This window comes from Trichosurus vulpecula, chromosome 5, assembly GCF_011100635.1.
Source record: "Trichosurus vulpecula isolate mTriVul1 chromosome 5, mTriVul1.pri, whole genome shotgun sequence".
In the NCBI taxonomy this organism is placed as follows: domain Eukaryota; kingdom Metazoa; phylum Chordata; class Mammalia; order Diprotodontia; family Phalangeridae; genus Trichosurus; species Trichosurus vulpecula.
Genome location: NC_050577.1, coordinates 271,013,751 through 271,281,479, shown reverse-complemented (window position 1 = coordinate 271,281,479; position 267,729 = coordinate 271,013,751). Strand labels below are relative to the sequence as shown.

At 43.3% G+C, this 267,729-nt stretch overlaps 8 protein-coding genes across 28 annotated transcripts; 4 read left to right on the top strand and 4 right to left on the bottom strand.

Annotated features, from left to right (window-relative positions):
- The first annotated feature begins 17,766 nt into the window (after positions 1-17,766).
- AMHR2 (anti-Mullerian hormone receptor type 2) lies at positions 17,767-24,429 on the top strand. The gene is made up of 11 exons (XM_036761839.1): positions 17,767-17,815; positions 18,122-18,304; positions 18,530-18,721; positions 19,094-19,165; positions 19,551-19,663; positions 19,874-20,104; positions 21,091-21,205; positions 21,308-21,480; positions 21,698-21,845; positions 22,519-22,655; positions 24,193-24,429. Exons 1-11 carry the CDS (start codon positions 17,767-17,769, stop codon positions 24,427-24,429), a joined length of 1,650 nt encoding a protein of 549 aa, XP_036617734.1.
- A 55,737-nt stretch (positions 24,430-80,166) lies between these two features.
- PRR13 (proline rich 13) lies at positions 80,167-84,264 on the top strand. Its single transcript, XM_036758646.1, has 4 exons — positions 80,167-80,498; positions 81,155-81,191; positions 81,611-81,996; positions 83,698-84,264. Exons 2-4 carry the CDS (start codon positions 81,173-81,175, stop codon positions 83,737-83,739), a joined length of 447 nt encoding a protein of 148 aa, XP_036614541.1. The 5' UTR covers positions 80,167-80,498; positions 81,155-81,172; the 3' UTR covers positions 83,740-84,264.
- Positions 84,265-92,259: 7,995 nt separating this feature from the next.
- Positions 92,260-114,892, top strand: PCBP2 (poly(rC) binding protein 2). Of its 14 annotated transcripts, none has more exons than XM_036758462.1 (15): positions 92,260-92,637; positions 94,996-95,141; positions 96,422-96,445; positions 96,538-96,570; positions 97,030-97,146; positions 98,853-98,984; positions 99,803-99,931; positions 100,818-100,892; positions 102,839-102,931; positions 104,043-104,084; positions 105,425-105,497; positions 105,965-106,003; positions 106,938-106,993; positions 107,854-108,023; positions 114,404-114,892. In XM_036758462.1, the coding sequence occupies exons 2-15, from the start codon at positions 95,073-95,075 to the stop codon at positions 114,438-114,440; spliced, it is 1,089 nt and encodes a 362-aa protein (XP_036614357.1). In that variant the 5' UTR covers positions 92,260-92,637; positions 94,996-95,072; the 3' UTR covers positions 114,441-114,892. The 14 variants fall into 14 exon arrangements, with proteins under 14 accessions (XP_036614357.1, XP_036614368.1, XP_036614362.1 ...); XM_036758463.1 differs by having other exon boundaries at positions 92,372-92,637; positions 106,941-106,993; XM_036758461.1 differs by having other exon boundaries at positions 92,372-92,637; positions 100,806-100,892; positions 106,941-106,993.
- Positions 114,893-115,099: 207 nt separating this feature from the next.
- On the bottom strand, positions 115,100-134,195 carry MAP3K12 (mitogen-activated protein kinase kinase kinase 12). Its single transcript, XM_036758457.1, has 14 exons — positions 134,128-134,195; positions 123,659-124,139; positions 122,879-123,062; positions 122,461-122,652; positions 122,179-122,337; positions 121,645-121,803; positions 120,041-120,149; positions 119,061-119,170; positions 118,741-118,857; positions 118,425-118,562; positions 117,561-118,182; positions 117,270-117,340; positions 116,872-117,157; positions 115,100-116,531 (listed from the first exon to the last, which is right to left on the bottom strand). Exons 2-14 carry the CDS (start codon positions 124,101-124,103, stop codon positions 116,433-116,435), a joined length of 2,691 nt encoding a protein of 896 aa, XP_036614352.1. The 5' UTR covers positions 124,104-124,139; positions 134,128-134,195; the 3' UTR covers positions 115,100-116,432.
- A 2,102-nt stretch (positions 134,196-136,297) lies between these two features.
- TARBP2 (TARBP2 subunit of RISC loading complex) lies at positions 136,298-142,287 on the top strand. 5 transcript variants are annotated; one of them, XM_036758537.1, is made up of 8 exons: positions 136,298-136,454; positions 137,111-137,280; positions 137,940-138,042; positions 139,721-139,793; positions 140,089-140,206; positions 140,696-140,823; positions 141,462-141,654; positions 141,817-142,287. In XM_036758537.1, the coding sequence occupies exons 1-8, from the start codon at positions 136,321-136,323 to the stop codon at positions 141,972-141,974; spliced, it is 1,077 nt and encodes a 358-aa protein (XP_036614432.1). In that variant the 5' UTR covers positions 136,298-136,320; the 3' UTR covers positions 141,975-142,287. The 5 variants fall into 5 exon arrangements, with proteins under 5 accessions (XP_036614432.1, XP_036614431.1, XP_036614430.1 ...); XM_036758536.1 differs by having other exon boundaries at positions 137,111-137,310; XM_036758535.1 differs by having other exon boundaries at positions 137,048-137,280.
- A 293-nt stretch (positions 142,288-142,580) lies between these two features.
- Positions 142,581-143,595, bottom strand: NPFF (neuropeptide FF-amide peptide precursor). Its single transcript, XM_036759820.1, has 3 exons — positions 143,250-143,595; positions 142,851-142,972; positions 142,581-142,729 (listed from the first exon to the last, which is right to left on the bottom strand). The coding sequence occupies exons 1-3, from the start codon at positions 143,505-143,507 to the stop codon at positions 142,612-142,614; spliced, it is 498 nt and encodes a 165-aa protein (XP_036615715.1). The 5' UTR covers positions 143,508-143,595; the 3' UTR covers positions 142,581-142,611.
- A 768-nt stretch (positions 143,596-144,363) lies between these two features.
- On the bottom strand, positions 144,364-233,439 carry ATF7 (activating transcription factor 7). Of its 4 annotated transcripts, XR_005010471.1 has the most exons (13): positions 233,322-233,419; positions 212,013-212,081; positions 173,240-173,336; positions 165,564-165,682; positions 162,936-163,070; positions 161,953-162,110; positions 160,845-160,944; positions 159,958-160,071; positions 159,100-159,252; positions 154,498-154,695; positions 153,635-153,743; positions 149,934-150,276; positions 144,364-144,402 (listed from the first exon to the last, which is right to left on the bottom strand). XR_005010471.1 is itself a non-coding variant. In XM_036759817.1 (12 exons), exons 2-12 carry the CDS (start codon positions 212,058-212,060, stop codon positions 150,056-150,058), a joined length of 1,452 nt encoding a protein of 483 aa, XP_036615712.1. In that variant the 5' UTR covers positions 212,061-212,081; positions 233,322-233,439; the 3' UTR covers positions 145,671-150,055. The 4 variants fall into 4 exon arrangements, 3 of the variants coding, with proteins under 3 accessions (XP_036615712.1, XP_036615714.1, XP_036615713.1); XM_036759817.1 differs by lacking the exon at positions 144,364-144,402 and having other exon boundaries at positions 145,671-150,276; positions 233,322-233,439; XM_036759819.1 differs by lacking the exon at positions 144,364-144,402 and having other exon boundaries at positions 145,677-150,273.
- An 8,913-nt stretch (positions 233,440-242,352) lies between these two features.
- ATP5MC2 (ATP synthase membrane subunit c locus 2) lies at positions 242,353-249,511 on the bottom strand. Its single transcript, XM_036761870.1, has 5 exons — positions 249,434-249,511; positions 246,203-246,271; positions 244,698-244,775; positions 243,738-243,931; positions 242,353-242,644 (listed from the first exon to the last, which is right to left on the bottom strand). Exons 1-5 carry the CDS (start codon positions 249,494-249,496, stop codon positions 242,530-242,532), a joined length of 519 nt encoding a protein of 172 aa, XP_036617765.1. The 5' UTR covers positions 249,497-249,511; the 3' UTR covers positions 242,353-242,529.
- Positions 249,512-267,729: the final 18,218 nt, after the last annotated feature.

Sequence of the window (267,729 nt, the reverse complement as noted above, 5' to 3'; positions counted from 1 at the left end):
TGTAAATAATGAGGCCAACTGTAAGTCGGGCCACTGTAGACTTAAACCAATGAGAGACCCTTTTTTATTATCCTCAAAGAGAGGAAGTGATGTAGTTTGTGGGCCTTTGTGGTTTTCTGCTCAAAATAATTGGTTCTGTCCCCCCACCCCCACCCCCAAGACTTACAAGCTTTGGCTTCTTGCTGGGGTCAGGAAACTTGGATCTCTGTGGATTTCCCATTAATCTGGGGTCCTGACCCTGGCCATCCCCAGACCCTCATTTTTAACTCATTACTCCACCACTCAACTCTGAACTCTGACCCACCAGCAGAGATAGCCTGTCCACATACTGTTTGAGGAAGTTCAAGGCCATGGAGTGGAATGGAGTTATTTCTGAGCTTGATCCTGATCCTTGCTGCCTTATGGAGGTGATAAATTCCCTACTTAGTCTGTTTTCCTCTTATCCTTCACACTCTATGTATATCTGACCTGGTCTCTTAGCTGGTAAAGAAAATCGGAGTGAATGTTTTCTACTCCCCCTGGCCTCCATTGGTGGGACCCCTACACATTCTTAGAAGGGGCCAGAGAAGTATGGACGGCTGTCTCTATCCTTGGTGTGTGATGCCTGAAACAGCTTTTCTCACCTAATAACTATAGCATTTGTCCTCCACATTGGTGCCATAATGTTCCCCTGCCTACTATTGTGTTTCACCATGCCAGGTCAGCTCCCCCACAAATAAGGAATAAAGAGCTATCTGTTTATATAATGCTTGTTGATTAGGAGATAGAAACTCTCTCCTCATTTCCAGTTACCATAGAAGCTCACTTTTCCCAGGTTATAGAAATTGCCACATCCCCCTAACCTAATCTTTAGGAAGTTTTAATTTGCCCTTTGGCAACATCTGCCTACTATTGGACCTATACCTCTGGGGCCAAGCAAAAGTCTAATCCCTTTCTACTCGACAGCCCTTCAAGTAAATTCTTGGAAGACTTAGGATATGCTTGAAATCATCTATGCTAAACATCCCTAATTCCATAAATTGTAGAATTTATGGGACCTTCTTGAAGCCTCTCACTATCCTGGTACTCCTGGATACTCCAGATTCTTATTCCTGTGGCTTCCAGAATTGAAAATTCACCAGATGTGATCTGACTGGGATGAAAGACCATCATGTCCTATGTTCTGGATGTTATACGTTATGATTCCGTTAGTTTTTTACTCACATTGAGTTCACTCAACTCTTTAGATCCTTTTTATATTAACTTTTGCCTTAGCCACACTATGCTCATCTTGTTTGTGAAGTTGACTTTTTTATAAGACTATTTCTCATATTTTGTCTTGGTTCAGTCCGGTGCCTGGGATTTTTTTGGACCCTGCCAGCTAAAATGTTGTGTTGTGTCATTTGAAAATTTGATAAGCGTGCTATTGCTGGAGGGGAGTCTTTGAGATCATATATTACAGCCCAATCCTTTCATTTTACAAATTCAACAGACCTCAACTACCTACTATGAGAGGATGCAAACTTTTTTTAAAAAATCCGAATTGGGGGAGGGGGAAGAGGGTGGTATAAGACACAACCAAATGGGTTTGAGAAGAGGTAGAATGGGATAAAGAAGGAGGGTTCTAGATAGTGTTAAGAAATATAAGAGATTGTTTTCAGCTAGGGAATTCAGAAAAGGCTTCACAAAGGGGGTCAGGAGGGGACTTATATTACGCTCCTACTAGACACTAGGCAGCCTGGTGGTAGGGTGGTTAGTGCACTAGGCTTGGAATCAGAAAGACTCATCTTCCTGAGTTCAAATCCGAACTCAGATACTTACCTAGCTGTGTGACCCTGGGCAAGTCACTTAACCCTCTTTGCCTCAGTTCCTTATCTGTAAAATGAGCTGGAGAAGGAAATGGCAAGCCACTCCAGTGTCTTTGCCAAGAAAACCCCAAAATGGGGTTACAGAGAATCACAGACACAACTGAAATGACACAACAACAACGGGCACTTCTTGGCCTCATTTTATAGTTGAGAAAACTGAGGCAAACAGGTTAAGTGACTTACCCAGGGTCACACAGCTAGGAACTGTCTCAGGCTGAATTTGAACTCAGGTCCTCCAGGATCCAGTCCCAGTGCTTTACTTCACCACCTAGTTTCCTGAAGAAGGTGGCCATCACCAAGGGAAAGCCTTAAGGTCTCAAGAAGAGGGCTGGGGACTAAGCTTGGGACCTCACTTTGAACATCCTGGAGGATGGAAATGAAGCGACTAAAGAGACCTAGGAATGGTCAGTCAGGTAAGAGAGCCAAATAATCTTCCAATAAAGAATCATCTTTGAGGATCCTAAAGAGGAAAATGTACCCAGAAGATGACATTCCAAAAGCTGATGTAAAGTCAAGAACTCTCACCAGAGTGGTTACCGGTAGAAGCCAAATTGCAGAAGGTAAGGAGTGAATGGGTGGTGAGGGAATGAAATGTAGATTCGTCTCGATAGAGATTTAGCAGAGAAAGGAAGAAAAAGTCCTGAACGGTAACTTAAAATGATAGTGGTGTTAAAAGAAGGTCTTTGATGGTCTGAATATATTTGTAGCCAGGTGGAGGGAGTTGTTTAAGAAGGAAAGGTTAAACAAAGAAGAGGAAATGATAAATGTGGTAAGGGGCATAATAAGAGGCAGAAAGGGAAAGAAATCAAGGGTGGAAGTAGCCTCATGAAAAAATAAGGACCAAGGAACACCGCTATGGTGGTGCCATAGTGCATAGAGCACCAGACCTGGAGTCAGGACTCCTCTTCCTGAGTTCAAATCCAACCTCAGACACTTAACTAGCTGTGTGACCCCGGGCAAGTCACATAACCCTGTTTGCTTCAGTGTCCTCATCTGTAAAGTGAGCTGGAGAAGGAAATGGCAAACCACTCTAGTCTCCTTGCCAAGAAAACCCAAATGGGGTGACAAAGAGTTGGACACAACTGAAATGACTGAACAACCCTGAGATTATGCTGTTAATATGGAAGATAAGACATGTATCTGGAAGGTCCTTGTCTGGCATTACTTGGTCAACTAGCCAGTTGACCTGGCAGTGGCAGATTGGGTCCCCAGAAGGGTGGTGGCTTCTAACACTAGTTCATGAGCCCCCACTAGTGTGTTTCCCCTTAGTCAACCAATAGACTCAGTTCTTTAGCAAATGGTGTAGCAAGAACAGTGCTTTTCCTGCTAATTCCAGGGCACAGGCTCCCCCAAATACACACAGAACCCATGAGAGGAGGAAGGTGCATGAATTTAAAGTACAATGGTAGGCATCATGTAGGGGTCATGTGGCTAAAGCAATTCACCCCTGCACAACAGACCCTCTATGCCCTTTCTTCAGAGGGTCCTCATGTCTAACGGTTTGTTTTGGGACAGTGCTGGGTAGGCTGTGTTGCCCCTGGACAGTGACTGTTGCGTGAAGCCTAGCTGGCCAATTTACTGGTAAGCAGCTATTGTTGGACAGTTCTGAGTAAGTTGCTTTTGCCTGCCCAGAGACAGACAGTGGACAGTGGCTGCTGGGCTCCTTTTGGAGTGAGATGTCTCTGCTAAGGCAGGTAGATCAGGACTTGCTCTTTGTGAGCACCTAATGTCTTTTTTCCACCTTCAGTCACTTGTTTGCCTTCTTTAGCTAGGGTGCCAAAGGTAAGAACAGGACCCTTAATTTTGGATCCCCGGAGGCCTTTCCCTTTAAGTCCAAGGCTCTGAGGGTTTTCTCACATCTAGGTAGAAGATGGGATAGTTCCTTCCTAGCTCAAAAGCTGCTTTTTCTTCCACCCTTCCAAAGCCACTCCACCCTGTCCTAGGATGATCTGTTTCAATTGTGTCAGTTTTGCTTCCCAAATTTCTAGGGACCAAGGCATCCCAGGCAATCTATGCCCTACAACAGGGGTGGGGAACCTGCAGGTCTCCAGGCCACATGTGGCCTTTAGGTCCTCAAGTACAGCCCTTAGACTGAATCCAAAGGGCTGCACTTGAGGACCTAGAGGGCCATGTTTGGCCTCAAGGCTCCAGATTCCCCACTCCTGCCCAAAAGGCTAGTTCATGTCTCTTTGACTTCTTCGTATGTAATTAAGCTGTTTAAGCATTAAACTCTTTTTAGGATGGGTCCTGAAGTTTTTTGTTCTTGTTCAGTCATTTCTGTTACGTCCAACTCTCCATGACCCCATTTGGGGTTTTATTGGCACAGATACTGGAGCGGTTTGCCATTTCCTTCTCCAGCTCATTTTATACATGAGGAAACTGAGGCAAACAGGGTTAAGTGACTTGCTCAGGATCACACAGCTAGTAAGTGTCTGAGGCCAGATTTAAACTCAGGAAGATGTCCAGTGCTCTAACCACTGTGCAACCTAGCTGCCCTGAGTCCAGAAGACCTGGGTTCAAATTTAATCTCTGAAACTTATTGTATATGTGTATATGTTTATGAACCAGCAAATCTCTTCACCTCAGTTTCCTCAACTGTAAAATGGGGATAATTTACAGCACCTACCTCCCAGGGTTGTTGTGAGGATCCAGTGAGATCATACTAGGAGAGTGCTTAGCACAGTGCCTGGCACATAGTGGGTGCTGTATAAATGTTACGTAGGCAGCTAGGGGACAACACAGCAGATAGGGTATCTGGACTAGAGTTTGGAAGACTCATCTTACTGAGTTTAAATCTGGCCTCAGACACTTACCAGCTGTGTGACCCTGGGCAAGTCACTTAATCCCATTTGCCTCAGTCTCCTCATCTGTCAAATGAGCTGGAGAAGGAAGTGGCACACCGCTCAGTATCTCTGCCAACAAAACCCCAAATGGGGTCACAGAGAGTTGGACACGAGTGAAACTACTCAACAACCACAACAAAAGGGCTGGGAAGACCTCTTGGAGAAAGCATCATTAGATTTGGACACTGAGGGGTAGGAATTGGACCAGCAGAATTTTGGAAGAAAGTGGACTCTAGGGATGGAGCAGAAGCAGAGACAGGAAACAACATTCCATCTCCTATCTCAATGCATTTGCATAAGCTCCAAGCATCTGCCCCATGCACCTCATCTCTATTCTTCCAATTTCTTTTCTTCCTTCGAGGCTCAGCTCAGTCACCACCCCTTCCTGTCCTAATACTCCCCAGATGTTAGGCTTCTCTTTCCTTCTTCAGATTCTCTTGCTTTTACATATAAGTATGTACATGGATACACTTTCAGCTGACCATCTTGCTTCTTACTTTACTGAGAAAATTGAAATGCCTTGATATCATTTCCCCATTCTCACCTCCTTTCCCTCCCCTGTCCCCCTCTACCCCAAGTGGCACTTCTTATCAAGGCCAACCCTTAAACAGAACAAACTTATCCTAGATCCCAACCTTTGTGATCTTTTCTAACAATTTACAACCTTAATCCTCTCTCTCTAACCTTGACCTCTTCCAATCTAGTGGTTCCTTCCCTACTGCTTTCAAGGATGCTCAGATCTCCCTCATTTTTAAAGACCTGTCACTAATGCCTACATCTATCGCATAATATGATATGATATATAAGATACATCACGTAGCATGACATAATATAAAACATTACAATATGTCATGTGTCATAACATGTTATGACATTATGCTATGGTTCTATTATATTGTATTATGTTACTGAACTATGGGGTGTCCCTAAAGTCTGGACACATAAGCAAAAATACATATTTTGAAATATTTGGAATATTAACAGACCTTAGCTCCCTTGACTTCTTTTTCTGGGGTATGCTGAAGGAGAAGGTGTACTCAATGAAAATCACAGATGCAACACACTTGATTGAACGCGTAAAGAGTGAATGTGCTAAAATTAACAGCAATGTAGAGATATTGCATTGAGTTCACATGGATCTTGCAAAGCGCAGCAACCTTTGCATCACAAATGATGAAAATCATATTGAAGATGTTGTTTGTTAATATTCCAATTAAATAAAATGTTGTTGAAAATTTTATTCATTTCATTTCTTGAAAATATTCATTTTTGCCTATGTGTCCAGACTTTAGGAACATCCTGTATTATACTGAATTCCCATTTTTCAGCCAGACTCCTAGGAAAAGCTCTCTACACTCATGGCCTTTACTTCTCTCCTCTCCTCTCAGACTTTTAATCTCACCACTCAACTGAAATGGCTGCCTCAATCTCTTAATTGCCAAATCTGATGCTCTTTTCTAAATCCTCATATTTCTTGACCTCTCTGCTATATTTGATACCACTGACCACCCTCTCTTCCTAGATCCTCTTTCCTTTCTGGGTTTTCATGAAACTACTCTCTCTTGCTTCTACTCCTACCTGCCTAATGTTCCTTCTCGTTATTCATATCATGCCCTCGTAATTGTTCCTCAAGGCTCTGATGTGAGTCTTCTCTCTATATGCTCTTTTTCTCTCATGGTGATCACATCAGCTTTAATTTTCATCCATGCAGATGAATCATAGATTTATATATCTAGCCCCAATCTTTCCCTTGAATCAATCCGTCATAAAATATCTACATGACATTTTAAATTGGATATCTTGGAGACATCTCAAACTCAATATTCCTGAAATAGAACTCATCATACTTATTATCTTTCCCTCCAAATCCACCCCTCTTCCAAATTTCCCTATTTCTGTCAATGGTACCACCATTATTCCGGTCTTCTGGGTTTAGAACCTTGGCTTTTATCCTCAGTATCCTCTCCCTCATTCCATATATCTAGTCAAGTGCCAAATTGTGTCATTTGCATCTTGTATCTGACCCTTTCTATCTATTCACACAATCCTCACCATAGTTCAGGCACTCAACACCTCCTAGCTAGCTTATCACAATGGTCTCCCAAATGGTCTCCCTGACTCAAAACACATTCCTATTCCACCTTACTGCCAAAGTGATTTTTCTTAAGCACAGATGTGTCCATGTCACTCTTCAATAACCCTCAATGGCTCTCTATTACCTCTAGGATAAAATAAAGCTGCTATGTATGGTTTTTAGAGTTCCTCCCCATTTGGCCCCATTGTACCGCCCACCTCTCACTTCTTGCACTCTGCAATCTATCCAAACTGACCTTTTTTCTGTTCCTCAGAGGGGGGATTGGAGAGAGGAAATATTTCACACTTGTTCTGGACTGGACCTAACTCATATCACTCCCCTAGTAGCTTATGTTTGATGTTGAAATGGGATGATACCCTTGTAGGTCATTCAGCAATCAACAAGGGATTTTTTACTTAGCCATGGAAGAAGGATACATTGAGGAGACCCTGAGCTGATTCAGCTGGGTGGAGCTTTTTTGCCCGAGTTGTCCATCATACTCCACTAGCCAAGCAACAGAGAGCTCCTGGGGCTCCTGTGTCTGTGCTTAGCAAAGATACTAATTAAGACAATTAATAGCTTCAGAAAAACTTCGTGCTACAAAATAAACCTTCAAAAATCAACTGCATTTTTAGATAACAATAACAAAATCTAAGAGGCAGTCAGAGAAAGTGAAATTCCATTCCAAAAAACTACAAAGCTCATAACTAATTAAGACTTTTTCCCTCTCTGTTGGACTTGAACCTTCCCCAAGGAATTTCTCCACCCTACCTCCCTTACATGGGAAAGCATTTAGGGTCAATAGAGAGTTGACTCCTAACCCTGCAGTGGAGCACATGTTCCCATTAGACCTACCTAATCACCTTTAGTCTTACAGGAACCTGGTGGAGGCACTATTGATTAGAAGAAAATACAGGGAGTTCCTAGACAGTCAACTCCTTCCCCTCTGGTAGTCCTGTCCTTCCTTTGGGCCTATATGATAATAATAGCTAGCATTTATATAGCACCTATTATTATGCCAGGCACTGTGCTAAGTACCTTACCAAAATTAACTCGTTTGATCAAAAATATATTTGTATAGATTCAATTACAAAGTGCTCTTAAGGAACTTTAGTAGTCAGGGGAATACTCAGCCACTACTAAAGTTAATTTGCACCTTTAATACTATATCAATCAAATTATCAAGGGGACACTTTACAGAACTCAATAAAATAATAACAAAATTCATTTAGAAAAAAAGATCTAAAATATCAAGGAAACTTATGACAAGAGGTGGAGATGAAGGGGGAATAGTACATTCAGAACCCAAACTGTGTTATAAAGCCCCAATCATCAAAACTGCCTGATCTTAGCTAAAATATAGAGTAGGAAATTAATGGAATAGATTAAATAAGGGAGAATCAGGGAAAAATGGATTCAATAACCTCTAGCATTCAGTAAACCAGAAAACAAATTATTTGGGAAAGAATTTCCTATTCAAAGTAAAAAAAAAAAAAACCTGCTAGGAAAACTAGAAAGCAATCTAGAAGAAATTAGATTTAGATCAATACCTTATTCCACTTCCACAAAATATTCTTTTTTAAAACTATATTTAATTTTCCCCCAATTACATGTAAAAACAATTCTTAACATTCATTTAAAAAAATTTTGAGTTCCAAATTCTCTCCCTCCCCTAGGTTATATATGTGCAATTGTTCAAAACATATTTCCACAGTAGTCATGTTATAAAAGAAGACACAGACCAAAAAGAAAAAAAACCCATAAAAAAGTGAAAAATAGCAGACTTTGATCTGCATTCATACTCCATCAGTTCTTTCTTTGGATGTGAATAGCATTTTTCATCAGGAGTCCTTTGGAATTGTCTTGGCTCGTTGTATTGCTGAGGATAGCTAAGTCATTCACAGTTGGTCATCATACAATATTGCTGTTACTATGTATGATGTTCTCCTGGTTCTGCTCACTTCACTTTGTATCAGTTTTTGTAAGTCTTTCCAGATTTAAAAAAAAATTATCCTGCTCATCATTTCTTTTTTTTTTCTCACCATTTCTTATAGCACAATGTATACCATTACAGCAATGTACCACAGCTTGTTTAGCCATTCCCCAATGGATGGACATCCCCTCAATTTCCAATTCTTTGCCACTACAAAACCAGAAAATATTCTAAATGATACATGACCTTCATATTAAAGATCACATTATAAAAAACAAAAATTAGAAGAGAAATAGATCCTATACCTCTCATAACCATGGGTAGATGTTTTCTTAACCAAACAAGGGATAGAGGCAATTACAAAAGATAAAAGATAATTTTTAAGTACATGAAACTGGAAAGGTTCCGCACAAATAACAAAAGCGATGCCTCTAGGATAAAAAGGGAGGAAGTCCAATTAGGGGAAAAGTCTTCGTATCAAATGATTCTGATAAGGGTTTGGAATCCAAGACACATAAAAAACTAACAGATTATGTAATATACCCATGTATATACGTTTATGCGTACCTGTATATATGTATATGTCAAACATATTTTTATATATCTATAGACAGATATATAGATGCACACACACACATACTGAAAGCCATTCTCCAATAGATAAATTTTCGAAGGACATGAGCAAACAGATCTCAAAAGAAAAATTGCAAATTATTCACAGCCACCTGAATGAATGCTCTGAATCACTTCTTGTCGTTGTTCATCCTTTGTTCTGGGAGAGCACCAATGAAAACAGGGGGGTGATGTCTTGACTTGCAAGTGAATTGGATTTAAGTGAGGGAGGGCTATGCAAAGTCATCAGCCCCACTGTTTCCTTCAGAGTCATCAGAGTCCAGTGGCAAGACATAAGTCAAGATGACTGATGATGGCCTCTGAATCACTAATGATAAGAGAGATGTACATCAAAATAAGCCTGAGGTTTTACTTCACACCCTACAAATTGGCAAAGATAACAAAATATAGGAATGGTCAATTTTGGAGGGACTGTTGGAGTTGGAGCGATGAATCAGTATATAAAGTGACCAAAATGTCCATACTCTTTGATCTAGAGATTGTATTACTAGGCTTACACACTCCAAAGAGTCTATTGATAAGAAGAAAATTCTTATATACACCAAAATATTTATAGGAATACTTTTTTGTGACATCAAAGAATTGGAAACAACGTAGAGGTCCATTCCCAGTGAGGAATGGCTAAACAAATTGTGATATGTGAATGCAGTGGAATAGTACTGTGCTATAAGAGATGGTGAATAGCAAATTCATAGATGCATAAGAGGATTAACATGAACTGATGCAGAATGAAGGAGAGCCAAGAAAATAATATACAGAATGCACATAATAATGTAAACAGAAAGAACTGCAAAAAAATATCAAAAGTGAGTGATGTAAAATTGAAAAGAACAAGTATGGCTCAAAGATATAAGAAGAAACCATTTACCTCTTCCTTTTGCTGAGGTAGGAGGTCCACAAGTGTTATCCATTACACGTATTTTCAGACTTTTCTCATGTATTAATCAGTTATGCTGGGGGTTTTTTCTGTTCTTTTTTTTAATCTCTAGAAAAATGCAATGTTACATGGGGTGGCTCTCTGAGAACAGGGAGAAACCATGGTGATACCAAAAACCCCAAAATACATAAATAAAAATTTATTTTAAAAAACCCAAATAATTCTCTATTCACATACAAATATGGCTTCCTTAAAGCTGGAAGAAGGCCTTCTTTTAGTAGGTCTCCCCAGAGATCGTGACCATTAGCAATACAATGGCATCTGTGTCTCATTCTTCCTTTTCTACTGGGGTAGGAGTGGTAGAATCACTTTCAGTTCCCCCAAATTCAATTTCTCCTGCATGCTTTGAAGGTAAATTTTCTTCTGAGGATATCCCTACTAGAACTTAAAGAATACTTAAAGTGCTAGTCTAGAAAGCCCAGGGACAATATAGCTGGTAGGCCTAAAAGACGATTTGTTCCATTTATCTTTAAGGTACAAGTCTTAAGAATATTCTAGCATATTAACATTTCTTTGCTGAATGGACACAGGCAATTTAGTCTCTGATCTCCTAGAGGCAGGAGGTTCCTCATAGTTAGCAATCACCATTTCTATTTTTTTGTCTTTTTTTTTTTTTTTTTTTTTTAGGCAATCAGGGTTATATGACTTGCCAACTGTCACACAGCTAGTTAAGTGTTTGAGGCCTCATTTGAATTCGGGTCATCCTTATTCCAGGGCTGGTGCTCTACCCATTGTGCCACCTAGTTGTCCAGAAACCACCATCTCTACAGGCAGCACCAAACGCATTACAAGAAACATGGCTGCCAGTGCAGAGGAAGGCTTAACTTTCTTTGTATGGCCCACCCCCCCACTTCAGCAAAATCACTCCATTCCAATCCTGTAAGACTGTTAAGTGATGGATGGGACTGACTCAGGTAGTATATATTGCATATTGGAATGAAACGAAATAGTGGTAGATCCTTCAACAGTTAACAAAAGGATATTTACTTAGCCAGAGCCAGAGAAGGATGTATTGAGGTCACCTTGAGTTGACTGAGCTAAGTAAAATTCTTGCCTGAGTTGCCAATCAAGGTCTACTAACCAAGCATTACAGAATAACTGGAGTTTTTAGCAGCTGTTTTGTATTTGAATGACCAGGAAGCGATGGTAACAGCCTTTAGCCTCCTGAGCCAATCGGGTCTTGATTAATTATCGGGTTAATACAATTTTTCAAATTAATTTTTTAAAATTATCAAACATTTGGTTTGGCTTTAGTACTGTATTTCACTGCATAATCATCTCCAATTTTATGACAATTTTTTTTTGTAAAAAAGTGCAGCTTTTAAAAATTGTGCCAGTATTACTTAAAAATTATTTATTACTAAAGTGTTTTTGGTGTAAGATTAGGATGCACGGAATACTCATGAACATATGTTAAAATTGAATCATGAAAATGAGTGTGTTCTGAGAGTTCTGGGCTTGAGGCTCACAATGCACAAGAGATAAATGCATATCCATATGCCACCAGTGAATACGTTGTTGTCCTATTTACCTTTTTTTTTGGAGGGGGGGTAGGGGGGAAGGCGGGGCAATTGGGATTAAGTGACTTGCCCAAGGTCACACAGCTATTAAGTGTATCAAGTGTCTGAGGCCAAATTTGAACTCAGGTTCTCCTGACTCCAGGGCTGCTGCTCTACTCACTCGCCACCTAGCTGCCCCTTTGTTTACCTTTTAGGTGATGTGAGGAACAGAATGATACCATGCTAGGATTATGCAATGAAAGGTTATAAATGAATTTTTGGACTAAAAAAACCAGGGTGCGATGATTATGTGGTGGCGAGGATTATGTGGTGAACTATGGTAACTTTGAAGGAAAATTATCAGGTTATTACAATTTTAAAATTATTTTTTTAAAAAGCTATCAAACATTTGGTTTGGCTTTGAAGGAAAAACTAACCTAAATTTACATGGGGGGGCCTGAGTTAGGCTATTGCTCCCAAGGCACCTAGAATTCACTCCCTCCTCACTTCTGTTCCATAGATTTCCTCTCTTCTTTCAAGATTCAACTAACCACTATCTTCTACATGAAGCCTTTCCTAATCCCTGTGAGTGTCAGTGTTCTTCTTTCCAAACTACCTTGAATTTAAAGACTTTGAATTTATTTGTGTTTAGGCTCTTTATCTTTATTACATATGTACTTATATATAGTTTTCTCTCCCATTAGAATATAAACTCTTTGAGAGTAGAGATTCTTTCATTCTTTGTATTTGAGACAGCTCATGGTGGGAGATGAGAGTTGCCCTGTGGGTGTGAGTGGCATACCCAAAGATCTTGGACTCCTCCCCCACCCCCAATGAGTTTCCCAGTTTAACTAGGGAGTTATCTGGGTCCCATCATTTGTATTCCCTGCTACACACACAATGCCTGGAGCATAATAGGCCCCTAGTGAATGCTTATTGATTGGTTGATCCTCCCAGTAGAATACAAGCCCTCTAAAATCAAGTTGCTTGGGTTTTGTCTCTGTATCCCCAGGACCTGGCACATTACCTCAAACACAGACTTTTAATAATACATGTTTGTTAAATCAAAACATCTATATACAAGGTCATCAGAGGGGTGAAAGTCAAATGTAATGTAATGCCTTAGTTGATAAAGATCATTAGTGATTGGAAGGATCAGAGCAAACTTCATGGAGCAGATGGCATCTAAGTTGGCCTTTAGAGAATGGATAGGACAGGTGAGATGAGGGAGAAGGCATTTGAGGAATGGACAAAGTGTGAGCAAAAGTATGGAGACAGGAATATATGCAGGCAGGTTTGAATTATAATAGAGTATGTAGAGAGAGGTGATATCTGAGAGAGAATTTGTAGAAGGCCTGGTAACCAACAACATCACCTCCCCATTCACCTAGATTGATCCTAGGATCTACTCTTCTCCACCCCACCAGTCATCCTCATCTCCTTACTCTCTCTTCCTGCTCGTGTCTAATCACTTGCCAAATACTGTGGTTTCTATCTTCCCAGTCTTTCACATACCCTCCACTTCTCTCCTTTGACTCAGCCACCACCAGTGAAAGTGAAGAAAGCCAGGTTAAGAAATTTGAACTTGTGCTTGGCAGCAGAGAGCCAGCAAATTTTTTGTGCAGAGAAATTACACAGTGAGCTTTATGCATAAGGAAGATGAATCTGGCATTGGTATCGTTGAAAAAAGATTTATATTAATACTGTGCTTTGTGTTATTAGGCTCAGGTCTGCCAAAAACAGTTTTAGTCAGTCAGTCAACGAGCATTTTGTGGTTTTTCAGTTGTTTTAGTCATATCCAGCTCTTTGTGACCCCATCTGGGGTTTTCTTGGTAGACCTACTGGAGTGGTTTGTCATTTCCTTCTCCAGCTCACATTGTTGTGGTGTAGGGGTGCTGGGAACCCCAAGATGCAGGGGTAAAGGGTGTGGGTCTGCCTGGAAAGAATTCTACCACTTAAGCCTTCCAGTCCAAGTTTTATTTGTGATGCCAAAACAAGTGGGCCAGACTCCTAGTGAGTCTATTCATTTGATGAAGATAAGATAGGTATTTTTATAGGGAAAAAGATTGTGGGAAGATTTGGGTGGGATTAAGGAGTGGCAAATAGCCTGGGATGGTCCAGAGGTAACAGAGAAAGGGATCTAGATGGGATTAAGGAGTGGGAAGTAGCCTGGGGTAGTACAGAGGTAATAAGGAATGGAGGGTTAGTAGAGGGGAGCCCTGAGAAAAGGACAGATTATACTGGGATGAGCCTGATGCCTCAAGTGAATTCTAGGGATCTGGGTTAAAGTTCAAGGGGGAGAGTCCAGATCCTATACCACTTCAATATTACAGATGAGGAACTGAGGCCAACAGAGTTAAGTGACTTGTCCAAGGTCACAGCTAGTAGGCTTCTGAGGCTGGATTTGAACTCAGGAAGATGAGTCTTACTGACTCCAGGCCCAGCACTCTATCCAAGAGAAAGTAAGGAGTCATCCTGGACTAGATTGTTAACCTGAGGGACTGGGAGGATGGTGTTATCCTTTACAGGAATAGGGAAGGTAGGGAATACATTTAGGTAGGTTGAGTTCAAAACTGCTTACTACCTGTGTGACCTCTGGGCAAGTCACTTTACCCTGTTTGCCTCAGTTTCCTCAACTGTAAAATGAGCTGGGAAAGGAAATGGCAAACCACTGCAATATCCTTGCCAAGAAAATGCACTATGGGATCACAAAGAGTAGCACAGGACTGAATATGATTGAAGGGGTGGGGAAGGGTTTAGGGGAAAGATAATGAGTTATATTTTGGACATACTGAGTTCAAGATGTCAACTGAACATCTAATTTGAGATGTCTGACAGGCAGCTGGAGATGGGAGACTAGAGGTCTGCAGAGAGGTTAGAGCAGGATAGGTAGGTTTGATAATAATGTAGAGATATTATAAAATAGTTATTTTAAATTATTTATTTATAGTTATTATAAATAGCAATTGTTTCTGTTTTGGCCAGAAACCCTGAGGGTCTTCCCCTCCCAGATTGATTTTTTTTTCTTTTGACTGGGTAAAAAAGGCCATTCTTCACCTCATTTCTTACCTAGCCTTAATCACTGAATGGGTGTTGCCTCAGACAAACTGGGACCTGGGAAAGACCTTAGCTTAGACAGACCAAGGTCTCCCGGTGCGTCCGGGGCCATCTCCAGCTGTCCTGATCTGTATCTTGCCACTGGACCCAGATGGCTCTGGAGAAAGTGAGGCTGATGACTTTGCACAGCCCTCCCTCACTCAAATCCAATTCACTCGCAAGTCTAGGCATCACCTTCTTGAGGAAGCGATCCTTTTTGAGAACGAAAGGACAAGCAACAACAGAGGTAATAGTTAAATCCAGGGGAGCTGAAGAGATTACCAATCGAGGTCATATAGAGGGAAAAGGGAAGAGGGCCCCGAACAGGGTCACCGTGGTTAGATGAACTATAAGGTCCCTTTCACATCTCTAATGAATGCTCCTACAGTGATGAAAAGAAAATCCACGCTGACTTTTGAGAGAACAGGTTCTGTGAAGTGGTGGGGAATGAAGAAATCTTAGAGATGGAAAAATGAAGGCTAGCTAGCCGAACCCATAGCTGTCCAACAGTGCCTTGCATAACATCTGCTCCCAATGCTTATCTGTTGTTTGTCCTTTGTTCCCGAAGAGGACATCGGGAAGGTGATGCCATGACGTGCAAGCGAACTGGATTTAAGAGAGGCAAGGCTCTGCAAGGTCACCAGCCTCACTCTCTCCTCCAGAGCCATCTGGGTCCAGTGGCCAGAGATCAATCAGGACAACCGGAGGTGGCCCAGGATGCAGTGGGAGACCTTAAACTTTTTTAACCAAGGTCTTTCCCAGGCCTATGTTCATCTAATCTCTGCCTGAAAGACTCCCATGATAGGGAATTTGCTATCTCCTGTAACAGCAATTTAGATCTGAAGGTCTTTCCCACGCATTAACAGGCCGCGTGACCCGCTTATGTGTAGTGGGAGGAGCTTCCTGACAGAAAAAGGAAGTTATGTCAGCAAATGCTGAGAGAGAGAGAGAGCTGTTACGGCTGTTAATGTCCACGGTGACTGTTAGAGCTGAGGTAACACAAGTCGACCTCTGATAGCTAAATAGACTGTGACAGCCGTACTGTGAGTTTGTTCTTAGAAGGACACCACAGCAGGGGGTTGGACAGGTTTTGGGATGGCGAAGCTCCATGTGGTGATATTATGTATCAGATGCTTTACTGGGCAGATGGTTTGTGGGATATGGTTCTCTGGTGTCTGAATAAATGGTTTACTTCTTCTACCTTCTATATGGAGGGTCTTTGCAATGCAGAACCACCTGGGCATTTGGACAATTATCACCTCTATTGTTGTTACTGCCTTACTGATACATCTCCCAAGAGGCTGTTTATTCTTCTTTGGAGTAGATGTTATCGATAGGAATTTTTCAATGCCGCTGCTGTTAATAATCATAGCCATAATCATAATAATGTCAATTAAGCAGCGCAGTAGACGGAGCACTATGTCTGAAGCAAGGAGACGAGTTCAAATCTGGCCTCAGATTTTTATTAGCTGTGAGACTTTGGGCAAGTCACCTAATCTCTATTGCCTCAGTTTCCATTTTGGTAAAAATGAAGATAATAATATCACCTACCTCCCAGGGTTGCAGTGATATCAGATGAGATAATATGTGTGAAGTGCTTAATGCAGTGTCTAGTCCATGGTAGGTGTTATATAGATGCTACCTGTTACCATTATTATATACTCCCAACCCCTGCCAAGTCTCCTGATTTTCCTGCTAAAGTCCAAGAAGTCAACAAGCATTTATTAAGTGCCTACATCCCTGTATTTAATCATTACATATTCTCCTGTCTTCTCATCATCCTGGTCACTCTATTTGGGATACGTTCCAGCTTCTCTAAGCCAGAATGCAAAAGATTGTGGATAGAGTAGGTAGCAGGGAAGTACAGATGTTGAGTATAAACAACTTTTTCTAGTCTCCCATTGCACCCTGGGCCATCTCCAGTCGTCCTGGTGAATATCAGGCCACTGGACCCAGACGGCTCTGGAGGAGAAAGCGAGGTTGGTGACCTTGCACAGGCCTCCCTCACTCAAATCAAAGTCAACGGCAAGTCATGTCCTCATTTCCCTGATGTCATGATCCTCTTGGAAAATGAAGGACAAACGCAACAAACAACTTTTTCTGGAAATTTAAATGCAATGAATCAGGGAGAAACAGGACAGTGAGAGTAGGTTTATCTCTATCTTTTGCAGTGCCTAGCTAATACAGGACCTTGGGTGCCCGGTAAATATGTATTAATTAATAAACAATTTATATCGTCGATTGACTGATTTAATTGACTTGAGGTTTCTACCTAGATGACACCACCCCTCCTTCCCCCTATGTGTGCTGACCTCTTGTGGTACTAGACTAAATTGCAACCTAGCCCCTAGATAACTGTTTGTCCCCTCAACCTCTAAGAGGCCAAATTGAGATCCTCATTCCAATGGGTGTGCTGAGGACAGAGCAGGAAGAACTGAGGCCTGGTTGGGAGGAGGAGACATGGAGCCAGTTGAGGGCTCTTTGGAGGGAATACCTGGGGTTTGTAACAACTGAAGGCTATATCTTGGCTCCCTTCAGGCAGGCCTACACCTTCTTCTTGTGCCACAGAAGGAAAAAAAGTTATAAAAGACAAGAGTCTCTGAGTTCTTAGCTAAACATCAAAGCCCCCCACTCCTGACCAGAGAAGGAAGGAGTGCATGAAGAGGCCGGAGGATCTCAGACTGGTCCTGCTCCTCCCTTCCTCTCCTTCCTCCCCCCCATCCCCACCGCTCCCACAGCTGCAGTCTCCCCCACACAGGCTGGGGAAGGAGGGTAGGGGCGGGTAGAGAGGAGGAGTTGGGGACGGTGGGATCAGAGAGCCCCACAGTGCCAGGCGGCCAACGAAAAACTCCAACATTAGCTCAACCTCCCCGAAACCTTCTCCTTCAGACCCCCTCCTCAGTCATGTTGGGGACCCTAGGGTTTTGGATGCTTCTTCCTGCAGCTGTGCAGGGTAAGTGTCTATAGGATTGGGTTGTTCTGGTTTTCTGGCTTTCAAGGCAGGTTACCCCTGAGACAGACTGGGGATGGGGGTATGGGGGGGCAGTGAGACATTTGAGATATCTGACCCATTGGCTTTTAGAGAGAGTTGGGTACAAGGCGAAGGGTGAGGGGGGGTCTCATTTTAGACAGCTGCTGACTTCCTAGCTTTTCCACCTTGAACATGAGTTCAAAACATGAGTTTTCTCTCTGACTGGATGTCTGTCTGTCTGGGGTATAATCCCACCTTCCTTCTTCCCTGCCCTGATCTCGTCCTCAGCCCCACCAGGTCACCGGACTTGTGTTTTCTTTGAGGGTCCTGGGGTACAGGGCAGCACAAAGGCTCTGGGGGAGCTACTAGATGCAGGGCCAGGGCCCCCCAGGGGTATCCGCTGCCTCTACAGCCACTGTTGCTTTGGAATATGGAACCTGACTCAGGATGGGGCTCAGCTGGAGATGCAGGGTGAGTAGCCAGGATTGGGAAGTAAGGGGAAGAGAGTGCTGGCATGAAAGACAAGACATGGGGAGGGCGAAGCTAGCTTCTCGGAGGAGAATGATAGCACATCTGCAGGGGAAGAAAGGCCATTTCAGAGATTGAAGGGACGCCTCTAAAAAGACAGAGGAAAATAGGTCCCCTAAAAATGGACTTTATCGCCTCCTGTCCCCTTCTCCTTCCCGCCCCAATCAGGTTGCCGAGACAGTGATGAGCCAGGTTGTGAATCCCCCCGATGTGAGCCAACCCGCCGTGCCCACCCGAGCCCTGGCTCCACTCTCTTCACCTGCTCCTGTGGCATTGATTTCTGCAATGCTAATTACAGCTACCTGCCACCCCCAGGGATCTCAAGGACCCCCAACTCTCAAGGTCCCCAATCTCCACCTGGTAATCATTACTTTGGAGCCTAGAAGGCTCCAGCTAGAAGCTAGAAGGCCAGGCTGGGGTTGTGTGTGCAAGGCAGGGGAGAATGGGGATTGGGTTGAAACTGGGAGGAGGCCCATGCCCAGTTTTCCCTCTGTCCATACTCCTCCCAGTCCAAGCCTCCTACTCCCTCCTCCTGACCTTGGGATGTTTTTTACCCTGGTGACAAGAAGATAACAGGAAAAATTCTATGGAAGCAACAGGAAGGGGATCAAGAATCCAGAGCATGGGTTCCCAGAGTGCCCAGGATCCATGTCTTTCTTTGCCAAGGGGAGGGGAGGTTGGAAATATCCTAGAATACTCCCCCAGCCCTGAATTTATTCTCTATCTGTCCAGGGGACTCCTTTCTGGTGGTGGTGTCTCTGCTGGGGCTGTTTCTCCTTCTTATGCTGGGCAGCAGCATCTTGGGTACAGACTTGACCCCTGCCACCCCTCTCCCCCCAATGCCCTTTGGGCATCCTTCTGATGCTTCTCTGTGTCACCCCCACACACAAACACCTCCCAGGTACTCTCTGGGCCCTTTTCCCCAGCCTCCCTCTGCCATGACCATGCCCTCTCTAGCATAAAGCCGTGTCCTTTGACCTTTCTCTGCCCCCAACCTCCCCTAGGTGTTAATCCCTATCATCCTCATGGTCCTTTTACTTCCTGCCCGTGGTCTTGGTCCCATAACCTCCATTTCCTCCAGTCCCATTCCATTGGCTCTCAAGAACCCTGTACCTCCCAAGCCCCTGGTCCTGTGCATGCTGGCCCCATGCCTGCCAACCCTATGGCCCCCCACCACCTGTATCTCCAGCCCTTCGACAGTGGAAGGCATTTAGGGCCTCGGGGGGCCAGGAGCTAGAACCTGAGCCAGGCAGCGGTTGGAGCCAGGAGTTGCCGGAGCTGCAGGAGTTATGCTTCTCCCAGGTCTCTGTTCTCCATGGCATGGCAGGGAGGTGGCGGGTGGAGGATAAAAACCCCAATGCCTCAATTCCAACGATTGGGCACTGGGTCAGTCCTTTGCTGTGATAGATAGGATGGTGAGGGATGAGGGTGAGAAGCATTGAATAGGACAGAAGCCTGAAGGTGAGGTGATGAATACAGCCCCCTTGCAACGTATTGTCCCCCTTTGCCCAGATCCTACAAGAGGGAGGCCACACGGTGGTATGGGCAGGACACCTACAAGGGGAGCCAGTGGCCATCAAGGCCTTCCCTCCTTGGGCAGCACCCCAATTTCAGGCAGAAAGGGCTCTCTACGAGCTATCCAGCCTGCAGCATGACAACATAGTACGATTTATTGCCGCTGGCAGAGGGGGGCCCGGCCCCCAGCCCCCTGGTCCCCTGTTGGTTCTTCAGTTCTACCCCAAGGTAAGAGTCTGGTGATGGTGGGAGGTGGAAGACCCTCTGGGGCTCTTAGCTCCTGTCCCTCGTTCCCTGTTCCTGTTCATTTCTCTCTTGTCCTGTGACTTCCCTCCGTCCATTACCAGTCTCCCTTCAATTCCCTCCATACCTCTCTGTTCCTACGTCTACAGCTCTTTCTCCCGATGAATAGTTAGATAGCTGATGATCTGTTATCATTGCCTTCCTGTCTGATTTTCTACTGTTTATTCTGCAGTGCCATTCATTTTGTTGCTGTTCAGCCATTCACGTCCAACTCTGTGAGCCCATGGACCATAGCACGCCAATACCGTCCATGAGTCTCTTGTTTGTTGGTTGGTTTTTTTTTTTTAACAAAGATAGAGGGGTGTTTTGCTATTTCCCTCTCCGGTAGATTAAGGCAAATAGAGGTTAAGTGACTTACCCAGAGTCACACTGCTAGTAAATGTCTGAGGTCAGATTTGAATTCAGGTCTTCCTGACTCCTGGCCTAGCACACTCTCCACTCAGCCAACCACCTGCCTCAAACACTTAATAGGCACTAAATAATTGAATTGCATTTGATGCTATGAGAATAATAGTTATCCCTTCCACGTGACGGCTTCCCCATCACGGTTTCTATATATCATGGGTTGGTGTAAGAAATTAAATGGGAGCTTTGCGGAAGTCACAGATGACACACAAAGGGCAGCAGATGACACAAAAAGGTTTAGAAACTCAGAAATGCATAAAATATATGCATAATATCGTATAATAGCAACACCCCACAAAAGAAAAAAGAAAAAATTCAGACCTTCTCTGGTACGAAGGGAGGGCCAAAAACTTTTATGGGCAGGGGTGCTGTACCCCTAACCCCTGCGATATGGAAGGGATGTTTCCCAAAGTGTGTGGGTGGGGAGATGTCTGTCTCTGTCTGTTGCATGCTCCCTCTTTCCAAGGCTCACGTGTTTTTCTCCTACTATGTCATCCTTCCTCTAGGGTTCCCTACGCCACTACCTGGCCCAGCATACCTGTGACTGGCGCCACTCTATAAAGCTTGCGCTCTCTCTGACTAGCGGCCTGGCCTTCCTTCACGAGGAATCCTGGAAGGATGGTGAGCCCAGGGGAAGCTGGGATTCTGAAAGGAGGAATGAGCAATTAGGAGTTATGAAAAAGAGGGGAAAGGATAACCTTTGACTTCTAATCCCATCCTCAGGTCAATATAAACCAGGCATTGCCCATAGGGACCTGAGTAGCCACAATGTGCTTGTCCGGGATGATGGTTCTTGTGCCATTGGAGACCTGGGCCTCGCCTTGGCTCTTCCTGGTCTCACTCAGCCACCTACCTGGCTCCCCACTCAACCCCGGGGCCCAGCCACCATCATGGAGGTGGGGACTTTAAGCAGGGGGGAGGAGGGAAGAGGAATGTCCCCGGTTTGATGGCAAGGGTCTTGATGGAAGTGATGTCCTTGGGGGAAACTGTATTACTGTGGAGACAAGAGGAGGGGGGTGTTCTTTGGGTAGCTGCATGGGGTGGGGGGAGAGATGAGGCTTTTGTTACTGTCAGATTACCATGGTAATGGTGCAAGCTCCTCCTTCACTCAAGGCTGGAACTCAGCGGTACATGGCCCCTGAGATCCTGGACAAGACTCTGGACCTTCAGGACTGGGGAATGGCCCTTCGGCGGGCTGATATCTACTCTCTTTCACTGCTCTTGTGGGAGACGCTAAGTCGATGCCCTGACCTATGGCCTGGTGAGGGGCTGGAGCATCCCTGAACATACCCCATGCATCTCTCACCCCCTGTGTCTCCCAGGAACACCACCCACTCTTTCCTGGTTCTTATCTTCTCCCCAACATACTCCCACTGCTATTACCAAAAACTTACCTTTCTTTTTTGGAGGGGGGAAGGCAGGACAATCGGGGTTAAGTGACTTGCCCAAGGTCACACAGCTAGTAAGCATGTCAAATGTCTGAGGCCGGATTTGAACTCAGGTCCTTCTTGACTCCAAGGCTGGTGCTCTACTCACTGCGCCGCCTGGCCGCCCCTCAAAAGCTCACCTTTCTATAATATTGTGCCCTGTGAGATAGGCCAAGCAGAGTTTATTATCCTCGTTTCATAGAGAAGAAAATTTGAGGCTTAGAGAAGCTTATCTAATAGCATGATGGCTAGCATTGGGAAAAGCTCGGACTAGAACCCCGGTCTTCTAACTTCAGTTTAAGTCCAAAAACCACTTTTCTTGACCTTGATTCAACGCCCCCCACCCAATTCCTACCCTCTTCAGAAGTCCTGACCTCTGTCCCCCTTTGGGGTTCCTCTTCTAAGCTATTCCTAAACTCTACCCCTCCTTACTTCTCCCACCCCTCACCAATCCTAAGGGAACCACCTTAGGCACTGACTCCTATTCTCCATGTGCCTGACCCCCAGACCACAGGCCCCCACCATTCCAGCTAGCCTACGAGGCAGAGCTGGGAAGCAGCCCCACCACCTGCGAGCTCTGGGCCCTGGCGGTGGCAGAAGGAAGGCGGCCCCACATTCCCCCAAGCTGGTACCGTACCACCATGGTGAGGGGCATAAAGATCAGGAGAGGAGAGGGAGGAAAGGGATAGTGTGGGGGGGATGGGGAGGAGGGTGTTACAAAGAAGGAGGGGCATGGACCTAGAGGGGATGAATTTCCACATTATACTCAAACTTCTCCATATAGACCTCCTTAAACCCAGCTCGTCTCATCATCTCTGATGACTTCCTTAGCTTTCTATTTCCCTTTCCTGTGACCATACAGGCCAACTCTCACTCCTGGGAAGATCCTTTGTTCTCCTCCTCTCCATCTGGCCCCATTCTCCCCAAATTCTCCCCGCTGTTCATTCCCCTCCTTCAGGAAGGTCTCCCTATCACACCTGCCGGCTCCATCTGAGGCTCATCCCTCTCCTACTGGCATCCAGAGGAAAGTTCCCCTTGACGCCTCGGTTTCTCTTAATTGGGTTCTTGTTTCTGTCTCTTTGTTGTCTGCATTTGTGACTGTGCCCCTGGCCAGGGCCAGCCCTTGGCATAGGTGAAATAAGCCATTGCCTGTTCTGAGTGGTTTGAGTAATGGGAAATGTTCTCTCTCTCAAAATATCTTCTAATCGTAGCTCTGCCATTTCCTTTCCTCCTCCCCTTTGATCACATAGAATAGCCATAATACTAATTTCTGTCAGATCCAGGGGTGGAGAATCTGCAGCTTAGAGGCCCCATGTGGGCCTCTATGTCCTCAAGTGTGGCCCTTTGACCGAATCCAAATGTCACAGAACAAATCCCAGGATTTTATTATTACTTCTCATTTTATTATTATATAATATTTAATATCATAAATTTATTATTTATTATTATTTAGGATTTTATTAAGGGGATTTGTTCTATGAAGGATTCTACGGATTCAGTCAAAGAGCCTCACTTGAGGACCTAGAGCACCACATGTGACCTTGAGGCCACAGGTTCCCCACCCCTGGATTAAACAATAGGGGAAGACCCCCATTAAAATATCCACGTTATTTGGAAGGAAGGTCTTTGAAGGAAGGAATGTCTTTGTCCCGTTAACACATCAGCCTGGACTAGTTTAAGAAACAAATTGTTCGATACCTTAGAAGGTAGAAAGAGCCTGTTCTGGGGGAAGATAATTTTTGTTACCCTGAAAGGGGTTTATGTGACGTGAGACAATGCCAAGAGCAGTGCTACTGATGATGATAATTCACATGCCTACAGCACTTTCCATGCGTGATCCTCACAGGAGCAGTAGGTAGTACATTCTGCAGATGGGGAAACTGAGGGTCAGGGAGGCAAATTGGTACAAGGTGACAGAACCAGGACTTGAACCAGGGTCTTTGGACTCCAAGACTAGTATTCCACACTGACTCTGAAAAGAAGGCCTCAGTTTCCTCACCTGTAAAATGAGGGGGTTGGATTAGGTAATTTCTAAGATTCATTCTAGCTATTCCAGGAGCCCGTAAGGGATAATAGAGAAGAATAGAGAGGTGGGGGAAGCAACAAAGACAACCTGCATCAAGACATGGGGGAGGAAGGGGCAGAAGGGAGGGTGGCCTAACTCTTTGTCCTTTCTTGCAGGAGCCTGGTGGGTTGCCTGAGCTGCTGGAGGATTGCTGGGACTCGGATCCTGAAGCTCGACTTACAGCTGAATGTGTACAGCATAGATTAGTGAGGCTGAGACACTCCCCCGAGTACCCCGACTCTGGAGAGGCCTCTTCCAATGTCCTTCCTTCCTTCTGCCCCCAAGCTTGTCCTGCAAACCCTGGGGTAGCAGCCCCGCTCCTCCGGCAAGGGACCCCTTTAGACCCTAGCTGAGTATGTGCGACACCCTTTTACCAAAATGGAGCAGCACCTTTACCAAAATGGAACATGCCCCTTACCAAGCATGGCCATGACTATGTAAATATGTAGATATGTAGTTCACATGTAATCCGTGTACATATATGCATGTATGTATATACACCAAGACACGTGTAGAGTGACTGTATGACTGACTGTTTAGCCTCATAGCCCTGCTCTTTTTATTCTACCAGCTTATAGATTTCCTGCTCCATAACTATCAGTGAATGAATCTGGAATCTAGAAGACTTTGGCAAAATGGTGGAGGAAATGGGGAAGGGAAGAAAAAAGGGCGAAGAAATGTAAAAACAAAGAGATGTAAACAGATTTATAGCTTAGTGGAAGACAATTTTCTCAGTTCTTATATTTTTTGACCTTCTAAGACACTTTTTTCGACTGTTCTCTCTTGCATCTCTGACATTGTGTTCAACTAGATTTTGTCTGACCTTCCCATCCATCCTGGTTACATCAGGCCCCCTCACCCAGTGAAGGAGGGGAGGTGCAGATAGAAACAGCTAGCATGACTTACTGATGAATATCCATGAGTTAAGGTGCTTACTACAAAGAAGTTCTACCAACCTTGGTGTTGAGATGGGTACATTGGGGAGATAACCTGAGTTCTGCTTTCTCAAAATTGTTTATTGTTCATCCTTCGTTCTTGAAGAGGACCAATGACATCGGGAGGGTGATGTCCTGACTTGCGAGTGAATTAGATTTATGTGAGGCAGAGCTATGCAAAGTCATCAGCCTCACTCTCTCTCCCAGAGCCATGTGGGTCCAGGGACAAGATATAGATCAGGATGACTGGAGACAGCCCCTGATGCAATGGGAGACCTTGGCCTTTTTAAGCTAAGGTCTTTCCCAGGTCTCAGTTTGTCTGAGGCAACACCCATTCAGTAGTTAAAGTCTAGATAAGAATTGAGGCCAAAAAAAAAAATCTTTGTGTTGAGACTGGTATATTGGGGATACAACCTGAGTTCTGCTTTTTCAAAATTGGTGCATTTGTAAAAGACCCTCCATTTCTCCCTTTTTCAACCCTAGTATAAAATAAAACTAAAAAGCCTCTAAGAAATATGGACCACCCAGACTCAGTCTAGTGCCTGGATAGAGATAGTTGCTTGTTTTAGAGTTACATGGAGCTTCATTTCCCCCAACGAGGCCAAATCTGGGACCCAGAATGGCAGTAAGGCAGGGCACACATCTTTTACACTTCTTAAACAAGTCTATTTACTATTGTATATTATCAATAAACCAATTTATTATGAAGTTTTATCTCTGTTCCTTGAAATCCCAGACCAGATTAGCACACTGCCATAAAACCTGTCTTCCTGTTTCCTTTCACTCATTCTTTTTCCTTCCGCTCTTTATTAGTAGGTTTTTTGGAAGGCTCCATCCTGGAAATTTTTATCCCTCTGGAAATGGCACTAGATTGGGAGCCAAAAGATCTAAGCCCCAACCTCTCCTCTGCCAACACCAAGCTGGTAGACCTTGGTTTTATCCCCTCTCTGACCTTCAGGTTATTCATTTATATAGTGACCTGCTGTGGGGGTAGATGATTTCTAGCAGAGTATACACTCTCCTGGTTTCAAGGTTTCCATTGCTACCACTTTCCCATTTAGCTTTGTCTTGTTTCCCCGTATTAGCCTCTAAGCTCCCTCAAGGCAGTGATCTTGTCTTTATCATCCTTATATGCTTCTCCCTGCCCCACAGAATCTCATCCATATTGAATATTTTAGTAATAAATGGTTTTGGAGCAATGATCAACCATGACTGCAAAGAATTTATGATACCACCCAGCCTCTTGGCAGAGAGGTGATGATCTCAAGTTGCAGAATGTGAGACAGACATTTTTGGACCATCGCCACAGTGGGAATTTGTTTTGTTTGACTCTGCATATTTGTTATAAGCATTGGGTTTTTCTCTTTCTTTTCCTTTCTTTTCTTCTTCCTTCCTTCCTTCCTTTCTTTCTTTCTTTCTTTCTTTCTTTCTTTCTTTCTTTCTTTCTTTCTTTCTTTCTTTCTTTCTTTCTTTTTTCTTCTTCATGGTACAGGGGGAGATGAGAGGGAGAAAAATGTTCATTGAGAAAATAAAATAAGTATTTTTGGAATGTATAACATTCCCTCTACTTCTACTCAATGTGGGGGAAAATACACAGTCTAAGTCTCCATCCAGTGCAGTCTCCGATATCAAAGCATTTAATTGACCATAGTAAAACAGCTAACAGGAAAACCTATGTGATAAAATCATTCTTAACTCCCCCAAACAAATGAGAAAGAACTTCAAAAAGTCCTTGTACCAGTGGGGAAAAAGCACAAATTCTTTTGGCAGGGTGTAGCAGGGCCTCAAGTTCCAAGGACGTTGGAGGGAGAATTGCCTTGTGTGGCAGCAGGAATACTTCTCTGGGAAGCTTGGGGCCTCCTCAGCTGCCACCTGCTAAAGGAGGGCCCTTCAAAACTGTTGTTCACTGAAGCTCTACCTCCTTAGCTTCAGGCTGCTACTGCTCTGCCATTGAACAAAACTGGGCAGGGATGGCTTCTGCCTCAGGCTCCTCAGTTGACATCTGCAGAAGCCTTGCCCCTGAATTTCAGAAGTTGAGTGCTCTTCAGGGTTTGTTAGAACTTTTTGAAGGCCACCTCACCTGGGCCATATGCTGCTGCTGTGGTTGGGTTTGGATTCCTCTTATTGCATGACTTGTCACCTGAGCTGGATATAATCAAGAGGGGTCAATCAGGGAGGGGTCAATAAGCAAGATTTTTTTCTTCCACTTTTCTTCCCACTCTGGCCCGCCCCCACCCTCACCCCCAGCTAAGGGTCCTCAACCCTCACTATCAGTTGAGTTAGGAGAAGTGGTTTTATCACCTCGTCTCTGGGTGCAGGTAGTAGGACCCTCCTCCTCCTTCTCTTTAAGTCTGGGGACAAACCCCTTTGTGTTCTCCTTTCCATTCCTCTTGCATCCTCCCCGTCAACTAGTGCCTGGCCTGTGGATATTTTCTGAAGATTTGCTATGCCTCAGAAAGGTACAAATAAGACAGGGAGAGGTTGGGCCCCAAAGAGGCACACTCTGGTTTTTCTGCAGACATTCCCACCTACCTAGCCAAACACTTATTTCCCCTAATGTGTATGAAACCCAGATCTCCAACCATGACCTGATACCTCCTCCTTTGACTAGTTCCATATTTCCATATAAGATGTCTTTCCTTTCCTTTTTTTTTTTTGCATCACATAAGTTTTTTTTAATTTTTTTTAAATTTATTTAACATATTTAGTTTTCAGCATTGATTTTCACAAGACTTTGGATTACAAATTTTCTCCCCATATCTACCCTCCCCCCCACTCCAAGATGGCATATACTCTGGTTGCCCTGTTCCCCAGTCAGCGCTCCCCTCTGTCACCCCACTCCCCTCCCATCCCCCCCTCCCTTCCTTTCTTGTAGGGCAAGATAAATTTTTACACCCCATTGCCTGTGTATCTTATCTTCTTGTTGCATGCAAAAACATTTTTGTTTGTTTTTGAACATCTGTTTTTAAAACTTTGAGTTCCAAATTCCCTCCCCTCTTCCCTTCCCACCCCCCCTCCCTAAGAAGTCAAGCAATTCAACATAGGCCACATGTGTATCATTATGCATAACCCTTCCACAATACTCATGTTGTGAAAGACCAACTACATTTTGCTCCTTCCCAATCCATCCCCCTTTATTGAATTTTCTCCCTTGACCCTGTCCCCTTTCGAAAGTGCTTGCCCCTGACTACCTCCACCCCCATCTGCCCTCCCCTCCATCATCCCCCCATTTTTTTTAATCTTCTTCCCTCTTCTTTCCCATGGGGCAAGATTCCCAATTGGGTATGTATGGTATTCCCTCCCTAGGCCAAATCCGATGAGAGCAATGTTCACTCATTCCCCCCTCATCCTCCCTCTCCCCTCCTCCCACAGAACTGCTTCCTCTTGCCACCTTTATGGGAGATAATCCATCCCATTCTATCTCTCCTTATCTCCCTCTCTCAGTATGTTCCTCTCTTATCCCTTAATTTGATTTTATTTCTTTTAGATATCTTCCCTTCTTCTTCAACTCACCCTGTGTCAACTCTCTCTCTCTCTCTCTCTCTCTCTCTCTCTCTCTATGTATATATATATATATATATATCCATACACACATAGATATATACATACATACACATTCACCCATATATATACATAAACATATATGTATGCATATTCCCTTTAGCTACCCTAATACTGAGGTCTCATGAATCATACCCATCATCTTTCCATGTAGGAATGTCAACAAAACAGTTCACCTTTAGTAAGTCCCTTGCAATTTCTTTTTCTTGTTCTTTTTCTTGATTACCTTTTCATACTTCTCTTGATTCTTGTGTTTGAAAGTCAAATTTTCTATTCAGTTCTGGTCTTTCCACTGAGAAAGCTTGAAAGTCCTCTATTTTATTGAAAATCCATATTTTGCCTTGGAGCATGATACTCACTTTTGCTGGGTAGGTGATTCTAGGTTTTAATCCTAGCTCCATTGACCTCCAGAATATCGTATTCCAAGCCCTTCGATCTCTTAATGTAGAGGCTGCCAGATCTTGGGTTATTGTGATTGGGTTCCCACAATACTCAAATTGTTTCTTTCTGTCTGCTTGCAGTATTTTCTCCTTGATCTGGGAGCTCTGTAATTAGGCGACAATATTCCTAGGAGACTTCTTTTTGGGATCTATTTGAGGAGGCGATTGATGGATTCTTTCAATTTCTATTTTGTCCTGTGGCTCTAGAATATCAGGGCAGTTCTCCTTGATAATTTCTTGAAAGATGATATCTAGGCTCTTTTTTTTGATCGTGGCTTTCAGGTAGTCCAATAATTTTTAAATTATCTCTCCTGCATCTATTTTCCAGGTCAGTGGTTTTTCCAAGGAGATATTTCACATTGTCTTCCATTTTTTCATTCCTTTGGTTCTGTTTTATAATATCTTGATTTCTCATAAAATCACTAGCTTCCACTTGCTCCAATCTAATTTTTAAAGTAGTATTTTCTTCAGTGGTCTTTTGGACCTCCTTTTCCATTTGGCTAATTCTGCCTTTCAAGGCATTCTTCTCCTCATTGGCTTTTTGGAGCTCTTTTGCCATTTGAGTTAGTCTATTTTTTAAGGTGTTGTTTTCTTCAGTGTATTTTTCGGTATTTTTTTGAGTCTCCTTTAGCAAGTCCTTGACTTGTTTTTCATGGTTTTCTCGCATCCTTCCCATTTCTCTTCCCAATTTTTCCTCTACTTCTCTAACTTGCTTTTCCAAATCCTTTTTGAGCTCTTCCATGGCCTGGGACCAGTTCATGTTTTTCTTGGAGGCTGTTGGTGTAGGCTCTTGCACTTTATTGACTTCTTTAGGCTGTATATTTTGGTCTTCTCAGCAGTCTTTGGTGTTTGTGGGGTTAAGGAGTCTTGTAACTGCCGCAGCTCACTGATTCAGGGTGCTAGGGCCCCCTCCGCCCGGCTTCTGATCTGTCTTTCCTTTCCTAACTCTAAGAAAGAACCTATTACCAAGTTCTCCATACTTTTCAATGGCTCCAGGATTATCTCTTTTCTAAGGCTCATAATTATTTTTGATTCCTTCTATTTAAGACTTCATCAATCAGCAAGCATTGCCGATTATTCCTCTGTAGTTTCTCAGATTTCCTCCTTCTTCCAATGTCTAGTTTATCAATACTTTCAGCCTGGTTTAGTCCCCATAGCTGCCTTGCCCTCCTCCTAGGCTTCTGAAATGGCATATGACTACCACTTCCTCTAACAGCAAATTCATCTCATTTTCCCCCTAATTAAGAACCCAGAATGGCTTCACATTGCTTTTCTTACAAATCTAAAATTCTCACCTCACTATTCAAGGTCCTTGGACTCCATTACAATCCATATCTCATTTCCTTCAGGTACTTGTTTTGATGCTTCTGCAGATCTAAGATTTCACTGATTTTACTAAGCCCTCTCTAGCACTTCCTAATACTGTGTGTGCTTCTGGCAGTGTATGAGGTTGAAGGTGAAGAAGGCTTAGGAGCAAGAGAGCTAAGTACTCCCTTTTGGCTGGCACCAAGAGCCATCATGTAAGAGACATTCTGTGTTCCCAACTCCTCACTTCTAAAAAAATAGTATTTTATATTTTCCAATTAAATGTAAAGACAATTTTTAACATTCATATTTTTGGAACAGCTGATCAGGGTTCAGTGACTTGCCCAAGGTCACACAACTAGAAAGTGCTGAAGGCTGGATTGGAACTCAGGTCCTAATGACACCAGGGATGGTGCTCACTGAACCTCCTAGCTGCTCTAACATTCATTAAAAATTTTTTTGAGTTTCAAATTTTTCTCCCTCACTTCCTCTTCTCTCTTCTCCCCTCTACCCTCCTTAAATTTTGTATATGCAATCATGTAAAACATATCTCCATATTAGTCATGTTGTGAAAGTAGAAACAGAACAAAAGGAAAAAAATGAAAAAATAAAGCAAGTGAAAATAGTGTGCTTCAATCTGCATTCAGAGTCCATCAGTTCTTTCTCTAGATGTGGATAGCATTTTCCATCATGAGTCCTTCGGAATTGTCTTAGATCATTGCATTGCTGAGAAGAGCTAAGTCTATCAATGTTGCTGTTACTGTGTAACTCCTGGTTCTGCTCATTTCACTTTGCATCAGTTCATATAAGTCTTTTCAGGTTCTTTTAAAATCATCCTGCTTATCATTTCTTATAGCACAATAGTATTCCATTACATTCACATACCCCAACTTGTTCAGCCATTCCCTAGTTGATGGGCATCCCCTCAATTTCCAATTCTTTGCCACCACAAAAAGAGCTGCTATAAATGTTTTTGTACATGTGGGTGCTTTTCCCTTTTTTATGATCTCTTTGGGATACAGACCTAGTAGTGATATTGCTGAGTCAAAGAGTATGCACGGTTTTATAGCCCTTTGGGTTTTGGCTGATTTCTTTTGAGTAACTGATAGATCTCTTTTTAGAAGGCTCTGCATTTTTCTGGAGCTCCACTTAGCTGGTTCAATGGATAGAGTGCTGTACACAGAGTCAGGAAGACCTAAATTCAAATCCTACCTCGGGTGTGATCTCAGGCACTTGATGGCTCTCAGCCTCAGTTTCTTCATCTGTAAAATGGGGATGATTTCACCTATTATTGTGAATTATGGTGATGATCAAATGAGATAATATCTGCGAAACATTTTTAAACATTAAAGCCCTATGTAAGTGTTAGGGCAGCTAGGTAGTTCAGTGAATAGAGTGCCAGGCCTAGAGTCAGGAAGACCTGAGTTCAAATACAGCCTTAGACACTTAGTAGCTGTGTGTTCCTGGGCAAGTCACTTAACCCTATTTACCTCAGTTTCCTCATCTGTAAAGTGAACTGGAGAAGGAAATGGCAAACCACTCCAGTACCTTTGCCAAGAGAACCCCAAATGGGGTCACAAAGAGTTGAACACGACTGAAGTGACTGAACAATAACCACAAATAAATGTTAGCTATTATTGTAATTAATACATAAATTAGGACCACTCACTGCCCCTGACTACACTCTGTGTGAATTCCTACATTTGGTGGCAAAGGCTTCTCCAAATGAATGATTGTGTGGTCACTCAGTGTCTGTACTAGGACACTGAGAAAAAAGGATACCTATTCTTGAGACTCAGATGTTCATCAGAGATTTATTCTTTTCTTTTCTTTCTTTTTTTTTTCATGAGAGATTTATGAAACAATCTTTTTTCTAGCTAGCTTTACTGTCAGTGGTGGGGCTCTGTGGTCCTCCAAACCTCTGTCCGGATTGGCTGCTCCAAAAATGGCCCCTTGGCTTGCCCTTTTTGTACAGGAAAATTCCTATCTGTAACATGCAGGATGCTCCATCCTTTGGGGGATGTGACTGGTGGGGAGCAAGGTGTTAACTATTACCTCTGTTTTCAATCTCGCCTTTGGAACTTGTGAGTTCAGTAATTGTCTGAGGGGGATAGTTTTATGGGATTGGAAGATTTCTTGATTTATTCAAGGTTGGCTAACAAGGGGGATGTGAAGCATCTTATCTATGCTCCCAGAGGCTATAAGGCTATTTGACCCCAGGTAGACACTTATATATGAAGTCGTAATTGGGAAAACAGGGTGTGATCAACGTGAGGAAAAGAAAGCAGTAAGCAATTAAAAATTCATATATATACAGGATAGTAGCCAATTAATGTTGGCATGAGTTTCCCCGGGGAGTTCTGCCTCTAAATTATTTGGCCGATGCAAGGAGAATGGCCTTGAGTTGTTTTCTCAGGAAAGATCAAAGCCCTCTGATGAAGGGTATATAACTTTTCCCTTGGGATTCTACATACGAAGGCTAACCCAGATTTTAAGAGGAAGAAGGAAACAAAACTTCCAATACATAAAGGTTCAATGTGGGGTAAAGGACTCAATTATGTCTAAAGTTTCAAAAAGAGGGAGGACACACGCAATGACAAAATTTGAAGAAATAATCATCCTCTTATACACATGAGAAATATAGAAACCACAAAAAAGGTTCTTTGAAGTGAATCACTGCAGTTATAGTGCAATGGGCCCTGTGAGAATGAAATCATCACAGTGTCACCCACAAATAAGAGCAGCTAAATGCTTTTAATATTTACATAGAATTCATCTTCCATTTGGATTCTGTGTTGTACATCCTCTGTGACAATGAAATAGACTGGGAAAATGAGTAAATAACAAAAACAAAAAAAGAAACTGACCATAGGAAGTTACTATGGTGACAGGAAAGATCAAGACACAAATGCAGAAGACAACGAAGTCAAAACAGCTACATGCAAAGACTCTAAGAAAAATGTGAATTGGTCACAGACCCCAAAAATAATCCCTGGAAGAATTAAAAAAAATTTTTTTAAATCAAATAAGAGAGGCAGATGAAAAATTGGGGAAAGAAATGAGAGTAATTCAAGAAAATAATAAAAAGAGAATCAACAGCTTGGTAAAAGAGACATGTCATGGGGTGTCATGGGGATTTCATTTCCCACAAACCTGTGTGAAGTACAGCAGGTAGAAGATTCCTTTCCCCCAATACATACTCTGAATAGGACTGTTTGCATCATATCTTGTGAGACATTTAGCACAGTACTGCCAAAGAGGGAATAGGAGAAGAGTCAATAGAGATGAATTGGGGCACTTGGCTGGTGGAGTAGACAGAGTACCAAGCCTGGAGACAGGAACAAATCTGGCCTCAGACATCTCCTAGAAGTGTGATTCTGAGCAAGTCACTTAACCTTTGTTGGCCCCAATTTCCTCAGCTTTAAAAAGGGACGAATAACAGCAACGACACGTCAGAGTTAAGATCAAATGAGATAATTGTAAAGCACTTAGTAAGTGCTATATAAATGGTAGCTTCTATCATTATTATTATGTAGTTTATTTTCTCCAATTACATGTACAAATAGTTTTTAACATTCACTTTTATAAGATTTTGAGTTCCAAATTTTTCTCTCTCCCCAAGACAGCAAGCAATCTGATATAGGTTAAACCTGGACAATCATATTAAACATATTTCCACATTAGCCATGTTCTGAAAGAAGAATCAGAACAAAAGGGGAAAACCACAAGAAAGAAAAAAAAAGTGAAAATAGTATTCTTCGATCTGCATTCAGACTCCATAGTTCTTTCCCTGGATGTGGAGAGTATTTTCCATCTTGAGTCTTTTGGAATTGTCTTAGATCATTATATTACTGAGAAGACCTAAGTCTATCATAGTTGATCATCATCATCATATTATTATTAAGAATGGAAGAAGAGAGAAGGGAAAAAGAAAAAGGAAAAAGCAAAATAACATAAAATAGGATTAAAACCAAGCAGCACACATTCTGATCATCCATTTCCCCAAACCACTTCCTCCCGTTCTAATTCCAGGACAACTGAGTCCCCAATACTGTTCCTAATATTCTTAATCCCTACTTCCACCCTTGTACTACTTCTTGGTTCAGTGTCACAAGCAAGGCAACACCAAAGGTATTATAACTTGCCCAGTGGATGAATGCTAAAATTGCAATGCCAAGATGGTGTTATCTTTTTGGCCCTGGCAGACTCCAGGTTCTAGCATAGATGATGATGCTTCCATATGGTGCACCATCACACCAACATCCAAAAGTCTAGCATTAATCCTAGTAGTAGCAGCAACAGTCAAAGAGCTGAAATCTAATGCTGGCATGAATGAGGAAAACTAGATAGAGAAGAAAAGACCTAGTTGCTGCTTAAGGCAGATTCCTGAATCTTCACCCCTTTTCCCTTCTCTGGCTCTGGTTTGGGTTTCATCAGCCATTTTTACTCTTCATTACTCAGCTCAATCATCAGCACTGGACCCACCACAGCCACCACAACCACCTCTTTTCTAAAGCAAAATGGAGTCCTGGATGGTGTGTCCACCCTGGCCTCTTTCCCATCTTCCCTCTTTCCTTTCCCAGCAGAAGTTCATCACTCTCTCACACCACCAAGAGCAGGAAGGGCTTGATGCAGGAGCACCTGGCTCCCTGGGTCACCTGACATTTGTTGATCTGTCTCTAAGGGAAGTCACTTAACCTCTGCTTGCCTTAATCTACTGGAGAAGGAAATGGCAAATCACTCCAGTATCTTTGCCAAGAAAATCCTATGGACAGTATGGTCCACAGGGTCATGAAGAGTTGGATACAACTGAACAACTGGACAACAACTCTAATTTATTTATTTTTAGTTTTAAACATTTAGTTCCACAAGCTTTTGAGTTTTAAATTTTCTCCACCTCCCTCCCTTGGCCTCTTGTAATGGCAAGCAGAGTGGGACTTTTTGTTGTCTTTTCTTTTGGAGTGCTTCTCAGCACTAAGGCAATCAAGTGCCTTTGATCAATCTTGCCTTTGTTTGTAGGAAGGCCCGAACCCTTTTGCTAGTTAGGTCACAAGGGGTGTGAAACCCTCAAAAGGTGTGAAATCCTCTAGAGGTGTGAAGCGCGCTGACCCTGAAGAAGTGTATAAATACTCTGAGGTTAGCATTTTGTTTGGGGCTCACTCCCTGGAAGAGTGTGGTGTGATTTGACCAGAGGAGACTCTGGGTAGCTGTTGAAGCCCCCCAACTTTGAAAAACCCAGATTTTGGTGCTTTTCTCTCTAGTAACTATGTGTGTAATGTCTTGGACAAACGGCTAGAAGCCTGTTTGCTGATCTGTGTTATTTTGCTCTATTTATATAATTTCTGCTTGTAATTTCTGTTTGTGTTTTCTCTGAAGTTCAGAGTGCTGACTTTTTCCCCTGAACTAAGTGAATGATATATGTGTGTTTAATTAAAGTGAGATTATAGATCCCACAAAGTTGCTTTCCTTAGAAAAGCAGGTCAAAAAACCTGTGCTAGCAGCCCTCCCATATGCTGGTGTTATCGGTCTTACACTCCCTTAGCAGCTGCAAGTAGCATTGCTGTTACATGCCTCTCCCCTCAAGACAGCATTCAATCTGATATAGGTTCTATATATACATTCATTTTAAACATACAACAACTCTAAGTGAAGGCCAGTCCACTACTCCTCAAGATGAGGGTTACAGATATAAAAACCTGAATATAACATTGGGCCATCTCGGTCTGGGATAGTTTTCTTTTTCTATTGAAATTTGTGGAATTTTGCCTCTTCCCCACTCTCTTTAAGTAAGAATATTGTGAGTTTTGCTTCAGTTTCCTCATCTGTAAAATATAATAACACCTACCTCCCGGGGTTGTGAGAATGGAATGAGCTAGTAATCATAAAGTGCCTGGCACATAGGAGGTCCTCTATAAACATTAGCTATTATTTTAACCATTAGAGCTTAAAACTGCACTGACTGTTGGGACACCTGTAATTTTCTAGGCTCTAATTAATAGCAATAAAAATAACCCTCCCTCCAATTCCCTCAAAGTCTTGCAGACCAATCATTATACATTATAATCACCCTAATCATTACACTGTTGTTTTAAGGTGCTAATGAAACTTTGTCCTTGGTGTTATTGCTTAAATAACTGTGTTGCTAACACCGTACATCGCCTATTTGAATAGTAAAATATGTGTGTATGTGTGTTATTGCTGAAGACACACTGTTGAGTCAACACTGTTGTATATTTGAATAGTCACTGTGGGTTATGCACTGCTTGACCTTTTTGAAGACTCTCCATTTTGGAGTTATTCAGATTGAGCTGGTTGTTGGAAGTGGCTAGGTGGGTCAGTGGACAGAGCTCTGGTCCCAGAGTCAAGATCTGAATTCAAATCTGGCTTCAGACACTTACTAGCTGTGTGACCCTGGGCAAGTCTGTTTGCCTTAATCCACTGGAGAAGGAAATGACAAAGCACCTCACTATCTTTGCCAAGAAAAACCCATGGACAGTAGGGTCCATGAGATTACGAAGAGCTGGACATGACTACCCTCATTCTGAAAGAAAGGTGATGGAGTCAGGGTGCAGAATAAGCCATATATATTTTGGTCATGGCCAACATGGGAATAAGTTTTGCTTGACTTTGCATATATATTATAAGAATTTTGCTATTTTTCCCCTAATGGTGGAAGTAGGGACAGGAGAAAAAATTAATTTTTGTCCATTGAAAAAAATTAATTTAATTTAAAAAATGGAGGCTCATCCGACCACCTCAGGGAGGCATCCTTGTTTGCCAAATGAGAAAGCATCTGAGTTCTGACTATGACATTTGAGTGAAGTGATACAACAGTGATAGGTAAGATACAGAGAAATGGAAAGGCCTCAGGGACCCAATTCCGACCTAATTCACTCCCTGAAAATGCAGTGTCCTGAAATTGCCAGTATTTGAGTGTTTACAATGCCTGGATGGACAGTGCAACAGCGCAGAGAACATGCTCATTTCCTCAGTGCCCTTCCTCCTCATTTATCTTGGGCTACAATGACCCCTCCAGGGTCATTACTAGCCTATAGGTCCCACCTTCAAATTGGGGCAGACTGCCCCAACACTCCAAGGTGTATGTACTACTTGGGAGTGTGCTGATGTATGCCGGATCCCCTTCAACAGGAGAGGAAAAAAGCCTCTGACTTTGTACTTCCTTTGAAAAGGCTGCTTTCAGAAGGTGTTAGACCAGGGACTCTGGAACAGTTCTGTAACATCCCTTAGGATTGCCTAAGTACCAGCAAGGAGACAAAGTGCTGGATGTGGATGCCTGCCGGTCCCCACAGAAATCCTGTGCAGTGTTCCCCCCTGGAGCCCAGATGGAGTCTGTCCTTCCTGGGAGTTAAACTAACAAGGCTGCCTTCAAATCCCAAAAGCAGAGAGTGGAAGCAGCAGCATCATGCCTGATCTCTGCTGATGGAAGAGAGAACAAATATGCTAGTAGGGAGAATTTGGGCAGAGGTTCTGCTTCTACTGTGATCATTGCAAGACGAGGAGAGGTACTACCCCAGCTGAAACAAAAGAAAGATAAAATAAACCCCCTCCCCAAATAAAAAATAGGCCCCTGCTCTCATGGAGCTCACAGTGGAATGGGAAAGACGGTATGCAAATGACTGTGTACAAACAACATCCAGGCAGGATAAGCTGGATCAAGTGTGACAGTGCCCAGGAGAATTGAAGAATGCACTATTGTCCTTAACAGTGAGGCCCAAATGGTAATTATTTCCTAGTTCTTTTATGAAGGACACTTGCAATAGATAATAAGAACGAGCATTTACATCGAACCACATACATGGTACGTGTTGGGCTCTGTCCTAAGCACTTTCACAATTATCTCATTTGACACTAAACAACAACCTTGGGAAGTAGCTTTAGCAACAGTGTTACTTGTAGCTACTGTGGAGGTGTAAGGCCAATAACACCAGCACACAGGAGGACTGCTAGCACAGGCTCTTTGATCTGCTTTTCTAAAGGAAAGCAACTTTAAGGCGTTAACAATCTTACTTTAATTAAACATACATATATCATTCACTTAGTTCAGGGGAAGAAGCACCCTGAACTTCAGAATAAACACAAGCAGAAATCACAGAGAAAACAACACAGATAAACAGACAGGCTTCTAACGGTGTAACCATAGCAATACATACATGGTTACCAGAGAGAGAAGCACCAACATCTGGGTTTTCAAATGGTGGGGGAGCTCCTTAACAGCTCCTCAGAGTCTCATCTGGCCATATCATGGGAACACTCTTCCAAGGAGTGAGCCCCAAAACCAAATGCTAACCTCAGAGCATATATGTTGTTTCCAATCGAGGACTCTCGATTCAATCAAATACTCTTGATTCAAACAAAAGCAAGACTCAATCAAAGGCACTTGATTGTCTCAGCACTGAGAAATACTCCAAAAGAATAAAAACTACAAAAAGTCCCACTTTGCTTGCCATTACAGTAGGGGATATCATCACCCCCATCTTACAGATGAGAGACTGAGCCAAACAGAAGTTAAGTGACTTGGCCAGGCGAGACTTAGTAAGTAGATTTGAATTCAGGTCTTTCTGGCTCAGAGCCCAGTGCTCTCTCCACCATGGTATTTAGGTGCCATATACTCCCTACAGCGTATGTGGGAGCTAGGCTCTTGCGGACTGAGTGAGGAGAATGACCTGTATTTAGGTGATGTCCTAGTGATCTTCCCTAGGGAAGCTGTAGTGTTCAGAAAGAAGACCAAGGTACATCTAGGAATACTGAGCATCCCCTGGGTGCATTGATGGTTATCGATTCTACCTGGTGCAGTCACTATACCTTGACAATCTATGCTTCTCCTGTGGACGCTTCCCCAGAAAATAAAAGTCAAGTTGGAAGGAAACATAGAACAACCAATACGAGGCAGATAGGTGGTGCAGTGGATAAAGTACTGGCCCTGGAATCAAGAGGACCTGAGTTCAAATCCAGTCACAGAAACTTACTAGCTGTGTGACCTTGGGCAAGTCACTTATCCCTGTTTGCCTCCCCCCAAAAAGAAGAGGGGAAAGAAAAGAAACACTGCACCTTTCAAGACCAAGGCAAACCCAGAGAAGCCTAACTTTGGTTGCTTTTCAACACCTGATGAATAAAAAGGATGACCTGAAGAAGAAACTCATGGTGAGAGTTACTATATATGCTCTTACTGAGTGGTGGGAGGTAGGGAGTTTTCATGGAACAATGCACATAATCCGCTCCAAAGACTCCCGACGTTTGGCAGAATGACTTTGGAAGATTTCCATTTCGTAAGATGGAAAACCTCAGGAACCACAAGAAGGAATTGTTAGTGAACCACTTCAAGGAGTCCCATAATCCATATGCTTTGCCTATGGTGGTGTGGTGTGGACAAAGCCTGGAAACAGCCTGCTAAGCCATCAGATGTTCTTATTTTGAGATTTGCCCAGTGGGTACCACCAGATTCCTGTGGTGATAATACTAATAATAATGACGGTATATGGAGTACTTTGAGGTTTGCAAAGCATTTTATGTATTTATTATCTCATTTGATCATCACAACCCTGGCAGGTGGGTGCTATTGTAATCCTGAGTTTACAGATGAAGAAACTGAGGCAAACAGGGGTTAAGGGACTTACCCAGGGTCACATAGCTAGGTAAGTATCAAAGGCAGCACTAAAACCCAGATCTTTTAGATTCCAACTCTGGTACTCCATCCACTGCTCCACCTAGCTGCCTTAGAGAAAGATGAGGAAAGATGGTTTTAATGTATCTTATAGGATTCTATTAGTTTTAATTCATGCCCTCAAGAGATTTAAGGCAACCCTCTCCTTTCCCACATACATACAACACACTTTTCCTATTCCTCATAGTTTTCTTTTTTTATTACAAATGTAGCAGACCTCAGCTCACGAACATGAACAGTCTAATCATTAACTTTCCTTGACGAACTTCTGGCCTACTGATACTCTTCCTTTAGTGGTTATCATACCTTTATACAACTGCAGCGATGCTGATCCCCAGGCTTTTGAAGAATAAACCCAGTTCCCCAGCTCCAATTGTTCAGTCCTTTTTTTCCAATCTATGCCAACCCTACTCCACAATGTCCCACAGTACCCTACTCCAGATCTTCCGGCCCCTGGAACCCCTGTTCCATGATTAATACGCTTCTTCTCATCTTAACTCTCTTCCTCTTTTACTCCTCCCATCATCCAGTACTCATTGATCCCTGGCTCTCTCCTGATGATGCTGCTTCCCTGGAAACCCTTTCCTTCTCTCATACCCCTTGACCCATCAGTTGGGGGCAGTGATGCAGTGGGAATAGGGGAGTAAAAGTAATTACTTATTATTACCATTACTACTTCTAGACTCCCCTTTTACCTCTCTCAGTCAGTGAAGAGCATTGTGGCTAGGCATCATCCACAAAGTTCTCTGGCCCTCATAAAGCCTGCATCCCACATGGCTGTGACAATACAAATACGATCGTATAAAATAGAGTAATATTACAAGATCACTGAATGACTGCCATATAACTCTTCTCTGTAACAAGTCATTTTTTTAAAAGAACTATGATTTCCTATGTTTTACATGGTTGCACATATATAACCTATATCAAATTGCTTACTGTCTTAGGGAGAGGGAAAGTGAGGGAGGGAGAAAATTTGGAACTAGAAAATTTTAAAAATTTATTTATTTCTTTTTAGTTTACAACATTTAGTTCCACAAGCTTTTGAGTTTTCAATTTTCTCCCCCTCCTTCCGCTTTCCCCTCCCCACAACAGCATGCAATCTGATATAGGTTCTACATATACATTCATATTAAACATATTCCCATTAGTCATGTTGTAAAGAAGAATCATAACCAATGGAATGAACCACGAGAAAGAAGAAACAAAATAAAACAAAAGAGAGAGAGCAAATAATATGCTTTGATCTGAATTTAGACTCAGTAATTCTTTCTCTGGGTGTGGATAGCATTTTCCATCATGAGCCTTTTGGAACTGTCTTAGAACCTTGCATTGCTGAGAAGAGCAATGTCTATCAAAGTTAGTCATCACACAACATGGCTGTTACTGCGTACAATGTTCTCCTGGTTCTGCTCCCCTCACTCAGCATTCATTCATATGAGTCATTCCAGTTTTTCTGAAGTCTGCCTGCTCATCATTTCTTATAGCACAATAATATTCCCAACTTGTTCAGCCATTCCCCAATTGATGGGCATCCCCTCAATTTCCAATTCTTGGCCACCACAAAAAGAGCTGCTATAAATATTTTTGTACATGTGGGTCCTTTTCCCATTTGTATGGTCTCTTTGGGATACAGCCCTAGAAGTGGTATTGCTGGGTCAAAGGGTATGCACATTTTTACAGCCCTTTGGGCATGAACTCAAAATTTAAAAAAAATGAACGTTAAGTGGTGGCAAAGAATCGGAAATTGAAGAGATGCTCATCAATTGGGAGATGGCTGAACAAGTTGGGGTATGTGAATGTCATGTAATACTATTGTGCTATAAGAAATGAGGAGCAGGGTGATTTCCAAAAAACTTGGAAAGACTTACATGACCTGATGCTGAGTGAGGGGAGCAGACCCAGGAGAACGTTGTACACAGCAACGTTGTGCAATGACCAACTATAATAGACTTAGCTCTTCTCAGGAATGCAATGATCTAAGACAATTCCAAAAGACTCATGATGGAAAATTCTGTCTACATCCAGAATAAGAACTATGGAGTCTAAATGTAGATGAAAACATACTATTTTCTCTCTCTCTCTCTCTCTTTTTTTCTTTCTTGTGTTTTTTTCCCATTTGTTTTGGGTCTTCTTTCACAGCATGACTAATGTGGAAATATATTTAATATGATTGTACATCTATATATTAGATTGCATACTGTCTTAGGGAGGGGGGAGGGGAGGAAGGGAGAAAAATTTAGAACTCAAAATATTATAAAAGTGAATGTTGGAAAAAAAATAACCAAAATAAAAGTGAATGTTGAAAGCTAAAATAAATGAAATTTGAAAATCTAATAAAAATTTTAAAAAGAATGTTAAAAATTGTATCTACACATAATTGGAAAAAATAAAATACTATTTAAAAAGAAAAAAAGATCTATCATTTCCACCAGTGGATGTGGAGTCAGGTCAAAGCTGAGTTCAAATCCACTCTTAGACATTAGCTATGTCATCCTGGGTGAGTCACTTAACTTCTGTTTGCCTGACTTTCTTGAACTGTAAAATGAGGATAATAATCCTCCCAGAGCTGTGCAAAGGATCAGATGAGACAGTATTTATTAAGGGCTTAGCACAATGCTTGGCAGTTGTAAGTACTTAATAAATGCTTGTTGCCTAGATCTGAGGACCTATGGAAAGGAGCCACTTCATTAAGATAATACTTTGAGGAAGGGCACTCTGCTCGATGAAATCACCATAGATTTGCCGAATGCTGGTATGACTAAGCCCTATGAATTAGGACTAAAGTGCTGTTATCCCTTCCAAGTCACTGGGGTTAGGGGTGAGGTATTCCTTGATCTGGAAAAGCCATGGAAAATTTTTTGGCTCTTCCTTCCTACCAGAAGAGAAGTCTGAATTTTTTTTTTGTCTTCTATGGGGTGTTTACAGTACCTTAGTATAAAATTTGGGTTAAGTATTGATCATAGGCTATATATAGGTCAAAATTATGTACTTTTTCTGTGTCATCTGCTGGCTTTCACATGCTGTCTGTGGCTTCCTCCAAACTCCCCCCAAATTTCCATTTAATTTCATATGCTGACCTGTGATATTGAAACATTGATGGGGAAAGTCATGATGTAGAAGGGATAACTGTGTAACATTTATTATTTTGTATCCCTATTCCCCACCCCTGGTTTGCCTGGGTATGTAGGCAATCGTGTAAGCAACTGACTTTAGCAATGGTACTAGCAGCCAAAGTCTTTACCCTATTGTTCTCCTCCTGCCCACCCGCTCCATGCCACCCCTGCATCGAATCCCCAAGTCGACTTTCTGAATGCCAAAAAATGAAAATAAAAAATTGAGTGAAGATTCATTAGAACACACCTCTGTGAACCACATTCAAATCTGATACAGGATGTGATCAACCTTAAATATTGAGCCATATCTTCAAGGATAGGAAAAGTTTCACAGAGTATGGCTTGTTTCACTCAAATAGTTTCCCTCCCTAAAAAGAAAATATGAGACCACAGAATGTAAGTAGTATAGCTTCAATGTTTGTTTTTTGGAGGGGGGAGGGCAAAGCAATTGGGGTTAAGTGGCTTGCCCAAGGTCATACAGCTAGTATGTCATAAGGTCATATCTGAACTCAGGTCCTCCTGACTCCAGGGCTGGTGCTCGCCTCACTGGGCCACCTAGCTTCCCCTAGCTTCAATGTTTTAATTGTTTTTAATATGAAAAAAAAGATCAAGTTTAGCAATAGATCATAAGGGCCATTTCTCTTCTTGTCTCTCACAACTGAAAATGCTTACATCTCTTAATGGCGAGCATCCTTTGAGATCTACATTTGAGCTCAACACATTCAAGTCTCAGTTCAATCATCTTTGTGGCCTTGGCCTTTCTCCTTTTTCCTCTGCCCCCACCCAAAATAACTAGTCTTGTTCAGCCACTACGATATTTCAACAAGTTTTTATTGAGCTCTTAATATGTGTGAACCATGGTGCTAAGTGCTGGGACTACAAATACAAGCAAAAAAGAAAGACAGACCCTGCCCTCAAGAAGCTTACATTCTAACAGGAGCTGAGGAGGGAGTGGGAGAGGTAGAGGTGGAGGTACCTAGAGGCTGGGTACCTAGAAGTTGCAGTGCAGCCTGGTAAGAATTAAAAACATAACCATATATCAAAGTCAAGTCAAAATGGGTACATGATTTAGATATAAAGGCTGATACTATAAGCAAACCGGGAGAGCAAGGAATAGTTTCCCTGTCAGATTTATGGAGAACAGAAGAATTTATGACCAAACAAGAGTTAGAGAACATTATGAAATGCAAAATGGATAATTTTAATTACAATTGAAAAGTTTTGAACAAACAAAGCCAATGTAACCAAGATTAGGAGGGAAGCAGAACATTGGGAAAGAATTTTTACAAGCACTGTCTCTGATAAAGGCCTCATTTCTAAAATATACAGAGAATTGAGTCAAATTTATAATACAAGTCATTCCCCAATTGATAAATGGTCAAAGGACATGAACAGTTTTCAGAGGAAGAAATTAAAGATATCTATAGTCATATGAAAAAACGTTCTAAATCTCTATTGATTAGAGAAATGCAAATCAAAACAACTCTGAGGTACCACATCATAGCTATCAGATTGGCTAACATGACAAAACAGGAAAATTATAAATTCTGGCGAAGATGTGGGAAAATTGGAACACTAATGCATCAGTGGTGGAGTTGTGAACTCATCCAGCTGTTCTGGAGAGCAATTTAGAACTATGTCCAAAGGGCTATAAAAATGTGCATACCCTTTGACTCAGCAATACCACTTCTAGGTCTATATCCCAAAGAGATCATAAAAATGGAGAAAAGACACACAGGTACAAAAATGTTTATAGCAGCTCTTTTTCTGGTGGCCAAGAATTGGAAATTGAGGGGATGCTCATCACTTGGGGAATGGCTGAACAAGTTGTGGTATATGAATGTAATGGAATACTATTGGGCTATAAGAAATGAAGAGCCCCTTCAGAAAAAAAAAAGGAAATGATGAGCAGGCAGACTTCAGGAAAATCTGGAAAGACTCATGAATTGATTCTGAGTGAAGGGAGCAGAACCAGAAGAACATTGTACACAGTAACAGCCACATTGTGTGGTGACTATCTTTGATAGACTTAACTTTTCTCAGCAATGCAGGGATCCAAGACAACTCCAAAAGGCCGGTGATGGAAAATGCAGTCTACATCCAGAGAGAAAACTATGGAGTCTGAATGCAGATTGAAGCATACTATTTGCTCTCTCTCTCTCTTTTTTTTATTTTTTCTTTCTTGTGGTTTCTCCCATTCATTCTGATTCTTCTTTACAACATGACTAATGTGAAAATATGTTTAATAAAACTTTAAAAAAGAATTAAAAACATAGCTGGCTGGGAGGAGCCAACCAATCAGAGGGAGGGGCCTGGGGTGAAGGATACTTCCAAGGTGTGAATTCTAAGACTAGAGTTATCTTCCAGGATAAAGAAGGTTTCTGGGCCATGGCAGAAAAGTCCAGAGTGCAGCCTCTTTAGAAATCACAGTTACTTTTTCTTTTTTTAATTCAATTTTTATTCTTTTCAGTCAAACACCTATTTTTTTTCCTCTGTCCTACCTCCTGACTCTGGAAAAAAAGGGGAGCCAATAAAATCCTTGTAATAAGTAAGCACCCACAGTGACCACATCCAAAAAGTTGTGCCTCATTCTGCACATTGCATCCTGTCTCAAGAGTTGGACAGTACTCTTTGTTATCTGGAATCTGGAACTGGACATCTCTAGTCACCTCAAACTCAACATGTCCAAAACAGAACTCATTATCTTTTTTTCCAGTATTTAACACAGTGTCTGGCACATAGTTGGTGCTTTTAAAAATGTTGATTGATTTGATTTCTTGAATAGGTGAAGCTGTAGAGTACTTCAAGGGAACTGTGCCTTTCCCTTCATTAGCACCTCCTCTGGCCTACCTCCTTAGCTTGGCACTCATCATTAGTAGGTTTGATTTTCCAGAGGACAGCTGCTATTCTGAAGTTCCAGGCTGTAGTCTATGGGTCCAAGCTCCCTTGGCTTTAGGTCATGAGCCCCCAACAGTGTACTTCCCATTAACAGCTATCCAACAGACATGATTAGTTTTTTATTAAGGCATTTCCTAAAATGGCATAGTAGAACAGAAGTTACAAAAATAATAGTTACAAAAAATCCCCTTCCCCTTATAAACTTAGGTACATTCTCTAGTCTACACAATGTTCCTGAGAAAGATGGATAGATAGATACATAGATACATAGATATAAACTTTTTTCAAGATTTTAAAGATTTATTTATTTAATATTTTTAGTTTTCAGCATTGATTTTCCCAAGAGTTTGAATTACAAATTTTCTCCCCATTTCTACCCTCCCCCCACTCCAAGATGGCATATATTCTGATTGCCCCATTCCCCAATCAGCCCTCCCTTCTGTCACCCTATTCCCCCCATCCCCTTTTCCCTTACTTTCTTGTAGGGCAAGATAGATTTCTATGCCCCATTGCCTGTATATACATAAATTATAATGGTGGAAGCATACATATAATGAACACATATGGCTAAAGCTACTCATTTCTCTAATATTGCTAGACTTCAAAATCCTTTCTCTCTTGCAGAGACCCCACAAAGCTCTGACCCCTGGCTACAACATCTCTGCAGGAAAGATTCCTTAGCTGAGTTCCCAGAGTTTGTTCCTCTCCACAGCTCAACTGATTTCCAGGGCTAGCTTTTTAAATTTGAGGGCATAGCAAGCATTCCTTTTTCCTGCGAGACGTCCTGCTCTTCAAATCATCTTCTTCCCTTGAGTGACAGTGATTCTCTATATCTATGTGTGTCTGGAGTGTGTCTCTACTCTCTCAAATATGCCTCAAACTCTCTCGGATCTGACTCTCCAAGTTCTTGATGGGCTAGCTCCTTCAGGGTGAAGCTATAGCTGATATGAATGGGGAGACATTATCTCCTCTTTACCTCTCCCTCAAGAGATGACTAGCTGGATCCTTTTATCAGTTGTTGGCTCTTTCCTCTACTACCTATAAATTATGTATTTTAAGACATTTGAGAGTATGTTGATCTTCTGTTAGTTATAGAGATCTGCTTTTCTAATTCAGTCAAGTACTCCTTACTTCTTTAAAAAAATTTTATTTATTTAAATTTTTATTTTCAGTTTCAAATTCTCTCCTTCTCCCTCCCCACCACCACCTATTGAGATGGAAAGAAATATGATACTCATCATACATAGGAAGTCATACAAAATATATTTCCACATTAGCCATGTTGCAAAAATAAAAGCAAAAAAAATGAAAAAAATGCTTCAATCTGCACTTAGAGCTCATCGAATATCTTTCTGGAGCCACGTGGGTCACATTTTTCATTATGAGTCCTTTGGAATTGTTGTGGATCATTGTATTGATGGGAGTAGCTAAGTCTTTTACAGTTAATTATCTATATAATATTTGTTACTGTATATAATATTCTCTTAGTTCTGAAGAGCTTCTCACTTCCTAAAGAGTTAACACCTTATTCATATATTATCATTTTATCTTATCATTATAATCTGTGACTATATCAACTGAGCTGGTGGGAAAGCCAGGACTTAACCAGAGAAAGAAGCAGAACGTGAGGTGGCAAACTAACTGTAAGAATGCAATCAGGACAAATGATCCTTTTATGAGTTATAAACAAATCCCTCAGAGCAGCTAGGTGGCACAATTAGTAGAGCGCTGGCCCTGGAGTCAGGAGGACCTGAGTTCAAATCTGGCCTCAGACACTTGACACATGTACTAGCTGTGTGACATTGGGCAAGTCACTTAACCCCAATTGTCCTGCCAAAAAAACCAAAACCAAACAAAAAAAACCAAACTAAACAGATCCCTTGAGTGAATTAGAAGGCAAGCAAAGAGATATGACAAAAAAAAAAATGACAGGCCACATCTTCTGGGTGATCTTTGAAAGTCAATCCAGACAGAAGTCATTCTGAAAGGGGAATCCAGCTCCTGGTAAGATGCCTAGAAGATTCGTGGAACTGAAGGAGGGGAGGTCATGAGAAGCTTCATAGAGCTGGGAGACCAGAAGCATGGGCAGAGGCAGTGGCTACAGGGAGTGGCTGATTGGGCCAGAGGAGTATCATGATAGATTTGTGTTGCTGAAACCCTCTTGAAGTCCAGACTAGAGAACCCAAGGTAATCTCTTATCTTCTTTCTTCTCTTGAGCTGCTTCATAGAAGCCTGAAGACCTTCCTTCTGGGTATGGGGAGAGTCTATTTGTTTTTCTTTGTTTTAAATGTTGATTTTGTCTTTCTTAACAATGTGAACTATCAGCCTTTGCTCCTTCAGGTATCTATTGGGACTAAATCCAGGAGGAAACAATTGAGGAGAAAGTATCCTTAAAGGAAAAGTGTATATACATACATACATACATACATACATACATACATACATACATACATATATATATATATATATAACAGCAATGCTGCTGCGGAGGTATAAGGCCAATAACACCAGCACACAGGAGGGCTGCTAGCACAGATTTTTTGATCTGCTTTTCTAAGGAAAGCAACTTTAAGGGGTTAACAATCTTACTTTAACTAAACATACATCTATCATTTACTTAGTTCAGGGGAAAAAGTCAGCACCGTGAACTTTAGAGCAAATACGAACAGACATAACAAACGGAGAAAATAATACAAATCAACAGATAGACTTCTAACGGTCTAACCATAGCAATACATACATAGTTACCAGAGGGAGAAGCACCAGCATCTGGGTTTTCAAAGCTGGGGGGCTCCTTAACGGCTACCCAGAGTCTTGTCTGGTCAAATCACATGAACACTCTTCCAATGAGTGAGCCCCCAAGAAAAATGCTAACCTCAGAGTATACATACTGTTTCCAATCAAGGACTCCTGATTCAATCAAAGACTCTTGATTCAAACAAAGGCAAGACTCAATCAAGGGCACTTGATTGCCTTAGTGCTGAGAAGCACTCCAAAAGAAAAAACAAAAAGTCCCACTGTGCTTGCCATTACAGTATAACAGTGAGGTATTTTTCCTAAAGTTTTGTCTTTGGATGGGGGCTCAGAATTTAAAAAAAAGAGAGACAATATTGCTATCTGTGACATTTAAAGAGTTTGAGAGACACAGTTTCTTGGGTAATCATTTTATTTATAATCCTAGCATTTTATTAATAAAAGGAATGGTCATTTGTCCATCTTTTTCAGATCAAAGATGACTCTGTGGCGGTGGGTTCACAGTTTATATGCCCTTGGAAGAGCAGGTGTTCTTGAGGATGGCAATCAATTTTGATTAATGAGAGAATGAATATTATAATGAGAGGTGGGGGGCAGCTAGGTGGCACAGTGAGTAGAGCACCAGCCCTGGAGTCAGGAGGACCTGAGTTCAAATCTGGTCTCAGACACTTGACACATGTACTAGCTGTGTGACCTTGGGCAAGTCACTTAACCCCAATTGCCCTGCCAAAAAGCAAAATAAATAAATAAATAAATAAATGAATAAATGATGAGAGGTGGGTCTATTCTAATGAGGGATTAGGGAACATAATTTTGACTATGTCATTTACTTCTAATTGCTCAGCCTTGGGCAATCTAATCAAAGAATTTGTATCCCCCACCCAAGCCACAGCAGAAGACAGTGGACCAGAGTTTCACCTTAGATTAAATTTCTTGTAAGGTTGGGTGGGGTAGCAATACGTAGATTGAGGAGGATGCTAATTCATCTGCTATCGTGAGTCCTGTTCAGCTGAGCCTTGAAACAGAACTTTCAAAAAAGGGGAGAACTCTGGATCTTCCCAAATTATTGGTCATTAATAATCATTTCTCTCAAGTCACAGAGCAAAGAATAAATCTTATATTGGGAAACTTATCTAGGCAATGAGTCAGGAAGAGGCCATTCCTTGTTTGTCCTTTGTTCTTGAAGGGGACCATGGCATCAGGAAGGTAATGTCATGACTTTCAGGAGAATTGGGTTTAAGTGAGGCAGGGCTGTGCAAAGTCACCAGCCTCACTCTCTCCTCCAGAGCCCTCTGAATCCAGTGGCAAGATCTAGATTAGGATGACTAGAGATAGCCCCCCCAGGAGAAGGTGATGGAAAAACAAATAGAAGAATGTTTGAAACATCATGATCACAAGCTCACCCTACCAGTGCTATATGACTATCTCTGTTAAGCTGGAAGACAATTTTTCTTCCTTTTGAGTGAAAGCTGAGATTTTAGGAGGAGAAGCTGATTCTGTCTCAGCAGTAGGCAAGATGAACCACTGATTTCTTTCATTACTATCCTTTTATTTCTCTCTGTATAGAAAAGAAAACATGGCAGTATCTAATCCTTGTTTGTGTGATTAATACTTGTATGGATAGAATTGAGGAAAGTTTAGTATCTCTTTAGAAGGATGGGAGTCTCATTCCTGCATCACTGAGGCTGAGTTATGAGGAAAGGAAGAGCAGACACTGACTGGATTTGGAAGTCACAAATACAATTTGGGCACATGAAAATCATTTTGTTAAACAAGTACAAGTTTCTATTAATAGGAGAACATACAAAAAGAGAGAGAATAATAAGATTTCTATTCCTATCAATATACATCCATCCATTTATCCATCCATCCATCTATCTATCTATCTATCTATCCATCTATCTGTCTGTCTGTCTGTCTATCTACACCTTGACCAAGTAGAGAAAATGAGTCAAGTCTAGCAAAGAGATCTGGGCTACCCATGGGGTTCCCATTCCACTAAGCATGTTATGGGAAATAATCTGTGTAGTTCTTGCATGTGGGAGCTTTCCTTATCCATGCATTACATATAAATGTTTCATGTGGGCATTGAAAACACCATGTGTGGAAACTTCAACCCTGGGAATTATTTTTGAGAGGTTACTTTCCCTTTTTCCCCCTTTTACTTTCTCTCCTTTTTTGGTAATTTATGTTTTTACTATGTTTTTGAAAGGGCATTTTAATCCTCTCATGTGCTGAGGATTGTTAGTGACAGATTTAAATTGGACTGTTCCCTGACTCAGATTTTTTCTTGATTCTGGCTGGAGAAAATTTTGCCTCATTCACTTTCCTTGTACTTTTATGTCTGAGTTGTTTAATTTTAAGTAACTTTGACCTTATTCACTGTATCAGTAAGGCAAGATTCATGACCTCGAGGATGACCATGAGCATGCCTGTATGGTTCAGAATCACAAAGTATGAAAAACTCTCTAGGTAGAAGGCAGAGGAAGTATAACATTTATTTAGATACCAGAGGATCCAATCCCAAGACCAATGACTCTAGTTTGATATAGTGGTAATTATATTCCAAAACCCATAAGCCCACCTCAATATAGCAACAAGGAAGTTATAACATAGTATTATAGCAAGGAACCAAGTCATCTTGTAACCTTCCCCCCTGCTAGGGCCTTCCTGTAAACAATCACTCACAAATCCTAACTGTCTGCTTGCCTGTCCCACAGTTCTGAAAGCCCTTGCAGTTCTCAGAGTCCTTGCAGTCTCCCGGATTCTCTGCATTCTCAGTTCTCCAATCTCTCGATGCTGTGGATTCTCAGCTAATGCCAGCAGGCCAGATTAATCTGAGCCAAATTAGATTGAATTTGAGTGCCTTCATGGAGGCAAGATGGAGCTTATATACAGAAAGATTGTGGGAGGGATCTAGGGTGGTCAAGTAGACTGGGGTGTTGGAAGGAGGGATTTAGGGTGGATTGGAGTGACTGGGGTGACTGGGTTGAGGACAGACTCCAGGGTGGGAAATAGCTGAAGGGTACCTGGAGATGACAAACAATAGAGGGCTAGGGTAACAGAGCTAGGGTATAGATATTTTGATACGATCAAGGGCGGGAAACATCTAGAAGGCAATCTGGAGGTAACCAGACAATGGAAGGCTAGGCTAGGCTATTTGGGGCGTGAAAAGCCAGATCAAGTGGGAAGATTCAGGGTAGGGTTCTAGGGGGTTCCCACAGTCTAAACCCCACCACTGCTAACATGAAAATGCTGTTATGCAAAATATTTATAGAGGTTATTAATTATGGTGGGGCCAACACATCTTTAACTGTTATAATGCTTTCCACTGTGTCTGATCTCTATAGTTCTATGTCTCTTTTTTAAAAATAAAATTTTATGAATTTTTTGGTTTTTTTATATCACAAAAACTTCTCCTAGTGCCTCTCCCTTTTTCCCTTCCCTGAGAGCAATCCTACATAATAATCTTTTTAAAGAAAAAAAAGAAAAAAATTAGACTTACATGAACTGATGCACAGTGAAGTAAGCAAAGTCAGGAAGAAAAACATATACAAGGACTAACAATCCCAAATAATTAATGCTGAAGATACTGAATGTTGCTGAATTATATAAAAAAAAACAAGCATAGCTCATATATGTGTGTGTGTTTGTGTGTGTGTGTAATATGTATGTATGTGTATATATGTATATATGTGTATATATGAAAATCTATATGTATATTTGAAAAGGTACCTTACTCTGCTCCTTTACACAATTTGGGGTTCATGAGTATGAGTCATTTTTATAGTGTCAGATTTTTTTCAATGTATTAATTGGTTTTACTGAACTTTTGTTCCCTTTTTTTTTCCTTTTAGAAAACATTATTTGTTATATGAGATGATTTTTTGGAGAAGGTACTATGGGAAGAGATACAGGGGTAGATCAAGGTTATATGATAAAAGATATAAATAAAAATCTATTAAAACATTTTTGCATATATATATATATGTGTGTGTGCATGTGTGTTTCTATCTCTTTATAGATATAGATAGATAAAGATATACACATCTTGTGGAGGGATGGGGTTTCTTTTCCTCTCTCTAATGAAGATGCACAAAATCACATTCAGAAAGGCACTTGCCAGCAAATCAAGGAGCAGGAAAAACTGACCAAATCTCCTCATTTTCAAACTCCTAGAACTTAAGGAATCCTCATTTTAATTTCTGTAGTGAATGGCCCTAATTTATAATTGATACATTATATTGATGAGGTATCAAGTTTTTGTGGTTATGATTATTTTGATTCACTGCATATTATTTGTATTCTTTCTCCTTTTTAAGCTTTATGTTGTTATTTGGAAAAAGTTATCGACACTATTTTAAACAACTTTGAGTTTCTCTCTGTTGCACTGAATTCAGTTTATATACTTCCTTATTATTGATACATACCACCTTGAATATTGTGCTATATTGTGGTACAAGTTTGCCTATTTATTGCTTAAGTTCACATTAATGGTTTGCTGATTTTCTTAAACACGGAGCAATCCTTTGAAAAGAAGGGTGCTGAATTGGCTGAAAAGTATTGCAGTGTTAGAAGTGTTGAAATGCCTGTCTAGAAACAAGGCGGCTGTCCATCCACTGGGCACCTGGGGAATGGCTAAACAAATTGTCATACATGCTTACGTACGTCCATCTGTACGTCCATCCGTATGTATGTATATATGAAATGTTATTGTAACAGATCTAGAGGATTACAAAATAATGTTTAGCCAACCAAACCAGGGGAGGCCTTCAAGAAGTGCCTATTGAATTACCAGGACCCATTTGATATTTCAAATATTCCTGATGTACTAATAATAGGAGAAAATGCCTAGGAATTAATCTGTAGGCCATCCTCTGAGAAGCAGAAGCTGCTTTAGAAAGTAGAATCTCTCACAGGTTAAAAAGGCTTGCATGGCAAAAAAGGAAGGTAAATGATGGAGGGGCTGGGGAAAGATAGGTACACTACTGCACTGCTCGTGGACACAAGAATTGGTCCAGCCATCCTGGAAAGCAATTTGAAACTATGTCCACCAAGTCACTAAACCACATTTATCATTTGAGCCAGAAATACCCCGAAAAAGAACAAAGAAAAAAAGGAAAAAAATAAACCCCACATATACAAAAACAAGCTCCTTTTGTTGTAGCAAAAATATTAGAAACTAAGAGGGAGCTCATCAACTGGGGAACTGGGGGATGATTGAACAAATTATAGTATATGAATATAATGGAATATTATTACATCATAATAAATGACAAAAGTTTTAGCATCAGAGAAGTCTGGGAAGACTAATATGAACTGATGCAAAGGGAATTGGACACAACCAGAAGAACAACTTATATAATAATAACATTGTAAAGAGGAATACTGTAATGGAGAAGTTCAAGAATCAGTTCTTTGCTTTTTTCAGGGCTTAAAGGCCACACAGTCTGAAACAACATGGTAGGCATCTGAAAAACCTAGAGATATGATATGGTGGTGGTGAGCCTCCACAGAAAACAGATATTATGTCCGTCAATTCTAGTATTCGGTGTAAAGGAAAGGGGGAAAAAAAAGCTTTTGACTTTATGTCTGACTGGATACTCAATTTACAGAGTAATACAGAGAGGCCTGGTAATGCTTGAGAAAAGCAGATAAACTATAAACATGTGAGGGGTCCGATACACAACCCTAAACTATACCCACCCATTATTGTTTTTGAGTCACTGCCACCATAGTGAGGTGAGGCAAGGCAATTATTAATATAGATGAAGGATTACAATACTTCTACAAAGAAGGCATCTAGCTTGACTGGACCAGAATCATTTTTTTGAGTGTGGACCATGGAAGCAAAACAAAGGAATTGTACTGATGATACAATAGCTATGGGGCCCAGAGGCAAGAAGACTCACCTTTCTGAGTTCAAATCCGGCCTCAGACAGTTACTAGCTCTGTGACCCTGGACAAGTCACTTAACCCTATTTGCCTCAGTTTCCTCATCTGTAAAATGGACTGGAGAGGGAAATGGTAAACCCACTCTAGTATCTTTGCCAAGAAAACCCCAAATGGGGTCACGAAGAGTTGGATAGGACTGAAAGCGACTAAATGATGACAACAACCGACGTCACAGATTTGAAAGCAGAAGCCCACAGAAGATCAAGGCGAGAGATGAAACAGCAGACAAAACCATTCCTCATTGGAAAGGTAAAGGACCAAGAGGATAGATAGAAGCAAAAAAAAAAAATAGTTCAATACAAGAGTACCTTCACTAGGACATGCCCAGAGGAACAGATTTATCTTCTGGTATAGCTGTGGACTAGATGGCCATACATTTATTGGATGTATTATTGAAGAGAATGTTTTGATCCTGCAGAAGCTGGAATCTCTTCAATCAATATCGACAAAAGGAGACAGGACCAGAGAAGTGTCTTCTCCCTGGAGTCCAAGAGTGTTGACACTGACCTCATCATCCGTTACTTATGCGTCTATGAATCCTAGACTAATAGCGCTGAGATTTGCTGAGTACATTACTGAGATGATGTAAAAGACTGAGCATGTATACTGCAGCGCCATCTTGGACAATACATCTCAAGTTACCATCATATTCTGATCATTCTAAGGGAGACATTTGAGGAAAGTACCCTTATAGTCTACAAAAGGACTTGGACTTGGTGGGGAGAGTTATAAAAACTACTCGTATCAGGGACGCGGCAAGATGAGCTTGAAGTTCCTCAAGACAGTTGTTGGCATCAATAGAAAGGTGGACGCTGTAGCTCTGGCATGTTCAGACTAACCAGTCCTTACTCAAAGGTCAGCCTGAATTGGAACCAATTCCATCCCATTCAAAATACTGTAAGCAACAAGCTAGGGCCCAATACCTGCACACTTTGACTATTTGTGGCAGCTTTTGAGGAGTTCTGTAAGAGTATAAAGTTAAGTGGTGGCAGTAGACCTCATGAGATCACTGGATTTTCAAAGACAAGAATGGCTCCTGAGATATTTGACTTTGATGACTCCTGAGGATCAGAAGAATGGAAAGATTGGTTGGGGTAGAAGCCCGAGAAGAGGACAGGCACACATTACGCAAGATTAGAAGATGTGATGATGAGGAGCAACCCACAGAATCCACTTCATCCATCCATTCACAACAATTCCAGGAAAAATCCTAGGAATATCCCTTTGCCTGTGATAAAAGAAATCATATTAAAAGAAGTTAGTCAATATCACATGGAGACCAGAAGCCTGTATGCATCACCTATAGTATTGAAACCAAAGAAGGATGGAAAGATATGCATGTATTTGGACTACTAGCCTTTGAACAAAATTGGTACACTATGCCAAGGGTTCAAGATACTCCTCAGCCAGTGGTTCTCAGCCTCGGATTCACACAGTGTCTTCCTGTGGCTTTCATATTCCCAGATGAACATGACCAATCTGAGTACACATATCAAGGCATCTCAGGGGCAGTTGCCACTTTCCAGCAGCTAATGTAGAAAATAGTTGGAGACATGAATCATATGGAAGTGTTTGTGTACCTAAATGACCTCATTTTCTTTGACATTAGAAGAACATGAAGAAAGACTAATGAGTATAAAATTGGCTAGAGAAAGCTGGTCTGAACCAGTTTGGCAGAACCTCTGCCAAGTATGTGGGTCCCATAGTATCACAACAAGGTATAAGCAAAGATTCAGTGAAAAGAGAAGTGGTCCTGACTTGGCCACATCCACAGAACCTTCAAGAACTTTTGTAGGATTTAATATAAATTACAGGTTTATTAAGAACTGTGCTTTTATTTGCCAAACTGTTGAATCACCTCTCTCATGCTTACATGAACGGACAAAAGGAGAAGGACAAAAAGAGGTTGATTTGTTTTAAACCCACAGGGTCCTTTGGAGACAGATGGAGCTGAATGAGCTGTCAGTGATTTGGTCAGCTGCCTAGGATGTGCATGAGTACTGACCTATGTGTATCTAAACAAGCCTTTTATGCTACGGAAAGTTAGATGGCAGCTTGGAGGTCTTGAGAGCAGTCCTATACCAAGAGAGTGATAGAAGCCAGAAACCTTTGCCAGAAGTGGGTTGAGTGATAAAGAGTGTCATTATCCTACACATAATATGCTGGAGTTCTTAGCTTTGAAGTGACCTGAATTGAGATGTTTAAAGACTTGTGGATATGGAGCAAATTTTCGAAAGTGGAATGACAACAATCCATTGGCATATACTGACCAGTGCCAAGCTAGGTGCTTCTTGACAGAGACGGGTAGCAGCACAAGGTGACAATGAATTCAGCAAACCTATCCACCAAGGAAGCCCATTCTGTTCAGGAGTGTGCTGGTAAACATTTAACAACCAGCTCTCTGGGAAGACAATATACATATGGCACGCTTTTTCCAGCAAACACCCCTGATGCAGGTACACTTTCCTGAATGCCACATAAGCAATGTAAATATATATGGAAGGAGTGGAGAATTTATGTAGAAACAGGAAACAGAGCTACAATCATGAGAAAATGAGCAGCTGGAACTTCCAGAGAGCAGTCTAGAAATCTATACGTGAAGCTTGTTTCATTGAACCAATTTTCTTTGCCTTGGTTGTCTGAAAGTGATTGGCAGCTAGCGCAGAGAGCCGACGAAGGACTGTGATATATACAGTCCAAGAGGAACGGATGTAATGCTACAACACTCAAGTCTCAGTCCCTTGAAGGTACTTTCCTGTTAAGATGATGGTAGAAATGAGATCTGTGTGACGGAGTGCTGAGCCAGATTGTGACTGATTCCATGCATGGCTCCAAATAGCATTCCTGCTGTCCAGATCACGTTAGTCTATGGCCATGAAAGTGCTGTATGATGACTTTGGACATACGTGTCAAGAGAGTATCCTGGAGTAAGTCAGAAAAAAATAATTGACTGGCCCAAGAGGCTACTAAGAAGCATGAAATTTGGACCCAATCTATGCCAAGAAAAACATTGCCAACTCATGCTGCATATTTGGCGTATATAAGCATCAGCCAACCTTTGGAATTTGTCTGCATTGACTTTTTCCTCTCTGAAAGGAGATAGCAAAAATGTAAGTCCTATCTTAGTGGTGACTGATCATTTCACCAGGTATGTACAAACATCCCCAAATAAGAGCCAGAAAGTTTCCATAGTGGCTGTAGTATTGTGGAAGAAATATTTTTCAGGGTATGCATTCCTCACCAGAGTCCATTCTGACCAAGGCAGAGACTTGGAGAGAAAGCTGCTCAAGGAAATATTAACTTTGGCAGTTATCAGGAAGCATGGAACTACCCTTGACCATTTAAAGGAGACCCACATAGCCTGAGGATTTCAACCACATGCTGTTGGACATGCTAGGAACGCTGAACCTGAAACAAAAGTCTCATTGAGATCAAGAATAAAATATTTCTAGCATACATGTACAGTCCCACCAGGAATGAAGCCACAGTCTTGCCACCCTGTTTGCTTATATTTGCTTACCTATTGACTTGTACTTTGGGTTTTCAGAGGATGGAGATGATGTTAATACAACCAGCACATTGCTTTAGCTGAGAAGCTACAAGAAGCCTCTCACAATCTCCAAACTCCAGAAGTTTTTCACTGAGTGCCCCCCATGCCTAGAATGCTCATCTCCTCAATTCCAGCTCCTGGCTTCCTTCGAATTCCAGCTAAAATCTCATCTTCTACAAGAAGCGTTTTCTGATCCCCCTTAGTGTTAGTACTTTCCCTCTATTGATTCTGTCTCATTTATCTTACATATGTATGTGTTTGTACCTAGGCCTATCTCTTGCTTTTCTCTGTATCTCCAATGCTTAGCACAGTGCCGGGCACACGGGAAGTGCTTAATTCTTCCCTCTCCTACCCCATGCCCAGTAGCTTACGGTCCCTGGGAGAGTTAAACTTTCATGATGTGCTGGTGAAGTAATTGGCATTTATCTCTGCAGACTCAGAGCAAAACAGACTGCCCATCAGATATACAAAGATAATCTGAACCAGATAACCAGATATTGGTTCTGAAAGTGGCATTTCTAATGAAGGAGGTATGTACCAGCATTGGATAACCTTACCTCAAATGTGAGAGAATCCCAGTTCAGAGAAGGTGAGAAAAATGAATCCAAAGGCAATTTCCCTTCATCCAGTCCAGCTGCAGAGACTCCTAGGCTACAAAAATAACCCACAGAGCAAAGAAATCCTTGTAAGGTGTGCGCTGTCCATGGAAAATGTGCATATGCAAATAGGTCATCTAAATGCAGCTTTCAGGGAGGTATGGATAGATATCTCTGGAATCTGGCCCATCTATCCCCAAGGGACACTTTCATTCCTGCCTCCATGGGAGCAGAAAAGGGACAAAGAGGCTGGCCAATCTGTCCTCCCCTCTGAGGGGGGACTGGGTTAGAATTATTTCTAGATGCCTCCTCACTTCCTCAATATTGCTGGTCTAAGATCATGATTTTTAGGTCTAAGCCACTAATTTTCCTGGTCCCTAACCCTCAAAGGGGAAAATAGCTCAAGTTAACTCTGTAGTCTTCACTCTTTCCCACCAAATGCATTACGTTAAAAAAAAATCACTAGCCAATAGTGAGTGAACCTATTCATCCAAGCAGATGGCAAACATGAATTAGAGTTCTACAGATTAAAATATACAAAAAAAATACACAAGAGTAAATTAGCTTTTTAAATGAGATTGAGCTGAAATACCAAGAAAGAAGTCCCAAAACTCAAAAACTTGTGGAACTGTGTTGAAAACTAAAAAAAAATTAGTTAATTAATTAAAAAAATTTTTTTAAAAAAAGAAAGAAGTCCTGATCTCCTCCAAGAGGAAATTCCCAAAAGTCTCTAGGGAGACAAGCTGGAAATCAAGGACATGTTTTGTTGCTGACCATATATATCTATATATATAGATGTATATGATCTTTTGTTTTCCCTCTCTCTGTCTCTGAAGAGACCTGGAAAACATCTCTCTTAAAGAAAGAACGAGGAATAATGTTTCTCCTCTATAAAACTCTCGAACCAACTCCACTTCTCAAGAATACCGTGATTAAGGGGCAACTAGGTGGATAAAGTGTGGGTCCTGGAGTCAGGAGGACCTGAGTTTGAATCCTATCTCAGACACTTACTGGCTATGTGACCATGGGCAAGTCACTTAACCCCAATTGCTTCTGGGGAGGGGAGGGGGGAGGAAGAAAGAAAAAAAGAACAATACAGTGTTGAGTAATTATTCCCTCTCCCAATTACTGTTGAGGAAACTGAAGCAGACAGGTTAAGAGACTAAGGCTGGATTGGAACTCCAGTTTTTCTGATTCCAGGCCCATCCCCCCCTTCCATCTCCTGTACTATCCAGCTGCCTAGGATAGGATGAGAATAGCACTTACCTCCCAGGCTTATTGTGAGGGTCCAATGAGATAATAGTTTTTAAGTACTTAATATAGTGCCTAGCACATAGTAGATGCTTAATAAATCCTTGTTCCCTTCCCCTCCTCAACCCCTGAATTTGAGTCATGCATGTCTAAGCAGCAGTTTGCACAACTCAGGCTTGAAAAGCCCAGTTACATCCCGATAATCCAAAGGGACACTACTAGAAATTCGTTCAAGTTTAGGGAAGTAGGCCTATCATTATGAAGACAATGATTGATCATCTCATATCGTTAACCAGCACAAGTACAGGAGCCCAAAGGCAAGCAGGTCACAAAACAGCTTAGAAGAGCCATGGACAGAGCACTGAGCTTCAAAACAGGAAGATTCACCTTCCTAAGTTCAAATCTGGCCTCAGACTCTTACTAGCTGTGTGGCCCTGGGTAAGTCACTTGACCCTGTTTGCCTCAGTTCCTCATCTGTAAAATGAGCTGGAGAAGGAAATTGCAAACCACTCCAGTATAAAAAAAAAAATTAAATAGAAAAAAAAAACCATCATTGTACCATTTGCCCAGAGACCCAACTAATTTATGTTACAGGTGAATTAGAGAGAGTAGTTACATATATAGCTAGGAGGCAATTCTGGAGACTGTCCCTGCAAGAAATTGCATATAATTGCATGACATATATAATTGCATATAACGTACATGATTTTGCTGCACAATTGAGTTATGCTTCCTGCTTCATTTTGCTATTTTGTGTATTTGCCTATGGGCTTATTACATAGCTATATAGCTAGAGGTTGTATATGGCAACATCTCTTTGTTAGTTTTACACTATTTTAACTGTTTATTTGTGTGTACACTAATGTGCACACTTATACTTGTTCTTTAGAGGCTTATTGAGGTTTTATAGCTTTTCTTAAGAATTTTTTTTTTTTTGGTATTTATGATTTCTTGTATCCTGTGGGTAAGCACATCCTAACTATTGTGCTTGTCATTTAGACATTTAGTCACTAAGCAGCTTAACATGGGATGCTTTGTATTGAATGCATCGATTATTGAGCACTTAAAAAAAATTTTTTTTCAATTTATTTTCTTTCTCTGCCACTTCCCCCATTGGAAAAAAAAAGAGGAAATCAAACCTTGAAACAAATTTGCACTTAGGCAAAATAAATGTCCGCATTGGCAAAATCCAAAAATACATGTTCATTCTGCACCTTGAGTCTCTCCCAGGAGCTGAGTAGCATTACTGCATACACTGTTAATATGAATTTGTTTTCTTTTCTTTTTTTTTAATTTTGTTTTTATTTTCAGTTCCGAATTCTCTGCCTCCCTCCACTCCCTTCCCCACCCATTTAGAAGGCAAGAAATACAATACCCACTATACTGGTATGTGATGTAATAAGCATTTGCTTTTAGTGGTACTCTAGAATGACGTGCTTGGAATACCAGGATAATTTCCCTTGTTATTTTAAAGTGTTGCTGTTTATTTTGAAATTGGTGCTGTGTAATTACAGAATCCAAGTACATCCCAGGTGAGTTTTTTTTCCTTTGCAAAGAACTATAAAATGTGTGGCCCCTGAGGGGAGTAGGGGTGGGGGGAGTGAATGGAGCACCCCAGCTGAAAGTGTTGCTATGGAGATGAGACTCAGTCGATGCTAACTCAGAGTTCGGGAGCCTCGACCTCTTGGAACTTGAATTTCTGGGGTCTGTTTTTGGAGGGCCTCTGGGCCAGAGGAGCTGGACGCTGGTATGAGCCGATAAATAGAAAGAGCCCGTAGGCAGAATTAAGCTGTGTCTGATCTCTGAGTGACAGCTCTAGTACACTCTGGTCCTTCTGGAAGTCGAAAGCTAAGGAAAGACTTTGCCCCGGCTCAGAACTTAGGGGATATGCATTGATGGAGAGAGGTTGCAGGGAACTCTACTTCTTCTCAGTTGCCTGCAGTTCAAAGCCAAACTCCTCTGTTAAGCTGGTGGGCAATTCCTTCATCCCTTGGGAGAAGGCTGAACTCAGGAGGAAAAGCTGATTCGGCCTTCTCGGTACCTGGCATTACTCAGCTAGGTGGCTCTACAGTGCATAGAACACTGGGCCTGGAGTCAGGAAGACTCATCTTCCAGAGTTCAAATTCAGCCTCAGGCTAGCTATGTGACCTTGGGCAAATCACTTAACCTTGTTTGCCTCAGTTTCCTCATCTGTAAAATGGGCTAGAGAAGGAGATGGCAAAACACTTTGCCGAGAAGACCCCAAATGGGGTCATGAGGAGTCGAACCACAAAACCCCCCAGCATCACGAACTGCAGGCTTCTTCCTATTCCAATGAACAGCAGTTCTTCTAATTGCTATCACTTTATTTCTCCCTTTACATAAGAGAAAATCCGTTCTCCATTAAAGCAGTTTTGTGTGATTCGTGCTGGAGAGATCTGGAGGAAGGTGTGAACCTCAGTAGAGGGATGGGAGACCAGTCCCTCTTTTAGCAGGGCTAAGGAGGAAGAGCAGGCAGCACTTGACTCCTTTGGAAGTCACAAATGCAATGGAAGAGGGCTGAAACTGAAGCCATTAGCAAGCACTTGCTTTAGTCGAAGGGAATCCCTAATGAGAATAACAGAGATATTTTTACCCAATGGGGCTGCTAGGTGGCGCCATAGTGCAGAGTGCTGGGCCTGGAGTCAGGAACTCATCTTCCTGAGTTCAAATCTGGATTAGCTACGTGACCCTGGACAAGACACTTAACCCTGTTTACCTCAGCTTCCTCATTTGTGAAATGAACTGAGAGAATGAAATGGCTACAGTATCTTTGTCAAGAAAGTTTCAAATGGAGTCACGAAGAGTTGGACACTCAATTTACCCTTCGACCTAGAATCGGGTGGGGAACCTGTGACCTCATGGCCACATGTGGCCTTCTAGGTCCTTGAGTGCAGCCTTTTGACTGAGTCCAAGTTTCACAGAACAAACCCTTTTATTAAGGGGATTTGTTCTGTGAAGTTTGGATTCAGTCGAAGGGATGCACTTGAGGACCTAGAGGGCCACATGTGGCCTGGAGGCCGCAGGTTCCCCACCCTGATCCTAGAAGATATAAAACCTTGAGGCAAACAAGCAAAACTCAGGAAACGGGGATCTGTTTGGCTTGGGCTATGTACTCCTTAAACCTGCTACAGGTGGGGTACTGCTTTAAGGATTTACTATACAAGGAAATACCCTCCATATTCCTTACATATAAGAGCCTTTAAGTGTTACACGTGGGCACTTCCCCCCTAAAAGCATTAACCTGTTGTATGGGGATTGTGCTTATCCTCCATCCCAGTGTGTTTCTGAAAGCCAGGAGTCTCCCTTCCCCCCATTCAGCTCTTCTTGACTCCGTCCCTGGCTCTTCATCTGCTTTTCCATCTCATTGCTTCTTTGGAGAAGGAGGGAGGGGTCTTGTCTATAGAAGCGACCCTATCCTTGGTGCATATCCCTGCCATATTAGGCCTGAGCAAACCACTTTTTGTTACTTGTTCAATGGCTTATGACTGACTCATTTCCTTCCAGGACCAACATCAAACCTGGCCTACCACAGTACCAGGCCTGTCCCTAACACATGAGTAAGTTAGTTATGGAGACGAAAAGTAAAAGAAAAATGGTAGCCAGGGGGCGTGTCTTTGAGGTACACACATTGGTCCATTGAGGTATATACATGCACATGAGGTACCTATACATACATGAGGTAGGGCGGATTATTGTGCTATAAGAAATTATGAATATAGTAACTATAGATAAGTTTATGAGGATTTATATGAGCTGATGAAGAATTAAGGAAGTGAAACTAGGAAAACAAGGCAATAACTGCAAGACTGCAAATAAAACAATAAAAGAGGAAACCAGATGCTGTGTAATTACATGACTAAACTTGGTGCCAAAGTAATAAAAGATGTACCTCTCCTTGGCAGTTATAATTTCCTTGGTGGATAGAGGGCTGGGCCTTTCGTCAGGAAGACTCATCTTCCTGAGTTCAAATCTGGCTTCAGACACTTACCAGCTGTGTGACCCTGGGCAAGTCACTTCATCCTGTTTGCCTCAGTTTCCTCAACTCTAAAATGATCTGAAGAAGGAAATGGCAAACCACTTCAAGAAAACCCCAAGTGAGGTCAAGAAAAGTCAGACACAACTGAAATGACACAATAATCTCTTTTTTGCAGAGGCGAGTGACTATGGGTATGAATATGAATCATTGCTTGTAACATTAGCGTCAATTGACGAATGTGTTCATTTTGCTGATCTACTTTTTTATCTTTCTTTTTTCTTATTTATTACTATGGATGTTCTCTCTCCCCCTCCTGCCCCCAGTTAAGGAAAGGGAGGGATGTGGAAAGTGGAAGTAGTGTAAAAAAAGCGTGAACAAAAATTTTAAAACAACAAAATCTAAATTGTGTTGTGGCAAAAGCATAGCCCTGCTATGTAATAAAAACATCTACAGGTTGACAAACTAAAAGAACTATACTTGGGGCTCTGGAGCTTGAGAAAAACCCTCATCTCACATCACCCTGATGCCTTCTGCCACTTTTCCCTCCCTTTTCACATGAAGAAGTGGTCCTAGGCTGACCCCTCTATATGCGTAAGGAATCCTATCCTACCCTGTCCTGTCTTCTTCAGCAAATTGTCTTCCTTCCCTGGCTTCCTTCTGTATTTAGCAAAAATCCCATCTTCTAAGAGAAGCCTTTCCTGGTCCCTCCTTAGGCTGGTACTCTCCCTCTGTTGATTATCTCGTCTATCTCTCTGTGTCTTGTTTATACAGGGTTGTTTTCATGTTGTCTCCCCTATCAGACTATGAATATCTTGAGAACAGGATCTGTCTTTTGTCCCTTTTTTCTTCCTTTTCTGGTATTCCCAGTACTTAGCCACAGTGCCTGGCATACAGTGGAAGTTTAATAAATGATTATCCACAGATGGACTGGAGTCAACCCACGACATTTCTAGCGTAGGCTTATAATGTTACCTAGAATGGTGGCACAGGCTTCCCCCCAGACCAGTTGATGCTTGGGAAAGAGCCATCTTTACCTACTGATTGGTGCTTTGGAGTCTCAAAAAAATACAGATATTAAGACCCCCAGCTATATAATTCCCTTAACCAAGTCCCCCGGGACTGTCACCCCCTCTGGCCTCCTCCAGGGTCCTGTGTCTGTGACAAGCTTTAAAGACAGCTCCGCCATGCCCCTGCGGTGTGACCTGCTTCAACCCCTTGCCTGAGGTGGGAGCTGGTACAGCCAGCCACCGCTCTCCTTAGTAAATTCAGCTCCGTCCTGTCTCTGTCTCCTCTAACCGTCCCTTCCACTGTGGCGGGAACCCTGCTCTCTTGTAAATGCACATCATATGATCTCTTCCTTTCCTGTTCTTGCTATCTTTGCTTACTATGTGGATTTTTCCCATGAAGATCCCCTCTCCAAGGCCCCCAGGGCTAGGAAGAGGACTCAGCACTCTGTAGCCGCAAAGACAAGATATCGCAGTCACTTGCTGCCCGTAGACGGACAACAGCATCAGTAACATGGGGCAATTCACTGGTTTCTCAGGGATCAGGAGGACAAGAGCCATAGAGAAGCAACATCCACTGAACCCTGGGAATCGCTCTACCAGAGAAGCAGGTGGGCTGAGTCCTACGGAGGAGACTCGGATGAAGAAGGAATTCTCTTTTTCACTTCCTGAGGATCTAGGATGTCAGGGGAGATTTTCCCTGACCCTGGGGGGAACCCATGCCTAGGCAATGCGGATGGAGGAGGAGGACTAATTCCAGACCTCATTCCTGCTCTAGCTGTGGAGGCTCCCAAAGAACCTGGGGCTGCTGATAGGGCAGGACTCTTCTATCAAATGGTGGCTTTGGGAAGACACGAATTCTAATCCTACCTCAGACACTTAGTAGCTGCGTGACCCTGGTCAAGTCACTCCCCTCGTATATAAAATAGGAGCAGTAAGAGTACAGGAAATAAGCATTTATTAAGTGCCTACTCTGTGCTTGGGGCAGCTAGGTGGCGCCATAGTGCCGCTGGGTCTGGAGTCAGGAAGACTCATCTTCCTGGGTTCAAATCTGGCCTCAGACACTTACTAGCTGTGTGACCCTGGGTGAGTCACTTAACCCTGCTTGCCTCAGTTTCCTCATCTGTAAAAATGATCTGGAGAAAGAAATGGCAGACTGATCCACTATCTTTGTCAATAAAATCCCAAATAGGGTCAGAGGCCGCATTTTATTTCAGGTCTTCCTGAGCCCAGAGCTCCATCCCCTGTACAACCTAACTGCCATAAAGCATTTTGCAAAAGTTAAAATGCTATATAAATGCTAGCCACTACTTCACTCATCCCTGGACTTTCTCTCTCTCTGGACTCTTCCTCCTCCTCCTTTTCATCTTACCAACCTGAAGAAAACTCTGCTCTGAAGTGGACCTCACCCGATTGGTTACTCCTTCCCTCAGGCCCACCATTATAGGATGGACCTCACTCAGGTGTGGACCTTCTCTGGACTCTGCCTCCTTTTCCTCAACTGCTACTTTGCTCCCACACTTGGACCCTTCCTCCTCACCTCCACTTTCCAGGGCCACTTATGTGTTGTCTTCCCTTATTGAAATGTAAACTCCTTCAGGATGGGGGTTGTCTTGTTTGTTTGTATTTTTATTTTGCATACTAGCACTGTACCTGGCACATAGTGCTTAATAAAGGCTTTATCTGTCTATGTAACTATCTATTCAACTATCCTTACATCTATCTATCTATCTATCTCTATCCATCCATCCATCCATCCATCCATCTATTTATCCATCCATCCATCTATCCATCTGTCTATCCATCCATCCATCCTATCCATCCACCTGTCTATCTATCTATCCATCCATCCATCCATCCTATCCATCTATCCATCCAACTATCTATCTATTTATCTATCTGTATGTCTGTCAATCTATCTGTATGTCTATCTATCCATCCATCCATCCATTTGTCCATCTGTCCATCTATCCATCCATCCATCCATCCATCCATCCTATCCATCCATCTATCTATCTATCTATCTATCTATCTATCTATCTATCTATCCATCCATCCACCCATCCTATCCATCTATCCATCCAACTATCTATCTATCTATCTGTCTATCTATCTATCTATATGTCTAGCTCTCTATCTATCCATCCATCCATCCATCCTATCCATATATCTATCCATCTATCTATCTATCTATCTATCTATCTATCTATCTATCTATCTATCTATCCATCCATCCATCCATCCATCCATTTGTCCATCTGTCCATCTATCCATCCATCCATCCATCCATCCATCCATCCATCCATCCATCCATCCATCCTATCCATCTATCCATCCATCCACCTATCCATCCATCCACCTATCCATCCATCCATCCATCCATCCATGCATCCGTCCATCCTATCCATCCATCTATCTATCCATCTATCTATCTATCTATCTATCTATCTATCTATCTATCTATCTATCTATCTGTCTATCTGTCTGTCTGTCTGTCTATCTATCTCTCCATTCATCCATTCATCCTTCCATCCATCCATCCTATCCATCTATCCATCCATCTATCATCTCTCTCTCTATCCATCCATCCATCCATCCATCTACGTATCTATCTATCTATCCATCTCATTTGTCTTCCTGCCTACCTTTCTAATCTGGGCTGAGAAATGAGAGAGCCAGTCTGAGTCATCCAGAAGCTCAGGATTAGAACTGCAAGGCAGTGGGCCTGGGGATTCTGTGAATTAGTCTAGGTCCTTGTCTGGAACCAGGCCTGACTCAGGCCAGTCTGCTGGTTCAGGTTTGTGATTGGACTGAAACAAGAGCATAAAACACTTAACCAAAGAAGTTCGCCCATAAGTAGCATGGAAAGGATACTCGGCATGTTCAGCTTTACTTGGCTCCCTTCTTCAAACCCCAACTCCCCACTTCCCCATAGGGATCTGACCAGTCAAAAGAGTGTTTTGACTCACACAGTGGTGGGGGGGGGAGGTGTCCTAACAAATTTGAGCAACCCCAACTAGACTATGCCCCAGGAGACTAGAAAGCTACATGATAGTTCAAGCCTTAGTACACTGCACAAAAGGCTGAAGGACAATTTTCCTGCCTTAAAGGAAGTTTAGAGCATCTGCAGTGAATTTCCAGCTTTGCAACGGGGCCTACTGTCATAGTTAGGAAGCCGGGTGATGCAGTGATGCAGTGCCTGACTTGGAGTCAGGAAGACCTGAATTCAAATCCAGCCCCTAACACTTACTAGCTATATAACCCTGGGCAAGTTACTTCACTGTTTGCCTCAGTTTCTTCAGTTGTAATGAGAATAATAATAGCACCCACCTCCCAGGGTTGTTGTGAAAATTAAATGAGATACTCCTGTCAGATTGGCTAAAATAACAAAACAGGAAAATGATAAATGCTGGAGAGGATGTGGGAAAATTGGAACATTGTTACATTGCTGGTGGAGTTGTGAGCTGATCCAGCCATTTTGGAGAGCAATTTGGAACTATGCCCAAAGGGCTATAAAAATGTTCATACCCTTTGACCCAGCAATACCACTTCTAGGGTTGTATCCCAAAGAAATCACACAAGCGGGAAAAGGACCCACATGTACAAAAATATTTATAGTGGCTCTTTTTGTGGTAGCTAAGAATTGGAAATCAAAGGGATGCCCATCAATTGGGAAATGGCTGAACAAGCTATGGTATATGAATGTAATGGAATACTATTGTGCTATAAGAAATGGGGAAGATACGGACTTCATAATAACCTGGAAAAACCTACATGATATAATGCTGAGTGAGCAGAGCAGAGCCAGGAGAACATTATACACAACCACAGATACATGGATTCTGTGAAGACCAACCCTGGCAGACTTTGCTCTTCTCAGCAACACAAGGTACAAAGACAACTCCAAAGGACTCATGATGGAGAATGCTATTTACATCCAGAGAAAGAACTATGAAGTATGAATGCAGATTGAGGCACACTTCATGCTAGCCTTCCCCCCCCTTTTTTTCTTTTTCTCTCTTTTGTTTTTGTTTTTGGGTTGTTTTGTTTTTTTTTTTGGTCCTGTTTTTTCTTTCGCATGATTCATTTCATTGATCACAGTTCTTCTCCATAACTTGACTAGTGTGTAAATTAATTCATTGCGAAGTTATACGTGAAAGCTATATGGGACTCCATGCCATCTTGGGGAGGGAGCGGGGGGAGGGAGGGAAGAAAATCTGGAACTCAAAAATTATGTAGAACCGAATGTTGTATACTAAAAATAAAAAAATATATAAAAAAAGAATATTAAAAAATAAATAAATAAATAAAAATTAAAAAAGCAAATACAAAAAAAAAGAATATCAAGGGGAATACTGAAAAAAAATTTGATGAAGGTAGTTTTGGAATCCCATATTTTATAACATATAACAAAGTGATTATCACTAAAACCATATGATGCAGAATTAAAAAAAAAAAGAAAATACAACCAAAAAAAAAGAAAATTAAATGAAATAATCTTTGTAAAGCCTGGCACATAGTAAGCACTACGTAAATATGAATTATTGTTGTTATTATTATGGTTCTTGCCTAGATTAGTAGTTGATGTCACTCCTACCGTACCCATCCCCAAGCCAAAGATCAGGACTTCAGGCGATGGGAAGATTTACATGAACTGATGCTGAGTGGAGTGAGCAGAACCAGGAGAACACTGTACACAGTAACAGCAACACTGTGCGATGACCAACTTTAATAGACTTAGCTCTTCTCAGCAATACAATGATTTAAGACAATTCCAGAAGGGTCATGATGGAAAATGCTATCCACATCCAGAGAAAGAACTATGGAGTCTGAATGCAGATCGAAGCAGACTATTTTCTCTCTCTCTTCTTTTTTTCCTTTTTCATGGTTTTCCCCTTTTGCTCTGATTCTTCCTTCACAACATAACTAATGTGGAAATATGTTTAGTATGATCATACATGTATAGCCTATATCAGATTGCTTGCCTTCTTGGGGAGGGGGGAGGGAAGGGAGGGAGGGAGAAAAAAATTTGGAACTCAAAATCTTATAAAGTGAATGTTGAAAACCATCTTTACCATTGGTTATAGTTCTCCTTTACAACTTGACTATTGTGAAAATATGTTAGTGTAAAGGTATATGTAGAACCTATATCAGATTGCATGCTGTCTTGGGTGGGGAGGGTGGAGGAGAGAGAGGGGGAGAAAATTTGACACTCAAAAACTTGAGGAACTGAATGTTGTAAACTAAAACTAAATTAATTAATTTTTAAAAAAGAAAATGAAAGAAAAAAAGAATTTAAAAGGTTATAAAACCTCAAAAAAAGGAGAAAACTATCTTTACATGTAATTGGAAAAAAACAAAATACTATTAAGTGGGGGGAAAAAAAACCAAAAAGCACTTCAGGCTATTGGGTGTGATACTGAAACTGGCAGTCACTGTAGCAGTTCTAGGATTATCTTTGCCCAGTGACCAGGTCAACTGGTGGTGCTTCAAGCTAAAAAACAATATAAGTTTGCCTGCACAGCCAGATGACATCTATTGATGGAATGCTTGTATAATCCAGGTTTCAAGGCAAGTCTGGGGGATTTTGCATAACTGCGTGTATGCATGACCCTGGGTCGGTGGAGAGAATGCTGAACATGACATATAAAGAGGAGCTGGTGAGAGGTTTTTAGAGAAGACATTCTTTATCCTGTCTTTGAGAGAACACACTGATCTGGCCTGTGAACCAGCTCCAAGCACGTAAAAACACAGATCAGATTCTGATAGCAGAGGACATGTAAGGGAAGCCAGCTTCCCAATATGTCCTGGTTTCCAGCTTGCCTCTAGACTTTTAAGGATTTCTGCTTGGGTGAGATTGGGCCCTCTCTCTTAGCTGAACTGAGATCTTGTATCATTCTTATCTAAAGAGCCCATCCACTAATGGGTAGTTTTTGGTATATTCTAACCTGTAAAGTTCCATTTTCTGTTTGTTTACTATCTGCTTAGATAAATAGGCTTACTCATTCATTATTTGTGATGATCATTTGTGTAGCTGTAGCCCGATTGGCTAGAAGGGGCTAAGAAGGCAGCGAACTTGAAGCAACCTTCCACCCTTTAAGGGACAGGAGCTAGGAAAGTGGATTTTTTCCTAACCTATATGCCCCTAGACCAGCAGTATTTAGGGGGGCAGATAAATGTAATCATATCAGGTAGATATAATTCTAATCCAGTACCCCTCTTTCAGAGAAAATAGAGGTGCCAGCCTCATGCTTCGTCTTTCTGTCCTCAAGGCAAGAATCAAAGTCTCTCTTAGAAAGGGTTGAGCAAAATTCCAAGTCTCATTAAGACAACCTGGGTGGATATATATATATATATATATGTATATATATATATATATACACACATATATATATATATGTGTGTGTGTGTGTATATATATATATATGTATTTATGTATGTATGTGTGTATGCGTGTGTATATACATATATATGTATGTGTGTGTATATCACATGTATAGGGAAGACTCAGTCTGTGCAGAGGCCCATGTGTGGTGAGGGCTGTCATTATGTGGCTTGAAGGGAGGCAGAATAGACATCCCTGGCCTCTTCTCATCCACCCTTTTCCAAGGGAGACTTTAATTTCTTTTTTTTTATTTCTTTTTTATTTTTTGCTTACAACACTCAGTTCCACAAGTCTTTGAGTTCCAAATTTTCTCCCCTTCCCTCTCCTCCCCCTTGCCCAAGATGGCATGTAATCCGATATAGGTTCTACATATACCTTTGCATTAAAATTATTTACACAATAGTCAGAGAAGAATTATAACCAATGGAATATATCATGAGAAAGAAGAAACAAAACCAAAAAAGAAGGAAAAAAAAGAGAGAGCAAGTAGTTTGCCTCAATCTGCATTCAGAGTCCGTAATTCTTTCCCTGGATGTGCATAGCTTTTTCCATCATGAGTCTTTTGGAGCTGTCTTTAAACCTTGTATTGCTGAGAAGAGCCAAGTCTATCAAAGTTAGTCATCACAGATACCCCATATATCTGTAATTGTGCATGATGTTCTCTTGGTTCTGCTCCCCTCACTCAGCATCAGATCACGTAAGTCTTTCCAGGTTATAATGAAGTCCATCTGCTCCTCATTTCTTATAGCACAATAGCATTCCATTACATTCATATACCACAACTTGTTTAGTCATTCCCCAATTGATGGGCATCCCCTTGATTTCCAATTCTTTGCCACCGCAAAAAGAGCTGCTATAAACATTTTTGATATGGGTCCCTTTCCCATTTGTGTGATCTCCTTGGGATACAGCCCTGAGACTTTAATTTCTGTCAGGTAGAAAAACAAGAATTGGGGTGGGGGAGGCCACTCTCTATTCTCTGTAGAGAGAAGGGTAGAATTATATCTGTCTTCTCTCTTAAATACTATTAATCTAGGGCAGGGGTGGGGAACCTGTGGCGTTGAGGCCACGTGGTCCTCTAGGTTCTCAAGTGTGGCCCTACTACTGAATCCAAATTTCATAGAACAAATTCTTTAAGGGCCACCAAATACCAGCTTCACAATGAAAACATGTAAAGAATGGCCAAGAAACCTATTCATGCAAATCATAGAAAACAGAGGTCAGAGAAGGTATGCAGAGAAGAATATATACCAGACAATACAGAGGGAAGGAATTCTCCCATTAGGAGCAAGATAACTCAGCTCAAGAGAGAGGGTCCCGGATCTCACCTGACATCTCTATACTAGCAAGCTGGGAGTAGGGATGTGATGGAAACTGCCCTCTCCTCTCAAGTTTATTCCTTCAGCAACCTCAAGTGAGTTTGGCCTCTTCCATTTTCTCTCTCTTGAAGCTGGAAGCCAGGAGCACTTGAAGCGATTCAACACTTGAAGAGTCCTGAGGAAGACTGGAAGCTTGAAGGGTCTCGAAGGAGACTGGCCTTAGAGAGTCTTTAAGGGGCCTGATAAAGGCTGGAACTCTCTAACCTTTTATCAAATCTGCCCCCCCCCCCCACTTCATGCAGGGCAGGGAGTTCATCTCCACCAATAAGAAGAAAGTCCTATACCAATAGGCTTTAGGATAGGGGTTACACGTGGACATATGTGGACATACCTTAGGTTTGTAATGTATACTTTTTTATGTAATTACAACACAGAAAGGATCACAGGAGAGTGAAAAAGAGTACTGGTTCAAAGTGTGTGGACCTGGGTTCAAATCTCACCTTTGTGCCTTCCTAGCTATGTGTCTTTGGGAAAGTCCCTTAATCTGCCTTTCCAAATTTGTCAAATGAAAGGATTAGACTAGGTCCTCTGAGGTCCCTTCCAGCTCTAGATTGGGGATTCTATCACCTTTGCTATATTATGTATCTGTGCTACATACATATTGCATTATGTGTCTGCATATGTAAACCTTATATGCTATGCTATGTATTATATGAATCCCAAGGATTTGCTCCATGGTGTGTAGTTTTATTAAGACTGCTATTAATTTGTGTCCTATGCATAATTTTTTCTTCATGTGTGGCTTTTAGAAAAATCTCACGCTACCCATCTATATGGGTGTATACATATATGAATATGTACAACACATTCAAAAAAAATTGTTGGGCCTACACTATATGCCAATTAATGAATGCTCATTATATATGCATGTGGGGTGGAGATGGGGAGTGAAGGAGGGACTCATGTACTTCTATCACTTCATGCTTTGACTACAAAGCCACTAGACAACCAATCCAGGACCCTGTGCCCACACCACATTGGATATGGCCCTGGAGCAAAGCTGCCTTTGTTCATGATTGGACAGGGAGAAAATCAACCATGCTGGTGCTCTCTATAACCAACCAGGCCTCATTCAGACTTAGGTATCTTTCTGTATGGGGTGTTCAGGGAGGTCTAGCATCTCTGGTGTAAGGGCTTCCTCTTTAGGACTGCTCATTCACCTTTGGTGTCTACCTGTCACCCAACTCTTACCTGTGGCTCCAAGAAGCTGTAGCATGCACGCTGGCCACACCCCTGTAAAACCATCTTGGTAGATGGACTAAACCAGGCTGAGGGTAACCCATGACCCTCAAACCTGTTGGTGACTTAGGGAGATGCCTTCTCCAAGCATGGGAAGACTTCCCCCTGGCAGGGGGAGTGGATGAGAACAGTTTGTTCCAACAACCATGAAGGTGGCGTTTAAAGCTTGGTCAGACATCAAAGATGCCAAGGTCATCCACTGCATGCCAGGGCATCACCCTTCATCTTGACTTTTGTCTTGCCACTGGATGTCAATGACTCTGGAAGAGTGAGGCTGATGATTTTGTGCTGCTCTGCCTCACTTAAATCCAGCTCACAAGCAAGTCACCACCCTCGTGATGTCAGCGGTCCTCTTCAAAAATGAAAGGAGAGTGAAACTGAGCATTGTAAATGAAAAATAAAAAATAAATTTTAAAAAAGTTAAAGAGGAACAACAGTCTTCTTGCTCAACCTCTGGTCCCTGTCTCTTTTGCTAATAGGCCAGAACTAGGGTTTAGAACACATTGACTTCTTACCATCTTCTCTTCTGATGTCTGGGTTCTTCTCCCCCCACTTCCTTGCTCAAGAAATTATCATATCAACAGTATCATTGCTATTGGGAAGACTGTGACAATCTACCGTCCTATGGCTAACATACTTTTATTTCTTTTCAGAACCCAGTGATTCCCAGTCCTAGGCCACCTAAGCAGAGGCTCCCTTTGGTACTACCAGTCTGTGATCTCCCTTATGTCTTTCCACGCCCCCAACTCTTTCCATCCTCTTCTTCCTTTGTGTTCTAAGGAACCCCTGTTCTCTTGTTTACAAACTGCCCTCCATATTAGATTTCTTCCTTTCATGATCCTTCTTGCGATCCTTGAAACATCCTCTTCCCCACCCCCCTTCCCTGGTTACCCTTTCTGGTATTGGACAATACCATCTTTCATGACCCTTGACTATCTGAGCAAAGAGGAGAGTGAGCGGGATTTACTTCCAGATTCTCCCCTTATTTCTGTCAATCAGCAACCTCTGCTCCTTTGAAGTTCATTCCCTCTAGATACATCACCTTATCCGGATCCTGGTACTTGTCATTTACAAGTTCCCAGTTTATTCTCCCAAGAAGTAGAGAAACTGGCTTATAGTCTTCCTTCCACCCACCCTCACCCTGTGTGTACTCTTTTACACGGTTTTTTTTTAAACACTGATTTTTATCCATAGCTCTTGTTTTCTTACACCACCTAAATTTCCTTCTGGATCTTCCTTATTGTCCCTCCCAAAGAGCCATCCTTTATAACAAAGAATTAAAAAGAACGAAAGAAAAAGAAGAGGAAAAAAACTCAGCAAAACTAATCAATCCACTGAAAAAAATCTGACATTATATCAAGTGTTCTACACCCCTGGACTTTTTCCCCATCCTCTCACTCCCACACAAAGGAGTAAGTGGAGCTATCTTCCCATGCCTCTTTTCGGGGACTAAACTTGTTCTTTATAATTTTGCAACATTAATTTTCTTTAAAAAATAAAAATCTATTGATATCTTTTTTTTAACACGGCCCAGATTTCTCCCTTCAACAGTCATCCCATGTAACAACCAAAGAAAAAGAACTGGGAACATAAACTAATCGACATACGAAGCAATCTGACAATATATGCAATGTACAACACTCATGGACCTCTCTCCTCTGCAAAAGAACGAGGAGGTAAATGTGTTCTTTTTTTTTTAAATAAGCATTTATTAAGCACCTACTATGCAAACACTGTGCTAAGTAAGCACTGGGGACACAAATATAAGCAAAAAGTAAGACAATCCCTGCCCTCAAGGAATTTCCATACTAACACCTAAAGGGAGAACTGAAAAGGTGGGAGGTGGGGGTGGGGTAATAATATGCCAAGGAAGTTCCAAGAATGAAGAATGACTGGTCTAGGCTCTTCTGCAAAAGGGAGGTTCTGGGAAGAACTCATCAATGGGAGAAGGAACCCACAGGGGTGAGGCTGCTGAGTCATGGTGGTCAAGTCCAGAGAATGGAGAATGGCTGGTTTGGGTCCTTCCTCAAAATGGAAAGCCTGTTCTTTTGTAGTTTTGCAATATTCACTTTCACTTGTTTTGTGGCTGTCGGTCTTTCCATCTCCATTGTTGTAGTCATCATATGTTGTTTTCCTGGTCTTTCTTACTTCACTTTGCATCAGTTCATAGGTCTACACATGCTTCTCAGCACTCATTACGTTCATTGTATTTTTTAACACGGTAGAATTCCATTACATTTATGCATAACAATTTGCGTGGCTATTTCCCAATCTACTTTGTTTCCAGTTCTTTGCTACCACAAAAGTGCTGCTATTAATATTTTGGGGGTAAAGGATATATCGATGTCCCTTCAAATCTCCACTCAACCCATACCATCTCTACCTTTTCTTCGCCTCCCCCATACACCAGGACACTCTTATTCTTAATTTAATCATCACCCATAAATGTTCCATGGCCCATAGTAGGTACTTAATAATTAATTAGTAATTAATGATTAACACTATCATTAATTCTAACTATAATTAATTGGTATTGATTAATGACTAATAATTGCTTGTATAATTGAATTTACTTGAGAGATGATGGACACAAGGTACAGAACCATACATTTTTGGATGTGGATATGGAATATATTCCTTTTGCTTGACTACGCTTATTTGTTACAAGGCTTCCCCTCCTTTTTTTCTCTTGGTTAATTAGGGGGTGCAGGGAAAAGAGGAGTTAACAATAGTGATGCCCTCCCAAAAGGAGGCCATCATATTTATTTTAATGCAAAGAAGGAAGTTCAGAAGGAAGCATACATAAGTGGGACAGTTTTGAAAATAACATAGAATTTATTACCATATATATTTTTTAAAAAGCAAGCTGCATGAAATGGTGATTCAGCTTCATATAGAAACTTCTTTCTGTCTGTGTGTGAAAGTGCTATGTCATATGTGTAATGTGCTATGTGTGTGGTAATATTTCTTTGGGGAGGATGTTTACATTAAAAATTTGAAAATAAAGTTTTTAAAAGAATTGGATTGAACTGAATTATACCTTCTCAATGCATAACTCTGAAATTCTTTTATGTCATTATAACCTCATATCTGGCCATCTCTCCTTGTGCCTCATCTTTCCTAAACCCATTCTCCATCTTCAGGATAAAGTTCAACCCTTCCCCTTCCCATCCTCCCTCATTCCCACCCTCTATTTCCCAGGACATTACTCCTACCGTGGTCTTACTTTCCTTCCTTCAAAATCTTGAGCATATAGTTAACCAGTTCAATATCACACTGACTTCTGTGCTTGAATACCTTACCCTCTCATCCTAGTGACATACAGTATGTACCTTTCTAAACCAGAACCTTGGATTACTCCCATCATCTGCCTTCTCTATTCCTACCTACAAGCTGCTGAACTGAGTGTAAGGAAGATCCTATCGCCCTATTGAATGGATCCACTACAAATCTAGGCCATCTAATCTCAAGTGGGCCTCCCCAGTGCACACCAATCTGTTTTCTCTTTCCTAATTGACTCTCCACCAAACTCCCCACGGTGTTTCTTTCAAACCTCATGTTCTTTCAAGCCACCTACACTACTGCCTTCTCACTCCCTAACTATGTACCTCACTTCATACTTCCACTGAAAAAACTAGGCCATGGGTTATGAGAATCCCTTTCCTTTGGTTGTAATTGTGAGTCACCTGGACTTCATTCTCCATTCTCTCCTTTGCTTCTGGCTCTGAGGAAATAGGGGCTTTGTGTCAATCTATCTATTTATCCCTTTGAATTTCTCCCAGTAGATTTCCCCTTCCATTTATCTCCCCTATCTCCCAAAGGTTCTATTTGTCTTTATTCATTGGTTTCCTTCCCTGCTGCTTATATATAAGCCCAGATCATCTGAATCCTTAAAAAAATATTAAATAAAAAACCCTCCCCTTGATCCTACCATATCCTCAAGCTAACATCTGACATCCTTCTTCCCATTCACAGCCAAACTCCTAGAAAGAAGTTGTCTACACTTTTTGTCTCAACCTTCTCATCTCCCGATTACTTAGAAATCCTTTGTAATCTGGCTTTGAAACACACCACTCAAGTAAAATTATGCTCTCCATAGTCACCAATCATCTCCTTATCTGAGGTCTTTTGGTCTCTTCTCATCCATCTTGACTTTTCTGCCACCATATGACACTATTTACTCCTCCTGGATACACTTTTCTCCTTGGATTTTTTTTGGGGGGGCAAAGCTAACTTCTTTTTCTCTTACCTCTCTGGCTGCCCCTTCTCGGCGTCCTTTGTAGGATCACCGTTCATACCCCCAGCCCCTATGTATAGGAATAGCCAAAGGCTCTCTCCTGGGCCTTCTTCTCTACCTTCTTTTTCTTTTTAATCTCATTGTCTCTCATGGGCTTGACATTTACCTCTCTGAGGATGATGCCCAAGTTTATATATCCAGCAGTCATCTCTCTCCTGACCTCTAGTCTCCTTATCTGTAAAATTCAGAGGAGGCAGCCAGGTAGCACAGTGGATAACAGCACTGTATTTGTAGCTAAGAACACCTGAGTTCAAATTTTGCCATAGATCCTGGCTGTGTGACCCTGGAAAAGAACTTTTCTCATCTGTGAAATGGGGATGGAAAGTAGCATCTCTACCTCCTAGGGTTATTGTGAGGCTCAAATGAGACAATGTACGTAAAGGGCTTTGGAAAAATAAATCCCACTATTATCATCATCATCATTATATAGAGGCCACCTTAGATGGCTTATATATTATTATATTAAGCCTATATATTATTAGAGGCCATCTTAGATGGCTTTTAAGGTTCCTTCCAGTTCTTGTCTATGATTTTATTTTAACAAGACAGAACCGCTGCTGGCCCTAAAGACTAGGATACTTGACACTCTCTGTTTTTGGAAGGTGAGGCTCTGTTCTGTACCTATGGACAGGCTCCTGTGGAGTTCAGGCCTTGGGGGAGCCTCCCTTCTAATAAAAAGGGTTAAGGTTTCTTCTCATACCTTTCACCTCATTACACCTGCATCCTGGTGCTCCAGGGACAATTTACTTATAATTCAGGTTTGGTTCCTATCTAGGGTCTCCTCAAAAGGGAGTAAAAAAATACTCAGTGTACACTCTACAAGCACTTCTTTCCTACACACAGAAGACGTGCTAGACCCAAAACATTCACGTGTACACAATGACAGGCTTTAAAGGGCAGAAGTAACTTCTGCTGTGCTCCCCAGGAGGGTACTATTTAAAACCTCATCTGAACGGAAAGAATTTTGCTGAGCAGTCATTTCGCATTTTGCTTTGCTACAGGGTGAACTTATTATATATTTAAAAGGAAAAGCAAGCAGTACATAATAGAGACCTTCGATTCCATGCAGGATTTCTGCTGTAACACCTGTCCCACGGCCATTGGCACGGGACCCTCTCCTTGCTGGTGGAGATGGATGCCTCGGACATTTTATCACGAAGCATCCATCGTATTTGGTGTTTGCTAAGTTCCAATTTTTAAAAAGGGAAAAAAATGTTATTATTAGCGGAAGGACAAAAAAAAGTATCCTTCGCCTGTGCAGGGGGTATCGGGGTGTGAGGTCTGGAGATTTCTGAGCTGAAGGGCCTGGGTGTGGATTCCCTTTTTCCCCTTTCGGCTTAGTCGCTTCTCCCCTACGGGCCATGCAGGGCCTGGAATCCTTTCTTCCTCTCCGACCTCAGGCCCTTGGCTTCCCTGTCCCTCCCTGCAAGGCCTCCTTGCAAGGATGCATCTGGTCCTCGGTGATCCCCCTGGGCCTGGGACATCATGCACGTGCGGCTCTTTGCACACTGCCTCCCCCACCGGACTGGGGGGTCCTGGAGCAAAGGGACCGTCCTTCTTGGTCCTCCCAGTGTTTGATACAATGCCTGGCACACAGAAAGCGCCTAATTAGCGCTTATTGCCCGGACTCAGTTTCCCCATCTGGCGGGAGTCCCGGGGTTGCTGGCCCGGGAAGAGTCTCGGCTCTCAGGGTCCCCTCCCCCTCCCCCCGCCCCAGCCGCCTCCCCGCCCTTGGCTCGAGCTGCCGGATCTAGGTGAAGGGGTGTGCACATGGGCGGGGCTTGGGGTGGGTGGGCCCCTGGCCCCGCCCGGAGGAAGAGAGACCCCACCCGAGCCTCCCCGAGCTCGCTCGGGGCTCGGGTTGACACGGCCCACTCCAGCGACCGTTTCCCCGGGTCCGGCACGCCCCCCAGAGATCGACGGGGAGGCAGTCCAATGACAAGGCGAGGGCTGGACAGGGTGGCAAATCAGGCCGCAGCGGAGGCGGAGCCAGCGGAGGGAGGTGGGGACCAGGAAGCAGGCGCCGGGAGGTGAAGGGGAGGAGAAGGGAGGACTTTGGCTCCTGCGGAGGCGAAGAGGTGATGGGGTCGTCTATGTTCCTCTTTCCCTTCCCCTCCCCGGGCCCGGGACCACCCCCCACCGTGCCCCGGGGCACGTACCTCTGGGTCTGGGGCAGAGCGGGTTGGAAGAATCTCTCTTAGTGCTTGGAGATCCTTCTTTCTCTCCCCACCCCGCTGGGCTGCTTGGACGAGAGGCTTTCCCCCTTCCGTTTTGGGCGTGGGAGTGGGGATAGGTCTCCTTGGTTTCCTTCTCAGACCCCCCCCCCTTCCAGGCACAGAGATAAGCTTGGAGATAACTCTGATCTCCTCCTGTGCCTGTCCCATCACCCCTCCCACCCTGGGGTCCCTCCTCTCCCAGCCCGAGGAAAGGGGGTTCGGAGTGGAGGTATGGGGAACCCCTGCATTCCTGGGCTTTACCCCGTCTAGCTCTTCCAGCTGCGCCCAGAGGTGGGGACGGGGGAGGGGAGAACGGTTGGAGAAATCCCCCCTCCCCCCATTCGAGAGGTAGAAGCTGATGGGGTCTTCTTCAAAAATGAGCAGAGAAGGGTTCCCGTGGAGTTTAGGGGTCAGGGGATCAGCTCCAGACGGCTGGGGTGAAGGTGGCTTGTGCCACCCAGCCCTGCCCCTTCCTGACCTCCAACTTCTTTTCTTCCTTGTCCCTTCTTTCCCTGTAGGGAACACAGCAGTGGAGCATGTGGAACCCCAATGCAGGTAAGTGCCTCGGAAGGTGTGCCGTGCCCCCGTCTCTTTCTTATCCTTAATTTAGAAGGGCTTCGCAGGCGTGGGGAGGTGTGGTTTTCCTATGCCCATTTTCTCCCTCCCATGAAGCAAAGTTCCCAGTTTAGGCAAAAACTTAACATGACCTCCCTTTTCCTGTTTGCTCCCCAACACACAAGACTTCCTCTTTTGAACTCTCTTAATTTCCTCCTCTCCCTCCTTTTTTTTTCCCTCCCACCTGGGTTATCTCCTTTTTTCCCTCTATATTCCCTCCTTTTTCCTAATCTTCCTACTGCCTGAAGGAAGAGGGGGCAATACAGGTACCAGAGGCCCTTCTCCACGAATTGTTTTGGTTCTAAGAGAGGCTAGACCTTGCTGATACTATCTCATTCTCTGCTTCTCTCCCCATTCAGGACAGCCAGGGGTTTACCCTCCTGGGGGTCCGATGCCCCCTTCGACTTCTGGGTACCCTGGGGTTACCAACCCCATCAACCCACCATCAGTCAATCCTGCATACCCTCCAGGCACCTATCCTGCCCCCCCTGGGTGTTTGCCAGAGAATCCAGCTTACCCTCCTGGTAATGCTCTTGGCCCTGGGCCGCAGCCAGGATACCCAGGCTGCCCACCCCCAGGTCCCTGCCCACCTCCAGGTCACTGCCCACCTCCAGGTTACTACCCACCTCCTGGCCCTTGTGTGCCTCCTGGGGTAGTGGGGCCAGGTATGATGATGGATAAGAAGATGAGGAAGAAGATGAAGAAGGCGCATAAGAAAATGCATAAACATCACAAACATGGCAAGGTCAGTTTCTCTGGTAGCCCTGCGGGGGTTGGGATGGGGAGCATTTTATCAGAGTCTCTGGGACACGGTCAGATGGCCATGCCAGACTGGATTTGCCTTCTTTGTTGCCATCCATCCACGCTGTGAGTGTAGACTAGTGGAGAGAGCATGCTGGCCTTGGAACCCAGAAGTAGATCCTGGCTTGAATTCTGCCTCTTAATACTTCCCTAACTCGAGCAAGTCCCTCCACTCTAAATCTCAGTTTCTTGAGGAAAATAAAGTGGTTGGCATAGATAATCACTGACGTCCCTTTCCTTCAGCTCTAAACTCCTAAGGTTATGGATAATCTTGGGCAGATTCAGATTATTTGGTTTTTTAATTGCTTCTGTTAGTGCAGGATAAGTGACCCACACCCTCCTAGAGCGCTGAGGCATACAGATACATACATATGAAAGGACCTGGGAATCTTGGATGGGGTTATGACCACCGAGCCAATGGATTGGTTAGTTTTGTCCTTTGACTCTGTCTGTAACTGAATGTCTGGGTCCAGGCTCCTGTCTCCTGTGTCTTCTTCACCTTAGCTATTCTAGTATAGTCTAAAGGAAGCTAGCTAGAATTGGAGTTTGGAGAAACCAAAGCTTGAATCTTGCCTTGGTTGCTCACTGGCCATTTGGCTATGGGCAAGTTCTTTAACCTCTCTGGGCCTCAGTTTCCCTATCTGTAAAATGGGGTTAAAATAGGTACTGCACTTGCCTCGTAGTGTTGTGAGACTCAAATGAGATAAAGAATGTGAAATACCTTATGTACCTTAAAAACTTACAGATTCATCATGACAGCAATAATGGGCCTTGGAAACAATGGCTATTCTGACATCAGGTAGCCAGGCCAGAGCGGTCTGGGAATCCAGGATTTCTGATCTCTAACCTTGGGGGCGCTGCTCATTCAAGTACCTCCTTCCTTAGTGTGGATCGGAGCAGGTCCTATGACTATACAGAGGATTTAAACCAACCTGGGACAGGGAAAGAGAGAGGGAAGAAGGTGGTGTGATGGGGGCATGTCTAAATTCACTTCATTCCGGTGATAGTGGGGATGCCGCAGAAAGAGAGAGGTGGAAACCATTGGAGAACAGCTCCAGAGCATCCAGTGTTGGAAAATAAATGTTTACCATTGCTGATAAAGTTGCTATGCGTGTAGGCAGTCCGGATTAGATAATAATTCACATTTTTATGGTACCATAAAGTTTGCAAAGCACTTAATATGCGCCTTCTTTTTATCCTCCAGTACTTTTGCCTAGGTCTAAGTTACTGGAGTAAGAGTAGGGGTCATTTATGTGGATTGTCTCTACTGACGGTGCTGGGGGCTGCTCATTGCTTCACTTGTTAACATTTATTTGTCAGTTGACTTCTGTTTTTACAACACTGTAGTGTGCCTTCCTCAAAGAGGCTCTCCTATGATGAAAAACCCCTTGATTGAGAAGAGGAGGCACCTTGTTCCAAGTGAAATCAATGAAAAGTCCCTTTAATAATGTGGGTCGTTTTAAACTACTGCTGTAGCCAGAATTCCAGAGGGAGAAACATGTTTTCAGCCTATTGGTGATATTCTATGTGTGCACCTTGTATGGGAGGGTACGTATTAGATAGATGGGGAATGGGGTGGGACTTCATGGGGTCAGAGTTCAAAGTCTGATAATCTTTCCTCTCCACTTTCCCATTCCCCTCGCAGCATTCTTCTTCCTCCTCCTCTTCCAGCAGTGACTCTGACTGAATCCTGGGCCCTCCTCCCCCCAAGTCACACCACCCCAGTTCTCCCATCAAGCCTTGGACTCAGCCTCAGCCCAACCTCATTCACCTCCTTGCCCAAACTGGCTGGTGATGGCGAGGAAAGGATCTCTATTGGCCTGAGGGGGGAGGGGCACTCCTTTCTGAAGATGTATGTCCTTTGAGCCAAATGCTGAAGAACATTTTAGGATCTGGAAAAATGTGATTTTAAAAAATTTATTTTATAATTTGTGCGGGAGAAGGGGAAGAAGGGATGTGTGGTATTACCATGGAAGTTGATCTGGGTATGGTAGTCTTAGGATCATGGGATGTGGGAACTACATTTCCCAGCAGACTGTGTAGTCTACTCAGCCCATTGCCTTCTGGGAAAGAGAGTTCTTTTGAATAGGATGATGGGGGTGCCATTTTGGAACCTCATTTCTTGGTGAGCTCTTTTCATCCCAATCATTCTTGGGTCTTACCCTGTTTCTCTCACTGTGCTTCCCAATAAAGCTGTTTATCCCAGTCTCTATTCATCTGTGCCAATACCTTGGGCTGTTGCCAGCAAGTTCTGTTGCTTTTACTGCCCCTTTCCACAACCCTTTCTTAAAGGAGTAACAACCTAGCCTACGAACCAGAGCATGAATGGGGAGGGTACCTTATTGTCACCATGTTTTTTTCCTGAATGGAGAGCCATGAAGAACCTTCCCCCTCCAGGACTGATGCAGGCTAAGTTGAGTCCTCTTTGCTGAAGAAGCTGTTTTTGAGGAATAAGGGGAAGTATTGTAGAATGGGAACCCAGGGGTGCAGTTGGAAGCAAAAATGAATATGGAAATGGGCTCTTTTGTTCCAAATAAGGAAATCTGATCTTCCCTTTGTTGAAGCCATCCAGTCCCACTTTCTTTAATTCATGCTGGACCCTTCAAACTGATTTTTCTTGGACCTGCGAAAATATCAATTGGTACTGCTCTCTCCATAGAGAAATAAGCCTCAGTCCGACTAGCCTGCTGGTGTGTTCCTAGCAAGCTGTGCTCTGGGTGTCTGAGGGTGTAGAGCCAAAGGGAGGAGTAAATAGTTGCAGTCCCTGGACAGCCTCCTAAGCTAATGGGAAGGTCAGAATACAGTCCCAGATACCTCAACAGACAAAAAAAGGACAGTCCTAAGAACTACTGGACAGCTTAATATATCATGTGATAGAGAAGGTATTAGGAGGATGGGATGTCGATTTTGAAAGGCTTCCAGGTGGAGAGAAGTCCTGGATTAAGCATGCAAAGTGGAAGGATGCAAGGTGGCATCCCAGGTGAGAACACCTCAACGTAAAGACTCATGTTTCAGAGAGGATGCAATGTTTGTAGCAGAAGGGGCAGGTTTGCCTAGCTGAAATAGGGAAACAGGATGGGGGGGGTGGAAGTGGGGGAAGGGAGCCACTGCAGGTTACTGAATAAGGGGATAGGTCCACCCAGATGACCTCCAAGTCTGATCTTATAACATCACCATGAAGCCTGTGATTTGCCAGAGGTAGGGGGTAGGGGTAGGGGGCAGCACAGAGAAGGGAGCAGTAAAGTGATCTCTCCCATTTTAAATTTCCTATACCTCCTTCACTTTCCCTCCACTGTAGCACAGGCATACGTATTTGTGATTTTGCTTCCTATTATAGCGTAAGCTCCTCATGGGGTCTGTGTCTTGTCTTACATTTCTTCTAGCACCTAGTCTAATACTTCTCATATAGTAGGTGCTGAATATCTGTTTATTGAAGGTTTGGATTGATTCAATGAAGTTCAGCCAACATTGATTATCAACAATAGTGGTGGGTCCCAAACCAAACAGTCCCCGTGCCTGGTGCTTATATTCTGTTGTGGGGGACAAAATTGAGTGAATGGGAGCAACGGTATCAGAATGAGGCCCATCTGGGAGAGAGAACTAGTTACATGGTGATATCTTAGCAACAAGGAGAGAACCCTGTTACTTTTGAGCCCATAGAACAGGTTAGATCAATGGAATATAGCATGAGGACTGGTGTCTGCCGGATCAAAGAGAAGTGGGCTTGGACAAGATGCATCCTGGCAGATCATTGTAGATACTCCTTTATTCCTAGGCCAATTGTGACACAATTAGAATCTTATGTTCTGTAGCTTCCTTTTGGCTTTATTTTGACTTCCAAGGCCTGAAGTCTCTTCTCAAGTGTCGTGGCTGGATTTATTTTTTGCTTTTCTAATAATCTTCCTCTCCCAAATAGTCTATGATCTCATTTCCTCCTCTGCAGACTTTTTCCTTTCCAGGGGAGGAAAAGAGACAAGATGGACACAGTAATAGGGAGATATGGAGAGCACAGAGAGAAATGCCCAGATTGAGAGGAACAGAGCCAGAGATAGAGATTAAGCAGTGTGTCATGTGAGAAAGCTACATAGTGAGAGAAACAGAGAGAGAATGGCAGGGAAGAAGGACATAAAAGAAGTCTAAAAGAAACACGAGATCCAGAGATGCTGCCCTCCCCCCACTACCTTTCCCTGCCTCGTCACTCTATGCTCCCTAGGATGATTTTCCCCTACTAGGAAGAGCACTGCAGTGTTTCCAACTATAAACAGAGGGCCTTGGTTCTCATTCTGTGGTCCTCCAATGCTCTGATTTAATTATGCCACCAACCTACTGTCCCTCAGGCTTCTGATTCATCTCACTTTGGTCCCTCCCCACCAAAGAAAGTGTTTTGTTCAGGAAGGTTTTTGTGACACTTGAAGTTTAGCTTTGGGCCAATGGGGAATGTGTCCCTTATCAGTTTGCTTTGCTCCTGGCAAGATAGCCTTGGGTTAATCACTCATTTGTCCAATTTAGCCACACTCTTCCATAACCATTTGTAGGAAGCCTGTAATTTCATCCCTGTCCTAGGAGCTGTTTTTAGCTGTTTTCCCCCCACCCCCCAGGTCCAAGATCGAAGCTTCATCGTTGTTGGAATGGGAAGTAAAATTGATTGGGAAGAATTTAAATATCTTACAAAAACTTGATGAATTTCAGTTTCACACCTTTATTAAACACTTAACTAGTACAAAGCATAGCCTAGACATTGGGATTACGAAGATGCACTATAGAATTCTCCCACTTTGTCATTCTTTCAGAAGCTTAAAATTTCATTGGAGGAAGGGACTGAGACCTACACAGGTGACTACCAACAAGTGCAGAATGATTGATTAATTGCATAGGAGAGGTCAAAGAGGGAGTGACGTTGAGCACCCATGGGGCTGGGGGTGGGGGTGGGGAGGGCGTTCAGAGGGACATCACTCCCCGGGGGGAATTAGAGAAGCCTTCATGGAAGAGAAGGCAGAACTGGGCCTAGATTGAGAACAGCAATTTCAGAAGGCTGGCATGGGGGGAGGAGAATCTCTTCCAAGCATAGGACTAGGCATGTGTAAATTTGTGGAGGTAGGATGAGATGGGGCCAGAGGGGAAACCACTAGAAGTTTTTGGTTGCTCCAGCATAGAATTCTTGAAGGAGAATGACACAAGATAGGTTAGAAAGGTAGGCTGGAGCCAGAACATGGATGGGCCTGGGCAGGGTAAGAATCATGTAGTTTATGCAACAATAATACCACCTGAGGTTTATAAATGGCTGGCTCTGGTTGACAAGTCACTTTCCATTCATTAGTTTATTTCAGTGTCTTATGAACAAGGTGGAGAGATGTGAGTTGAGTGATAGGAGAATTAGATGGTTCAGAACTGGTTAGATGACAAGATACAAAGTGTGGTGATTAATGGATTGATATCAGACAGCTTTGTACAGTGGAAAGAGGGCTAAATTTGGAGTCAGAGGAATGGACTGATCTCAAGCAAGTCATTTAACTTCTCCCCAGGTCTCAGTTTCCATATTTGCAAAATGAATGAGCAGACCTCTCCAGTTCCTCCCAGCCTTAAGTCTGTGATCCTAAGTGAAGAGATCTTTTATGGAGTGAGCCAGAGATGGCTATATTGTTGACATTTTTATCAGTGGCTTGAGTGAAGGTGATGTGTTTTACAGATTTGCAGATGATATAAAGCTGGGGGGACAGCTAACACAATACATGGCACAAAATACCTCTACAGGCTAGAATAAGCCAAGTCTGATAAAATGAAATCCAAAAGGGATGAATGCCAATTCTACATTTTGGTTCCACAAAATCAATCAACCACAAGATGGAGGGTGGAGCACAGAATTTTTGGACTATAAGCTGACAGAAAAAAAGATCTGGAGGTTTTAGTGGACTACCAGCTTAATGTGATTCAATAGTCAAAAAAGCTTCTATGATATTAGGTTACATCAGTAACCTAACCTACCCAGAACAAGGGTGATATTCCTCCTAGACTCTTGCCTGGTCAGACTGCATCTAGAATATTATAGTCCAATTCCTTAGGAAAGGAATCAGGAGCAATTCCAGAGTAGGGTCATAAGGATGATGAGAGCGCTAAAAACAATGCCATAGCATTACTGGTTTCTATATTAATGGATAGCTATCCACCTACAGTGAAGTTTTTCACAAACATCCCAGAGACCTGTCATTGGTCTTGCGCCACTCAACCTTTTTAATCAGCGACCTGAATGAAGGCATAGATAGTGTAGGTATCGAATGTACAGATCTTGAGTTGGGAGAAGACTGGATAGATATGTTCAAGTATTAGAAGAGCTGTATATGGAGGACGAATGAGGACCCCTACTTGTTCCACTCTAGTGGGCAGCGCTAGGAGCAGTGGATACAAGTAGCAAGTGGTGCTGTTTTGGCTTGGTTTAATGAAAAACTGCTTAACAATCAGACCCAAAAGTGTAGTGGACTGCTGAAGGAGGTAGTAAGTTTCCCATCACTAGTGGTCTTCGAGTAAAAGCTATAGGACCACTTGTCATGGGTGTTATAAAAGGGATTCCTGTCTGGCTTGGGGGTGGATTAGGTAAGATGATTCTGAAGGAGATGCTATGATTCCATAATGGGGAATTACATGATACATTTGAATCAGAAGACTGACATCATCTGACCTACACACCAGGCAGATGAATTTGGCAGCGGCAATATGGATCTGGGGAGGGGAGAGGCTGGAGGCAGGGAGGCCATTTAAGAGGCTATTGCGGTTTTATGCAACAGCATAGTAAGAGGTCATAAAAGCCTGGACTATACAGGACAGTGAGGGTGGAAAGGAAGAGGCAGATTTTAAAGAGATTTCTGAGGAAAAGGATAGCCGATCGATTGTTGAGGATCAGCGAGGAGGGAGAGGTTTTGAGCCTTGGGGACTAAGAATGGTAGTGTCATTAACAGAAACTGGAAAATTAGGGGACAGGTTTTTGAAGGCAGTATGGTGATTTGAACCTGTTGAGGTAGCCCTGAGGCATGTGGAGATAGCAAACATAATACTTGGAAATAGGAGAATGAAACAGAGTTGGTCAGGGCTGGATATGAAGATTTAGAAGTCATCCACCGTGGAAGTGGATATGATCATCAAGGAAGACAATGTAAAGAGGTAAAGAGGGTTGAGGACTGAGGTTTGGAATCCAAGAGGAGTCAGAGATGCCAGCGAAGGATCAAATGGGAGTTTTCAGAATGTCACAGAAACTAAGGAACAAAGAAAGGTAGAGTGCTTAGCACTGCAGAAATGAGAAAACTGGGAAACAGTGGGGGAAGCCTGAGGTTCTAAGCTTGGATGATAGGCAGAACAATGTGTTGTTTCATCAACAATTTAAGACCAGTCAGTCAAGAAGCATTTGTTAACTGGCAAAAGTGTGCCAAGCACTGTACAAAATGCTGGGGATATAAAGAAAGGAAAAAAACCCCTTCCCTGCTGTTAAGGAGTTGATGTTCTGATATGGGAGACAATGTGCAAACAGCTACCTGTAAGCAAATTGTGTGTGTATGTGTTAGGGATGCTCTCAGAAGGCCCTAGTAGTAAGGGAGACCAAGAGGAGCTTCTTGAAGATGGGATTTTAGCTAAGACTTGAAGGAAGCCAGGGAAACCAGGAGGAAGAGATGAGGAGGGAGAGCATTTTTGACATGGGGGGACAAGCCAGTGAAAAACACAACTAATTGGGACGTGGTGTGTCTTGTTCAAGGAGCATCCAAGAGTCCAGCGTCACTGGATCAGAGAATACTTGGAAAAGAGTAAGGTAGGAGACTGGAAAGGTATGAAGGGGCAAGGTTACATATGAATAGATTTAAGCCCCAAATAGAGAATTTTATATTTTAGCCTGGAGGTGAAAGGGAGCCACTGGATTTATTGAATGGGGAGGACATTGTTGGATCTGCATTTAGAAAGATCAGTTTGCTAGCTGCCCAGAAGGCTCTTGAAATAGTCTAGGCATAAAATGATGAGTGCAGTGTCAGAGGAGAGAATGGGGCATATATTAGAGATGTTACAAAGACAGAATGGTTGAGACTTGGCACCTGATTGGATGTGATGCATGAGGAAGAGTGGTGAGTTAAAGATGACACCTAGGCTTTGAGCTTGGAGGCCTGGGAGGTTGGTGGAATTTGCAACAAAAACAGGCAAATTAGGAGAAGGGGCAAGTCAAAGAGGATAAAGACTGAGAGTGACCATTTGAGGGAGGGAAGTTAAGTCAAAACAGGAATGAAGAAATTGGGGAAGTGATGTTAAGGTGACGCCAAGTAACAGTTTGGGAACTGAGGTCAGAATTCAAGATCTTGGAGGTGGTGCAGATGGTGTGGTCTACATATGACCATCTCTCTTGGAGGCACAAGTAGAATGCAAATAGAAGTCTCAAGGAGGTGAGGAACTTACTGAGAGGCCAGTGTCAGAAGGGTCACCAAAAGGAATACTGAAGACTCCAAGGGACTAGTGGAAAAGACTAAAAGAATGCTAAACTCATTAAGGAAGGTGGGAGTGGCAGTCCTGGAGGTCAGTAGATAGCAGTGATAAGGCTCAGAGAGTGTATCTCAATTTATGGCATAGATTTGTTAAGTTATGGGGCAGAACAAGGACCTGAAGGTGTCTAGCAGGTAATGTGGTATATATTAGAGAGCTGAAGCATTGCAGAGGGTGGTTAGTTGTGCTCAAGGGAAACGCGTTAATAGCTTGTTTGTTAATAATACTTAATATTTTTATGATGCTCACAGCTTAAAAAAGTACTTTCTTTGTAACTGTACTCTAAAATTAGTGCTGGGAGGCCAGTGTCAAATGAAGAGCTAGAAGATGAAGAGGAATTTGTTGACTGGTGCTCTAAAAGCCAGTGGAAAGGGTCTGTGGAGGTGGAGAAGGGTTGAGGAACGATTATGTCCAAGAGCATATGGAGGGTTAGCAGGGGGAAAGCGCTTATTCAGAATGCTCTACTTGCTGGCTCTCCTACTGAGACTAGAGGGGATGAGAAAGATTAGGGGGACGAATGTTTTTATACCACGTAAATGGGAAGGGACTTGGATGATGATTGCATATAGCAGGGAGAAGATGGATATTAGATCTTCATCGATTTATGCAGTCAGCACAGATTGCATAGATCAGTTTCAGGGTTCTAGATCCGGAGTAAGCCAGAGGACCTGGGTTCTGCTACTTCATTACTCCCTGGGTGACCTCGGACGAGACACCTCACTTTCTGAGCTTCAGTTTCTTCACTTGCACAATGACCAGTCACATATGATAACTTCCTAGGCACCTTCTTAGGTGGCTTCTATCAGTCTGAGTGGAGCTGGGGTGGTGAGTCTCTTCTGGACCTCTTAGAGAAACAAATATTGATATCTGATATTTGGGGAGACAAACGTTATGGTAGAAAGAGCACTGGCCTTGACACAGCAGATCTGAGTTTGTATTTTGCCCCTGGCTCCTAAGAGCAGTGTGACTACAGGCAAGTCACTTAATTGCTATGAGCCTCAGTTTTCTCATCTCTAAAATGGGGGTGAAAATCATCTGTGGTGCCCACCTCAATTTGAGGATTACATGGGATGATGTGTATCGTGTATAGCTTTGTAAACCTTAAGTGTAATATAAAATATCAGCGATTCCTATTCCAATTCATTGAGTCCTTCGCTACTCAGACTTTCTCAAGATTCCTCCATCAAATCTGACCATCTCTTGGAACTGCCCTTAAGGAAGGCCGCAAGGGTTTAAGTATCCTCTGACCAATATATTTCCTTGCACCCAGAGAGAGAGACAAAGAAAGAGACAGAGACAGACAGAGAGGCAAAGTTGGGGGGAAATTCAAAAAGTTTCGCTGGAACAGCTCTTATTCAGAATCCCCTATTTGCTGGCTTTCCTAGTCCTTCTCTTAGCCCTGGCAATCCTCTCCTTCCCTTTAGTCCACTCCCCCCTCCACCCCCCACCCACTTTGCTATTTTTCCCCCCCCACTCCCTTCTTTCTCATTCCTGTCTGTTCTAGCTGCTCTTCTGCCTCACTCACCAACAGTGCCGTCCCACTTCCTTGCCCACTAGGGGTCGCGACACTCCTCTTCGCCCTCCCAACGTGCCCCTCTAGCGCAACACCTCAATCTGCTATCAGCCCTCCTTCGTCTCGTTGATACCGACGCTGCATATGGGGCCGCTCTAGGCTGAAAGGAGGCCATCCGCTCTGCGTGGGGGAGGTTTGGGCGCTGCCGTCGCCTCGCCGGCCCCCGGGGCGGTTAGCGCTTCCGGGGTCGGAGGGTGCGCGGGGTTGAAAGCGGGCCGCTCCGCCCCGTCCCCCTCCCAGACCAGCAGAGGCAGCAGCCGGAGCAGCCGCAGCCCGCGCCCTCTCCCGCCCGCCCGCCCTCCGCCCGCCCGCCCGCCCTCCGCCGCCCTCCACCCGCCCCGGGGTCGCTCTCCCCCCTTCCTCCTCCACCCCCCCCTTCCTCCTCCGCCCGCCCGTGGGTGCCCCCTCGCCTTCCCGCCCGCCCCTATTGTTCCGCCCCCGGCCTCCCGCCCTTCCCTTTCCCGCCCGCTCCCCCTTTTCCCTTCAATCGCCTCGCGCCCGAAGGTAAGCCTCAGAACTCCCCCTCCGCCTCTGACTTTATTTCTCATTCCCCTCCCCCCCTTACCTGTTAGCCGGCCCTAGGCCCCGTCACGAGCCCCGGCCTCGCGTAACACCGCGTGACCGCTTTCCCCCTCACCCCGCCCGCCCGGCGGCTCACGCGAGGCCCTGGCTTCGGCGCGGCCTACTAGGCCGCGCGCAAGGCCCTTTCTCACCACCACCCCCCCCCCTCCGGCGGCTGCGCAAGAGTCTGGGAGGGCGCGCGCGCGGCAGGTTGGGGGGGGCGGCGGGTTTGTTGGTTGACGGGGGGGCGGGGGTGAGGCGATGGCCGGCTGGCCGGGCGGGTGAGCGCGGCTCCCCGCGGGGGGCGGCTGCTGGCGCAGCCACACGAGGAGGCGCCGCTGGTCCGGCCCCTCCCCCCGGACCGCAGCGCCCTCCCCCGTCCGAGCCGTTTATTTTTTTTCTTTCCCCCCTTTTTTGGGGGGGGGGGATAGTGGTGGTGGAGGAATTTTTTAAAAGTGGGAAATGCCCGGATGAGAAGTGACGGAGTGTCAGGATCGATGGAGAAAGGGTAGACTGCACCCACCCCACCCCCCCATCCCAGCTAAAAGGTTATGTGGGATATTTTCTTAACTGGGTAACACTTAGGAAAGATTAGCATCATCCTCATTTTAGTTCTCCGCGGAGATATTTATGGGGCATTTGGTAGGCGCCTTCAATTGATACGCTTAACATCCGTTCCTACTTACATTCTGAGGTGGCGAGAAAGTCGGCAGTGTTGGGGTTAAAAAATGCAGCCTCCTATCTCCCCCAGGTTAATAGGGAGGGGGTGGGGTTAAAGACGCCCAAAATTGAGGTTTCAGAAGAGGAGAAAATCTAGTTCCCTAAAATCCAATTAATGGTTTAAAATTGGGTGAAATTTATCTTAGTCCTTCAAACTTTGTTGAGCATCATTTCTTGTTTCTAAAATACGTCTTATAAAATTTGGTCAGTGAATCTTGATGTTAGAAATCTTAAACTTTTGAAGAAAAGAAAAAGCCACAAACCACTCTGCAGATTATAGATGGATGATACCTTTTTATGTTATTTATCTTTATTCACCTTTCTTACGCTCATCTGAGTTCTTGGCTATAGTTTACCAGACTCTACTTTCAGATAGTTTTCTCCAGGTTCTTGGTAGTCAGGGGCTAATCCCCTACTTTAAGGGGGTGAGGGTAAGGCGGTAATAATTTTAAAGTCTTTACAAAATTGTTTGGACCTACTTTTTTATATTAAAGCAAGATAAAGAGGTAGTAAATCTGGTTCTTTCAGGAGGTAGAGAGGTCCCTGAGGTCTGTGTCGGTGAGAGATAAGGGGGTGTTGTTTGAAAAGTCATTGGGGAAATAGAAGGATGAGGGGACATCTTGCGTTAGGTTGCAGAAATGGTTGTTATAGTTTGGGAAGTAATTGCTTGTGGCTAAACTGTGCCAAGATCTCAACAGTTCCCCTCCCCCCAGAAGAAAGTATGGGGGGAAACCATTTAAAGCAATTTAAGAAAAAACATTAAATAATCTGATTTTGTGAGTCCCTATTCCCAGGAACTTGGGGGAGGGGAATCAATGAATGTAATAGGTGGGACATACTGTATTTTTGCTTCTTAGTTGACTCTGGTTGAATGGTACTGTTAATGATAGAGTACTTCAAGGAGCCACAGATCCTAGGTTTGGGCCCTAATAAGAAGACACTAGAATTTTGGGACCTTGGTCAAGTCAATGATGTAAAGTGAATATTTAGTATATGACCTTGTCAGGAGCATCAAGTAGTATATGTGAAAATTTATCACCTATCAAAAGTTGATGTGTTAAAAAAAAAAAGTTGATGTGTTAATTATAAGTAGGAACTCCTATACTGTATATAACTGCAGTCTCTTGACCTAGGATTTGCCTCTAGTAAGGAATCTGACTTTATAAATTGTTCATTTGGATGGGGGAAAACTGGGGCTTCCAGGTTTGAGGAGACAGACCGGCAAGATTGTATTTAAATAGTTTAGAAAGAGATATGAGTAGGGTTCATTTGAGGTTGTAGCTGGAGGGTAACCTTGTGGTCCTAAGATGGTGTTTTTTGAAGTAAAACCTGGTGCATCTTCAGCAGTTCTCTGCCACCTTAATGCAAAAGCCATTATTACCATGAAATTCATTCCACAGTCATACGTATGAATAAATTCTCTGCCATTTTTTCAAAGGGGGGGTCTGTTTAATTGTAGCGGATGAAAGTAAAAGCATTAAGTTGTAGAGACTCATCAAGGATAAAGTTGCCCAGGTGGCAAAAAGGAGTTTTTCCTTAAGTTTTTACTGTCGTAACTTAATTTACCGTTTGCCATTCCAGTTTTTGGCTTCCACTCGCACCAGTGACCAAAGACTTGACCACTTTACAAAGTCCAAATCCCCAGAACACTGCTCGACATGGACACCGGTGTGATTGAAGGTGGATTAAATGTCACTCTCACCATCCGGCTACTTATGCATGGAAAGGTATGTGCCAGCTTCTTCCTTGGTGGGAAATTGGGTCATAGTAAATGTTAGGGGAGGAGTCTATTTTGGAATTCTTGAGATTAGCACAACGAGATGCCTAGCTACAGCACTCTGGCTTACCGTAGTAGAGAGAAATGGGAGGTGGTAAGGAAAAAGGCAGGCATTCTTTCTGTGCAAACTCTACCTTTTCCAGAAAAGGTTGGATACATTTCTTAGGCAAGATTATGAGAGGCTACTGCATAGCCCAATGGCTAGGGATAGAGGACCTGCGAAGTATTTGGGGAATCTCTGTGAAATTATTCTTTGAAATGAATCCACAGGTGTCATTGTACCTGTGCTTGAAAACCTTTAGTACTGTGGAACTTATTCCTCCCCATGAATACTTGTAGACAGATATCTTGTGAGCACACAACTATAAATGTAAATACTTAGCACAACTACTAATTAGGCCAATTTCTATCAGTGCTATCTAATCATTGAATCTTCCTGAGCTAGTTGAAAAGCAGTTTGGTGAACTTGGTGATGGCCTTAGAGAAGACCTGAGTTCAAGTGCTACCTGGGGCATAATAATGGACTGTGTTGACCCTGGATGCCAAGTCATATAAATCCTCAGTGCAGGTCATCGTCTAGCATTGGTAGGGAACTTCTTTACCAAAAATTACTATAAAAATGAAATCACGGGACCATTGTTTTCCACTCAAAATGTGATAAATATGTTGAATTAAAGAACTAAACGAGAATGATAAAAGGACCTGAAAAGGGTAAAAATGAAAAAAAGAGGCAATATAGTTATAGAATTTGAGTTAAAAGGGAGTTATGAGAGTATCTTCTAGACTCAGTGGTCAAATCATCTCTCACTTCCTCCCTTTCCTCCCCTCTCATGGTCATTTCTGCCTTTTTTTTTCTTTTTTTGGAAGATGAAAGGCAGGGCAATTGGGGTTAAGTGACTTGCCCAAGGTCACACAGCTAGTAAGTGTATCAAGTGTCTGAGACTGGATTTGAACTCAGGTCCTCCTGACTCCAGGGCCACCTAGCTGCCCCCATTTCTGCCTTTTGAGAAGGAATTCACTGTTCCCAAAGGTACCCAATTCTGCTTTTGGGTGGCTGTAACTTCCATTGAATCTAATGTTGTCTGGTATCTTCGAGATAATGTTATTGTTTGGCTTTGTGGTAACTGAGATCCAAGGAGCAATGGATTAGTTGGACAGAGGAATGACCATTTCCATTTCACTATATTCTTGAATATTTCTCTTTATTGATAATTATTTTCCTAATTACAGGAAGTTGGAAGCATTATTGGAAAGGTAAGACAGGTTCACTTCATCTTATTTACTGTTTAGCCAATTAGGGTTGTGAAGCAATTGGAGTTTACTCTTGTCTTTTCCTTGGGTTGCAGAAAGGAGAATCGGTCAAGAAGATGCGTGAAGAGGTAAGTTTCTTAGGCGTGTATGTTGGAAAAGTAGGTAAAAACCTACAAGGAATCAGAAATTAGGCATAGGTGGGAGGAGGGTCCCAATAGGAGATATTAGAAACTGGTATTACTAGCTTGTTTACTTGAGCTCATTCTGGCAGCAAATGATAATTCTGATGTGATAGAAAGGAATGCTGGGAAATGTAGTTCTGGCCAATCTCAGCCTAGATCTGGCACCTAAGATGGCTGCTGTAGTCTGCTGAAGGAGAGCTAAGCACAGAATAGGTTTGAGAATAATGATGGCTTTGCCTGTTCCCAGAGTCAAATGTTTATTCCTTCACACCTAAATCTGATTGAAGGGGGGGGGGGTTGGGGAGGGACGACATGGCAGGGGACGGACTGTGTTGGGTATTTTGTGTATGTACTTGGTTTCTCTCATTTGCCTTTTAATCTCTTGTGTTTATATTTTTTCCCCAGAGTGGTGCACGTATCAACATCTCAGAAGGGAATTGTCCTGAGAGAATAATTACTCTGGCTGGACCCACCAATGCCATCTTTAAAGCCTTTGCAATGATTATTGACAAACTGGAAGAGGTTGGTTTGTTACTCTGCACAGCAAGGGCTCTTGGTTGTTAAATTTTTTTTCTGGGAGAAAAAGGAAATACACATTTGTGTCCCCGTGGTGTTTAGAGATCCAAATAGGATCTTAATTGTCTTAGGTTTTTAGGCTTTCATCATCTTGCTAATAATCTGGATGTGAAAATCCTTTCTAGCACATATATTCACCCAGCCCCTCCCCCCCAATAAAAAATACAAAAACACCTCTGTGGTCTAAAATTAAATTTAAATACTGTTGTCACTATCACACCAAAAATAAGCACTACTAGCTCCCTCCATATTGGAAAACAAAACAATGCTTCATGTTTATAAAGCATAACTCCAGCAATCCTCTAAGAGCTTTCTGGTTTTATGCAAAAGCAAAAACTCAGAAAATGGAGATAGTAAGATCTTTAGTTTTAGAGTTGGGTGGGACTTTGAGTCTAATACTTGTTTTAGACATGAGAAAACCAAGGCAAAGAGCTTTGGTGACTTACCTAGGGTCACACATCTTAAAAAAAAAATTTGAGGCAATATTTGAATCCATATTTTCCTCACTGTCCAATGCCCAGGCCAGTATGTCATGGTTTACCATTAGTATGTTACATTTTTTGGTCAGCTATCTAAAGAAAAAGCATGAATGTCTGTATTAGAAATAAGTTATCAGCTGCCCTTTCCTCAGTCTCCTCACCCTTCTGTACTGCAACCAATTGTGCAATTGATACCACAGGCAAAGGTTTCATCTGGCTGCTGCTTTGGCTTGTGGTCAGTGCTTAATGGTACCTGAAACCTTATCCTTTTCAGGGTCAGAAACTTTTCCTTTAAATCAGCAGGAATCCTGCTAAACCTTAAGTGTTATGTACATTTTTCTCCCCGTTTCCCCCTCCCCTCATTTTTTTTAAGGTCAAAATATTCTTTTCCTCATATTATCAAGCATGAGACTTTCACTGCCTGATTCCTTCTGCTTCCTGGATCCAGGTTCATTGATTCCTAGGGACACTATTATCCAAAGATGGGACTTGGGTCTGCTTTCAGTGACTTGGAATTAATTCTAGTACAGACCATACACTTTAAGAAGTCTAAAAGAATTGCTTGGCAGGAACTCTTATATTCTGGATCTACTGATAGTGCTAGTCTATCAAGGTAACATAAGGCTCCCCCTTTAAGATCAGATGAGCCATTTGTAGAGGTATTCCCATTTCAAAAATCAAAACAATTTGCTGAGCAGCGGATACTTTGGATTTTTTCATTTCCTGAGTGTTAAATAGGGTAACAGTTTGTGATAGTTGAGTAGTGTTACAGCATTTGGTACTTTGGAACAATGAGACTCCAGTCCATAGTTCTTTCATACCAGTGGTTTGTAACTATTCAATTGCCTTTTTTTTTTTTTTGGTCTAATTACAAACTCTTCCAGAGAGCTTATTTCATTGATTATTTGTGGCCTCTATTTGACAGGCCTAACCCTCCCCACTACTTAGTGCCCCTAACTAATCATGCCCCTGTGCATAGGAGAAAGAGGACTCGAGCTCAGAGAAAGCCACTAATGGATGGAGCATGTTCTCTGCCTCAGAGAAAAGTGCCTTACAGTTAATGGGTCTAGCATGGAATGCCAAGCACTAATTAGTAGTTTCTGTTTCCTCTTGACTGCAGAAAATCTGATTGTTTCCCTTTAGTTTCCTGACCTTCTTTCCTTCCTCCTATAGGACATCAGCAGCTCTATGACCAATAGTACAGCTGCCAGTAGACCCCCAGTGACCCTGAGGCTTGTGGTCCCTGCTAGCCAGTGTGGCTCTCTCATTGGAAAAGGAGGATGCAAGATCAAGGAAATAAGAGAGGTTGGCACATTTTGAGTATCTTTTAGGAGCCTGAACTATTCTGCCCCACTCCCAGTATGCTTGTAGCTCTTTTGGCTTTTAGAATTGTCAGGATCTGGGTTGAATAAAAAATTTGGTCTCTTTCAACCCTGTTAGAATTACTTGGGGTTAGTTAATGGGATGGAGGCCGTTACTAGTTTGGTTCTTAGGCCTTTGTGAAAGAGGGTCTTTGGGAACTTAGGAGTCATAGGAGTTGTTTTATTGGAATGTAAGATAGAATTTGGGAAAATAATTTGTTTCTTGATCAAGTCTTTGTATGATGGGGAAGTAGAAAACCTAAATTTTAGGTGGAATTCTGTCTTACTGAGTTATAGAAGCAAAATTTTTTATGCATTCTGGTGGGAGGTAAGTTTGAATGTCAATGAAACTTGAATGGCTTCTAGAGGAATGTTTTCTGGGGGGAAAAACTTGTTCTGGAGAAATAGCTATGAGCCCTGTAGAGAACATGCTTTCTTGGTATGTTTTTTTCCTCTGGCCAGGAGAGGCAAAAGAGTAGGTAGGTCATTAGCTTGGAGGCACAGTCTTGAAGGAACCTTTTCTTGGGATCAGGTTAAATTTAGTCTGTTACTCAGCCCCCGGCTTCTGGAGCCTGACTTATTTTCAGCTTGGATTATACCATTTCAGCTGGAATGGGGGAAGAGTAGGGAGTGCTGAAGGGGGAAGGGTATAGCTTATGGGAATAAGGCACTACTGGGGCTTGTAGCTTCCTACTTACCAGTGGGAAGGTAATAAAGTGTATGCTTGTCTAACTTGTTCTGTTTACATTTTTTCCCCCAAAGAGTACAGGGGCTCAGGTCCAGGTGGCAGGGGATATGCTACCAAACTCAACTGAGCGGGCCATCACTATTGCTGGCATCCCGCAATCTATCATTGAGTGTGTCAAACAGATCTGCGTGGTCATGTTGGAGGTAAGCCCTCAGGCTCATGCTGTTGGGGGATGGGGGGGCAACACATAAAGTAAATTTAGATAGGCTAGAATTAGGCTGAGGGTATTTGGAAAGCATCAGTTTCTGTATTTATATTTTTCTTTCCCTGTGGCTTTATGAAGTCTAGAGCTCTGACACAAACTACTGAGTGACAATGATCTCTACCTATTGAACTTCAAAGAGGGAGGGAGGGAGGTCATTAATTGGGCATGGTGTATGACAGAAGTGCCCCAGGTTAGACTCACAGGATAGGGTGTTAACTTTTAAAAGTTCAGACTTAATGAAGTCTGGCACCATGCTATTGATCTAATCCCAAATAGTACAGGTTTGGAAGAAAAAACAATTTGAGGTTATAAAATTGGATTTGGTTTTATTAAAAAAAAAGGAAATTTAATAATATCAGAAATTAAGAAGCAGCGGTTGGTATAAAACAGCCAGACTATGTTACCTGGGTGGACAAGACCTATAATCAAGCCAGAAACAAACTTCTGGGTTTTTTTGACCTTCTGGTCTAGAAGGTCCAGAGCATAAAAAGCCCCACGTATCTTTGGCTTATCTGTTACATAACATCAATTCATATGCAGATTTTCTTGCCATTAATATACTTAGAAGAGTCATTTTTCAGCATAGTTTAAAATCTTTTTGGAGACCATTTTGTTTTAAATTCTAACGTCCAGGCTTCTTGTAGAGCTAGAACTTAGGCCAGTGCTATTGTATGTTCTTCAAACTGTTAAAGATTATACTTAGGCAGAAGACTGGGTGATTTGCTATGTTTTTATTGTGACCTGTGTGAGCATTAGCCACACAGCTGAAACAGCTTTGAAACCTTATCTCTTTTTGTTTTTTTTCCCCTCTGACTCTCTCCCAGTCTCCCCCGAAGGGCGTGACCATCCCGTACCGGCCCAAGCCGTCCAGCTCTCCAGTCATCTTTGCAGGTGGTCAGGTAAGAAACTTGATTTTTGTGGGCATTGCTGGGTCGGGGTGGGCAAGTTATATTTCAGCTGCCAACTTTGCCAGCAACACACCAGGCCACTCTGCATGTTTGCTGTATTCAGGTCACCATATGACCTTCCTCTGCTTTTTTTGTATTTTGTTTTTCTTTTTGAGTTAAAAAAATTAAAGTTAAGCATTTTTTTTCCTCTTAGAGAGAGCTATGTTGAGCCCCTCTTTAATTTTCAGCAGGTATTGGAAGTTCTGTAGGCACTCTGAAGAGGTATTTGTATTTGGAGAAGGGAAACTAGTGGGAGGATGGGTTAGCAGAGAGAGGGTTAAATAATCTATCACTCCCCTCCTCCCTCCCCCCACACACCCCATTCATATTCTGATTAAAATGGGATGATCTAGAGGTCTTATTGGAGGTCTTAAAGGACTAGACCTCTGAGGAAGATTATCTGGACGGTGGTCTGTCAAACCGAGGGTCCTGAACTTGAGTGTCCTACAAACTTCCCCTCCCCCCCCACCTCACCTCCCCTGCTCCTATCCCCTTACCCCCAAACTCCAGTGTGTTGTCTCCCAGGCTCTTAACCTCCGTAAGCACTGGTTCTGAATCCACATGGTGTATATATGTATATATGTGACTCAGCTAGGGCAATGTATAAGAATTGAAGGGAGCTTGTTGTCCTCGTTGGTGTTAGAACCTCGGAGGGTACCAAAGCACCCCTTTTACGCTAATACTCCCTTAAATTTGCTTCCTGCAGTGTGGTTTAAACCCAGGCCATGCTTGTGATAATCACAGGGGAATTGGCCAGCATCCTGTAAGAGCCATTCTATTAGGATTTGAAGTAATAATAGGTAGGCTAGTATGGGAGCATTGCGGTTCAACTTGAAAACATAACTTGTTACTTTGGTAGCTGGCTGGGGCAAGTGGATGGAGCTGAGCCCTTTTCCACCCCGAGCATGATCTGTTTTCTACCTCTGCTTACCAGTTCTACTTTGTTTCCATTTGACCTGGAACCAGATATAAAGGGGATACCAGAGGGGCCTGGGATCAGAACATCATAGTCCTGAGGTCCATCTCATTCACATTTTGAGAGAATTGGCACAATGTTTAGGCTGACTTGGAATCCTAAAGACTCACAGAGCCCTGAAGGCAAATCACATACCTCTGGTTCATTCAGTAGGTACACAGTACACTCACTGTTAGCATTCATACACCACCATGAAAACTGGTTTTGAGAGACAGGGGCAGATAGGTGGGATAAGCAGAGACCCAGTCAGTACAGTAAGGAGGGGTAGGTTAAGGACTTTTCTACTCTAAACTGGAGGTCCAGGTTACTACTCCTGGATTTTCCAATTCTGGTTTGGGACTTGCACTAGTCCCAGGCTGTTGCGGTCCCTTTACATGTCCTGCTTTCAGTTCCTTTCCGTTCCCCAACCTACCACCTTCCCCTTCATACCTCTCTTTCCTCCCCTCCCTTTTTCCCTGGCAATTCCCTTTCAGTTGACCACCCTCTAAAGGCTTGCAGCTTCTTCCATGAGTGGCCCAGCCCTGGAACATTCTTCTCACTGGCCTTTTTGTTTGGACCAGCTTCCAGTCTGCCCACAAGTGGACATGTGTCCCTTCTGCTCCTGTGTGGTGGAGTGGACTCCAGGGTCATTTTACTCAATAAAGAATCCCTGGAACTGCCCTAGGTCTGGTTCCTTAAGCTCTTCCATCCCTCTCCCTTTGTTGAAAAACAGCCCAAGCGCGCGGCGTGAAATCTGCCACTAGGTAACTTTTTTTAAAAAAGAAAGAAACAAACACTGCGGCTCGTTTCAAACCATGTTGTGAGCTCCTTTTAAAGGAAAAAGGAAAAAAAAATTAAACGACTTTTTTTGTGTGAATTTCATGCTGGTGACAAGGTGCCGGATTGACAGCCCTGGAGACTGAAATCCTCTATTTATCCACAGGACAGGTACAGCACAGGCAGCGACAGTGCGAGCTTTCCCCACACCACCCCGTCCATGTGCCTCAACCCTGACCTGGAGGGACCACCTCTAGAGGTGAGAGGGGATGTTCAGTCTCCAAGGCTCACTCAATCCTTCCGCCTCAGCCGAGACTGCCAACACGAGGGGGGCCAGTGGCGCTGGTGATTTTTGTGCTGTGGACACCACCTGTCCACGGGGACCTGGACTGACCCCCCCCTCCCCCAACCTCATTTCACACAGGCCGCGTAGCCCATCAGATGGTAACACCAACTCTTTTTTTGTTGTTGTTCAACCCCTTTCCCCACCCATTCCCACTTCCTTCTACCCCATCTCCACCCTCCTCCTACCCCTACCTGGGTGCACCTGGGAACTGGCAGCTGATGGGAGAAGCTTGAGATGCTTCAGAACATCTTCTTAACCAGCCACTCCCATCTCCCTCCCTCACTTCCCATCTCTTCCTTCCCTTCTTGACCCCTACCCCACTGCCCCAAAGGCCCAGCTAACTTGTTGGGGAGGTTGTGGTGGTGGGGGGAAGAGGGATAGTGGATGCTACAAGTGGCAACTGTGGAGGGGAGGGGGCAGAAAGTAAGGTTTGAGTACAGGAATTACTGTACTCATCTGGGTAGTTCCCAATCTCAGGAGTCCAGCTAGCTTTCCAGCTCATCAAAGTTCTTTTAGAAGACTATAGAGCAAGCAGAGGGATAGAGACAGGGTAGCAACTCAAGACATCACATAGACACAAGTCATTCATGTCACCTAGAGAAGGGGGGATAACCACAGTGTTGTTGGGGTTGAGAAAAGTAGTGATAAGTCTTCCCTTCCTCCAAGGATGTTGTGTACCCAGGGAGGAGGAGGAGGGTTGGTCAGTTAGGACATGATTTCCTATACCATGTCTCACATTTCCATTGAGAAACAGATCTGTATACACTTCATATTTACAAAGACCTCAGTTCCTTTCCCTCAGGCTCCCCAGAATAAACAGGTCGTGCTCAGTGTCCATGCAAAGCCAACTTGCAGGTCCATTCATGTGTAGGAGATACCTGTCTACTGCCTGAATCCTTGGCTCCCCTGTTCCTCCAGTTCAGCTCTCTGGCTTCCTGGCTAGTTGAAATCTTTGTCTTTTTTCCCCCCATTGGGTGGCTGTCCACGATTGGTTTTTAATAGGACTGTTTTCCTCCTTTTGTAGGCCTATACCATTCAAGGACAGTATGCCATTCCACAGCCAGATGTAAGTTTTGTTTTCACTTCTTGTTTTGAAAGCTCCCTTTCCCATCAAATTTTCTGAGTGCTTTCTCCCATCCAAGTAGCCGGAAGTGAGCTGGGTTTTAAAATCAGATGTGATTTAAAACAAGTTGTTTTCCTTAAAATACTATTCCATAACTTAAGTCCTTAAATAATAATTTAAGAAATCACATCAGGGCATTATGCCACCTCCTCTTCCCTGTTGGCATTTGTACCCACCTGAAAGGTGCAGCCCAAAGATGCGCAACTTGTACGTAACCCCATCTGGTTCTAGTGCCCTCTGTAAAAGAGAAAACAAAGCAGACACACCATGATAAATTGTCATTGTTCTCTCAGGGCACAGCAGATTTTGACTGATGTAGTGGGCTGGTGTCCCTTCCTCTGTCTTTCCCTGACAAACTCCTCGCATGTAGCCCTCTTTCTATTTCAGGGAGGGGGGCGGCGGCGGCGGCGGCGGCGGCGGCGGCGGGGTGGAGGGGGGAGTGGGACCAGAGTATTCCCAGAGTCTTGGGAAGGTGGGTTGAGGGTACTTATTAATTGATAGGAATGGGACAGGAACCTGAAATTTCCTAATTCAGCTCCTCCATTAAATTGGGAAATGAAAGTGCTCTATAGAGATTCTGGTGTTCAGATTTGGCTATTTCCTCCTACATTCTTCACCCTTACTAATCTTTTAGGAGCTGAGCATTAGCCTTGGGGAATTGAGAAATTGGTATTCTTTTAGTGGGAAGCCCAGTGAGGGGAAAGTGGATATGGAGGAATTGTTTGCAGCAGGTGCAGGGTAGCTTTATGTAGAAGAGGGACGTAGCTTCTTGGAAATGTTCTTGAGAAGTGGGTGGGCTGATGCCAAACATAATTTGGTTTCTTTTCTTAATCTCCCCTCCTTACAGTCTCCCTGCCCTCTAACTTCCCTACCTTCTTCCCAGTACTGACAGAATCCTGCATGGTGTGTTTTCCTTAGTAGCCAACTGCAGTTTTGTTTTCTTAGTTTGTGTGTGCTTGTCCCTGGGGCAACGGTTGCACTGGCTGCAGAGGCCTCTGTGGAGTAGCACTCAAGAGTGGGTGTAGGGTGGATGCTCCTACTTATCATATAACTTAAGCTTGTTTCTTCTCTTCCCTTTTTTCAAACCCTCCCTTCCCTGTCCCAAGAGAATGCCCATCCCCAGGAATTATTTAAGCTTCCCATTTTTAGTGGTGGATTGTGGTGGGGGAGAGATTTGACAATTTTTGTGGATTGAGTATTTCTCTGTTTCTTAAATATAAGTACCCTTTGAGTCCTACATTGTTATTTTTTTAAGCCTGTTATTTCTCTCCTTTCTTCTCCAGTTGACCAAGCTGCACCAGTTGGCAATGCAACAGTCTCACTTTCCCATGACGCATGGCAACACCGGATTCAGTGGTATGGATACCTCAGTATTTGTTCTGTAAGGTATAATGCAAGCCAGAGGCCAGGCCCCAAGGCCCCAGCTTGTCTCTAATAACAAACAAAAAACCAAAACTGCGATACCAGGCATCCTGCTGTGTTTAAAGCCTGTCTAGTGTGCCTAGACCCCAGGAGGTAATGTCTCTTTTTTTAAACGTGGTTTTCTTTTGGGGTGAATTGTTTTAAAAATGGCCCTGGAAGGTTGGGGGGGAGGGCTGGGAGTGCTTGTCAGGCCCAGGGTAGGCTGACTATATTTCTTCTCACCCATTCTGATTGCTGCCTCCTGGATCTGACTGGCACCCCCTTTCTCTCCACCAGCTATTCCTAGACCTGGGTAGAGACTATCCATTGTGCCAAATTGTGTAGAGTTTTTTATAAGGATGAATTGTCCCTTAGGGATTAGGACGAGACCACCAAACTCATTTTCACTTGTATCTTAACAGGCATTGAATCCAGCTCTCCAGAGGTGAAAGGCTATTGGGGTAATGATTAAAAAAAATCTGTAGTATTCTACTGTTATATTAATAAACTGGTTGGAGTCTTTTTTGTTTCACTGCCCACAAACCATACCAGCGACCTTCACATGGCAAAGGAGCTGAGAGAGCATTGGTGTGGTCCTGAAGCCCTGAGGTCCCTTGATGGATCTGGTCCTTCCCCTTTTAAAACCTGTAGAGACAAGCAGCCACAGCTGAGAGCAGAATGGGGCTGGAAGGGTTAATCAGTTGGACTGGTTTGTTTAGTCCAGGTCCTCTGCTGCTTTCTGAAATGGCTGGGGAATGGGATTCATGCTGGGGGCGGAAAACTTGGTTTTTAAAGAAAAGAAAAAGAAGAAAAATTGATGACCATTTTATAGGGGGAGAATCTAGAGAAACCCCGGCCTTAATTCCCCCTTATTGACTGCCAGTTTTTATCCTTTTGAACTTGTCTAGGCTAAACTGGGGTGTGTTTGGTGTGGTTGTACTTAAAATGCAACTCTGCATGTGTGCCAAGCAAATCCCTGGCTTCCTGATAACTGGCCTGGTATTCTCGGTACTGGTGTCAGTGGGCATCGGGTAAGATTGGCAGAGTTGGAACACACCAACTGTGGTTGCTGATGGAGTGGGAGAGTAGCTGAAGCTTTCCAAACAAAGCCTGGTGTGAGGGTCCCCTGCACCCTTTCTAAGCTGCAGGCCTGGTTTGAAAGGAAGGCAATATAAGAGGCGACCTCTTTGAGGGGAAGGGTTCCTGTGGAGGAAACACTTACAGCATTATCTACCTTTTCCTCCTCCTTGGGAGCCTCACCAAGGTAGTCATGAATTCCAACAGTCAATGCTGGGTTTTGTGGTCTGTTCTGTTTCCTATTAAGGTTAATATGCTACACAGTGGGAGCCTGCTCCACTGTGCATTAAATTTTCCCTGGTCTCTTCTGTCTTTTAGCAGGTTTGGATGCATCTGCTCAGACTACTTCTCATGAACTCACCATTCCAAATGACGTAAGTTTATTTGGTAGATAGTGGGTGGGAGTCATTAGATAACTTAGGGGCGATAAGGGAATTTCGGCAAGATAAGAATGGGTTATAAGGCCCATTTAAAGGTAGAAGAATTGCATGCTGAATGGTAATTGTTCACCCTAAGTAGAATTCCTGTGCTCCTAAAACCAAAGGCAAAAGTCATTCTTGAATTCTTAATACAGAACAGTTTTTTGTAATTAAACCTGGGACTGATGACACTAGGTAGAATTGATTTTTTTTTTTTTTTTGCCCTCTTCATTTTGTGCTTCCCACCAGACTCACAGTCTTTTGAGCTGTTATTGAAGCAGCTAAGGCTTTCTGAATTGAGTTAACTCAACGGTAGATGGGATTGGTATGTGGTCTAAGCCAGTCTAAGTAGATCCCTTAAGCAGTGTGCCTTTCTTTGTCCCCTTTAGTCCTTAGTTAGGACTCATATATTTCCATAGTATAATTTTCAGCTTAGGTAGATAGACATATATGTGGATCTGGTTTTATATATAGCAAGATCTATATATGTATGTGCATATATACACATGCATGCATGCATTAAAAACCCTGGGGGCTTCTGACCTCTCCAGTGATTTAAGTTCAAAAGAAAAGGGGAGATAAATAGACTGGTAACAGGAAAGTTCAGACCTTCTCATCAGAAGTATATGGATAACAAACCCACATTTCCTCCACCCTTCCTCATCAAGGATTTATTAAGCACCTACTCTGTTCAAAGTGTTGAGTTGGGTGAATGGGGAACAGGATAGAATTTTCTAGGATAGGCATGGAGCTATCCTTAATTTGGTTTGCCTTTTTGTTTTTCTCCCCTCCCTCTTGCGACCCTTCTCCCCAAGTTAATTGGCTGCATAATCGGGCGTCAAGGCGCCAAAATCAATGAGATTCGTCAGATGTCTGGGGCTCAGATCAAAATTGCCAATCCAGTGGAAGGATCTACTGATAGGCAGGTTACCATCACTGGATCTGCTGCCAGCATTAGCCTGGCCCAGTATCTAATCAATGTCAGGTAAGGGTCCTCCTAATTTGATGATTTACTGGTTGGGGTATGTGTGTCTTGTGCATATTATGCTTTGGGCTAAGGACTATTAATTTTGATAAGAGTTTATTAATTTGGAAGGTGCTTTTGAGGTATAAGGAGGCAGGGGGCTGCTATCCCTGTTCCTAAACTAAAGCCATATTCTCACTTTGGATGTGTTGCTTAGGTTCTTTTCCCTCTTACTCATGTATGAGGAAAAAGTAGAATAGCTATACTGAACCTTGGTACTTTGGTTCAACAAAGGCATGTAGTAGCATGAGACATAACTCATTTGTGGGACCACGCAGAGGAGAGAAGAGTAGTGTAGCTGTGGTATAAAATTCCCACTTTGTCTCTTGTTAATTATGTTTGGCCAGAATGAACATGACATGATACTAAAATTACCAAGACTAGCCATTGTGGCTCCTATCATAGTTGCCATTTGTGGTCTCTTTCTTCAAATAACACAATTAAGGGAATAAAGTTCACAAATGTTCTCTAATTGAATTGAGGAAAATGGGATGTGACAGGCATGAAGAACATCTATAGCTGAGGACTGAAGCTCAAAGCTATTTAATGATAGTGTGAGATTGCCCAAGAATGTTCCATTGCTTCAGGTAGGACACACTTGAACCAACATGTTGTAAGAACATCCTTTTTTTAAACTCCTTTTCCATTTAGTCGTGGGCCCTTGATTCTTTTCTTGCCGTTATTCAAATCAAGTAATGCTACTTAGCTGTAGTAAGTGAGCTTTTGTGGCTACTAAAAAATGATAGCATTGGAAGAAGCAATTTCAATTCTCCTTCCTTTATGTGATGTTGTCTTTTAGGCTTGTGACTAAGACCTTAAACCACCCATAGATCCCTTCCATAGAGCCATTATGAACAAGACCATCACATGTCTTAAAACTAAACTGGTTACGTCGAGGATGTGGGACTCAGCTTAGACTGGAGATAAGGGGATGCCTGTGACAAAGATATGACTGGATAATTGAGCCAGAGGGGTCCCTTAGAATATACCTGCCTCAGTTTCCTGAACAATGAGGCAGGGAGAATGCAGATTTTTTTATCCCTTTTCATGTTTAGCTTAGTGATCTATGGCATTAGGCTGCTCTCCCCATTTTATGTTTTGGTTCTGTTTTGCCTCCATTTTCTATCCTTTTCCCTTTCTCAAGGGTATATAAATTCTTAGTCTTTACTGAAACACCATTCATTCCCTGTGCACCCCACCTACCCCTAACCGGAACAAAACCCAGAAGCAGAAGGGGCTGCACATTGGGAGTTTACCCTTGTTCACAATTATTTCATATTGTTTAACCCAAGGGGAAGGGAACTGGTAATAACTTTGTTATTGCTCTCCTGATCCTAGATTTGATCATAAATCCTGTGGCCAGTAGTACTCTGCATTTCTTGCCTTCCTTGAATTCATTGCCCATAGGTCAATGGCTAGTGATTTTCTGCCTCTTGTCCCTGCTCACCTTTTTTTCTCCAAATGATGGTAGGCAGTATCATAGGGTTTTTTGGAAAGAAAATGTGTGAGCATATTTGGGCATGTGCAGAATGGATGGTTTGAATATCATAGGGTCTTTTATTTAGTCCTCATATTCATGCATATTATTTAATTCACTGTGAAATGGTAGTCTTCAGAGAGGCTGCTTATTAACTTAGAGGTTTATTTCTGAGATGGGGCAAATTTTGAGCATTCGTTGAATTCTGAAAGTAGTTTTACTTTGTTTTATTTTGCGTAGCAAGCTTACTATGAATGTAGCTAGTTTGCAAATATTCAAATGCTTGCTCTGTGCTAGCTCTCTTACTGGACAGAGTGGTGCATTTTAATAATGCTTATTTTTCCCTCTATAGTTCAAATTAGGTCATCCTGTTGAATAGATAGTATGCACTGAGTTTTGGAGAACAAGAGGGGATCCCATAAAGCTTAACCTTCTTACCTCAACTGTACCACAATGGTTTGAGAGTAGAGTATTACTGCAGGGTATGGCTTCCTCTTTGTCTGCCACCCTTTTCCTTTTTAATTAAAAATTTCAGGTGGAAGGAGTCCTGGCTCCTCTTGGATTTAGATGCTTAACTTTTGTTTTGTTTCTTATCAGACTACATGAAAAAAGGTTATGGGAAATCTCTGGTTCGGACAGGATGAGCTATGCTTGCAGTTGCCCCTTTCCCTACACAGACTTTTTTTTTTAAATCAAGGATCAGTTATTTTCTTACCTTTTGCAGGGCTTCAGCGTTGTATTAGTAGAAGTAATAATAAGCCTTTTCTTAATCTTGCTGCTTCTCTTCTTCCAATCAAGAGAATTCTAATATTACTCCATTAACACCTCCTTTCAAAGTGCTACTCTCTTTACAGCTTAGTGGTTTATGAGCAAAATACTGGGCTGGCTGAGCGTCATCCCTGCTGTCTAGATGATAAGCAAATTTAGGGTTACACTACCTTGGTGTGCGTTTTTTTAATGGCTCTACAATTAATAAAGTAGGAGAATAAATAATGATTCCCAGAGTCACATTGGTTTTAAAATGAGCCACAAATGTATTTCCCTATGTTGATGTGAAGAGTTGAATTGACTTTTAAAGGGCTCAACATTGATGTCTTGAGTGGGAGGGATGTCGACCTCAAATATCCAACTCCCCTTTTCAGCTGGTCACTTATTGTCTTGGGGTGGGAGGGGGGATAATAGCCAGTGGATGTGTTGCTGACTGTAGTGTGCAGCAAATCTGAGGTACTCAGTTTAAGGCAACACTAGAAGCCATAAATCCTAAAGACAGAAATGGAGGATGGGGGGTGGGGGTGGTGATTGGGCTAGAAATACGATATAGTTAGCAAAACTGCTGGTTTGAGAGGCTCCTGTTTGACAACCAGAGGCACTTACTGATGACTGAAGCCGTTGTCCTGTACTTTTTTTTTTTTTGTGGTCTTCCCTTCCACCCACCCGGTTTTTTTTTTGTTCCTTTTTTTCCTCTGTTACAGTTTAGAAAACGCTAAACCCTCCTCCCAGGCAGCCTCCGTCACGATCCCTGATCACCTCAGCATCAACCTCTCTCAACCCTCCACCCCTTCTTCTTCTTCTTCCTCCTCCACCACCACCCCCTCGCTCGCCACAGCGGGGACCTCCGACGCACCCTCCAGCCTCCCCAACCCTCTTCCGACCGCCCCTTGTGTCTCCAGTCTGCTTGGCATGAAACCCATCCCTCTCCTGGCTCTAAATGTTGTGTCTGCTGCTAAGGGTCCCGGGGCTTCGGCTGCCACCACCACCACCTCTGCCGTGCCATGCGTAACTAACAAACTGAAAGCTGAGAAACAGAGATTTTCTCCCTACTGATGGCAGATTTCTGGGGCATCCCTTCAAAAGTGTTTCTGGGCTTTATTTTTTTTCCTTTGTGTTAACATTGGTGAAAACCAAATAATTGTGAGCTTGTGACCTTCCTTGGTGCTTTTGTGAGGGAAGGGGGTGGGGGGAGATCCTTGCTTAGGTCCAGGCCAGTTGAGCTGAGTGTTTGCCTGTTTCAGAGTCTGTGATTTGTTGAATTCCTTATCTAGAGCCTTAGCTGTTGCTTCCTCCCTTCCTTCCCCTCCCCCAACTTCTCTCCCTCTCTCCTTCCCTTTTTCCTTCCCCCTTTCTGTAGCTTTTTTTGCCTTGCAATATGACAATGTGTTAGGGTCTGTGTTTAATGAATAAAGGCTACTCCGTTAAACTTTTTTTTTTAATTCTTTCTTAGTTAAGTTGCTTAGCAGGCCTCTTGGCTGGAAATAACTTTGTGTAGCTGTAATAAAATTGCCAGAGTGAGAATCATGTTAGTTATCAATGTGCTATTAAGGGGCAAAGGGTGGGGAGGGGCCCTTGTGTTGACCTGAAAATTAGGTGTGTGTGTGTATACCACTAAGACCTTTTCTTGTTGTCTGGTTTCATATTTTATCCATGGTGGGATTTGAGGTAGGAGGGGTTGTCCTGTGGCAGTGTATATTCTTATTCCCTATAAGTATTGTCAAAGAGCTTTCTTTTCTTGTCTGTCCCTCTTAAAATTGATAAAATGCTGGTGTAGTTTCAATTCTTTTGTTGTTGTAGGATGGTGGTCATCCTATAATGCATATTTTTGTTGAGTGCCCTGTGGCTTCCCATATTTTAGAGGTCTTTGAGTATACTGGATTCTTAATCTACTGGCCTTTTTTCCCCTGAACTCATGATGGATATTCCACTTTGACCCACCCCCTCTAACAACAACAAAACTTGAGGGGAAAAACCCATGGAGAATATTAGAGATAAAAAGACCTTAGTGATTTAAGCCCCTTAACCCTGTGGACACAGAGGTGAGGTTATTTGTCAAAGCTGGGACTGGGAAGATTGAGTCAATAGAAAATGAGAGTTGGGGATATTGGACTATAATTGGATTCTTTTATTAAGATTTTTGTCTCTTTTTTTTTAGTATTTACTCATTTTTGGTTGGTTCAACATAGGAACTGCTAGTCCCAATTTTATCTCCCAGAAGCAAACAAGATAGTTGGGAATCTGGGAAATTTTTCTGTGGGATTATTCATGCTTCCAGGGTGGTTGACCACTTAGCCAAGTGTGCAGTTGGCTTTAAAAGATGCTGGGAGGGTGAGTACTAGGCCCGGTGCATTGGAGAGAGTGAAGTTTGAGAAGGAACAGATTGACTTCCCCCTCTAGTTTAGCTTTGTATTCAATTAAATTTATTGCTTGTAATCCTGTAGGCCATTTTCTCTATTCTGCTATTCCATATAGTGTCTGTTAGTCCAGGATGTGAGCCTGTGTACTCAGTATGTGTCCTGAATGGGTTTGGCCTAGGGAAGGGAGAAGGGTGGGTCCTTGGGTGCAACCACGAGACGATCTGTTACAGTTCCCAGGTTGAAGGTTATTTTTGAAAAACGTTTAATAGAGGAATGGATGTCCTCTCTTATAGCCCTGCTTTCTTGGTGTATTGTGTCATTGGTGCTATGGCATTCTGATACCACTACCTTCTCTCTCTTCTAGCCCCTGCTTCTATTTTTAATCTGCTTATTTATTGAATGGGACTTTTAGATCCTTGAGGGATCTAAGAGAAAGTTAAAGAAAATTGAGAGATGATGTGGAGGTTTTCAGGACATTGCTCTCATTTTCATATAGAAATTAGGGGCTTGGGGCGCCCCCATGTGGTCACTGTAATAGTGGCACTTTCTAAATTTTTGTATTGGCAGATAATGTAAAAAGGCTCCATTGGGTTATGGCTGTTTTCCCTCACATCCTTGGACAGCTTGGGCTCTGTGGGGGCTTGGGCCAGTGGCCCAGCTCACCCTGCGGGGACCTTGGGACCAATGTTGCTCTTATGCTTCCATTCCATCCATTCTCTTCCAATAGCTTTAGCTTGTCTTCTGCCTTGGATCCAGGCCACACCCAACAGTTCCTTCCTCTGAACCCCTGCTTTCATCCTTAGCTAGGTTTTAACTGACCTCAATTGCTCCAAATCTCCCCCATCCCCTTTTTTGTCTTCCCTTGCCCTCTCTGAATTAAAATATGGCCCTCTCTGAATTAAAATATGGCCAGTTACTGCTCAGAGATATGTGGGTCAAGGCCCTTCCCTTTTACTATATTTCAGTGTACTGCTTCTTTCCTAAACTGGCCTTTATATGTGTTCATCATATAAAGCAGTGTCTAAATTAGGGAGGCCTTAGCCAGACTTCCAATCAATTCAAACTGTCCCTAAAGTGGATGCATTATACACAGCATGTCAAAATCCTGAAGTTGAAATTATTTACTACTTAACACCCAGAATGGCATATCAGCTGGGTTATAAACTGCCATTGTGGCTAGATAGAATTGGTCAATCTCTTGCAGCGGAGAGAGGCACTGTATTTGAAAGGAACAATCACAACTATGGATCGTGGAACTGGAAAGAAAGTCTCAGGGAAAATCTATTTGGACTATATTATATTCTTCTGATCAATACTGTTGTATACCTTAATATCTAAACCTAGAAGGTATAGATATTGATAATTCTTGATCTCAGGTTCTATTTCTCATCAATCCTACTGATTCTCTTCTACACTGCCTTGGCTACAAAAATTTAATTTCTGGAAATCAAAAGCCCAAAGAGTTTTCAAGATCATCAGCCCCTATGGTTCTGTTATCTAAGACACAGGTGCTACTTAACTGATTTGAGTTAGCGGAAAAACTCAGGAGGATATAACCCATTAATTAACCCCTTAAGCTCTTAATTCTGAGGTAATTTGGTGGCAGGCATTTTTTCTTTGACCTCCTTTTAAACACAATTACACACACTTGCCCCAGGAGGATTTGGGGGAAAGGTGGGGGTTATTGGGTAAAAAGGAAAAACTGATTGTAAGCTTTGTCTATTTCTGTGTTGCAGGCTTTCCTCGGAGACGGGTGGCATGGGGAGCAGCTAGAACAATGCAGACTCACCCATAACCCCCTTCTGCTGTTCACCACCCATGATCCATCTGTGTAGTTTCTGAACAGTCAGCGATTCCAGGTTTTAAATAGTTTGTAAATTTTCAGTTTCTACACAACTTTATCATCCACTCGTGATTTTTTTAATTACAGCGTTTTAATTCCTTTCTCTGTTCAGCCGTTAACGCTGAGAACCATATTTAGTTTTATAAGCTTCTCCCTGTTTTTTTTTGTTTTGTTTTGTTTTTGGTTTTTTTTTTTTGTTTTTGGTTTTTTTTTTTTTTTTTGGCTCATGAATTTTTTTTTTTCTGTTTTTGTCATTGAAATGTAAGAGTGGAATATTAATACATTTCAGTTTAGTTCTGTAATGTCAGGAATTTTTCAAAAAAAAAAATTAAAAGATGGACTGGAGCTTTTTCCTTGTGAATAGAAACTGGATGCCACGGTGCTTCATGTGGGTTTTATTCCTGTTAACTTCCCTTCTGTCTGTGTCCCTCTCACCTGAATCACTGTGGGATCTGGAATCCCAGTCATTGAGGATTGGAATATAGAGCCCTTCCCCAAACTAAGAATGTTGCCTTCATCTCTTCTGTTTTGCCTCAGACTTAGGTTTCCAAAGCCTCTTGATCAGGATTCTTGATCTCCTCCCCATCTAACCTCAGTCATAGTTTTTCAAGTTGGTAGTGGGAAAGAATCCTGCGTTTCATTCCCTAAGAAAGGCTATGAGAACCACCATAGTTGGCAGTTCTTGGCTCCCTGATTAAACCTTTATTGTGCCAGGATTTACTTTGGGAACTAGACCTAAAAATGAGAGGGAAAATAGAAATTGGATTATAGTGGAGTGATAACTAGTATTCATTTGGGTCACCAGGAAACAGCCTTCCTTACCTCTCCAATCTTCTATTCTGTTTAATCTTTACACTGGTGGGAAGAACATGTTCCTGTTGCTTAGGCCTAAAACTGAGGTTACCTGAGTAGTGGGACTGACACAGCATAGCGAAGGATAGCATTCTTTCTGCATGGATTAATTTGTCTCCTTCCCCCCAACTGCTATGGATTCTTTCCAAGTGAAGAAAACTAGTCATAAAGATACCCATTTTAGCTTCTCTGGGATTTTTCCATGATGCCTTGTGACAAAGGATAGTGTGAGATATGGGCATTTTAAGAAACCTAGATCAGAATTGATTGCATTGTTGCATTAGGGAGGAGTTTTTCAGATTCTGCTCTGTCTTCAACTTCTCACATTTCATAAGGTACTCATTCCCTTCACCCTCCCCCAATGACCCCCAATTCTATACTCCTTCACTCTGTAGCCCTTCTCCCACTTAACAAGAAAACTCAACAGCTGAGCCTGCATGGATTGATTATATTTCAAGGTATCTTACAGGGGTTACAACAGTGACGTAGTCCCCACCCCCAAAAGGCAGGTGGACTGGGTACAGAGGACCCTATAATTCCATTTCCTGGCCTGAGCCATTGTCACATGCTCCTTACTACCTCTCTTTCCTCCTGAGTCCTTTAGCCAGTGAGAGGGGGGGGGGCTTTAAAAAAGGGAGGGAGGGTGAATAATCACCTGAGAAGCCCCAGAGGAGAGGACTCAGCCCTGGCCTCTCTCCTCCCAAGTGCAAAATTTGTAAACAGGGTAATAAAACAAAAAAAAAGTGCAGTGTTAGGCAGTTGCCCTGCCCCTACCTCAAGACTTTTGGGGTAGGGTGGGGTTAAAGGGGGCGGGAAATAACAGGTTTTTATTTTTCTATCCCAGAGACAGCCAGCTGACCGTAGAAATGGGTGAGGGAGGTTCCTAGGTTGAGCCTATCCCCATAGATACCAGTCTCCCCCAAGTCCAGATGGATGTTGGTGGGGGTGGGGAGGAAGCGACCATAATCCTTATGTCAGGCTGGAGCAGCCCTGTTTTTTCTCTGTTGAATATGTGTCGAATATATATAATTTATATAAATATTTCTCTATACATTGGGTAAGGGTGGCATTCACGGAGGGAGGGAGGCAGGGGGCTGCAGGGCATCAGCACTGCCTGAGTTATCCAGTTCCGTGCTATCGCAGTCTGAGTCCTCAGAGTTGAGGATGCCCTGGGAAAGAGGAGAGTTAAAAGGTAATTGAGTCTGGCTTTGTTGAGAGAGAAGCCTGAGGCTGGAGATCTGAAGTCACATGAGCATCCAACCTGACATGCAGCCTAGTGTCCAGCCTTGATTTCACCCCCCCTTAGAATTCTCGTGCCTCATCTTTTTCATCCCCATCTTCTACTTTCCAAGTACTCCCATCTTTTTGATTCCTGTTCTTCAGTCTCCTGTTACTGTTGTGGATGGTTCATCTACTAAGTCTACATCCATTTCTGCTATTTGATATCAAAACTAGGATGCCCCTAAACTTCTCACTCCCTTTCCCCATGTTCCCCTGTTCACATCCCACCTGTTCCCTTCTGAGTAGGGCTTGGTTTTGCACCTCCTGTGGGCTGGACTGGGAGCCAGGTTCATGCCCCAAGGCTCCATCTGGAGCAGGTGGGTCCAGTGGGATCTCAGAGCCCTGAGAGCACATGTCATCTGACCGCTCGTCAGGCCTCTCATCTGTGTTGGTACTGCCCACCTCTGGGGTACCACTGGGTGATGGTTCACTAGCTGTACCTTCTTCTGCATCAGACAAGTTTTCTGAACTGAACGTGGATAGTGACTGCCGTTTGTTCAGGCCTTGCGGCCACCTGTGAACCAAAAAAACAGGTGGGGGTGGGTGTGCATTGAGGGAATTCTTGTGCAGGTCAGCCATTAACCAGACTGTTTTTGCTCTCCTGGGCTTTTGTACTTCATACTCACCTCTGTCTCGTGGGCAATTCCACTTCACTATCTACCTCTCCTTCCTCTTCCTCTGAGGATACGCCGCGTTTCTTTGGGGGAGAAAAAAGGACCCAGTTGAGGATGTGAACCAGAGGTTGAGGTGGGAGTATCTAAACTTGGGAAGGTGCCATGGTAGGGATAGGGAAATGAAAGGGAGACCAAGAATTGTGGAGCCGTATGCCACCTGGGATTTGGTATAAGTGAGTACATGAATGAGGGGTTGAGGGGCAACAGGAAGTGGTTCCTCCAGACCCTTTGCCCACACCTCACCTGGCTTCTAGTGACAGCAGCTCGGTACAGCAGTGCAGCAGGGGTCAGGTGCTGGGCACCAGCCCTGCTTCCTCTTCCAGCAGTTCCCTCCCTGCTAGAACCCAGCAGCCCTGCACCTTCACCTTGGCCCCCTGTTGGAGGTGGTTCCCCTTTGGCTCCTCCTGGTGAATCTGGGCTGGTAGAGCCAGGAGCTGATCCCTCACTGGGAGGGGTGTCTTCCTGTGCAGGAGGGGGAGAGCTGGGTTCCACAGCTCCCCCTCCTGCCCCTCTGCCTCGGGCTCCCAATGCCGCTGATAACAAGTCAGGGGAAGAAGATGACATCTTTCTGAGGAGGAGGTCATGGTGGAGGCCCCGGAGGGCAGGTGGGCAGACCTCCCATGCTGAGGGTCCCCCTCCTAAACTCCCTGGGTTTCCTGGCCCCCCAGGTTCAGGATTAGGTACAGATGCCCGAAACCCAAGCAGGTCACCACAGCTGCCCTTGGAGCTGGCCTTTCGGTGACGGGTTTTGCCACGACGGCTCCGTCCCGGAGAGGGGGGCCCCTTAGGGCAACCAGGGAGCCCAACACTACTCAAGGCTGCATCCAACTTGGGGAGCAAGGATTCTGTTTTGAGGATATCTGGCCTAATGGGAAGAGGAGAGAGGGAAGGGAAGGTTAAGGAAGAGGGAGAAGAGAGGGTCAAGCATGCTAAGGTCTTGCTACCAGGATATTCAGCAACCTAGTGACCTATCTGACATCGCAGTCAAGGATGTTCCATGTTCAGGATTCCCAGTTTCCTAGCCCCAGCCTGGTCCCTGGCCTCCACCTACTAAGCTTTTTAACTTTAGAAAACCCTTACTCCCTGCCTCCATAATCCAGGCCCCACCTTTTGCTGTGAGGGGATAGCTTCTGTGGGACATTCCTCTTCTTGATGAGCTTCTCCACGGTGTTGCCATGAAGAAGTCCCCGGGGAGGGTGTGGTTTCAGGAGCCCAGGGCATCTCCTTTCCAAGGCCTGCTCCCGCCTAAGAATCCAGGCACCCACTCAGCTAGGCACATGAGAACATGGGCTCAGCAGGGACCCACCGGGGACTGGGGATTGGGGCAGCAGGGTAGCCAGGAAGTTTGCCCCAGAGTTGGGTCTGGTAGAGGGGTAAGGGCAGAGCCCAGGAGGATGGAATGCAGGGCCTGGTTGTGGATTACCTCAGCAGCTCCCTCTCCTTGAGCTCCAGCTGCAGCATCAGTGCATTCAGTTCCATGTACAAGTTATTGGCACGTTCCAGCTTCCGCTCATAGTGTTCCCGGATGTCCAAGGCATGTCTGATCAAAGTTGACAGGGATGATTTAACAACTGCCCCTGCCACCTCCCCTGCCCCGCTGTTCCTGGGAATAGGCTAGATTTTTGGTCATGTGCTAATGGGCGGGGACTGAGAGTACTCTGCACCCCTTCACCTGGGGTGACTTCCATAGGAACAGTCATTTCCTTGGGTCACCCATTTTGCCTTGCCCTTCTGTTCCCACACCTGAGTTCTTCTCTCCTTCGAGTCACTAGCTCTTCCTCTAGCCGATGTAGACAAGTCCCTTCTGACTTGATCTTTTCGAAATGCAGCTTCACTTCTTCCCTCCACTCTGCCTGAGGGGGAGGAGAAGGTGAGAAGAAGAGCCTTGTTAGTTTCCTTGAGCAGCCCTCAAAAAGAAGCCTGTTCTTTGGGCCCACAGGGCGGGAGCACAGAGGTAACATTGGGGTTTGGAGGCTTAGGAAACAGGAAAGAGTCCTGGTCTCCAAAGAGATGGCATCTAAGGTGATGGAGCTTTTAAGCCAGGCCTGTGATGTCATTGATATCAGGGCAGGTGTACACCTGATCTCTGCACCACGTCTGCTCTCTGGGGCAATGAAAAGTCATAACTTGTCCTGGGTCATGGGATCTGTGTGTATAAAAGGCAGAACAGGAACCCAGATATTCTTGATTACAGCTGTGATACAATACTGTGATACAGTGCCACTTAGGAGGCAGATACTGCAAGTATTAATCCCATTTTACAAATGTGGAAACAGATTCAGAAAAGTTACACAATCAGTAATGACAGGTCTGGGCCCAGGTTTCCTTAGCAGTTAACTAGCGACATTATTGGGGGTCAGATGTGGTTTCAAAACAGCTGCACAGTCTTTGGCAAATCACATGACCTCTTGGAGTTTTACTTGGGGAAGGGGCTGTGATGTGCACGGCAGAAGGGGAGTCCCCCACTCAGATGATATGTCAAGTACTGAGGTAATAGACCATCTCCCTCCCAGCTTTGGGAGGGATTTTTCTTTGAAGTCATATCAAAACCTGAGTTATTAGAACTGGGAAGGACTTAAACTCCGCTGATTCATCTATTCCAACTCAGATAACCCGAAAAATATCATGTCTCAAAACTCAACTCCATTCTTGGGAGGGGGTAGGGAGGGAGGAGGAGGGGAGATGAGGACTATCAGTAATTTGGTGCACTGCACCCAACCCACCTGGGATTTGAAGTAGGTTTCCTGGGGCGTGGAGAGCACATCAGCTGAGGCAATGTCCAGGTGCAGTAGGATCTGCCTGAATGAAGGCCGGTTCCTGGGCTTGCTATTCCTGAATGGAGAAGGAAAACCATCGCAGGACAGGCATTGCAAGCACCCTGATGAGGTAAGAAATGAGCCCCATCCCACCTAGACAGAACTGGGTTCGAGGGCAGTAAAGTCTTTCCTAGTTTTTTGATCTGGTACCCCCTTCCCTATGATTCTAAGAGCCAACCAAGTATTATCTCAAATCAGTCTCCTTTCTGTTGTCACTATTATCTGACTGCAAGCAAGCTCCCACTGACCTTATCCCTGGGCTGTTGTGATAACCTACCTCCTTGATATATCTTCTAGTCTCTGATTCATCCTACTTGCAGTCTTCAAATTGGTCTTATCAATGCATCAGTCTGATCCTGGCCAAATCCTCAAAAATCTACCATTCCTCCCTATTACCTGACCAGTAACCATTTATTCAGATACCTGGCATTCAGTTTGGCTCCAGCCCATCTTTTCCAGCTTCATCTTCCCACCGCACCCCCTCATATCCTCCAGAGGACTGCTGTTTCACCAACAGGTCCCATACTTGCTTAGTTTTTTCAGTTGTGTCTGATTCTTTGTCACCCCACTTAAGGTTTTCCTGGCAAAGATGCTGGAGTGGTTTGCCATTTCCTTCTCCAGCTCATTTTACAGATGAGGAAACTGAGGCAAACAGGGTTAAGTGACTTGGCCAAGATCACACAGCTAGTAAATGTCTGAGGCCACATGAGTCTGACTCCACCTCCTCCATCTGCTGCGCCATCTAGCTGTCCTGTACCCTACTTTCTTACCCCTGCCTCTGTACTTGTTCTCCACTGCTGTAATGATGATCTCCATTTCTGCTTACTGGTATTCTACCCAGGCTTCCAGGTCCAGCTTAAGCTTGACCTCTGGAAAGCCACCTCTTCCTCCCTCTCTCCCTCTTCCTTGACAACGCTTGGTAGCTCTCTTTGGCACTCCATATTCTAAATTGTGTTACTGGTGTTTTATGCAGATGTCTTATCTGAATGATGATTGAAAAAGGGTACCAGTTTGTAGTTAGCATTTCCTCCAGCATTGAAACACAAACACACACAAGTGTTTAATAGTCTGTTGGATGTTGGAATGTTCAAGTTCCAGCCACGTTCTGTGTGTGATCTGGGGCACCTAAATCCCTTTCTGTGAGTTTACATCTCTGTAAAATCTTGAGAGGAAGACTAGATGGTTTCTAAGGGCCCTTCCAATTCTAAATCCTACAGTCCTATGAATGGTCGTGGTCTCCTTTAGCACATAATGTTCCTCAGGAATTTCATTTCTCCTTCCACTGCCCAAACACAGGAAGGAATTTCAAGTTTCTATTTTGCTTCGCGAGTATGTGTATGCCTATGTCCAGAAACGTACTCTCCACTTCAGTTTCCAGTCCCATTCACCCTTTCTAGACTCTTTTCCCCTCCTCAACCAGTTTCTTGTTACCAGCCCCTCACACTTCAGATTTCATGTCCCATGGGTTCTAATTCCTGGATCTGGGTACTGGGTCTGGACCTTGGCCTCACCAGCACTGGCGGAGGAGGATCTTGAAACCATCGGGGCAGCTGGATGGCACAGGTAGATGAAGGCTATTGCTGCCCACACCCCAGATGATGGCGGATGAATCTACATCTTTGTAGGGGATTTCACCAGTCAGCAGCTCCCACAGCACCACACCAAATGACCTGGCACAAGGAGAGGAAGCCTTAGGTGAGGAACCTCCAAACTCCAGATCTGGATCCCACAGATCTTTTCATCTCTCCTTTACTGCTCATGCCCACATTGTCTTACTTATGTCTCACCTGCCCACTCCTTGGTAAGTGACTGGACTTAGTACCCCCCCCCCCCATTCTGAGGCAACTAAAGTCCAGAGTCCTGCATTTCTCCTTGCTCCAGTTCCCCAGGCCCTTTGGTGTGATGGGGGTAGGGGAGGAGTAGGAGATGAGGGAAGCTCACCAAGCTTGCCTCTACCTGCTCCTTTCTAGGCTCTCCCTCCTTCATTTCCCTTCTGTTAGACATGCCACTCATTTCCTGGCTCCCACCCCCAACTTGGCCCTCACCAAATGTCCACCTTCTCAGACACAGGCTCATTCCGGATCACCTCTGGGGCCATCCAAGCCACTGTCCCTGCAAATGACATCTTAGTGCTTTTGTCGCTGAGCTCCTTGGATGTTCCGAAGTCTGAGATCTTGACCACATCGTCATAAGTGATCAGCATGCTAGTGGGGAGAGGGGTCAGTCACTTCAGGAAGAGTCCAGAGGGACAAAGGTGAGGGCCAACATTACTTGGGGTAGTAGGGCCTAAGGCCAGGGGGTTGGTTGTCTCTTAGCCCCTTACTCACTTTGGGGATTTGAGATCCCGGTGGATGATCTTGTGCAGATGCAGGTAGTTCATCCCTCCAGCAATGCCCATGGACCAATCGACTAGCAGAGATGGGGTGACGGGACGTCCTGCCCGCAGCACCTCGTATAACTGGCCCTGGGCACAGAACTCCATCAGGATACAGTAGCAGGGAGCCTGGGTGCAGACACCCCTGAAAAAGATTGCAGGCTAGTCTCAGATTGGGCCAGTGCCCCACCTCAAGACTTTAGGAGAGGTTCCCTTTTCCTGTTGGAAAGGGATCTTACTGGGGAACCTAGGAGCAATTTTCCCATTTTCTCTTGAAGGGAAATGTTTTACATCTAAGGCACTTATTTGAGGACCCACTCACACCCATAATGCCACTGTGTCCCCCTCCTAGGTCAGGGTTTCCTCCTCACTTGAAGGTAATGATGTTGGGGTGCTTGAGTTTCCGAAGGTGTTTGATGTCAGTCTCCTTCAGGTCCCGAACCTTCTTCACAGCCACCTCTTCCCCGTGGAAACGTCCCAGGAATACAGCACCTTGGGCCCCAGAACCCACCCACTGCAGGTCCAGGATCTCCTCAAAGGGCACCTCCCACAGGTCTATAGGAGGAGAGGATTGGATCAGAAAAACATGGGACTGGGGCATGGTGGGGGGAGCTGGAGACTGGGGAATTACCCTGAAACGTTGAGGGTTCTAAGCTGTTTGAGAGAAAGACCTATTATATATGCCTGTCTGACTCCCAGCACCTACAAAGTAGGTGCTTAATAAATGTTCTTTTAAATGAATCGATGAATTCAGAGAAGGTTGGGTAAGGAAAAAGGTGGGAGATGTGACCACTGAGTGGATAGGAAGGCACAGGGAGTTTTGCAGATGGGCAGTAAGTCAGCAAGTATCCTTACCATCAGATCAGGGAACACTTGAGAGTTCAGGGTGGCAGTGAAACTTGGGTGTCATTTCCCACCCCCCTACCCCAAACTTCCCAAAGTCTCAGGGCCCACTCTGATCCTGCCCATCCAGGTAGGGTGTTAGAAGGCAGAACTAGAGAGCCCATTGCATAGGCTAGTAGGGAACAGAATGCAAGGGGAGGAGGGAATTAGCTGCCCAGAACCCTGTTGAACAGAGGATGGGGGAAGGTCAGTATCTAACTCCCTCCCTGCCCCCCCAAAAAAGGACAGAATCTAAGCATACAACCTACCTTCCTGTTGCTGCTTGTGCTCTGTGGAATAAGCTTTGCCAATCATGGTCCAGACTGGACGGAGGCAGCCAAAGAGGCCCTCCAGGAAGCCGCTGCCACTCTGACACTGGAGCCTGACTTCATCTGCTCGGAACCGGGGTGTCCGGCTTTCCGTGAGCCCTGCAGCCCCTCCTGGGCCCCCAGCCTCCTGCTCATGCAGTTGCAGGACGCTGTTGGCAAAGGCCTCTGTGGGGGCTTCCCCACCTGGGGAAGGACTGTGCCCACTCCCCCCTTGCCCACCCAGGGGTACCACATCCCTCAACACACACTGGGTGGGGGTCAGGTCCTTCTCTGGAGTGCAGTCCGAAGTGTCTGGGTCGAGTTTTCGAACGGAGGCCTCGCTTAGGGCTGCCATGAAACCTCCAAAAGAGGGTGAGGGTGTTCGTGTCTCATGGAGACAGGCCATGGTTAGGGTGGAGGATGGGACGGAGAGGAGGCTGCCCTGTGGGGGACAAGAGCTATCAGAACCTAGTAGGAAGGAGAGCTCACATCTGGAGGGCTATTTACTCACAACTAATGGTAGAGATGCTTAATAACACCAAACTCACACAGTCACCTGCCTTGAACATACCTATTGGCTAGGTTAGGCTCTCTTGTGGATGTAGGTCTGGGAAACTGGGCCACGCTAGGAGGAAGGGCACCTGAGGTCCCTTGAAGACGTCCAGATAACATCCCTGTGCTTCTAATCTCACTAGGGATATTGGGTTAGAATAATAGCACTGACCTCAGGTAAGAATCCAATCCAAATTTCTTTCAGAAGACATTGGTAACTATTTTGTCTCAGTCTTGGATCATACAGTTGCCACCTGTGTGCTATTTTCATGTAAATCTAATTTGTAACTATACCCCCTTCCTCAGGGAACTTAAATGCCTACCAGCCAGACAGCTTGGGTGCATAGATAACCTAGACGAATTGACTAAATTGGTGTTTCTATGGTGGGTGAAAGCTTTGAGTAGGCTGCCTCTCATATCCACATCTTCCCCCCCCCCACCCGTACCCCCCTTGCTCCCAGTCACCTGAAGGTAAACCCCTTGAGGGCAGAGAGTTTCATTTTTGTACCCTAGAGCCTGGCACATAGTGGGCACTTGAATTAAATGTTAATGGATTGTGATCTGTGGCTTCGTAGGTACAGTTAACAGGTAACTGGTATGGAGATTTTTCCTACTGTCTGTCACTTAGTAGATGGGTTTCAGGGAGTTTTCTGAGGAACAAAGATGGTGACTTGCCCAGAGTGACAAAGCTAAGTGCCACAACTAAGATAATTTGACCCTTGGCTTTCTCGACTCCAAGGCCAGCACTCTCTCCACCCCTTCTACACCAGTGCTTCTACAGGGTCCCCAAATAAGTTGCTGAAAAACATAAAGCCATCTGGACAGGCACTGTGATAGAGGGAAGAGCATTGACTTGGGGTTGGTCTCTTTCCCTCCATTCACATCCCAGTTCTGCAGCTTAAGACATTACTCTCCCTCCCTGTCTCAGTTTCCAAATCTCTAAAATGGGGGGATGGCGGTAATACTTGTACTACCAACCTCTCAGGATTATTGTAAAGAAAGTGTAAGGTATTAGAGAAGTGGAAGCTGTTGTTATCTGATGGAAGGGTTGGGAAACAGGCCATACAGGTTTCCCAATCTCCTTCACTTGATTTACAACCTGACCCCCTCAGCACTCAGCTAATGGGATCATGTGATCAGTTTCTTCACCTGTAAAATGGGATTTATAATCTGGGTTGTAGGATTAGATGAGATAACTGCTCTGCAAACCTTAAAGTGATTGATACCCGTACACGATTGATTTACACGTGTACGTTACATACGTAGGTGGGACAGTGGATAGAGATGGAGAAGGAAATGGCAGACCACTCTAGTGTCATTGCTAAGAAAACCCCAAATGGGGTCACAAAGAATCAGGCATGACTGAAATGAGTAAACAAACACATAACATGCATTACATACATGGTAGGCATTATGCCTAGAGTGAGTTTTGAATCTTGGAATGTCTTACCCTTTATACTGGGGGGAGGGGAAGGGAAAGGTAAAGAGGTGAGGGGTACACTTTGGTCTTCCTCCAGCACTCCTTGGTGCTTGGGACAAGTGTGTGCGCTTTGGATGACACGATTGGGGGATCAGATTATCTATATTCTCACTGAAGGACCTACCTCTTGGTCTCCATCCTTTATAAAACACCTGGATCCATTTCCACGCCCTAGTTTCCTGCCAGAGTTTCCTCTGAAGAGCTTGTGATCCCACCTCAAATGTTTACCCTTCGGAGGGGGCACTGGCCTCCTAGCTACTCTTAGAAAAAGACAGAACTGCACGTTTTCACTGGCTGCTCCAGGTGTCATCTCAGATCTCACCTCCTGATCTTCCCCCCAATCCTTTCTCCCCACTTTACACTGGAGGGTCTCGGAGGGCAAAGACTTATTTTTTGCCTTTCTGGCACACAGTAGGAGCTTAATGGATGCTAGTTGGCTTGGTAACCATTTTTGAAGTCTCCTGCAGAACAATATGCAAATATAGGTGGCAAGCGTGGGGGCGGGAGCCAGGACCCAGACAGCCTTTGGCAATCCCACCTCCACGCGCGTTCTAACTCCATCTCCCGTCCGTGGGCCCCGGAAGACAGACTAGAGACACCTTCCAGTGCGCTTGGGGATCCTTGGAGAGGAGCCAGAGGCAAGGTCCCTAGTAAGGAATAACTGAGGCAGGAGAGAAGGTGACGTGGACCAGCGCTATTCCCAGGGCTCCTGCTAGCTCTCCTCGGAAGCCACCGCCTGGGTCCCAAGGGTAGCGGGGCTCACCAGTCACGTGGTTACCCAGGGCGCGTGGGGGAGGGAGGAGCTGAGGTTGGTTGTGGCTGGTGGGATGGGGGAGGGAAGCAGATTGGGGGAAACGCCGGGGTGCTGCTGGGTAACTATGGCGACGGGGCCAGAGGCGGCGAGTGAAGTCACCGGGACAAGATTAGCCCAGGGGTCACGTGAGCGGCCACCCAGGTTGGTGGGCGGAGCCTGGCTGCTGGCCCCGCCCCTTCCCAGCCTAGTTGGGAGCGCAGAGCGCTAGTCCGGAGGCTCTTCTGCGTTTTCCGTCCGAGAGCGGACCGGTCTCTTCCCACATCCCCTCTCCCTACCCCCTAGGTGCCCCGGGTCTCCTACTGCAGGATTTGGGGCTCCGAATGCTACCCAGATGCCTAATAGCTGGGTGACCGCGGGCAGGCAAGTCTTCACCTCCCTGGGTGGGCGGTGGGGGTTGATCATCCTGACTCTGCCTGGCTCGCCTTAGCGGGCGAGGAAGAAACTCTAAGTATGAGAGAAACGAATTCTCTTTATGGAAGTCCGGGGGACAGGGACGAGCCTGGCAGAAAGACCGAAAGGCGGGGAGACAGAGACCATCACCATTAAAAATAAATCCCGGCGGCCGAGTTTGCCGGCCTTTTCCAACCTTCGTCCGTCCGCCTGGCATCCTCCGGGCACAGCCGGTCCCCTTCATTTCCCGCCCCCCCCCCGCCCAGCGCACAGAGACAGAGTGAGACGCTCAGAGAACCCGGCCTCCCTGATGCTCGGGCCCGCTCCCCAGGGCCTCTCTCTGTATCCAGGGCCCTGTGGCTGGGGAGGGAGGGGAGGAGGAAAGCTCCCCCACCTGCTTGTTTGTGCGGCAGCTTTTAAAGGGGGGAGGGAGCTAGGGTGGACCGGGCCCAGGGACTCCTGATGGCAATCGGGGTTCTGATCCCACCCTGGGTGTTTGCAACTACAGTTAGGCCCCTCAGTCCAGTCCCGGGCTAGACAACTGGGTATCCGGGTAAGGGACCCGAGGAAATGGAGTCCAACTAGAAGAAGGGAGCTCACTTCTATCCTTGCCCCCCACCCCCATTCCCACTAAAAGCTCCTCCTCTGCTCCGCCAGCTGAGTCCAAGCAGCTCACCGGCCCGCAGCGGGACCTTGGCGCCAGGGCCTACAGGGAGGGAAGGGAGGCGAGCCCCCGGCACAGACATTCTGTCACTACAGGAGAGGGAGGGGCTGCTTCCTAGCTCATCAATTATTCAGAGATTGAGGGTCCCAGAGAACAGCTGGAGTGGGGGCCCGTCCACACCATTCATTGACTACTGGCTGTTTGCTGAGCCTTGTGCACAGTCACCAGGTTTCCGGGAGATCTCGGTGGAAAGCACACAGGCACAAGCACATTGGGCTCTCCCCATCCCACCTAGAAATGCACTCTTCTTTCCAAAGACCCAGTTTTCCTCAAGGTTTAGCAGGGGTGCCTCGTCTTCAGTGAAACCTACCCTGGTTACTCCCTACTCTGGCCCTACTCAAATATTACCAGATACCTCCCCCTTCTAATATTCTTAGGGCTTTTTGACTGGTCTCCCTTTTGCCTTTTTCACTGCCCACTTTATTTACACTTAAATCTGTGTACATGGTCTTTGGTGAGGGGGAAGGTTTCCCCAGCAATTAGCACAGAAAATACTGCACACAGTAGGGGCTAAAAATCAGTGGACAGGGACTGGGCACCTGTGATTTCACTGGTATAGGGAACTCCAAATGAGGATACTCGCTCCACCAATGCAAGGAGGCACCTTCTCTGAAACATTCAGGCTTAGAGAGATGAGGGGCGTTAAAAGATTGGCACAGGGTCACAGAGTCGATATTTGGGGAGTGGGTAAGACTTGAACCCAATCTCCCTGGTTTGGAGTCTGGATCTCTCCCCACTTATGCCACCTTGCCTCTGCTCAACATATGTTGAATTTAAACGTTGAAGTGGGTCCACCGGAAATTAAGCACCTACTATGTGCCAGTCACTGCATTAAACTCTAAGGATTCAAAGAAAGGCAAAAAAACCAGTCTCCGCTCTCCAGGACTTCCCAATCTAATATAAAAGGCAGACATTCTGCAAGGGAGTGAACTGTGGAAAAAGCCCTGAAGAGTCAGAAGACTTGGGTTCAAATCCATCCTCTCCACCAGCTAGCTGTGTGACCCTGGGCAAGTCATTTCAGCCTTAGTTTCCTCCAAAGCATACTGGGGATAATAATACTCATACTGCCTACCCCACAAGGTTCGTGTAAGACTTTAAGTTGCTAAAGACACGTGGGTTATTTATTTCCCCCACTCCCAGGGCTGATGGAACATCCTTCAAATGCTAGAACTTGACACAGAAACGACGTCAACCACACTGTCAATGAGAGGACACCAGGTCTTTTCACTCCATCCCTTAATCTAAATTCTCTCAATTCCTAATTTCCTAAATTCCTAATTCCCTCAATTCCCTGTCAGATGCGCAGATTAGGTAGGAAATAAGCAGAAAGATGGAGGGCTCCTTTCTCACATCCGCATACGAACCTATAACCAGAATATCCTAAGTTGGTTTGGATCCTAAGAATACTCTTTGCCTCTCCATGCAGGCTTAGTTCTCAAATCCTGGATTTAGAGTCTCCGGAGCTGGCTTTGAATCCTCCTCCTGCTACTTTCTTTCTAGGTGACCCTGAGTGAGTTTCTTAAGATCTGCTCCTGCTGCTCCTCAGTGAATGAGGTTGGGTAGGATGGGTTCCTTCCAGTGCTAACTATGGTCCTTTGAACCCAGCTCCAAGCTGCTTGGTTGCCTTTCTCTTAGGGATTTTGGGTGAGGTGCCCAGGACAGCTAGTTCTGATGCCTGCCTCCTGGGACTTTTTTCTCCCCTTCTGAATCAGTGGGAGACTACCCTCTTGCCCTGTAGCATCTATAGCCATGAAAGAGACCTTGGTAATTATCTCGTCTAAAATATTAATTTTCCAGTCGAGGAGCTAAGCCCTAGAGAGAAGAGACTTGTGTGTCTCAGTTGTAAGTGGCAGAGCTGAGATTAGAACACAGATCTCCTGACTCTTGGGTCTCCCCTTCCTTCTGAAGGGTAATTTAGAGAAAGAACAGATCCATAAATGTAGAGATGATGTTTCCCCAAATCCCAAAGGCCTTTGTGGAGAGTGAGTGAAATCCTCGCCGGGAGGTGGGATCTCCCAGCTCCCTTTTCTAAATACACCCAAAAAGCAGCAGGGCAGAATTGAAAGGCTGCTTCCTGGGTTCTAGCCAGAGGACCCAGATTCAAATCCTGAGTCTGCCACTTAGTACCTCTAGGACTGTGTGTCCAGCTTTATGGAGAATTATTCCCCTAGAGGAGAAATTTCCCTTTCCAGAGGTGGCTAGGTAGCACAGTGGGTACAGCGCTCGGCCTGGAGTCGGGAAGTCCTGAGTTCAAATCCAGCCTCAGACACTTAATAGCTGTGGGACCCTGACGAAATTATTTAACTTGAGTTTCCACGACTGTAAAATGGAGATGACTATAACTCACCTAGCTCTCAAGATTGTTGTGAGGGTCAAATGAGATAATATTTGTAAAGCACAGTGCCTGGCACACAGTAGGTGCTTTATCAATGTCAGCTATTACCATTACAGTGCCTGGCACATAGTAGGTGCTTTATCAATGTCCGCTACCACCACTACAGCGCTTAGCACAGTGCCTGGCACATAGTAGGTGCTTTATCAATGCCAGCTATTATTACAACAGTGCCTGGCACATACTAGGTACTTCCTTCTTTCCCCTGGATACCATGGATACCATACCTACAAGTCCAAGCTCCCAGTGCTTAGGTACTGAGATACCTCTTAACTACCATATTCCAAATTCAGGGTCAGGAGAGTGGAGAAATGGAGGGAGCGGTGGGCAGGCCGGCCGGGAGGCTTGGGTGGATGCCCCCCCCACCCCTTCCTTGCCACGAAAAAGATCTGGTGGCTTATTAAAGGTGGGAATAGGGCAAAGGATTCTATTATGAGATACAGCGTGAGGATCTAGAGGAGATGGGAACCGAGTTTTCTTGGGGCTCGGGGTACAGGACTGAAAGAAGGAACAAAGCAGCTTTTGAGTTGACAAAGCGGTTTCCTCACAACTGTTCTGTGAAGCAGCACAAGGATCATTAGACCCATTTTACAGATGGGGAAGGCAACAAACTAAGAGGATAAATGACTTGCCCATACTCACAGGCGGCCAAGTCAGGACTCACAATCAGGTCTTTCCACTTCATTAGAACCTGCTGCCTTATTTCCCACCCCAATTCCTTTCCTGCTATTGTGCCTTCTTACCAGCTCTCCTCACTCCATTTAAATGGAAGAATATCAGTACTGCGTGCCTACTATGGTCCTTTGGGAGGTGGGTAATTATGTCACATTCCCTGCCCTTGAGAAGCTTACGATCCGGGAGCCCATCAAATTCTCTTTGGAGAGTCTCTTTGCACACACACACACACACACACACAGAGTCTCATCTCCACCAACCCCTCTAGGGTGCTCAGATGCAGGGTACAAGACTATAACTTACAGGGAGCCTCTGTGTCTTGCCCCAGGTCACACCACACAGTCAGTACCAGGAGCAGGCCAGAGCCCAAGCTTTCCTGACTCCAAGTCCAACGTCCTCTAACTGCGTATCTCAACCAGTCTCCTTGCCTGGATGGGAACAGTTGAACCCTGTGTCCTGGATTTCCCCATCTTTCCCACCCTTCAGTCTCTTATGGGATATCTTGGGGATCTCAGCGCCAAGTTCAGAAACATCTACTGCCTGGGGCGGGACGGTTGTCGTGACTGTGCCTGAGGGACAGAAGCAGGATTCAAGACTTGTCCATCTCAGTTTTGGGGTCTGTTCTTGCCACTCCTACTTGGTACCTCTGTTTCCCTTCCACTCGGCACAAATCCTGTTTTCCCTGGGACCGTGGCTGGGAGTCTTACTAAAAAGTTCAGTGTAGCACAAGTATAGATGAAGTGATGCTTCCCATACCAGCAGCCTTAGCTCTTTGAGCTCCTCCAAGAAAGAAATAGGCAGAAAGGAAGGAAGACACAGGAGGTGGGAGAGAGTAAGAGGGAGAAGAGTCGAGAAGAGTGGAGATCCTAAAAGGAATCGGAGGGTTCTTTCTTCTGGATTCAACTCTTCTTGAATGGTTCCCCTCCCCCCTCATCTCCCTAAAGGGCTCATGAAGCAGATGGAGTCTGGGTCTCTAGGGACACCCCCGGAATTACAGGGGTAGCAGAAGCTGGACAGTGGATAGAGTGGGGAGGAGCCAAGGTCCCTGTTGGCCACCTCCCTCCCCCAAGATTCTTTCAGGGGTCAGACCCCTTGTCTCCCTGGACTCAAGAAGGAAAGAATAGAATGGGTTTTGAGGACAGCCAGGAGGAGAAGCCTTTTTAAGGAAAGAGGCTTAGAAACTATCTAGTCCTACCTCATTGTTTTGTAAATAAGGAAACCAAGGCCTAGAGAGATCACATATGGCTAGTTAGCAAGAGGCTGGGACCTCCTGACTCTTAGGTGCATCATTCTGTCTGTTATACCATTTTCTGCCTCTCTTCCTTTAATTATAAATCACCAAAGGATAAGCAGCTCCCCTAAGGATCTCCAAGCACTTATTTAACTTCCTTGTTTCTTTCTTGCTGCTCACCCTTCTTCAGCTCAGAAGTGCTGGTTGTCTAGCTGTAAGTATGGTGGTGTGTTCGTTGGGGGGAGGCATTGGGTAGTCGTGGGAGGGGAGCAACTGTGGGAATGGACGCCTGCCTCTGGTAACCCTGGTTCCCAGGTTGGGTACAGGGACATACGTTGTCTCCTAAATGAAAAATGGGCTTGGAAGAAAGCGAGCATTTACTATGTGTAATTGGGAGATAGATGCTAGTATTATCCCTCACATGTAACGGGCCGGGCGGCTATGTGGCACAGTGGATTGAATAGTGGGCCCAATAGGACTTCAGTCACTCATTAGCTGTGTGACCTTGGACAAGTCACTTAACCTCTATTTGCCTCAGTTTCCTCAACTGTAAAATGGGGATAAAAACAGCACCTCTCTCCCAGGGTTGTCACGAAGATCAAATAAGATAATGTTTGAAAAGTTCCTGGCACATAGTAGATGCTGTAGAAAAATGTTTATTCCTTCCTTCTTTATTTTACAGTCAAAGAAACTGAGGCAGCGGAAGCTAAATGACTTTCCTATGGTCATGCAGCTGGTAAGTGTCCGAGGCTGGATCTGAACTCGGGTTAGCCTGACTCTAGGCCCGGGGCTCTATCCACTGGGCCACCTGGCTGCTCATAGGCAGGCCTCTCTACAGGAAACACTGATAGCAGTTGGGCAGAGGAACCTAGATTGGGCCTTTTTCATTCTCTCCTCCCTAATCCAGCTGTGTCACCAATCTGGCTAAAACCCCTGTGTGCTCAGAGGCTCAGAATGCACAGTTTTCATTCAAAACAACGGTTGTCAGACCCGGAATCAGGGAAGGTGGCTTTGTCTACAGGGACACTGGTAGGGGTTGGGAGGTGGAGTCAGGAGGACCAGAGTTTGAATCCTGCCTCAGACATCTGGTGGCTGTGTGGCCCTGACCGAGTCATTTATCTTCTCTCAGCCTCAGTTTCTTTATCTGTAAAGTTGGGGATAATAGTAGGTTGTTGTGGGGAGCAAATAAGATACTACACGTACAGTGCTTTGTAAAGCTTAAATACATGCCATTATTTCTAGCCTGAGAGAAAACTGGGTTGCTGAGAGAACTCAGTTGGATGTTCCTTCCCCCCTTGTAAAGATAGGTTTGGAGGGTCAGAGAGAATCCCAATGGCCAGCCTATTGAGATATTCAGCTATTATCCCAGGGAATCAGTGAATCTCTGCTACAGGAGGTGAGACCCCTTTCCTGCACTTCTTGAAGCCAGCTCCTTCCCGACCCCTAGTGCCCTACGTCCTCCATTTGTGAGCCTTTCCCCTTTCCTCTATGCTCCTGTCGTCTTCGAACCCAAGGCCAAGGCCAGGAGAGGGATGAAGCAAGAGAATGAATGTCACATTGAGGGGAAGGGGATGCAACAGCTGGATGGAGGAGGGCTATTCTGCTAGGAGCGGGGTGGGGGCAGCATGGAAGCGGGATGTCAAGGGGCCTAAGGTCTGGGCATCCAGGAGCAGGTGCCTTTGGACCTGCAGTCTCCGAGTCTATCCTGCTCCCAGGTGCACCAGGCCTTGCCCTGCCCTTCCCATCTCTCTTTGCTGGGGAGGGGGGGATACATCCCTCCATCTTCCTCCATCAACACTTAGTCCCGTCTAAGTGGGATTCGGTCCGGAGGACGATACCTGTGCCGGTCCTCCCCCCACCCCCCATTCCATCCTACCTCCCCCCACCCCCGCCCGCATCTTCTCCATCAGCATTCCCTCCGGTGCCTTCCAGAGCATCCTCCTTCCGATTTCCATCTCTCCCTTCCCCATGGCCCTGAGTCCTCCATTCTCACATCCTCATCATCCCCAGAAGCTCGCAGAGCCCGCCCCCCCTTCACCCGCAGCCCCATCCCGCCGCGCCCCGCCCCTCCAGTCCCCATCCCCCGTCAGACCCCAGGACCCCCTATTGCCGCCTCCACCCCCCTCCTCCGTGGCGCCCCCGCTGCCCCCCTCCCCCCGGCCCGGCTCTCACCTGGGGGGCTCGGCGGCAGCCTCAGCACAAAAGGCGGCGCTGCTGCAGCTCTGCTCCGGATGCTGCTCTCGGCTCCTCGCCTCCACCCCTCCCTCCTCCTCCTCCCTCCGCCCCCGCCCGCTGCCCCTGACCGGACCCGGGGCGGTGTCACGGGCGATGCTCCGGCCCGCCGCGTCCAGGGCCGCGGCTGTCAGCGCTCGCGGCTCCTTCCCCCGACCCCCACCCCCCTGCCGGCCTGGCTCCAGCCCGACTCGGCTCGAGCTGGGCTCCTTCCTAGGCCCCCGCCCCTGGCCCTCCGGGACGGACACGCCCTGAGCGGGGGAGATGCGCCGGGAGCCGCCGGCTTCTTAAAGGAGCCCGCTGCTCCCTCCCCGGCCCAGCTTTTAGCTCATCCCCCCCGCTCCTGGAACCGAGACCCCTCCCCGCCCCCTCCCCCAACTCCCCCAGCAACTCTGGTATTGGTTCCCGCTACGGCTCTCCCCAGAGCGCGCAGATCTCGGTTCCCCCCAGCGTCCCTCAAGTTGCTCCCCCAGTCCTCAGGGTCTCCCATGTCCAGCCTCCTCCCTCCGAGATTCAAAATTAGTCCCGGAGATGAACGTTCTCCAGAGCACCCCTTTCTTCCTACCCTTTCCCCCGAAACTCTCCCGAGCTCACTTAACTCCTCCCCGCTCTTCCTCATCACCTCGGCTCCAGGCCATGTCCCCCTCCAATGCGCCCCGCTTTTTCCCTCTCCCTAGATTCCGGCCTTCCTTCATCCCTCTCAGGATCCCTCGGGTCACATCCTTTGCAAGTTCTTTCCTCCATACACACAGATGGAAATAAAAACGGTTTTCCTTTCCTTCTTCCCGACAGTCCCTTCTTTTAGTGTTTTTTTTCACCCAGACCACCCTCACCCTAGAGCTCAACAAAGAAAGCTTTTGGTGGAGATGGGAGCTGCGGCCTGGGCCATTTGGCGGATGACCTCCTCTACAGTTGGACTGGACCAGTAGCCTGGGACCCTAGGTCCCCTTCTTTCGCTGGTCAGCTTGAGAGGTTTAAACCCATACCACGACGGGTGGCTGGGGAGAGGATGTGTCTCGATATCCCCCCGCCCTCACCCCCCACTCTATTTTCCTTCCATCGTTCTAACTCCACCACGAAGAATAGTCTTCGGGTGAATTCCCTTCCATCTTTCTCTAACCGGTCTTTTTGACCAAACCCTCTCCTCTCCCACCGCAGTCCTGTACCCACAAGCACATTGGCTCCCCAGGATGGGTGACGGGGGAACGGGGAGAGAGCAGAACTTCTCCCTTGCCCCGCTGCCACCTCTCTTTCAGGCATCTGGGGACAAAGGAAACACGAGGAATTTGGTGGTCCACAGGGAGGGGATAGGGTTACTTCGTGCAAGGATCTCCGAGGCGCCCGGTGCAAGGGAGTTTTCCCAGGCAGGGCCGGGTGAATGAAGCACTCAGAGGGGCGGGGAAGAAAACAAGGACTGGGGCCCGGAACACCGAAGCAAGAGTGGGGTGCGGACTCGGTAAACTGGGCGGGGGACTCCCAGGAGCGCTCACTGCCCCCGCTCCCCGCCCGTTTTCGGTGGGAAGCCCTCACGCCCTGGGACACCGCAGGGTTCTGCCGGCTCCTCTGGGCACCCCGCTGGGGGCGGGTCCCTCAGCCAATCACAGGCTCTCCCGGGAAAGAGTCCATAGCGCCCAATGTTCCGCGGTGCCCCAACCCCGCTCCCCAAGTCTTCGGTCCTCTCCCTTTTCCCTTCAGCCCCGAGCGGGCCAATTGCAGGCAGCTGGCTCAGAGGGAGTTGGCAGGAGGAGCCAATCGACGTGGCTGTACCCGTGGCGCGTGCCGGGCACCACCCCTTCAAGGGGAAATCGCTCAGCGGCGAGAAGGATTCTGGATCTTGTAGTTCTTCAGGCTCCGCCCCATCCGTCATCCTCCAGCACGCATGCTCACAGAATCATTCCTCGCACACCGAGGCGGGCAAAATAGTGAGTGGGTTTGGGGAGGGGGAAGACGACTCTTCCCAGAAGCCACTGCGACCCGGGTGGGCTAACTCCCCCGGAGAATTGTGGGGCGGGTAGCCTCGCTTCTCATGGAGGCCAATGGAATGGGGAGGATCGAGGACTACAAGTTCCGGCATGCCCCGCGACGTCCCCCACCTCCTTCCCCCGGCCCCGGCTCCGGCCTCGGCCCCAGCCCATGCTCGTTGGTGGCGGCGGCGGCGGCTCGGGGCGCGCGGAGCCTGCAGTCACGGTGGCGCCCGCAGGGACGGAGGAGGGAATGAGTGAGGAGGAGCAGGGTTCCGGGATCATCACAGGCTACGGACTCCCCAGGTGAGTTGGCCGACTCACACTGACCCCTGCAGGGCGGAGGCCGCAGTGCGGGAGGGAGGCGGAGCGCGTAGACCCAGCATGCACCGGGTCTTGGAAGGCTTGGGCTGGGGGTTGGGGGTGGGGAGGGTTGGTTAGCCCAGGCACGGGACGGGATGGGGGTATTCCCAGCAGCCACCACGGCACTGGCTGCTCTGTTCCCATCATTCACCACGGTGGTGGCTGCTAAAGTCCCACCATGCACTTGGGTGCAGGATACCCAGCTTTCGGTGTTTATTTGATTTCCCAGAATGCACCGAGACAGTGGCCCCCTTTGTTCCCTGCATGCCCCAGGGTTGTGGTCACCGAGTTTCCCATGATGCACTTGCTCAGAAGACACTGCTTTTGTCCTATACAAGGATGCTGAACTCTGGGGCATTGGTCACAAGCCCTCCATTCACTCCCCAGATGTGCCCAGGTGGTGGTCATCATGGCCCTCCCAGCATCCTCTGGCTTCTCTCCCAGCCTCTGGACTGAGGCCGGAGCTGACCCTCACCCCCACCTCAACATCACTGACCCCCTGACCACTCTCCCCCTCTTCCCCTGGGTCTCAGCAGGCATTGTCCATCAGTGGGGGGGCTGAGAGGGGCCGTGATGCAGGTCTGCGTACCTCCCCCTAGTATAGAGCAAATGCTGGCGGCCAGTCCTGGCAAGACCCCAATCAGCCTTCTGCAGGAGTATGGGACCAGAATAGGGAAGACTCCCGTGTACGACCTCCTCAAAGCCGAAGGCCAAGCCCACCAGCCCAATTTCACCTTCCGAGTCACCGTCGGTGACACCAGCTGCACTGGTGAGGGGGCGTCGGGTGCCCTGGCCAGGGGTGCGTGTTCTCAGGACCTCCACAGGTCTTCACCTTGGGGGGAGGGGCCTTTACTCCCAGGCTGGGGGTGGGCAGGAGCTTTAGTGGGCTCTAGAAAGGGGCAGGGAACTAGAATGCTTTAGCTGGGAGAGAATGGGTTGGGGGTGGGGTATCTGAACCTCCGGTGTATCTGAAAATCAGCTGGTCTTCATTTCTCTTAAGATGGAAACAAGAGAATGTGGGTTTTAGGGAGGGGCAAGGGGAGAAGAACTAGTGACCAAACATACCTCTTTCCTCTTGGTCGAGGTGGTCGTCTGCAGCTCCAGAGGGGCAAAATGCTGTCAGACACAAGTATTACCTTATTTTGCTTAACTACGCTTCTTTAGAATAAGAAAGTGTTCTTTTGGTGGGAGGGCATTGCAAAAGGACGAGTTTCTTAAAAGCATCAATAAAATATTTTTGAAGGGATATGTGAGTGATAGAGAGTAGATTGTGAGGTACTAGTACAGATTGACTAACGGACACTCACAGGGAAGCATCTGCCTGGAATGGCTTGATTCTAGTCCTGCATGGTGGGGGCGGGGATGGGAGGATGGCGGGGTGGGGGGGGGTTCTTCTGGCTCTCGTGTAACCTGCCACCCCTCTCCCAGGTCAGGGCCCCAGCAAGAAAGCCGCCAAGCACAAAGCAGCTGAGGTGGCCCTCAAACACTTGAAGGGAGGAAACATGCTGGAGCCCTTTCTAGAGGATGGAAGGTGAGGTGTGTCCAAGTCATTTGTGAGCCCTTGACAAGGCTGCCCTACCCATCACAGTTACTACTTGAGCTGTGCAGTCTGATCTCTCCCACGGTCTACCAGTATACCATCTCCCAACAGCTGAGTTCCCTCCCAGTGCATAAGGAGCTGCTCAGTGGCCCCCCCAGGGACCGCTCCTTGTGTGTTAGACCCCGATGTAGCCTTGAAGCTTGAGGTATTAGTCTAATGGAATGGCCTCCAGACTAAACTCCTTTTTCCAGTTGTTTACTTTAGACAGTGAACAGTGGTCATTCGTATGGGCTGAGCCGAGCCCCTGTTGAGGGGCCTTTGTGGTTGTTTTAGTCCTCATTCAGTTCTGTCTGACTCTTTGTGATTCCATTTGGGGTTTCCTTGGTAAAGATACTGGAGTGGTTTGCCACTTCCTTCTCCAGCTCATTTTACAGGTGAGGAACCTGAGGCAAACAGGGTGAAGCGACTTGCCCAGAGTCATACAGCTAGCAAGTGTCTGAGGCAGGATCTGAATTCAGGAAGAGGAGTCTTTCTGATTCTAGACCCAGTGCCCTATCCACTGTGCCACCCAGCTGCCCAGAAGAGAGGTCCTTCGGGAGGGTAATTTTTTGAGGAGGTTGATTCCCATAGGAACCCCTTCCCTGACCATATTCCCTCTTCTTTCCTTAGAATGCCCGCTCTCTGCTGATGCCCCTGTTACTGGGCCTGTTCCATCCCCCACCTCACCATGGCATCAAGCATGGCTCTAAGAAGCAAGGGGAGGTGGGAGTGGTTCCCCTCCCATCTTGGGCCAGCTCTTTTCTGAGCCCCAACAGGCTAAGACTGAGACCAAGCCGTCCTGTCTATCCTTGTCTCATAGCAACGTCCTGTGGTGTTGGGGGGGCGGCGCCTCAGGGGCAGAGTGGTGGAGCTGATACCAGCAAGTGGAGTTGGGGGCAGGAAGACTTTTATGTGTCCCCATAGAGATGGGCTGTTTCTGTGCTCTAGTCTTTGGGACTGGAGATAGTTCTTGTCCCATGTTTGACCTGGGATAGATGGTGCCTATGAGTGTTAACACATAGACCTTCTCTCCTCCCTTTGGTCAGAATGTGTTCCATATTCTCAAACCTGAAGCCTACAGATCTTAACAATAGCTATTTCACAGGAAGCAGAAGAGTCTTCCACGGTGTGGGAGTGAGTCCCTGTTTCTCAGGGTGGAGAAGCTTGTTTTTAGCAGGAGGGACTAAGGCCAGATGTTTGGAAGGACTTTCTGCCCATTAGGACTGGGAGAGGCTGAAATTGAGGTATGGAGAGGAGGAGATGTGAGGAAGGAGGCCAGATGATATTTGAGTCTGGAGTAGGGTCTGGAGACTGTGGTAGGTGAGAATTGGCTGAAGGAACCTGGGCTATTTAGCCTGGAGAAAGAAGATGTCACAGGGAAGATAGAGGACGTCATGTGGCCCTGTTGTAGACAGATTTCGGGTCCGTGGAAGGGAAAACCTCCGAATGATACAAGCTCTCTGGGAGAGGAATGGGCTGCCTTGGGGCTTGGTGGGCCTCCCCTCACCCCTTCCTCCTTCTGGAGGCTGGATCAACCCTCGCTTGGGCTGCCTGGCTTTGGAGGACCATTCCACCTCTGAGATTGTGTGAGACCTTATCTCTGACTTTATCTCTGCTTCTGTCATCTTAGGAGCCCCCCAGTGGAGGTCAAGGCCCCTGTTTCTCCTCAACAGTCTGAATGTAACCCTGTGGGGGCTTTACAGGTATGTTCCTTCCCTTTCCTCCACTCTCCTCTGGGTCTCAATCAGCTCCTTTCTGTGTTGCTGGGCTTGGGATGGTAAATGACCCTGACTTTGGTGTTTTGAGGTTGTTAGTCTCTGATTTGGGAGGAGCATGGGGCAGCATGCCAGCTTTTGGGTTCCCATCCTGCCCAGAACCCCAGACCCTTGGGGAGTGTGGCAAGGGGCACGCTAGTGCCTACAACAGGGGAAGGGCAGGCAGCCTCTTCATCAACACCCTCATGCCTTGTCCCTCTGCTCCCTGCACCCCCAACCCCAGGAGCTGGTGGTACAGAAAGGCTGGCGGCTGCCCGAGTACACAGTAACCCAGGAATCGGGCCCAGCACACCGAAAGGAATTCACCATGACCTGCCGGGTGGAGCGTTTCATCGAGATTGGTGATTCAGGAGGGTTGGGGTGTTTGACCAGGGACAGGGGACCCATGCTTCTCAGGACCCATCTCTAACTTCTCTGTCCTCCTGCCCCCTTCTGTCTTCCTTCCCTCTGTGGCTTCCCCTGAGCCCCCATCTCACAGATACTCCTACTGTCCCATCCACTCTTCCCTTTTTTTTTCACCTCTTAACTGCTGTCCCAGCGACTCTCTCCCACTTCTTTACTGCCCCCATTTCTTTTCCAGTTCTCCTTGCTGTTTTCTTGGTCTCTGGGCCTTCAGGCCCTGAGGTGAGACAGCAGATGGGATTGTTGCTATCCCTTCCTCTCACCTTCATTCCCAACCCCTATCAATAATCTGGCCCATCTTGGAGGAGAAGGTGGCCCTGTGTGGGGCATCCTGGGATCCACACTATTTCTCAGCACCCCACGGGTGGCAGGTTTTGGGAGGACTGGTGATGGAGCCCAGGAAGCCAGTCTTATCTCTGTCCCCCCAGGCAGTGGCACCTCCAAGAAACTGGCCAAGCGCAATGCAGCTGCCAAGATGCTATTGAGGGTGCACACCGTGCCCCTGGACCCCAGGGATGGGCCTGAGGCCGAGCCTGATGATGACCACTTCTCCATCGTGAGTGTCCGTCCCCTGGGCCCCACAGCCCAGCCCTCTCCTTTATCCCCTCCCACCCAGGGTCAGACAGGGAGCACAGGGACCTGCACAAGATCATTCAGTCTGCCTCCCTTGGTTTCCCCTTCCTGGGGGAATTGGAGCATCTGATCCTGATGTGGGTTTCGTCGTGCTCAGGCCTCCCCTGGCTCTTTGGTGGGTGCCCTGTGGCCCTTCTGACCTCTAATAGGTGTCAGCACGCTCTGTTAGACCAGGGCACATGAGAGGGGTGAGGTGGCACTTTTCTTATAACAGGTGGTGCAGAGAGCTGTCCCCATTTTAAGCCCAAAAAGGTTACTGATTTGCTCTGGGTCTAATAATCTGTCATAGAGCTTGTGAGGGTTGGAGCTTACTCTCAGACCCGGGTTTTTGACTCCAGGTCTCATTACAGTAGAATGTTCTTTTGGTTAAGAGATTATGAACGTTTCTGCCTCTGGTTGGTGATGGGTCAGACTGGGTCCAGTTGCTGGGTTTCTCCTCTGGTTAGGGGAGGAGAGTGGCCAGCGAGGTCGGGGGGTAGGGGTGGTGGTTTTAAGTGTGGAGCACCCACCTGGTGATTGGGTCTAGACCTCTTGGATGACACACACTCCTCCATCCGTCAGGGTATTGGCTCTCGTATGGACGGCCTTCGGGGCCGCAGCCCAGGCTGCACCTGGGACTCCCTCCGTAATTCGGCTGGGGAGAAGATCCTCTCCCTCCGAAGCTGCCCCCTTGGCTCTCTGGGCCCTGGCTGTTGCAACGTCCTCAGCGAGCTTTCTGAGGAACAGGCCTTCCATGTCAGCTACCTGGACATCGGTATGGTGGGTGGGGCTCTGGATTTGGGGGAGGACAGCTCAGGGGTAGAACTAGGGCCAGGCCCAGAGAGGTGGGTCTCAAGGGCCAGTTAGCAGAGAGGAGGACCAGTGTGAGGTCGGTTGTTCCCCTCTGCCTCCCTTCTCTCTCTCTCTCTTTCCTCAGATGAGCTGAGTTTGAGTGGGCTCTGTCAGTGCCTGGTAGAGCTGTCTACACAGCCAGCCACAGTGTGCCATGGCTCAGCGCCCACCCGGGAAGCTGCCCGTGGGGAGGCTGCCCGCCACGCTCTGCAGTACCTCAAGATCATGGCTGGGGGCAAGTGAGTTCTCTTGGCCAGATTGCTGGCCGGCCAGATTGCCGGCTATAGACGGCTCTCTGTCTACACCCTGCGCCCACTGCCGGCTTGGCCCCTCTGTGATTCAGGGGCTGGGCTTCCAGCTCTGGTGCCTAGTAGAGGTACCTTTTCTACCTCTGATACAGACTCTGTCTGCCTTGAGGCCTGGGGATGGGGGGACCCAAGGGTCCGCGCCTTTCCTTGAATTCCTGATCATGTCACTTATGAAATTGGGTGATGGGGGAGAGGCCCCTCCTGTTCCTCTCCTTAGAATAAACATGGTTCTCCAACTGCTTTGTTAATCATGGTGGTGTCTGTCTCTCTCCGGGGGCTGCAGAATGGGAGGGAGGAGATGCCTTTATTTGCTTATGATTTCCTCTCTCTGCTTCCTTTCCCTCGCTTCTCCTTTTAGAAATTCGGGGTGGGGGGTTCTCAGCCCATCTCATGGCTGGTGGCATTAATCCACAGAGAGGTTGTTGCTGTTGGGGTAATGGGGAAGGGGTCCCTTCCAACCCTCAAAGCCAAGCACAGACAGAGACAATACATCCGGTAGTAAGATGCTTTTATTAGGACAAATGGCACGTACGTGGCCTTTGCATGCAAAAACATGTCTGTTGAGTGCAGCATCACTTTTTCCCAAAGCGTTGTGGGGCAGCCAGGCTCCAGAACAGGGGATTCGGTCCCTCCCCGGCCTGGGGACTCAGCCACTGTCTGCCAGGGCTCCTCCGGGCATCCCGGCCAAACCTGTGGAGATGGCCAGCTTGAGCGGGGCACCTGTACGCCTGTCTCACGTTTCTCTCCTTCCCTACTGTCCCTTCCATCCCCAGCCCCTGATTTATCCAGCTGTCCCCTTTTGGACTCTCACCTCTGGGGCTGGAACAGAAAGGCCGAGCTCCGGCCAGGTCTCTGCATGCTTTGTAGCAAGGACCGCAGGAGAGCCGCAGGTGCCTGGGCATCCAGTCTAGGAGGGGGTCCGTTCTCTTCCTCCTGTAGCCCAGTGGCAGCAAGGATTATGACAGATGAAGGAGCGGGCTGAGAAAAGCTGACTCATGCGCCAGGGCTGGGGAGAGCCCACTCCAAAGGGGTCTTCCTCAGGAGCCGGGGCTGGATCTCAGGTGGAATGGTAAGGGGCTGTTAATGAGAATGTCATCCCTGCCTCTGGACCCTGGGGAGAACTGGCAAGTCTGAAGACTTGAATTCAGACCTTAAGCTCCTTGCTCCTGCTTTTACTTGGGGAAGCCAGTGATGATAGACGTTCACTTACCATGAAAAGATGGTCCCTGACTCCCTCCCTGCTGCTCTCTGGTCCTTCGGCTTGGCCCCTGCCCACCAGCACCAGCACCAGCACCAGCAGCACCGCCAGACGACCAGCATCCATGTTGCCTCGGCTCTCTCTCCTGCCTGTCTGCCCCACCCGCCTCTTATACCTGCTGTCCCCCTGAAGATGAGGTGGGGGGGGTGGCACTGAGCTGGCAGCGGAAATGCTTAGCCCCATTAAGGGCCGCCTGGGATCCCCTCCCATGGCTCTCCTGGGACTTCTAGCTCTCAGCCCCAGGCCCTCAGCCCCTAAGCCTGGAGCTCTTGACTTTATTAAACACTTAAATCTTGTCTCCAGAGCTTAAGAAACTCATTAATTGCAGGCATTTTGTCAAAGTCTGGCCATTCCTCAACAGGTTGGAAAGCTCTAACTGGTTGTTTGCTCCCCACCCCCTATATACTCACCTCCAAAAGGCATTCAGAGAGAAGTGCGTGTGTGGGGGGCGGGGGGAGTCTGCATCGGAAGGACTGGGAATGGAGGGTATAATTGAGAAAAGGGGGGAGCAGTACAGGGGCAGGGAACAAAGTTCTAACCATGGTTTGTGGGGAGACCCCCCCCATTTTGATGGATGAAAGATAGAGGGCTGGATTTAATGACCGGTGGCTTCTGGGGACTCCTAAATCATCCCTCTGACCTATGTGAGGGGATGAAGAGGAGGGTTGAAGACAAGGTCTGGGCCCTAGGCAACCCCCCCCCGTGGCAGCTTTTCTCCCCCCCCCCCGGATCCCCTTCTGGCCTGGGGCTGGAAACAGAGGGAGAATCTGGACTTGTTGCTGGGAGTCAGGATGGCAGGATCCCTTTACTCCAATTGCTTCCCTCAAGGGAATCTAGTGCTCTGGGATCGCCAGCGGATGGGAAAGTGTGGTTTAGGAGACGTCTGCATTTGGGCAGCCTGTCCAGTTGTGCAGGGGACTGTTGGAGAATTCAGGGAACGAGCTTCTGTACCACCATTCCCTTGTCCCACCTTGTCCCACCTCTGAGCACAGGCGGAGTACTGCTGCCACCCAGTGGCCGCTGCTCCTCATCGCAGGGCCATGGATGCTCCTTGCTCGGGCTGTCTCATGCTGGGGGTTCCATGCCTTTGTGCATCGTGTGATTTCTGTAAATCCCAACGTATTGGAGGCTTTCTGGTTCCCTCCCCACCCCTCTTTTAAAAAACATTTAGTAGATACCACCCCTCTATTAATCCTTAGTCTTGCTAGTTGAATGGGTTACATCTTGTTTTTGGTGGTATTGATTTCCACTGCCCATTGGGAAACCTGAAAAAGTTTATAACATATTTTATAGGACTCAACTTGGGGAAGATTGAAAGGTAGATGTGGAAGTTGGAGTCCTCTTTCTTTCCAAGCTTCCTTGATGGCTGGGCCAGGACTGCCAGGGACTGCCCTTGGCAGATGTTCTGTCACTAGACTGGGGCTAACCTTTCCTCTGCCTTTGTCACTTCAGGCATTATTCTGGGTGGGTTCTTGCACCATGCCCCAGTCCTGTCTTCGCACTGTGGCACTGCAAAACTCATTCCCTTTTATTCTGGTCTCTGGTAGAGGCAGGAAGAAGCAAGGTATAGGAGGAAGTCCTGTCTCTCTCTCTCATCTCTCTGGGCACTAAGTGTCTCTCAGCCCTGCACTGTAACAAGCTGAATCGGTTTCTTAGAGCAAGAAAAGATCATGTAGTCCAATCCATTTACAGATAAAAAATCTGAGGCCTAATACAATCAGTCACTTGTCCAAGGTCACACAGGTGCAGTGAGGATTCAAAACCCATCCCCCCAACTTATATTGGAAATATTCTGCCTCCCCCATAAAACAATCTCCTGGAGAGCCAAGATTGTTTTTTGTATCCCCAGCACCCAGCTCAGTGCTACACGTTATGTGCTTATTAAACGTTTTAACTGTGTTGATGAACACCATTAGAGCTTTGGTGGCCCTTTTCCGTGGTTTTGGTTGTTCCTGTATACGTTACCCTCACCAGGCTGAGAGCTGAGGGTAGTTACTGGCTAGCCGTGATTAAAAGATGGGCCCTAAAAGCACCACATGACACCACTTTTCAGCTCTCTTTCCTCTGGTTCCTGTGGTTCAGGTGACTGGGAGACCACCTAGTGGGTGATCTCACTGGGTCCGTGAGGCACTGTTTAACAAGAGGGCCTCCATCTGAGTTCTAGCCATAGGCTGTTTTCTTGGCTGCATAAATAAGTTCCCTCCTCTGGATTCTATTTCCTGGTCTGCCAACTGAGGAATAGAATTCCTCCCTTCAGGGATAGGGCATGAAAGAACACGGACCACGAGGTGCTTTTCAGTTGCAGTAAAGCATGGTGGACATCTGAATGAATGATTTCACCTATTAAAGCAGCAGCAGTACACACAATAATTTCTCTCGTTAATAGTTTAATGTTATATTTGCAGCATTAAATAAGGCACAGTATATGTGGGGGAAGGAAGGGGAGGGGTAATGGCTAGGAGGCAAAGGAGAGGAAATGTGGGGAGAGCAGAGTGAAGTCCTTGCCCAGTCCCCTTCCTGGGAGTTTGTGAGAGCCTGCTCACAGGGCATTTCTGTCATGCACATTTAGGGAGTGGAGGGCAGGGAGAAGGGAAGAAGAAATCTCTTTGTAATAAAACAGCTGGCAGCTCACTTTGGAGAGCAGGGGGAACCTGGAAACAGAGAAGAGCCCCTTGTCTACGGAGAGGGAGGTTAGATATGGTTACATGGCAAGGACACACAGATGTACAGAGACAGTCTCTAGATATGCAGGATTTCCTTTCAGAGAGATGCAACAACATGACGCTGCCATTTCGTCCATGGCAGGCACGAAAGCTCCCCCACTCTCTACTTGCCCCCAGACTGAAAGGCTGTTTTCTGTGGGTTCTGGAGAGATTCAGATAGCTCAGCGGGCCCTGACTAAACACTACTTAGGGAAGGGCATAGGGACCAATCTTCCCAAACCACCTTCTACCTTAAGGCTTTTCTTTTGGAGTGCAAATGTCATAGTAGTAGGAGATAAGGAACCAGGACGCAAACCAAAAAAGGAGTAAAACTTCCCTTATGGTAAGGCCAATTATCGTGTTGCTCCTGGCCACTCCTCTCGCTGTAGCTTTAAAATTTTTTCTTTGATAGCAAGCAACTGATAAGGAACCAGGCCTCCCTTCTCTGCCCCACCCCCAGCACCCCAATCTGTGGTGAGCAGCTACCAAGGCTCTGTGATGCTCCTGGTCCCCTCTCAACCACTCTGGGACCAAGGGTCTTCAACAAAAAGCCTGAACGACAGATGGACTCAAGCTAGAAATGGGGACTGAAGTTCCTAGTTTCTGTTTGGGGTGGGGGTGAAGAGAGGAAGAAGAGCTGGAGAAGAGTTTTCCCAAAAATAAAAACAAAAACCCCGTAAAAAAAAAAGAAACCAGCCCTGGCCTGGGGTGGTTTTCTCCAGCTTCCCATTCCATCCCCCACATGTTCTTGGCCATAAAAATTCAAAGAAAGCAGCAAGCCCATCAACAAAAGCATAGAATGCAATACAGAAGACTGAACTCTAACAGCCAGGTTATGAGGTTAAAAAACAAAGATAACATTTCCATCTGGCGTATACAATGTACAATATTAATATCATTGCAAGGTTGGGGTGGGGTGGGGGGGTTAGAGCAACCAAATAAGGTGGCTTCCTGGCAGGGCCCGTGTCTCAGGGCTTTTAAAGGAGCCTCTCACTCTCTAGCTGGGAGGAAGAGTATGGAGAAGGACTGCTGAAGCCCCAGGAGGAAGAAGTCAGGATGGATGGAAGTGGGAATCTGTCGGTCTGGAGATGGGAAGGGTTCCCTCCCAGGGCAGGGAGGCATGGAGCTGGGTGGTAGCGAATGCTGGGGAGAGTTCATGAAGAAAAGGAGCAGGCTGAAGAAGCTGGCACCCCCTACCCCATCCCAAGGTATAGCCTAGTGGTTAGAGCCAAAGAGTTAAAGGCTGAGTGTTCATGGTGGAGGTACTGCGGGGCTGGTCAGAGAAACCAAGGTAATCTTTGGGTGTACAAATCAGGAAGAAGATGAGGTGGAGCGGAGACAATCAGATGCCATTCCTGCTGCAAGTCTTAAGACTCGAATTGTCGATATGAGAGTCGAAGGGATAGGGTGTCTAGGGCATTCCTGATTCTTCTTCTGGTGGGAGAAACTCTTTCCTTTCATGGGGAGAAGGTGGTTGTATCTTTGGGAGCTGTGGCACCATGGCTCAGCACTTTTCCCCTAGGGTTTCTGAAGCTTCAGGAGCTATGCTTGGTAAGTGGGGGCTTGTTCTCCTCCACACAGCTACAGGGACGTCTGCCCCTCCTCTGGGACAGTTGATTGGGCATCCTCGTCCCAATGGTCATGGAACCCTGGGGTAATCTCAGGCTCCCCTTGGTGAGATGTTGACAGTGGTTGCAACAAGCAAAGTGAAGCCGTCACAGGTTTTAGGGTAAGCATCCCTGGGGCTCTTGTGTGGAGGGGCGCTCTGCGGGTTCTGGGAGGAAGGTGAGAAAAGGAGGAAAAAGAATCCGAGGTACCTATGCTTGTGATGTTCCCTACTGTGCTGATGGAGTACATGTGCACCAGAATTTGGAAATGGGTCTGGGAGGAGGGGAGGGGAAGGGGGTCAATAACATGCCTCCGAACCAACCCCCAACATGGAAAGAGGAGCTACACCCTCTTCTTTGGTAAAACGAGGTGCCAGTGCTACAGAACAGAGACACCTGAGCTTGGGAAGATCCTCAATCTTAAAAGCATTTGATGTAGGGAGCCAGACAAGGTCTAGGGAGCTCCTTAGGAGCCATAAAGGCAGCCAGGCTTCAGAGCAGGCTGTCAGTGCTAAGCTAAAAAACTAAAAACAAAACCAAAAATTCCAAGGTAGGAAAAAGGGCACTAAAGCACTTGCTGAAGGGATGCTGAAAACGAGCTATGACTTTGAGCATGTGAAGAAGGCCAAGCCAGGGGAGAAGAAGAGCCGGAGGCTGTGACTGCGCCTGACTGCAATCATGATGCCTGCAGCTTTCTGAGTCATCGAAGGAATTGTCTTTGCAGGGTTCTTGACCCCAGGAGAAAGAGAAAGTTGTCCCCATACTGTGTGCTGGCTTTCTCAGCTTGGGGTCTCAAAAACATCTGGCTAAGTTCAAAAAGGAGCAGATCACAGCCCCTGAATTGAGACCGGGCTTCTGTGTAATTTGGGGAGAAAGGAGTGAAAAGGGGTCATCCTGACTCTCCATGGCAGCTGTTTCTGGAAGACAAGGTGAGGGGGAGCTAAGCCCATCTCTCAGAGGGTGAGAGGGGCAGGTAGACAGCAGCAGTGCGAGGGCTCTCAGCAGGCCTTCCCCAGGGATGGCTGCCTTGAGCCCTGTGACAATATTGCATATTGCATAGTTAGTTCAGGGAAGACCAGAAGTCACAGGAAAGGCTGGCTGGGATTCCTCCTGGCAATCTAACCCCACCCAGGAAAGGCTGAGGTTTCCTAAGCAGCCAAGTACCCTCCTGAGACAACATTCCATTGTACCCAAGAAAACCTATGTTGTGCCCCAGCCTCTCAGGCCCAAGAAGCTCTGGGCCCCCAGGCCCCTGATGAGGGAAGGCAGCAAGACCGGGCAGCGATGGGAGGAGCAGGGGAAGGAGGGCTGGCCTGGGAAGACGGTGGTGGAGAAGGAGGAAGCTGAATGGGATGGGTATTTCAGAGTGTAGAGATCTAGCTGGATATGTGAAGCTGAAAGATGGGAAAGGTCTAAGAAACAATTCAGGAAACACAGGTTTCTGTAAACATACCAACCAACCTTGGTGTTGGGCTGCTTTCATCTGCAGACTTATGGAAGGAGAGCTGGAGAGAACGGTGTGGATAGGAAGAAAGTGAGAGGGGGAGACATCAGCAGAGATACAGACATGCACATGCACATTGGCCAGTTAACTGCTGCGAAAGGTAGAGAAGCGGTTATCTTCAGGACTTTGTGGAAGGAGTTTTAAATTGCATTTTCTGTAGACATATATGGCTCCAACATGTCCCAACAATCTAAGCTGATGTATGGGGGGAAAACAGGAAGTCAGCTCTGGAACCCTCTCCCTTCCCACTGCAAGGCAAGGCTTAACAGTTTAAGGCCACAAAACGAGGTTGCCAAGGCTTAGTGAGGAGATGAAAAAGAAAGCCCATTTGGGCAACCCAAGATGCTTAATACAGAAATATCTGGACTGGCGGTGGGAGAAGAATAATGCTGGTGGCTTTTGGGGACTAAGCTAGGCTCTGAGTCCAGAGAGGGTATGGGCGCAGGAAGGGAGCTGGATGGGACACTCCAGTAGGACCCTCCCCTTGCTCTCCAGGCAGTCTGACGTTAGCATGCTGCTTAGGCTTGAAAAGGTGACTGCTACAGTTTGGTAGAAGGGAAGGGAGCAGAGAAACTCTCCCAATCCGGTGGCAAACAGGTTAGTGTTAAACAGGTGGGCATGTATACACTACAGGGGGCTGGGAGAGGTGTTATTTCCACCACTGAGGAAGACCTTTTGCAATAAGGGGATAAGAAACCACCTTGGGGTGTTAGGTGGGAGTGATCTGATGCTTTGGGCCTGGAAGCCCCTTAAGAGTACACAGGTCAGATGTGTATGACCCATGTAGATCAACAGAATAGCTCCATAACTGTCCTTTACTCACTTAAAACACAATTTCCCTCCTGCCATCCCATGTGCAAGGCAGGTAAGAGGAGAAGGTATGATGTCTCTCTCAGCTTTTGGGTGGGCGAGCTCTGGCCAGGGACCTCTCCACTGGGGGAGGCATCATCTGCCGGCAGACTGGGACTGTGGGGTCATGATCACATGCGACTGTATGGGCATGTTCAGTTCTGTCCTTTGGCTGGCCATCTGAGTGAGGACTGATGTGGCGACGGCTTCGGCGGCAGAGCGGACGCTGAGGCCATTGCTAGCAGCAGTCGCTGAGCTGTGCTGGATCACTGGGGCTGGGGAACCCGTTGGCTCTGAGCTCTCCTTGGGGCTTTCTGCTAGAAGTAGGGTGGGGGGAAAGAGAAAAGAACTGAAATTAGAACAAGAGACCAGGGAGATAGAAAGGGCTTAGCCTCTCCCCTGTCTGCCCAGAAAGACCAGAGAAAATGAAAAGTCTAATAGGGAGAGACAAATATGCCACTGCCCAGGGTGTGATTCCGAATGCCTCAACACTTCTTCACTGGGTCTCCGTTACCATCTAAGAATGCCTTCCATGCTGCTTATCTTTAGTTGGAGCGGAGCTGGGAAAATCTAAACAGGGCATGCTCTGTCCTAGTCAAGCTCATCTAATCTCTATTCCCGAGACAGCTGGTGGTGCAGGGGAGAGAGCGGTGGGCTCCAAGTCTAAATCTAGCCTCAGACACTAGCTGACTATGACCCAGGCTATCTCACAGCTCTCTCTGCCTCAGTTTCCTCATCTGTAAAATGGAGACAACAGCAGCATTCACCTCGCAGGGTGAGATGGTAAAGTGCTGCCTCAATGTTTGCTGTTACCCCCAGCTGTGACACAGCTGCTCCTTCTATCCATGGTCCAGTCCCAAAAGACATTTTAAAAAAATATGTCCTTCAGGAGACTTCTGATGATCGGATCTCAGCTGTCTCTGACCATTTCTTTGTTTAATGTTCTTTGCAGACTCAAATATACACTCAAGAAAAGGCGAACCTGATAAATCACTTGACCACAAGTTGATGTTCATGTATCTGCCTGGGGAAAAAAAGGTAGCCCCTACTCCAGAGCCAGTCAACAAGTAAAAGGCCTATTAAGATCCTCTCCTTAATCAGCCATTCATCAGTATTAAACACTGGTTAACTGCTTCAAGAGTTAACATTTTAAAGTTAGGGATGAAGTAGGGATTGTTTACATCACTTTGCCTGAAAAAGCATCCTCAGCTGTCCAAAGATTTTCACTGCAGGATTCTATGGCTAAGTGTGAAAAGCTGTACAAACTCTTAAGTCCAACAACGGGGGAGTGTGAATACAAAGAAGTTTGGAAAGACCTTTATGAAATGATGCAAAAGAAAAAAAAAGCAGAATCAGAGGAAAAGAATCCATACTAACATGCCCAGGGGATAGCAAGGCTGATGCCTTTGCAACTTTGCAGAGAGCCCTGAGAAGTTAAATGGCTTGCTAATACTCCCAGGCCAGGGTGTATCAGAGGGAGGACTGGAGTAAATCTCCCCGGTCCAAGGCCACTAAACCATGCTGCCTCTGCATGTAACTTCAGTCATGTAAAAGAAAGATAAGAGAGATGGGACAAAGAATCCTGATGAGGACTCAGAAGGAGGGCCCAGAAAGTTATGTTCTGTATGCTGAAATTAATTTCAATGTAAGTAGCTGGTTATACTGAAGGTTAATACTGCATTTTAAGTTAATTATTGATAAAACTTTTTTTAAAAACACTTCTTAACAAGGATCTTCTGGCCACAGAATTCTGATAGATAACTGTGCTGACAGCCAACGCCATGGGAACTGCGATGTAGATTTGAATTTTTGGTATATTATTACCAATGAGTATGTAAGGTCATGTGGACGGCCTGTCTGATTAAGCTCTAATAGGGTTTGTGTAGGAGAATTAAATGTATAAAGACAGTACAGTGACAAAGGCAAAACACTGGAGATCAAATTACATGCTGAGCACAATAAAGTAGAAGACAGCAACTCTGAAACTCTCCAGAGCTCTGACCAGTCAGAAGCTCAGAAGACTAATGGTGAAGTAGGCCTCACCTTCTTGGCAGAAGAGCTGTGCACAATCAGCTATCTGTTTTCACACTTGGCCAGTGCTGATCTGTTCTGCTTCACTATATTTGTTTGTTAGATGAGAGGATTTTTATTTGGAAAGGGAGTGAGTTAGTGGGCAATGACAGAGTAACCAAAAAAAAAAAAAAAAAAAAGACAGAAAAGAGCGAGGGAACTGAAAAAGCACACAGAAGACAACAAAAACGAGTTCACAAGGGGATATAGACAAACAGGGCAATTTGTTATTACCTTGTTAAATTTTAAGATACACTTAAAAACCAAAATGCATATACTGGAGATTCAGATTCATTTTTTGTACCTCAGGCAAATCACTTAACTTCACTGGGCCTCAGTTTACTCAACTATAAAAGGAGGGGTTTGGATTAGACGACCTGAGGTTCCGTCCAACCTTGGATCATGATCTTGTGAAATGTCTGTCTTTGTTGATGATGATGAAGTTCATAATGAAAAAGTTACATTTAAAGCAAAAAGAGACTTTTATTTATGTTGATGCTAGTAGTTTTCTGTGGGCACACATCCTAAAAATTTTGAAGGAAGTTAATCAGAAAAGATAATTTGATGTATAAAAGTTTTCAAAATGTATCAAATTTTTTTTTTAGAGCGGGGAAGGTAGGGCAATTGAGGTTAAGTGACTTGCCCAAAGTCACACACCTAGTAAATGTGTCAAGTGTCTGAGGCTGGATTTGAATTCAGGTCCTCCTGACTCCAGGGCCGGTGCTCTACACACTGTGCTATCTAGCTGCACCTATATCAAATGTTTTACCCAACTTTTCCAGAATGTATCTGATAAAGCTGAATAAAGTGAGGCCAATGTGTACATTCATCTGTACTTCTTCAATCTACTTTTGATTATCTAATACATATTTTAAAGCTCAGATCGATTTCTTTCTGTACTGTATATCCTTCTGAACCACTTCCCCTTACCACTAGTTTGTATGGATAGAGGATAAAATTCATGGGTTACAAACTAATTTTATTATCAGACTAAGCAAAACAAAGAGGAAGGCAGAGCATGCGGGACTGACATCACAAAAGTTACAGATACACATGACTTTCCTCTCCTCTGCTTCTTAAACAGTCTATGCCATGCCTACCCACAATGATTTCCTTCCATGCTTCCAAGGATCTGGTGATGGGATCTCCCATCATGGAGATAATCCCCTTAGACGTCTGAGGACTCCCTTCCATTAACTGCCAGGCCTCACTCCTCCCAGCCCTCTCAGATGCCTGGGGGCCAGCTTCTCCACATCTAGCCAGGGACTGTTTCTTGGATGACAGGTCTAAGTCTCTTTCCAGCTGGGCGGGATGTGCCACAACTTATACTCTGCTGGCATAGCCTCGAAAAACCTACAGCCATCACCACCCACCCTGTACGGGGCACCAAAGCAGAGCTGCAGTGGAAGCTTCCTCCATTCTTGTAGAAAAGTAAAGTTCAATTGAATATTAAGCCTTTTTCACGCAGATCCTGTCTCTGTATATAGGGATTAAAAGGAGAACTTTTAAATGTTTCTTCCTCCTGCCTGGCCCTCCTCCCACATTCAGAACTCAGGATTTACTGACCTTTCCTGCATAGAGAAGCTGTAGGTCTCATCTACTCACCAAGGTACCCTTGGGTCTTCTTCTGTAGTGCAGTGACTGGGCAGTCTTTGTGCGCTAACAGCAGCTGTTTCAACTGGGCGACCTCATTGCGTAGTAATGTGACTTCGTTCTGGATGCAGAGAAGGAAGAAGAGATTACATCAGAGAGAATCTCCCCCTCTTCACCTTTGGGACTATGACACATGGTTCTGGGCGTGGGGAATACCATGCAAATGGACCCAGGGAAATGCACCTGGGGAAATCATGTTCTTCCTTTACTGAGAAAGACTCTAAAGCCAAGCAATGTCTTTCAGCAACCCAGGTTCTGGACGGTCACGAATTTACAGATATTCCCACAGCAAATGTAAAGAAAGCAGAAGCTTATAGAAACATTCTGTAGTTTTTAGGATTAAAAATAGAAAATATAACCGAAGAATGTGAAAAATTAGCAATGGCCAAGAGAGGCCACTCTCATTAGCAATGGCCACTGAGACTAGAGACATTATAGACATTATAATTTTAGTTTTGTTTTAAACATTTCAATGGAAAGACCTCTGGGTTCTTGAAGTCCTCAAACACCATCATATAGAGGAAGAAGACCTTTTTGCTTTATGTTTACAGCTAGAATACTGCAGAGTCTGGTTCTTTATACAGACTGGACTACGGTGAATTCACAGGTTGGTGATGAGGAAGTTTTTACTAATTTCTTAAAGGAAAGGACACGTCACCCAATTTGTGGTCTAGCACATCCTATAAATCTCTCTAGCTATATTTTAAATTATTTATTCTGCCCCCGTGGGACAACAAATCACTGTCCTCCACACAATATTCCCCTAACTCAATTTTCTGGTCTCCAGACTACAATCATCATCTGGGCTCACTCACACTTAGTTGGATGTTCTGGGATGTGAGCTCCTCTGCCTTTTTCTCCAGTGAGGACACCCAGAGTTTGCGCTTCTGCCGGCACCGAGAGGCTGCTGCACGGTTGCGTTCTAGGAAACGCTGTCGCCGCTCATCAGGATCCTCATCCACCGTGCGTCGCCTCCGCCCCCCAGTGCTAGGGGTAGGTTGTGCTGGGGAGACCTGTTACCCAAGAAGAGACATGCTGCTGAAGAGAATGTGGCCCTTTCTGGTGCTTTTCAGCACTGGGAGTCTGGTAGAGATGTTCCAGATCATACCCGAAACAGGTGAAATGAACTTGGGTTTTTATCACTCCTATTTCCTCAGTAGCAAAGGGACATTCAACTGTCTCAGAGGTTTGCTGGTTAAGTAGGTACTTAATATATTTTTTATGTGAAAAGTACCTGGCTGAGAACATAAAAAATAAAAATAAGACATGGTCTATATCCTCAAAGAACTTACAATGTAGAAAGTAGGAGTCAAAAACACAGAGATTAGAATATAAAATGAAATGAAAGAAGCAGAGTGTTACACAACTTCTATGGGGGGGAAGCACAACACTGACACTTTTGGGAGGACGGAAGGGCACGTGAAACACATGAAAGGAATTGGAGAATCAAAGACTGGGATTAAGAACAAACAGACACTTAGCAACTATACTGTATCTCTTTGGTGAAGAGATAATTGTGTTTTCATTCATTCAATTTCCAGTGTTAATCCCATAGAGTATAATCTGGTCTATTCTTTCCATCAATTATCAATTATTATCTGTTGCAAAACCTCCAGTCCTGGAGTGGCTTCAACTTGTCCAGGACAGCCATTTTAGGCTATTTAATCATCTGGACCCGTAGGGACGCATGGTAATCTTTTTATTAATCTCTCACCAATAAATCTCTTCCATTTTTCCTAATGAGGCTGTTCTAAACCTTTTCTTCACTTGCTACTTTACCGATGTCACCTGATTTTTGGTTATGTTTGCCCAGCACCTACCTCCCCCAGTGCATGGCACAAAGGTACTTAAAAATGCTTACTAAGGATTGACTTTCCTCCTTCAACTCTCCTTACCTCAGAAGCTGCTCTATGCCTTTACTTCCCTTCATCGTTCTCCTCTGTCCTACTGGGGGTATAGTCTTAATACTAACCCCCCGAAACTATGCTACTGATCTCATCCCTTCCTACTTTTACCAGGGCCCTACTCTAGCCAACAAATACCCTTCACTGCCTCCAATCATCAATGCCTCCCTCTTCACTGGCTTCCCAAACCTGCTCTTTGCTCAGTCCCCAAATCCCTTCAGACTTCACATCTGTTTTGTTATTTTTTGAGAGGAATCAATGGCACAGTAAAGTAGGACTTCAGTTAAAATCAGTCACTTAACCACTCTTGGTCTCAGTAAAGGGACTAGACTAGATGAACTCATCATGTAATCTTGTACAGTGGAACTATCCTATAAAATAGTCTTGTCTGGCTAGTCTATAAGCAGGCACCATCTTATCCAAATCTTGCATCAATCCAAGCACTTAAGTACTTAACAAGTGTCTGTTGTGTTGTTCTTCTGGCACTCTATTAGTACCATACGTTTACTTTCCTTCTTTTGCTGTCTCCACTCAATAGTAAGGCATTTTAGACTTTCTCCAACCCTTTAAAGACTTGCCCCTTCTTCCTTGTCCTTCTGTTTTTCCTGTTCTGATTATCTCTAGTCACCCCCATCATCGACCTTCTCTTCTCATCCCGAACTTCTTGTCCACAGATGATTAACTTCCTATCACATGTCCCATAACCACTCTTCTAACCCTAAATGCGCTCACCTGCTCCCCCAGGCAAAGACCTTACCTCCAACTTTCCTGGGAAAATTCGGGGCCCTATGTGGTCATTTTTCCTGTTTTGGCCTATTGTCCATACTTCTTCCTGTTAGTCTCATTAAGATGAGGTGGCTTACCCTGCCAAGGCCTGGTGCCCTTGATCCCATCCCTTCCTATTCTTCTCTAGTCATAATAGCTAACATTTATACAGTGCTTTCAGGTTTGTAAAATGATTTGCATCTAATACCTCATATCGCCACCACCATCATCAAAAGAATAGCTGACATTTACACAACACACGTTTGTAAAGCACGTTCCATACATTATCTTACCTGAGTTTCCTAAAACCCTAAGAGGTGGGTCCTACAGGTATCATTACCTCCATTTTACAGATGAGGGAAGCAGAGGCTCAGAAAGGTGAAATGACTCACCTAATTGAGCATCAGACACAAACCAAATCTTCTTAACTGGAGGTCTAGTGCTCTATTCACTCTCCCAAGCTAGCTATTCTACCTTCAGTTAGCTTTTCTCACCTTGCACATCCATCTAGTGAGTCACAAGTCCTGATTCTCTCCTTCTCAGGGGCATGCCTTCCCCACTCTCCCCTTTACTGCTGCCATGCAGGCACAGTTCCTCATCACCACTCCCATGCTTCACTGCAACTTCTCCCCAATGCTCTGGGACCAAGTAAAACAAACCTAATCCCCCGCTGAGTGATGCCTCTCTCTCCTACCTCTTCATTTCCTTAGGCTCTCTCCTTTACTGGTTCCTCTTCAGGCATTCTTCAAGTCAGTTTCTGTCTCCCCTTGCTCCCAACATTTCTTTTCCTCTCTTCCTGTCTCATTCTACCCCTCTTTTCCTTGGTTTCTCTGCTTCTTTCCTCTTTGTTAGCAAACTCTTCTATTCCTGATTTCCTACCTACCCCACCCCCTACTGCCAGAGTAATCTTCCTTATTTATACCTCTGATCATGTCACTGCACTGCTCAAAAAGTTCTCTTTTGCACTTTTTAGTGAATCAAATGAATTCAGACTCTGAGCCTGGCATTTAAAACCTTCCAGGACTTGGCTCTAACCTACTCTAGCCTCATCTGCCATCACTTCCATTTTGTTTTCCAGGCACGGGCCAAGCTGCACTGCTCCCTGAAGTCATTGGTGTGGATTTTTGCCTGTGTGCACAGCCCCTGGAATGCCTTACTTTGTCTCCCCCTGTTCCTTAAAGTCCAGTTCACATGCTACCTCATCCCAGTCTTGCCTTGTCTCCCAGCTGGAATTAGTCCTTCTATCCCATAACTCTTAGCACGTTGTATACTCATCTATCCAATTCTTTTCTGCAATTATATCCGTGCACACATCTCCCTTATTAAATAAATCTGAGAGCACAAACTCCGTATTATTTTTCATTTTATCTGCTTTAGGTTATTACATGGTGCTGCTTGTGCACCCAGCACTAAGTGTGCTGAGCTGAAACCTTCTATCGGCTGCCTTTCACTACGTACTTCTTGTGGGATACACATTAATTTTCATAGGAATTTCGACCTGCTAGAGAAAAACAAGGCACACCCCTACATACCATGAAGCCCAAGAACAGCTGATGTAGTATACCTCACTATTTTGAAACAAAGAAAAAGATTCAAAAGGAAAGGAGGAATCCAACACCCAACAGCTGGGAAGGAGGAGACATTCTGCTTGCTGCCTCCCTTGCCAGAACCCTTCTTGAGTGGCGACCTGGTACAGTGGAAGGACTAATGGCCTTGGAATCAGGAGAGAGCCAAGTTTGAATCACACAATCATTAGTAGTGTGACCGTGATCGTCAAATCACTTAACCTCTTTGAGCCTTTGCTTCCTCGTTTGTAAAATGGGTACGTGCATTCCTTACCTCACATGGCTGTTGTGAAACTCAAGTAAGGTGTTTTGCAAACCTTAAGGTGTAATTATTACTGGTCTTCAATGAATTCACAGCACTTCTCTTTGAGATTTAAGCCTCCCTTCAACATCTTACTTATGTGTACAGTTGGTTCTACAGCACAGGAGAGATAGTACTAACAGCTTCTCTATCTTCTCAAAAGCACTAGGGTTGGGAGCAGAGGAAAAAGGAAGAGACAGACCAAGATGAAACAGTGCTGATCAAGTTTGACTGAGACAGCTCAGTACCTTCAAGGGAGGGGTTGTTTTAATCTCTCCAGGGACTGGCACCAATGGCTGCTGCTGGAGGGTAGGCGGATTTAGTTCAAAGGAGAGCTAAAGCCCAGGTTTTGACCCTACAGTTTTATGGTGGTTGGGCTGAAGGGCAGCATATGGCCGTTCAACGTTTGGACACGTAGCGGTAACTGACCTAACAGGTAGTGACTGAGAAATGGGAGGAAAAAGGGAAGAGGCGAGGCTGGGCAAAGTATGTAGCATGAGAAAGCAGGCTCAGGCTGCCACCCGTCTGGTAGAGACTAACTGGAACCTGGTCTCTTTTCAGCATCTAGAGAAGTCTTACTAAAGCTAAGGATATTCCTGGATTTCCCAGACTACTGGGTCTCAATGAAAAAACAATAGAAGTAGCACCCAAGTCCTGGTTATGCCTGTAAGAGCAGTCTGGGTGGTGGGCACAGACGGTGATATCATCTATTCTCTGCTCCCGAGCTGTCCTGCTATTCCTAAGAGTCAGAAGGGAAGAAGGAAGGTGCCGAGAAAGCTCAGGCTCTGGCTCCCTTTTAATTTTTGTTTCTTGGAAGAACAAGTATAGGAAGGGCAGTCTGTTCCCTGCCCTAGAGCTCTTCAGGGTCAGGGCCCGGCTAACCTGTGGCTGAGCAGGGGACGGAGCATCAGGGTGCTGGGTGAGTATCTGGCTCTGTTCTGGGCGAGCAGTCACCATTGTGCTGGCAGTGCCCACCACCATGCCACAGCTGCCATTGATGGAAGAGACTTGATGGGTCAGAGTGGCTTTTAGTCTCTGCAAAGTAAGATGAGAAAGAAATAACTGTATGGTTTGTAGAAACACCGGACCTTATGGAGGAGAGCTAGTACTTTCAAAACAATTCTTCCAAATCTCCCTTAGAACACACACACCTGGATCCCCCGATTCTCTGGCTCTCATTCTGGGCACAGTTATGGGGTTAGAGAGCTATTTGGTTTAGCAGAAAGCTCTTCTGTGGAACCTGGCCAGGCCCTGGGCATGTATCTGTTTACCACATGGCCAACCTCCACTCCCCCCCTTCCCTCCCACAGTCTGCCCATCCTCCATCTGTCATCCTGGAACTGAAACAGCCAATGCTCCATTCTATGCAGTCTGTGCTGCCTCTTTCCTTTGGCACAGTCACTATACTAGGATGTTAGGGCAGGGAGAAGGTAGAAATATTGGTCTGGGGTCCTTTTGCCCAGACTACCTAAAAAGCCTAAGCTTAAATGACCAACCATGAGAGGACTAATGGCAAACCATGCTATCCACCAGACATTTTTGGACATGGACAATACAGGAATTTGTTTTGACTATTCATATTTGTTATAAGGGTTTTATTTTTGTTTTTTGTTTTTTCAGGGAGGGGAGAGAAAAGAAATTTTTAATTGGAAAAAAAAATTAAATTTTAAAAATTAAGAAACCTGAGCTTAGAGCAAACACTCCAGAGGCTAGTTTTGCCCCTGGCCAGGATGTACTCACCATCTTGGCTTCTGAAGGCATGGGCAGGCCAGAAGGAGAGACTGAACCACTGCTGTTGACTGGTGGACCAGGGATACCAGGAATGTTGGGGACCATGGAGATGGGTCTGGCCAGCTGGATTGAGAGAGGGAAGAAAAGCCAGAGGGGAAGATAAAGGTTTTGGTGGGAAGTAACTCTTCAATATTAAATTATTTTGAGACTGAGACTTAGCAAGAAGCTCTTGGATATTCAGAAGGCAGCTCAAGACAGGGATACCCATTTCCTATGTCACAGTGGAGTCAGTGAGTCAGCATTTATTAAGCACTTACTATGCCCTCTGAGCTAAGAGCTAGGGACACGAAGAAAGGTAAAAACATGTTCCCTGCCTCCAAGGAGCTCTCCTTCTAAGGGGAAAGTCAACAGGCAAAAATTGTGCATCCAAAACACATATAGTGTAAGTGGAAGGTAACACATAAAGGAATCAGGAGCCCACTTCTTCACTGCTATATGAATTTTTATGTGCAAAACTGGGGCTGCCTCCTGGAGAATTTGATGGGTGAGGGAGAAGGTGCTGAGTATAAGGAGTCGGCCAGTCAGTGGGCTGGTGGTGTTGATGCTTGAATCAGAAATCATCTGGATAGGTGATTTTTTGTTTTGCCTCTCCTGATGCTGGAAGTTGGCACAGGCGGGTGAGGAGGTAGGCTGTAGTACTCATGTTCAACTGACAAAAAACGGAGACTAGATAGGTCTTCAGGATGTGTGTGTGTGTGTGTGTGTGTGTCTGTGTGTGTGTGTGTGAGAGAGAGAGAGAGAGAGAGAGAGAGAGAGAGAGAGAGAGAGAGATTGATTGATTGATTGATTCTGAAGGAAAAGTTGGTAAAGTCGGCCTCCTCCATCACAGAGCTCACCGATATAACAGAAGGCATCTGTACCGGAGGCCCTGGCAACACAGGCATGGTCTGTCCGTTAGCAAGGTGCATGACAAGAGGGAGGGAGCCAGTGGGGGACCTGGAAGAGATGAAGTGCAATGGTTACACGATCAATCCCTTATGGGCACTACAGCTACTTGGGAGAACTCTTCTAGGAGAGGTGCTTAGTAGCTCTGTGAAACCTTAGTACCCTGGTGGGTAAGAGTGAGAGATGGGGCTCCAGTTTCAGCTGCCACTCAACCTGCTTGGTAAAGGCAGAAAAAAATCTCAACACCTTTACACCAAGCCCCACAAAACAGGCAAACGCACACTGCTTAGATAGGTAAAGAGCTCACTACACCCTCCTCTCAGGAGCTTGAAGCAATTAAGTCAGCTTTTTTTATCTTTGGCCTGTACAAACTGACTGGCCTTGGACCAATGAATGGCATCAAAGTAATCACGTTCAACAATAAGCTGAACTGTGCCACCTGATGGCCAAGTCCAGTCCTGTTCCTCTTGGTCATCTCCATATCTTATTTTGCCCTGCCCATCTAACAAGTCGCTCCTTCCTTTTCCTTAACAGGCCCAGAAAACAACTGGTTACAAGTTTGAGTTCCAACAACCACTTCTTAACCCCTGGGTACCTAGAAAAAGGATCTTATACTTTCTTATTAGGAAATTTGCAAGGCACTTGGGGGACAAAAATAATCAAGAATAACAAAGCCTTGGGTAGGCCAGAGCAAAGGAATAGACAGATCTGAAAGGTAATTCATAGGGCCTAGAGCTGGTGGTTGGTGTTGTCCCACAATAGTTAGCTATCACTGTGCTAAACTTCATGAAGTTTTCAGGCTCCTTTCTCTTTCACAAATGCCCAAATCTAAGTCCCCAGAACCCTTATTTAGGGTCACAGAAATTACTAGATAATTGCTGGGTTTCTTAAATGGAAAAGAAAAAAAATTAAATTTTTTGAGGGAAGAGAGTATCTTGTATCTGGATGCCTCTCTTTAATCTCTTTCAGAAAGTCATACAAAAATAGCCCCTCCATTTAGCAAATAACCCTCATTGAGGAACATCTGGTCCCGCTGCTGTTCTTTGAGCCTTTACTTACCCCAGCTGCCTGTTGGAAGGTGGAGCCTGTGTGATGACAGAGGTTGGGGAGGGGAGGGTTGGATGAAGTGGATCATAGCCCAGATGGAGAGGCAGAGATCCTGGTCGAACAATGGTGGGTGTGGGGGTGGAGATTACAGCGGGCTTGGAGGTGACCTCCTAGGGAGAAGAGGACAACTGATCACGAAATGTTACAGAGAGTTATAGCTTGTAATGTTTGGCACAGATTTACTGGGTAGGAGCCAGAGGCTACTGACAAGGTTACCAGTGATGCCCCAAATATATCATCACCTCATCCTATTGTTCCAGGGACACACACCTCACTCACCCAGTCTAGGGGAATCCTGGGATTAAGACCAGTTGGCTATTTCCCTTTCAGGGATGTTGGCTTGATGAATGAGATGACAGCTGGGAAATCACTTGGAGATCTTAGAAGAAGAGGTATTATGTAAATTCCAGGGATTCTTAGAGTTATTCCCAGCTTAAATACTCTCACCCTAGACTGAGGTAAATTGTAAAACCTCCTGATGCCTGAGTAACCTCAAATAACCAAAAGAACTAACATCCCTGGCCACCAGCTAGAGATAAGGATTCCCAAGATAGATCTCTTGGTGAAAGGAGCTATGGAAATATGAACTGATGATCACACATTAAAAACAAAACACAATAAACAAATTCACGATTCCTCATGTTAATTGGCTTGGAATCTGAGCTCTAGATCCTAGTGACATACCAGCAAAGCCTAGGCTAGAACGTGAGGTGGGGGAAAAAGCATCTTCTGGGATAGTAGAAGCTATCTTTTCTTCAAAATACACATGGAATGAGTTGTGCAGGCCAGTTACGTGCAGATTTAGGGAGCTTTCAAAGGAAACCAAGTTTGAAGGAAAAAGCAGGATACAGATATTATAATCAATAATCAGGGACCTATTACTATCCATTTCCACCTACCAGAAGATTATGAGCTCTCCTGATATAGAATCTTACCTTCTTTACTGGTGGGGAGTGGGGACTGGAGACAGGGCTATCAGGGGGGGATGAGTCTACCTCCACTGGTTCTTCCTCTTTGATTCTGATGTCTGGTGTGGAGGGCAGGGACATGTCCAAGGGCCCAGCAGCCTGCTAAAGGTAAACATGAACACAATCTTCAAGAAAAAGAAACACGTCTAATCACATGGTTTTTCTTTGGGAACAAAGTCCTAAAACTAATCCAGCAGTCAAAACATTTGGAATGGGAGACATGAAAACTGATTCCAGACATATTGTGTGATTCTACAAATGTTGTTTGATCTTTTAAGCCTTCAGGTTCCTCATCAATAAAAAAGTATCTATAAAGATACCTTCGTTCTCTGAAAGCAAGAAAAAGCTACCACATATCCATGCTATTTTTATGACTCTTTTTGCTGTTTTCCCTCGAAGGAGGTAAAATGATTTTGGAGCCTGACTCCTGCCTACTCCTGACCAGCTCTGTTGGCCACTGGGGAGCTATGAACCTTTTCTCCACCAAGCTGGATGATATGATAGCCCAATTATCAAAAGTAATGAAGACAAGCCAGCTATTAAAGTTCTACAAACAAGCTAGGAAAGATCCCTTCTGGGGACTTCCCATGTGTAGCTGTGGTCTCACTTGGAAGCCCAATGCTTTGGGCAAAGAGCTCAGATAGGAAGAGATTGGGGCAGCAAAGTCAGGAGGAGCTGACGGTAGAAAGAGGAGAGAACCAGGGCCTGAGGGAAAGGCAGGAGGGAGGATGAAGGGGGAGGAGAGAGGTTGCCTGCCTGAAGAACCATCATCACATGAGCTGTAAATGGCTTTGTGGGGAGCAATAAACCATCAGAGGTAATGACCCTGACATCACACCATGACAGGAAGGTTGGTGTTGCAGTCCATGACAAAGTGGCTTCTTTGTTCTATTTGTTTTCTAGCCCTGGCTTCTCTGTGAGTGAGGGGCTTATTTTTTACTTTTCTCTTGGGATTCTGGTCCCTAGAAACCTCTTTTTCTGGGGCTGAGTTCAGATGTGTTTACTTCTATAGGGAGCAGTTACTATTAAGTGGGTGATAGAAAAAAGGCAGTTCCTTTCATTCCTGCCCTTATCTTCCCATTCAGTAGGCCTTCAGGTCCTCTAATGCTAATTTATCTAGCCCAGGATTCCCAAAGTCAGAATGGTAAGGGAAAAGTGACAAGACTTTCCAGACTGAATTTTGAGGAACCTCTGAGAATGGCTACCACTGGTAGGTTTCAGGCTCATTAAGCATTCCCAGAGACTCCACCAAGTCTTCTCAACAAAAAAGGGTAGAGATCGCCCCTGCATGTGCAGGCTGAAAACACATATAATAGGTTTGGTGCCTAGCTTCTCCTATTGGAAATATTTTGACTTATTTTTTTCCTACCTTGTACCCACCAGTAGCAGCTGGGTAGTGAGGGGCCTGGGTAGCGTGAGGTAAGGGAAAAATGGTCATTGCTAGTTCTGCTATCTTAAAAGGACAACAAACACACCACTGAGACCCACTACTTTATTAGTATAATGGGGGGGGAGGTTAAGGGAGGCTCTTAAGAAAGATGGCTGTGAAACCAATGTCACTGGGAAGGTACCCCAAGATCTAGTGAAGGGGGTGTGGTAGATGGCCTACACTCATTCTTGCAGCCTATGCCAGATGGAGGAATCATGGTCAACTGTCCTCATCACCCCCACTACATATTTCCCTTGTGCAAGGGGAGGATAGTCTCCAGAGACACCAATACCTTCACTATTTTTCTAGCTTCTCTTCATACTCTATTTTAGCATACACATGTTAGCCATATTTCTATTTTATGTTATTCTGAAAGCTGCCATCTCTCAAAAACAGGGATAAGAATATGGGTCTTTTACATATATATGTATGTATGTATGTATGTATGTATGTATGTATGTATGCATTTACTGGATAAGAGCCATATGGATGTATGGAAGTATGAACAGATAGTTCTGATTATAGAGACTACACATACCCAATTTGTCTCTAGAGGCTGGTAACTTAGAAGTTGAACTGTACAGCATGCCAGACCTTGGATCTCCAATTCATTTTTCTTTCTTTCCCCTCCACCAATTTTACCTCGTATTGCAAGGTTTTCCCAAACTCCTTCAGGGATTTTCTATTGGTCAGGAAGGCAGATACTGTCTCTCCTGTTCCTACAGCAAACTTTGTAGCATCAACTGTGTGGTAAATCACCACAAATGAAAAGTTTGGGGTTCCAGGGCAATGAAATAGATATTTTGTCAGCAAAAGTCCCAGCCTCTCTCCCAAGTTATTGACAACTTTCACCAAATAGTGGCACGGATGGGATTAGAACACTGGTCTCTAGACTCCCACTGCAATATTCTTTTCACTAGACCATCCTGCTTTTCATATCCAAAGGGTGATGCCACTGACCCACTACTGGTAGGGTCATCCCTGGTGCCTTGTGATGGTACTCTGAGATGACTTGGTTTAGAAGCAGTTTGTGGCCACAGAACAGAGCAAGGCTGGCCCACATCAAAACCTGAGCCTTATTAGCCCTGGGCCAACCAAATTAACAGATATAACTAAAATAAGTCTAGAACTTATCCCCCAGTTGCTCAGAGACTCCCGCCTCTTGCCTTTTTCTCATCATCATCTGCAGCTTTCTTGAATTCATGCTCAAAGGAGCTGGCTAGTTCATTGAAGAGCCCCACCTCTTCACAATTCTTCAAGAATCGGGTAGGGGTAGGGGTCTGATCTGTAAAATAAGAAAGGAATAGAAAGCATGTAAGACTCTTCTGTATAGATAGCAGAGTTAGTCTTTGTTCCACAAACTCTTATCCTCTTTCCACTCTTAGTAAGGGTTTCAATAAGAAATCAGAAACTGAGAATTTATAAAAGCCATGTTTTCTTTACTCTATCAGCAGCCAAACTGTGTGTTGGAGGCAAATCAACTTTATGGAACTCCAGTTTATTTAACAGTAAACAGTAATTACTAGGTGAAGATGGAAAATGTTAAGTGTCTGTGCAATGTTGTCTTGTGGCCAGAAGGGGGAACATATAACAACGTTTCACTCTGTCTATAAAAAAAAATCCCCACCTATTAAAAAAAACACACCTCCCAAAGTACAATTTTAGGAAGCTTCCAAGCTGCAGAACCCAGGATAATTAAATACCATTTTCTCTTTTTATCTAGCTCCTTGATGAATCTGAAAGGAAAATATTTGGCTTGGCTTCTCCCTGACGGAAATGGGTAATCAGGAAGTTGTGAAGACACTGAGGTTAGGAGAAGTGAGGCCTTTGCTGAAGTTACCTATGAAGCAATGGCGTCCTGGCACTTAGCTGACATGGAGACAAGGCTCCTTCCTTTCCTGGGCAAGCCTAAAGGCTAGGGATAGGGATGGAAGAACACAGGACAGTGTCAGATAAAGGGATCAGTCTGGAGAAAGGAAAATTGTCCAAAAAAAAAAAAAGCACCTCATTTCACAAAGGCTTAAGGCCATACATACTGAATGGTACATGGTGAAAAACAGGATTTGGGTGCCAGCTCCTGAGGCTTCAAAGTACAATGTCACCTTGGTGTTTAATTTGTCCTTGTTCACTTAGAAGGTATCCAGTATTTCTGTCCTTAAGAAGGGGCAGGGGGGAGGGAAGGCTCTAATTGGCCTATAGTTACCTTCTAGACCACCTTTCAATTCAAATTTAAATTTAAATCTCCTCCTTATTCAGATTGCTTCATTTTTCTGTCTGCAGCCCACTGGATTATGTTAGCTGATCACAACACCATCAAGACTTTCCTCTGCTGGATTAGCCATTTCAGAATCAACTGAAGACCCCTAATCCTTAGGGAGACTTCTACAAACAGCATAAGGTTGAAAGGCCAAGATCAGCAAGATAATCCATGGAAATAACCATCAGATTTCCTTTCTCTGAACAAAACACCTTCTGAATCTGACTGTTTGAAAAGGTTGCCACCACCTCCCAAAATAGTTTTAAAAGGTTCTCAAGCACTTTCAGTTGGCCAACGATAAAGGCACTTTCCCTGCAAATCTGGATGTGTGTGTGTGGGTACTGATGTCCTTTTAAGTTAAAGAAGTACTTTACCTTACCATACATACAAAATCTCAAACTCAGAGCAGAAGACGGTACGCTGAGTGGATGGCCCTCAGAAGAGGCCATTTTGGTCATCCGCCTGAGTCTTATGTAAACTCTTCCTGTTTATGCTTATGTTCATACTGGGTTTGTATTCTGTATGTTTATTACATTTATTTTATAAATATTTCCTGATACCTTTTGTTTTCACATCACCTATAATTCCCAATGTATTTCTTCCCTCCTTTTCCCTTTCCCAGACAGCCAATCTTTCTAAAAAAGAATAAAAGAGGAAAAAAATAACACTTAGCAGAAACCAATCCACACAACCAACAAACTGACCAAGGATAACTTATATCCAGTGTTTCTACCCCTACCTCTGCAAGAAGGGTGAGGTGAAAGGGACAGTGTCATCTTGTATCTTTTGGGGACCAAGCTTGGTTATAATTTCGGAACATTTAGTTCCAACCGTTCAGTTCTTGTTCTTTCTGAACAAGACTGTTGCAGTTCTGGTGCACATCCACCCTGCCACTTTGGCTTACTTCACTCTTTATCAGTTCATAAAAGTATTCCCATGCTTCTCTACAGTCATCACATTCATTGTTTCTTTTCTTTTTTTTGGGGGGGGGGGCAGGGCAATTGGTGTTAAGTGACTTGCCCAAGGTCACACAGCTAGGAAGTGTGTCAAGTGTCTGAGGTTGGGATTTGAACTCAGGTCCTCCTGACTCCAGGGTCAGTGCTCTACTCTCTGTGCCACCTAGCTGCCCCCCTCATTCACTGTTTTTTGTAGTACAATAAGATGCCATCACATTCACATACCACAATTTGTTTAGCTATTTTTTTAACGAATGAGAATTATTATTACTACTACTACTACAAAAATTGCTATTAAAATTTTGGCATGTATGAACCTTTCTTTTGATCACTGTTCTCTTTTGGGTATATACCTAGCAGTGTTATCTCTGGGTCAAAGGGTAATAGACATTTTTGTCTCTTTCTTAGCAAATTCCAATCTGCTTTCCAGAATGGTTTGACCAATTCACAGTTCTACTAACATTGCATTAGTATGCTCAACAACTCCTCCAAGTTGTTGACTATTTCCATCTTTTGTCATCTTTGCCAATCTGCTGGGACTGCTTCAGGGTTGTTTTGATTTGCAGTTCTCTTTATTATTAGTGATCTGGAACACTCTTTCATATGACTGTTAATAGTTTGTAATTCTTCTAATATCTGTTGTATATCTTTGAACAATATATTGGGGGTTGGCTTTTGGTCTTATATATTTCTGTTAGCTGGCTATATACCTTGGATATCAGATTCTTATCAGAGATATGATACAATGATTTTTTTTCCCAGCCAAACACTTTCCTTATCCTTGCTGCATGAATTTTGTTAGTGACTGCTTCTATCGCTCCATGTACCCATCTAACAGAAATTAGGTTTAGACCAACACACACACACACACACACACACACACACACACACACACACACACGCAGAAAGATGCTGGCCTAACCCTCATTTCTGCCAGATTGCTTTCAATTTTCTCAGCAGTTCGTCAGAGTTCTTTCTCAGGTGATTTGTGTTTTAGCATTTACTGAACAATGGATTGAGTTCAATTATTTCAGATTGTTTCTTGTCTAGTCTACCATGATGTACAAATGATCTACTTTTCTATTTTTTAAAAACTGGTACCAAATAACCAGTACATAACTGATGACAACTTTATCATTTGAGGTCTGAATCCCATAATATTCTAGACCTCTTGTTCTTCCAAATGAATTTTTAAAGTTATTTCTGTTTAAGTCTGTAAAGGATTCGTTTGTACACTGGATTGGTGTTTATTTCAACAATTCTCCTGTATGAAATCTTATTTCTCAACTTCCAGTTGGGTCTTTTGTAACCTTCAACTGGTTTCCATTTCTTCCTGATCTAATTAATAAAACAATCCAAAGGAGATGAGTTTGAGACTGCCTTGATGGTCCCAATTAATACTAATTAAGCACTTGCAATATGCTTATCATAGTGCTAGGCATGTAAGTTCTTGATATGGTTCTCTTAATTTTTTTATGGTATGATCTTTAACGGCTGTATAAGACATGTTTCCTGTCACACAAACTATAGAAAAGCGAGTGTGAGCGCATGCATATACACACACACACACACACACACACACACACACACACAGAGTCTACATAGGTGAAAGGAGTTTCTCACACCAATGAAATCATGGGTTTGGAAAAAAACAACCTACTAACCTAAAACTTCATTTGGGAGAGATGATACAACCTCACAGGGTTCTCAGAAGGCTTAAATGAGAAACTCGCTATCAAAGAAGCGTGTTAGCTTGGAGCGTTATGTAAATATAAGCTATCGTTGCAAAGAATACAATCCATAGGTAAATGACACAAAGCGGGGTATCAAGAGCTCTGGGAAGGTTCTAGGTTCAAATCTCACTTCTAACCTTATTCACTGTGTGACTGGAAGCAGTCTCCCAACCTTTTTAAGCTTAGGTTTCTCTTTTGTAAAATCCTCAGGCTAACCACCTGCCTTGCAAGGAGGGCATGTGTAGATACAAGGGTAACAATATGAGCAATGCTGAAGGTAGAGATGTTTATGGTACAGGAAGATAGAATGTCGAGTAAAGCAAAAAAAGTAACATTCCTAAAAAGCACAAATCTGGCCCTGTCATTCTCCTGCTCATTAAGTTAAAGAGGCTGCCTATTGCCTTTAGGGTCAAGTACAAGCTCCTGTTTCTTCTAACCTAATTAATCAATGGCACCTAAATAAAGTATTTACTTTTTTATCATTCTGAATTTGACAAGCACAAAGAAATGTGCACATTTTCATATATAAATTTCTAGATCTGTATAACTGTGTATCTCTGGCTTTTAAAAAAGTGTATATATTAAACATGTTAGTTTCAAAGCTGTCCTCCTTATTACTGTGATTCCCTCTGAATTCCCTTTGTTGTCTTCTATGCTTCATTAATGATGTTTGTTTTCTTTTTTTGGCATCATTATCACTGGCTTCCTCCCCACCACAACCCTCCCTAATTAAGAAATACAAAAAAAGTATCCTTCCTTATAACTAATAGTTAATGCTTTAAACTGTATTTCATTGGTAAAAATGGAATTGGAAAAAAGGTACATTAATGAACTGCTGGTGGAATAGCGGACTGGTCCAACCATTCTGGAGAACTATATGGAACTATGCCCAAAGGGCTATAAAAACTCTGCACACTCTTTTATCCAGCAATACCATCCTTAGGTCTGTACCCCAAAGAGATCAAAGAAAAAGGAAAAAGACCTTTGTGGTGGCAAAAAAATTGGAAATTGAGGGCTTGCTTATCAATTGGGCAATGTATGTGATCATCACTGGAAGGTAGGTTGGAACCGGCTATAAAGAGTAACAGACCAATTTATACAATAACCAACTCCCCCTTACTCAGTAAACTCCAATGTCTTTCTGTCACCTCCAAGGTCAAATACAAAATCCTGTGCTTGGCATTTAAGGCCTTCATAACCTAGCCCTCTGAATGCCAAGCACAGGATTTTGTAATTTATACCCCCACCACATATTCTTTGATCCAGTGACACTGGCCTCCAAACTGTCTGCATGCAAAACATTCCACTTCTCATCTCCAGACATTTTCTCTGTTTCTCCCCTAGGCCTGAACACTCTTCCTCCTCGCCCCTGCCTCCTGGCTTCCCTGGCTTCCTTTATGGACCAACAAAAATCTCATCTTCTGTATGAAGCCTTTCCCAAACTCTCTTTTATCCTGGTGCCTTCCCTCTCAATTATTTCCCCTTTATCCTGTCTATAACTTGTCGGTGTATATTTGTTTGCATGTCGTCTCCCCCACTGGACTGTAACCTCCTTGAGGGCAGGGACTATCTTTTGTCTGTCTTTTTATCTCTAGAATGAAAGACTTAAGAACTCTGATCAGTGCTGTGATCAACCATGGCTCCAGAATATCAGCGATCATGCTTCCTATGCCCTGACAGAGAGGTGATAGACTAGAAATAAAGAATGAGATATATGTTTTCAGATACAGCCAGTGCATGCATTTGTTTTGCTTAAGAGGTGACTAGTTGTCAACAGTGGATAGAACATTAGTCTTGGAATCAGGAAGCTGTGTAATGCTGAGCGAGTCAACCACTTCACCCTCATTTTCCCCATCTATTCAGAGGGGACAATTATAGCACCTACTTCACAGGGTTATTGTAAGAATGGAATGAGATACTTTTAACATTCTTTTCTTTTTAAATTTTGAGTTCAGATTCTCTCCCTCTTTCCCATCCCACCCACTAGGAAGGCAAACAACATACCAATTATACATGTGAAGTCATGCAAAACATATTTCCATACCAGCCATATCACCAAAAAAAAAGGCAAAAAAAAAAGCGAGAAAATTTTACTTTAATTTGTACTCAGAATTCCTCAGTTCTTTCTCTAAGTGTATAGCATTTTTTTCCTCATGAGTTCTTTGTAATTTGTCTTGGATCACCATACTGATCAGAGTAACTATGTCTTTGACAATTGATCATCATTACAACACTGCTGTTATGTGCACAGATTTCCTGGTTCTTCTCACTTCACTTTGCATCAGTTCATATAGGTCTTGATAGGGTTTGGGGTGGTTTTTTTTTTTTGAATCCACCCTCACCTCAACCACCACCACAATGATATACCACATCTTGTTCAGTCATTGCCCAATTGATAAGCAAGCCCTCAACCTTCCCTCTACCACTTAGAATCTCTACCTCTGCTCAAAGTTCACTCAAGAGATACCTTCTTCATGAGACCTTGTTTAATCTCCCCATTTGCAGGTATCGCCCTCATCCCTCAATGACTCTGTACTTACTCTCTATGTATTTTGTATCTACTCACATATGTAAGCATCATTTCTGGCAACAGAATGTAAGCTCTTTGAGGGTAGGAAATGTTCCAAAGTTCAGCTCCAGTCACTCCCTTCATGGGGACTTTCCTGATCCCCCAGTTTACAGTGTCTGCCCTACCTCTAAATTACCTTGTATCTCCCAGTTTCAGGCATATAGTAGGTACTTAATAAATGCTTGCTGTTTGTTTAACTGGTAGCAGTGGTAATGGAAAAGAAGATTAGGAGAACTGAGAGAGGAGAGTTGATTTGAGGGAGGGAGGAGTAAAGGAAAATGATGATTTCCACTTTGGACATGATAATTTTAAGGTGACAGCTCATCAAAATGAAAATGTCTAATAGGAAGCTAGAGGCAAAATTCAGGAGCAAAGATCATTTTTGAGATAAAAAGATTTATGAGTCAGCACATAAGTCACAGATTAAGCTATAAGAATGGGAAGTGGATAATTTGCTCAGAGATCTTTAAGTTTTAGTCAAAATATCCCCCCAGCCCAGGAGGGAGAGCAAATCTGTGCCTCAAAAGGTCATGTTTGATAGGATGATCAGAAACTAACCTCCATGAAGGCAGAATACCCAGCTGCGCTTGCTTGGAAGATCCTTGTCTAGTCTGGAACCTTCCTTTGATATAAAAATAAAAGCCTGCCTGAGTTTGTATGCCTGTTGTACCTGACATGACAGGCTGCTGTTCTGTTTGAAAGCATAGCTGAGAAAGGGACAAGAAAGAGAGACAACAGCTGAGACAGACAACTCATGAGAAGCTCCAGGACACCCAAATTTGCTTAGAAAAGTGTTATTGATCGAATGTCTTGTCTGAGCTCTGGAAATGGGCTCCCAGCCGTGGCCAGGAGAGGGAAAATGGCTGAATTTATGAACTGTCAGCTCCCTGGCTCAGGAAAACTGACACTCACTGGAGAAGCAGTAGCCAGGAGGGGTCAGCTTTCTCACCTTCTTTTGTTCCCCACCTCATCAGCGGTAGGGAGAAATGTCAAAGGCCTCTTTTGTCTATAAATCTTCAAGAATCTTAATAAAATGGATGCAAGGAAGAAGGAAAAAAGGGAAAAAACCCTTATATGCCTACCCACTAAAACCGCAGAACCTGATCTTATTACTAAAATGGGGAGGGGGGGAGGGAGAGGGAAGAAGAAAAAGGGAGAGAACAGAAACTTGGGAGCTTTCAGTGTTCCTTTTTTCCTGATTAAATGCAGATCACACAAAAGCTCTTAATGGGGGAAGGGAAGAGCAGTTCTCTGTACATCTGGTCCCTGGTATTAATCTTAACTGTGGGGTGATATTGAAGCACGTGGCTTTTGGAGCGGTGAGTACCTGCAATGATGACTGAGTCTGTCCGGGCTGGGCCAAATTTCAATGTCATCTCATGCTTGTGTTTATGAACCGCCAGGTGGTCCTCGTTTGTAAATCTCTGAAATGAAACAGAAATGGAGAGAGATGAGGGCGGGGGGGGAGTCAGTGAATCAATGCCCTTTTAAAAAATGTCCTATTGGACGTCTTACAGCAGGGACAGTCCCTGGAGAGAAGGTCAGGGAAAGTAAAGAATTTTTTTTTTTGTGGGGAGAGACATGAGATGAAGGGGAAAAGGATGGGAGTAAGGGCTGGAAGTAGAAAGGGAGAAAAGGCAATAGACAACAGAGAGGAGAGGGGAGGGGGGAAGAATGGAGCACCAACTGCTCTGTGGTATTAAGTCCAAACAAGACAAGTGGACAGATTGTTAGTGAAGTGGGGTGCAAGCTGAAGGCTCCAAATGAAAGAACCATTAAGGCCAACTCCTGGAGAACAAGGGGAAAATAATTTTTAATAATAATAATAAAGAGAGAAGCAGGGAAAGGCTGGCCATCAAAAAACAGGAAATTCAGAACATAGCTCTTGGTGGTGGGGCTGAATCGGGCTGTTTTATGAGGGGCTAACAGGGAGATAAATTATGCAGGATTAGGAGATCCATTTAACTTCCTGGCCCCTGCAGTGCTACAGCAGGCATCAGTGTAGCCATTTGGCTCTTGGTTTTAATGAGCCGGGACGGAGCTGTGGAGGACTGAAGCCCAACGGCCAGCAGTAAAGGCACAAACCATCCCATCGGCCAAATGCCATCTCTCCTCATCAGGGGCAGGCACAGAGACTGTGCGGGCCATAAAGGGGCCAGTGCAATGCTACAGACTTTATAACAGTTGCATAAAAATACAACTGAAGATGGGGGGATTTTGCCTTCTTGTGCTGGGGGCTTCGGTGGATGAGCAACGAGTAGGTAAAACTCAGATCTACCCTCAGCTTCTTATTGGCAGAATGGAATTGCTAAACCATAATTCTGCCACTCCCCGCTGGACTTTCTCTAAAGTGGCATGTGTATACACGCAAGCCTGCATGCTGCAGGAGCTTGCTCACCAGGGAGACAAGGAAGGAAACAGATCAACATTGGTAATTCAAAAAATAACACAAAAAACCCCACTGAGGCTGCCTGGCTGCTCCTCCTCTATAACAAATTGTCGGCAACACCATGTTTGGAGACAGCAGTTTTCTGCAATCCTTTCAAGAGAACCACACAGTTTCATCTGCCTTTTTGTACTAGAAATGGTGACTGATGAGTTCTCCTCCTTTTCAGTTTCGTCATTGGACCTATTACTCCTCTACCTCCTCACTTCAACCCTGCTTTTCCACACCTGTTTTTTGACGGCAATGTTCACTAAATAGAATTTACCCATCATACCTCAGCTAGTTTCTATTTAGGTGGAAGTCTGTTTTCAAATCCAATTGCGTTACCTCAACCTATTTCCTTTTTTTTTAAACCTGGCAGAGAAGCAAGCAGGAAAAAAAAATTTTTTTTTCCAGATTGCCCAGGATTTTTTTTTCCTGGACATGGGAAGTAGCCATTGTCCTTTTCCTCAAAGCTACTTTGAATCCTGTCTGACGGTGCAAATTTGGCTACAGGAGATGCAACAAAACCACTAAATTTAGTGAAAACAAGACTTTTATTTGTAGAGCCAAGTAAAAAGGGTGGCTGGGATTTTGCAAAAGAAGTGATGCAACAATTCAATTTATTAAGCACCCATCGAGTACCAGGCACTGGGTTATGTGAAGGGAATTAAACAAACAGAAGAATAAATAAAGTCCCTGTCCTCAGTGACTGCCTCAATAATTATTTACTTGGAAAACTGAAGGCAAAACTAGAATACTGGCATAGAAAGTCAATGGGCGAGACAACAAACTCAATACAAACCTGATTTTGTTGAAAGGAACAAACATTAATTATCTCAGACAGGGAACTGAGACAGGAGTTCAAGTTTCTACTCTTGTTAGGCACTCATTTCTTTACCTGTAGAATTTTCTCAAGGGTAAAGGGAGGTAAATGAAGATTGCTGGGCTAACTAGGGAAGTTATGTGAATACATGTGTAAGCCATCATGGAGGGCTTAGAGGGCTGTCAAACCCTGAGGGAAAAGGATATGCCCAAAATAGATAAAAGAGTGAAAGGTGTCTAGTATGAAAGGAAACTAAAGCTATTTCTTTAATTGTACTACTTATGATTAAAGAAATCTTTTTTTTTCTGTTAGGAATTCCTTGATATCTTAGAAGTACCTCTTTCTTCTGGGTTATGACTGAAGATCCCCTATTTTTCTTATTTGTCCTCTAGTTCTCTTTCTCTCTCCTCTGCCTCCTTCCCTCCCCTCCCCCCATATGCTCTTTCCCTTGAGCCATATATTTTCCCCCAATGAAAGCTGGGGGCTGATCACTCCTCCACCCCCAAACCTAAATCATGTTGAGCACTGCAGAAGGAGAATTGAAGCAAAGTTAGTTGAAGAGCACAGCCCTGACTCTCAGCTCAGCTCCAGTCATCTCCCTGCTAGTTCTAATATAGCTCTTTGTAACAAGGCTGGGAGTGAAGAGAGAGATAAAAGTTTACTGGGGAAGGATGCTATGGAGAAGAGCCTGATGATCTCTTTTCTGAAGTTTGTTGGAATGTGAGATAGAAATAGCAACCTCCCCTGCCCCCGCCCAAGATCCATCAGAAAGCATCTGTATAGGACAGACCTGAAAATGTGCATTTGGGGCATCTTTCCTCTGGAAAAAATTAAGTGAGGAAGATTTTTTAGCTGCTACAACAGATTTGCAAGTAATCACGCACCTAAGGAAGTATTCATGTCAACTGAATGATAAAGAATGTTGATCTTTATTTCACTGCCTGATTATGTATACATGTTTACTGATTTACTGACCACCTCTTTGGGGCAGGGGAGAAAGTGGGCATTAAAATTGAGGGCTACTGAATTCAGGGCATATTGGAATAGGGAAGCAGCCTAAGTACCTTGAAAGGATCACAGAATCTCATGGTTGGAAGGGAACTTCAGGACACCTAGTCTAACACATACCTAAAGAAGAATCCTTTCCATAGCATTTCCAGCAAGTGGAAACCTAGTTCATACTTGAAACTTTCAGAGAGAAGGAGCCCACATTGAACAGGTTTTTTTTGTTTGTTTGTGTTGAATATTCAGCCTAAATCTGCTATTCTGCAACTTCCACCCACTGCTTCTAGGTTCTGGCCTATAGGGCCAAGCAGAACAGATCTGCATTATTGCCTGGAAAAGTCTGAAGGCGAATCTGCTTCAAACACATCTGCAATGTACCCCTTTCCCATACCCACTCTGGGAAGTAGAACAAGCATCTATTATGAGTAGGTAATGTTTTCTGCATATAACCTAAGAGAACTAGATAGTCTAGTTAATAAGTCCAAAGTGTCCCATAAAGGGTTTAATCATTTTTCAACCTTGAATTTTTTAAAAATCCACTTTCTTAAGTACAAAGCTATATTAATAATGTAGAGCAACAGGGAAAGGAAAGGAAGGAAAAAGAATAAAAGCTGTTTTTAGTTTTGCTTGCCAAACTGCCAACACATGTTTTTGGACTTGAAAACTTGGAAGACTTTTAAAAAGCAGAAAGAGAACAACTCCATCCTCATTTTATAAAATGGCTGATGTACTACAACCATGCCAATAGCTGGGCTGAAAGGAGGAGAGATTCAAACATTCCCCCATATGAGACGATTTCATGGAGTTTACGTGCTCTGGTAGCTATTCAGAGATTATACACATGAAACCTGGATGACATTTAAATCAAAATACATTTGGCTGCATCTAATTTCTACTCCCCAGAGCAGGAAAAGTAGGGAGAAGAGAGCTTTACTCTGTTTAGTCTAACAGGGAAATAGCGAAGGCACAAAATGAAATGGTATAGTTATGAAAAAACAGCCTGAAAATTCAGCAACACAACCTTATCTATAATGAATTTTCTCCTGGATTTAATCCCCTAATTCATTCATAGAAAGGTCTTGAGGCAAAAATCCTCTCTCTGAGGGAGGTCTCTCCCCAAGAGCCTCACCTCTCTGTATGGGAGAAATCCTATTTCTCAGTAGGACTGATGGAACTATGGCAGTCAGATTAGAAAAAAGGAGGTACAAAGGACCATAAAAAAGATGACCCTATTTTTGTACCAGGAATGTGTTAGCATGTACTCTTTCTAAAAGGTTTTCTATTATAAGGATAAGGACTATGGATTTTTTTTTCATTTAAGAATGATTTCTTGGTCTCTAAACAAGTCAGTCGACAAGGCAATGTTTAAAATTAACTTAAAGCTCTGACCCCAGAGGTTCACTGCAACAAAATCACGGTGCATGACTGGAAAGAAAACAAAATGAAGTTTTAGGCTAACTAGAGCTGCAGCTTTGCATTGTGATACACATATCTCAGCTCCAGTTCAGGCAGGCATAGCTACATGCACATCAGAAGCTCCCTGGCTACAGTGTGGTCCTTGGTAAAAGCATCACAGCAGACAAAATTTCTGTGTGATATTCATTCACAGACAGATTCTTCAGACAGATCCTGAAATGTTGTTCTTGGCTATTAGGATTTGTGTAGTTTTGCTTCATGTTTAAAAATGTGCTTACATCCTCAGCTACTATTAATTTACTGCCCCTTCCTACTCTTAGAAAGATTGAGGTGCGGGGTTGGAAAAGAATGGAGCTGGGGAAGGGAAGAGAAAAATCAGATGCTTCAGGGTCCATTCACTTTGGTTACTGGGAAATGAGCTCTAAACAACTAAACATCAAGGAACAAGGGAATCAGAGAATCTTTAGGGGTAGGGGACTTTTTGACAGCTTTTTAAAAAATCACCTATATTTCCCAATGCAGTCCTCTCCCATCCACTACTGGAATCAATTTTTACAACAAAGAATAAAAGATGGGGAAAATACAGTTTATCAAAACTAACTATGATGTTGAAAATATCTGACATCTGCAGTGTTCCATATCCAGTTCCTGTCAGTATTGTTTCTCCCCCTCACCCCTCCTAGGGGAAGAAGATACTTTCTCATGTTTCTTTTTTGGAGTCAAGCTTGGTCATTATATGCCATTATAGAAATCAATTTCAGTTGTTTTGTTATTGTTCTTTCTATTTACATTGTTATAATTATGGTGTAAATTGTTTTCCTGATTCTGCTTACTTCATTTTGCATCCGTTCAAATAAATCTTTCTCTGTATTTCTCTGAATTCATCATATTCATCATTTCTTATAGCACAGTGATATATTCCATTATGTTTATGTCCCACAGATTGTTTAACCATTCCTCAAAGGATGGGCATCAACTTTGTGAAATCACAGAATCTTAATGCCTAAATGGAAACCGAGGTGCAGCAAAGTGAAATGACTTGCTCAGTTCACAGATATTTACCATCAGGGCTAGCTAATTTTACACTACAGACAAGATGATAAAATTGTGACCCTCCTTGTTCTAATAGCAGCCCTTATTACAGCTCTGTAGGATAGCTAAACATTAAGAATTGAGACTAGAACCAGGTCTTCTCTTTCTGTTTCTAGTCCAGTGCTCTTTCCACTATCTTAATGATACTTTTATTTTTTAGTTATTATTTTAAAAACTTCCTTTTTATTATGAAATTGACAAGCATCAACAAATATGACTAATTTCCTATACAAAGAAAAAAGGACTACATTAGAAACCACTTTCTATTCTATTCTATATATATTGCATTATAGAAATCAATTCTATTATATATAGCTTATTTTGTATATATTTTAAATTTAATATGGTAAATCCAACATCTTGTGTCCCCCTTCTGAACTTCCTTCTTTTCTTTTCTTACAACTCTTAACATTTTTCTTTATATTACTGCATCTCATTTTGTTTTACATCTCATTCATTATCAAATACATTATTCCTCTCTTTCCTACCCAGCTAGTCATCCCTTAAAATGATCAAAAAAGAAAGAAAAAAGCAGTTTGGGAAAACTGAGCTGATTACTTGGAACAGCAGGACAGGGGAGTAAATAATGCAGAAATAAATAAAATGCAGAAACATCAATGGCTGGAGGTAGTCATGTGTGTAGAACTCTGTTTCCCCTTTCAGTTCTATCTCATAAAGCCAACACCAGCTTCTGCTGTCTTTTCCAAGGTGTTGCTATTTACCAAATGAGTCACATATCCTGCTCAGAATGCTCCATAGCTCCTGGATGAATCATTTCAAAGCATAGGATCACTCAGCAAATAAAAAACAGCCATAGCACATAGGAGCAAGAGAATTTATTTAAAACACACACATGGAGCAAAATCCTTCCCAATTGCCCCAAACGAACAGATTGTCAAGAAAATAAGGAGGGAGGAAGGTAGCGGGAGAAAGAAAGAGAGGAAGAGGGAGAGGGGAATAAGAGGAGAAATGGGGAGGGGGGGAGAGAGGAGGTAGAAAGGAGAGGGAGAAAGAGGAGGTAGAAGGGAGAGGGGGAAGACAGAGAGGGAGGAAGAGAGGGAGAGAGAGAGAGGGAGGGGACAAAAACACAGAGAAAGAGACAGAGAGAACAGACTGACAGAGAAAGAGAATGGGGAAAAATCTAGCATATTCAAGCTAGGATTTGTTGGTCTATGAGGTTGAAGCAATCATCCATGTTTTAGGGAGGCTACGTAGATTATCTTAAAGTATCTCTGGCAGTTAACCAAGGCTGTCCATAATGTAAAAGGAAGAAAGAATTTTGGATTGTTAAAACTGTGCCTTGGTATTAAGAGCCGTCCTGCCTACAGTCTTCTGCCAACAAGCATATTTAACTGAAATGCTACAAAGCTGCAGAACCCCATCCAAATGCACAGTTCAGGGGTGGGTTGGCTTGGTGTAGCCATCTGTTCATCCCCATGTTCAAGGGGGGAACTGCTACCCTGGAATGCAGTACTTGCCTATGGAACCCAGAGCTGGGTCCAATCAGACATCAAAAATCACTGCTGTAATTTGAAAAGCATGGGACAATAAATAAGCAAAATTTCAGAAAGGATAAAAAGTCAGACATTAGGAAGAGTTTTTGACTCTTTGGCCTCAATATAACTTTCCATTGCTCCCTTATGGTCTAGCCAAACTAGCCCATTAATATATAACCATGCTTTCCCACCTCCAAGCTTGTCTTTTAGTTCCTTTTGCTTACAATGACCTTACTTTCAATTTTCTCCATTACTAATCCTATCTATCCTTAAAAGCTTAAATGCCATCTCCTACATGAAAAGCCTTTCCTGATTCCCCATAATAACTAACTCCCAACCCCACCCCACATTTGGAAGAAGTCCTTTAAGAAGCTCATGCTGCCAGGGGATAAAGGCAACTCAGTCTACCTCCAGAAGTACCCTTTTCATTTGGGTATCACAATTATAGAAACGCATCTAGTCTAGCCGTTACTGGAGACCCCAACTGCATAGAGAAAGCAGTGAGAATGAGAGTTCTTGAAACACTGAAATTACACTTCTGTGGCCCCTAATTAGAACTGCTCTTTAACCCAGAAGTATCTTTAAAACAGCTGGTTTCAGAGTCCTAGTTCCCATTTCACTGCCCTAAAAGGTATGCCACCAGTGCGTAAACGGACATTATATAATCAATTTGTTTCCCTGTGACACGTGATCCCATTACTGAGTTGTGTTCAAGCAAGAAGTAAAATGCTGTATGCACAAATACCTGCCTTTAAAAAAACCTCTTTAATAATAACAGCTAACATTTGTATAGCACTTTAAGGTTTGGAAAGTGCTTTAAATACATTAACCTCATTAGGGCTTCACAATAAACCCATTCCCCAACTATTATACAGATATGGTCACACAGCTAGTGAGTGTCAAGAGATTATACTTGAATGTGCCTCCAAGGCCAGCAGTCTATCCATCACACCAAGAGTCAATTCCTACTTCCCCCATAAGAGCCAATTCTAAGATCTATCCAACACAACCATCTCTATCCTACTCTGTAGCTCCCCCTTCTAAGATGTTATTTCTCCTTCAGGGCAGTTATAACCTAACTCTAACCTAGCAACCACAACAGTAGATGTGCAGGTGCCAACTGGAAATTTTCCCTTTCCCCAGTGGAGAACATGGGACTTGACATCAGAAAGACCTGAGTTCAAATGCTACCTCAGACAATTACTAGGTGTGTGACTCTAGAGTTTCAGTTTCTTATTTTATGAAGGGAGGGGACTGGATCTGATAACATCTAAGGTCTCATCCATTTCTAAATCTATAATCCTGTATATAGAATTTAAAATAAGTTGGGGAGGATGTGTGTTGAACTTTTCTTTTATTAACAGAGTCAAAAAAGTTTAGATAACACTACACTAGAGGCCCCATCCTTGTTATAATAAACAAGATGTAAATGTTTTTAAGAATAGGAACATTTGGATTTTACATGGCAGAATAACAATATTCTAAAAGAGCCAAGTGGAATCAAGAAATGGATTCCTCCATTTGGGAAGAAACCTGCAGGGATCTGACTAAAGGAAAAGCCACGTTATAAATCAGTAAGCCATTGAAGAAGGAATATAGAAAGAATATAAAAACCACATATTTAATTACAGTGCCTTAATTGTTATAATTTGCAATTAATATCAACATGTAATTTTAGAGCTTTTTTCAGGCAGCTGAAGGCTTTTTTATTTTTAACATTTATAAAAATGTTCTTTTCTTTGCATTATTGTCAGTTTCTAAAGACTCTTGCCCCAATGAATCAACCTTTGGAACAGCTAGGAAAACTAGAAAGCAGTATGAAAAAATTAGGTTTAGCCAACATCTTATATCATTTTCCACAATAAATTCAATATGGATAAATTGACTTGAATAAAGATCACGCCATTAAAAAAGAGGATACAAATAAGCAAATAAAACAAAGGAATACACTGATCATCTCCGAAAATGTATGCCTCATTCTGCACCTATTGTCCTCCACTCCTTGCTTTATCATCAGTTCCTCTGCATTCAGGATCAGAGTTCTGATGCCTTCAGTTTCCAGTTCTCAGCCACATGGTACAACTAATTTTCATGTCAGTTTTCTTCATTTTGACTAGTGTCTTTTGCCTACCATGCTCCAGGCATTAGAGAAATCTGAACCACAATAAAACAGATCTCAAAGTCACATAGGCCAACCCTGACAGAAATGAACTGGGGAGGGCAAAGAATGGGCAAGTATGTCTCATTAGGCTAGGCTCTTTGATGGACTATCACATCCAGAACAAGAAGTTATAGAACCACGGTATTTTGTTCTGGTTAGTCTATGTCTAGAATGTTGTGCTCAGTTCTGGGCACCATATTTTAGGAAGGACAGAGACCATATGGAGTCATTGTTATCCCTTCATTAAATCATACAACAGATATAAGGTATATTAGATCTTAAATACTTTTATTTTTAGGCATCTCTGCTCCACTGCTGAACTTAGCTGGGGAAAGAAGAAAGACTTTGAAGTGATTTTTTTCTATAATTATTTTTCAAAATTTTATAATTTTAAAACTTTTTAAAAAATTCTGAATTCCAAGTTCTCTCCCTTCCTCCAGTTCCTCTACCCCAGCATGAAGGCAAACAATATGATACCCCTCATACATGTGAAGTTATGCAAAACATATTTCCATATCAGCCATGTTTCAAAAAAGAAATAAGAAAAAAAGCGAAAAGAAATAGGCTTCAATCTTGACTTACGAGGTCATGAGTTCTCCTTCTGGAGGTGGATAGCATTTTTCATCATGAATCCTTTGGAACTGTCTTGAATCAATGTATTGATAAGAGTTGCTGGTTCTTTCAAAATTGATCATCATACAATACTGCTGTTACTATGTACAATGTTCTCCGGGTTCTGCTCAATTCATGTATGCCTTCCCATGTTTTTCTGAAACCACCTCCTTCATCATGTTTTTTTTTCTTTTTAGCTTTTATTTAGTATTTTGTTTTTCCCCAGTTACATGTAAAAACAATTTTAAACATTCATTTTTTAAAACTTTCAAGTTCCAAATTCTCTCCCTTCCTCCCTCCCCACCCCCACTGAGAAGGCAAGCAGTTTGATATAGGTTACGCATGTGTAGTCACACAGAACATATCCATGATGGTCATGTTGTGAAAGAAAACACAGAACAAAAGAAAAAACTCTCAAGAAAAATAAACAAAGTTAAAAAAGCATGCTTCAGTCTGTATTTAGACACCATCAGTTCTTTTTCTGGGGATGGATAGCATTTTTCATCATTAAGTCCTTCGGAGCTGTCATGGATCATCGTACTGCTGAAAATAGCTGTCATTCACAGCTCATCATCTTATGTTACTTTGTACACAGTAAATTTCACTTCGCATCAGCTCATGTAAGTCTTTCCAGGTTTTTCTGAGAGCATCCTGCTCATCATTTCTTATAGTACAAATAGAATACTATTTGTATTATAATCATTATAATCATTTACCACACAACTTGTTCAGCCATTACTTAATTGATGGCCATTCCTTCAATTTCTAATTCTTGGCCACCATAAAGGAGTGCTATAAATATTTTCGTACATATAGATCCTTTTCCTTTTTTTAATTCTCTGGGATAGAGACATGGAAGTAGTATTGCTGGGTCAAAGAGTATGACAGTTTTCTAGCCCTTTGGACGTAGTTCTGAATTGTTCTCTAGAATGGCTGAACCAGTTCACAACTCTACCAACAATGAATTAGTGTCCTGATTTTTCCACAACCCCTCCAGCATTTTCCTTTTCTGTTGTGTTGGCCAAATCTGATATGTGTGAGGTAGTATCTCAGATTGCATTAATTTGCATTTCTCTAATCATTAGTGATTTAGAACATGTGACTATTGATAGCTTTGATTTCTTCTGAAAACTAACTGTTCATATCCTTTGACCATTTATCAATTGGGGAATGGCTCTTTCAGTTCCCTATATATTTAAAAAATGAGGCCTTTATCAGAGAAACTTGCTGTCAAAGTTTTTCCTCCAGTTTCCTGCTTTCCTTTGATTTTTGGCCGCATTCGTTTTGTTTACGCAAAAACTTTTAAATTTCATGGAGCCAAAATTATGTATTTTACCTCCCGTGATCTTATCTTTTGTTTGGTCATCAACAATTCCTTTATCCATAGATCTGACAAGTAACTTTTCCCATGTTCCCCTAATCTGCTGATATGCTTTATGTCTATATCATGTACCTATTTTAACTATATCTTAGTATATGGTGAGATATTAGTCTATGCATAGTTTCTTCTAGAGTGCTTTCCAGTTTTGCTAGAAATTTTTTTGTTGTTGTTGAATACTGAGTTCTTGAACCAAACGCTTGGATCTTTGGAAAAACACTAGAATACTATGGTCATTTACCTCTGGATATTGTGTACCTGATCTATTCCAATGATGAAGAACTCTGAAGAAACAGTGATTTTTAAAGACATTCAGACTCTTCAATGGTCATCATTAAACTACACTCTTCTAATACCAGTATTCTAGAGATGGAATATGCAACAAAGATCCTCCACCTGCTTTCCTGATGACTCTTGCCAACCTCACATACAGGGTCTTTCACTGACTCTTCTTTTACTCATGGCTAAGTTACTTACTCTAACCCTAAGAGCTTCTCTTTATCCAACACTGAGACAACACATACAATTTATTCTGTCACTTAGGACTAAATGCTGTTTGTAGGTAAAGCTTAGCTTTCATGTTTTTGTACTCAAAACAAAGCCTGAAGAAATATAGCTTTAACCCTCAGTCATCGCAAATGGAATAGATAGTAGGTGAGGGCCAAGGCTTCCCTTATCACTCCACTGACTCCTTGCCTATGGTGTAGCTCTCTATAGAACTCCAGGACACTACTGGGATCTGTCCACAAGGATTAATGCACACAGGTACGTTAGCTTTTTTTTTTCTTCTGGTGGCTTCATACTCAATGGAGTAAATCAGCAGCTTTAATCCTCAACATATCTTTGAGGATTAGTGACAAATCTTGGGGACTAGCATTCAGGCTCAAAGAAATTATAGCTAGAATTCAGTAGGTTCTAGTTCTATTTCACTGTACATGACTAATTTGCTTATAAAACACATATAAAAAAACAAAAACAAAATAAGAAGCCTGTCAAAACCTCAGAGAAAGGATTACCTGAATGTTTAACAAAATTGAAAAGATTTCTTTTTTTGACCCGTTTTTTGCTTATGGTGCTTCCTTATCTGGTTCAGATTTTTCAAATGCCTAAATTGTCCTAAATTTTCCCATTTTTTCTTTGTCAGGATGAGTTTGAGGAAAAAGTGCTTAAATTTTTTTACCTACCATCCTGGAAGTGTGGCAATCCTTAACTTTGCAACTGGAGAAAATATCTTCATTTTGAGGATCCAGGTGACTAAGGCTAGGAAAGCTCATTTTCTGCCCAGGGATGGTAAAAACTAACCTCTACTAGAAAAATGTGCTAAAGATACTTCTTGATAATAGAGCTCCTGAAGGTCATTTTTATTGAATGATTAAGTATAACTTATTTTTTAAGCTTACTTCCATGAGCTAGGCAGATATACACAGGTCATATTACAACATTATTCCTGCCTTCTAAGAGCTTATGGTCAGTTTTAAAGTAGTCAAGCTGAAGGAAAGGCAAAGTTAGATGAGACAGATACCTCAGTCTCTGAAGAAAATGCTTAGCAGCTATGAACAAGCTAATGGAGGGTAAATATGTCTTTAATTACCACAAAAACACAGCAAGGGAAAATATTTTGCTAGGCTATAAAGAGAGTAAGTCTCAGAAAGTTAGTATCTACAGAATAGGCTGTAGACTGGTAAAATGCATCAACAAAATCCCAATTGGCTTGGATTATTTCTCAAACAGTCAGCAATTGGAGAAGGTACGTGTGATGGAGCACTCTGGTTCTTCCTCACTTTGCCAGAGGAATTAAAAAAAATCTCACCTCAACTTGGAACACTTGTTTGACTGGTGATTTTCAAAACCAATCTGGCAAGTTTTAGCATGGAAGGCGAAACATCTTTAGTTCTCCTACTTGCTTAAAGGTTTTATGGGTCTCTCTCTCTCTCTCGGTCTCTGATAATCTTAGCCAAATGATAATCAGATCTGGCCACTGGCAAAGTGGGTAGAGGTGAGGTGAAGTGTTTGTTTGATCGAGGGCTAGAACAAACTGACTTACCATACAAAGAAAAGCTGAATTTTTAAAAACTATGTACTCTCTCTGTTTAATCTGGAGTTATGGGTATGGCTTTTCAATCACTCCAACATTTTATTGGTGGCCTAAACTAGTAACAGATCCTGATTTATACTTTGGTACTTTCTATCCCAGGACCACAAACAAAGTAGGCTGACAAAGTAGAAGGTAACAATGGGATCAACTGACCTTCTTATTACATCATTTTCTACCTCTTAGCTAGGAAAAGAATTAACAGAAATGCCACCAAGCATATCCACTAAGGGATGGGGGAGCAGAGAAAGAGAAATCTGAAGTCTGAAATCCTAGTCCTCTGTGCACCCTCCTAACTAAAAACTACAGGTTTCAAACATAAAATCTTTCTAACCTAAATATAATTGGGGAACTGAGCTCTTCAGAGGGTAGACAGATAAAAGACAATAACAGGTGGCACTGAATTCCAGGCAACTATACTGCTACCATAAAACCTTCACCTGTCTGTTCCTGAAAATAAACCTCACTTATCTGGACCAGATCAGTGACATGTAACCATGTTCATCTGGTTAACCAGATAAATAACAGGAATTTGAAAGAAAAAAACACCACCAAATATTAATTCAACAGTAAACCACTTAGATTATTCCTGACTCCAGACTAGATTTGTTTTATAAAATGCATATTTAAAAGAATTTAGTGTTTGGTACTATGTGGAAACTTGTTATATATGGCCTGTTATTCTCATCCCTTTCCCTGTACAATCTTTTGGAGTCTGAGCTCTTTCATCAGGAGAAAAATGTCACTTGAAGAACCTCATTCTCCCTCCCTTTAAAAAATATATCTATTGTACAAAAAGTAAACCAAATTACAACATTGACTGAACTCCTGATAAGCCTAAATCAAAAGCCATTGAGGAAAGTCATTAGAGCTTTAAGAGTGTTTAGGAATTAAAGCTATATACGGTCATATGAAAAAATGCTCTAAATCACTAAAACAACTTTGAGCTACCACTTCACACCTATCAAAATGGCTAATATGACAAAAAAGGAAATGTTGGATGTTGGAAAACTGGGACACTAATGCACTGTTGATGGAACTGGAAACTGATCCAACCATTCTGGACAACAATTTGGAACTATGCCCAAAGGGCTATAAAACTGTGCCTACCCTTTGATCCAGTAATACCACTGCTAGGCCTATATGTCCAAAGACATACAAAATATGAGAAAAGGATCTATTTGTACAAAAATATTTATAGCAGCTTTCTGTGGTGGCAGAGAATTGGAAATCAAAGGGATGCTCATCAATTGGGGAATGGCCAAACAAGCTGTAATTGTAATGAAATATTACTGTGCTCCACGAAATGACAAGCAAGATGATTTCAGAAAAACCTGGAAACTTATATGAACTGATGCATAGTGAAGTGAACAAAACCAAGAGAATGTTGTACGCAAGTAACAGCAATATTGTTCAATGAAGAATTGTGATGACTTAGCTATTCTCAGCAATACAATACTCCAAGACAATCCCAAAGGACTAACCACGAAGCATACTCTCCTCCTCCAGAGAAAGAACTGATATTGATCGAATACAGACTGAAGCATGCTATTTTTCACTTTCTTTCATTTTTTTTCTTTTATTTGAGTCTTCTTATACAAATGACTAATATGGAAATGTTTTAAATAATTGTACATGTATAACCTACATCTGATTATTTAGAACTCAAAACTTTAAATAAAAATGTTTTTAAAAAGTGAAGGAAAAAAGAGTATCTAGGTAACTGAGTGCTCAAAGTTTTAGCTTAATTTATATCTGGAGTTCACTTCTTGGACCTCTTTCATTTTATGATTTTCTTCTTTTTTAAATTCAATTTTATTTTATTTTCAGGTGTGAATGCTCTCACTCCCTTCTCCTCTTCCCCATAAAAAAAAGAAAAACAAAATCTGTTACAAATAACAAGCAAAACAAATTCTTAAATTGGTCAGGTCCAAAAATTAAAAAATAAAGAACCCTCAATCTGCACGGTTCTCTATCTCGAGGTGGAGAGTATGTTTCATTATGAGTACTCTCGGACTGTAGTTGATCTTTTGTTGATAAGAGTTCCTAATTTTTCCAAGGTTGTTTCTCTTTACAATATTATTATTTTTGTATAAATCATTCTCCGGATCTGCTCACTTCACTTTATATCAATTCATACAAGTCTTCCCAAGGTTTCCTGAAACTATCCCCTTCATCATTTCTTACAGCACAGTAGCATTTTATCACATTCATATGCCATAACTTGTTTAGCCAATCCCCAATTCAATTCTTTACAACCACAAAAAGGGATTATCAATATTTTTGTACATGTTCATTTTTCTCTTCCTTTGGTCTTTCTGGGATATAGGGTATGCTGTTTAATTGTTTTTTTGGAGGCAAAGTTCCAAACTGCTCTGTGATTTTTCTCTCGATCCCTATCTTACATTTGATTTGTGACCTCAAATTTTCTCAAGAACATTTCAATCTAGATTTCTCCCTTGCTTCTATTCTATTTTGATTTGTATCCTTATCATCTCCTCCACATTTATTTTTTAATTGGTGACTTAAAAAAAATCTCCAGAGTCATGCCAACTGACCCACCATTGAACCCTCCTTTGTAAGAAAGGAAAATAGTTAAGAACCAATCGATAGAATAACCACCTCTGACAATATGTTTCCCTACCTCTCTACCAAAAGGAGAGATCTATTTCATACTCTATTTTCCAGATTTAGTCACTAAAATTAATCTGAGTTCAACAGCCTTTAGTATTACTTGGGTGGGTGGGTTTGTTTGTTTTTGGTTCATTTTAGTTTTTCTTTTCCTCCTCTACTGTGCCTGTACCAGGTTTTTCAAGTCACTGAAATTAAGGTTGCCCAGTAATCCCTAAAGCCATTAAGTCATATAAATTCCTCTAGAAGACCTTGACACCAACGGGTGGAGTAGGAAAACTATCTCCCATGGAGGCTAGGAGAGTTTTTCCTTAAAAAGTTATTGAATCTCTCCTTGATATGATGGAGCTTTCTGGTGCTTTAAGTATAAAAGTCAGCTCATTAGGAAGCAAAAGTTGCTAACTCCCTAAGACTTCTGATCAGCAGACCAGTATGGCCAACACAGAGGCAGGGAAGCTACGCTCACCTAAATCAATGTTGTATCCATGCTGAAAATTCATTTTCTGCCATGGCTAAGTAAATCTTTTCTTAACAGTTAGAAAGTCTATGAGTGAGTGAGATCCAGCTTACAACATTCCATATGTCACAATAAACTTCAAATGAATTCATGATCTAAACATAAAAGCTCAAATCATAAAGAAATTAGAAATCTTTTACAACTATGGCTAAGGGGAGAATTTTTTAAAATTCAATTTTATTTTATTTTCAGTTCTAAATTTTCCCCCTCCCTCAACTCCTTTCCCATCTATTGCAAAGACAAGAAATAGAAAACCCATTACAAATATGAAGTCACGCAAAACTAATTTCCAAATTAGCCATATCCTGCCCCTGCCCCCCCAAAAGAAAAAAGTATGCTTCAGTCTGCACATCAGTTCTCTATCACAAGATAACATATTTCACCATGAATCCTTTAGAACTGTGGTAGAGGTCATTGATAGATCAGAGTCTTTCACAGTTGATTATCTTTATAATACTGCTATTACTGTGTAAATTATTCTGGTTCTGTTCACTTCACTTTGTATCAGTTCATATAAGTTTTCCCAAGTTTTTCTGAAACCACCCCCTTCATTATTTCTTATAGCATACGTGATATCATTCCCTCACATTCATTGTTCAGTATCCCCAAGTTTCCAAACCTTTGCCACCACAAAAATTTTTTTTTGTACATGTGGATTCTTTTCCTTTGATCTCTTTGGAGTATAGCTCTAGTAGTGGTATTTCTGGGTCAAAGGCCATAATAGACAGTTTAATAGCTTTTTGGGCAGTTGCAAATTGCTCTCCAGAATGGTTGGACTAGTGAAAAGGGAAAATTTCAAACTAAACAAGGGATAGTTGATCGCAGATGATAAAACGAACAATTTCTACCACGTAATGTTGAATAACTTTTCCAGAAGTATAATTAGTGCAGTTAGAACTAAGAAGGCAAACAGCTAAATGAAGAAAAAAAAAAAAACCTTGGTAAATTTCTGATAAAGGTCTGACATTCAAGTTATATAAAGAATTGATAAAATATATAAGAACGAGAACCATTCCCTAACAGACAAGTGGTCAAGGGGAAACTTTCAAATGAAACACAAGCTATCACAACTATATTAAAAACCCTCCAAATCATTAATAATAAAGGAAGTTAAGACAATTCTAGGACTCCATTACACACTCAACAGACTGGCAAAGATAACTATGGAGAAAAATGGCAACTGTTGGAAAGACAGATAAATGAATAATAATGACAAGAGTAATAATAATAGCTAATATTTTTAAAACATTTACTATCCATCAGGCACTGTGTGTAAGCATTTTACAATCATTATCTCATTTGATCCTCACAACAACCTCAGTTGGTAAGTGAGATTACTATCCCCATTTTCCAGGTAAGGAAACTGAGATTAACTGACTTGACCAGGGTCACATAGCTAGTAGGTATCTGAGGCCACATCTGAACTCGGGTCTTCTTGACTGCAGGCCTAGAGCTCTACCCACTAACTACGTAGCTGCCTTTCATTAATGTACTATTGGTAGGGCTATGAATTGGTCCAAATGAATCTGGAAAACAATTTGGAATTATACTCCAAAAGTCACTAAAAGTCACTAAACTCTACATACCTTTTAATCCATTGATATTATTAAAAGGTATATTATGTCTAAGACAATAAATAGACCTGTCTGCAGAAAATATTTACAGAAGCATTTTTTTTTTTGCAACCAGAAAGTGGAAACAAAACAGGTGCCCATCAACTAGGAAAGGCTGAACCAATTATAGCACATAAAGTAATGAAATACAGTACTGTAGGAAATGACAAATAAAACTGAAAGGAACTTGGGTTGCACTAATTTACAAGGTCCACAATAACAAAAAAGAAAACTACTCTGAAGCCCTCAGAACTTTTATCATCAAATCACAAATCACTCTTCAGGAGAATTATGAAGTACGCCTTCACTTCTTACCAGAGAAGCGATGGATTAGAGAATCAAAGGCAACATTCATTTTCATACATGGCCAGCATGTTGATCTCTTTTGCTTGACTATGTAACTGGGAGTGAAGAGGCGAGTTAAAAAAGAAAAGAGCATCAACAAAACATTTTTTAAAATATCCAGAAAATCACAAGTTCAGGAGATACAAATATACCATATTAGTACCACATTAAATTTAACATTAACTGAAAAAGGACATTTATGGTTTCATATACAATCACCCTTATTTATTGTTTGCATACTGAAATACTAATATTCAACGAGCATTTATTAATGTTTATCTAGAAGTATGAAGTTCACGATCCTTGATGTTACGGATTTGTGTCCATCCCTACACATCTTAGCTAGAAGTCTCTCATCACAAGTATTTGATGCAAAGACTTTCCCCAATTGACCATTCTTTTCTTAGTCTAACGGTACTTATTTTGATCATGAAAATTTTATATAAATAAACTGGTTTTTATTTAATCATTTGTGTTTACACTGATTGATTCCTTGCTATTTTATTTATCTATTTGTTTGTTTAAATGATGTGACCTTTCATATTTAGGTCACTTATTCATTTGGAGCTTTTTGTGGCATATAGTGTCAGATGCTGCTCTAAATTTAATTTCTGCCGAATCGCTTTCCAGTTTTCCAATCACTTGTTGAATAGAGAGCCCACCCTCTAGAAGTTTACATTTCTGGATTTATCAAAAACTGGATTGGATCACCTGCTTTTAGGGTGTTCCAACACTTCCCCCATTAAACTGTAAGATCTTTGTGGGCAGAAACTTTTATCTCTATGTCCCTGATTGGGATATTTAATAAATGAATAATTTGAACTGAAGTAGCAGTTGCGGGGAATATGCTAGGGCATGTGGAGAATGAGAAAGAAGATGGAAGGAGCTTGAGGAAAGAAGATTAAGATGACTCATGTTTAGATTATGTAGGAAACAAAAGAGGATTATATAGAAGAGCAGGATTCTGATATGCCACACTCATGCTTTTAGTGCCTCCAGGATCACAATGTGTTAAAGATGAAATGATTTATATGATAGGGAGAGATTGTCACAGCGAGGAAGCAGTGAGGTGGCTCTGGAATCAAATAATGGGGATTCCTATCCCATCTTTGCCACTTACTGCCTGTATGGCTTTGTGACAAGTCCTTGGGCCTCAGTTTCCTCATGTGTAAAATGAAAGGGTAAACTAGATGGCCTCTGAAGTCCCTTCTCGTTCTAAATCTATAACTCTATGATTGCTGAGATCACTGCATTTCACCCAATAAAACATTCACTATCTTAGTTCTCATTCCTTCTACTGTCATGCTATCCAAAGGAAAAAACCTAATCAAATTTATACCGGCCAGGACCCTCATCAGAAATGGACTTAGAGGTACAGCAATCATCCTAGGTAAGAACAAAGGATGATAACTAGCTGCCTTAGGTGCTCCCTGGCAAAACATGCTTTCTTTTGATTCTAAAACACAGAGAAAAAATTATGACTGTATGACATAATTTCCAAATAGCAGCTCATCCACCTGAATTTGTCCTTATTGCTCAGAGATGTAAACCTCACTAGAGGTTCAGTAAAATAAGATTGTTAAGATTCTCTCTCTCTCTCTCTCTCTCTCTCTCTCTCTCTCTCTCGGGCAACTTACTACTGAGGCAAGAAAAGCTGGGAACAGAAGAATTGTGGAGAGATTATAAGCAATAATTCTGATCCTATGATGCACAAACTGATGTGGGATTAAGTGTTTGTAAAGCAGGTTAACTCATACTATAATCAAGAAAGCCTATGGGTAGGGAAGAATGTTAGGAAATGTAAAATATTAAATCCAAGGAATAGCACACACTGATTATACACCTAATTCCAGCACACAGCAGAAAATCCAAAAAGGGAAGCTGTTTCCCTGACAAAACTCCAATTTAATTATGCTCTAGCACCAGATTTTTCTATTATCCTTTTGTATCAAAGCTGGCATCCCAACCTTCTGTTCAAGAAGTGAGGAAAAAAGAAGAAATCACCTCCAAGCAACTACTATATTTTTTACTAGATAAAGAAAAAACAAAAAGCCATTCCACTTGAACAACCAGATCACTGTCTATATAGAGGCAAAATTCCTCCCTCAAGACCATGAAAAGAGCCAATAAGGTACAGTATGTTCAAACCATTAATTGCTGCTCTGCCAAAAGCTCCTAGCCTATACAGAGTGCTCCCTCTGCTCCCTTCTTAAGAGTGGTTAAGCGTGCATAAAAGGTACAAGAGGCAAAGTCTAGCTACAGTTTAAAAAGTCTTCTCCCTGTACTACATGCATACTTCAAAGGCCTGAGTGTGAAAGTGGGAAAGGCTAGAGGCTCAGTACTTAAAATCAGAATGTTTGGTAAACAGCAGAGTGTTTTCTAAACTAGACCCCGGCACACAAACAGATGAGATTTCTGGGGTTACCCCTAACCTTAATGACAAATCCAAATGTATTTTCTCAATGCATGGAACATTTAGATCTCTGATTAAAATGACAACTTCCATGAGATATGAACAAAACATGGTAGCTATATTAATATGCAAAAATTTCCCCTAAATCCAATAATTATGCTCAACAGCATTGTAGATGTCTGTTCCACTACTTCTCCACTCTGGTGAACATAGAGTTAACTCTATGCAAATACCACAACCGGAAACTTTAAAACTATGCCATAATCTTTTTTTTTTTGGAGGCTATAATTCAAAGAACTGTTCCAATAGGAAAGAAAAATCTTGCTAGTATGTTGCTGTACAGACAACAGGAAGGAGGTAACTTTACCATTAAAGCATAGGGTTTAATTTTAAATGCGTATCCATTCTACTAAGCAGTTACTGCTTGGTAACTAACCTCTTTAGTAGTCAAGCAAATCTCTGCTGCTTTGAACTATCATAGTATTCCTCTTGTTTGTAGAAGAACAGAGATATAGAAGTATTTGTGAAGGTAAAGAAACAAAAGACCTTTGGGGAAAAGAATAATTCTTAAAGGACAAGGAACTGCAGCAGTTAAATTCAGTGCTAAAAAGGTTCTTGGAGAAAGATCTGGCAACCACTGGCAGACCACAATCCTCAGCAGTGTCAGCAGGGAATTCCCCTGTGGTTACAGTTCCCCTTCTCACTATACAACATGGCAGGCCCTTGACAAATAAGCCACACTAGCAAATGACACTATACAAAGCAAGATAATCAGATATGACCCTTACCTTCTGGGAGCTGGCAAAGCAAGACAGGGACATAAAAATAAAACGGGGGAGGGAAAGGAACATAAATTAGGTTGTCGGATTTCTAACCATGAGAAGATGACACCCTTCTCAAAGCTATATGCAAGCCATTATTTCCACTTTGCTTCTTCTGCAAATAGGAGTGATGAAGCCATGATCTCAGGTGTTTCTTAGCATTATCTAACTCTTTTGATAACACTGTCTTCTCGCTTTCTAAAAGCATATCCCAGATACAAAATGGCTCTAGCAGGGAAACAGGCTTATCCAAACAGTATTTCCAAGCAAATAAACACAAGGGAAACCAAGGCAATTTCTGGGAGTCTCCTTCATTTCAGTAATAATTCACATCACTTTTTGCACAGGCAGAGGTCAGTTTTAGGCCCAGTTCATTGTGACAAACGAGCCAAATGTCTGGGGCAGTAACAAATCATCCAACTGAAATAAACTGGTCCATACACAAATACTAATTCACCATCTACCACAAATGTCTGGCTATATCGTGTGTGTGTGTGTGTGTGTGTGTGTGTGTGTGTGTGTGTGAAATCTCATAAGATACACTGGATTTTTTTTTTGGGTGTATTGTCAGAACTGCCTGCCCCAATTCCAAAGGTCTTTGGGGACACAAACCACTTTTTTGAATATTATCTTAACACTGACATTTCCAGGGAGATGAATCCTTCAGCTGGCTCATTTCTTGGAACCTGAGAACCTAGGTCAACCTTCTTCCCCTCTCCAGATGATGGAGGATAAGGCCACGGACTTCCCTCAATCTCTCCTTTTCTGAAAGGCGACAAGATAGATGATAACTTGGGGGAAGTGATTGGGAGGAAGAGTAGGGTAGTGCTGGCATTAGGCAAATATGAAAAGTAGGAGAAATTTATATCTTATGTCCTGGAAATCCTGGTGTCCCACTTCTCTGCTCCCCAGTTATTTAGTATCTCTATGCTGTCAACAATTCCACATTTAGAGTCCTACAAAGATCTGAGTTCTACTATGGTATCTTAAGCTCTAAAATTGACACTAATTCTCCCTCTCATAAAAACTTCCTTTCCCTGTTGAGATCTAGCTGGGTGTTAGGGGTAAATAAAATGACTAATTTATAATAAGATTCCAAGGAGAACAACATCCTAACCCTTTTAAGAATATTTAAATATTAAAAAGAAGATTTGAATTAACCCTGATAACTCTCTCAGTGGGTCTTTGGAGAAGCTTCATAATTCCCTTCCTCTCCCCTCAAGTGACTTTAGGAATGCTCTTCAAATTTCTGCTCCTACAGCATCTTCATTTTGGCTCCTGGCCCAGCTTTTTCCTTGTTTCTTTGCTCTCTTTGGTCTAGGCTATGACTCACTGAGTACCTCTTCTCTCTACTCCCTTGCTGTTTCAATTTGATGTCTAATCCACCTTCCAGTAACATTTTCACCCAGGTATGCCCCTTGAAATATGAGGTGACAACAAAGAAGCTGGGCTGATGAGAACCCTAAGCCTGTTTGTATATGCTGTTTGTATATGCTCATTCTTCATCATGTGTTGCTCGTGTAGCAGGCCCATCTTCTCATAAAACATGGCTGTATGTTCACAACTTAAAAAAAAAAAAGTAAGAGGAATAATGGTTAACACTTCTCTCAGATATACACATCTATGACATAGCTAATGGTGAAGAACCAAGAAGGGAGGATAAAGGAGCAAGAAGCAGCTTAGAGGAAGGCATGATCTAAATGTGAAAGGAGAGGGAGAAAAAAAGGCTCCAACAGCAACATTTTAAGTGACTGGCAGGCCCAAAATTAATTAAACAAATGTTATCTTTCAAAGAAGGAGAGGGGAGAAGACCAAGATGCTTGCACTGAGCTCCTCAAAAAACACCAGCAGTGAAGCTCAGGCTCATTACCAGTAATATCCTGTCTTTCTCACAGAAAGCAGAGCTCGCCATTTACAAACCAAGTTCATGAGCATGTTGTACAGGCGCCAAACTATGTGACAGCCTGGGAGATAACTGCCTAAAACCAAAGAAAAATTGGTCTATGGGAATAAGAAACTGATATCCCTTTTATGGTCCAATTGTTATCTCTGGGATAAGGCAAATATGTTTTCTAGAAGCCATGTCTTTGAGAACGAGGGCTACAAGGCTGGCAGCACACAGCAAGTTGCTTTTCATGATGACTTAAATGACAGAGCAAAGCTACAGATTTAATCTCAAGTTTCTAAGCAGATCCATGCAAGAAGATTAGTTTTAAAGGCAAATGGTTTGAAGAACTTTCTTTTTCCAACGCTGGGACTTACAAATTCAACCTGGGATCCGAAGATGCAGCTGTATTTGCTTAGGTTTTGACATAACCCGTGTGAGCAAAAGGATTCAAAAGTTCATCTAATGGAATTCAATTTGTTAAGCAAAAATCAGTTTAGCTCTTTGATCTAATGGCAGAATCTGCAACTCTAGTATATACATATAGTATTCACCTGGGGAGACAGCTAATTAAACAAAATTCAACATTTATTTTCTATTCACTTCCCAAATATTTTCATATGATGGGTATAGCACAGATACTTACTTGGAAAGACTACCAGAAATAAATTTTCCATTGCATCAAATAATTCTTAATGAAAACTTAAATGCACTTTGGCAAGGGATAATGCCCAAAGCATTAATATTTTCTCCATGATTCTCAAAAGTACTTTTCCTCTTCTTGTTCCAATTTCCAGCATGACTATGTGAGATATGAAGCCCAAACCCCACACAGTACAAACTTTGATAGCATTTGGTTTTTTTAATTTGTATGCTGTTTCTCCAAATAGAGGTTTCAAAAGAGAGATGCTTACTGCACATCCTGACGTGAAAGAAACAGCCATTGTGCTATGATTTAAAGAGCAATCCCTGTGGGTGTTAAATACATCTAAATCTAAACAGACAAAAGGGAACTAACGTTGAGGGTTAGGACACCCAATTCCTGTTTTAACATTCATTTTACTTATCTTATGAAAAAAGAAACCAATAAAGGAATTGAGGACAGTTAGGGTTAAGTTTCTGAAAAAATTTACAGTCATGTTTGAGAAGAACATAACTTAAACAATAAAATAAGATTTGGTATAGATATCAAAGCCATTGATCCAGTGAGATAGGAGCTGTCCAATATTTCATAGAAAATTACAAAAAGACAAAAGAAAAAAGATAAAAAAAACCCAAACCAAACCCTTCCGCAACTTCTTGCCATGAAAATGCCAATGAAAAAAGGGAAAGAAATGAAAGCAATCTTTTGCTCTACAGGATATGTTGTCATGAAACAGTATATGTCTTCACATTTTAGAGAGACACAAGGGCCTACATTCTAATTAATGTGTGCCAATGCTTATATTTGCAACCTTTTTTTAAAAGGATTTGTACTTTGGGTGTAAAGACTCACAAACTTAGCTCTAACCAAACTACAGGTAAAAAAAATGGTTTTCATTATTTAGCTCAATTTAAAAGGGGTTGAATGTTTTATGGAAGCCACTGGCACATGGTTAAAAAGTTTAAGTTTGATAGTCACATTTTCTCGAGTTGAAGGCTAAAGTTCTCTTTCTTCACCTTACAATGGTCTTCCATAGAGGATCACTTGCACCTTATTCACAACATACACTTCATTGGCTTTTCTATTTTTTTTAAATTTTTTTTCAATCAACAAAAATCTGTTCTCTCTTCCTCCTACCAACCCCCAGGGGTTGGAGAGAGAAGAAAAACAAATATGCACAGTCCAGCAAAACAAATTCCCACACATTTGGCCATTTCCAAGAAATATACACCTCATTTTGTTACCATGAGTCTATCATATCTCTGGCAGGAGGTGAGTGGAGTAGTTCATCTTTGGTTTTCTGGACTCATGCTTTATCAATGCACTGATCAGAATTCTAGAGTCTGTTATGTTGTTATTGTACAAATTATTCTCCAAGTCCTGCTCACTTCACTCCGCATCAGTTCACGGAGGTCTTCCCAGTTTCCTCTGTAACTGTCAGTCTTGACATTTTTTATGACTCAATAATACTGCGTTACATTCACACGTCATAATTTGTTTAGCCATTCTTCCAATAGGAGGACAGCCCCTTAGTTACCTATTTTTGGTTACTATGAAAAGAACTGTTACAATACATTTGTATATTGTGGGGTACACTCAGATACGCAAGAGACACTGAAATAAACAGAATCGTGCCGACTGATTACTCTTGAATTTCTATTTACTATTTGTCTTTTGGATGAAATGAGGGTACAGGCCTAGCAATGGTAATGTTGGATCCAAAGGTGCAAACAGTTTAGTAACTTTTCAGGCAAAGTTCCAACTCTTTTCTAAAATAGGTAGACAAAATTCACAGTGCTACCAAGAGAACATTAATGAGTGTTTTCACATAGTTCCCTCTCCAACAGTTGTCATTTTCTGGGGTCAATGTTGCCAATCTAATGGTTGTGAGGTAGAAACTCAGAGTTGTTTTAATTTACATTTCTCTAATTATTGGTGATTTAGAGCATTTTTTACATGGTTATAGATAGCTTGGATTCTTCCTTTAAAAACTATTATCTTTTGATCATCTCTTTACTGGGGAATAGCTTATTCTTACAAAATTTTTAAAATTAATTTTTTTTTCCAATCAGTAAAATAATCTGTTTTTTTTCTTCTCCTCCTTCCCCCCTTCTCCTTTCTAAATGGCTGAGAAGCGCTCTGCAGTCACTGTATGTGGGTAGTAATGGTGCTTTTACTTGTCACTGTGCAAAGCCTGTTAAATATTTACAACACAGGCAGCAATAGCTAGCCCTAAACACCCAGTTGTGAGTTTGAATTTTTTTACAAATAAATCTATGACAAGTTTTCCCCAGCAAAATGCCAAAAGACTTTACTAACAGCTTCAAGAGACCTGGTGGGTCCAGAGGAGCAGTTATGGGCCATCTGGTGATTACTTATTATTATTTATACAGTGCTGTAGACATACACACAGATGTGTTATGAATCCACACACAGAGAAGGTTCTAACAAGGGCTGCAGACGAAACGTTACTGCTGAGCAAGTCAATCTGCATTAAGGAAACAAAGCTAACCAGGCAAAGGAAGCACACTGGCCATTTTTTAATCTGCTGCATCAGCTGGAAGATTATATTTGACCAAAAAAAAAGGCATGAAGAACCAATTTAATGATGTAGATATCACATAAGTAAACTTGGCTGATCTAGGATTTTGTAAAAGTGGAAAAAGTGGGAGAGGATAACAGATCTGGTAGGTAACTTCAGAAATTTGGCGTATTACAAAAAGAAGATGGGAAACACCCCCTCTGCTGGTAGAAGATTTGGGGAAAAGAAATAATATAATTTTATCTTTTTTATCGGGAAATACCTGATGAGAACAGTTTTTTTTTTTGGGGGGGGGGTCATACTCAAAATATTCTGCTATACTCACAGATAACAAGGAATTCCAAAAATTAAGCAAGCTACAAGTATTTTGTTATAGGCATGTGCTAAACACTGGGGATACAGAAAGTCAGCCCTCAAGGAACTGACATTCTAAGAGAGGAGGCAACATGTACATATATAAATACATGCAGAGAGTAAAACAAAATGAAATCAAGAAAATTTAGGGAGGGAGGATATTAGCAGCTTCAGGGAGGTTGAAGGGGTGGGGAATGAGGGTTCAGGAAATGCTTCATGTACAAAGTGGCACTTGAATCATCTTTTAAAGGAAAACCAGGTATTCCAAGAAGCAGAGGTAAAGAGAGAGGGCATCCCAGGCACAGGGAACAGCCAGTACAAAGGGGGCAAGGTCAGGAGATAAAGTGTTCTGTGTGAGAAACAAAAAAGTAGAATGTGTGTATAGGACATAAAAAGACATTTCTAAATGTAGACAAGGCCAGGTCGTGAAGAGTTTTAAATACCAGAGTTTATAAATGATCCTAGAAGTAACAAGGAACCACCAGAGTTATTGTGTAATTATTGTGTATTGTCTTGCACTTTAGGAAAAACATTTTGGTGGCTATGTGAAGGACAGACTGGAGTGAAGGAGATTTGAGACACAGACACTAATTAGAAAGCCCCTGCAATAGTCTGGGCAAGAGGTTATGAAGACCTAACCTAGGCTGGTGATTGTGTAAGTGGAAAAAAGGGGACATATGTGAGAGATAATGTGGAAAAGGAATCAACAAGATCTGGCAACTAGTTAGGTATGTGGGGTGAGAGAAGAATGACTAGAAGGATGGTGGAATCCTTGACATTATCAGGAAGATTTTGAAAGGCAGAGGTATGCAGGAAAGATAAGTTCTGTTTTTGATGCTGAGTTTGAAAAACCTGTAAGATATTCAGTTTGAAATGTCCAACAGGCAGTTTGTGATGTGGACTGGAGCTCAGGTAAGAGAGTAGGATTGTATAACTAGATTGGGAATTCATCTGCCTACAGATAATAGATGGAACTTAGGGGGCTGATGATGTCACCAAGTGAGAGAACTTAAAGAGAAATGAGAAGGCCTGTGATAGAACCTTATGGGTATACCCATAATTAGTGGGTGTGACATGCATGATGATGATCCAACAAGGGAGACTAAAAAGTCCAGACAGGTAGGAGAACCAGAATAGAGCAGTGTTGTGAAAAACTACAGACCCATTAAGAGAGGATGGTCAGCAGTATCAGATGCTGCAGAGAGGTCAAGAAGGATGAGACCTGAAAAAAGATTATCAAATTTGGCAATGAAGGAAAGTTACCCACTTAGAGAGTAATTTCAGTTTAGTAATGGGGATGGAAAATCAGCATAAAAGGAGCAAAATATCAGAAAGTGATTAGATAAAGGAATTTCAGAGTTCTTGATCAAGGAACTAGAACACTAATTCTTCTCCATTTCCTGGGCATGATTTAAATTGCTACAGGTAGGAGTAAGGAGTAAGAAAAAATCCACATAATTTGCTAAATACCTGACCCATAAAAACAAATTACATTCTAAATCTATGTTCCCATGACCCTACTAGAAGCCTCAAAGGTCGTATGGCAAAGCCACTGCATTGGAAGATAAAAAAACCTGGATTATATCTTCGTTCTGCTTCTGAAATCACTGGCTACCTTAAGCAAACTGCTAACCAGACCTTAGTTTTCCCATCTCAGGCATCATCTCATCTATATTATGAAGACAGCACTGTATCTATCCCAGTCAGAATGAAAACTGAAAAGAGATGTCTACAATGCCTTCAAACTGGAATATGGTTAAACAAGTTAATGGTACCTGCATATAACAGAGTATTATTATTCCGTGAGAAAGGATGACTATAATGATTTATATGAACTGATGCAAAGTGAAGGGAAGAACCAATAAAACAATATACATAATGACTGCAACTATGTAAATGGAAAGGACAAAACAAATGAAAGTGAATGTTAGGTTAGGAAAAGTTTGCTCCCAATGAAGGATGAGAAGGTACCTGTTTTTTTGGGGGGCGGGGGGGGGGAGGGCAGGAGGAAAGGGGAAGTGGGTACACATGTGGAACACAGAACATATGACTTTTTCAATGTGTTCATTACTTTTGCTAAACTTTTTTCCTTTTTAAAATTTATTATAAAGAATGGCTCTCTGTGACGATGAGAGAGGAGAGACACATTGAGAAATGCAGGTGATATAAAAACAATTAAAAAAACAGTAACTTTAAAAAAAAATCTGTAGAACATTTTGTGTGCTCCAGAAAGGTGCTGCACAAACACATTATTACAGAAAAATAAGGTTAACATTTGGCCTAATTGAGTGTAACACAGTATATTTTCAGCTGCCAAGCAGCATGCAAACACTCTTAACCAGATGGGGGCTGGATGAATTATTGAATAGAACATGAATTATTAAATAAAAGATTTGAAATGTGTGATGATTTAAAAAAACTCTTGGGGGGTAGGGGGAGGGGAAGGTGGGGAAAGAAGGCTTGCTTTTGCTTGGTGGAAATTGCTCTCACCTGTCAAAGTCTATAAACACTGCTTACATCAGATTCCCAAAGTCAGGCTGACATGCATTCCTTGTAGCATCCAGTATTTTTTGTGTGATCTCACCCATTCATTCCTATCGACAACAAATGATAACCTGAAGTTCAAATTACCAAAGAGGACAAGGACAGGGTTCCCTTTTTGAACCTTTCCAAAAGATCTTTGCAGACCCTTGGTGATGTTTATTTAGGGTTCTATCTAAAAATAGTAACTAATGCCCCATTACAATATACTGCCTCTTCCCAGCCCTTTTTTGTTTTTCTTTCCTTGAAATCTGAAAAATTAGTCTGGCTTCCAGATCCTAATGCTGACTTACACTGTTCACAAACAGCATTCACTCAGCAAAACTGTTTCTTTCCTTCAATGCTATTCAGTTTAAAGAGTCTAACACAAGAAATTAAGAATAGGCTCCAAAACAGGCTTCCTTGCTGTTATTTAACCATTCCAGGGGAAATTTGCTAAAAGGACAGAATTTCATGTTTACAATCCCACAGCACTACTTTGCCCCACTCAATGGCAAGAAGGGAGGGTGTGGAGAGAAGGGTCTAGGATAATGGGGATCATCTCTAAGGGTCTGTGTTATACAGGCTATAAAACATATACCTTTGTGGCATAACAGAATTTAACCAATCATAGGTGATATTTGTTGCTTCGTATATTACAAAGCAATAGAGATTTAGGGGATAATGTTCACAGTGGCAGAGTATACGAAGCAATAAATGGCTTTGGAGGTTGGTTAAATGCCAAGTGAAGCCAGGACTACAGTACCATAAACATTATTCCTATTATATGACAAGATAAGGTGTACAACAAGCTGCCCCTTATCCCACTGCTTCTATTGTTCTTGGCCTTGGAAGAGGCAAAAAGAAGTTCAGAGGCCTGTGATCTGACATGTTTCATGGTACAGTTATTGATAGGACCCCAGTCTGTTTCCAAATTACCCTGAGGTAACTCAGTAGAAAAGATGAGGTGCTAGATATCCTTAGGGAAAAAGAGACCATGTGAAGTCTGAGCATAAGCAACAATACAAAGGTCAATCAGGATTTTGCCCTTATTAAAGACAATGGCAAGTTGAATGATGCAGAATGGTTGTGACAGAAACCCTTTGTTCAATGACTGATAATGGGCTAATACTAATAATAGTCCATCAGTGGCATCTCCTCAGAGGCCTGTTGCAAGTGAGAAATGTGCTCCTATATTCAGAGAAGCAGACAGGCCTTAGCAATATATTGGTAGTGTCTTTCACAGGTACTCAAAGCTTTGAGCATAACAAACAACAAGAGGGTCAGAACGTCTGTTCAAAGCTACCTGACCTGGATCATAACTGAATTCAGGGGGCTAAGTGTATGCTAGAACCTGCCGACTTGTCAAGTTTGGACCTAAACTGTGCAAAATTTATCCATATGAAGGATGCATAAAATAAAGACAGGATTACAATTACATAATCGACTACCTAAATATTAGTTTCAGAAATAAAACCTGTAAATTCTTGCACATAATGTAATCTCAGATAGCTACTTCCCATAGATAACATGAATGGCTTTGGGAAGAGTCTTTCTAGGTCCATGGAACAACAGAGGGCTTAATTATATTCCCACTATTTTACAACACTGTGGCAAAGCAATATCGCAGGTCTGTTATTATATATAGATGGCACCCTCTACGCATTTCAAAAAAACTCACATAGCCTAAACTCAACAAACCCTTTGCCAATCTGGCATCTGGGGTATTGTTTGCCTTAACAACAGTACCCCATTCTCAGGAGACAGCTCCATTAACTACTCCTGGTACTAACTCCACTGAGAGGTATTAACCAGACTATTGCTCTCCCTAGTTCCTCTTTGTGGAGATGAAAGGCCTTGGAGGATACTGTCTGTGGAAGAACGCAGGGAAGGGAAAGAACACACACAAAAATCCTATCACCTGTCTTTTAAGACAAGAATGTAGACTCTACGACCTTCAGCAGCATCTTTTCTAAAAGTACATGCAGCACATTTAGAACTCAGCTGTGTTACATTAGACTTACTGTTGGGAAGTAGATCATGAACAGAATCCAAAAATAACAGCCATTAAAGACCTAGCAACCAAAACATGTTTACGTATCCATTGAAGGCCCAGCAGTTTTGATTATATGGTGGGTAGCAAACTCAACTAGTCTATTTTAGGTAAATTTTCCTCTCACCTTCTTTTAGCATTAATCTATGTTGGTTCCTTAATATGGTAAATGGGAAGAACTCGGAGAAAAGGATAGTGAGGGACAGTAAACATTGGTGGGTAGAAATGTGTAACTTTTGTGGATTTTCTTATACTTTGCCTTCTGATTTTAAATCCATTTTTTAAAATGTGACTTTAAAAACTTTCATTCTGTCTTCCTTCCCTCTACAGCAGAGGTGCCAAACACCCCAAATGTGCCTGAAGAAGATTAAAATATAATTAAGAAATAGTTAATAAAACAAATAAAAATAATAAAACACAGAAAATATTAATGTGTTGTTCTTTTATTTAAGTCAAATACGGTCCACAGGGATCCTCACGTACAGTTCAGTGGCCCCTGTTTCTACTGGAATTTGACACCAATACTCTATAGTTCTAGAGCAACAGGCTTTAAACCTATTTAAACTTAAAGACTACTTTTCCTGGAGCTTAGATGGCCTCTGTGCTTTGCTATAATTTCTAGGACAGGGAATTTGGATTATGTTAAGTAAGATGGCTTTAAACTGACCCTTGCACTAGGGTTAATGAATGGGCCATACATTTGGTTTTATTTTATTCTTTGCTAGATTTTCATTATTTCATATATCTTGAAGTAAGCCTATGGAAAATCCTATGAAACTAAAGGAGAGTTTACTTAAGGAACTATATTCTCACCTGAAGATAAAGTTCTGAAAGACGAAGAATGAATCTACTTGTTTTCCTAACGTCCCTTGAAGCTTTGCCATCAAAGAAACAAACAATCTGAACAGAACAGAGGGTTAGTTAGTTGTCCTTGTGTTCCACACTCACTTGATCACTGAAAATAAACCTCTGATGCCCAAGCTGGAAGTTTTAATGAAATGTGACAATCAAAATACCAGTGGAGCATTAACAACACGAGAGAGAAACCAGGGAAGGCTACTGATGATAATACCTAACACACCATTCTTTAAGTTTCACTTTCTCCACAACAGCCCAGCCCTCATTGCCATTATCTGGGGAGGCAGCTCCTGTGGGAAAGGAGTCAGCCATCCTCATCAACTATACTGCCACCCACAGGCCAGGCGAGCCAACCTGGCTGAAGCAGCAGGATATCCCAAGTGAGACATAAGTGGCTAGTGCCAAGCAAGTCAAACCACCACTACCACCACCACCACCACCACTTTGACTACCATCTCCCCTCAGTCCCTGGTGGAGATAGCTTAGTACCCTGAACTCAGGAACCCTGGGAATAGCAGTGTCACCTCAACCACCAGATTGGCTCCCAGCCCAGATCCTACAATTATCACTGAAGAGAGAAATCACTCGAGCAAAGTGGCCCACCTTCTTCATCATCACCAACAACTGCTGACCAACTGCTACCAGAAGGCAGATAGGTACAGGGGCCCTGGGAATGACAGTACCCCCAGACTACCAGTTCTGCTTCCAATCAAAACATTAGTCTTCATTGAAGGAAGCAAATCCTGTGGGTCAGTCTTCCCTATCAACTGCCAACCAACTGCCACATTGAGGGTAGTAGGTGAGCCAGCCTAGCTGAAGCAGCAAGAGAGACACAGGAGGCAGCATGAGCCAGGCAAGTCAAACCACCTTGATTCCCATCTTTCCTGAAAGAGATGGTTAAGGACCCTGAACCCAAGAGCCTTTGAAATAGCAATGGTTCCAGCCCAGCACTCACAGCCATCATCCTGGGAAGCAACAAATATGGAGGCACAGCCTGCAGGTGCTACTGCTACAGCTACTAAAGACCCAAAAAGGAAAGTTCTTGACACCAAAGACCCTGGGACTGTCAAATTGTCCAATGTCACAAACTGGTATGATTTTATCTTTGGAAATGACACGAAGGAAGAGGCATGACCACCTGCTTGGTTGCTGCACCTTAAGGACCATGAGACCTTTCCATATGATTTGTAGCTGAAACCTTCCACTGTGCTGCCTCCCCCATCAGAATGTGAGAACAGGGACCGACTTTTTCTGTTTGTATCTTCAGCACTTAGCACATACTTTGTACACAGTAAGCATTTAACACATGCTTCACTGATTTGTTCCTTCAATAATATGGTGAAACAGGAAGAGCAAGTACTAGTGGTAGGTGAGAGATCGAAGCAATACAGGAAGGAGTTACAAAAGTTGGCCTCTGTTTTATACATACAGCCAATCTCTTGTCTCTGTGAGAAAGCCTTTCAGGATTTCAACATTAGTACTATTCTTTTTCTTGAAAAAAAAATTTATTTTTGCTGAAATCTTTTGTTTTTACATTGCTTAGACTGCCCCACTCTTCCTTCCCTCTCTCAGAGCACCATCCTTCATAACAGGAATGTTTTTAAAAAGGAAAGAGAGGAAGAAAAAAAATTCTGCAAAACTAATCAATACACTGAAAAAATGTGACCGCAAATGCAATATCCATGCCTTCATACTCACCATTTTTGCAAAGGAGCAGTAGGAGGTTTCTTCTTATACCTCTTCTTTGGGATCAATCTTGTCATTTGTAATTTTGCAACATTAATTTCCAATTGATTCTATTCTTTCTCAATCAGAGTTGGTCTTTGCCTAAATCAAATTTGCAGTTCTATCAATCCTCCAAAAAGGTTGGGTCTTGCTTTGCCTTGTGTACATGTAGTTTCTGTTTTATTATTTTGGGGGGGGCAGTTTATTTGTGAGGGGTTGAACATACATTATACAGCCTGCCAGAGGTGTCAGAAGACCTGGATTCGAGTCCTGCCTGTGTTACAGACTGGCTCCTTGCCTCCAGATAACTTTCTAAGATTCCAAGTTGCAAAGTCATCAATCTGCACTAGTAAAGGACTTTCCTCCTTGGGAGCTCCCTAATCACAAACTTCCTCTGTCAAGGCAACTAAGTCATCTTGGCTCTAAGGCACGAGCCTCAGCCTCCAGTCCTCTTCTCACCCTGGTCACCTTCCTCTGGACCTTTTCTGGTCTGTCCATGTCTTCTCTAAAATGCAGAGCCCAGAAATTAATCCACTGGTCCTCATATGATTGACCTTCCCTCTCCATGATTCAGCCTTCACACACACACACACACACATACACACACACACACACACACACGCACGCACGCACACAGCCTGAGCTATTCCAGAGGACATGTCACATAGCAGGCTCGAACTTCTGCTTCACTGGACAGACATTTAATAAATGCTTATTATATGAAAAGTACTGAGCAGGACATACACAGAAACAATCCTGGCCCACAAGGAGATTCCATTCTACTCCAGGACACAGCATGTACACAGAGAAGTAGAATACAAAGCAATCTAAGGAAGTCAAGAGCACTAGGCGCTGGGGGTACCAGGGAGGAGGGGGGACCTGAGGGGAGCTCTGAAAGAAGGCAAATGTTCTAAAAAGTGAAAATGAGGAAAGAATGCATTCTAAGCCTGAGGGCCAGTTTGTGAGAATTCATGGAATAGTAGGAATAGAACACCAAGTCCTGGCTGTGGAAAATGTAGAGTTCACGAGTCTAATCCAATAAATACAAATTAATCCCCTACTGTGTGCAAAGCACAGCAGTAGATGGAGGTGGCCTCCTGCCTCAGATACAGACTGGTTTTGTGACCCTATATATGACCAATAAAGTCATAGGTCATGAGGAGCAGATCAAAAAAAAGAAAAAAAATGTTCAAAGCACTGCGTGCCAGATGCCTGAGGTACAAGGATAAAACGAAAATCAGTCCATGCTCTTAAAGGGCTTACATTCTACTAGGGAAATATAACATGTAAACAAATAAATATATTCATGCTGCTAACAATAACTGGCATAAAGTTAAGTTAAACTAGCATTTGAGGCTTGCAAAACACTTTATGTCCATTTTTTCATTTGGGTTTCACAATAGCCTTGTGAGGTGCAGATACAATTATCCTCATTTTACAGATAAAGACACAGGCTGAAGGAGGTTACTCTGCCCAGGTCACACTGCTAGTAAGTATCAGAGCTACAAGGATGTGAACATAAGGTCTTCGTGACTCCAAGTCTACCACTTTATTCACTGTACCACACTGCCTACCAAATGATAATTCCAAGGGAAGGGAGAACAAATAACTAAGGGAAATGGCGTATGAGCTAGCCTTGAAGGAAGCTAGGAAATCGAAAAGGAAAGGATTAAGAAGGAGTTCATTCCTGGGATGAGGGATAGCCTCTGCACAGTGGTAAAGACCAGGTGCTATTTGAGGAGCAGTAAGTAGGCCAGTTTGTCTGGAAGCCAGCATGGGTAAGGAGAATAATATGCCATAAGCCTGGAAAAGTAGGCTGAAGCCAGCTTGTGAAGGGTTTTGGACACCAAGCTGAGGAGCTTGTATTTTATCACAGAGGCAACGGAAAGCCACTACAGGTTCTTAAGCAGGGGAGTGACATGTTCAGACTTCTGTTTGAGGAAAATTATTTTGTCAATGAAATGAGAACAGATTAGAGAGGGAAAGCAGAACTGGAAGATCAGTAAGTCCTGTCCAGCGAGAAAAGATGAACTAGGATGGTGGCTGTGTGAATGAAGAGAAGAGGGCAGTGCAAGAGCTATTAAGTTAGGAAAAACCCCAACAAGATTTGGAAACTGATTAGAGACAGTGTGAGGAAGAAGGAAGAACTGAAGATGACCTCAAGGTTGGAGGTTGTAAACCTGGTGTTCCTGGAAGGATGCAGTGAGTCAGACAGAAACAGGATTTTGAGGAGGGCTGGATTTAGAGGAGAAAATAATCCAAATGTGTTTTAGATATGGAAAGTCTGAACTTTCATTAGAGGTAGTTGATGAAAGACTGGAGTTTATGAGATTACGGATGGGTATACAGATTTAGGAGTCAGACATATGCTTTTTTTCATACAATCTGTTGCCTCCCCCATCTTATTATTTGGTTCAACATTCTAACCTCCAATGTGTTGACCGTCTCTCCCACTTTATCTGCAAATTTGATAAGGTATGCCTTCACTCTAAAACACCAACAGAAATGATGAGCCAAACAGGGCACAGGACAGATCTGAGGGGTAGCGACCTCCTTCCATATTGAGATTCATTTCATTAATCACTATTCTTTGGGTCCAATCATTCAAACAGTTCTAAATCCTCCTAACTGTACTATAATGTAGGCTATGTCTCCCCATTTTATTCATAAGAATAATGCAAGTCTTTGTCAAAAGCTTTGCTAAAATCCATGTAAACTCTGTCCATGGCAATCTCCTGATCTAGCCTAATGGACCTATCAAAAAAGAAATAGTAGTGAAAAGGTTAGAACCCATGCTGGTTCTACTTTCTAATTGGTCACAAAGCATCTTGTTAATAATATGCTCTAGAATTTTGCCAGGAATGACACCAAGGTAACTGTTACAGAGTCTAAAGCTCCATCTTCTTCCCACTTTTGAAAAACCAAGATGAACTATAGAATCTGTTCCAAATTTAATACAGAAGCTATGTAACTATGCAAATGAGAAAATGAGTATTAAAACTGTAAGAGTAAACCTACAGTCCAAAAGAGGTAAATTTTAAATACAAAACATAAGAGGAAAATACACATTCTAAGAGTGTGTTATAATGGAACAATCAGACCCAATTGGAGTCAAGAGAGAGCTAGGTTTGGATTCTATACCTTAGGTAGTTATTACTTATGATCACAGGCAAGTCACATATCTTCTCTTGGGCTAAACTTCCTTATCTGTGAAAGGGGATAACAAAATCTATAATATCTTACAGAGCTGTGAGGATCAAATGAGATACTAGGTATAAAAGAGCTCAGAAAACTTTGAAGCACTACATAAATCTAAGTTAACATTATTTTTAAGCAGGGTATAAAGAAAACAGAGAGTTTCTCTACAGTATTATATCTTAACCTGCTGCTAAGCAGCACCACAGTACTTGACCATGTTAAACTTTTGCTCTCTGAGGAAGGGTTAAGAAGAACCGAGTAGAGCTTGAGATCTTTAAAGTAAGTATTTCTTGCTTTATGAAAGAGGTATTGGTTATAAAGTTAATTTCCATGAAGCAAACTCAATTTCCTCCCACTGAATTATAGAATTGTAGACTTTAGAGCTGAAAAGCCCCTTAGAGAACATTTTATTATAAACTAAAAATATAATGCCATGGAAAACAATCCCCCAAAAGTCTGAAATGGCAGCTTTTTCAAGGAAAGAGATCAATACTGGTGTACTGAACAAAATAGTAAAAGAAAGGGTTGTGAACTCTGCACAACTTTGGGAGCTCCCCATTCCTTGCTCCAATCCCTAAATGAGTTCAAGTTCTTCAACTTCTGCTATCCCAGGTTCACATTTACATGTCTGGAACTTACTTTTCCCCGGTACATGTATTACTGAGTAGAGCTAAGACACCTAAGAAGGGATATAGATAGGTCTTTGTTTCTCTTTCCTTAGCATTTTGTGGAACATGAGACAAGCACAGGGAAAAACAAAGAACAGAAAAAAATACCTAAAATATGATCTTAAAACAAAAGCACTGTAAAACTAAAAGCACTTCTTAAAAAAGTATAGATCAGAACATCACGACTTAGATGCTCACCATCATGTGGTGAGTGGGCACTTGCACAAAATGTGTTCTGGGTTTGGCTAGAAAATGGCTGAGCAACTATACAATGTTATATTACACAAGCCCTTGATGGCTGTGCTAGATGCCTTTCACTAATGGTTCATTTCAAGCTTATGCAAAAGAAGTCATGGTTACACCCCCAACCCAATTTACAAGCTCAAAACAGACAGTACTATTTTGGGGTTCACAAATGATAGCTGCATTCTCAGCTGCCTTTTAGAATATGCTAGGTAGTCTTATGTATCTGTTAAGGAGTAGAGAGAGGAAAGGTGTCTGAAATTTCCAAACTCTCTTTGTATTCAGATGGGCAGCCTCAGAAGCTTAAGGGGAGGGCAATGTTTCTTCCCTGCCCTGTGTTGGGAAACAAACACCAGTAGAATAATAATATGGAAGAAAGCAAGGCAGATTTCATTACAGTAGAGTGCCTACACTTCCTCATAACTTGGATTTACACACTGCAAATCCTCTGATCTGATTACCTCCAGTGATCACGTAAAATACCGGCTTTAAACTCTTTGCCTTAGTGATAAAACAGCCACTTTGATTCACAACGAGACATTCACAATAAAGTATATTGTAAACGTACCTGTCCACAGCCCGGGGCATTGCACACAAACGGTCTGTCGTCTCCCATATTTCATATAGCTGAGCGGAGCTGGGGAGGGGGAAGGAGGGAAAAAAGTTATTTTAAATACACTGGGGCAAAAAAAAAAAGTATTACAAAAATATCAAGCCTAGAAGCAGGTGTTGTAGCTAGGAATGTAATCTATCAAAACACAGGATACTTTGGGGGGCCCCAGAACCTGCTAGACATGTGGCATGTGTTAGGTGCCTAAACTGAAACTGGTGATTAGGAAAAATTAGGTTTAAATGGTCAAAGAATTTTAAGCCTTTTAAAAAATTTCCCCCTTTCAAATACAGAACACACACACACACACACACACACACACACACACACACACACACACACTCCTCAGCCTGCTGAATTACAACCAGTGCAGTTTCCCATGTCGATAAATCCGCCGAGTGCCTGATTCACAAGCCATATTTCTGACCTGGAGAAGACCAAAATTTGTCATTTAATTAATTAAGGGATTATAGGAGGGGTGCTCCATTTTACAAGGCCATAATCTGGCTCCCCGGTGTATAAACTACGAGGCTGTTGGCAAGGGCCGTTTATCCCAGATTATTGCCAAGGAAAACAAAGCACCCATCCTATTGGGCTGCGTGGGAAATTATTTTCATTAATACAAAAATAAAAACAAAAACCTTTCCTCTCCACTGGGAGCCTCCCTCTCCCCCTATCAATTGTCTATGTCAAATCAAGAAATATCTGTACCACCCCCACCCCCACTCTATTTATGGCTGGGTTTTAAAAAGCAGCAATAAAACAAATGTCATTTCTTTGGGGGTTTACTGGGCAAATATGTTCCGGCTGTTTGTGCTGCTCCTGGCCAGAGTTCCTGGGCGGCTCTGCTGAAGCCAACAGATGTGTACTGCTGCAGGGGAGAACCAAAATGGCCCTAAAAGGAATCACCAACGTCCCCTCTGCTCCTTAGAAGAAGCTAACATGGCTAATATGAGTTTAAAAAGTATTTAAATTGAGCCCTTGAAAAGTTGGTTGAAATTCCCAAACTGCCAAAGGGCAGCAAGTCTAATCTCAAAGTATTGGTGAGGTTTCTTTATATCCTAGCAAAGAACTAAGCAACTGAGGTGGAGATAGGCTGAAGCTGAAAGGGCAACTTGTACTGGAATAGATTTGAAAAGGATGAAAAGTATTTTGAAAGGGTGAGGGAGCAAAAAGAGGAACAAGAAATATATTAGAGTAAGTTCTCAAAGGAAGTATTCAGTATCCCATAAAAGAGAAAGACAAGAAAATAGAATTTGGGAAGGAAGAAGGAAGGAAGGAAGCAAAGGAGGGAGACAGGAATGGCAGGAGGAAAGAAGGAAAAGAAAGAACTAAACCTCAAGCTATAAATGCATATAGGAAGGGCCACAGAACAACTAGGTTTCAAATTTTTAACTGGAGGTAGAACCAAAATGTCAGATTCAGTCAGGCTCATGTGTTAAAGTTCAACATTTAAGCCCAGTTCAAATATCAGAGGATAGCTGAGTAACATCTCTCTTAGACTCTTAAAACTAGCTCTGGGGGAAACCAGGCTTTTGGGCTGTCTGGTCAGTAAATCACACAACAAATAGGAGCTTTAAAATGTGGGGTGCCAGGTGAAATAGAAATGGTTTCTTGGTCATCTTTCAGTGTGATAGGAACAGGGTCTAACTCTGAAGGAAACCGATGCCACACCACTGCTGTAATGGAATAGAGCCTGTATGTACATACGTGTACACAGATTTATACCACATTTAGCCAGGATAAATTGCTTCAATAAATTCTGTTCCTAGGAGCAGCTAGCTCAAGCTGATGATTGGGTACTAGGAGAATGAGAGCTTCATTCTTCTTCACACAGCCTCAGGACAAGAGGGTTTTCTGGTTTGTTTTAAACATGTGAGGATTTTAACACTTTCTGGAACCATAACACGGATGTAAAAAATAAATGCAAAGACCAAGGCCAATTTTGTAAAGTAGCTATTGTCTCTGGAAAAAAAAAATCCTTACTTCTGATGCTTAGTAGAGACCAATTTGACTCTCCAGTTCCAGAATTTCTATGCTCAACACCAGTGTCAAATGGCTAGCGCTCCTGTATTTCAACCAGGCAGGTCGTGTCCTGTTGCTTACTCTAGACTAGGGAATATATACAGTATACAATAAAAGCTTAAGCAGAAGCATCGAACAGGCCACAGAAATCAGGATTCTTCAACCTTTTGTTTGATTTTATAATTTGGATATATCTGCTCATGGTGGGGTGGGGGGTGGTCAGGGAAGGAAGTAGGGAGAATCTAAGTTTCCCTGGCAGTGGAACGGGAATAGTAGTAGTTTAGTTAAGGAATGATTTGAGATCCCACAACACAAGAGGGATATATCAAAGAAGACAGCAAAGCCCTAGGTTTTCAAAAGCTCTGAAGACCAATTATCATAATGGGATAACCAACAGGAGAATACAGGCAGGAAAAAAAAAAACCCTCTGGGAAATCTGAAAAGTGGTTCCCTTCAAACTAGAACAGGGGTTCTAAACCTGGGATCCATGGATAGATTTCAAGAGGGCATAGGACCTAGAATAGGAAAAAAAATCTTTATTTTCATTAACCTTTAATGGAAATTTAGCATTTCCTTCAATTACTTAAAAGCACTATCATTCTAAGGAGGGATTCATAGACCTTACCAGAAAGGCAACAGAATCCATGACAGAAAAAGGGTTAAGAACCCCAAGTCAAAAAGATCAAACTTTTAAGTAGCCTCTTTAAATTATATCATAATTCACAGCTTTCAATATAATTTTTAATAGAAAACAGAAAAATGTGTTTTCTAATCAAAAGCAAAAACAAAACCAAACAAAAATCTGTGAGAAGTCATAAAAATGTAGATAGGTACACACTTGCATGACTGTCAAATATTTAAATCAAGCAGCAACTGAATCCATCTGATTAATTTCCTGGTTCCTTTCCACTTGCTGGCCTGTTATTTGCTAAGTCATGAAAGGAGATCACAACGAGAGGAAGAAGACCTTTTATGAGCACTCACAATTATTCTTAAATCATTCTTTCTTTCCCCCCCTTTTCCCTTCCTAATTCTTGTATTCAATTGTGATTAAAACAAATACGAGATTCTGTATTTTCAGAAAGCTACAGCTAATACACAATTTATGTTCTCAATTTCTCCTTTTTTCCCTACTCTGTGTCCTCTGATATTGCAGCTGAAGAAATGCTTGTTGCTTCTTTATGTCTAACATTTAAAATAAAACTAATTACAATTCAAACTGATGCCCTCCCATCCCTTTCAAAAAATATCCCAACACAACACATTTCTGTGGTATAAACAGACTGAAACAGAGGGTGAAATCTTGATGAATAATGGTGCTGCCACTCACTGGAATTTAACTCACAACCCATTTGTAACTGCATTGCTTGTCAAGCAGATCAGGTGTCTAGGCACTGCATTCACAGTCTGTCGTCTGCCTCCCGATTTATCCTTCACACAGACTGAACTCAAAACATTTTACAGAGCTAAATAATAAATGACAGGAGAGGGAGACACACATTAAGAGGCAGTGAGCCAAGGGGAAAAGAGGTTTTTCAGCCTGGATCTTCAGAGGTAGAAAACGAAGATGTACAAAAAGGATATCCTAGAGGACAAGGTCCTCAGAGAAACTTCTTTCACTAAGTAAAATCAAAATGCACAAAGTGATAGAGCAGGGGTTCTTAATCTTTATTTTGTGACATGGACCCCTTTGGCAGTCTGGTAAAAGCTATAGATGCTTTCTTGGAATAATATTTTTATAATTGAAGGAAATGCTAAATTTCAGTTAGAGGCTAGTGAAAATAAAGATGTAATTTTTTTCCCCCATTCAAAGTCACAGACCTGAAATCCATCAGATCCTTTAGGATCCCTGTGACACAGAAAGAGAAGAGAAAAAAAGTTAACTGAAAAGTTAACTTTCCAAATGGAAAGAAGCATGGGGGAAAAATCATGGTAAGTTCAGAAAGGATTTTAATGAATTGATATGACAAGTAGTGTGATCCTAAAGTGGAAATGTGTCAGTGAACAAGTAAAACAGGAAGGGTTGTAAAGATATAGTTTCCATGACTAAGTTCTATGGAGTCATCCCTACCTTGCTTTAATCATTTCCATAGTAATCAAAAGATATCTTTAATAAAAATTGAACTTCAAGTGAAGAACAAAGTTGACATACAAACCCACACAGGTGCCTATTTCTTTAGGTTCCTAATAATAAAAACCAGGGGCAATTCGGACAGGAAAATGAAAGATATAGTTGGCAACAGAAGCAGAAGGGCACAAGCTCCATAAAAACCAAAGTTCATTCTTTACTTGGAAGGGACTTAAGGCAACGGCTAACCTTCAAATGACCAGAAATTTCTAAAATATCCTTGAAAAACAGAGGTTCTTTCACTAAATATGCTTTAAAGAAGTCAGGTGAGTAGTGATAACAATAATACCAGCATTTAACATATGTATTGTGTTTTAAGGTTTACAAAGCACTTTACATGTATTACATCATTTGATTAAAAAAAAGCTCCATTTACAGCAAGCTCTATGGAGTCCAGTGGTGGGGAGCATCTCTAGTTTGTGGGACTATTCAGGTCCCTTGTTGCAGCTGCTCCTGGGGCCTGTCATCTGCCAATTACACTGTCTTCAAGTACTTCCAGAGGGCAGACCAGGGTGAAGTGTTAACAGTCACAGTAAAGGGCTGGCAGGGAAGAAGGCTGAGACTAATGACTGCAATTAGATTTTTGGATTATCCACAGTTTGTCATCATTTAAAAATTATCCAGGATCTCTTATCTTGCTCTTGTTTTCTTCTCCATTGGCTCCATTTCCATGAATAATTGAGAACAGACCATACTTTAGGATCTCTAATCATTCTGTGAGGGAAAAGAGGGGCAGGGCAATCTTTTCTGCTTTTCACATTGTCCAACTAATGTTTGTTGCATTGGCAGTATTACACCAGAATGTGTTTCTATTGGGGAAGAAGGCAGGGAACACAGAAACTTTTATGTGGAATGAAAGAATAAGTTGTGGGAGAGAGAAGAAGGCAACATTTTCAGAGAAACCTGGGAAGACTTGTATGAATTGATGCAGAGTAAACAATATGAAAACAATTTGTACAGCACAACAATAAGGTAAAGGCAAACAACTTTTAAAGAATTCAGAATTCTTATCAGTGTAATGACCAACCGTGATTCCAAAGGACTCATGATGTACGAACTGACAGAGAGGTGAAGGACTCGGAGCAGAATGAGACAAACAACAGTTTGGATATGGCTAACGCAGAAATCTGTTTAGACTGACTATATGTATTTGTAACAGGTTTTGTTTTTCTTGGGGCAGGAAGTTGGAGGGTGAGATGGCAGATTTTTGATAATTGAAAAAATTTTTTTAAATAAATTGTTAAAAAAAAGAAAAGCTATTATAATTCCTGTAGCCCAAAGCATAGAAGTTGGACACATCCACCCAACATCTTTCCCATTCCTGAAAAAATGAACTACATTTGCCTCCAAAGCAGCCCTGAAAATGGACCCATAGGGCTTGTAAAAAGACAACACAAAAAAGAATGCCAAATACATTAATTTTCCTACTGGTGAGTGTGGGTGTGGGGCAGAAATACTGGGTTTGGGTACATGGACTGGAGAAAGTATATTTAGAGGTGAGAAAAACAGAGTATTTGCAAAGCTATTTTACTTATATTTACTTTTTATTTTTAAGTAAGTTTCATTGATATCTTTTGTTTTAACATCATAGTCACTTGTATATCTTCCCCTACAACCTAGGGGCTTGACCCTCCTAGGAAGAATTAGAAACCAAAAGCTATTGATCCAGAAATGTCTGATAACACATGCAACATTCTGCCCTCAGAGAACCCCTGCTTCATTGCCAGGAGAACCCTGTGACACTTAACTCGTTTGCCTCAATTCCCTCATCAATAAAATGGGGGTAATAATAGCACCCACCTCCCTGGGTTACTGTGAAGATCAAATGAGATAATAATTATAAAATGTTTAGCACAGTGCCTGAAGAAGTATGTTTGATTATCTGTTCTCCGGGACCATTACTGATTTTTCAGTCACTCAGAGTTTGCTTTCTTCTTTTGTTTATTTATATTGTTGCCGTCATTTTGTATTTATTTCTCTAACGATTCACTTAATTTCACTGTATCAATTATAACAAATCTTTGCATGCTTCTCTGAATTCATCATATTCATCATTTCTTGCTGTACAATAATATTCCATGATATCGTTTTTTACAGTTTGTTCAGTCACTACCCAACCCATCTATATCCATTTTGTTACCAATTCCTTGATACTACAAAAAGTGCAATGAATAATCTGCAATGTCTATCTTTCTGTCTTTGGTAAGCGGGTATAAACATATTATTTAAAACACTGATCTTAAAAAGTCCAATCTCCTTAAGGGAACTGATGAATTATGTTCTAAGAGAACCTAGCAACATTAAATTTAATAGAGACAAATGTAAAGTCCTACAGTTGGGTTCAAAAAAGCAATTGCATGAGTACGAGGAGGTGAGGGAAGATGGCTAAACAAAAATTCACATTAAAAAAAAAATCTAGGGCTTTTAGTGGGACATATAGCCAAAAAAAGGATACCACAATCTTAGACTGCATTAATAAAGTCCTAGTGTCCTAAACAAGGGAAATAGAGGTTTTTACTCTGACTTGTTGGTCATAACATTAGACGGCTTACGTTTAATTCTACATACCACATTTTGGCAAGGAACTGAAAAACTGGATCACGGATGGTGACCAGAATGATGAGAGGAGGGAGACGTATAGCAAAACTATCTTCAGGCATCTAAAGGGCTATGTAATATTACTGATTTGAAAGACAGAGTTTTTATTTAATTTGTTCTCCTCGGACTCAAACAGCAGAACTAGCAGCATGTGTAAAAGTGAGTCAGCTTTCAGTTAAATGCATGTAAAAATCTCTTAATAACTAGAGCTATCCAAAAGTGTAATGGGCTGTCTTGGGAGATAAGGATTTTCCTCTCACTGAAAAATCATCAAGTCTATATGTGGGTTTCCTGCGCAGGTGGAGGTTGAAGCAGGTAACTCTGAGGTTTTCTCCTATCTCCAACTATAAAATACTGTCCAGGACAATCATAAATATTTTTTAAATTACAACCTTACAGCTTAATGCAAAAAATAGACATAATTGAAATTTTAAGTTATATCAAAACCCAACATGGGCCAAGCATTCAAAAATAATTCCTCCTTTATTATCTCCCAGGACTCATCTTTTGAGTCCCCTGTGCTCTGACAACAATGAACATAGTTGCTAGATTAAATTTTATTGAGTGGCATTCAACTTCACAGAAACAATGAAGAACACTGGAAACAGATTCAACAGGGTAAAATCTAAAAACAATTAAAAAATTTACTAGCCAGCTTTTAAAGCTGCTGAGCTACCTTCCACTATGATATCAACAATAATGATAAAGTATCTGACTATATAGCGCTTTAAGACATATTAGTAAGGAAGGTACTATTATTATCCCCATTTTATAGATGAGGAAACTGAGAAGGCTGAGAGAGGTCAAGTGACTTTAGCGGTTAAGTGACTGAGGCAATGCTGTATTTGCAATGTTTTGTGCCTAGCTCAGAACAGCCAGAAAAACGAAGGCTCTTCACCTCACTCCTCTCTGTACTGCACAATCCTACTACAACGCTGGTTCTCATTGCACACAAAAGCCTTAACATCCTGGAATTATCCTAGTTCTACTCTTTTAAGAAAGGGCTCAAACAATCATGTGTGCCACAACACAGGCTATGTGAAGTCCAGAAAATGAGGACTGAGGCTTTTTGCTGGAGGAAAGAGTCAAGTATATCACTCTGAGATTCACATTTCTACTCCAAAATTTCCGGATTCCAAGATTCTAGTTTATAGTGTCTCACTAATACAAGTGGATTACCACAGTGATTCAAATATAGGCCATACTTTCCCACTCTTATCCCTAAATCTGGCTTGAATAAAACCAATTTGAGAGTGGCCTATAATGGCGCTCTCACAGGATCTCAGAAGCTAACTAGTCCAATCCAAACTTGCCTGAAAATGTGCTCCACAAATACCCCAGTGTCCCATCCAAGCTTCTACTGAGGAAGAAAATAAGGTATCTTCAGATAGCCCATTCCACCTGAGTTTAGGTCACTGGTAGGAAGTTTTTCCTTATTTCAAATGTAAATGTGCCTCTCTGTACCTCCTATCCACCTCACAAATATAATTCCTCTTCCCTTTGACAGCCTATCAAACACCTGGAGATAGGAATGACATCTTCCATGTCTTCTCTTCTTCAGGCCAAATATCCCCAGTTCTTTTGAGTAATGCGCATATGGCAAAGTCTGAAAGCCCTTTGACACTCTGGTCACCATCCTCTGGATGTTCTAAGTTCATTAATGTTCTTTCTAAAATGCTGAACACAATATTTCAAATGTACTCTGTCCTGTTCAGACTGAAATTGGTACTATTTCTCCAGTACTGAATGCTATGTCTCTTTGAATGAGTCTAAAATTGTATCGGCTTTTTTTGTTGTCATATCACTGGGCTGAATTCATAATGAGCTTGTTGTTCACTAAAACCCCCAGATCTTTTTCAGATAAACTGTTATCTAGCCATGTCTTCTCTATCTTGTGTTTACAAAGTTGATATTTTGAACCCACCTGTAAGACACTGCATTTTTCCCTATTAAATTTCATTTTATCAGAGCAGCCCAATGTTCTCTAGCCCGTCAATAGCTTTTAAAATCATAACTGTTGAGGTCTAGGGGTGCTGGGAATCCCAAAATTCAAGGGCAAACAACACGGGTCCTGCCTTGAAAGAATTCAACCTGAGTCTTCTTTCAGTCAGAGATAGGATTTATTAAAATACTGGTTGGGGCAGGCAAGATTTTAAGAATCCACACCATTGGTGAGATTTTAAGAATCTGAGCGATCTAATGGGAGAAAGGTGGACATTTATATACAGTGTTCAAGGAGTGGGGTCTAGACAGAATCAAGATGAGGGGGTGATCTGGAGGTAATAGACAGTGAAGGTCTGGGCTAGGTTAGAGGTAACAGAATTGGAGATTGGACGTGGGGCCACAATGAAAGACCAGTTGAAAGGATTACTTGGATGAGTTGAGTTGGCCATGCGGGAAAATTGGGCGGGCAGGGGGAGGATTCCAGGGCCTATACCTGTCAATAACTGCCTTCTAATTTGTTAGATATCTCTCCTTTTTCTCGTTTACAAATTCATTAGTATGACATTTATGCCTTCATCCAAATCACTGATAAAAATGTTAAACAAGACAAGGCCAAGCACACCTATTCCTAAGATGCTCAGGAGACACCACTGTCCAAGCTGACAATGAACAATTACTACTTTGGGAGTATGGCATTGAACCAGTCCTGAATCCACCTAACTGCTATTGCTTAGCCCCGAAAGAATAAGCTGCTGCTGCTGCTGCTACTGTTCAGTGGTTTTTCAGTCATTTCCAACTCTTCATGGCCACATTTGGGGTTTTCTTGGCAGAGAAACTGCAGGGGTTGGATTTGCCATTTCCTTCTTCAGCTCATTTTACAGATGAGGAAACTGATGCAAACAGCGTTAAATGACTTGTCCAGGGTCACACGGGTACTAAGTGTCTGAGGCCAAATTTGAACTCAAGAAGATGAGTCTTCCTGACTCTAGGCCTAGTGCTTTATCCACTGCACCATCATAAGAATAGGACTGTCAAACTGATTGCTCAAATTGAGGTAAACTATAGCCAAACTATTTTCCTGAGCTTAAGAAACCTGTCAAAAAGGAAAATGTTTAGGAACCCTGTCAAAAAATGAAATGGGGTTAATCTGGCACGACCTGTTCTTGCTGGCTGGTGCTTTGTGGTCACCAATACCTTTTCTAGATGTTCTTTAGCTATTCCTTTAATAATATAGAATTTTGCTAGGAATAAAGGTCAAGCTCATTGGCAGCCTTCATTCACTTCCCTTTTTTGAAAATCAGGACATCTGTCCTTCTCCAGGCTTATAGCCTCCACAATCTTTCAAGATAACTGAGAGCAACTTAGCAATCACATATGCCAGTTATTTCAGTACCCTAGCATATAGTCCATCTAGGCCTACTGACTTGGGCTTATTGAGGGCAGCTAGGCATTCTCTCACTATCGTCCTTACTTTCTTGATAGGTCACTATGTTCTTTCTTTTCTAGACAACTGATCGACAGGTATTTACAAAGTATCTACTATGTGTTATGCATTATACTAGGCTCTAGGGAGAGGACAAAAATCAAACATTCCTACCCTTGAGGAGCTTATATTCAATTAGGAGAAACAACAAATACACATATTCACATATGTAAACACGAAGGACACCCAGGATGTGAGGATGGTTCAACCTGAGTAAAACAATCAATATAACTAATCACATTAAAAACAAAAACACCCCAAACTACATGATTGTCTCAAAAGATTTTCAAAAAGCCCCTGACAAGATACAACATTCATTTATGCTAAAAACCCCACAAAGTATAGGCACAGAGGGACCTTTTACTGATATCACTAGAAGTGGCTACCTAAAACTAAAAGCAAGCATCACATGCAAAGGGGATACACTAAAAGCTTTCCTAACAAATATGGGAATAAAACACTCTCATTACTTTCTGATGTATTTCTAAAAATGCTAGCAATAGCAATGAGACAAGAAAAAAACAATTAAAGGCATGAAGATAGGCAAAGATGACTAACTTAGAAAATCCTAGGGAATCTGCAAAGATACTAATTGAGACAAGTAATGGCTTCAGCAAAGTTGTAAGCTACAAAATAAACCTTCAAAAAACAACAGCATTTCTATAAATCTAAGAGGCAATAATAGAAAGGGAAATCCCATTCCAAATAACTAAAAAATACATAACTAGGGATCAATTTTGCAAATTGACTATATTATATTACAAAGTGCTCCTTACAGAAATAAAGAGCCTAAATAGCTAATAGTTAGTGCCCATGGCTGGGTTGTCCCAATACTACCAAAATTAATTTACATTTTTAATATTACATCTATCAAATTATCAAAGGGACACCTTACATAACTCAATAAAATAACAACAAAATTCACTTGGAAAATGAAAGATCTAAAATATCAAGAGAAATTATAAAAGAGGAAGGCACAAAGAGGGACAGCACTTCCAGACCTCAAACTTCATTATAAAGCAGTCATCGTTAAAACTATCTGATATCGGATAAAAAAAATTGAGAATGCTGAATGGTACAGATGAGACAAGGGAGAATCAGAAATAATGGAATTCAATAGCCCAGTGTTTGATAAGCCAGAAAGCATAAATTACTTGGGAAAACTCCCTATTTGATAAAAACAGCTAGGAAAACTGGAAAGCAGTCTGGCAGAAATTAGGTTTAGACCAGCACCTATACCACGCTCCACATGCCATTCTAAATGAATACATGAACATGATATCAAAGATCATACTATAAAAGAATAAGAAGAGGAAAGAGGCCTCTCACCACCATGAGTAGGAGATGTATTTTAACTAAACAAAGAATAGAAGCAATGACAAAAGATAAAAATAAAAAATTTTGAATTGACAATAAAATAGAATGCACACAATGGAAAAGCTTCTGTACAAACAAAATTAGTACACCTAGGATAATGGGGGGAGTTGGGGAACTGTACGGAGATTCTCTGATAATGCTTTGGTATACATGGTATGTAAGCAATTTATACATATATAAGCATACATACATTTACATACATACATTTACATATACATACACACCTACATACACACACATATCAGTATATACAAAATCTATAGAAAGTAAAGACAAGGATACCACGGAGATGTGAATGCATACATGCACACACGTGTGCACACACACTAAACACAAGGTAATTTTAGTGGGGAACAGAGAAGGGAGAGGCACTAGTATTTGGGGTACAGGAAAGGGGGTGTTTCAGGAATGGTTTCATGTGGGATATGGTATACAAGCTGCGCTCTGAAGGAAGCCAGGATTCTAAGAGGTTTGAGATGAGGTAAGAATAAATTCTAGACATGAGGGACAGCCTGTGCAAAGGCATGGTGACAGGAGAGGACACTGTGTTTGGCAGGACTATGGGAGGGAAGTAATGTGTGATTTTTCTTGAAAGGTAGGTTGGAACCACGTTGTGACTGTCTTTAAACGCCAAACTGAGGAACACATATTTGATCCTAGACACTAGGGGGCCACTGGAGCTTTTTGAGCAAAGGAGTGACATGTTCAGACCTGTGCTTTATGAATATCATTCTGGAGGCTGCATAGAAGATGAACTGGAAAGGGAAATGATTTGAGGTGTCAAGAAGGAAGGACACAAGCACTTATTAAGCACCTAGTATCTGCCAGGCACTTTACAAATATTACCACATTTGATCCTCACAACAACCCTGGGAGGAAGGTGCTATTTACCCTTGTTTTATAGTTGAGGAAACTGAGTAATTTGCCCAAGGTCACATAACTCTTAAGTGTCTGAGGTCAAATCTAAACTCAGATCTTCCCAACTCCAGGCCCTGTGCTCCAATTCATTATACTATCTAGCTGCCAGGGACACTAATTAGGAGACTACTGAAATAATCCAGGAAAGGGGTGGTGAATGCTTAAACTATAGTAGTGGCCATGTGAGGGGAGAAGAGATGGACTTAAGAGAAGTGGAGGATGTAAAATCAGCAAGACTTGGCAAATGACTAGATATGTAGCGTGAGTGAGAGTAACAAGTCAGAGATAACTACAACACTGCAAACTTAGGTCACTGAAAGGTGGTATCCTCCACAGAAATAGGAAAATTAAGAAGTGGGTGGGTTGGGATAGAGGAGGGAAATGATAATGAGCTCAATTTTGGACAAACTGAGGTTGTCTTACATACATAATAGGATATCCAATTCAAAATGTACAACAGGTAATGGGTAATGTTAACAGAGTGGAGACTAAAGCACAATGAGCTAGAAAGCAATGAGAGTCAGGGAATGGAAGTAGAGATGAGCCAAACCAAAGAAATCTGACATCCAGAGGTCCTCACTCAAAAACAAGACATAGTGATATACCTCACTTTATGCAACACATGTTTCACCATAAAGTTATACGAAAATCTGGTTTTTTTCCAAATTGAATCATTTTAAATACAAAAGTTGGTTCAACCAGGCAACTTTACTAACCTTCTATAGATTTACATTGTGATAGCTGATACTTCTAGAGTGTAAGATTTTGCAAAGAAAGTCTCTGTCATACATCTTTATACACTCTACAACACTTAGTATAGTGCCTTAATCATATTAAGTTCTCAGTAACTATTTGCTGAATTAATGGTCAGCATGATGAACCTGAGGGACAAGATACTTCCTAAATTAAATAGATTAAGTTTTATTTTTTTACATAGCTTAAGAATGCAATTTTTTAAAACTATATTTTAATTTTATAAATATTGGCAATGCCTATATGATTTCAAATGGTAACTCTGTTAACCAGAATGACTTGATTTCCTCTTGTTCAGTCGTTTTCAGTCCAGTCCAATCTAGGCAGAGTTCCTGGCAGAGATACGGAATAGTGTGCCATTTCCTTCTCCAGCTCATTTTACAGGTGAGGAAACTGAGGCAAACAGAGTTGAGTGACTTGCCCAGGGCCACACAGCTAAGTGTCTGAGGCCAGATTTGAACTCAGGAAAATGAGTCTTCCCAAATTCAGGTCTGGCATTTTATCTACTGCACCACTTAGCTGACATTTCCTCTACTATATAAGCTAACACATTTTTCACTTGAGGAGTTTGATATGAATGTGGTGAATCCTTATATGAAGTGAAGAACCTTTTCACAATGGAACTGGCCAACCACAGATCTACCTGTGCTCTATATTCAAATTTTTTTTCACATACAATTTTCTTAAATTAAGATAGACCTGAATGATCAATTATTACCTATCCAGTTTGAGAGCTTTTAGGAATAAAGAAAGAGTACTCTGGTATCCTAAACGGAACAGTTTGAGAAAAGGTTGAAATGAATTTTGGATGTATAACTCAGACATGTAGAGAGAGGCACCACAGAAGGGAGATGGTTTAAGTAGACTAAATCATTTTTGCAGCAAACAACTGAAAACCAGGAAGAGAAAAAAGAAATCAGATCAAACCACCGAGTCAGAGAACAAATGATTTAAGCTTAGACCTATCTGGAATAGTTTTGTACTTTTCACTCAGGCAACTACTCAAGGAGAGATGAAAAACTCTCTCTAGGGGGAGGCTTTTAGAATATACAAGAACCAGTATAAGTTGTTCCCAAATAGTTTGGAATCAGGCAAGAGCAAAAGAGAGCAGGAATTTATTGAAATGGCAGCAGGAAGCTAAGCTATAAAAAGATTATAGGACACTACAATGCTGAATACCTAGTTTGGTCTCCTTATACAACTTAAAAGTAGAAAAATTCCTGGAAACTGGTAATACTTCATTCAATTTCTGTTCTTTTTCCTCTTGCTAACTTTTAGATGAATCATGTTCTCTAAAACAATAGACCAGTGGCAATCAAATCCAGAGTCTTGGTGTGTAATTTAATGAACACAACCTACCAAAAAGTTTAAATGCTTTTAATTTAAACAGTCTGTAAACTAAAAACAAAAACCCTAATAAAAATCGGTCTCAAACTTCAGGAATAATCAATTGCCCAGTAGAGGACATCTGCATCATCATCATCCCAGAGTGGCAACCATTAAGGTTCTGACAAGTTCTGGAGAAGAAAAGATCTATTTTACATCTCTATCCAGACAAGGACCACACAGTACTGGAGATAAACACATTACAGTGGTCTATTTGGCAGTGTTCCAGTTCTCTCAGATCGAATCTCACCAGCTCCAAACATAGATTTGCAAAACTAGTGGACTCTTGCTTATGCAGAGTTTAAATGAGTTTGGGTTGAAGGTAGGACAGCAGGGGGTTATATTAGTACCAGAAGTATTAAATAAGTTCAGATGAAGTATAAAAGGAAGCAGAAAAAGGAGGGGAAAAAAATCTGGCTCAGTACCCTAGTGTCATTCAGATTTGATAAAGCTGGAATGAATATTGGTAAAGTGTTTTCAAGACTCAAGATGAATAATGTAGACCATCAGTACTGTACTTAACAAATCATACAGATTTTACAACACAGAACATTCCAATTTTGCTATGCTCTAAATCTATATCTACAATATTGGTATATAACACTACTCTTGCTACCATGTCCAGATGGAAGTGGAAAATGCCCTACATGCAGATGCTAGGAGGTAATTTCATTTCCAAAACGAAAGGTTTGGTTGAGAAGGTTAGGGTAGGAATTGGCAGGATATTTCTACTTCCAGATAGGCTCAAGCCATAAGCTCATCAACTTACTTTTCATCAAGAACCTCCACAGTTGGAATTCAGTCAGCTGACACCAGCAAGGAGAAAAAGCAAAATTTGGTAGCAAAGACAAACTTTAAAAGCATATATAAAGAAGGGAAGGGAATAAGCATACGTATGTAGTAGCATTTACTATGTGCCAGGCAATGTGCTAAAGAGCTTTACAAACATTATCAAATTTGATTCTTACAACAATCCTAGTACGTACTGTTATCCCATTGTTCCCAATTGAGACAACTGAGGCAGACAGAGGTTAAGTGATTCACTCAGGGTCAAACAGCCAGCAAGGTGTCTGAGGCTGGCTTTGAAATCGGGTCTTCCTAACTCCAGGTCCAGCACTCTGTCCACTGCGCTACCTAGCTGCCTATAATGTAACTTCAAATGAACAAAAATATTTAGATGCAGCAACTGCTACACAACTTATCTGTGATAGTGCAATGATAGATTTATTCTCTCAAGTGTTTTTATTTATCTTATTAGACTCAGTTTTGGTATGGGGATCTTTCCTAGATTCCTGTTGTAAATGGTCAGCACAAATAAAAAAGTGGATAATAATAGCACCTACATCTCAGGGTTGTTGTAAGAATCAAATTAGGTAGCATGCATAAAGCACTTTATATATCTTGAAGTGCTACATAAAAGGTAGCTATCATTATTAAAGGTGGCTAGGTGGCACAGTGGATAGAGCACTAGTCTGGAGGACCTGACTTCAAATCCTGCCTCAGGCACTTAGCTTGGTGAGTCACTTAACCTAGGTTGGCTTCAATACTGGAAGCTGTAGAATGTGGATGATAATAGCACCTTATGTGGTTATATAGAAGACCAAACAAGACAACATGCAAAATGCTTTGCAAACTTTAAAGTATTAACTATTTCATAAAACACACTAAAATTACCTTCTATACCTTTTTTAAAGAGCTGTGATACCATGTTCCTTCCTCAGAAAGTGTTATACAACATAAATAAAAAAATTTTTAAAATTAATTTTGTAGCCACCTTTGACTTAAGTAGAGCCACCCTAACAAGTTCCAAAACAAAGTAAGAAAAATCATTATTTTAGGCAGTACTAAAGGGAAAGAGGCACAAATTCAGAGGCAAAGAAAAAATTCTAAACAAAAGGGCAAATAAAAGAGAAGGGAAAGAAGCTAAATAAGATGATTTAACAGAAAAAACTACTCTCTCAACACAAAAGTGTCCATGGGGAAAACGCTGGGAGAGAGAATGTCACACTAAAAATCTGAACATGCGAAATGACCCTGATGCAAAAAATAAAATTATATTTACAATGAAATACACAGTGCAGCACTATATATGTGTATATACATATATATATATATTTCATTGTAAACTATAATTTTATTTTTTGCATCGGGGTCATTTCACACCTTCAAATTTTTTAGCATGACATTTAGCTCAAAGGAGGAGTTATTCCTCATCACTTTTGTTGCTTATTTTTTGCTCTCTCATTCCCACTGGGTCGATGGAACTGTTTCAATTTTATTTTCCTTACAGTCTATTTCTCTTCCTGGTTCTCCTTCTGTAGGCACCTTAATTTGAGATAGTCTCTGAATCCCAGACCTGGAAAAGGACCTTGAGAGGTCATTAATCCATCTTCCTGCTTTTCCCACAGAACCTCACCTAAACAATGTCAGGTTTATGAGAATTTATCAAGAGGAAGTACATTTTCTTCTGCCGTTATATCTATACCATATTAAATTCTACTTTAAGAAAAATAAAACTTAAAAGGCACCTTAAAATTGCTCTTATCAACTAAAATACTCAAATGTAAATTTGACAATCTAAAATTAACTCTCATAAAATCTACTGTCAGTAAATAGACTTTGGTCCATAATTACCAGGCTGAAGAGGAGACCTTACCTTGACTGCAGAACCAATAACCTCTAGCATACTGTATGATAAACTTAGAAAACTACACTAATAAGTTCTAAACTTGTTAATGGGAACAACGGTGGGAGAATGTGTAGAGCACCAAACCTGGAGTCAGGAAGACTGAAATCTGAATTCAGACACTTACTAGCTTTATGACTCTGGGCAAGTTACTTAACCTCAGTTTCTTCAATTGTAAAATGGGGACAATGATGGCAGTTACTTTGAAAGACTTTTGTGAGGATCAAGTCAAATATCTGTAATGTTCCTGGCACCAAGAAGGTGTTTAGTAAGTGCTTGTCCCTTCCTCCTTTCCTAAACAAAATAGCTAACTTTCTTTTGTGAAATTTCACCTTTTTAGACCTCAGTTTACTAATCTGTAAAATGAGGAGGTTAGGCTAGACTATCTCTAAAGTCTCTCCTAGCTAGGTCTAGGATTAGGGTTATTTTTTTCCACCCATTCTTGAAGAGTAAGTTTCACTGGTGAATTCTTTGATTTAATCTTAAAGGGACTTCCAGAATAGAATTGATCTAGTGACAAGGAATTTTAGGATACCATGCAAATAGAAACATAAACTGTTTAACTAAAGAGACATGTGCTAGAAAAACTACAATCAAAAGCTGGTAATGTGTTTTAGTGAAATATGTTCATCACTTTCAGTCACTGGAATTTACGCTGTCCCAAAATAGAAAATTGATTAGCCTGATGAAAGAAGACACACTTTAAAAATGGGTGCTGGTTAAAGAAACCTAAGAAATTATTTTTCTTGAAATGTTTACATGAGATACCGAAACTGAAAAACTGCATTTTTTTCAATAAAATCAACTTTTTACTTCAGCTTTATTATCTTTTAAGAAATTCAAGAACTATCTGTACTATATGCCCACTTCTCTGAAGTTTTATGAAGAGTACTGAATCTTTTGTAAAAATTTAAGTGACTGTGATTTTTGTTCTTTTCACTCCACCTAAAACTTCCTTGCAAGAAGGCCCCTCCTTATCAGAGTTGGATAGGAGGCTACTGTACCTCTGGCTCCCTCCCACTGCAGCCAAGGAAAAATTTAGTCTTGACATGCATTGAACAATAACTTATGAGAATTTCAGAGCAGCTGTGCACAGACAGAGCCAAGGACTTTACTTGAGGCAAAGTTGTAGCTTAAGACCTAGTTTTTTTTAACCCCACAATTTTCAGTGTGTATACTATGAGGGAGAGAACAAGATATGGTAGCAGTAGCTATTAAAGTTTAAAAGCCAAGGTTCTTGAAAATTACAACACATTTCAGGGTATAAACTTTGATCTGGAGGTTGAAAAAAAACGAGCAATATTACACTCTCTGGTAATTTCGACAGATATTAACACCAGAAGCTGGAAAATCAACTGTCTTGTCCTTACTAAGCCTTAGTCAAAGCCATCATAATTTGAGATGAAGGATAAAATAAAAGGAGGAACATTTTTTTTTTCTTGTTCACTTAATATTTTTGGTACTGCTGCTGGATGAAGTGGTAAAGTAGTGCTAATGTCCACCATCTACTGGATCCCAACTAAGCAATTAGAAAACTAAGCCATTAACTGTGATCTTAATTTACTATAATGGCAGTTTCCTTCAAAGGAGGTTCAACAAGAGTTTCAGAGGCTACTGAAATCAAATTTGGAACACTAAAATATTTCTCTGAGGAAAGTACAGTTGTCAGTGTTTTTACTAAAGCTATACCTTATTGGCAGAGTGAAAAAGGAACTGAAAAGAAAAATCTAAGCTACGATAGCAAAGAGATTGTTAAACTAATTGGCTGCATTATTTCAGCAGATGCTGAAAAAATTTAAGAGAATCCTTCTGGGTTCAAACTGCTTTTAGGACAAACTGGTAAAATTACAGTCACTGCCAAACATTTTTTTTACCCAAACTATAGTTTGCAATGAACTCCATTTACCTTAAAACTTCCATGTTTACGAACAAAATGTTTGATTTCCACTAATCTTGATCCCATCTAATTAAGGTTTTATGACATTTTTAGCCTTGCCACAATAGATAAAAAATTTAAAATTTTCAGTTTTCTCATTTTTGGTGAAATCTCTTATCTGCTTGCATTTACCACCTTTTCCCCAAGCCTATGATAATTCATTTACAGGATTCAGAAAGGCATGATGGCATATAGCGCAGAAATGTCAAAACACTCAGCAGCATGGGGCCCAGAACACCCCAAGTGCCACTACAACCAGATTAAAATGCAGTCTCTAACTTTAATGTGCTGGTGTATTAATAGAAAGAGAAATATATAAATATGTGTGGTTTTCCAAGTCAATAAGCAGCCTGTAGGAATCCTTATGTATGGTTTAGTGGCCCTCCTTTATTTTGGAGTTTGACCACACAGTTACAGTTTGATAGGGAACTGGTCAAGGAGCCAGAAGGGTTCAAGTCTCACCTTTGACAAATACTAGCTGGTATGAGGAGGGCAAATCACTTAGCCTTTCAGTTTTCTAGGCAACTCTTTTGAAGAGGTGGGAATTTTCTCAAATGGGAGTATCTTATATCAATAAAATCAAAGATCGGGTTTCTATCCTTAAACTCTAAATATCTTCCCATTTCCCATCTCCTTGAAGATAAGTGAACAAAATTTAAATTTCATAAAACAAATGCATTTGGGCTGGCTTTTCATGTGTTAACTGGAAGAATGCTTAAAAATCTCATGCCTACTCAAAAATTATACTACGGTACTTTTTCCTTTAAACCTCAAGTCATGGCTGAGAAAACACTGCACACTCACAAATTTACACTTGTTGGATAATACCACCAGGGACACTAAAACACTCTTTAAGTAGAAAATGAACTTTTAAATTGGAAAAAAGGAGTTTGATTAGAAGTGGATGGGTAGGTAGGTGGGTGGGGGGACAGCCTAGGATTAGGTAAAGGTTTGGGGCCTAAAGATAACAAACAATTCAAAGCAACATATTCTTCCAGAGGAGCCCCACCTAGGACAGTCATATTCCACTTCTAGATCTGAGTGGGAAGATGAGGAACAAATCAAATTTATTCCCATCGCAGCATTCACCTTTGATTCACAGCTTATCTCTTACTCTACTCCATCCCCCAACTTCTCCCCAGTTAAGTGCACTCTCTTACATATACATACACACACCCCTCGCCCTGCTCTGTCCTAATTGCCATCAGAACCAGAAGCCCCAGTTCAATATTCCAGCCTCCCCACCTTTGACATCTACCAAATGCCTCCCCACGTCCTCCACCTTTTCATTTCCCCTATTCTCCCTATATCCTGACTACCCAACCTAAATCGCATACCCGTAGATCACCCAAACCACACCCTTGTCTCCCCTCCCACCCCTCAGAAACTTCGTCTCTCAATCCTACACTTCTTCCCAGATTGGATGCTCCGGACAATCTCCCCCTCCCCAAAGCCATCCTCTCTCCCCCAATCCTGCCAACCTAACGCTTCCTCCTAACCCCACAGAGGCTCCCCCCTCCCCCCCGCAGCGGTCTCTAACACCAGATCTTCAACTCCTCGCAATCCCGGGCCACCTCCCCTTTTCTGACTTACGGCTCCACCCGCATTCCATGACCCCTTCAGCAACTAGACTTCCCCTTCTCTCGGGGATCACTCCCTCCACCTGGACCCCGGCCGGCGTCCCAAGGGACCACTTACCACCCCACTTCTCCCCTCACTTCAGGCCCCTGGCCCCGCCCCCCACAGAGGGAAGACGGGGGGAGGCCGAAGAGAAGGGGGCATCCCGCCTCAGCCTAGATACCGCTTCCCATTGGTCTACGCCGCCGCCAATCCCCGCTACCTTAGCGCCCATTGGCTAGTCTTTGCCCATGGCCCCACCCCCGCTCTTTAGACAGGCCCGGCCACCGCCTCAGCGCCCCCCCGTCCACTACAGACTTGACTAGGGGATCCTAGCCTGGGGCAGCAGGACTTGCTTGGGGTCAGGAGTACACTGTTATCAAGGATCCGGTCCGGCGGGCGCCACCGGAACTCACCTGCCGGTAGCTCCGCCACCTACCGCGCTCAGTGCCCGCGTTCTCGCTCTGGGCTCTTCTCCCACCTCAGCGGAGCAGACACTTTACTCCCGTCCGGCCTGGCGCGCTCACCTCTCGCGAGATGTCCCCAGGGTTGGGAGGGCGAAGGAGGGAGGGGGGAAGGGCGGGATCCGCGGGGGCAGACCCAGGGAGCCACCGGAGGGGCGGGGCCTCGGGTAGGGAGGAGCGCGGACGCCTAGCACGTGCTGGGCTGCTTGGGAAGAACTCTATAAAAAGGGGCCTGTGCCCGCGGGCTTGTAGATTTCAGAGATCCCGAGGGAAATTAGTGGTTACAAGGGATGTACTTTTGGAGTCTAGAGAGGATCGCAGCCCGAGTTACCGCAAGACCATAAAGAACCTAGGCACATTTATCTCTGTCTCAAAGAGTTACCGCTATCGTGAGCAAAATATCTCAGGGTAGACTTAGGATTAGGAGTCATTTATTTTTATTTATTTATTTTTTTTAAATTTCTTTATTTATTTTTAGTTTACCACACACGGTTCTACATAGATTTCAGTTCCAGTTTTTCTCCCCTCCCTCCCCCCTCCCTCCCCAAGACGGCATGAAGTCCCATATAACTGTCATGTATAACTTCGCATTGAATTAATTTATGCTCTAGTCAGGTCATGGAGAAGAATTTTGACCAATGGAATGAATCCTGAGAAAGAAGAAACAGAACCAAAAAAAAAAAAAAAACCCAAAAACAAAAACAAAAGAGAAGCAGAAAAGGCGAGCATGTAGTGTGCCTCAGTCTGTATTCAAACTTCGCAGTTCTTTCTCTGAATGAAGATAGCATTCTCCATCGTGAGTCCCCTGGAGTTGTCCTTGCCCTTTAGGTTGCTGAGAAAAGCGCAGTATGTCAGGGTTGGTCCTCACGGAATCCACATATCTGTGGCTGTGCACAACGTTCTCCTGGCTCTGCTCCGCTCACTCAGCATTATGTAGGAGTCATTTAAAATGTATGCATTTCCCACCCCTCAGAATCACCCGATCACAGCGCCGGGCCCGGAGTTAGAAGACCTGAGTTCAAATTAACCCAGAGCAGGGCACTTAAATTCGGACTCTGTTTCCTCAACTATAAAACGGGGACGAGAAATAGCACCCAGCTCCCCGGCTTGTGAGGATACAATGCGATAAGATTTGTGAAGCTCGTGGGGTGGTGCCTGGCCCCTGGTAAGTGCTTATGTTTCCTTACTTGGAAGGTAATTTACTAAAAGTCCACAGCCCTAGAGTCAGGAGTAAACACTGCCAAAGGAAGAGATCCTTGCTACAAGGGACATCCTGAATGCCACACAAACAACTTAACGGATTGGGGAAAACATGAGATTAGGCATCAGAAAATCTGGTTTTCTGGTCTGGCATGTGACCTTTGAAAAGTCAAAATGTTTCAAACCTTAGTATCCTTAAGGGTGAAAAGGGGCTTAATTCAATTCAGTAAACATTTATTTAAGCACCTTCTACGTGCCAGGCACTGGCTCATAGATGCTTTAAATGCCCTAAGAAATGTGGTATACTGGGGTGGCAAACTGGATGCCACTTAAAAGATTTTCAGCAGAGGTATGACATTCAGAGCTGTGCTGTTAACAAGATTAATTTGATAGTGGTAGGCAGGATGAATTTGAAGGGACAAGTACTAGAGGTAAGGAACTGGGGGGATAGAAAAGAGGGGACAGATATAGAAAGTATTTTTTTGTGCTGTATTCAACAGGACTTGCTTGAATATGGGAAGTGAGGGAGAGGGAACCGTCAAAGACATTGAGGTTTTCAAGCCTTGGTGACAGGGAGGTTGGTGGCACCATTACAAAATAAGGAAATCAGAAAGAGAACACATTTTAGGGGGAAGAAAGTTTAGCTGGCACACAGAGTTTGAAGTTCTGACAAGACATCTGGATACTAAACAATTCAAAATGCAGGTCAGGAATTTATAGAAGATAGGTTCAGGCAAAAGCACAATGGAAGGTGCTAACTTTGGTTTGAATCACAGCTGTTACTGGATAAAACACTTCTAACTTGAATGGGCTCCAGTTTCCATGGGTAAATTACCTGGAAATCAGGAAGACATAGTTTTGACACTTAAAACTTTGTTATTTCAGGCATATCAGGCAAACTCTTTGAGACTTATTTTCCTCATCTATAAGATAGAATAATACCTGTTGTATTGACTCCAAAGGGTTTCTGAGGCTTAAATGAAAAAACATATAACTTACATATGTATGCACACATTTTTGTGTATATGTATTATGCACATATTTGTGTCTATATGTTTGCATGTATGTATATGTGTGTAAACATGCATGTTTATATGTATGTATACATTTTCAACCAATAAATGCCATAAACCACAGTATCATTGCTCAAAGGCTTGAATGATTATCAGAGGCCACTTTCAATCCAACATGCTCATTTTACAGATAAGGAAACTGAGACCCAGGTAGTTCACACAGGTAGTTAAGTGTCAAGGTGAACTATGAACCCAAATACTCTGACCCTAGCATTCTTTCTATTGTCATATCAGTTTCTATAATCAGCAAACTGGGGGGGATAACCTTTAAAGTTAGAGGACATTCCAGCTCCAGATCTGCTATCATATGATCTCTCTTTGGGAGCCATTTACTTAGAGATGTTAGTTGAAGTTATGGGTGTGACTGTAGTGGCCAAAGGGGAGAGAAAAGGGTTCAAACACCTTACCACCCAAAAGACTTCAGGCAAGTCACAATCTCTCCAGACTCTGATTTCCTTCTCTGTATCTTCCAGCTCTAAACTACCTTCTTTGAAAACAAAAGGGCTCAGAACAGTAATCTAGAGAATGCCAACATTTAGAGGGTCAGATAAGAAAGGGGTCCACCAAAGGAGAAAGAAGAGGTAAGGGGGAAAACTTGAAGGATAGAAAGAGGAGCTGGAATACTCCACCCTCTGTGGTCTCCTCTACTCTCAATACAATGCAACTATTTCTGGGCTGGAACCCCAGCTCCACTACCAACAGCATCTGAGGGCAGGAAGAACAAGTCTGACTGACATCCTGTGGGAAGGGAAGGAGGCTAACAAAGAGAATAGGCCAAATACCCTCAGACCTTTGGGGTCTCTAGCCACCCTGCCTGTGCAGAATACTGAGAATGAAAGTTGTCTGTCTCCTCCCCAACCCCACGAGGAAAACCCAATGGGAGGCCTCACAGGCTCCGGAATGCCTGGTCCTTTCAGGCAGGAACCCCTTGCCAAAGCAAACAATCCTTGCTCTGCGATTGTGCTCTGACTGGGGTGGGGGAGAACAAAGCTCCCTTTCTTAGCTTCCTCAACTCTGTGGCTCCAGCCAAAGGCGCTGTTTACACAATCTTCCCCGGTGAAGGATTTGTTCCCTTTCTCCGGGTTGCAGCTAGAAAAGAACGACTCCTTCTCTGCCTACTCCTTTTCTTTGGCCCCCTAGGCAGGGGACTCCCCAGTACCTGAATTGCTCAAACCCTCCCTCCCCCCCCTTCCCCAAGATGTCAATATGTTTAGGAATCACTCTAGCTCCTTGTGGACTGAGATAGGACATGAGATCTGAGTAACAGCAGAAAGATCAGGCTTGGCTTATGATTTGGCTAAGAAGGGGGCTCATTGGCAGAGGAGGAAGGATTGGAGAGATCAGGAGGGTCCAGGCCTGAATCTGCTCTGTCTCATCTTTTGCCCCATTTTAACTCCATTCAACACTCATCATTGGTCAGGTTTCTACAAACTCAACTCCAGGGCAGAATTAACTAAATTAGTGAATCCCAGGCCAAATTCTAGCCTTCTCTTTGCTGGAGATAGGGTGGGTAGGAGCCAATTAATGTGTTGGGGGGGGGGTGTTGTCATTATTTAGCATTCAATTTACTAATTCCCATCAGCCCAGATGTTTCCCTGACCCCCCACTAATCAGTTGGCCAAGTCTTGTTCATTCCACTTCAACATCTCCTACATGTCTTTTTTTCATACCCCAGTCACTCTAGTAGTCTCGTCACCTCTCCTCTGGACTATTGTAATAGCCTCCTAAAATTGGTTTCCCTGTCTCCCATGTCTACACTATTAAATCTGTCGTCCTCCCAGGTGACATATTGTTAGTTTTAAAACATAGGTCTGGTCGACCATGTCATTTCCTTGCTCAAGAAGCTTCCAGGACTCTCCATGGCTCTTGAGATAAAATACACACTCTTCTGTTTGGCATTTTAAGGCCTGTCACAGTTTGGCTCCAGGTTATCTTTCCAGGCTGATTTTCCATTTGTTCTCATGCACTCTGGTTTCCAGCCAAACTGGCCTAGCTGTTGCTCCTCATACATACTATGTCCTGTGCCTGGAATCCTCTCCTTCCTAGTCTATACCCTTGAGAGCCCTGGTTCTTTTCAAGATCTAGCCCAAATGCTACTTCCTTCAACAGGAGACCTTTCTGATTGTTAGTGCTCTTCCCCCATCACTGGGCATTTTTTGGTGAGCATACATACATGTGTGTATGTATGGTGAAGGAAGAGTGCTAGTAGGCCTGGAGTCCAGAAGACCCAAGTTCAAACCCAGTCTCAGATTGGATGACCCCAGGCAAGTCACTTGAACTCTGCCTGTTTCATCATGAGTAAAATGAGTTTGATAGTAGCTCCCTGGGTTAATGTGAGATCAAATGAGATATTTATAAATGCTTAGCACAGCACCTGGCACACAGTACGTATTTAATAGATGCTTGGTCCCCTTGTTTTCCTCTCCGTCCTCCATATATCTTGGATGACTATAAAGATGTATTTTCTCAGACTGTATTCTCCTCCAAGGACTTTTCTATTTGTACACCCCACGTCTGGCACATAGTAGGTATTTAATAAATACTTGATTGTTGAGAAGAGGAAACCCGGGAGGATTTCTGAGCTAAATTCCAACTGGTAAATTGGTAAGTGAAGAACAGTAAAGTAGAAAGCACGAACATCAACCCCTCTGAGCACTTTCTGGACTGGATTCCAGTTATCCCTGGTAACATCTCAGGGAAGCAAGGATTCTCTGTTCCATTCTACACAGAGGCAGGAAATTAAAGCATGGGAAGGGAACAGCTTCATGTTATCAAGTCTATCGGTGTAACAAGAAGTCCTCGACTCCCACTCTGGTCTCCCTTGTCAGGCTCAGCCACTTTCCACTATTGTAGACTTCCTTTAAATTGGATCCCTACTGGCTGTTTTTGCTGTTGCTAAGGGAGCACTGAGCTCACGGTTACCCTTTGAGCTGGTGTTTTGGAAATTCAGTCACTGTTCAGCTGCTGGGAGATGTTGATGGAAAAGCTGTGGGGGGCATGGAGGGGCTGCAAGGAGAGGTGTCAGGAGGCCGTCCTTGGGTTCCACACATGTGCTCCTCCCCTCTGCCCCTGAATAGGGTCTGCAGCAGTGGTTTCTCTGAAAGCAGCCACAGTTCCTGGAATGCTCCAATGCTTACTGGTTATAAATATCCATGGTGGGGGGCAGAGCTGGGCTGACTCATGGAGGAGCAAGACTCCCAAGTTTACTAGGTTTAGGAGAAGAGAGGAGGCCCTAAACTCCTCTCCTAACTAGCAACAGAGCCAAAAAGAAAACTTAGCAGTGGACCAAAATGAACTTGGCAGTAGCTCAAAAAGCTACCAACTTGTAAAGATGGCAGTATGGTTAATGGAAATAGAGAAAGCAGAATCTACTTTGCTAATGAATTTTAAGTAATATTTAGCTTACGGAAAGCTAAAACCATCCTCCTCTTCCCTTTTGAGCCCACCTTCCCTTTTGCCCTCTCCCTCTCTGGCCCGGGTTACATGAGAAACTGTCAGAAAAAAGGTGTGATGTCAGCCTTCTTTCTAAGGTCTAACTTTTATATGGTGAAATGGAGTCAGGAAGACCTTGAAAAAAGTTTCATTCTTTAAACTCTTTCCTTAAGTGAAGAATTCCCTATATTTATTACTTAACCATTTTTTTTTGCCTTAAAATGCTCTTTTCACTTCTCTTAGAAAAGAGAAAGTAGTGCTGCCTCCAAGTTTTTTGGAGCAACTGGGGCCCAAACCTTCAGTGTTGATCTTGAACATTTGCCTTATCCCAATAACCTTGAAAAGACCAGAAATTCATATACACCCAGGCAGGGGGACTGGAAAGGATTCCTCCTGCTTAGCTTTATAGATCATTTTCTATTATCATCTACTTTTAATTAGGAGGACAAAAACTTAATGACACTCTTCCTGCCACATAAACACCTATTGAAAAGACTGAGGGAAGAGACATCATTTCATCAGAAGCTTTCATGGATTCCAAACCACTTCAGGTCCAACCGCTGTCTGGTTTTATGAACTGGGAATAGCTTGCCCTTATCTCAGAAACTAGGAAAAGCTCTCTGTGGAATACTCTCAGGTCCTTGGACCATTAATACAAAGACAATTACAAAATCAAAGGATTACTGGAATCGAAAGGGATTTTAGAAACTACATATTGTATGATACAGAGCAACTAGATGCAACTTTTAAAAAATCATATAATCCAGAAGTGTCTAACTCAATGTCAAAACTTCAGGGTGGGCCACAATCAGATTAAAATGTGATTGGGAAATGTTTAACAAAATAAAAATACAATCCAACACGCATGATGTCAATTTATGATTCTCGAAGTCAATATGTGACCTGCAGGTATATGTTTCTATTTGAATTTGACACCACTGATCTAGTCCAAACCTTCATTTTAAAGCTTTGGAAGCTACAGAAAGATTAGTCACCCAATAAATGCTTTCTGCTTTCTAGTGCTCTAATGTCAACTTTTCCCTCTCTTAAAGTAAAAAAAAATGTGAATTTTCATTTTCCAAAGATAAAAAAGAAACTACTGCTCAGTCTTAGCGATAAAATGAAATCTGGATTCCTAAGTAAAAGCTACACGAAGGGCATACTGTAAAGGATACATGGCAAAATAAATGAAGGGGAACTGAGCTCTCCTTTTGGGGTCTCCCTTTATTGACTAACACTCACTTTACAAATGAGAGAATTAAGGCCCAAAATAGTAACTTGTAGATTAAAACACTGGACAAAATCTAGCTCAGAGAGGTTGTTACCTGCTCACCAGATATGGTGTGGCAGAGTAAAGACGATAACTCAGGACCCATTAATCCCCAGACAGTTCCTGGAGCAAGATTATTCCCATTTTATAGATATGGAAACCAGGGACTGCCAAGTTATCAAAGCAGGTGCCACAGCTGAGATTAGACCTCTATCTCATAATTTCCAGTCAGGTCATCTTCTAAGGCCACAAGGACAAGTCAGAAAGTATAGCAACACTTCACTGTGGATCAAAGCTGAAGAGGGACCCAGGAAAACCTGGGGGCATGTATAGCTAACCTTGGACTTAAATCCTCAGAAGAGCTTTCCCTTTCAACTTGAATCTACTCAAAGTTGGATTGCTAATGTATCCCTTGGGCCCAGGTGCCTGAGCACTGGGGTTGTCCAAGAGCCTCCTGAAGGAATTCACATCTTGCAACACCATCTCATCATCCACCTTAGAGAAAAGTAGTCTTCAAGTTACTAGCCAAAGCACTTATGGTATTATGGAATCAGGTGTCGTTCCAGCCAGGTTAAGAATTAATGCGGGTATAAAAATAAGAACTAAAGAACAAGAAAATTAGAGAAGCCAAGGATATGTTTCAGTTAGACAACACTGACATCAAGGTAGGACACAAACTAGGGTCTCAAAGGGTTTTATACACAGGGAGATCTTTCCCTCATTTAATGAGGCCTTTCTTACATCAATGGCTCAAAGGTAGTTGGTGGAGTAAAGCCAGGGCCTATTCTACTAGAAATCACATTTAAGGATCTATAGTCTATACCAGACCCACACAACTTGGCAGTAGGTAGGGGCCAAAATTAAAATAAGCCAAATTTCTTTGGTCCACAGATAGGTTAAAGACTGATGGTTGGTTGTTGCAGGTCACGTGACAAATGGGCGTGTGTGCAGTGGCAACCCTATATTTTTTGGGGGCCACCCTAAGTTCTCTGGCCAGCTATAAGCGGCCCTGGGGCCCTATGTTATGCAGGTGTAGTCTATATCAACATTAGGCCTAAGTTCACAAGGAAGTGTTCTCTATCTGAAACAATATACCCTATAGCCCCAACTTCACCAGGAGTACCAATGGTCAATGATCCAAGATTGGAACACCCTGTTTACATGTTATTTTCAAGCCACCTCTTACCCCAACCATAGAGAACTGGTACCTTTTATAATTTTTCTACCTGGCACATGAAAGGTGATTAGTACTGGTTGAATCAAATGGGATTAGAAAGCTACTCCTCCTTCATGTCCTATCTTCCTTTAATTTTAAATTTTGCCCTCCTACCAATCCACCTCATCTACGGAAATAAAGGAACAATTACAAAAGATCCTCAGATCATGAAAAAGCCTTACAAAATAGAGCAACGTGGCAAACTGTAAGAAGCACCAAAGCGAGGATCACTAGACCTGGTTTTGCCATCAATGAGTTGTGATTTTACGTATATTATTTCTTCTTTTAGATCTCAGCTTTCTTATTTGTAAAATAGTACTGGGGTAGGTGATTCAACCAACAAACCTTTATCAAGCGTTTCCTATAGGCCTGTGGCTCTAAGGTGTTAACAAAGATGAATGACAATTAGGCTGAACTTTACTAGCATTCATCTGGCAGTGATGTATTAGATCTGAGAGAGGAAGTGACCAGAAGTCTACTGTAATAGCTCATATAATGGGGGCCTTCATTAGGTTCAGATGGTAGGAATGGGAAGGAGGGACAGCAGTTACCTTATGCTGGCAGTATAAAGTCACTGGCCTAAGTATCCAAGGTGAGTAACAACCTGTACTAACAAATAAAAGGAATAATCTCTAAAATTCTGATTCATTTTCCCAAGACAGAAAAAAAAAATCCAGGAGATGCAAAAGCTCAGGAACTTTGGGATTGGGGCCCACCCTTTTCCACCACTACCATCCTCCAATGAGGTTTATTCAGTTAACAATGGAAAAGAAGCATACACGGAGACCCAAGAAACAGCTTATTAATACAGTATTTATTTGTCTTCCCTCTGTCAAACCCTGAGCCCATGGCTTTCCCCAGGGCTGCCTGGTAAGATGGAGGGGGAGGTATACACAGGCTGAAAAGAGACATGGAAGGACCAGGACGAGGAGGAACATTCAGAAACGTTGGGGGACAGAAATGGCTCCATCACATGGCGAAGAGGATGAGGAAGGCCACCATCAGGCAAAAGAGCCCCATGGCCTCAGATAGGGCAAAGCCCAGGATGGCGTAGGAAAAGAGCTGTTGCTTCAGGGAAGGATTCCTGGGAAGAGGAAAAGTGGGTGAGTCTGGTTCCTTGGCCACAAAAGGCACAGTAAAGATATCAACAGGAGAAGGATGAGGAAACCTGTCTGGCAATCGTCTCAAATACTGAAGTGGTCATCCTACTGATTTGTCTTTTAGGGTGAGAAAGCTCACACCAAAGACTGGTCATGGAGGTGAGTCTTAGCTCAGTTACCAGCTTCAGATATGAGTCCATTCACTGCTCTGCAGAGATTTAATGGGAATCCCAACCAATCCATGATTCGTTAGCCATTTTTAAAAATCCAAATATTACCACCTCAAAAGGGGAAAAAAAAACACCCACTATCTCTATGTGTTTCTATACAGCATTGAGTAGCTTCTGGCTTTAGGCATTTAGTAGCTAGGCCCCATAATAAGCCCTCCAGAATGGAATGATTAAGCAGTTAAGAGGATCAGTGGATGGGATAACCTTCCTTCATTTAAAACACAGCCAGAACATAAGGATCTTATACCCCCTACGAAAGGTGATCATTCTTATTTGAAGGTGAAGAGACAGTTGGGAAGATAGGAATGCAACTAGGAAAAATATACTCCCAGTGTCAATGATGCCAATCATTAATCCAGTTTGCTTAGTTCTGGTCATCAGGGAGGTTCTGACTGGCACATCAACACCAGATTGTACTCTTGTAACTATGCCAGGACTAGTTCTTCTTTGGAAAAATCCAGGAAAATAACCCTATACCCTCAGTGGTATTAAGAGAACTTACTGGTCTCTGGAGGGTTAATTTAGTTCTAACAATGAGTTACCAAGAGTCTGTGGGGAGGAGATAGTCTCAGGATCCCGGTGCCAGAGGGGCAAGCTGAAGTGGCAATAAGGTATCCCCTGGGTTGTGGGAGAGCAACAGTGCAAGGTGACTTGGAAGGTACAGACTGGGGGAGACAAGAAGCCAGAGGTGGTCCCAAGCAATAGGACCAGGATCCATAAAACCAAACTTTACTTCTATTTCATCTAAAGGTTTAAGTTTTTCGGGCTCAGAAATTGCCAACTAAGTCCACACCCTGGAAACCCCATCTTAACCAATGAGGTCTTTATACTCCAATCCTCACCTTACCTGGCATAACCGATGATAAGACTTCCAAACACAGTCCCAATCCCAGCTCCAGAGCCGGCCACACCCACAGTGGCAGCCCCAGCCCCAATGAACTTCGCTGCTGTGTCAATGTCCCTTGAGATGGCACTAGTTTGGAATCCACATCTGGGGACAAGTGAGGTCAAGGGACCTGATGCTGCCAAAATGCTGAGGTTCTGTGAGAGAAAGAATTAGGCTGTAGGGGAAGGCTGAGTTTCTGCACCACAACAACACTGTAGCCTGCCCTACTAGGCACTAGTGATTGTTTCTCAAAACTGTAAAACATCCTTCACAGCACTGGAAAATTCTGATATGTGGATAAAGATGCTGAGGACATGAGGATCTGAATGTGTTCACGTGCATTCAACTACCAGAGTAACAGGATGCCTGGAAGCTTGAGACAGATCAGTGAACTGAGTCAAGTTTGGTGCCCCAGGAGAAGCTGTCTCCCTAAAAACCCAAGAGCTAGAATTTCCCGACTGCACATCTAGACTGGGACAACGCAGTCTTTTAGAATGTCACTAAAGTTCAAGAGCAGGAGTTTTAAACCTTTTTTTGTGTCATGGATCCCTTTGCCAGTCTGGTGAAGCTTATGGATCCCTTCTCAGAATGTTTTTAAATGTACGCAGGATTACAAAGGAAACCAATTATATTGATAGTTTTCAAAGTTAAAAAAAGTTAATGGATTAAAAATTAAGATTAAGAACCAGATTGAGAACCCCTGGTCTAAACAGCGGGCAGGATTTACTACCTTTTCTATCACCATTTAAAACCCCTTTTCTACCTCCATTTAAAACCAGTGGCTCCCCAACCCCCCCACCCCCATACCAAAGTCCCACTCATCTGGGTTAATGTCAGCACACCCCCTGCTGGCCCAAGCAAGTAAGCACTCTTCCTTCTGATGACCTCCATGGTCAAGGTTCAACTTCACGGTCAAGTTACCTCATCTGTCCGAACCTCTGGCCGTTTCAGTACCACTGCAGTTAATGGTCTACTCAGCATCTGAGAGCTGCTCCTCACCTGGTAGAAAAGAAGCAAAAATGTCATGGGGGTTGCCTGGAATACTCCTGATGGCTGGCTGCCTTACCACAGGAAGGTGATTCCCCTTCCCCCTCATCCAGTCCTCCCACCTTACTCATCTCTCCCAGAGCTCAATTTCAAGTTTTAGATAACAACTAAAATGTCTCCTCCCCTATCCTAGGCCCCAGGCTGCAAGAAGACTCTACTACTCCCAACAGACTCCTTGCCTGTGGGAACTAGGAGGCACATTCGCATCCCTTTCTCACTCACTCCATAGGCAGGAAGGGCCAAGGCTGCATCATCATGTTAAGAAGGAAGCCAGGGATTAAGGCAAAAAGGGGACTTACTCTTAAAGATACTTCCTAAGAGAGTTGAGATTGCTAAGTATCTTGCTCAAAATTCAACTCCCCTGTGCAGTCTTTACAGAATAACCCACTCCAAATCTGAACACTCTTTTACTATGCACAGTGTCATTAGTGATTTGCATAGAGCAGACTCTCAGAAAATGTGGAATAATCAGTTGGCACTATTATTTTTTTGCAACTTAAAGAGTTCTAGAAAGATTCCTGAGTTTAGATGACTTGTCTAGGGTGACAAGTACAATATGTCAGAGGCAGGACTCAAAACCACTAGCCTCTAAGCTATGCTTCCTCTTTGCTTTATAAGTGTTCTCAAATATTTTTAATATATGGCCTGCCCCTAATTAGTAAGCTCTCCAAGGGGATAGAACTGTGTCTCTTCCCTTTCTTCTAGTTATCCTAGCAACCATACAGGACAGGGTTGTGTACATAGCTACTGTTTCATTCACACTACTGACTGAATTCGGGAGATACAATACTCCCCGGACATTTTAAGTACTAGTGATTTCACTGCAGTGGATACTTCACTGATACAGATCGTACCCCTCTTCCTCTATCTTTAGACAGCCTGGTGCTGAGCCTCTAGGAACTTAGTAGGGTTGGTCCTTGCTAGATAGACACAGGCAGCTGCTGAGCCAGCCATGGCTGCCCTTCCTTTCTTCTTCGGTAGCACTTCTAGACTGTGCTTTGCTGGCATAGCTTTAGAGAAACTAGGGTCACAACCTTCACTGTCACGTTTACAACAAATAAGACATCAGTGTTGGGCTTTAAGTAGGACACAAAGTATACATAACTGCTGCCGAGTGGTTAGGTTCCAAACCTAGATTCCTAGGTGTATACCAGAGCCTTGCTTGAATGGAAAGAGTCTAGAGATTTGGCAACATTCACTTACCTTGCTGACTTCACTTCCATATCAGACTACCACAGCAAGGGAGTCCCAGAGGATGTCACTTCCCCAGGTGATAGTACCCCTCCCCACAGCCTAGCTGTGATGAAGCTGTAGGTGCAAGGATGGAAGAGATTTTGTTCCTTTCCCCACCCACCCCCATTTGACTGTCAGCTACTCACAAGGGCAGGGGTAGAGATGAACTTGGCGCAGGCGTACATTCTCAGGGGGTGAGGAGCAAAGCTGAAGAGCTGAGGGCATAAAAGCAGTGTTAGAAATCAGAATTGCTCCCCACTTATTACACAAAGTAAACCAATGAGAGCTGAAAGGGCTCAGAAAACTCAACTGAAATAAGAGGGGGGCTTCAAAAGACGGAGCAGTACTCATTTCAGAAAGGAGACAACGAGAATCCGAGAGAGAGAAAGTATCCCATTCTAACTTTATTGAAGGTAGACACAGAAGTATAATTAGAAAGCAGGAATCTATTCCCCTCAGGAACACCAAGATTTGGCCCTTATAATTTATAACATCTCTAGCCAAGGTTCACAATCCTTTGAAGATGTGACTTCAGTATGAGGGAAACAGGGTCCTAAGATTCAGGATAACATTACTTCTTATGAATAGAGCTTCTGATAACTACTGTTCCATCTCCAACTTTAAAATGCATTTTCTCAAAACTTCCCCCCAGCCCAGAACCTAGTACTACAGTTTAATTGAGGACATTACCCACAATGCCCTTTATCAAGTTGTTTTTTAACCACTGTGCAAAAAATAAAAATAAAAAAATCCTTCTTAGATGATAGTACCTTACATATATTAGAACTTTATATTCACTATGTTATTTGATTCTTACAATTCCAAGGCAGACAGTATTACTAAACATATTTTACAAGTGAAGAAACAATCAGAGGCAGTAAATAAACCAGTGAGCAGAACTGAAACTTGAAACTAGGTCTTCTGATATGACATTCTGTATTCTATACCATGCTGCCTAGATCTCTGATGAGCTTTTCCTTTAAGATAAACCATTTATATACCTTTGGAAGTCAAGGACAGAGATGCAGAACTTATGGGGTTCCTTAACAATTTTGTCGCTGCATAGCCTGGAACCACTGGCTTACCCTGATTCTTCAATGTTTAAATAAAAGGAGATCTATAGTGGGGATAGGGCAGATCAGGGCTGGAAAGTTAACATTACTATCATAAGTAAACTTAGGCCATTTCAGTATCACCTTCGTACTCTTAAGAGGGCAAAAGATATGGTGGCTCTAAGACCTTAAATCCAAAGTCTTCACATCAAAGTTTTGTTGAGGTCCAACTCTGTCCGGCCTTATGCCTCAGTTTAATCAAAGATAAGTTCAAGAAGCTACAGGAAAAGTAGTAAATGCACCTGAAATGAACAATAACTCCTTAGGGGATTTTATCTCCTAGTTAGAGGAAACAGCTACAAACACATCTTCTCTAACTGATCAAGACTCAAAGTTGCATAGGTAATATCTATTAAAAGACTTCACAGCAAGTATGAGTTTCATAGTGAATTTATGTAAGTGACAAGAATTACACTTCAACAATACTTACATGTCAGGACTTTGACTTTAAGGTTGGGGTTCTTAAACTTTTTTTTTATATCAGGGACCCCTTTGGCAGTGTGGTACAGACTATGGACCCCTTCTCAGAACTTACTTAAATGCATAAGATACAGATTAGAAAGGAAATCCATTATGCTGAAAAAGTTATCAAAATATCTCAAAAAACAACTTCAGAGACTCTAGGTTAGGAACCCCTGCTTTAAAATACTAGAGTCATGTTCCCTTTTAGGGAGCAGAAGTTATAACTAATGACCTAACAGTTTGCTCCTTGTAACAATGGCAACTATTCAGCATTAATCTGCTATACCTCCACTCTAGTGGAAGTCTTTTCAATGCCTGCCCAACTATTGTCTCTCAATCTCCCTGGGTTTGAAACTTACTTTAGTCTGTGTTCTGCTTAGGTTTATTGCTCACGTCCACAGTGGCTAGTCTCCCTGATTAAAACCTGACATTAAGGATCTAACAGTGTATCTTAAAGGCTGTGGGCCCTAAATGAGGCAAAGGTCATCTCTACTGGTCTACCAAACACGGACTGCACGCTCCCCTTTAAGGGACAGAAGTGCTATGACTGCTATGACTAAGTTTCTTTCCTTCAAATTATGAGATTTTATTCTATTTACCAAGGACCCTTAGAAGCTGAGAACACTCAGGGAATATGAGTGAGTTAAAAAGAAAGTTATGGGACAAGGTGACAAGACCTTGAGGAATTCCATTCAGGTTTTGCTGCAGAATGACCTTGGCCTTACTCCTGCAGAACAAGGTTGTTGGGGGTGGGAAGACATCACCTTCAGATAACTTTTAGAAAAACTGAGGGAAAGATGCCATGATGCGCTGCTACATTGGCCCTACCTCTGAGAGAGGAATAGGTTGGTAGAGCAGAAGAGCCCTGGCCTCGAAATCAGAAGACTTGGGCTCATGCCCAATACTACCTGTGTGACTTTAGTTACCACTTAAGCAGCAGCCTCAAGTTTCCTCATACCAAAACCATAAAGGCTTTTAACTAGGCAACCTCAAAGGTTGTTAGCGGCTCTCCAATCCTCAGACCCTACGAATTGGCTTCCTTCCTGCTTTTTCACTTCTCTAGGGGAAAGGGAATTGGGTGGAAGGGCAAAGTCTAGATCACTTGGGATGCCTCAGGGGCTGGTTTTGGGGATCGAACATCTCAAAGACGAATCGAGAGTCCCGTGACCTTTTGACAGGAGTCCACGAGGTTTGGTGGGGAGACTCAGGTTGCCTTATACGTGCCCCCCGCCAAGGATCAGTTAGGGAGGACACGCGCTCAAGTGGGGGGGCCTCTGGAGGGCGGCAGGGCAGCGGTGCCAGGGGAGGAGGAAGCCTGCCTCTCACGTGGGTCCCTGGGAGGCGGCTTCCGGGACTGGACCAAAAAGCATTTGCATAGCGGGCTACGGGGGCCTGGGAGGCCCAACCGGCGCCGGGGAGGGGGTGGGGCGGTCAGCCTCGGGCCTGCGCACCGGAGGTCGGCCTCCGGGAAGGCGGCCCGCACCGGGGCCTAGGGCGAGCGGAACCCAGGAAGGCAGAAGAAAGGATAGAGGACCGCACTCTCCCCCATTTCCTCTTTTTCCTTCTAGCTTCCCACTCCCACCCCCAAGCCCGAGGCCCAAGATGGCGCCGGACCCGCGCGGCTGGAGGTCACCGGCGCGCGGGAAGAGGAGGTCTCGGGACGCCAGGGTCGGGAAATCAGGAATAGTGCGAGGACTGGGGAAGAGGGTGTTCCAGGGAAGACTCGGGGAAGCAACGACGCGAAGTGGGATCTTTCGCGGGCATGTACGCGGAAACAAGCGGGAGCCAGGCCCCGGGCCTTACCTGCCGGCAGAGCAGAGGAGACAGAGAGGGGGAGGGGAAAGAGAGGCGTGCGGCTTGACGCATGCGTGCCTCTTGCCAACGAGTGGCGTCGTTGAGGACAGAGTGACCTAAACCTTTGGGGGTTGGAGAGACGCTACAGCGCCGCCCTCCTGCCACATGGAGGCAGGCGGTCCGACTCGCCATCTGCTGTTCGAAGGCTGGAACTACAACCAAGAGGCGACCTGGTGTAGCCGCTAGGTAGCTGTGAGTTGCATACAAAACGCGGTCTGCGATTTGCTCTAGACTGCAGCGGGAATATGGACACAGGGCCCACTCCCGAGCATGCGCAGAGTCAAACCGTTGAAGCACAGCCTTCGAGACTGGGGTACCGCATTCACCAGAACCGTAGCATTAAATATTCCAGTACCCCTACATCCTTAACGCTTCTGCAGCTTAGGGAAACCTCAGTGTCTTGGAATCACGTGTCCAGAAGTTGCCCAAGGGGAAACCTATTAAATGGGCAAATAGGCTGCAAAATGCCAAGCTCTAAGTGACAGCCTCATTTTTTGTGTTTTTCCTTTTAAGTGGGAGGAAGAAAGGATGGTGGTGGTTGCTCTTTTATCAAATGAGATGGCGTATGTAAATGTAATGTGAAAATTATCAAGCGAGCTAATGTATGTAAAGCTTTGCAAACCTTAAGCTGTGAAAATGTCAGGAATTAACTCTCTGCTATTTAGTAGCAGCCACTAGAGAAAGGGCCTTCTGCTCAGTGACCCAGCAAAAGAGAGAGGAGGGGGCTTAGTTGGGTCATCTTAACCACCTGATGGAGTTCTGAGCAGCTATTCACTCCCTTACCGTTCCCTGCCTCCCCTTTTTTCTCATTTCCTCGACAAACACTGCCCCGTGGCATTCAATCTCTGCCACCCCCCACCTCATCTTAGGTATCCTCCCCCCCCCACCCAAGGTGTGCCATCTCTGGATTCCACTCCCGTCTCATCTAGGCAAGTACTGGGTGGAGTGTCACTTCTGCAACTCTATCCACAATCTCATCTTTTGGGCAGCTTCTCCACTCCCAAAAGGTGTGGTATCTTTGCTTCCCTTCTCCATCTCAACTCCAGGGCAAGCACCCCCTGCTTGCAGCGTGCCAGCTCTCGCTCTCAACACGCGTCTCAATTCCTGAGCAAGTACTGCCCCGGTGGGGTGCTATCTCTGCCCCTCATGTCACCCCCTGCACAATTGACCGATTTACTGTGGGCCAGCGGGTAGCCCTTCCCTCCACACCAGCTCTAGACCTGCCCTATCGCACTCAAAAGCCCTCCTTTTCCTCCCTTGGATCTGCCAACCTACTCGGCCTGCTTCTCCCTCCCTAAATGCAGCAGGGAAGCAGCCAAGGCTAAAGATAGGCCTTCTCATCCTCCCTCTCTCCCTCTCCCCGAGGATGGGGGGGTGGGGGCGGGTTTCAGCTCCCCTTTTCCATCTCAGACTCCACTTGGTAGCACCCACCCCGCACCCAGACCTTCGCCCTTCCAGGAAAGCAAGGAGAAAGATGGGAAACACACACTCAGCCCCCATGTAAACGGAAAAAAAAGAGAGAGAGAGAGGTGGAGGGGGGTGAGGAGAGAGTGGAAAAAAACCCTGGGCTGTAAATAAAGGCAAATCCGCCTCCCTCCGAGGAGCCGTTTGTCCTCCCTCCTTGGCCCCGTCCTTCCCGCCGCCCCCTCCCGGCTGCCTGGCGGGCCCCGCGGCGCCCCGGCCCCGAGCTCCTCCATTTAATCGGATTTGGGAGAAGGGGAGGATAAATCACGGCAGCAGCTTTACGGTCCCGGAGGAGAGGCGAGCCGCAGCCAGGCACACCCCGGCCGGCGATAAAACCCGCCGCTGAAAGCCCGCCGAGCCATTTCCCGGGACCCCGAGCGACGCCATTACAGCGATGTAATTTTGCCCGGATGAGGCCCCGAGTTTAATTATCCTCGCGGAGGAATTTCAATGCGGCCAATCCATCTTGCAGGCGGGCGGCAGAGGGATTTATATGGGCCCGTTATTTCACACCGATCCTCCATCTGCATTTTTATGGCCCTCCGCTCCAGCCCGGGGAGGGGAAGGGGAGAGAGCCGGAGAGGGGGAGGAGGGCCCCCTCCCCACGCTTCTCAGCCACGTGCCGGGTCGCTGCGGGCTTTGCACCCCTCCCCCTCCCTGCGGGGGGCCGGGGAGATGAGGGGACCCCGCACCCCTCAATGCACCTCCACACACACGCGGGCGCCGGCGTTCCTGCCTCTGATGCTGCTGCTGCAGCGGCTGCCGCAGGCTGGTAGGCAGCCCCCGGGGACCACTCAATCAACAGGTCCTTACTAAATGCCAGCGGAGCAACCCCGCACCCGACTCGCATTCTGAAGGTCCGCAGACCCGAGAATCGGGAGAAAGCGGGGGTCCTGCCCTCCAAAAGCTTACAGTCTACCCCCCCACTGCACCCCGCCAGGGATGATCCGTTCCACACCCCGTTTTTATGTGTGTGTATACGGATTTATACCCACAAGCGGATATACACACATCTAAATAAAATAACACATGTGTATCCATAGGCCATTTAGGTATATGCATACCGTTATACATGTATGCATACATACACACAAGTGTACGTACACACACACACAACGTGAGAGGCACCGAATAATGCTTCTGAATTGGAGTCCTGTTCTCTTCTTTGCACGATACTCTCTCTTTTCAGTCATCCGTTTTAGAGCTAGCAAGGGCCTGAGGAAATCGTCTTGGCCAGTTCCCTTTTACAGATTGAGGGTACTGAGGTCCGTAGAAATAAATGAAGTTGGCCAAGGTCACACCGAGCTCGGATTCAAACTCAGGTCCTCGGATTGCAAACCCGGAGCTCCCCACTGCATTATAGACTCTCCTCTTTCCTCCACACCCAATTATAGACTTCAGAGCTAGAAGCGACCTTAGGGGTCATCTTGGCCAGTGTCCATTTTCAGATTGAGGGAATTGAAGACCAGAGAGATCGCCCAAGGTCACACGGCTAGTTAGTGAGCAAAGACAGCACTTGAACCTAAGATTCTCCTGTTCCAAAGCCAGGGGGTCTTTTCGCTACACAATGGTCTTTTCATTTTCATCTGCATGTCCACATGCACCCGAATTCCTATGACCTTCCAGACCCATTCCCCGAAGTCAAAACAATCCCGTTCATGCCTATGAGTTGCCCCCTAAGTAAACATCTGTTGAGTACTCTGTCATTTCAAATAAATTTGTGCCAAGCAAGGTGTCTTAAACGGAGTAGGTACTGAATATATGTTTCTGGAACTGGCTCTTAAAGGAGAACAGAGATGGCTAAGGAGAAAGAAGAAGCTGGCTCCTCTTTTTTGTTCCCATGGCTTCTAGCGTTTGATGCAGTCAGCAACCAAATATCTCCGTGGGAGCTTTGCACCACAGCTAGTCAAGGTCCTGTAAATAGGGGGTTCTTAACCTATTTTGTGTCATGGACCGCTTAGGCAGTCTGGACAAGCCTATGAATCACGTTTTAAATATTTGAATAATTAAAGGAAATGCTAAATTTTAGTGACAGGTTGACAAAAATAAAGATGTAATTTTTTTCCCATCCAAGTTCACATCCCTCCTCACCCCAATCTATCCATGGACCCCTGGGGAGTCCATATACCCCAGATTATGGATCCTTCTTTCGTTGGTCCCATCAGTGGCAGCCTCAACTGTCAGCTCCGGCAGTTTCCCCAGAGTGAATCAACATTCGTGCAGAGGGTGATTAAGGAGGCTGGAGGTCATTTATTCTTCCTCACAGGAATGAGTGGGGAGGAGAGGTTATTAAAATAAAATGTGTTTGTAGATATCTGGCCAGTTTGGTAGGTGGTCAGTGCTGAAATCGGTTCTGAAATATTAGCCTGTTGAGACAGGGAGGTCAGAAGGGGCAAAATGGAAAGGGGGTGGGATGATAAGAGTGTACAAACAACAGGGAGGAGTAAGGAGAAAAAGAACTGGAAGTGAAATGGCTGTGGTTTGATCTAGGGACCCTCCTGATCATGGACTTAAGGAAAAGCCTGTCTTCCTTTTTACCAAGGGAAAACAGAGCCAGAAGGGGAAGAGTGGGGGCCAGAGGCATCTTCTCCAATTCCTTCCTTCTTCCACAGGATCCTGTAACAAGGCCTTATGATATAGCTGTAAAACAAAGAGGTTTCGGAAGGACCAGAGAGATAGAGCAGAGTCAGAAGACCTGGCCCCTGCTCATTTCTGTGACCCTTAGGCAAATAAATCACAACTCCTCTGAGCTTGTTTTCTCATCTGTAAAATGGGGATGATAATGTGCTGCCTATACCTCACCAGACTATTGAGAGGAAAGGGTAGCTGCTATATAATTGTGATTTATTCTTAGCATTATTAGATGCCAGTTCTAAAATCCTATGATTCAAAAGCCAGTAGCTGATTGGCTGGTTACCCAATGCCTACCATCAGTCTCACAGTCTGTCTGGCTAATAGCCTCATAACCCAATGGCACTAAACTGAGATTGGGCTGTTAATTCAATTCAGCAAATATTTATTGAGGGCTTGCTATGTGCAGGGTATGGTTACATGCTTCAGGGATAAAAAAAAAAGATGAAGAAGAAAATAGAATTGAGTGCTGGAAAAGATCTTAGGAGTCATCTCACCCAACTTTTTCATTTTATGAATCAAGAAACAGCCTTAGAGATGTTAAATGACTTGGCCAAGGCCAAGCTGGTAAATGGCAGAGCTGGGATTCAAATCCACATCTTCCAACTCCAAATCCAATTCTCTGTCTTTTTTTTTTTTGGAGGGAGGAAGGCAGGGCAATTGGGGTTAAGTGATTTCCCCAAGGTCACACAGCTAGTAAGTGCATCAGGTGTCTGAGGCTAGGTCCTCCTGACTCCAGGGCCGACACTGCCTAGCTGCCCCACCAAATCCAATTCTCTTCCAACCATACCATGCCCTTTGAAAACTTGAAGCTCTAGTTAGACAACTGATAAATAATGAGACAAGTACACAGATGAGGCAGGACAAAAGTACAAGATTTAAGAATGCAGAGAAGTCCCCACTGAAGGGATCAAGGAAGACTTAATGGAGGAGACAGCATTTGAGCTGAGCCTTGAAGAATGGATAGGATAAACTTAAGGCAGCTAGGTGGTGAAATGGTTAGAGCTCTGGGCCTAGAGTAAGGAAGATTCATCTTCATGAGTTCAAATCTGGCCTCAGACACATCTTAGCTGTGTGACCCTGGACAAGTCACTTAACCCTGTTTGCCTCAATTTCCTTATCTGTAAAAATGAGCTGGAGAAGGAAATGGCAAACCACTGTGGTATCTTTGCCAAGAAAATCCCAAATGGATTAATGAAGAGTGGGACGGGATTGAAATGACTGAACAAAACATAGGCAGAGTTGGTGGAAAGGTCTACTCTAGCAAAAGCGTGAAAGTAAGGAAGCCAAAGGAACTTTTGAGGAACAGCAAGTACTATAATTTAGCTGGACTGTGTGGAACATGTATGGCATCAAAGTAGAAAGGTAGGCTAAAGTCAACACGTAGTGGGCCTTGGATATCAAAATATAGTTTGGATTTAATTCACTAGCAATGGGAATTCATCAAAGATTTCTGAGTAGGGGAAACATACAATCAGAAATCTTCTTTGGGAATCTTAATCTGACATGTCTTCTGGATGGCTACAGGATTGTAGACTTTGAGCTAGAAGGGTCATCAAGAGGGGATTATCCATCTTTAACCGACTGAGGTATTTGAGACCCAGAGAAGTTAAGTGATTTACTCTGGGTGGAACAGCTAGTAAGTGTCTGCTGTTGAGCCATGGACCGACATCCCCAACTGAATATGTAATAGAAACCAACATGGACTCAACTTGTTCATCATTCCCACAAGCCTACTTTTCTCTGCCTACCTTCCTCATTTCTGTTGAGGGTACCACTATCCTTCTAATCACCCTTGTTGAAAATCTTGGGGTCTACTTAGACCCCTTACTTTTCCTCACTGCCCAACTAATCAATGCCAAGTCTTGGTGATTCTATCTCCATGACACCTCTTCCATCTGTTGCTTCCTCTCCACTCTCATGGCCACCACCCTAATTCAAGCTCTCCTCACTTCTTGGATTACTGCAACAGCTTCCTAAACATTCTCCCGCCTCAAGAATTCCCCTGCCTCCAAATCTTCCATGTAGCTAGTAAAGCAATTTTCCTAAAGCACAATTCAAGCTGTGTCACTCCCTTGCTCAAGAAGTTCCAGTAACTCCCTATTGCCTCGGAGGTCAAATACAAGCCCCTGCATTTAAAGCCTTTCACAATCTAGCTCCAATCTACCCTTCCATGCTTCTTATGTGTTACTCCTCTTCATGCAAGCTGCAGTCTTATGGAATTGGCCTTTCTGGTCTTTATACATGATGTGCCATTTCCTCTCTCCATGACTGCATCAGCTCTTCCTCCTGCTTCCTCTCTGCCTTTTAGAATCACTAACTTCCTTTCAAATTCTGCTCAAGCCCTACCTTCTGTATGAGACCTCTTACAATGCCTCTCCTTCTTAAAATGACTTTGGATTTATTCTGTACCTATTGCATATAATGTATATATGTATATATTACACACATATGCTGTTTCCCCTTCTTGAAAGTCAACTCCTTGAGGGCAAAGATTGTTTCCTTGAAGTCTTTGTAATCCCAGCACCTAGCCCAGTGCTGGCACATAACTGATACTTAATAAATGCTTGATGGATTGATGGGAGGAGACACTGGCTAGAACAGGGATACTTAACCTTTTGTGTTTCCTGGACCCCTTTGGCATAGACTCCAGATTAAGAATCCCTAGGCTACACACTTATTAAAATAGTCTTCGTGAGAAGTGACAATGGCCTGGTTGAGGGATGGGAATAGAAATGGAGAGCGGGGGATTGATGGGAAAGGCATTGTGAAAGTAAGATTAACAGGACTTGGTGATTGATTGAAATTGGAGGGTGAGGGACAGGGAGGAATCAAAAGATGGCCTTGAGGCTTTCATTCCAGGTGACTGGAAGAATAAGCAGTGTCATTAAAGGGAAGCCGGGAGGATGAGCTGGTTTGGAGAGTAGGGTCACCGAATCATCAATCTAGAGCTGGAAGGGTCCTTAGAGGCCATCTAATAGTGTCTTCTCATTCTGGGTGAGGAAACAGAGGCACGGAAAAGTTAAATGACTTGTCCAAGGTCACACGGGTTCTCTGACCCCAACTTGATCAATTTTGCTGTGTGGACCTTCCACCCAAATGGAGATGTCTACAAATATGTCATTTGATCCTCACAACAGCCCAGGGAGGTAGGTGTGTTAGCATTATCCCCATTTTATGGTTGAGGAAACCCAGGCAGACAGTGGTAAAATGACTTGCCCGGGGTCACGTAGCTATTAAGTGTCTGAGGCTGGATTTGAACTCAGGACTTCTGATTCTATGCTGAGTGCTCTATTTACTATGTCACCAACTACTCCTAGTGAGGCTAAGTCTAGGGCCTACCCCATGTTTTCTTGGTGTGACTGGGAACGACTTACCTCTAGGAAGTTGAAGCCAATCAGGTCTCAGGGGCAGCTTTGTCTTATCACACAAATATATGGTAAATAAAAAAAAAACAACACTCCTGTGATATCTAATGTGGTTAAGATTATTTCCAGTTGGAGAGATGAGGAAAATCTTCAAGTACAACATGTGATTTAAGCTTAACCTTAGAGTAGGAATAAGATTTCAATCCAGTTTTACCACCTGACTTCTGATTCTTGACTAAAGTTTCATCCTTTCTATACTCCAAAGAAACCTTTGCAGAGGTTATTTTCACCTCCTGGTTGCCCTTCCACTCTCCCTCTTCTCTATTCCCAGTTACCTTATTCCCTCTCTCTGGATAACTTCCCTAACTAAGCCCTTTCTCCAGGCCTTACCCCTTATGATTTCCTTCTTCCCCAAACTAATGTCTGAAGCTCTGACCTTATTTCTCTCTCTCTCTGGGTCTGCATCCTTTTTATGTGTCCTGATTCAACTCGGATCTCTTTGAGGGCAGGGAATTCATCTCCTCCTTTTCCTGAATGTCCTCGTAACACCCAGCACATGGTTTTGACGTGGGAAGTGCTCCATTAATGTTCTGAATTAACTGACAGCATATTCTTCTCTGACTACTCTGCAGAGACAGATCAGACAGATATTAAGGAAGGAATATGTATGAGAAGTGATAGTTACTAGGATCCTTGCTGCAGAGGTTAGCTTTTTCTGAATTCCTACGATCTCCTGCCTTCCCAAGGATGGGTTAGTTTTTCCTCAGGGAAGGAAAAGGAATAAGCATTTGTATAGTGCCTACTATGTGCCAGGCACTGTGTTAAGAGCTTTACAAATATCTCATTTGAGCCTCAAAACAACTCTGCAAGGGTACCCATTTTACAGTTAAAGAAACTGAGGCACACAGAGGTTAAACAACTTAGCCAGGGTTGCACAGATGCTTAAGTATCTGAGGCTAGATTTGAACTATCTACTGTACCATCTGGCTGCCTCCCTAATCCTAACCCTTAACTCAATCGTCAATTAATCATCCATAAACCCATCAAATCAACTCTTCTCCTTGACTTGAAGGATCTTCGTAATTTACTATTGCTTTCATCTAAATAATCTTATTTCTTATTACTCCCAAACATGAACCTTCTGTTCTATTAAAGCTGGTCTCTTTATTGTTCCTGAACATACTGTGTTCATTCCCCCTTCCATACTTTCCTCAAGACCTTATCTACATAATGGGAACTAAGGTAGGTTCCTGGTGGCCTAAGCACAAAAATCAGTATAGGAAGTAGGCCACTACGGTGAATGCAGAGGTTGTCCAAATAAATCAATGCTATATTGTTGTTGAATATCCTTGCCTAAACTGGGATAGTAGTTTTCTCTGAACTCTGTATATTCATATACACTGACCCATATGCCTGGAAGGCACTCCCTCCTGGGTTCTCCCATTCCCTATCCTTCTTTCTTTAAGGCTCAGTTTAGGATCCAACTCTCCCTGTTGCTAGGTTTTCCTTCTTAAGTGTCCCGTGTTTACTCCTCTGGATACCCATTATATCCACCCAGTAGAATATAAGGTCTATGAGGATAGAGATTGTCTTGTTTTGGTCTTTGCATTTCTTAAAATTAGCAGACTGTCTTGCACATAGTAGGTGGCTTAAGAAATGTCTATTCAATTGGATTGAAAAACAGAAGTTGCTTTCTGCCTAGCTGAAACCTGCATTACTAACTTTCTAGCTAGTTTCTAACTGTTCTCTTTCCCCTTCAATCTGCATTCAGACTAATCTTCCTAAAGCATAGCTTTTATCCAGTTGCTTGCTCAAGAATCTACAGTAGCTCCCTCTTAACCATCAAATCAACTCTTCTCTTTGACTTGAAAGACCTTCCTAATTTAATCTTGCTTTCATCTAAATACTCTTATTTCTTATTACTCTCAAACGTGAAACTTCTGTTCTATTAAAGCTGGTCTCTTTGTTGTTCCTGAATATACTATGTTCATTCCCCCTTCCATACTTTTGCCTGCTTCAGCTTCTCCCCCGGAATGCTCTCTCATTCCTTTCTACTCTTCCAAGTACTTACTGTCCAGCCTTTAAGACCTAGTTCAAGTTGTATCTCTTCAATGACAGCAACTGCCTAGACATATTCCATTATCTAGTGATCTCTCCCATTTTGGGACTCCTTTTATACTTACAGCCTGTACTGCCAAATACTTTATTGTTTACGTCTTGTACTAGTTATATTTCTCCATTAAAGTCCTCTTCCAATGTTTGTGTCACCTGCATGCAGCCCAGGGGGCCTCCAAAGGGAACACACAGAACCAGAGTCATTCTTGGAGGGCCTGATGACAAATAGGGTCAGGTGCTCTCTCTGGCTCTGCCTGCAGCCCAAAGTAAAAGTACAGGGAACTCTAAAGCAAAGCTTAGTTATGGCCCATGCACAGGGTCTCCCCTTCCTTTTCCACTAAGGTATTCAATGCATGATATGAGTATCAGGTATAGATAAAACAGCTGGTTATTGCCTCAACCACAGAAATTGTATAAAACACAAAGAACTCAAGGCATGCATAAATAAACACAGGAAACAGAAAATATTCAAAATAACACATGAAATTCATTATACTCTCCCAGATGGCAAAGACCTTTTGTGGGACTACTGAAAAGCTGTCTCTCATTTACCTCAGACCTGCATTGTCTGAGAAACTTGGAGCAATTATCATGGACTATTGGCAACATCCAGATCTCCTGGCCCTTTAACACATACCTCTACTCCTACAGTAAAAGATGATCCTTTCAGTGGGTTTGTTTTCTGAGAAGTGTGCTTTAAAGGAAATCTTCTGTTCAGCTAATGCCCCAATCCTGAACTCAGGAAATCTCTGACCCTGCCAAGAATTAGGATTGCTAGTCATTGGGCCACAAAAGAAAGAAAGGGAGGGAGGAAGGAGGGAAAAAGGAAGTTCAGAAGGAATGAAGAAAGATAAAAGAAAGGAAAAAAAAGAGAGGAGGAGAGACAGAGACAGGAAGGGGGGGAAGAGAGAGAGAGAGAGAGAGAGAGAGAGAGAGAGAGAGAGAGAGAGAGAGAGAGAGAGAGAGAGAGAGGAAGGGGGGGAAGAGAGAGAGAGAGAGAGAGAGAGAGAGAGAGAGAGAGAGAGAGAGCAGAAGCAGCAGCCACAATGGAAAAGTCAATAGAGTTTGGTCTCAGGCTCACCTAGTTAAGAGTATTTCCCGGTCCTGTGTTTCTGCTATGAGTGACCATTTTCTGCTGGAGCTGGAAGAGAAATTTCTTTCCTCCTCTTCCTCACCTTACTGGAAGACCCAGCAACGGGAAAGTATGTAACAAAGAAGAGTCCAAAAGTAATGATGGAGATCACAGCCATCAGATTAGCAAAGATGACAGTTGTTACAATAGCTGTGGGCAAACACACTAATGCACTATTGTTAGAGCTGTGAATTGATCCAACTATTCTGGAAAGCAATTTGGAACTATACTCCAAAAGTCACTAAAGTGTGTAAACCCTATCACCCAGAGATGCCACTAATAGGCATGTACACCCACAGGATCAAAGACAAGGGGAAAGGACTGAATGAAATACAAAAAATATTTATAGCCTCACTTTTTATTGTAGCAAAGAACCGCAAACAAAAGTGAATGCCCATCAGTTAGGGAATGGTTGAACAATTTATGATTTAATGTAATGGGATATTATTACAGTGTAAAAAGTGATTAAAGGAGTAGATTCAAAAATATCTCAGAAGATTTTATGAATGGGTACAGAATAAATTAAATAGAACCAAGAAAACAGGTCATACAGGAAGTATGATATTGTAAAGGAAAGCAAATTTGAAAGATTCATGAACTCCGATCAATCTATGAATGGGTATGACTCCAGAAGACTGGCAATGAAGCATGTTTGCCATTTCTTGGAAGACAGGTGGTAGGCTGTAGGTGCAGATCGAGACATACATTTTTAAACATAACAAATGTGTAAATTTGTTTTGCTTGATTATACTTATTTGTTGTAAGAGGAGGTTTTTATTTGGTGGGGATAGTTAAAGAAAGGAGTGGGGGCAGTGATAGTGATACAAAAAAGAAGAGCGTTAATGAAGAGTTTACGAAATATACAGAAGAATGAAGAAGGAATTTCAGAAGGGGACACAGATAAACGGGGCTGTTGGAGGTACTATGTTAAATTTAATACATACTTAAAAACCTGATAAGGTATATGTAATAGACACTCATGGCTTCATATACAAGGCTCTTTTTCTGTACTTCTTTGGTTCATATTGTTCATTCACATGTGTTGACATTTATCAAGTTCACAAACAAAAAGAAAAAAGAAAATGTCAAAAATAAGGGGATGGCTGGTGGTATAGTGGATAGAAGACCAGCCCTGGAGTCAGGAGGACCTGAGTTCAAATCTGATCTCAGACACTTACCAGCTGTGGGACCCTGAGCAAGTCACTTAACCCCAATTGCCTCCCAAACAAACAAAAATAGTGATGAAGCCTCATTCTTATGGGCTTCGATAGAGGGGAGGGGGAAAAGGTTCTTCTCTTGAGCCTCAGTTACCAAGTAGTCACTTGGTACCAATTAAAGGCTCATTGTGTGAAGGCCCAGCAAGGTAAGTGTGCCCCAGTGAGGGGCTAAGGTACATGTCCATCACCTCCATGGAAAGTTCTCTTTTTGAACAAAGGTTGATGCCCTGAAAACTCATCAAATGGATTAAAGGAAAGGGAGGGGAAAAGGAGTACACCATCAAACTGATCAAAGGTTCTTGGGTCACTCCCCATCATATACTTCATTCTGGGGTAGAAGTTACCCCTGGGTTTTTGAAAATCACGCCAAGGCATCATAATTCCTTGGAGTTCCTTCCAAGCTGGAAAGTTTTTGAGTATAGGCCCTGGGAGAGATTGTCTCTTGTCCAAGGACCTGTTTAGATAAATATGGAGAGGGTAATACCCAGGTTGCTTTCAGGGTGATGAATTTTCCTGCCAAAATAGCTCTCAAAGGCCATCTATTAAGTCAGAAAAGAAGCAGAAGTGGGACCGATGATTGGAAGTTGCTGAGAGGCAGATTTAAGCTGGATGTAAAAAACAAAAACAAAACAAAACAAAAAACCCCTTACATCTCTATTTTTTCTGAGGACCCTTCTAGCTTTGAGACTTCGAGTAGCTATGTTGATATAGTCCCAAATCCTTTATCTTCTTGCTTGATTCATATTCTTAAGTTTATCACCCTAACTAGGTTGTTAATTCCCTGAGGACAGAGATCATGCCATATTCCTTCCTTATCCTTCATAGCACATAGTGCACTACTAGGCCTGTGGAAGAGATCAATTGGTAGTGGGATGGACTTGCCATCTTCTGGCTACCGGCATTAACCAGAAAGAGAACTCTTTCACCTTTGCTCTTTCCTAACAGACCTACTCTGGACAACAGAGGATCAAATTGGAGAGCATGGTAAGAAGAAGTCCTAGACCTTTAGAAATAATTCACAAGGATAACTCTTTCATAGACGTTAGAACTATACTTTAAAACTGTATTCACTCATTCCTTTAAATCCTATTGCATGGATGTCAAAAGCATCCTGAAGACATTCGTAACTTCCCTTTTCTCTTAGATGGCCTAAAGTGGTTATGACAATTGAGTCCCACATTTGATGGCAATAAAATTCTCAACTTTCCAGCCTCTTCCATAATATTTAGAGTAACTGATGGGATATCCTATCATCAGATAGGCTTGATACTTTGGGAGAGACTGTGTGAAGTGACTTCAATGGCTCATAGAAAGTCTCATTTATAATAATAATATTAATTTTATTTATATGGACCTCAAAGCTTGCTACATACATTATCTTATTTGACCCTCACAAGAACCCAGTGAGGTTGGTCAGTCAGCTTGTCAATCAATAAGCATTTGTGAAGTGCTTGTTATGTGTAGAGGAAAAAAAAATACAGCCCCTGTCCTCAAGGAGTTTACATTTTAATAGAGGAGACAACATACAAACAACGATGTATATGCAAGGTAAGTATAGAATAGATGGAAGGCAGACGGTATATTAGCCTCATTTTAGAAATAAAAAACAAGAAAGATTTAGAGAGGAAGTGATTTGCCCAGAGAAATACATCTAGTGTATTAGGTGGGATTTGGACTCAGTTCTTCCTGACTGCAAATGCAACACTCAATTAATTTATACCAATATTTTGGGGAATTAGGGAGGTCCAGATCAACCCCCCCCCAAATCACCAAAAACCAATGACTCCTAAATGAATGGAAGAGACAGACTAGGAGAAAGTGAATGAAAACCTAGTATGCTGATTCCTTTCTGAGTTCTCCACCATTCTCTCCCTTAAGGAGAAAAGAGTACAGAAAACCTGGATTAATTAAGAGTAGGGCAGTGGAAAAGGCAATGGATATGGAATTAGAGAACCCATATTAAAATCTTGATCAATCATTCCAGCTCTAAATCTATGATCCTGTTACCCACTGAGAGGTTTTCAGTTTAGGGATTCTTTCAATGTCCACCACCACATTTTTTCATCATGTCACTGCAGCAGGACAGGACTTTGGTTCTCATTCCTAATTTGTCATGGCAGCATATGTCTATCCCTCCATCGTATTTTTGTATCGTTCACTTCTGTTTAACTGAAAGAGGGAAGAGAAACAGAGAGCAAAAGACATGAAGATATACTCATGAATCAAACATTTACCTTCTCCCCACTCTTCATCTCCAAATATTGTAAAATAAGTTGATTTAGAGCTGGAAGGGATTTTAGAGATCATCTTATCCAATTCTTTCATTTTATAGATGGGAAAACTGAGACCCAGAGAGATGAAATGGTCTGTCTTAGGTCATACAGCTAAAAAGTAGTAGAGATAGGATTCTGCCTCCAAAACCAGCCCTATTTTCATGACACTATTTAGCTGCTTATGGTGGGAGCTCATAAATCAATGTTTCCAAGATCCTAAGAGCCTAATGCTCTTATATGCAGAAAGCCTAATCTTGACCACTGGGGATTCAGAAGGAGGAGGGGAAGACACGTAGCTGCCCTTTCAGGACCTTACCCTCTGATGAGGACACAAAAAAATATTTACAAAAGCAGCATGAATTCAAATTTTATCTCGTCCATTTCAACAAGCTATTAAGGAGATCAAGAACAGTTCTTGCCCACCAAAAACTTACATTCTACCAGAGAAAGCAGGATGTTCATAGATAAATAAATACAAAATATATACAAAAGAAATATGGGAGGTGTAAAGGGAGCACTAAGAAATTTGGGGTGGGGGGAGTGATCAGAAAAAGACCTAGATTAGGAGGTGGCTCCGAAACCGTGCCTTGAAGGCAGCTAGGCTTCCAAGAGGAAGAAGTGAGAAGGGAGGGCATTCAGGCTTGGAGACAGCCTGTGCAAAGATGAGTATTCATGAAAACCAGCAGCCGCATATCCCATTAGCTTCTAACTCAGGCTATGATAGCTGAGGGATGGCGGAGTTACGCTGAGAGCAGTTACAGGTGTATAATCAGGGGAGTCTTCTGGATGGAAAGGAGTTTTGAATCGGGTTCTGAAGGCGAGGAGGAGTGTGTAGGATCCAGATGACAATACATTCATGTCATCCAGTAAGATCAGCAGATGGAGTGAAGGGGGACCAGCTGGAGAAAGCGCCCCCCTTCCCCAAACGTGGGGAAGTGGCTTGTCTCCTCTCCTCTCTAGTCTCTCCCACTGACTGACCTGTCCCAATCCCTTCTCCTTCCCTTTTCTAGCTCCCCTGTCTGTTTCCCCGATTCCCCTCCCTTGTCTTCCTCGATAATCTCCTGACATCCCTTCAAATCCAATTACTGGATTAATTGACGTTCGAACCAAGAGACAAACAGAAAGGAGCTTCAAACAAGGGGCGGCTCGGATTTATTCTCCGGCCTCCAGCAGGTCCCCGGCCGGTGAGATTTACAGGGTCTTGAACACAGCGACAATTCAAACCTTTGATTAATCATGTTTTTCTCCCGGCCCCATAATTTAGTTGCTCCTTTTCCCTCCCTGCCTTTTTTTTTTTAATCAGTGGAAACGGAGACTGAGTCCTCATCAGCTTCAATTACACATATTAAGCCCCTGGACAGCACTTTTGACAGAGAGGCAATGCCCCCTCCCTCTGGCCCGCCCCCCTAAATCATTCCTGAATTAACATCACAATCGGCGGATGGCGGGCGCTCAGATTTAAAAGGTGGCATATTGTTCGCGGACCGTCTAGTTCAGTATGGCAAGCTTAGCTCCCTCCCTCTGTACCCCCGCCTTCCTTCCCTCTGCTACCCCGCTCCCGGAATCCCCGGGCGACCGTGACTCAGGAGCTCCTGGCGGTGTATCAGCCTTCTCCCCTGAGGAGGAAAAAGAAGGCTGAGGTCAGGGGCGCTCTAAGGAGGGCCCAGAAGGGTGGACATGGGGCTGCATACAGAGGTGGGAAGCCAGCCCAACTTGTCTGTGGGGCAGGATAGGCCCTAAGACAAGACCAGGAACTTGGAGAGCCAGGAGGAGGGCAGGGAGAGATGAACAGGGGCAGGAGGAGATTATTTCTGGGCGCTTGGGCAAGGGGAACAGATCAGATGCAAATTAGATGCAAATGTAATGCAGATAAGCCGTGATTGTCTTGGATGCAATGGCTGAGCAGCTTCTGGGAAGGAGAACATCGGCTGCCCCTCTCTGCCCTGGGGCTGACGGAGAGCTCTCTATTGACTTGCTCCTCCCCATTGTCGAGAGATGCAGCGGGTTCATTGGGTCATTTATCTCAGAATTGTTGAGGGGGGCGGCAATGGAGCTGCATTTCCCCCGCCTCACCTGAACATTTGAACTAGAGAAAGATGACCCCTAGTTGCAACAGGAGGGGATGAGGTCAGACCGCAGCAAGGTCTTCAGGCAAGACTCAAGCAGGTGGCGAAGTCTTCCTGGCAGATTTTTCGGAGCAGGAGGCGCCCCCAATTAATCTGGCTTTAGAAGGGGGCACTTGGAGGCAGAGGGAAAGACTCGCTGACCATTTGGGTCTTGCTCACTTGCCCCTAAGAATTGTTCCCCCTCTCTCCTAAAATGAAGGCGAGAGATAGGGGGAAAATGTCAACCCAGGTATCCAGGTTTCCAGTTATTTTCTTAATCACCTGTCACTGCCTGGCGAACATCAATCTCTAGGGTCTGAGTCCTGCCTAGCAACATCTTAACCAATCAAAACGAAGGAAAACAGGGCGGTCCGCCCATCTCGGACTCTGATAGGTTCACTCTAGCTATGATCACGCTGAGTTCCCATAGGCTAGCGGCCACCTGTATGGAAATGAGAATTACCCAGGAATCTCTGTCCCTAGCTTTACTCCGCCCTCCGCTCTACGGACCTGTAGCTCACTGCAGTAAAGACAGGAAGCCGGAGAGCCATTTCTCTTGTGCTTAGTGGTTGGGTTTCCTGCCCTCTACATCGCGAACTCTCCCTGACTCCCCCAAAGGGGAAGACCTAAAGCAATTTCCCCAGTCCCCGCTGGCTCTTCTGACTTGGCCCGCAGATGCCCAAGCTGAAAACTCAGAAAAATGACTCGCGTGTCTCTTCTTTTGCACGTAGTCTATCCAATGTCAAAATTCTGCCCTTCCCCTACAGTGCTACCCCGGCCACTGCTCCCATCCTTCAATGCCCACCCAGGTGGTCCTGCTCTCCCCTTAGTATTTCAGCGCTTGCTCTTTCCCCACCCTTTTTCATCTCTCTCCTGCTCCATTTTCCACGAGCCCTTGCCACTCTGGATCCAGGCACTTCACCTCAGAATCTAAAGGAGGGGGCATTTAAGGGGAAAAGCACCCCCCTCTTCCAAAAAAAAAAAACACCTCTCCATCCTCTCTCCCCATCCATTTTCTCCGAGGGAGCCGAGTTTGACAGCGAATTCATTCCGAGCGGGGAGGGTGATTTATTCTTCAAATATACCGACAAGTGCGGGCATGATGGAGCCCATTAAAATGTTGGGAGATTGTTTTTATGATTGAAGTCTGTATTACTCCAACCATAAAGAAAGAGAGCAAGGAGTCATTAGCATTTTCATGATGGTGTATTTCTGCTTGTCTCCGCGCCATCACTCATCTTTACTGCCCGTCCCTTTGCTCTCGCTTTGCTACAACGAGGAGAGACTGCAGCCTGAGTTGGGGTGGAAGGGGGTGGTGGCGGTGGGAGGGGGATGGAGATCCCCAAGCCGCTCTGCCCTTCACGCCAAATCCGCCCGGGCCTCCCCGGGACACGGCTGAGACCGGACATATGCTTTGTGCCTCACTGTCTGGCTCAGCGGGCTTCTCTGTTGATTCTTTCACTCTTCCCCAGCTCAGGTCACAAGGGCCTGAATGGTGCTTGGAGATCCGTGTGTGTGTGTGTGTGTGTGTGTGTGTGTGTGTGTGTGTGCGCACTCTCTTCAGTCCCATCAGCCCCAAATCACACCTTGGAAATTCTGACTGGCGTAGGTGTGTATGTCTGGGTTCTCTCTCTCCAGTCTCATCAGCCCCGAATGACTGGTGTGTATTTGAGGGAGTGTGTGTGTGTGTGTGTGTGTGTGTGTGTATGTGTGTGTGTGTGTGTTCATGTGTGTGCACTCTCTCTTCAGTCTCATCAGCCCAAATGATACCTTGGAAATTCTGACTGGTCTACGTGTGTATGTCTGGCTTTTCTCTTTCCAGTCTCATCGGCAAAAATAACTAGTGGGTATTTGAGTGTGTGTGTGTGTGTGTGTGTGTGTGTGTGTGTGTGTGTGTGTGTGTGTGAGAGAGAGAGAGAGAGAGAGAGAGAGAGAGAGAG

Bases quoted from the DNA above. Each gene is read 5' to 3' on its own strand.
- PRR13 (XM_036758646.1), top strand. The intron at 81,997-83,697 runs GTCAGTTTCTCT...TTCCCCTCGCAG, and splicing joins AACATCACAAACATGGCAAG to CATTCTTCTTCCTCCTCCTC.
- TARBP2 (XM_036758534.1), top strand. From the start codon at position 136,321: ATGCTCGTTGGTGGCGGCGGCGGCGGCTCGGGGCGCGCGGAGCCTGCA. The intron at 140,824-141,461 runs GTGAGTGTCCGT...TCCATCCGTCAG, and splicing joins ATGATGACCACTTCTCCATC to GGTATTGGCTCTCGTATGGA. The intron at 141,655-141,816 runs GTATGGTGGGTG...CTCTTTCCTCAG, and splicing joins TGTCAGCTACCTGGACATCG to ATGAGCTGAGTTTGAGTGGG.
- AMHR2 (XM_036761839.1), top strand. From the start codon at position 17,767: ATGTTGGGGACCCTAGGGTTTTGGATGCTTCTTCCTGCAGCTGTGCAG. The intron at 18,305-18,529 runs GTGAGTAGCCAG...CGCCCCAATCAG, and splicing joins GGCTCAGCTGGAGATGCAGG to GTTGCCGAGACAGTGATGAG. The intron at 19,166-19,550 runs GTACAGACTTGA...CTGTATCTCCAG, and splicing joins GCTGGGCAGCAGCATCTTGG to CCCTTCGACAGTGGAAGGCA.
- ATP5MC2 (XM_036761870.1), bottom strand. From the start codon at position 249,496: ATGCGTCAAGCCGCACGCCTCTCTTTCCCCTCCCCCTCTCTGTCTCCT. The intron at 246,272-249,433 runs GTAAGGCCCGGG...TTATGCCCTCAG, and splicing joins CTCCTCTGCTCTGCCGGCAG to CTCTTCAGCTTTGCTCCTCA. The intron at 242,645-243,737 runs GTAAGGTGAGGA...TCCTCTTCCCAG, and splicing joins CTTATCATCGGTTATGCCAG to GAATCCTTCCCTGAAGCAAC.
- NPFF (XM_036759820.1), bottom strand. From the start codon at position 143,507: ATGGGAGGGGATCCCAGGCGGCCCTTAATGGGGCTAAGCATTTCCGCT. The intron at 142,973-143,249 runs GTAAGTGAACGT...ACTGGGCTACAG, and splicing joins TCAGGGACCATCTTTTCATG to GAGGAAGAGAACGGACCCCC. The intron at 142,730-142,850 runs GTGAGAGTCCAA...CCATCTCCACAG, and splicing joins TTTCTGTTCCAGCCCCAGAG to GTTTGGCCGGGATGCCCGGA.
- MAP3K12 (XM_036758457.1), bottom strand. From the start codon at position 124,103: ATGGCCTGTCTCCATGAGACACGAACACCCTCACCCTCTTTTGGAGGT. The intron at 123,063-123,658 runs GTAGGTTGTATG...CTCCTCCTATAG, and splicing joins GCACAAGCAGCAACAGGAAG to ACCTGTGGGAGGTGCCCTTT. The intron at 118,563-118,740 runs GTAATCCACAAC...CTGGATTCTTAG, and splicing joins AAGGAGAGGGAGCTGCTGAG to GCGGGAGCAGGCCTTGGAAA.
- ATF7 (XM_036759817.1), bottom strand. From the start codon at position 212,060: ATGGGAGACGACAGACCGTTTGTGTGCAATGCCCCGGGCTGTGGACAG. The intron at 160,072-160,844 runs GTGAGCTCTGTG...CTCTCAATCCAG, and splicing joins AGATGCCTTCTGTTATATCG to CTGGCCAGACCCATCTCCAT. The intron at 150,277-153,634 runs GTGAGTAGATGA...CCCTACTTCTAG, and splicing joins GAAGACCCAAGGGTACCTTG to CAGAAAGCCCCAAGGAGAGC.
- PCBP2 (XM_036758458.1), top strand. From the start codon at position 95,073: ATGGACACCGGTGTGATTGAAGGTGGATTAAATGTCACTCTCACCATC. The intron at 104,085-105,424 runs GTAAGTTTTGTT...TTTCTTCTCCAG, and splicing joins ATGCCATTCCACAGCCAGAT to TTGACCAAGCTGCACCAGTT. The intron at 106,994-107,853 runs GTAAGTTTATTT...CTTCTCCCCAAG, and splicing joins AACTCACCATTCCAAATGAC to TTAATTGGCTGCATAATCGG.